Genomic DNA, 288,358 nt, shown 5'->3' with positions numbered 1-288,358 from the left:
TGGCGAATTGAATTGACATTATGGTTAACACCAGTCACTGGTGGAGTGACATTGGGGTGGGCATTTTCATTTACAATGAAATGAACAATGGTATGAGAACTGTCGTGTTATGTGATGCATTTAATAAAAGATGTGATAATACAATAACACTGTAATACAATATTCATATTTAAAAAATAACACAAAGTATACATGTACTCTTTCGCAAGTGACCTGTTAACATATGAAAATATAAAGAATTCATACCCATTGCTCCAGATGTATTTAATTTCTTTGTAGTATGCTCACTTCTAAAATCTGACCGACAAATGAGTGAAATGTTGTCATGGTCTAAAGCATTATATCGTGTGTGTTGTGGTTGATAACAATACAGTCATGTGTAACAATCACATAAAAAAAAGATTTTGCTAATTATGTTTTTAAAATGGGGATGATATAAATAATCGGGTTGTTTATGTATTTCAAGTTGATTATGTCCTAAAAAACTAAAAAAAAATAACTCAATTTAATATGCACATTGGGAATGAATTGTTGACTGATAATACAATACATACTATTTGATGTATCAGAAAGTGGTGTTCTCCTGATATTGAATTCTAATGTATTACATGGAGTAGAATCAACCTTTTGATTGCTGAAAAAAGCATCTCAGGTTTTTACAAACCATGGTAGTTAAAAATATACCTTGATGGTGGGAAGGAATTATGTTAATGTACATGCAACACAGATAACCAAATCAAACACACATGAGTTAGTTGAACTGATTTATGCATCTAGTTGCATGTGTGTGTTTTGCTTTGCATATACATATATTTTTGATCGATAACATGCTTTACTATATAGAAAGCGAAATTTCAAAGTTATTGTTATGACCCTTTAATCTAAGATTAAAAACTTACTAAAGAAAATGTATCCCTTTTGAGGAAAAAACTGTGTGAACGCTGGTTGTGATTCCCCAGTTACGATGTAGAGTTGTACTTATATACAGAAGACATGGGTTTTCATTAAAGTACAACATTATGATTGATTCTATACGAAGTCAACTTGTGTGCCTGAAAAAAAAAACGTCAAATTTAGTAATGGGAGATAAAAACTGACACAAAATCACTCAAATATTTTGACAATAATGAATTGATGTTAATTCCTATTAATGATGATCTGATATATGAATTAGTAATCAATTAGGATAGTAACAATATTTCTATTTGGTCAAAAAAGAATTATCCTTAGAATTAATGATATTATCAATTATTAATGTATTATTATAGTTATTATGTTTATGTAATACTTAAGTGCTGACAATATTTTAGTAGGACAGACTCATCAATATGTATAATTTCCCAACCATGTCAGTAAGTTGTGTTGGAATATATATAGCCATGTCCACCTATACAAAAGAAAATTCAAAACCATTGGAACAAAATATTTTTAAATTTAAAAACTATTACTAAACAAATAGTAAGATTTAAAAAACTTTGTACGTCTGAAACTATCCGTCCAACTTGTTTAAGTATATTGTCATATGAAATCTTAAAGAGCTCAGCGGACATAGGATCAGGCATCATAAACATAGATGTTTCGGTATTTTCAGCAACCCGAAGCTTAATATTATACCTATGAATATAATGCTAACTATGTCATTTCAAATTTTACACAAATTATTGTCACTATTTAAAATTAATAGTGTATTGCAGATTGAATATTTGTTTCTCATTCTTACCTCAGAATAACCGTTAAGACGTGCCTGCCACACTTTTGATAGAAATACATACCATTGTCAGGAACAACTTTTTTGACCGAAATACCACCAGCCACTATTTGTGTCAATCATTTCAACTGTTCCCAGCGTAACATACTTGGATCCCTACGTAGTTACATGTTACAGATTATGTAATTAAATTAATATTATATTTATCTAGTGTGTAGTTGTATAGTTAAAAAAAATATTATGAAAATTTTAATAATTGAGGTAAGAGATATACCACAGGTCAAAAAAATTACAGCAGAGCGGTTGCTAAGATCATTTACAGTGGATCTAGTAGTGGAGTACACCCACAGGTCCAAGACGTGCAAGTTTAAATTTCCATTTGTTGCATAAATTGCCTTATATGGGGAAAAAGTTGCGCCAGAAATAATTTATTAGGCATGATAATATTTTTTATTTTAGTGGTGAATTGATATTACACAAAGATAACAAACATATATTTTTAAACGATAAAGTATATACCCATCCCTCGAAGTTGCAACAACATTAATTTCTAGATTGAACAACTTGGTATAGGGTTCAACATTCTGAACAGTGGGTACACTTGAATTGGACAAATGTAAGACATCAATGAGAAACCAAGTTGGAATTATTTTAATAGAATGCAGTTTTATACCTTTCCACAAATTAATTTTGACAAAAAGCATCATAACACAGGCATTGTCAAATGATCTAGACAACACAAAATCACTCAGTTTGTCCATGCAACTTCCATGGAGAACACACTTAAAAGATTGTCTAACAAAAAAAAAACATAAAAAATCGTTCAATGTTTTATCATAATTAATCTTAAAGGTAGAATAAAAAATTACAAATCCATTGTTTTGCATTTTCCCATCAATTAAACAATCATCCTCAACCTGAACCTTGGAGAGTATTCCAATAACATCTACGGTATTCAAAATTAAATTGTTTGAGATAGATTACCATTTAAACAAATACTGATGATGTAAGTGTTCATAACTTACACTTGGACGATTATCTCCAATAAATTATATATTTTATAAAAATATGTGTAAGTTTCCATAAACTTACAAACCAAAACCTTGGATCTGTAATTACTTGAAAGGAATTCGTCAGGATACGTGAGAAAATACGAATAAATTGGTGCCAAACCCATCATCAACCGGTTTGATTTTGGTTTCGTCCATAAAATGAAGAAATAATTGTGTCCAACAGGCTTAACTTCAAGGTTGTTAACCATAACTCAAAAGTTGTACATAAGACACACTTTATCTTCTTTGAGGACATTTTTGAACTTGTCAATTAATTTCCAACATTAGCACAGATCCTATGCCCCTACAATGTAATTAAAAAAAATCAAATTGTGTACATAGAAGTACATCGTATTTTTAAAATTGTTCAAAAAAAGAAATTACATAAATAATTAAAAACTCACATAAGAATTCATCAGAACCATGTCAATGGGAAAAGTATTAGCAGGTTCTTCAGAATCTATTGAGGGCCACAATCCTATAACCCTTGCTATGAAACACCATTGATCCTTTTGATTGATGATGCCAATGATTGAATCAAATGAAGGGGCCATTTTTAGTTGAAAAGTAAAAACCCTTTAAAAAAATAGTATCCTTTTTAAGAAAAAATATTGTTAGTGACAACTGTGATTGCTCAGCTAAAATACAGAGATATTTATACAGAGAAGAAATGAATCACCATTAAGTATAACTTTATAATTTGATTGTATAATTGTTATATGAATCAATAATTGACTAATCAGAATTGAAGTCAATAATCATGATTACATTAGTACTGAATTGATTCTAGCTTATTCGCTGCATTGATTTATAATCGAATGCCAATGTAAAATTATTTTTTTTTTGTTTTTTTTCACGGACTAAAAGGACACTTATTTTGGAATAAAGTGAAGGCTCTTATTTTTGTATATTAATTATGTGAAGGTTCTTATTTTTGTGTTATGAACAAAAGGGAACAAATTAATTAACTATTATTGTAGTTTTGATTATATTAATTCTTCAATTTATCGTACGTCCTAGTTATTTGGCATCAATTTGAATTGCAAACAAAACCTGTTTAGTTTTTCTTATGATAATTGAGCTATTTTTTTATAATATACTTGTACTTAATTTCAGTGGTAATATTTTTCAGATGACATAATCAAGTGGACATGTCACATATAATAATATAATTAATCCTTCTATTTTTGAAGATTTTTAAACGATGGACATAACAGTATTCATTGGGGTAAGTAATATGCAGGAATGTAAAGATTCCAAGAGATTTGAAATTTGGTTACTGATATAAGCTTTAAGTATGTTCTTAACAACGTTTTATGAATAGTTTGGAATATATTAAGTCTTCAACTGTTCGTACAGCTAAATATATGGCTAATTTAGCTATTTCATTTATAACTGTTAATATTATTAGGTGACGTAATCATGTGGTTCGGTGACAGATAAATGATTTAATCCTTTTATTTTTGAAGATTTTTAAAGGTTGGAGATAAAAGTCTTCATTGGGGTAAGTAATATGCTTCAATGAAAGGATAGCAAGAGATTTGAAATTAGATAGTGTAATATCCCGCCTGTCAGTATCGGAATATTACCCGCCGAACGCGTCAGATGACATGTATTTAAGGGAAATAAGTATGATGGAAATGTTTATAATGAAATGTCAGTCAACACGAGCTAAGTATCAGTGACGTATAAACACGTGCAAGGCAAGGGCATTATAGTAATTGCTCGAGAAAGGGGTATTTAAGTAAATTGGACCCAAAAATATCTCATTTTCTATAATCTTTCTCTCTCTAGGTTTTTGGAATTGGGAATTGCTCTCCCTTCTCTCTTCTTTCACGCCATTCCCTCTTCTCTCCTTCATTAATCCTTTCAAAAATTTCTTCCTCTCCCATGACAAGTTTATGCCAAGTTCCATCATGATCTCTTAAGCAAGGAAGCATGGTTCAAGTATGGTTTTCACCCTTTTCTTCACAAGGGGGAAGATTGAAGACTTAGGGTTTGTTCATGACAAGAGAAGGTGATGCTTGGAGCTTAAAATTGTTTATGGAATGGTTATTTCATGGTAAAGAATCCAAGAGGAAATGATTTGAAGTTGGAATCAAGAGCTAGGGTTTGGAAATTTCTTGAGCTTGGAGCTTGGAACAATCACAAGACATTTGTTAGGTGAGTTCCTTAGTTAGCTTCCTACCCTTTGGGATTGTGTGATTATGCTTGCAAGAAAACATATATGTGTAGGGTTTATACTTAGAAATTATTACCCCTTTTTATGTCATGCTTCCAATACATGTGAATACTTGTTCCAAGACTACTTTGCAAGTTCTTTATGGTCCATAGAGTCAATATATGCCTTGGGAAGCTTTGTTTTGAGGATTTTGGGACAAAAACATGTTTTAGGCAGGGCTGAGCTGCATCAACTCGCCACGGCGAGTAAAGAGCTCGCCATTGCGATCAAGAAAGGCCGGAAGGGGTGGCTGCTCGCCACCAGCTCGCCACGGCGAGTTCAAGGTGAGCAAACAGTGGCTGCTGCCCTGTTTTCTCGTCTCGCCTTTTTGTCGTGCTCCGGTTCGGCTTCCATTCACGTAATCTTTTATAAATGTAAACCCCTCAAAACAAGACTCCAAGGCATAGATTTCTAAATGTTTTATTGAAAGCAAAGCAAGTATTTATTTATATTGGAAAGCATGACATATGAGAGAAATATTCGTTTCACGATCGGGTAGCAAGTTATATTTCAAGTAACGGAATGAACTAGAGCCTCGACTAGTTGTCGAGAATTAGATTGTTAATCATGAATGCATGTATAATTTAGATTGCGAAGAATATTTCTACGCCCATGAACAAGAATGATCAAGTATGAGTTTGCCTTTAATCGGATCGATCAAGGTTCCGAGGTAACTCGCATGTATGATTAGGTTTAATCTTTCACGATATTAAGACTAAGATTATAACCGCATGGCGGTGTTCGTGTCTCTTGATATCCACGTCAGGGGGATACAAGAGGTTCTCGACCTAAGGGGAACGGTTCAAGCCGCAAGGGACCCGCACGACACCGAGGGAGTCTGATGTACGTACATCGGTCATGATGGGATTGTACTCGGGGTTACTCCACCCGGGACTTTCCATAAAATGAACCAAGATAATAATGTTTGTTCAACGCTAACATAATAAATGAACTTATGTATGAAATGTATGATATGAGTAGGTTTCTATGCACGATTATGTTTATGCTCACGAACGAGCCCATGTATGATTATGTTTAAGAACAAGAAAAGAGCATGAGATGCTATTAGGCAAGAGCAAAATATGTGTAGAACAAGTAGAGAAAGCTATGTCCGTGACGACCTTAGGTTTCCCCTAATCGTCCGGTTTAGAGTCATGTCATGAATATGCTATGTTATTTTAAGTTTAGGCCTTGTTACGTAAAGCATATACTTGGCAATGCGGTCCTAGATTTCCCCTCGGCCGCCATGACATGTATAGATGAGAAGCCTATAACAAGTAAGATAAGACTATGACGGCCCTAGTATGCACGACCGTCTAGGTATGCAAGTCCCCACACACGTATAATCAACCGTCAGGTTGTAAAGTAGTCACGTGGTGACCGTAGTTTTTCCCGTGGTTGCCTATAGCCTAGGATTTAGGGGAACTCACTGAGACATTATGTCTCATCCCAATCCTTATTTGTTTCAGATAAACAGGTTGGTTTAGCAAGCTAGTAGCCGAATGGATGATGCGACAAGTGTTCGTTTGTACCGCTGCAGGATGTATGGATAATCAAGGTTGCTTATAGTATATTTATGAAAAGCTGAGTTGTATTTTTTTTTGTACAAACGCATTTGTTGTAGAAGATTATTCATTCAAAGTTTTAAGTTGTAAATTTTAATGTATCCAGTACTCAATTTAACGCACGTGCTAGACTTTCTAGATACGTCTAGTATGGGTGTTACAATTGGTATCAGAGCAGGTCGATTTAGATTGTGCCGTGGGTCATTAAGTTACAACAAAGGTAGTGGGACCATTGGGTTCCGGGTGAATGTTCTAGTTGTTGTTGTTAGTTGAGCCTGATCAACTCAATTTAACACTCGACGATTAGAACGGATGCCTGAGAGCTGAATATGACCCAGGAAGAACGAAGTATGTGATGAAGAAGTTTGATCGTGCCAAAAGGTGGCCGATGAACTAATCAAGAAGAAGTATGAATCCTCCGGGAATGTAAGACAATGTTAAGAAGGTACGTTCCGACATCGTTGGGTAAGTTGTTAAGGATATTTTGTATACCCGAAGGTGAAGGATTTGGAAGTATCTAAGTTTGACTTGGAGATTGGTATGAGTTGTTGTTGGAACGGGATTGTAATTTGGAACGCAATTGCGAGGCCACAAGATAAGGAGAAGTTAACACATGTTGAAGGAAACGGTGAGCTTTTAGGAGTTACTATGTGAATGAAGTTCAAAGATGTGAATGCCCAAGGGGGATAAGGTTATAATGTCTGCAAGGTTGTCTAAGGAGACAAAGTTATGAGATGAGTTATGTGTGGTGGAAGAAGTTACAGTTTTATGTTAAGTGTTACTACGATTAAGACGACAATTTCTGATGTACCGAGGATTGTGTAGATTGATGTTAATGCTTGTCATGCAAATATTATGGAAAGTTTTATAATGTTAAAGGTAGATAATGTGCATTGTTACTTGTGAAATAAGAATTTTATGTAAAAGTTAGTTTTCTCTTCAAACATGGAATCGAAGAAACTCATTAATATCCAACCTGGGGACGAAACTTCAGTTTTCCTGAAAACCGTCAGTTCGTCTCTAGGGACTGCATTAGATATTGGGGGCTGTCTTCGCAATATGTTATACAATAAAAACTCCTTGAAACACCAAGTATCGAGTGCACATTACATCCTAAAGTTTTAATGGAAAGGCATGGACAACCATTAACGAAATCGATTTCGGTTCAAGGTAACATTGGAAGTTATGTGTTAGAAGTTAAGAATGGGCTTGAATCAGAAGTTTGAGGTTTCGGATTATGGGATAGACGTTGTGGATGCGAAGTCATGAGACGGAGAGTAGTAAGGTGAAAAGTTGTGTGTAGCCACAAGATTTTCGAATTATATGGAGTTATGCGTTTTCCTCGAATCTATGTTTAGCTTAATTAACTTGTTAAGGCTCGGCACGATGATGACTCATGAAGTTTACGTGGTTTTAGAAAAGATATATGAATATGAGTGATTGGAGTTGGTGTTCCTGAAACTAAAATGGAATTCTGCAGGTACCAGTCAGTTATAACTCGAGTAAAGTAAATTAAACTCACTGGAGCAAGTTGATGTCACTGTTGTGTTATCAACTCGTTCAGTGAAAATTTTATGGTAACGACTAGTACCCAGATTCACAATGTTTTTTTTTTTATATATAAGATAAAGAAAACATCAACGCCAATGACTCATGTGCTAATTTATGAAGTTTTCGTTAAAATAGAAAATCAACGAGCAAGCATTAGTATGATTAAGCAAAGCATAGCATGCGAGAATATGAAGATGCAATGTTGGATTTTCAAGAAAGGTATGTATGAGTACGTTATGAGTCTACTATGGGAATTCGTAAGGATGATTCATGGAAATGGTAAATATGTGGCGATGAGAATGTGCACCATGAGTCAAGATTGCTCGGGATTGAGTTTAAGTATGGCATCGTTATGACAGAAGATAAGTTCAACCAATAAGTGTGTAAAATCTATCCGCAAGGAAAGTAATGTGAACATATGATAAACTTATCATGAGACTTAATCTCGCAAGGTGGTGAAAGTGAAAGGTCGTAGCGTTGGTTACCACATGGAAGATTTTGGTAAGATAGTAAACATGGGTAGAAAGAAATGTGAAATTTTACCTGTCACAACGGATTAAGGTATTGGTTAAAGACAACGGGTGAGAATCAGAGTAGCACAATGGAAAATGATCAGTAAGGTCTTTGACGGCATTCACGGAGCCATGAGTCTGATAATAAGAACCTTCGAGAAGAATGGTAAGAAATGTCGAGTGTAGTGGCATGGTTTTGGTAATAGTGCTATGAGACGAATAAGAAGTTTCCGAAAACATTAAGTAACGGTATTGTGGATGTGTCTCCACCAAGTAAGACGAGGAAGGCTAGATTTACTACAAATGAAGTAATTGGGTTGTCTAATCGGTGATGTTGAACCCGTGCAAGAACTGTCAGTCGGCTAGGAAGAGTAGGTGTTATGGCAATAGGAATACATGTAAGGTTTAGAAGGTTTCTTCTTGTGACTTAAAGTAATGATTAAAGTTATCAAGTGTGATAATCGGTTTATGAAGAAGAGGTGTTAATCGGGAAAAGATAACAATATGCAACTATTATCCGAATATGGTGTTCCTAAGATTCAAGTTTAAAGTTCTTGGAACAAGAGAATGAGATATTGTCAAGTAGATTGAGGATCCTACATGATTTATGTTAAACAGTAACGTATGTCTAGGATATGCATGTAAGTTGAGGAGGAATAGAAGGGAATACACTTTTGAGATTTAAGAATTTCATCAGGAAAGGAGACATGATTCTTGGGCTATGCACGATGAGATTCATACCCCATATGCCATACTTATTAAGTAATGACGATACTTGCTAAGATAATTTCGAACCATGATTTTAAAACTCCTAAAGTAAAGATGGATATTGAGGGACTTGGGAACGAAGTTATTTTTAAAAGACATCCATTTATTCGTTCCAAAGACCCATATGCCAATGTTTAGAAAAAAAAATTATGAAGCAATATCTTGGAACAAGTATCGTTATTATCTAACAAGAGGTGGCACTTGGAATGTATGTAAGACGCTATGGAAAGTAAGTTGGCAAAGCGAACAACACTGTTATTCGAAGGGATATATGAGACATACGAGTTTAAGCTAAGAGTATTCAAGAGCAAGGGGTCTAGTCGAAATAATTAAAATCATGTGATCTAAAGGATTAGTTAATGGTTATCGGGTGTAACGGCGTGATTGATTTCACATCTCTATGCCAAGTTATAAGAACAGTTATGAATATGGAAGCAATGAGAAACCAAAGATTTTCTAAGATTTCAAGATGAGATCAGAGAATTGTAAGAATTGTTAGATAACCAAAGTAAGTAGGAAGTATGAGTCACAAGGTACAGTAAGGAAAACTAAATATGGACTACGTGTACATCCAATGGGATGCTTATGATGTAATTGAACACGGCAGGGCAAACCTGGATTCCAGAAGGACCCCAGTCGAAAGACAAATCCTGAGTGTTCCAGTTGATGGTAAGTTACTTCTATGAATGGATAATGTTAAGCGGATAGGTTACGAATCGAAACAGTCAGTCCACATGAAGCAAGGGTAAATTTTAATCACGATGTTTTAAGAAGACTCAAGGATATTAAGATTAAGGAGGTTATGTTCAGATTTATGCGGATGGAGAGAACAGAATAAAATTACATGTGTTAATTAAGAAAGTTTACATTGAACTCTTTCAAGAATGTATGACTAAACCAAAGGTGGTACGTTTGTTATGGGAAGTATCCTACGAAACTCTTTGTGATGGGAATTGATCAGACATTATATAACGGAAACCGAAGAGGGCAAGTTTTAGTTGCGATGTTTGGTTGGTGATTTCTAAATTTCGAGGACGAAATTTCTTTAAGGGGGGTAGAATGTAATATCCCGCCTGTCAGTATCGGAATATTACCCGCCGAACGCGTCATATGACATGTATTTAAGGGAAATAAGTATGATGGAAATGTTTATGAAATGTCAGTCAACACGTGCTAAGTATCAGTGACGTATAAACACGTGCAAGGCAAGGGCATTATAGTAATTGCTCGAGAAAGGGGTATTTAAGTAAATTGGACCCAAAAATATCTCATTTTCTATAATCTTTCTCTCTCTGGGTTTTTGGAATTGGGAATTGCTCTCCCTTCTCTCTTCTTTCACGCCATTCCCTCTTCTCTCCTTCATTAATCCTTTCAAAAATTTCTTCCTCTCCCATGACAAGTTTATGCCAAGTTCCATCATGATCTCTTAAGCAAGGAAGCATGGTTCAAGTATGGTTTTCACCCTTTTCTTCACAAGGGGGAAGATTGAAGACTTAGGGTTTGTTCATGACAAGAGAAGGTGATGCTTGGAGCTTAAAATTGTTTATGGAATGGTTATTTCATGGAAAAGAATCCAAGAGGAAATGATTTGAAGTTGGAATCAAGAGCTAGGGTTTGGAAATTTCTTGAGCTTGGAGCTTGGAACAATCACAAGACATTTGTTAGGTGAGTTCCTTAGTTAGCTTCCTACCCTTTGGGATTGTGTGATTATGCTTGCAAGAAAACATATATGTGTAGGGTTTATACTTAGAAATTATTACCCCTTTTTATGTCATGCTTCCAATACATGTGAATACTTGTTCCAAGACTACTTTGCAAGTTCTTTATGGTCCATAGAGTCAATATATGCCTTGGGAAGCTTTGTTTTGAGGATTTTGGGACAAAAACATGTTTTATGCAGGGCTGAGCTGCATCAACTCGCCACAGCGAGTAAAGAGCTCGCCATTGCGAGCAAGAAAGGCCAGAAGGGGTGGCTGCTCGCCACCAGCTCGCCACGGCGAGTTCAAGGCGAGCAAACAGTGGCTGCTGCCCTGTTTTCTCGTCTCGCCTTTTTGTCGTGCTCCGGTTCGGCTTCCAATCACGTAATCTTTTATAAATGTAAACCCCTCAAAACAAGACTCCAAGGCATAGATTTCTAAATGTTTTATTGAAAGCAAAGCAAGTATTTATTTATATTGGAAAGCATGACATATGAGAGAAATATTCGTTTCACGATCGGGTAGCAAGTTATATTTCAAGTAAGGGAATGAACTAGAGCCTCGACTAGTTGTCGAGAATTAGATTGTTAATCATGAATGCATGTATAAGTTAGATTGCGAAGAATATTTCTACGCCCATGAACAAGAATGATCAAGTATGAGTTTACCTTTAATCGGATCGATCAAGGTTCCGAGGTAACTCGCATGTATGATTAGGTTTAATCTTTCACGATATTAAGACTAAGATTATAACCGCATGGCGGTGTTCGTGTCTCTTGATATCCACGTCAGGGGGATACAAGAGGTTCTCGACCTAAGGGGAACGGTTCAAGCCGCAAGGGACCCGCACGACACCGAGGGAGTCTGATGTACGTACATCGGTCATGATGGGATTGTACTCGGGGTTACTCCACCCGGGACTTTCCGTAAAATGAACCAAGATAATAATGTTTGTTCAACGCTAACATAATAAATGAACTTATGTACGACATGTATGATATGAGTAGGTTTCTATGCACGATTATGTTTATGCTCACGAACGAGCCCATGTATGATTATGTTTAAGAACAAGAAAAGAGCATGAGATGCTCTTAGGCAAGAGCAAAATATGTGTAGAACAAGTAGAGAAAGCTATGTCCGTGACGACCTTAGGTTTCCCCTAATCGTCCGGTTTAGAGTCATGTCATGAATATGCTATGTTATTTTAAGTTTTGGCCTTGTTACGTAAAGCATATACTTGGCAATGCGGTCCTAGATTTCCCCTCGGCCGCCATGACATGTATAGATGAGAAGCCTATAACAAGTAAGATAAGACTATGACGGCTCTAGTATGCACGACCGTCTAGGTATGCAAGTCCCCACACACGTATAATCAACCGTCAGATTGTAAAGTAGTCACGTGGTGACCGTAGTTTTTCCCGTGGTTGCCTATAGCCTAGGATTTAGGGGAACTCACTGAGACATTATGTCTCATCCCAATCCTTATTTGTTTTAGATAAACAGGTTGGTTTAGCAAGCTAGTAGCCGAATGGATGATGCGACAAGTGTTCGTTTGTACCGCTGCAGGATGTATGGATAATCAAGGTTGCTTATAGTATATTTATGAAAAGCTGAGTTGTATTTTTTTTTGTTGTACAAACGCATTTGTTGTATAAGATTATTCATTCGAAGTTTTAAGTTGTAAATTTTAATGTATCCAGTACTCAATTTAACGCACGTGCTAGACTTTCTAGATACGTCTAGTATGGGTGTTACAGATAGCTGATATATGATTTAATTAATTTTATAATAGTGATTTTTAAACCATTGTTTTTAAAAACAAAGCATTAATTTTAGCATAGTGAATTTTAATCCCTTGTTTTTAAAAATACATGGCATCAATATGATTTTCAATTAAATTTGTTTATTGTATATTATGTTAATTGAACTATTTTGTTTATAATTTATATGTAATTTAGTTGATTGTAAATATTTCAGGGGACAACATCATGTGGATCAGTTGCAGCAAATGGCTTGTGGTCCTTCTAGTTAGGAAGATTTTTAAAGGGTGGACATAAAAGTTTTCGTTGGGCTAAGAAATGCGATTCAATGTAAATTTCTGAAGTAAGATTGCTGATACATGCCTTGCTTATTTCCTTAATAACGATTTATGTATCAATTTCAATCATTTTTCTTAATCGTCATATTAGAATAACATGGAACATAAGGATTCATAAGCTGGTAACACTGTTTGTGTTAAATATCAAACAATAAAAAACTTTGACTAAATAATTAAGTAGATTAATGAAAATAGGATATGTAAAAAGCAAATCAGTAGAATGATAATTTATTCAAAAAGCAAACTGAAACGAAATAGTTCAAACCAATTGAGCAAAACAGTAGCCAAATGTCACACAATTATTCGAAATGAAAATACTTGAAACATTCAAGAAAACTGCTGAAAACGAAAGGGAAATGACAGGGGAAACAGTTCAACAGTTGATAACGTCAAAAAGAATATCAATCATTTTCAACTTTGATATTCTTCAAGATCTTTGGGGGAATCAGATTGCTTGAATTGCCGCTGTCAAACGGAAATGACCTCTTTAGCGATGTTTCCACAACTGAATCAACAGTTAAATCAATTGCACCACCATCATGAGATTTGGTATTAGATGATGCAGTGGCACTAAACTTAGTCAGTAGGTCCTGAAAATGATTAAATTAATGTGAAAGGTGTGATAATCATTTCAAACATGATCGAAAATTAATAGTTAAAGTAATTTTGAATACAACCAATATAAAAAATAGCACAACACAACAAATCATAACGGGTTTACCTGAGCGACAAAAACTTCTGCATTATCACCATTCTCCACATTAATGTTTCATACAGACGATCCATCGATAGGAGCATTAACCTATATCACAAACCAGCAAATATAATTAGTAACAATAGGCAAAGGACAATATCGAAAAATATCCAGTAATAGTGTCTTTTGTTACATACGCTGACATTGGATGTTGCTAACTTAAACTTTTCAATCAATGCTTCATTGTTTGTAAGCTTCCTCTCCCTGTAAGATGTTTCAAACCTTGTATCATTGTTGTTGCTTGACACGACCTTAAATAGAAAGGTCGAATCCACCATGCTTGATATTTCTTTTGGAACATCTTCAGACGATATATCCTATATTATTGTATACATAAAAAAAGTATCAATTTTTTAATCCATGTTTAACGAATTAATTAAAAGCTTAGATACAATCAGGCATTGTACCCCAGCTGACTCGATCATTTTAATAGCTGTTTTATTGAATAATTTTGCTGCATCATGGTCAAAAGGGACAAACGTCGTAGAGTCGGCCGAGTCAATTACACGGATCTTGATTCGGTACCTAATCAAAATATTAAAAAAACATAGAGAATAAACATTAGATATCTCTTATCTCTTACTGTTATATGAATAACATAAACTTGTGAATATGTGTGTTACAAGTTACCTAGGACAAACATTCGCCACATGTTTGTTACACTTAGAACAGTAGTACATTTTTTCGTCCAGAATAACCTTTTTGTTACACTGACAAGCAGTGTACCACCACTCATCCTTATCAAGCACACATTTGATTGTTGCCAAAACAACAAAAGTAGACTCCTATATCAAAATAATTAAATTTATTATACAAAAAAAAAATCTTGATTGTAATATAATCACACTGTATTTTTGCCAAAAGGTCTGCTACGTTGAAAAATATTACCACTCCACAACCATTCAACCCCTCCAATGTTATTCGATTTGTGAACTTTAGGAAATCATCTTCTTCACTCAACCTAGTAGGATCCTAGATCAAGCAAATTCCAGGAGAAGGCAAATCATTTTTCTCAAGCATCTTGTGTGAGAATGAAAAAATGTTAATATCGACACAGTTTGATCATTTTGTATCTAATTATAGTTATTGACTGTAGTTACATTTTTTTCAATTCCTTTGCAGATGTCAGATCTGGATTAAACAACAACTTAGTCGTGTATATAGAATTCTGAACATAAGCAGAATCTACATAAAAGGTAATTGTGCATTTAATTATTAAAATACAATTGTATAAATTATTGAAAAAATTGAACATTTTATATATAGAATAAACGCAGAACCAAACTACCCTGCCATATCTTGATTTTAGCCATCAAAACAACAACCAAATTGTTTTCAGTTTCGCCAGCCGCGACAAAAGCATTTAGTTCATCAACATATTGTCCAAAGAGGGTGACTTTGAATTTGAAACTGTCAACAAAAAATGAACACAATAAAAATATGATTCCTTAAAATATTAGTTAGAGTATTTTAGGCATACAAACCCATCAAAGTCCAACTGAATAACATTCATCTTGGTTTTCACACAATTGCGTTCATACTCCCTCTGAGTTCCAACCTCGGTTAGCATTCCCATGATGTATAGAACATATAATAATACAAATCACAGTTAGATAAAAACAAATTTAACTGTGTGATTAAAAACAATTCAAACAATATGACATTTCTTACTGCACAAATAATCAGTATTGTAATCAGCAGCAAAAACTTGTGCAAGACTCAATAGTATAGATGTTAAAAGGAATTTTTTTTAATCACATATTTTAACCTTTGTGTTGACTGGAAATTGAGTTTATACTCATGCTTGGTGGTTCGATATGAACCACCTTTAAAGAAACTCCAAAATTGGACATTGAGTACACGTTATCCTCCTTCAACTTTTTTTCAAACTTATAAATTAAAGTCCGACAAACAGAAGCGTGTTTCTTGTTTCCCTAGCAAACATGACAATAAGTTAACATATGACATGAAAAATCCAACATAAATTACAATAATATGTGAAATATGATGCTTACAGTGGAATCCATGAGGATCATGTCAAGGGAAAATGGATGGCTGTCACGTGAAACATCACCAACCACAAACGAGTCACACGAACAACAATATTCCAATTCTCGTTAACTGGGCTAATTTCAGAGATAAAGTCGATTTTGGGAGACATGGCAAATTGGTTTCAATAGGACAACAAAAATTGGCACAGACAAATTTGATGAATTGTATGTGAGGTGTTCAGGAAAAGGTGAACAATTGTACACAATATCATGCTTATTATATAGATTTTTGTACTTCAGGGGCTTAATTGTGTTTAAATTATGTTGTATTTGGTTTCGGAGGGAATTATGTTTTTGCATTAAGTTGACTTCACAAAATCAATTTAGAAAAACTGTTTAAATCTTAAAAAGGAATTAATTAGTAGTCTAAAAATTATTTTTTAATTGACAAAGGTGACTAAAAATTATTGTTAGTGGTAATGTATTTAAAAAAATTGGTTCATATATATTGATTGTTGCTAATTTTGATGATTGTGAGACGACAATTAAATGCGGATTATATCATGTGACCACATATAATTTGAATGCAATGAGTCGACTATATTAGAAGGAAATGTGTAATTTGAGCATGATCATCTCACGCGTACCAAAGATGTAATATGATTGGAAGATCTTGGAATGATGACACTGAGAATTGACAACTTTACATAACATTAATGATTGTGAGAAAAAAATTTCTTTGAAGCATGACACGTACTAAGTGAATAGAGAACCTTTGAATTGTTTATATTGTAGATTCAAAAAGTTGGACTAATTAATGATTGCATCAGTTTTGGATGTGGGAGTGTGCTCCTCCTCGAGGTCTCATGTTCGATTCTCCTCAGTGCCAGTTTGAGTGGGTTAATTTAACTCGATTCTCCTCGGTGCCAGTGTGGGTGGGTTAATTTAACTTCCTAAAAAAACACCGGAGTGAGTAGATTTGAATTTTGAAAAAAGCAAATAAATCAAAATGTAGTGAAAAAACTAACCTCCTCAGTAGGGGTGTTCAGAACCGAACTGATCCAAAAAAAAACCGCCAACCGATCCAAAAAAACCGAAAACCGCAAAAAAACCGATTTTTTTCGGATGTGTTTGGGCCATATAGATTAAAAACCGACTGGTTCGGTTTGGTTTTCGGTTTATAACTTAAAAACCGGACCGAACCGAACTGAACCGCACTTATTTTAATTTTACTAGACTCTTCTACTACTCTAGACCGGTCCATTACCATTTGTTAACTTAAACTCTTCAATAACTCACCAATCACCAATGAATTTTGCTGTTTAATTCATTCACACATGTTTAAGAATTAGATAGTCCATTTCTTAATCCGCCAACACTCCAAACGCTAATCAAAAGTTTCTTTATTAGTTGGCATTGGTTTTTATTGCTACAGGTTACAAAAGTTTTTTTTTTATAATTGCATTATATTTGCTTAATAAATTGCTATAGGCTATATAATTATATGAAAGAAAAAGTTGTTGCATATGTATAAGGAATGTTTGCAGCAACTTATATGTACACAGTGTGTAATCTATGAAAAAAGAAATTATAATAAATCTTACTTATACTTTATATGTGTACAACAAAGGAAAAAGCTTCTATCAAAATTATTTTTAATAAGAGCATTACTATCACTTGTTTACAATTTGGATAACCGAAAACCGATCCAAATTAAACCGCGTTAAATTGGATCGGATCGGTTCGGATTTATTTTTTAGCACAAACCGAACCGAGCCGAACCGCACATATTTTATATTTTGGATCGGTTCACTTTTTGCCTCATAACCGAGCCAAACCGCACCGCGAACACCCCTACTCCTCGGTGCCAGTGTGGGTGGGTTAATTTAACTTCCTAAAAAAACACCGGAGTGAGTAGATTTGAATTTTGAAAAAAGCAAATAAATCAAAATGTAGTGAAAAAACTAACAAAATTGTTATCTTAAAAATTAGGCAAAAGCACACAATTAGTCCCTTAACTTAATTTTATGTAACACTTTCGTCCTTTATCTTTTTTTTTGTCACGATTTAGTCTTTATGTTATAAAATAACAACATAGCTATCCTTTTTTACGAAAAAAAATCAAAAACTCCAAAAAAAAAAATTCATCAACCTCATAGACAAACGCAAATCTTCATCATACAAGCCTAGAAAATCAAATTTCATTGAAAAAATCTCATAAAAAATGATAAGATATTGTCATTTTATAACATAAAGGAGTAAATAGCGACAAAAAAAGATAAATGACGAAAGTGTTACCTAAAATTAAGTTAAGGGACTAATTGTGTAATTTTGCCTAAAAATTAAGTTAAACAACAACGAAAGCAAGTTTACATATTAAAGAATAAGAATGAAAAGATTTGCTTTATTTTCCTTAAGAAAAAAAAAAGGAGATTTGCTGTATTGTTTTTTTTATTTGAGAGGAAAATATTCTCGCCTAAAAATAAAGAAGAGATTGTCCTATAATGAAACCTTGAATAAGGAAACAAATGATTGAACCATTAAAGACAAATATCTTTTCAAAAAAAACTGCATTCTCAACTAATCTTCACGGATTAACAGCCTCATCAACCGCTGTTCTTCTCCTTGTTGGATAACCCTAAACACCATGGTTAGTTTTTTGTTCTTTGTTTTTGTTAATATCATATCATAGTTGTTGTTTTCTCTTTTTTCTTTTTCGATGTTATTTTTCTTTTCTTTTTCGTAGAGTAGAGTAGACTAGAGTTTGAGTTTATGTATGTGAAAGTGAATTTGTAGATTGTAGTTTCTTCCTTGTAAAAGGTCTGTACCAGTACCTATATGATACTTGTCTATATTTGTTGTTTCAAGTTATTCCACGGGGAGTGAAATTTTAGGTTTTGTCATATATTAACAAACCCTAAACCGATGTACCCGACCCGACTCTTACCCGGTAGGTATTACTACTCGTCACTGGTATCGTATCCATACTTGCACTTCCTACTGTACCCGTACCAATGCATCCTATAGTAGTCTAGATCTCTTCTTTTGTTAATTATTTTTTTGAACTGTATTTGTTTTCAGTGAATTTTTGTTTAAAATATGTTTTGAAATTGGAGTTTTGGGAAAAGGTTAAATATGAATTCTTTCTGATTAGGTTAAATAATGCATGAATGGTTAAGGGTTTTAGAAAGAGGTTTTAAGTGGTAAAGGTTTCTTCTTTGGTTTTGGGTTATTTTGTTTAGTTTTGGGTTTGGAAAAGGTTTCTTTGTTGTGAAAGTTTCTCGTTCGATTTTGATATATTTTTCTTTTTTAATTTGTTGTTATTCAAGACTAAGACCATTGATTTGGATGTATCTGTAATGAAGATTTTAGTTCTGTAATAAGCCTGTAAATTGCAAAGCTACAAAGGGGGTTTGAAGAAATGTCTAAGGGCGGGTTTTGGAGTGCATGCAGATGAATGTTGGTTGTTCAATTATTCAAAACATTTCTAATGTTATCGTTCTTATTCTTCACTCAATCGTGTGTAATGGAAGAAAATTATGGCAAGTTGGTCAGTATAGTTGAACTCATCCAAGGTTTTAGGTCAATGGAAATTGCTCTATTTAAAACATGTTAAATCTGTCTCTTTGCACTGAGAAAATTTGGCTTGTTAAAATGCTGTGAAATCTAATGATTTTTCTAAAGTTAAATGCGTGTCAAGGCCGTGTTACTATATTAAAAAATGACAATATCATAATATTTAAATGAAGTTGCTTGTAGTCTCTGATGCATGGTTTACTTGTAAAAATGTGAAGTACCCGTACCGGGTAAACGTACGGTACTTGTGATACTCCTTTTTTGCTCATTATTTTTAATGTTAGTGAAAAATGTAGGTTGGGCGGGCTCACATCCGTTCAAATGCCTTGGGTTGCCGGTTAGGGCTAATCCCCGATCTGAAAGAACTTCTGATAGACTGATTATGTACTTTCTTTGGGATCCTTGCTCTTCTTTTCTAGTATTTATATATTTTTCTTTTGCCATTCAAAAAAAAAGTATGATAATATAGTATTAAATGTGCATGAGTTTTTTTGTTCTTGTAACCAACTCCAATTTTCGAATTTTTTAACTTTAATGGTGATTTTTTTGTTGTATTATTTTGTTGTAAATTTGTTGTATTATTTTGTTGTAAATTGAAGAACTTGGCACTCATGTTATGTTTTATACCAAAACTCCTGATTTGGTTGACAAACCCGTACCTTAACTTTTTTTTAAATTTCTGTTTTCTGGTACCGGATACCGTACCTGTACCTGGGACATAGGTTGTAGTAAATGTCATTAGAAACGAACTTGTGATATCAGTATGATAATATTCCAATAACTTTGGATGAATCTGAATGTTGATTTTTTAAAGTTTAGTTCAAATTATTGAAATTGTTAAGTGTTTTAACGTTGTTGCAGGAATGCCGAGCTTGTTGTTTCTGAATGTTGCCTCAATATCTATATATGCACACAATGTCATGAATCATTTTTTTCAAAAGCTTAAGCTGTTGTAAGGTGAAATACATGATTGGTTTTATATCTTACACGTTGCTTCGTGTTTGAATTTGCAGAATAGAAAATTTCGAAAGAATTATAGAGGTGGTTGGAATGATATGCCATTCAATGATTTCGGTCAGGAACAATTCGAAAAGAATTACAAAATTTCTCATGAAAGAACTCAACACTATGCTGAGGATAAGAGGAACTCATCACATCAAACGTTGGCAGACTATGCTGATGAGATAAACTTTCCACTTCAAAGGTGGAAACACTGTCCCGATGAGAGGCACTTGCCTTGTCAAAGGGAGAAGCACTATGCCGATGAGAGGCACTTTCCTCATCAAAGGGAGGAGCATCATGCTGCTGAAATGCACTTGCCTCGTGAAAGGGAGGAGCATTACGCCATTGAGAGGCACTTGCCCCGTCAATGGAAGGAGCACTTTGCCGATGAGAGAAAATTGCCCCGTCGTAGGGAAAAACACTATGCAGATGAGAGGCACTTGCCACGCTATACTGGTGACATGCACTTGCCTCGGCAAAGGGAGGAGCATTATGCCGATGAGAGGTTCTTGCCCAGTCAAAGGGAGGAGCACTATTCCGATGAGAGGCACTTGCCACGCTATACTGGTGACAGGCACTTGCCTCAGCAAAGGGAGGAGCATTATGCCGAAGAGAGGTACTTGCCCCGTCAAAGGGAGGAGTACAATGCCGATGAGAGGCACTTTCCATGCTATGCAGATGACATGCACTTGCCTCGTCAATGGGAGGACCATTATGCTGACGAGAGGCACATACCTAATCAAACATTGGAAGACTATGCTGATAAAAAGAGCTTACCAAATCAAAGGCTGAAATCAACTATTTCTGTTGTAGCCCCAGTACAATGTCCACAATCAAATAATAGAAAGAGACATCGAATGTTACTGGAACTGCGCAAGCCATCAAAGAAAACTTCAAATGGACAAGAGAGTAGGAAGATTCCAAAAGCTCAAATAAATCCAGTACTACCAAAATCTAAGAAAAATTGGTGCTCTTTAGAAAATGTGACTTATGAAGCTCGTATGATAGTTCTTAATGAAAGGTATGAAAGAAAAGTCAAGGATTACAACGGTGCCATGGATCACGGCTTCAGGCGCGATATTAGAGGAGCCAGAGAACGTAAATACATGAAAAAGAAAGTTGGGAAAACGAGCCTCATGAAGTCATCAAAACATGAGGTCAGTGCTCTGTCAAACTCCGGCTCTAATAGGATAGAATCTATGAAGACTGATTTTGCAGTACCACAAGTCCCTGTAACTTCTCCGGAACTCTCACCACCACCAGCAGTGAGGTCGAGTATTGAACCCGAAAATCATATTGATTCACAGAGAGAAGTTCAGAAGCATGGTATGGAAAAAAATGATGCGCTACATGCAATCTCTATGGAATTTAATGCCCCACCAGGTTTTGAACGGCTACCATCCGCCTTTTTGGATAATGATGCCGTTTCAGAGGTCAGTGCTGAAACTGAAGCTACAGACGGATGTTCTCAAGGTAAAGTGGAGATGGATGTTCTCACAGCTGAGTCCGAAAAAACTAATTTGCCTCAGGTATTTCTCATTTTTTTATTTTCAAATGGAAGTTTCAAATAATACTTCTCTTTTTATGAATCCTTGCCGTAAAACTTTGCCTTGTTGCAGGTATGTGTTTGTCGTACGTGTGGCAATAAAGGCTTTGAAGATACGTTGGTGTATTGCAGCAAATGTAAAGGTTGTACACTGCATAGGTACTTGCCACTTACTCTATTTCCATCTATTCTCTAGCATTGCATGTTTTCTTTTTATCACTGTGCTTTATTGCACATGCAAGATAAGGGCAGTATGCATCTAAAACATGATTTTTTATCACTTTACTATCTTTTGGTATTCTTTTCTGGACAATTCATTTGTATTAATAATTCCATGAACATGAAGTTTGGTTCCGTTTCAGATTTGGTTCAGCTTCACCAATATGTATCGGTGAAGAATCGATAGTCTTTTTGAAAATTTACTATTCTTCTCTTCTATTTCTGCATCAGAGATTTCAGCATGCTATATTTTTCTCCCCATCATACAAATCTCAATGCATGTCAGATCATTTGATACCTTTCATGTGGTCACTGGTGAAAAATTAGAAACATTTGGCGAACTGTGATACTTCGCTAGAAAATTTTATACTGAAGGTACTTAATATTGATTGATTGAAAGCCAAGGTACTGAATATTGATAGATGGTATAGGAATTTAAGTCACAATATGCAGTTTAAATAGTCTCTTTCAATACTTAAGCTGGCAAATTTATTTAATTGCTAAGTTGCAATTTTTCAATACTTATGCTGACTTTAGTCACACGAATCAGTTGCTTTATTTAATATTGATATCTTTTCTGTATATTGCTGAAATATAAAAATATGATCGACTTTCTTCTTTGATACCTCTTCTTAATTTAAACATATGTTCTTTGTCTTTGCATTCAAAGTATTTAAACATATGGCTTTGTACACCAAAACATCCCCTTTCAGGTATTGTTTAGATGGGCCTGTCATTTTTACGGATGAGGTTATTTGGTTCTGTGAAGATTGTGAAGAGAAAATTGACATAGTTTATTGTCTTGATAGTGCGGATTCAGAAGAAGGTGGAAAAGATTCAAGCAAGGAGTGTGATGCTGTCGTTGTTTCAGAGCCTATTGCTGCATCAATCTGGAAGTGAGTACTTTTGTTTTTGTAACTTCTGTTACCGTCTTTTTGAACTAATGAATTCTGTAGCTGCTACGGCGAAAGCATTATCTGAACTTGATTATTTTTGGGAAATAGGGGAACTTTGAAGCTTTCCGACAAAAGTTTTGAATTAATGGGTCATTTGTCGACTTCAGCATGCCCTAAAGTTCATGAGAAAACAAGCCATCTCGCTGATGTACTTAATGCAGACTTGCTTGAAAGATCAACTGTCTTGCCAGAGAGTTTCAGGAGATGTGGAACAAATAATCACAGCATTGACCTCTATTTCTTTCCTCAAGATGACAGGTGATATTTTGCACAAACTTGAGAACATGCTTGATTTTTTTTTTGGTAGAAAGAGAACATGCTTGATTTGATATTGTTTTTAAATTCTTGCACTAATTATTATAGAAAGGGTTAATTATGTTTCTAGTCCCTATAAAATAGCGACCTTGTAAGTTTAGTCCATACTTAATTTTAATAGCATTTTTAGTCCCTATAAAAAAAATTTACTTATAATTTTAGTCCCTGCTAAAACAAAGTTTGATTAATTATCCTTAAACTCTTAAATTTTTGAACGATTTTTTTGAGACAAGATTAGAACACTATGAAAGGTTCGTTTACTAAAATTTAGAATTTTCTGACATGAAATGAATTAAATATGAATTTTTTAAAACGACAAAAGTTAAAGATAAAAAGTAATAAAATCTGGATGTAGAAATCAAATTTTGCGATAATTTTTTGCGGACGAACTTTTAGTAATGTTCTAAACATGTCTGCAAAAAATTGTTCAAAAATTTAAGAGTTTAAGCATAAATTAAACAAATTTGAATTGAGTAGGGACTAATACTCAGTGCAGAAAAACAAAATTAGGGACTAAAAATGCTATTAAAATTAAGTAGGGACTAAACTTACAAGGTCGTTATTTTATAGGGACTAGAAACATAATTAACCCTTATAGAAATGTTACATTTATTTTTGTTTGGTATTATATTTTAGGGTTAAATATGTTTTTTGGTCCCTATAAAATTGGGACCTTTTAAGTTTAGTGTTTACTTAATTTTAATAGTTCTTTTAGTCCCTACAAAAAATTTCTGCACTCAGTATTAATCCCTACTCAATTCAAATTAGTTTAATTTATGCTTAAAACTCTTAATTTTTGAACAATTTTTTGCAAATGTGTTAAGAACATTACTAAAAGTTTCTCCGCAAAATTTTTTCACAAAATTTAATTTCTAAGTCCAGATTTTGTTACTTTTACCTTTAACTTTTGTCGTTTTAAAAAATTCATATTTAATTCGATACATGTTAAAAAATTCTAAATTTTAGTAAATGAACCATTCATAATGTTCTAAACATTTCTAAAAAAAATCGTTCTAAAATTTAAGAGTTTAAGGATAATTAAAAAAACTTTGTTTTAGCGCGGACTAAACTTATAAATAAATTTTTTTTGTAGGGACTTAAAAAACTATTAAAATTATGTAAGGACTAAACTTATAAATTCCGAATTTACAGAGACAAAAAACATATTTAACCCTATATTTTAAAAGTATTTGTATCAAGACATCAGACATCGATAACAATATTTTTTATTGATTTGAAAGATATGTACCGTCAGTGTAAACTAGATTTTCACCGACAACCAATAAAAGTTCACTATTTTGCCACATGAATCAACTTTTCTAAATTATTTAACTAATTGCATTCTTTTAAACTTTAATGCCTTCTTACAGGGATGAGAGGTCATTTGACAAGCTTGTTGATCAAATTATTTCCAATAAACTGGCCATAAGACTTAAGGTTGAAAAAGATGATCTATTAATTTTTCCTTCTACAATGCTCCCAAGCCCATCTAAAAGTGAGTTGCATTTGATTTACATATATACTACTTAATTTAAAATTTATTGTTTGTTAATTGTGTCTAAATTTCTGAGTTACTCATTGCAGGATTTCAATCAAAGTATTACTTGTGGGGCACTTTTATAGATGATGCTGGTTCAGATTAACTAGTATGATGATTTGGGGTATTTTTGTTGCAATGTATAGTACTAATGTGCAACTAAATGCTTCTTAACAATAATTTTATATAATTTATCCATCTTAATGACATATCAAATAATTTTATATAATTTTTGGTGTACATTATTTGATATTGATATAAAATTTTATTGCGATGATTTATATAAGGGTTAATTATGTAAATTATCCATCTTGATAAGAATCACTTGAATTTTAATCCCTTGCAAAAACAAATCCTTTTAATTTGACCTTGTTATACTAAATCACTTTTAACGTGGTCTCTCAATTGTCATAAGTTGACTGGGGTCTTTTGGGATTCACTTATTTAAGCATATCTACTGGCATATTTTGTAACATAGTTTTGGAGAATTTTCATGAGTCTTTTTCAACTTATTTTTTTATAAATTCTCTGATATATATAGCTTAAAAAACAACTATAGTATTTAGAAAAATAGTTTAACTATATTTTATCTTTTGCTATAAAAATATCGTATGCAAGCTTATACATTAGCGCTTATCATAACTACCGTTTCGTTCCGGCTACCATAACTACCTCACCGGAGTAGCACCAATAGGTTTTTCTTCGTCTTCTCAATCTCTTTTATGGCATTTTTCTCCCAAGTTTTGGTTCCTACTGCTTGCACTTTGTTACTTTGTGTCAGTTGGGAGTTTTCATGGTGGTTTTTTCCTGTATCAGAACTTGTCGTCGACTGAGCCTCCTCTGTGTTTTCCTATTCTCCAAATTGTACCTCTGAACTTCCTTGCGAGATTGGGAAGTACCACCCTAGGTCTCGATGATTTGTTGTTCGAAGTTTCTCGCTCTACCGGAGGTGACGGCACCAGATTCTGCAAATTCTTCCGGTAAGACTTTTGCTCAAGCAGTTCCTCAGGCATATGACATGCAATTTAGCCAATTATTGAAAAAAGTTATTAAAGGTGATTCATTGAGTGTTAAAATTTATGATTCTGGTAATGAATCTGGCTTGCAAGCTTGTAAGTGCTGCTTCCTTGGAAGGTTAACTCCTAGCAAGGGAGATCCTCCAATTACGGCCCAAATGTTGAAATTTATGCTCAATTTTTGTCAGGGACGGATCCAGGAATTTTAGAAAGTGGGGGCACACAAAAAAAAAATGAAGAATTACATTTCATTTTTGAAAGCAAAGATATACATGCATCATAACTTTTCTCTACAATTACCCATATTCTAAAAATATTGAATGATTTTTTTGTTGTCAATAAGCGCGAAGCGACCAAATTATAATTCGTTTTGTACTCTTGTGAAGGCAGGGAAGGGAGGGAACATAACAAACGAGAGAGATGTGTTTTGATTCTTTTGTGTGTATTGAGGGGTGTGTTGTTGGTTGTGAGAATAGTAACTTCTCTCATGTTTTCAATTTTTTGGTTGATAATAATTTTTTTATTAATTTTATATTTGGAAATAAAGAAAAAATTGTGTTGCTGTATCACGTGTGTGGGCAAAGAGAAGATGTAGGTGTGGGCCAATAGAGAGAAGTGGTGTGAGAGGTGTGGGCAATTTCAACAAAATATCAAATATTCCTATATTATAACAATTAAAAAAAATTCCCAAATATTTAGTGCAGGCACATGTCCACATAAACCCCAGCATGCATCCGTCCCTGATTTTTGTGTGGAAGGATGTGCATAACGGGTATGTGGTCCCTTTGGGAGAAGGTATTTTACACTCCCTAGGGTTATGAAGGCATTTATGCCGATGCATACAAAAATTAAATAGATCTCAAATCATAATTGAATAAAAGACTTGCATTAATAAAATCCAATCAACAAATAGAGGTTCATCTTGAACTCTACTCAAAAGGTGTTTAGTTACTAATGGTTAAGAAAGAAAAATTACAAAAGAAATAAAACATACCCTATAAAACAAATGTTGAGAAGAGAAACTCATGTTGATGCTCATAATGTTTGCCTTCCTCTTGAACCACTATCTTTTGAATGAATAATATTTGTGAATGAAAGTTGGACTTCAACTTAACAACTATGCTTTTTCCACTAACCAACAGGGAAAATACAACAGAAGCTAGTTGTATTTTTCCAGAACCACGTGCGCCTCACAAGTGGGGATACGTGCCTCGCGCGTGACAGCAAAACAAAGAGTTGTTTGCTTGTATCACGCTCCTGGGGCATGTGCCTTGCGCATTGCCTCGACCTCCTGATCCAATTTTTTCTTTTTATTCGTCTTTTTGGGTGTTTTCTTCTTCCAAGTTGGTCTTGGTACTTGCGACATAATTTCCTCAACTTGTAATGTCTTCAAAGGCCTCTTGAATCTTCATTACATTTCTTTAATTTCATCATGAAGTGTATTGACTTGTTGAATTACATGATTTTTCAATACAATACTTCCAAAACACTTATGAATTGCTTGGTTTATGAAATAACTATAATTACATGACTTAATATGAAAAATTACAAAATATCCCTTATATCATGAGCAACATCTTTAAGGCTATGTTTGCATTGATGGAATGTGATGGAATGGGATGGGATGGAGTGGAATGAAGTCATATTCTATTGTTTGAATTAGTAAAGTTTTAATAGAATGGAATGGAACATGATGGAATCCATTCCATCCTATACCACCGTTTCTTCTTATTTCCCATTCCATCCAATTTGGGAGGTAAACAATGGAATGAACTTTCTTCATTAAATAATTACCATTTTACCCCTATTTTTATTTCATCACTTTCATTATATTCCTCTTCTCGTTTTTTTTTTCTCAGTCTTTTATCGTGTGTGTCCTCTTCGTGTTTCTTTGTTCATATTTCTTCTACACGGATGTTTGATGATACACATACAACACAACATGGAACAAAATTTCAACTTATATACATTATGACTAACCAAAATCATCCTGAGTTGTAATTTATTCATGTACGGCTTGCTACGTTTTTATTACAAGGGAACGAAATCGACATATAATTTATTCAAGTACGGCTTGCTGCTTTTTTTTTATTATAAAGTGTATTATTAATTAAGTAGTGTTTATAATTTTTTAAAATAATTCTAATAATTTAAATGCAAGTATTAAGTAATCTTATATTTTTCATTTATGTATACATAATTTTTATTAAATACATAAAAAGTCTTGAATTAATATTATTCCCTTAACACGGTAATATTATTTTGTTAAATAGATAATGAGTTATACTTTTTTAAAATAATTTTGTTTTTAGATAAGGGTAAAAATGGAAGAAGAAAGTTATAATCTATTCCATTCCATCGACTTACCAAACGAAGGAGTAGAAACTTTACTTTGTTTTATTGTAAAATATCCAAACAACGGAAGGGTAACTTTGTTCCTTTCTACTCCGCTCAATTCCATTCTATTATGTTCCATTCCACTTCACTCCATTATATTTCATCAATCTAAACAAAAGCCTAAACCTCCTCTTTATTAACTCAAATCACTACTAAAATGATTCAAAAAAATTATGAAAATAATGTATGATAACACATCATCAAATTTAAACAAACAGTTAAAAAAACAAGCAGCATTAGGTAATATCAAAACAAGTTAATAGTTCTATTACTAGAACAAAAAAACAACACTAGAACAAAAAATAAATATAAATCACATGGGCTGAAAGTATAATTGCAACTTTGCCCCTACATGGGTTTTTTTTTCATTTTTATTCTTTTTTTTAACTGTTTTGTATTCCTCGGTGCCTTTATCGTCTTCTACAACATACTGTTTTTAACATCACTTCTTTTAATCAATATCCAATCAATCGGTAAAGTCTTATTTAGTCAAGCTAGTCAACTACTAGTGGTAACATGTCTTATTTAGAAAGAGCTTTTAAAAGAAACAGATATAAAAATATAATAATTTTATGATATTTTTAATAATATTTGAATTAATTAATAATCTAGTATACACTTATATTTTTATAACTCTACAATTTCAACCATTAAATCTTCAATAAAATGAAATTTCATTAAGATGAAAAAGAGACCAACTCATCAGCTAATACAACAAGGAAAAAGGTGGGCCTTGTAGAAACAATATATAATGAAGTAGCCCATATATCCATTATACTTCTTGGTCTCATGAAGCCCATGAATGAAACTTAACCTAATTTTATCAACAACTTCTCATGTTGCTCTTTATAAATGCATCCTTAGGTTCACTATTACAATACGCGTAGGCGGCGCCGTTTGCATTCATCCTCTCTGCATCCCTCTCTTTGTCCAACTTATTTTTCATTTAGCTTTTTAATATCTTTTCATCACTCATCTATATATAAGACATGTTCACAAGTGTCTACGTGTACGATTGAAGTGGCTATGATATGTAAGGGGAGATACATGCTTTATGATTTCATTCTTGTCAAATCAATTATGTGTGTGTGTTTGTGTTCAATACAAGAACTTTTATCTTATTTTTTCATATATTTTTGTTGGTTTCTTTTCTTTTGTTTAATCTTGAGTTTTTTTTATCTATTAGATCTACGGTGAGACAACAAAACCAGATCCATGGACTACCCTTTCATGCTTGACACGACTCAAATCAACGATTTTGTATTGAACTTCTACATCTTATCTACTTTGATCTGCATCAATAACAAATCATCGACGAGTGTAATTTCTTTGATTAAATATGAGGAAAAGGTAAGACCGAAGGAAACATGATAGTCTTTTAATTTCAAATAATAATTAAATTAATTTTTTTCCTAAATCTAATGTATTTTATTATGAGTTATTAAATTTTAGTTCGATGAGTAAGATTTTATATAATTTATCTATTTGATATTATTTGTTATTTTATCATTTTTTAAACTAATTGGACGGGGAAAACCCGGATAAAGGACACAATGCCCTTCATAAGGGCTCAGAATTCCCTCATTTGTTATTGTCTTTATTTGTTATTGTCTTTATTTATGTGTGTTAATTGTTCAAATATATTCACTTATGATATTATACAATTAAAAAACGATATAGGCTTATGAGGTAGTAGACATCATTAGGAAAGGATCTCTCACATGAGGTTAGGTCACTAGACTTTTTAGATTTATATATCATGTATGAATAAGGCATCGAAAGTCAGGCTTGGGATATTGAATTCAATCCTTATTCTTTGTATAAAATAAATTGAGTTTTTTTGTGTATATGATATCATATTCTCGGCACTTTAAAAGGATCACGTAACAAGAGATTTACTCAATAATCTATCGTTATTGTCTTTCTGAATATGAAAACTCTCGATCCAAACCATAAATAAATTTTTATTGCTAAAATTACTTGACTGTTAATGTGGTGTGATGATGGTTATTATATTCCTGTGATATGGTTTACAGTTACATATAGTTTTTCTCTTTCACTATACTTATTCAATTACTTGCAAAATGTGGAGCAATATCTAACCTGCTGTATATTTCATACATTTATGTATTATACATCTGGTGCATTGAATTTTGACTTTGCTTTAGTGTTTTTTCAAATTAGTTGCTGAAATAAGGTTTTATGAAAAGTATCTTCCTAAACACGCTCAATGCTGAAATTGTGGTGATGGTTTTGTGTTTGCAGCTCTGGCGGAGCAGAAGTAGCGGATACCGGTCATGAAGAGGATGTTCAAGAGAGAAGTAACAAGGCTGCTTTTGCTCAAGAGTTGTTTATGTCAGCTTTATTCTCAGAATAATTGATAGGACAATTAGTCAATACATTGCGAGGAACTGCTTAGTTACATCTTCAGATAGCTTTCATGCTTGTAAATTGATACATAGCAGGACATTCACAAGACACATAATTCTTTCATCTATGGATCTGCTCGCCAACTGCGTAAAGATACAAGAACACGGTTCAACAAAAGGAATAGAAAGAGCGCTGCACAACCGAAACAACATCACTCAAAACTCAAGAGAAGATTAACGATTAGGTTTTATATTTTACAATCTTTACGTGGATAGCGATTGTATATCTGACGTATTCCAAAAGGAATAGTATTAATTTTATGAGTTGATTGCGTCATTTATTTGGAATTATTTTCGGTGCATATACATAATATGTGGACAATCAGCTGACTTGTTATTATTCTTCACTAATATGTTTTAGCAACAATCTTTTGCGATTATTCTGAGAGGCGAGTAAATAGAAGAAGGACAAAGAGTAGTTAGTTTCCATTGAATATGATTAAATGCAATTAAGACTCCTTTATTTATATTGGTTACTTTGAAGTTTGGAAAATATTGTTATGTGTTCAGGTAAATCATGTCCACAATGCAAATAAGCTCGTCAAAGGCGAGATTAAAAAAGAGCATCAAATAGCACGCCAGAATTAAAATGTGAAAAAACAAATGCATATGGAAGCAACTGTCCCGCCATTAACAATATGAAAATGAAACGTTGAGTTATCTTAACCTTTTTCGACATTTGAGATTAGTTTTGCGGGTTTTTAACGGGACACCCTATTTTCTACATATTGCCTTTCCATCTTGTTACGACTTTTATTATACTTATCTACATTACAATGAAGACATCGTAACGCCTTCCCATCGGGACGCCGCCTTACCTTAGCGGGGTAAGGAGAGCAAAATTGAAGATGTCGTAAACGCCTTCCCACAAGGAAGCCGCCTTACCTTAGCGGGATAAGGAGAGAAAAATTGAAGATGCCGTAAACGCCTTCCCACATGAAAGCTGCCTTACCTTAGCGGGGTAAGGAGAGCAAAGACAGCGAATTTCGACCATTGGATCAGTAAGTTGGGCATCATACAATCACGCCTACCCATGGCATAAGGAGCTCGCCTATAACAGGATGAAAAGGCCAGAATTCTTATAGATAAAGCCCTTCGCCTCATACCGAGCCTCGTGCTTTGGGGGCTTGTGGACCGGGGAAACCCTGCCAAAGAACTTAGTGCCCCCTACAAAGCACATCCAAAATGAAATATTCCCGCAACAAAGGGCACATGTAAAGCGATATCTCCTATCAAGACTAAAAACACTTCGTCTTGTCCTAAGACTCGTGCTTGGGAGGCTTGTAGACCGAGAAAACCCGGATAATGGACACAATACCCTTCATAAGGGCTCAAACAAACCTAACCCGGATGGGTTGGATTTATTTAACAGGTATGGTCAAAATTTTAACGGAGTTTAAAGGGATCACTAAATTGTTTTGGTCATCCATAAAAAATTAAATACAAATTCATCCAATACATCTATTTTTCCACCACTAGACTTGGTTTTTTTTGAGTATTTATGATTTAGAGAGATAGTCAACTACTAGTGGTAACATGTCTTAATAAGTTAGGAGACAATCGTACCAGATTAAGTGTTAACTTAGACACTGTGTAAACTTTGGTTTAACATTTTTTTTCTTGCGATTATATAATCGAATAATTTGGTCGGATCTTTAGCACGAGAAACATTGTTTCTCTCAATAAGATAAGGATGCACAATTTTTTTTTTTTATCATAACCACTATCCTAATTTGTTGTGTATTAGAAATTTTATCATTAAGTCAATGCATTAATTGTTTTCAATAAGCAAGGGAGCAAGAAATATATTTATTTTTTTTGGACAAAAAGCAAGGGAGCAAGAAAAATTAGAAAGAGGTTTTAAAAGAAATAGATATAAAAATATAATAATTTTATGATATTTTTTTTTTATAATATTTGAATTAATTAATAATTTCGTATACACTTATATTTTTATAACTCTACAATTTCAACCATTAAATCTTCAATAAAATGAAATTTCATTAAGATGAAAAAAGGAAATTTTACCCAACACCCGTACATTTATACCCTCATCCTGACATTTTATCCAAAACTCAGAAATTGGTTGAAACATAATCAATTTTTTATAGGAAATGTTAACCAGTGCCTTCGGGGCACTAGTTAAGACCTTTAAAAGGTAACTTATCATAAAAATATGTGTAATCAATGCATCGAAAATTGAAATATTTGACTTTTTTATAAAATAACTTCTTCTTTTGGAATTCTTAAAGAGTGTCCCGGAGACACTCGTTAACATGACCCATTTTTTATTTCAGATTTTTGGAAAACTTCAAAGTCATCCTTTCTTCTTCTCCTTTGTTGACACCAAGATTTATCAATTATTATTCAACAATACAAAATTTTGATTTATCGTTGAACAACATCCACCGCCACTTCCATATTCATTCAATGCTATCACATAATCTGGATTGATCATCCAATAAATCAATCGCTAAGTCCAACCACACCCGTATTGTGATTTCGTTGTCGTGTTTTGTCTGATGTGGGTAACCCACCACCACCTCCCTCGTTTCGTGCAACCTCCACCATGTCCGTCTTGGTGTTAACTGCACTGGCTCCCTACCCCCCTTTTTGATCGTATATGAATGGTTTTTAATAAATCTTACCATCTCTGTCGTGGAATGGAGCAAAATAATTTGTAATCGGGACTTAGATTGATTAGTAATTAGTTTTGTATAAGAAATTAAAATAACCATTCAAATTCATTCCTAAAGAATCTTGCTTTGGTACATTGAAAAACATCTTATTCCATTAACCAAAAAGCTAACTCATCGCAAAAGATTTTAAAGTTATTTGGTTTTAAAAATTAATCATCCTAAAAATGTTTTGGAAAGCTTTCTGAAATATTGTGTAAATGGTTGCATGTGGGGGTGAACTCCTTTGTAAGTGGAAAATTGCTGTTGACACATTAGAGAAGGCTGGGACACACATGTAAAATACGCTTTTGCCCCCTCGGCAGTTAACTGCCGAGGAATTAAAAATCCGGCTGCAGTTAACTGCCGAGGAATTCCTCGGTAGTTAACTGCCGAAGTTTTCTGCTACAAGTCTGGCAGAAGCTCTCTCATCTTCATTATTCATCACATCTTCAAATTTTTTTTCTCAAATCTCTCTCACAAATCTCTCTAAAAAACCCAACCAAATCCAACCAAATTTATTCAACAAAATCACAAGTAAGTAATTATAATGCTATTAACTTAAATTTTAGTTGTTATAAATGTTTTTATTTTTTAGTTTTTGAGTATATTTATTTTATTTTAGTTTTTGAGTAGATTTACATAGTATAATTCATTTTTAGAGTAAAATGTTTGTATGATGTTTATGTTATAGTTTAAAGTTTATTGGTTATATTTTAATTTGGTGTTTTAAATTAATTTTTTATTTTAGTTTTTAATTAGATTTACATGTTATAAATCATTTTTAGATTAGATGTTAGTTGATTAATTTTGTTAAAATGTTTGCATGATGATTATGTTATAATTTAAAAATTTTAGGGTTATTTTTTAATTTGGTGTTTTATATTTTTAATTTTATTTTAGTAAGACTATATGATTTATTTTAAGAGTAAATATAATTTGAATAATTTTGCTATATTTTACGTTAATTTTTTTTTTTTAGACAATTACATTTTAGGGTTATTTTTATGATTTTTAGAGTCTATGTATAATTTGCAATGTTTGAATGAGTTTTTCATTGATTCTTTTAAATTTCTATGTGTGTAGATTTGAAACAATGGCCGGATGGATCGACGTTCATGCAACATTCAACGGTGGAGAAACTCATAGGTTGAAGGTTCGGTGCCTTGATGTAGCGTTAAGAGGTCTCAAGGATCAACTGAATGAATTCTACCAAGGAGTCAACCCCAGAGACACAAGGAGGGTGCAAAATATTCTGTATAAACGTCCAAAGCTCGACGAGGGGAGCGTATCATTCACTTGGGTGGAGTTAAAGAACGACGAAAACGTGACGAGCATGTTTTGGGAGCACACCAAGTTCCAGTGGATCGATATGCGGGTGACGTTGCTGAGATCAACTGAAGATATCATCAACAGCTTGATTCCACCAGAAGATCGTCATTAGTTAGGGTAAGGTGCATTCAAACTACAACATTTGTCTCACCTCTGAAATGGGGTAATTCAAACTTGCCAAACAGCGAGGACTCAAGCATTTCGCTCGCTATTCATGTTTTTCCTTTGAAAAGATTAAATTCTTGTTAGGCTGGTTTAGATGAAGGTATTAGGTGTCAAGGAATGGACCTCATTTCGGTGGCACTTGAATACCTTCATTTAAATCAAGCCTGACAAAAATTTATTCTTTTCAAAGGAAAGCATGAATAGCGAGCGAAATGCTTGAGTCCTCGCCGTTTGGCACACTACAAGAAAATGGTCATTTAGCTTCAGAAATTTTAGCTTCAGCGCATTTCTGATGCTAATAGCATCAGCTTAGCATCCACAAATGCTGAAGCCAATACACTTTTTCCAATTCATATTTCTTATTCAATTTAGCTTCAGTCATATGGACGCTATAATTTATGTTGTTGACGCTAATTTTTTTAAAATATTATCATCTAATTAGCATCCACAATTTCTGATGCAAAGCTTTTGTAATTTTTAATTTTAAAAATAGCATCCACGATAAATGAAGCTAAAATTTTACTATTAGTGGCAATATGGTAATTATCATGGGTTAAAGTAGTGGCAAAAGGGGCAAAAAGGAGAGAAATTTCAGACCTTATCTTCAATTCTCTATCGCGATCTGTTGTTACTTTTCTCCTTTCTCTCTCACGGTTCTCTCCCAAAATCCCCACTCACCCAAAAAATTCTCCATTTTTTACATCTTTGAAGATTGCATGTGTCATCCTCGTCTTTAATCTCTCATTGGAAGCAAGGTAAGTGAGAATAATTTCTTTCCCCTCTTTTCTTCCTCTCAAATCCGAAACTAACCCTAATTTTTACCCAATTCCAATTTCTTCAATTACATGGAATGAAAACATTAAATGTGTGATTTTTCTTGTATTGAACATGAATAATGGGTGTTGTTAAACGTTGAAGACTTGGAGAAGAACATGGAGTTTGAGGAAAGTGGGAGTCTTGAGCACTTTTGAAGCTATTGGAAGGTAATTTGAGGTGGGTTTCTAGTAGGATTTCAATTGATAAACTGAGATTTTTTTTATTGATTTTAATTGATTTATGAATAAGTTTCTCGAAACTACTCTTGGTGTAGTTAGATTCTTAATTGTAGTAGATTTATTTTAGTTTCTCCATGTTTGTTGGATATGTATAGCTATATATACTTGTTAAAACACGAATATGTTTTAAGTACTTAATACATGAAGTTTGTTGTGCTCCTGGTACTTCATATATATGTAGGTAATTAGTAAGTAGAAGTACTAGATGCCCTTGAATGCATGAACAATTATAATTGGGATGTGGCTTATTCTTCATAAATGGGAGATAGACAATTTAGAGTAAACATATGATGTTGAGAATTTTGGTGATGGTATTAAAATAAATGTAAGAGTTAACTTTAATCCTCATACTCGCTAGTTTGAATTAGGAAATTAGTGAATATGGTGTTAATTGATTTATGTTGAATACACATTGAGCTGAAAATTAGATTAGGTTGCTTGTGTATATGTATTGAAAGTTAAACTAATTTAGGTGACATATATAGTGTTGAACATGATGATGGGTGGCGCATATCCACGGTTCCTCGTCATAGATTTTGTTGTGCAGTACAAGGAGAACAGTTAGATTTTAGCTATTTTTATATTTAGCATATGTTTTTCATAAACTTGTAATTTAGTTTTGTATAATTGACATTCTTATTGTGTAATTGATCCTTTGGACAATGTGATGCCTGCAGCCTGCAGATTTGGTACTAGCATGTAATTGATCCTTAGAGCATGAATATCGGCCCTTTTTTTAGAGTGTCTTAGCAGATTTTGCAGATAGTTATGACATTGTGTCATATATTTCACCAAGTCCAACAAGTTGGGTGGTATTGCATTGCCACCCTCTCTTTCCTACTTTTTGAATGTTAAAAATAATATAAAATTAGAATATGATTTTAAATTATAGATTTAAGGTGTATTGTGTGATTAGGTGGGACCCAATTTAGAGTTTTGGATGAGTGGTATGTATATTTAGAAAATGTAGTTTAATGGTTTAAATAATTGAGAAGTGTAAAATAATATAATGTATTCAGTGGGACCTATTTATACCACCCATATTGATGGTATGGATGTGGGCGCTCTTAGGAGAGAGCTTATACATAAGATAGATCATGGGAGTCTTTGCAGAAGGTTGAGTTTGGACTTCTTCGTCCCATAAATACAATTGATACTCACCACGCCAATATCATAGGCGCCTTCACGCACTTGCTTCAAATGCAGCTACTATGCGAATTCTGAAGGGTTTGATATGATACTTATACATTGTTGTCGACATGTCCAAGGTATTAGTTTTATTACTTTACAGTTTATGTGGTTGCTTCTAAGTTATGTGTTATCTGGCATGGAACATTGCTTTAATTACTTGAAAATTTGGGTTTGATTGGTGGATGAGTAAGGTGGAACCTTTCATGAATGACAATTAAATTTATTTAGTTTTCTTTGATGGCATTTCTTCAAAACATGTTTTTATTGCCTTATTTTGCTACAGGTTCCAACTTTTAGTTTTCTGTTCTATAATTAGCTATAGTGTGTGTTTGGTTTGGCGGTGGCTTGATTTTTAATATAATTGAGTTTGAGAGAATTGATTTTGGATAAAAGTGGGTTGGATGTGAATTGATTTAGGTTTGGATACACGTTCTTACTGAAATCTGTGTGTTATGTGTTGTAATTTTTGTGCACATCATCTCTTGTGCACATATTTCTTTAACTAGAACAGGGTCAAAATGAAGTACTGTGATGTGATGGGGCCTCTTTGAGTGGAAACAGCCAAAATGAGGACAGAAAATATGGCTAACTACAATAGAAGAATTAATGTCCAATGGAATGAAGAACGCCAATCAGGTTTTCCATATTGGATTATCGTAATTTATTATTCAATCATAGATGTCCATGGATGCTAATTTTATTTTTTTAAAATTAAAAATTAAAAATTAGGCTCTTTTATTTGGATGTTTTGCGGGTGGTCTGGCATCTATACAACATTGTGATGAGTTCCAAAGGTTGTTTCTAAAATCTACCAAAGTGAAATGTTTGAGTGATGCAAGATTTTTTCTTCATGCGTAAGCAGTATATTTTGTTTCATATGACCTCTAACTTTCAACACTATCTATAAACTTTCATATGACCTCTAATTCTTTAACCGTTCAATCATGTAGAACTGCTGTATTTCGGGGGCACACATTGAGGAATCGGTTCAGACTCCATTTTTGATGGTGACTGCAGCTTATGATGCATGGCAAGTAATGTTTATATATACTCATTTACTTGTAGTTTTTTGTTAATGATATGCATGATTATATGCTTACAAACTTGTGTTTGTGGCCTCAGTGCTATGCATGGATGCCATAGCTTCGATTTTAACCAACTTGTGTTTGTGGTATAGACTAATGTCTTGAAATTGTTTTATTTAGTTCCAAGAAAGTCTAGCACCGCATTTAGCAGAACCTCATGTAATGTATCCTGGAATGATTGTAAATCAAATCATGCAAATTGTAATTCATTCCATTCATCCCAAATTTAGATCCTCCAAAGTAATTTTAACAGTCTCTACTAATGTGTAAATTATGAATAGCAATTGATGTATATTTATAGATATCCCAAACTCTATTCATGTAAGAATTTAAAGTCTTATTTTGATTTCTATAAAATTATTAAGTCATGAATATTATTTTATAAGTTTGATTAGGGGTTGTTAATCAACAAAAAAAAAACCACATGCATTCAGGTTTATTTGAATCAGGGAATCGAATGATATTGCATACACTATTTTTCATGACATCATCGGTTTTTTTTATTTGTATCCTAATATTAGCGTCCACAATTTTGAACTCTAATCCTTACAATTTAGCTCAAATTTTAGCGTCCACTTTTATAGATGCTAAGTAGCGTCTACATTATATACACATTTTTTATGTTTCTAGCTTCAATTTTAGCGTCCACTTTTGCAGATGCAATTTTAGCGTCAGTTGGAAGCAAGTGTTTAGCATCCAAGCTTTTACTGTCGTCAATTTTTTGGACTCTATACTGACTCTAAAAGGCTGTTAGCATCCACAATTTGCCTTTTAGCATCCATTTTCCTGCTGAATCTAAAACACAATTTTCTTGTAGTGGCAAGTTTGAATTTACCCCATTTCAGAGGTAAGACAGTTGTTGTAGTTGGAATGCCCCATTTATGTAATGTAACGAAACCTGTATCGCAATATTTATTGTAATATTTATTCGAATTCACGCTATCGCAAAATTTATTCGAATTCACTCTATCGCAATATTTTAAATAACATAAAATAATTTTTAAAGAATTCGTAATAATTTTCTAACACAATTCTATTCTAAACAAAATAAAAAAAAAATAAAAAACTCGGCAGTCAAGTGCCGAGGAATACCTCAGCAGTCTAGTACCGAGGAAAACCTCGGCAGTTTACTGCCGCCGATTTCATCATTTCCTCGGCAGTTAACTGCCGAGTCGTCCTGAAGCCAGAATTTCCAGAACCTGTTGAAGGCAGAACCTGTTACATGTGTTTTTACACATTGTAAACACATTGTTTCGATGCCAAACCATAAAGCTAGTCAAATAAAATTACAAACATAATTGAAATTGAATATATAATACGGAAACGAGCAAGTGTCATAAAAAAATGTCATCGAAACAACGTAAGAACAAATGTACTGGAAGTACTAACAAAACGGCCAAATGTCATGAAAATACACCAAGTCCTAAAAATAAATCCTAAAAATAAATCCTAAAAATAAGTCCTGAAAATACATGTTGTCCTACTGCTGGTCCTGGTCATGCAGGTGCTGTTGGTGCCTCCTCCTCGGTCTCTGGGCTCTCCTCCTGGTAATGATCGGCGCGATCTGCTGCCTAATATCCTGCAAGGCCGCATACAGCTCCTGAGGGGTCATGCTCGTCACCACCTGACCCAAAAACTGATCAGCATGGGCAACAGCGCCGCTAACCATGTCATAGGTGTCAGGGGAGCTTCTCGCCTCGTACCGCTCCCACTGCTCTGCAACGATCTGCTCCTCGTTTGGAGGCCTCGGAACATCTCCCGGGAGAAGTGGCAAAATCTGAGGGTGAGACACTACCGTGTACCATCATACATAGCCCTCTGCCATACGCCATGGTTGCTCTCCTGCCTGCTCACCCCAATCAGCCGCCTTAAGCGTGCGAGGGCGGAAGTCGATGAAGGCCTGCACAATCTCAGCCGGTGTCAGCTCTGCAACATCCGTCGGAGGTCTAGGGACCGACTGGACGTATCCGTACTGCCTCAATACCCTCTCCGGGAGGTGACGGTACACCCTAATATCGCCGCACATGATCCAGCCAGAATACCAGAATACCTCCTCGAAAGGCTGGTACTCCCTGTGCCCTTCGTATGACCTCCAACATACGTCATCAAAAGTAATCCGATCAAGTGCCATCCGATACGTGGCCCCCTCTCCATGACCCTTCTGAAGAGTCCACCTCGCCGCAACGGGTAAATTTTCAATGTAGTCCGAGTTTGGATCAACAGTGTAAAACTTAGGGAAGTGCGACAAAAACCATGCCTGCACAAACCATACAAATCACAGTTATAAATAAATTAAAGTTAACTAAAAAAATAAAATTTCAATTTAACAAAATAATAATAGTAATAATAGTTAAGAAACAAAATAAATATAACAAAATATAACAAAATAAATATAACAAAATATAACAAAATAATAATAGTTAACAAACAAAATAAAATTTAAATTTAATTTTTCTTACAGTGAGCAGTGTCACGCTTCCCCCAAGCTGTCTGTCTCCGGGCAAGCAGGCATGAGCTAACTCATCATAAAGGTATCCAAGTGCCATCCCTCCCCACGAATAAGCACGCATCCCCGCGTAGCCGTCCGCCATAGTCGTCAAATAAATCAACTGGATGCGCTTGTTGCTTCTATCCCCAAACAACAGACATCCAACCAAGTATAGAAGGTAGCACTTCACACAATAAGTCCTAACCCTCTCCAACTCCTCCAGCTCCTCTGGATCCTGTGTATCCGCCAAAAGGTTGGCTCTACCAAGATGCGTCGTATAAAACTCCCTCAGCTTTGGATAACTAATGTATCCACCATACTCTGTATTGCAGATTTTCTCTGCCTCCTTCCTCGACGCGCCCAAGTCAGTCATCAGTAGTGCCTCTCCCTCATGTCTCAGCATCTTCTTTCGGTGGCCCAACATCCGCCCTTCAATCGGGACATGCATAAGACATGCGACATCATCCAAAGTCACGGTCATCTCCCCCATAGGCATGTGAAAAGTGCTGGTCTCGGGATGCCACCTCTCGCATAGAGTCATCAGCAAAGCGTGAGGCACAGTGGCGTAGCCCAAGTAGACCAAGTCATGTAAGCCACTCGCCCTAAGCGGATCCCAAAACCATCTCTGATTGGGGTTTGGACGTCCGAGACTCAAAATCTTGGGGCCATGATTAATTGGCTTTACAACACGCTTCTTGCGGCACTGAAAAAATAGAAAAATAAACATAGTTTAAACAATGTAAACATTTAAAACTTAATAAATGCTAAAATAAAAATAAAGAAAACATATAATGAAAATCACATATTAATAAAAGTTGATATAATAATTAAAAAAAACATAGTAAAAAAACATATAAAAAAAACATATTAATAAAACATATTAATAATAATTAAACAAACACACACATAATTAAACATATTAAACATATAAAATGGAGAAAACATATTAAGAAAACATATAAAGAAAACATATTAAGAAAACATATTAAATCAAGAAAGAAAAAATAAAGAAAATAATTAAACAAACACACACATAATTAAACATATTAAACATATAAAATGGAGAAAACATATAAAGAAAACATTTTAAGAAAACATATTAAATCAAGAAAGAAAAAATAAAGAAAATAACTAAACAAACACACACATAATTAAACATAAAGAAAGAACATTTAAAAAAACAATACTTACGTCATCCTTATTATACCAAAGCGGCAATGCCACATGATTGGCATAAGAGTGAAGCAAAGATATGTCTTGCGGTCCTCCAGGAAAGGGAGCGTCCGTAGGCAACACCTCCGGGGCAGCCGCCATAGCAATGTCATCCTCGTCTGGCTCCCCTGGCATATGCGGCTGCTCTGGCATATGCTGCTCGTCGTACCCACCATTAGTCACATCATGGTGATCCTGATAGTTCAGGTACTCCACCTCCTGGGTCGGGTCAACCACCTGCGACTGTTCAGGATGCGCCTGAGAAGCCTCAGATGCCTGAGAAGTCCCTGAACTATCCGCCCTCCGACCTCTTCCCCTCTTTGGGATGTGCCCCCTTTGCCTCTCCCTCCGGTGGCTTTGAGTCATCGCACGCCTACCACCAATCATCTTAGATGGATCAATGGGCTCCTGATCGGCCATATCTACACATCATAAAATCAGTCATACAATCATCATTATGTTCATCATTCATAACCTAAACTAAAATCATCATTACAATCATCATTATGTCCATCATCCATAACCTAAAATCATTCATACACTAAAAAATCAATATACACTTAATATCATTCATTTCCATAACCTAATATCATTCATATAAACCTAACTAAACCTAAAACCATTCAATATAACCATCATTTCAATATAATCATTATTATCATCATTTCAACATCATTCACATTTCCATAAACATAAACATAACTAAACCTAAAACCATCCAATATAATCATCATTTCAATATAATTTGTGTGCAACATTTCCATCATAACCTAAACATCATTCAATATAATTCTCATAACATTAAAAATATTCAAATTGTCATTGAGGCATTTTATCAAACACTAAAACATATTCAAATTGTGTTCATTTGCCACCATTCAAAGCCACATTGTCATTTAAACAGCATAGGCAACAACTACATTCGTTTATCAATTCAAAAACTACACATGCAATCATTAAATTGTCAATTTTAAAATCAACCCTAACCACATGCAAACTACTCTAATTTTTTTTAAAAATAAACCTAAACAAACTAACATTAACATTGCAATGTTTAAGGGTACTTACTTGTGATAATGTGGTGATGATTGACTTTCAATTCGTGAAAATGTGCTTTGGAGTGAATTTGGATGTGTTTGAAGCAAAAGAATGCAACTGGAACTGCTTCTGTTTCGATCTGTTTATGTTCAGAAAACTTCGGCAGTTAACTACCGAGGAATTCCTCGGCAGTTAACTGCAGCCGGATTTTTAATTCCTCGGCAGTTAACTGCCGAGGGGGCAAAAACGTATTTTACATGTGTGTCCCAGCCTTCTCTAATGTGTCAACAACAATTTTTTTGTAAGTGAGGGTGAAAAATAAAGGTATAAAAGTTAAATAACAAAAAAGGGTAATTTTGGAATTATCAGTGATTTGTTGGGGTGAAAGTATGGATGTTGGGGTATAAGGTAAAATTTCTAATGAAAAAGAGACCAACTCATCAGCTAATATAACAAGGAAAAAGGTGGGCCTTGTAGAAACAAGATATAATGAAGTTGCCCATATATCCATTATACTTCTTGGTCTCATGAAGCCCATAAATGAAACTTAACCTAATTATATCAACAATTTCTTATGTTGCTCTTTAAGAATCCATCCTTAGGTTCACTATTACAATAAGAGCAGGAGGCGCCGCTTGCATTCATCCTCTCTGTGTCCCTCTCTTTGTCCAACTTATTTTTCATTTAGCTTTTTAATATCTTTCCATCACTCGTCTATATATAAGACATATTCACAAGTGTCTACGTGTACGATTGAAGTTGTTATGATATGTAAGGGGAGATACATCCTTTGTGATTTCATTCTTGTCAAATCAATTATGCGTGTGTGTTTGTGTTCAATACAAAAACTTTTATCTTATTTTTTTTTCATATACTGTTGTTGGTTTCTTTTCTTTCTTTTAATCTTGAGTTTTTTCATCTACTAGATCCACGGTGAGACAACAAAACCAGATCCATGGACTACCCTTTCATGCTTGACACGACTCAAGTCAACGATTTTGTCTTGAACTTCTACATGTTATCTACTTTGATCTGCATCTATAACAAATCTTCGACGAGTGTGATTTCTTTGATTAAATATGAGGAAAAGGTAAGACTGAAGGAAACATGATAGTCTTATAATTTCAAATAATAATTAAATTAATTTATTTTCTCCTAAATCTAATGTATTTTATTTTGAGTTATTAAATTTTAGTTTGATGAGTAATATTTTATATAATTTATCTATTTGATATTATTTATTATTTTAATCATTTTTTAAAGTCATTTAGAAATTAGGGGAAATTTAAAAGGTGTAATTCTCGACTGATTTATGAGTACTATCTATATTTTTTAAGTTTATAATTTTGTTGACCTGATTTAGACTAGATAGTATGTATTTCGATTTTGTCTTTTAGATCCATTTGATAAACTAACTTTCAAGACTTTATGTTTGGGTTGTAATATGACTGCAATTTGTAGCTATCTCGATTGTATACAGAACTTGTGCCTTATTTTTCTTAAGTTTGAACAATTGGAAACCTCTATGGTTTATTCAATGTTATTGAAAATTAATGTTCTCCAATTATGAAATTACACTGCTGATGATAAAGATTATTCAACTAAGATTATACATGTGTTTATGTTTGACTCAAAAGTTACTAAATCATATAATATTATTATGGCAAATTTTCAACAGATACTTGACACCAATGCTATGGAGACAATTGGAAAGAACTAAACACTTGGAAGTTAAAGCATTCACAATTGCCTCTACTATCTCAAAGTTCAAACGTCTCAAATTGCCTCTACTTTGAAGGTGTTCTTGAAATCCTTTCATAATGTCCTAAGCTTGAAAATTTGGATTTGAAAGGTTGCTGGTGTGTTAAACTTGATAACATTTTCAAAACTTATGGTTTCGGGGCCTCATGTTATTGGCTATTATGAGATGTGGATGATCGCTCATATATGGATTCTTTTTACTTAGAATATGATGATAGCGATATGGACGAGTATGATTACTATGATGATGAAAGTGATGATGGCATGTTGTATCATGAATGAGGGATTGAAGAGCTTGAGTTTAATATATTGGCCTCTATCTCCATGAACTATGTTGTTGTTTCCTTGTGAATGGTATGGTTTTTTTATTTTTTGTTATTAGCGCTTCTATGCTTTGTACTTTCTTTATGCTCTTTTTTTTTTTTTGGTGGAAAAAGAGGGCTAAAAGCCCCAAGCGAAAAAAAAAACTACAAAGTTACATGAATATTCTTAGGCATACAAGCCCCAGAAATATCATCAAAAAGGAGACTCGAAACCTCACTAGGAAGAGTCTCCATGACATGAATGTCAAAAGAATTTAAAGAGAAGCTAAAATTAGCAAGCCAATCAGCACTTCTATTTCCTTCCCGCCAGGTATGGTTGAATTGCACCTGCCAGTTTAACTTTAAAAGCTCTTGAATACGGCACACCAAGGTGGGTGCTTTGACATTAATTTTGACGTTCCCTTTGATCATGTCAACCAAAGTTTTAGAATCACTTTCTACTTGAAGGCGATGAAATCCTTGTCTCCAAGCAAGCTGCATTCCCAAGAACATTCCCCACATTTCAGCAGTGAGAGCATCACAAGTGCCTATTTTGCGACAGTACCCTTTAAGCCATCTACCATCTGAATTCCTTAAGAGACAACCACAACCGGCTAGACCCAAAGTATCTTTGTAGGATCCGTCACAGTTAAGTTTAATCCACCCCTCTTCAGGCCTTGTCCAACCAGTGAAAATGGTGTCGTAATATCGAAGGTTCAAATGATGGTTGGTGTAGTTGTCTATATCTTCCACCATCTTGAGAATAGTGAAGGTAGGATTTGTCGGACGCTGAAAATCATCTTCAAAAATAGCTTTGTTCCTCCACATCCACATGTACCAACACGTGACCATAAAAATTGATGTCCACTTCTTACTTTGAGCGCCAAACAGCTTATGATTAATATTCTTGAAGATCCAGTCCCTGCAATTAAAAGAAAAAAAGTTAGTGATTTGATTTGAAGGTACTAACATATTCCATGTCTGGGTTGCAATGGGGCAATCCCGCAAAACATGAAGAATAGTTTCATTATCCCTCTGACACCCAGGGCATACAGGAGACACTCCTACACCCCATTTGCTTCTCCGAAAGTTAGTGAGCAAACGCTCATGGGCTGCCATCCACATAAAAGTTTGGATTCTGTGAGGGCCTTTCCATCTCCACAAGGCCTTCCAATCACCCTCTATTGGTTGAACTGTACTACTCTGAGCAATGTAGGCACTTTGAACTGTGAAGTCCCTAGTGTTTGTTCCTCCCCAACCAATGTTGTCTCTTCCGTCTGTGTCTTTTGGTGCAGGGATGGCAAGAACCTGAAAGACAGAGGTAGAAGGTAGATTAGAAATAAGGAAATTATAATCCCATTCTCCTGAGGGGGTTACCACATCCCTCACAGAGAGAGTCGTGTCTATATAAGATTGATTAGTGATAGAGATAAGAGAAGTTCCATTAGGAGCCCATTTATCCAACCAGAAATTGATATTATTCCCATCCCCCAACTGCCACACAACCTGCTGCTGAAATTGGTCCCAAATGCTTGTTAACGATTTCCACAAAGAAGAATCATAGGGTTGAGATTTTATAGATACCCTAAGATCATTGTTCCTGCCATACTTACTATAGAGCACCTTACACCAAAGGTCATTCGGATTAGTAATCAGATTCCAAAGTATTTTCATAAGAAAAGCTTCATTCATATGATGAGGTCTCTTGATGCCAAGGCCTCCATCAAATTTAGGAAGGCAACACACGTCCCATCCCACAAGATGAGGTTTGCGGGAATGGTCTGTATCCCCCCACAAAAATCTCCTTTGAATTTTTTCCATCTCATCGCAAATAGTCTTAGGGAGCTTAGCATATTGCATATGATAATAGGGTATGGAACTCAAAACTGATTTAGATAAAGTAAGTCTTCCAGCAAAGCTCAAACATTGTTGTTTCCAGCCACTCAACCTATTTTGAATCTTGTCGATGATATTACTAAATTTTCCCCGGGTAGCTCTGCCTGGGTCAATGTTCGCCCCAAGATACCTGCCCATATTATTGACCTGTTTATAACCTGTGTGGTGTAAAATGTCCTCCCTGAGTTGTTGGTCGACATTCTTCGAGAAATAGATCTCTGTTTTTTGACTATTGATCTTTTGCCCAGAAGCTTGGCAGAAAAGGTCAAGGCAATGCATAATACAATGAGCTTGTTCAATAGATGCCTCTGCAAACAAAAGGAGATCATCAGCAAAAAGAAGATGAGATATTTGAGGGCCAGACTTACCTGCGTGCATGGGTTTCCAATAATGCGCTTCCACTTGGTCAGCAATAATATGAGATAACCGATCTATACAAATGACAAAAAGATATGGAGACAACGGATCTCCTTGTCTAATACCTCTTGTAGGAGTAAAAGTATCTGTTTTATCGCCATTCCATAAAATTTTGAAAGAAGGAGAAGTAATACAATGGTGTATGATGTTAATAAGATTAGGAGGAAACTTACAATCATTCAGACAATTTTTCACAAAATTCCAATTAAGACGGTCATAAGCCTTCTCAAGATCTATCTTAATGGACATAAACATCTTTTTACCTTTCATCCTAGACATAGAATGCACCATTTCTTGAGCCACAATAATGTTATGATGAATAGTGCGCACCGGAATGAAGCTGGATTGATAAGGAGATATGATCCCATCCAACATAGGCTTAACTCTATTAACAATTACCTTAGTGATAATTTTATAAATGACATTACACAAAGCTATAGGGCGAAATTGAGACACAAATTCAGGCCTATCAACTTTAGGAATTAACACAAGCAGAGTATTATTAATCGAAGAGATGAGGGAAGGGTTAACCCAAACCTGTTTAACATACCGAAAAAGAGAGTCTGACACAGTGGCCCAACATTTTTGAAAAAACAAAGCAGGGTACCCATCCTCTCCAGGAGATTTTAGAGGCCCCATATCAAAAAGAGCTTTCTTGCATTCAGTAAATTGAATATTAGCGCCTAAAGTATTTTGATGAGTCTCCAAGTTTGATGGATAAGTATTCCAAGAGATAATAGGCTCACGAACATCTTCATCTTCTTTAAATAGGTTGATGTAGAAATTACGACACAAATCTCTAAGGCTCTCGGGATCATCAACCCATGCTCTATCATCATTGCGAAGAGAAATAACCTTATTATGCCTCCTTCTAACAATAGTTTTTGAGTGATAATACTTTGTATTCCGATCACCATCCATAATCCACTGACTCCTAGATTTTTGAAACCAGAGGCACTCTTCCTGATATAAGGTGACATCAAGCTGATCATGTAACTCTTTTTCCAATTTCTCAAGAAAAGTGCTATGACCGTAGTTAGAGCTATTCTGAATCCCATTAAGTCTTCCCATGATCTCCTCCTTTCTTTTAAAAATATCTCCAAAGGTCTCTTTATTCCATTTCTTAAGATGAGTAGTAAAGTTGTGGAGGCTTTGCACAATATCTCTGTCTTTTTCCCATTTGGAATGCAAAAAGTCATTGAACTCAACATGTGAGGTCCAAGCTGCTTCAAAGTGGAAGGGGCGATTTCTATTGGAAGTAGACTGTCCCTCAAGCAACACAATAATAGGATGATGATCAGATTGAACCCTAGGGAGTACCTTCGCAAAACCTTCATGATACTTAAGTCTCCAATCAACATTACAAAGAACACGATCAAGCTTCTTGAAAACTCTACTCATCCCGTTCCACTTTGGACCTCTCCAAGTAAACCGAGTTCCTGTAGTGGTAACTTCAAGGAGGTTGCAATCATTGATCCAACTATTAAAATTTTGGCACCTTCTAACATCCACTGGAGCTCCTCCTTTCTTCTCATCTGGATAAGCAATTTCATTGAAATCTCCCATCATAAGCCATGGACTGGTGATAGAAATAGCCAGGTGACGCAGACGCTGCCAAGTTTCCTGTCTCTCATTTTCTCGAGGGCTAGCATAAACCACAGTAAGGAGCCAGGGCTCCATGTTTTTCTCGCTTACCTGCACATGAAGAAAATGAAAATCATTTTGGATTAATTGAATCTTAATATCTGGCCTATTCCACATTATCCATATTCCTCCAGAAAAACCCCTAGCTTCGGCCATAACAAAATGCTTAAACCCTAGCTTTTTGATAGTTTTTCTAGCGATGCTCCCACTACATCGTGGCTCTTGTAAGGCCACAATGTCAACTTTGTTTCTCCTGCAAAAATTATTAAGTGCTCGCCGAAAGTTTATTCCTTGAGAACCTCTACAATTCCAGTTAATAATAATCATTAAAAAAAATATAAGAAATAACCACTAAATAAATCCCTAAAAAAGGATACATCAGTTTAATATCATATTGGTGTCATGGGTCAAACCCATGATATTCTCGCCAATATCTTGATGCACGTGCTTGCTTGTCTTTCCATTTAGTGCTGCAGGCAACTCAACGTTAATCTTATCCTTGGATTCCATGTCATTAGGCTTTGCCCCAGTTTGGTTGTGCTGCAAAGAAGCATTGTCGAGCTGCACTTGATCTTGAACTTCATGCGTGTCCAAATTATGAGGTCCAGGATCATGTTGACCTCCATCTTGCTTACTATTAGGCCGCTCCACATGTGACAAACATGATCCCATCTTGCCTTTAGTTGCCGTGTAACCTCCTTTATTCACCCCATGAGAATTTTGGCTAGGTCCCACTTGAAATTTTAAAGGCACCGTTTTACTAATAGGTCCAACTTGAATTTCTCCATTTCTAGGCCTTTTTTTCTTTAAGTGATTTTTACTCATGGCATGAAAGGAGCCTGTTACATTCCCGTTTTTCTTTTGAACAGGATATTGCCTATTTAATTTTTCTACCATATTTAAAATAGCATTATTGGAATGTTGATTATGAACGTTCCACTGAATCCGCGCGCATTAATTTTATTATTCCTTTTTCTTCTCTCCACTTTAATCCAGTCCCCATGCAAGAAATCATGAGGAATTTCCGTAACGGGCTGAACCGGATTTGTAGAGATCTCCTCATTACTCACACCATGATTCACGGTTTGATTCTTCACTGGTTTTTCGCCTGTAACAGTAGCACCGCCGCCGCTGCTACCTTCGCCGGAGTTTTCTGTTTTCTCTGCCATTACACTCTTGATTTTCAATCCACAATCCTTAAGAACATGTCCATAGCATCCACAATGAGTACATATGATATGAAGACCTTCATATTGCACCCGATACCAATCACCGTTAATTCCGACTCGACCGACCACCGGTTTCGTGAGATCAATTTCAACACACATTCTAGCAAATCTTCCCCTAGCCACTTTCAATGTATGCAAATCAACTTTGACTGGATTGCCAACCATAGAGGCCAATGCCCAAAGAAGGCTCTCATCATAATAAACTAGATTTAAACTTGGAATTCGGATCCATACCATTGTTTTGTCAATGGTTGCAGTTGTAGCATTGAACTTTGAAGACCATTGGCTCACGGCTAAAATATGATCATATATCATCCAAGGACCTCCGTTAATCACCTTGTTCTTGTCTTCTAACCCATCAAATTTGACCATATAATAAGAATTGCCAACATCCATTAATTCAAACCCTCCTGTAAGTTTCCACACATTCTCAAGTTTAGCCTTCATGACGTTGTAACCCAAGGATTTGCCCAACAATTTAACCACAAGAGCATCCTTCCATGGCACACTAAGTTCATCAATCACTGAATTTTCCACATGAAGCATAGGCAGAAGCCTATTCCCTTGAACAAGCTCAACCTTAGCTTTGTTTGTTGCTAAGAGATCAACTTTTTCTCTTTCCATTATGCTTTGGTTGCCCAAAACTTTGTCTCGAAAAGAAACAATTTCTTTAGCAGCTTTTCCGTTAGCATTGTTGTCACCGACTACTTTTCCATCCGGAGGTTCCGGTGGTATGATTGTTGCCGTTGGTGGTTGTACGACTGTTTTGAACATGAAAGCCATTTTTAGAAAACCCTAGCAGAGCTCAATTCTCTAAAATAACTCTTATTTTATTTGATAGTACTCTATTCTATTCTTCTTTATGCTCTTTAAAATATGTGAAACAAATATATTGGTTAAATACACCCAAATATTAAATTCTCAAGTATACATGATGTAATAGTTATTCTAAAAACTTGTAGATGGTAAATATACTCGATAGTTTCGGAAAGCTATAGATGGTAAATATTTGTAGGGTTAATTATGTTTTTGGTCCCTACAAAATTGCGACCTTGTAAGTTTACTCCTTACTTAATTTTAATAGCATTTTTAATCCCTACAAAAAATTTCTGCACTCAATATTCGTCCTTACTCAATCCAAATTTGTTTAATTTATGCTTAAACTCTTAAGTTTTTCAACAATTTTTTACAGGCGTGTTAAGAACGTTACTAAAAGGTCCTCCAAAAAAATATCGCAAAAATTTGATTTCTACGTCCATATTTTTGTTACTTATATCTTAAACTTTTGTCGTTTTAAAAAATTCATATTTAATTTATTTCATGTTAAAAAATTATAGATTTTAGTAAATGAACATGTCATAGTGTTCTAAACTTGTATAAAAAGAATCGTTAAAAAATTTAAGATTTTAAGGATAATTAAACAAAATTTATTTTAGCAGGGACTAAAATTATAAGTAAATTTTTTTTGTAGGGATTAAAAAAGCTATTAAAATTAAGTAAGGACTAAACTTAGAAGGTCGCAATTTTATAGGGACCAAAAACATATTTAACCCATATTTGTATGCAGTGGCGGAGCCAATCATGCTTGAAGGGATGCACATGAACCCCCTGCCTTTCTAAAGTTACTCATGTATATACTCCCTCCGTCCCATATTACTTGACCTGGTTGACTCTGTCACGTATGCCAATGCACAATTTTAAACTTAAATTTCTTAAATAATCTAGTAGAAAAAATTACGAAAATTTGATATTTTGAAAATATTAATCGAGACGAATCTAACATCTTATATGCTATATTTTGTTTTTATATATTAGTAGAAAAATAGAGTCAAAGCATGTTACATGAATAGTGCAAATATTCTAAATAGGTCAAATAATATGGGATGGAGGGAGTATGATCTTTTTACACTCTGAACCTCCTGACATTTTGACTTTGCACCTCCTCAACTGAATACTCTCTTGCACTGGGGAAATACTTCCATGACATAGTTTTGGTGCCATTGGGGAAATTCTGGCCATTGATGTGTGTGGATGTGTGTGGGGATGTGTGTGTGATGTGTGTGTGTGGTGGAGATGCAAGCTATGGCACCAATGACACCAAAGCTATGGCACCAAAGTGCTACTCATCTGCCTTGCTTCTTTCAGTCTTTGGAGTTCCAATACAAGAGATTAACCAGCCAGTAGCTCTCAAATCAAGTTTCGTACATAATGATTATTGTACGTTTTGACTTTTCTGCCTTCGCTTTTATATTGATTTTTGTCTTTTACCTTTTATATATGGTTTTGTTTACAAAAGACAAATCTAAGGGTAGAACCCTTATTATGGGTTTGAATTAGGGGTGTTCGCGGTTCGGTCTGAATCGGTTTTGAGGTAAAAAATCAAACGATCCAAAATAAAAATCACATGCGGTTCGGTTCGGTTTGGATGATTATGTTAAAAAAATCCGAACCGATCCGATCCAAATATATGCGGTTTAATTTGGATCGGTTTTTGGATATCAAAAGTGCAACATGTAATTTTTTTATTAATATTAATATTACTCATACATCGTAAAATAATAGGTTTGATACAAAATATGACATAAATTTATTAAAAAAAGTTAACATTACACAATGAAAATGATTGATTATATTTGAAATAGAAGAAGTAGTAATAATATAGATTAAATTAATGCAATATATAAGATTAAATACCAATAATAAATATATTAATGCATTATATAATACTAATAAAATAATAAATAAGTATAAAAATTTACTTTTGCAGTTCGTTTGGTTCGGTTCGGTTTTGAAAAAGCAATCTGAAATCCGATCCGATCATAGTGGTTTTTCCAAAACAACATCCAAACACATCCAAAAATATTCGGTTTTTTGCGGTTTTCGGTTTTTTTGGATCGATTTGCGGTTTTATTTTGGATCGGTTTGGATTTGTACACCCCTAGTTTGAATTAATTAAACAGGCCTAGCCATTATCCTAAACTGCAAATACTGAAGTGTAATCGCATAACTAAAATATAAACCATATAATAATTCTTAATTGTTTACTATAAGTAATCAAAATGGATAATCATAAGAATATATATGTTTAATATTTAAGTTTAGTGTGTGTATATATAATAATTGTTAGGCAAAATTACATTTTTAGTCACTTAACTTAATTTTAGATGACAATTTGGTTCTTTATTTTTTTTAATTTCCATTTTGTCATTTTGGTCCATTTTTATACGGATTTTCAAGCTTCAAATCTAATATTCTTATGCAAATATAGATGAAGACCATAAATTTTGAAGATTGAAATGCCATGAGAAAATAAAACCATGAATTTGAAGCTTAAAAATTCATATGCAAATGGATCAAAAGGACAAAATTGAAATTAAAAAAAGATAAAAGACCAAACTGTTACCTAAAATTAGTTAAGGGACTAAGATTGTAATTTTGCATAATTGTTTTTATTAAGTGAAGTTAGAAAGCTTTCACCTATTTCAAGAGTTTTTAGTCTATTTCAAGACATGCTTTGGATTGGGAAGTTCTCGGTTTTTAGTCTTGTCAATGTTTTTGAAAGAAGATGGAAGTAAATATTTCTGGAAATGTTTTCTGAGCTTGAAAATCTTCTCTACGTTATACTAGAGCATGGTCCTGCTATCCTAAATTTTCCTTATGAAAAAAATTTTCCGCACCCCCTACTCTAGGGTCCTGGCTACGCCACTGTTTGTAAGGAACATTTGGGATGGAGTAAACGGTGTAGTGTTGGTGTGCATTTGGTTTCTGTTCGGCTTACCATGGCCAAATATCCACTATCAGCCACACAACAACAACAAGGAACAAGGTGCTCCTTTGCGCAAGCCCTAGTTAATCAAAGTTATGTTTTGATGACACAAATTCCTAGGCCATATATTAAGGAGACTCCATTTGTCTGAAACTTACTCAGACAATTTATGATCGTAGAGTTGAGGTTTACAAAAATAACTTAAACTGAAGTTTGGTTATGAGTAAATGGGGAAAACCATTAATATCCAATGATCTCACTTCGAAGCTCCAAACATTTTGGAAGGATCTTGGTCATAGGCATCTCATTTCTTTTGGACAAGTGGATGCACATGACACCATGAAGGACATGGATGTGGAACAAGTTAATAAATACAATTTTGCTAAAAAAAAATAAGACAAAAATTGAGGTAGCGCCGCAAGCACAGACCCTCCCATATCTTGGTCAAGTTGATGCAGATTACAGTGTTCTTCATGAGGATAGCACCTCATTGAAAGTACAGACTCGTATGCAGTGTCTTAACCACCGGGCCCTATGTTACAGAAGGTACTCACTGATGATATTCAGAAAATAGAAAAAGCTTTGGCAGCAGGAAATGGTTCCACACGTCTCATGACAATGAGGAAGGTTTTACTCCTTATATCACAAAAAAGGGAAAGAAAACGCAAGTCAAACTAGGGGTCAGTGCTAGAGGTCCTCTTCCAGAATATTCTCGATCGAGTTTCATGCCCCTGCAGGTTCTGATGCAGCGGGGTCAAGTTTTGAACCCCATAGAAAAATAGAACCTCAAGAAAGGGAAGCTTTGGCATATTATGAACTGTTAGTGCTATCATCCGTCTCATTGGAGATTGATGCCGCATCGGAGGTCAGTGCTGAAACCAAAACTACATATGAAAGTTCTCAAGGTGAAGTGGAGATGGATGTTCTCACAACTGAGTCAAAGAAAACTTATTTGCCTCAGGTATTTCTCATTTTCTGATTTTCAAATGGAAGTTTCAAATAATACTGCTCTTCTTATGAATCCTTGCTGTAAAACTTTGCCTACTTGTTGCAGGCATGTGTTTGTCTTACGTGTGGCGATAAAGGCTTTGAAGAGACGTTGGTGTATTGCAGAAAATGTAAAGGTTTTGCACTGCATTGGTACTTTCCATCTATTCTCTAGCATTGCATGTACTTGATCGAAATTTTTTTTTATCATTGTACTTTACTGCACTTCTGTTGCTATTTAGAACTGTGATTTTAGCAAGTTCATAAATTTGTAGCCCTATGAACATGCTTCTAAATTTCTTTTGGTTTTATAAATACATAAATAAGGGTAGTATGTATCTAAAACATGATTTAGATGTACTTTACCATCTTTTGGTTTCAGTTCGCGAACAACTCATTTGTCTAATAATACAATGAAAATCCATCTCTCAAGCAAAGATAGGTGAATTTTGGTTCCCCTTCAGATTTGATACGCCGACATAGATTATTATCTTGATAGTGCGGGTTCAAAGAACAAGGTGAAGAAGATTCAAGTGATGAGTGTGATGCACAAGGTGGAGAAGATACCAGCAGGGAGTGTGATGCTGTCGTTGATTCACAGCCTACTGCTGCTTCAATCTGGACGTGATTATTTTTTTTTTTGGTAACTTCTTTTACCGTCTCTTAAAACTAATGAATTTTTTGGTAACTTCAGCATGCCCTAAAGTTCATGAGAAGACAAGCCATCTACCTGATGTACTTAATGCAGACTTGCTTGAAAGATCAACTGTCTTGCCAGAGAGTTTCAGGAGATGTGGAACAAATAATCACAGCATTGACCTCTATTTTGCACAAACTTGAGAACATGCTTGATTTGATAAACATTTGTTCTTATTTTCTTGTTTCCACCACTAATAATTATAGAAACATTACTTTTATTTTCGTTTCGCGTTCTATTTTCAAGTATTTGTATCGAGACATTAGACATCATTGAAAATATTTTTGATGGATTTAAAAGATATGTACCGTTAGTGTAAACCAGATTTTCACTGACAACCAATAAAAGTTCACTATTTTGCCACATGAATTAACTTTTGTAAATTATTTTAAAAATAATGGCATGACATAGAAAAATGGATTGCTTCCTTTAAATGGAATTGTAAGTGTAATTACACTGACAGTTATGATAGATATGTATTTTGAAAATAAGATACTTTTAAAATTAATATGGATTCTTTTAAACTAGTATTAATTCTTAATGTTCACTTACAGGGATGAGAGGTCATTTGACAAGCTTGTTGGTCAAATTATTTCCAATAAACTGGCCATAAGACTTAAGGTTGAAAAAGTTGATCTATTAATATTTCCTTCTACAATGCTCCCAAGCCAATCTAAGAGTGAGTTACACTACATTTACATATATACTACATCATTTAAACTTTATTGCTTGTTATTCGATCGGGTCTAAATTTTTGAATTACACATTTTGCAGGATTTCAATCAAAGTATTACTTGTGGGGGATTTTTACCGATGATTCTGGTTCGGATCAACTAGATAACTAATGTGCATCTAAATGCTTCCCAACAGTTTTACTTATCGCCTTTTGTTATTAAGTTTTTAGTTAGAGTGTATTTTAAGAATTTTATGATAAGATAATTAAATATGTTTGTGGTGATTTAAAAAATTGTGAGGTTTGGGTAGATAGAATAAGGTTTAGAAATCGTGGTTATTGTTAACGGTAAAGAATAAAATTTGGAAAAGGGTAAAAAAGGGTTTCTAAGAAGTATTTGAGGTTTGGGTCATGTTTTCAAAATTAGAGTAGAATTAATGATGTTGAAATTGGTGTTCTTGGATTAAAATGATGAGAATTTACAATCATGATGTTGGGAGGATTATTTGTGGATTAATTTGGCTGAAAAAGGGTTAGGAACTTGAAAACTAGGGTTGTGAGAAAAAGGGGCCAAAAACCCTTATAAAGAGGTTAGGGACACGCACGCCGCACGTAGATTTATGCGCGCCACATGTCCAACTGTGAAAAAATATGATTGTTGCGTAGCCCGTGGCTGGGCAACACACGTCTTATTGAGCCTCACGCGTGTGTCCACGCACCCTTTGCATTTTTATTTTTTTTGCTATATTTGATGGATTGACTCTCATCCACCTCTCTTTTAAAGTCCATATATAGCTTGACACTTACCACATACCTTTTTTATTTCTTGCTTTTTAGGTCAAGATATTTAGAGATCTTGCAAAAACGTGATTTCTTGTGTTATGGTTTTCCCTTTTCCGTACATCTGATAACTTATCTTCTTATCTCAAATTATCAACAATAGTTCACCTGATTCCACTTTGATAAGGGCCCTTGCAGTTGCCAAAAAGGGTATTCATAGGATAAAAGGACATTCTTGATGCAAGAAAGGATGCAAGAAAAACGAAGAAGAATCAAGATCAAACAAGAAAATCTGCGAAGAATCAATGAACAACGCAAGAACTTTCTGCAAAAATGATGAAGAATCAATGAAAAAGATGAAGAATGAAATCGTAACAAACTTTGTAACTTTCTCCATGGAAGTGAGAGAAAAGGCTTTGATACCATGTTATGGAAAGCAAGAAATGGAAAATGATCTCATTCTCATCACTAGAAAAGTGAATTACATCAAGTATTTATAGAGAATACAATAGCCTAATTACATCGTAATATAGTAACTTGCAGTTCAAGTAACTAAGTAACTAAGTAACTTCAGTGTCCTTTTCTTCTTCCTCTAATATGATGTTCATTATTGTCCAATACGACGAAGTCAACATGGAATATAAAGTTAATCAATTTTTACCATAACATCATCTGCTACGTCATATGGTGTTTTCAACGTCCCATCTGTCAATACGACTTCATTTTTGTTGGTTTCACTGTCAATTCATCTAGCTTATTTAACATTGATAATGGCATCGAATTTATGCTTGCACCCAGATCACATGATGTTGTGTCGATGAATATTTTGTTGATTGAACAAGGAAGGGTGAAGTTTCCACGATCCTTCTTTTGAGGTAATTTTTTCTTCAAGGTCGAATTACAACTCTCTGCGATCACCACCAACTCCATTTCTTTTACGCCTTTCTTTTTCGATAGATGTTTACTCAAAAAAAAAAAATTGTAGATAAGACTTTCTTCTAATTTTTTTCACATAAGGGTTGGTCATTTTTGTTCTTGCCATGAGTTTCAGGAACTCCTTTTGTTGTTGTCCCTTTTCTTTCTCTTAACTCTTGTTGGGTTGACATTACACTATAGATTTAATTTTTCTTGGTTCTACCTTTGTTCGTATTGGATTCTTTTTTAATTTTTATTCCGTTGTTTTCTTGAATGTTTCTACATGCTCCCTTCGTTCCTAGGTGGGTGCATTCTACACCATAATACTTCTTTTCCCATTTTTACCTCCTGATGTCTTCCTTTGCTCGTGATTCAGCAAATAAAAAAAATTAAAAATTACTTTGCATTTTCCTTGGTCTTTATGAATGTGAGTTTCTACTTTCATAATGTCGTAGTTACGTTGACCATGGTGGTTTATATATAGGATATAGATGCATTTGTTTGCTCAAGTAGGGCTTCTTGATGACGTACTATTCTTTCCTAATAGTGGTTTAACCATTTCTTCCGGTGTCCCAATCTCTTCGTTATCATCTTGTTCTTCCTAGGGGTAGTGTGCAAGCCAATTTCTATGGTAGGGATTAATTCAAGGACTGAATTGCACAATATATAAAGGTAGAAGATGGAGATTACCTTTCTTTTTAAGAACAATCTTTTTAAAATTAAAAACTAAATAAGAAAAAGATACAACTAAAAAGAATACATAATCCTCCCTCCGTCTCACAATAATTGTCTCTTTACCATTTTTTCTTTTTCTCAAAATAATTGTTACTTTTTTGACAATCCAAAATAATTGTCACTTAAGAATACCAATGCAGCACTTATATTTTTTTCATTAATATACCTTTATTTATTGAATTTCATCCAACTTAACTACTCCACTAACTACAATTAATAAGAGTGTTTTAGTAAATGATACTATAATTTTACCAGCAAAATCAATATAATTAATCATTTACTTAATAACCGTGCACAAATCTTAAACGACTATAATATAGAGACGGATGGAGTACCTAAAATGAAATCAATTTTTTTGTATATTTTTGGAATAAGACAAAAAGAAATAAAATTAAACTTAATCTAAAACTAAAAAAATAAAAATATAGTGAATAAACTATGGTATCGATTATGAGATATCTATAGAAATTATTGTGTTATTGTGCGTTGACAAGGGCCGCACGGAGCAAGTTCTCAAAGGATGGATCATAATATAACAATCATACTTAAAAAACCATAATCGATTAAGATAATTAAGCAACTTTAAATATTAGTTATTATTTGGGTTAAAGCCTAGCCTTATACCATAACCTAGGTACCATACAAGGTACTCCTGGTTATCTATAGAATTTCTTTTGGTAATTGTGCCTTGAGAAGGGTGGCACGAAGCAAGTTCTCCAAAGATTAATCATAATATAACAATCATTCTAATTAAAACCCATAATTCGATTAAGATAGTTAAGCAACTTTAAATATTTGTTATAATTTGGGTTAAAGCATGGAATGTCATCCTTATACCTTAACCTAGGTACCATACAAGATACTCCTAGGTTTTAATTCTGCCTAAAGTCTATATTAGATAGAATTAGGGTTTATTTTTTCCTAGTGGTCTAGAAGCATTATACCGTTCGAAACAATGTAAAATTAAATAAGACTTAAATCATAACTTAAAGCATTATACCGTTCGATGCAATGTCTTGATTTACCGATTTACATAATTTCTCACTAAAATGACTTAAAACACCTACAGAGTTGCCGATTTTAGGAGAGAAAAAAATTTACATTAAATAATATGAAAAAAATACAAAATATATCTTAAACCATAAAAAAAATCCGCTAAAACATATCTAAAACAAATGACTCAAAAACATAGCTAATACTGTATATCATCAAATATCTGATCATCTACGCTGAATCAAATGTTTGCAACTGTTCCACTTTCTTTCCATCACACACGTCTTTGTTGTTATTTTTAACCCGCTCGACCTCGTAATTTTCAATATCATACCAATGACCTTCCACGTCTTTGAAGGTACCTACACTCGGTGTTTGACTATGTATGAGCAAGAGAGAAGCTATAAATCTTCATTAAAGGCAATATGACGACCAACGTTGATGATAGTGACATCAATAGGATGAACAACAATTCTCTCACTAGAATCCCCTTTCTTGTTTGAAATCCATCTTGAAATGGTTCACGCAATGAGCCCTATATTATTTGGAATTCGAGTGGTTTATTCAGTATTAGAATGAACAAGAGTGAGGGGAGCCACTTCAAAAGGCAAACTTCAAGAGGAAGATCTAGAGTGTCCTAAAATAACTATGTGATATTCATTCATTTAAATTGATACAGTACATATGCCTACAAATATGAGTATATTGATGCCACCGAAATACTCATGTTTCCGAATATGCAACGTTGACGATGCAAAAGTCATTGATTGAATATGCACTTGATAAAAACGAATATTTCAACCTGAATCAAATAAACACTGCACTAAGACGGAAAATAAAAAAAAAACACCGCACAAAGATGGAAAATCAAAATAAACCAAGTCGTGTTAAACGACGAAATCAAAAACCAACGAAAGACGGTTGAAAATATGTGAAAATCACTTATTTAACTAAAATAGAAAGAAAGACAATGCGAAGGGGTGATTTTGGGTCAAAACTGACCATAAATCACCCCTCTTTAATATATCATGAAGAAGATAAGTTGTGACGGCTAGGGTTTGCGAAAGATAAAAGAAAGAGAAACTTTTTTTTGTTGATAGAAACAGGCTTAATGCATTTCATTAATAATCAAGAATTCAATACATGATGGGATGTTATAATGAATACGAAAACTAGCTTCTGACAGAGCCGCCTTAGCTAAGCTATGAGCAACTCTGTTTGTTTGTCTCCTAATGAACTTCACATCAGAGTTCATAAGATCAGTGCCTAACAGGTGTATACAATTACTAATTAACACACTAAATTCTTATACACCAGATTGCGTTATGTATATGTTATCTGCTACCGTCTTCGAATCCACCTCAAAATCCATGTTCACCAACTGTAAATCCCTCACCCATTCCATACCCTGTAATAGACCAAGAGCTTCCCCAGTATCAACATCAATAATGGGAGAGAAATAGTCAGTCCGAGCTAGCACAAAAGCCTCATTCACGTCTCTGATGCAGATGCCTATACCCACTTTGTCAATACTCTCTGAAAAAGCAGCGTCAACATTGCATTTATACCTACCTTCAGATGGTTTTAACCACGTTTCGATTTGAGAACGAGTGTTATTTGTGGCAGCCGCAGCCTTAACCTCTTGGGCATTCATCCAGCTAGCTAAAAAAGTAGTAGCTCTATCGCAAATGGTTTGACATGTATCAGAGACATCATTCCAAATCTTGTTGTTTATGTTTTTCCAAATACTCTACATAAGCGTACAAAAGAGTGCAAGATTTGTTTGTTGTACCCGGGCAAGAATCTCAAGTAGATTCAGAGCAATGTCACTAGGATTAGAAACCATAGCTGCTATATCATTCCATAAACCCAAACGCTGCCAACATTGAGTGCTTTTCGGACAATATAACAAAGCGTTAATGTTGTCCTCTTGATCCGAGCAAAACGGACATTGAGTTGTGCAATTCACGCCCCGAGCTTGCAGGCAGACTCACGATGGGAGGTAGCCATGAGCAACTCTCAAGAGGAAATTCTTAATGCGAGGAGGAGCCTTGCAACGCCAAATCTGATTCCAGTTTCCATCGATTTCGTGTTGTTCCACAATTTGGTTTCTATCAATGATATTTCTTTATGCACTGCGGACTGAGTAAGTGCCATGCTTTTCAAACTTCCACACCAGTCTATCATGATGAACTGAAGGAAATAAAGGAGTTCTGCAGATCTGTTGTGCTGAATTATCATCAAAAAGAATATAGATGTTCTCTGTATGCCATTCCTTCGAATTTGGATAAAAAAGGTCTGAGACTTACATGGATGCCATAACCGGGTTCATGTTAGTGGGACGAGCGATGGAATAATTGTTACAGATCCACGAGGGATCCCACGCCGAAATATTTGCACCATTCCCTATACTCCATTTGAAGTCATTCCGAATAACATCTTTAACATTCCAAAGGCTTCCCTAGACCAAACTCAGATTATGTCCAGGACTTGTTGCGAAATAATCACTATTTGGATAATATATAGCTTTCAAGAGTCTAGTGATTAGATTGTCAGGGTGAGTGAGAAGTTTCCACGCCTGCTTCCGTAACATTGCCATGTTAAAAGCTTTCAGCCTTTAAATCACATTCCTCCATAGCTTTTTGGGACCGTAAGCCGTTCCCAAGCCATCCAATGCATCCCTATTATATTTCCGTTACCATGTCCCCACCAAAAAAGTGTTGAGCATTTTTTCAATTTCCTTAATCAGAGAATTCAGTTACAAAAATGTTCTCATTAAATAAGATGGGATGGATTGCACAACCGATTTTATCAAAACTTCTCTGCCTGCTTACGATAGACACTGACTACTCCAGGAATTGATTTTGTTCCAAATACAATCCTTTATAAATTTAAAAGTGGAAGCTTTCCTACAACCAACAATCTAAAGGACCCCTAAATACTTTCCTGTACCAAGCACTTGACGAACACCCATGATAGTTGATATGTCATGGTTCGTCTCAACGGGTGTATTGCGACTAAAAAGATCTCCGACTTTTGGAGGTTAATAGCTTTCATTATGTTTTTTGCTAAATTTTGTTTTGTACCTTTAACTATTTTTGAGGTTTCACTTTTATTTATCATTATTTCTCAAAAAAAAAACTTGTATTTATCAATTAGTTTTTATTCCTATTTTCTGGATTACTTGGAGCTCTGTCTGTTTACGAAAGAAGTTTGGAGGGTTGGGGGTGAGGCATTTGAGGGAGTTTAATAGAGCCTTACTAGGCAAATGGTGTTGGCGGATGTTGGTGGATAGAGGGGGTGTTGGTGGCGCGGTATGGTGAAGAGGCAGGGAGGTTAGAGGTCGGGGGCCGGAGTGGTTCTTTTTGGTGGAAGGAGTTAGTGAAGATTAGAGATGGGATAGGTGATGCAGATGGGGGTTGGTTTGCAAAGAGAGTGTTGAAAAGAGTAGGGGATGGATCTAGTACATTCTTTTGGTATGATAGGTGGTTAGGTGATGTGCCTTTGCGTACACGGTTTACTCGTTTATTTGATTTAGCGACTAATAAGTTGTGTACGGTGGCTGATATGTGTGCCCTTGGATGGGAGGTTGGAGGTGAGGCGTGGAGTTGGAGGAGAAGACTGTGGGCGTGGGAGGAGGAGTTGGTAGTGGAGTGTAGTCATGTTAATAATGTTATTTTGCAGACTAATGTGATTGACAGGTGGTAGTGGAACCCGGACAGAGTGGGGGTTACACAGTGAGCGGTGCTTACCACATACTGACTGCTCAAACCGACCCTCCAGATGTAGGAATGCATAATCTTGTTTGGCATAAACAGGTTCCTTTGAAGGTGTCCATTTTTTCTTGGCGGTTGATGAGGGACTGGTTGCCAACTAAGCTTAATCTTGTTAGGCGTGGATTGCTTGATGCCGACGCGGCTGGGTGTACAACAGGGTGCGGTCATGACGAATCGGCATCTCACTTATTTCTTCATTGTGACATGTTCGGTTCCTTATGGCAAAATGTTAGGTCGTGGATTGGTGTCTCAGGTGTCGAGCCTTATGAAATTCGCAATCACTTCTGTATCACCCAAGGCTGACGAGGCAAGACAATGAGCGGCTCCCGACAGCTTCTAGAGGAACCGAATCACATCGGAATGAGAGGGATCCTAAGGCCGTGTAGGTATGGGGCTACATGGTTAAAGGAAGGCTTATAAGAATTGTTTGGTATTACCTATATCACCAAGATGCATCTTCTTTTTGGTAGCTCATTTCATAAGAACTCCACGGTTAAGTGTGCTTGACTTGGAGCAATTTTGGGATGGGTGACCTGCCGGGAAGGTTTCCGGTAAGCGTGCGAGTGAGGACAAAACACGCTGAAAAGACTCGTGTTGGTTCGTGGGGTCAGTCGGCAATTCTGAAACCAATATGGGATGTTACAAATGGTATCAGAGTAGACCTCTCCCAGTACGGTGTGTGAAAAGACTCGTATTAGTTCGTGGGGTCAGTCGGCAATTCTGAAACCAATATGGGATGTTGCAAATGGTATCAGAGCAGATCTCTCCCAGTATGGTGTGGTTCGGGGACGAACCAAGCGGAACTGGTGGGCATGTAACACCCAAGGCTGACGAGGGTGGGGAGTGGTCGTCGGTGCACAAGGCACGACAATGAGCAGCTCCCGACAACTTTTAGAGGAACCGAATCACATCGGAATGAGAGGGATCCTAAGGTCGTGTAGGTATGGGGCTACATGGTTGAAGGAAGGCTTATAAGATTTGTTTGGTACTACCTATATCAACAAGATGCATCTTCTTTTCAGTAGCTCATTTCATAAGAACTCCACGGTTAAGCGTGCTTGACTTGGAGCAATTTTGGGATGGGTGACCTACCGGGAAGTTTTTCGGTAAGCGTGCGAGTGAGAACAAAACACACTGAAAATACTCGTGTTGGTTTGTGGGGTCAGTCGGCAATTCTGAAAGCTTGGTTTGTGGGGTCAGTCGGCAATTCTGAAAGCAATATTGGATGTTACAACTTCTTTCAATTTATTCATTATTCAGGTTCTGCGAAGAAGCGTACATCTTTTCTTCAGCTCATTTGGTTACTTTGTGTCTGGATGGTTTGGATTGGACGTAACAACAGAATATTTAATAATATCCAAACCACCATACACCAACTTTTATAGATGGTGGTTTAAGGCTAATAATGCCACATTTGTGTAGGGATCTCAGAGATGGTGGTCGGACCCTTAGTTATGTCTGGGTATCGATTGACCTTTGGTTTGTAAATATTGCATGACTGTGATTTTTTAGGGGTGGCTCTTTGGTACACCTTGTGCTGAAGTGGCTCATTGCCGGTGTTAATATATTCCATTTTTATGTCTTAAAAAAAATATAGTTTTTATTCCTTTTGAGTCCCTTAATTATATCTCTCTTAGCTAGTGAAATTGATTCCCACCGTTGGTTATAAATGTAATACCTCAGATTCCTTCAACAAAAAAAAAATGTAACACCTCAGATTTTGGTCTAAGAGATTCCATTCATTTCCTTAATATTAGAAAAACGTTGCAGTTTTTTTTTCTTTTTTTCTTTTTTATAACCCTCTCTATTTTCTTTTTATTTTCTTTCAAAAAAGTTGGTAAACGGAAAATGCTATTATCTCTATTTGTTTTCGTTATACATCATCTTTATCAAATAATATATCTATAGAAAATAGATTATTTTGGGCTGATCTTTTCTACTTTCAATTAAACCTTTAAGCAAATTTGACTATAAGAATTGTTGGGGTCATTCAAAAAGATAAGAATTTATATTACATTTAGTTTGTTACAATATGAAAATGTAAAATATCTATTATATCTACCTATAATTTTAATCAAAATCAAATTAATATTGAATAAAATTTTATAAAAACTAATATTTGTAATTTATACCCCTAACTAATGTTTTAAAATACTTAAAAATCGGCAAAAAAAAATGGGGAAATTATATAATTTTTTTAAAACAAGTAAGACACGTTCTTTTATAGTTGTGAGCCAATATAATAGCCCTATAATTATAAATAGGAAATTTTTTTTTTTTAGTGGCCGGGGTTTGAACCCCGAATATTTTATGCATTGTCCCAACCAACTCAGCTAAGCTCATGAGAACAGGAAAATGCTTAATCAAGCGACAAATATTACAGCGACAACATCACAAAGGCATATTAATGTTATACAATTGAAATTCCACTACCCTACCTTCCCTTTTTTCCGGCCAGCAAGAGATATAATTGGTTCCACGGCAATTCGGGACTAGTTCGGGATAAAAAGCCTCGCGAGAAATAGTATCACTTTTATAAATATTATATGACAATTGCTCGATTTTATAAATAAGGCAATATTTATTTTGGGCATTAATAAGGCAATAATACATGGTTGTTTCTAGAAAGAATCGTCACACGTTTTTAAATAAATAGTTTTGTTAGCACATGGAAACTTTGTATTAATAATATGATAATCAACAAAAATACTTATTTGGAAAAATTCCAAATTAAAAATGTTAGGCTAAAAAACACAAAATAGAAAATTATTAAATAATATTAAATGATATGAAGAATATATTATTTCATTTTTATTTTTTTTCATTTATGTTTGAACAAATACTTATAATTTGATTTTGTGTCCATGTAAGACTTGCTCGAATAAAGAAATATAACAAATTTTTTTGTTGTGGTTAACGAATTATGGAATATTAAAAAATAGAATTATTATAAATAAATAAAAAATATACCTCATTTAAACAATCGCGTCGATTCGTAATTGAAACTAAAACAGTATTTTCTAATCTGGTTCGTTCTTATCACATTCTTACAACAATAACTGTCATCATCGTTCACTTGAGTGCAAGTGTAAGTACTTTCACTATATAAGCATAAACACTTATATGTGTACACCTCATATTTTAAACCACTCATTCAGCATTTTATTCTCTCTTTCGCTCCCTTTATCATATCATCAATATATTGCATCATCCTCTTTATTTCAATCTCCAATCTTATATTTAAATATCCTTGATTTTTCTACATCTATTCAACACCTTATTTTTCCACTATCCGTTCCCTTCTTATCACTTAACTAGTCACATCTCTCTTTTATTTTTTCTCTCTAGGGAAAAGATTGAGTGTTTGGTGTGTAAAAATTACTTTTCAAAGCAAAAAAAAAATACAAGAAAATACAGTAATAACAACATGTATTTTCAAAATTCAAACCCTTCCACATCGCGCGCCATCGTTCCAGTTCCCGACGAGTTACAAAATTACAACAACAACACTCTGGCGGGAAAAGCTTCAAAATCTATGCAGAAGCTTAGAGGGCAAAACAAGGAGCTTGTTCGCACTGCGATGGATGCAGATCACCGTCCGTATCGTGAGATGGTCCGGAGAACAAGAATATTGTTTGATTCTATTCGTGTGTCAGGTTTGCTAGAAGAAGAGAATAATCGTAAGAACAAAAGGTATTTGAAAGCTTATTCTTTGTTGAACCAGACAGAAGAAGTGAATAACAGTAGGGTCCGAAATGACTTGATAGCTGCTGCTTTGATGAATGATCATGGTATGTATTTGTATCTTGATAAGAAAATCATTGGTCCAGTTCCTGGTGTTTGTATTGGTGATATTTTTCTCTATAGAAGTGAAATGTGTGTGATTGGTTTACACGGTCAACCACAAGCTGGGATTGATTATTTACATGCTAGTATGAGTTCTAATGGCCTACCCATTGCTACTAGTGTGGTTGTGTCTGATGGATATAATGATGATGATCAAGGAGACAAAATTATCTACTCTGGCCATGGTGATGTGAAGCAGGACCAGAAGTTGGAACGAGGCAACCTTGCTATGGTGACAAGTATGCAATATGAGATTGATGTTAGGGTTATTCGAGGTTTTCGGTATGAAGGTGGTACTTCTACTACTAGTAAGGTTTTTGTTTATGATGGCTTGTATAAGATAATTGAATGTTGGTTTGAAAAAGGTATATCTGGGTTTGGTGTTTATAAGTTTATGTTATCTAGGGTTCAAGGTCAACCTAAGATGGGTAGTATGATCCTTAAGGAAGCAAGTATGCTTAAGAGAGGCCAATTATGTTCTAATCCTATGTATGTCATTTCTGATGATATTTCCAATGGGAAGGAGAATATCGGTGTGAGACTATATAATGACATTGACAGTGATCGCTATCCCATGCAATTTGAGTATCTTCCGAAGGCAGCTTTTCCAAAATTCTTGCTTCCTCAGAGCATGATGGAGAGGAAAAATAAGAGGGTATTGGAGTGTTGTGAATGCGTTGATGGATGTTTTCCTTCAATCATGAATGACAACACTTTACCTTATAGTAAAAGTGGGTTTCTTTTAAAAGGGAGGTCATTAATTTATGAATGTGGTCCTTTTTGTAGTTGTCCTTCGCATTGCAGAAACCGTGTGACACAAAAAGGTATTAAATATAGGTTGGAAGTGTTTAGATCTAATGAGACTAGTTGGGGAGTTAGGTCTTTGGACCCTATTTTAGCTGGAACTTTTATATGTGAGTTCACCGGGCTTGTTTTGACTAGGGAGCAAGCTGAAATTTTAACCATGGATGGTGAACATAACTCTTCGATGATATATCCAAATCGACTTTTGAATAGGTCCACTCAAGAATGGGGTGATTTGTCGATGATTGATGCTAATCATGTGCATCCCGCATATCCTCCTTTAGATTTTGCATTGGATGTATCAACGATGAGGAATGTTGCCAGCTATATTAGTCATAGCCCAACTCCAAATGTGTTTGTTCAATTAGTTCTCTATGATCATGGTAATTGGATGTTTCCCCATCTTATGTTATTTGCAATGGAGAACATCCCTCCAATGAGAGAGCTTAGTCTTGATCATGGGGTAGAATTGACTGGAAAGCTCTCGATACGTAATTGATGTTTTATTATTGTCTTCAATGTAATTTATAGACTTTATGTTATGATGAAGCTGAGTTTTCATTAGCGTATTTATTTTTACTATTGTCTTCAATGTAATTTCATCGCACTTTTTTTTCTTCAAAAAATTTAATCGCATTTTTTTTTCTTCATGTTTTGTCCAATCTAGATAACATGAGTTACAAACATATTATTATTTATTTCAAAATGTTTGGATATTATGATAATTGTTTCGTAATTTTTAGGCGAATTGGTTATTTGAATATTTTATTTTATTACTATTATGTAAACTTTTCACTTTTATTACCATTGAATGAATGGGTAACACTAAGAGCACCATTATCGCCAAAAAACCAAAATCTCCTCACATTTACCCCAGACAATTGTGTCAATGTGTATTGGATATTTGATCCATATGCCACCAATAACTATTTCTACAACGGTAACTTATTTTTGAGAATAAATGAAGTCATTTCATCATAATTTATCATTAACATCTAGTTTAAATCTAAATTATTAATTTGATCTCTTTTTAAATTTTTCTTTTGCACATTTCTTTTGACTATGAACCCCAATATACTTTCACATTAAATTAATAAAGTAAAGAATGAGAGAAGGCGACTTGAGAGAGAGACCTAGCGGTGGCAGACCTTTCGAACGGTGGCAACCGCGGCGGAGTTTATCTCCGCATGAGAGAAGATTTGGGGGGGATAGGGGTCCAGCCTGGGTGGCAGAAAATGGGGGGGATAGGGGTGGTTGGTCTGTGGTCAGGTCTCGGAAGAGGAAAGCGACGCAACCGGTGGATCGAGGACGGGACAGGTCAAGGGAATCAGCGCGGCATGGAGGCATGGTGCATGGGAAGGGTTTCAGACGACAAGATTTTGGCAGGAAGGCTTGGGATTCGTGTGCACAATCTAGGGTTTATGATCATCAGGTTTCACGTCAGTATGATTTTGGCAGAAAGGAGAACGCATATGTTCAGCGTGAGTCTGTTCCTTCTGAGGACGGTTACCGCAACCATGGGGACAAGGCTTCATTCTACTTCACCAACATTCCAAAACATATTACAGGCTATCAGTTACGTCATTATTTTGAGGTATGTGGAATTCTTTCAGATGTTTATGTAGCTAGACGTCTCAATGCCCGTGGTCAGGTCTATGGTTTTGTCAGATATCTGAATGTTAAAAATAGAGACAAACTAGGGCAAGCATTAAACAATGTCTGGATTGGTGATTGTCGAGTCTGGGCTAGGGAAGCTAGGTTTGACAGGTTTGAGGTTTTTGATGAGGATGTTAGGGATGACAGGAGGGTCGGTAGTCATGTGTTGAAGGATGTGGAGGTTAGGCCGGTAGTGATTACCCATGGAGAAGGGATTAGGAATGTGAGAATGAGGAAGGCGGAGGCTGAGGAGAAGGAGAGTGAGGGAGAAAAAATTGTGAAGGTTGGAATGGTGGATGTTAAAGTAGGGCAGCAGAAGAAAAAAAACAAGTCGAAAATTAAAAAAAAAGAAAAGAAGAGAGAGGTTGAGGGAGTAGTCGTGAAGGAGGTAGGTGAAGAGAAGGCTGAAATAAAACATAAGAAGGTGGAGGAAGGAAAGTTAGTGTGGGAGATGAAGGTGCAGAAGGTAGGGGAGAGTGCTATTGTAAACCATTTGTGCTACAATTCGAATCCGGAGGATCGTTTGTGGGCTAGTGGGGGTATGGTGGCAAGGGTGTTGTCCGGAGATTCATCATTGTCTTTACAACATAGGATAGAAGATGCTGGTTTTCATAATGTTGTTGTAACACCAATGGGAAGTGATAGGGTTTTTTTGAATTGTTTGGGAGGCGAGGATATTTGGAAGGTGTTCAACGATGCTATTCATTTTTTTGGTATGTTGTTTACGGACTTACATAAATGGTCGACAGTTGACATGAATTATGAAAGGGGGGCTTGGGTAAGGATTTATGGCACTCCAGTGCATGCTTGGAACGATGTGTTTTTCAAATTATGTGTGTCTCAGTGTGGAAGATTTATTCGATCGGATGGTTGTACGGTGGATAGGGGGCGGTTGGATTATGCTCGTGTTCTTATATCGACAACGCAATTAGAGGTTATTAATTCTTCTTCTGAGATTGTTATTGATGGCATTAATCATGTTCTAAAGTTGGTGGAGGAGTGGGGGTTTAATCTAGGGGAGGATGCTTTTTTGTCGGAAGAGGAAGTGGAGTCACCGCAAGAAGAGTTACCTAATAATATTCATGATGATGTTAATGTGGACAATTTTAATGACGACATTGAGGCTTTGGTGGATGATTTGAATGATGATTGGCAGAAAGGCAAGGACCAGCATGCTGGTAGTGGTCACGTTGAGGATTGTATGTCTTTAAAAGATAGTCAGGCTCTCTTGGGACAGCAGAAAGAGCAGCCAGTTGTGCAGATTTTTAATCATGATCCAGTAACATTACATTCGGCTTCAGCAGAGGATTTTGATAGTAAACAGAATTGTGCTTTTGTTTTTGGGGCAAGTTCTGTCCAGGAAGGCAAAGATGGGCCAAAGTCTTCTACTACTTCATCAAAGTCGAATATTAAAAAGAAGAAACAAGTGGGGGTCACACTTAAACATTCAGCTGGATTTATCAAAAGGATAGCGCGACTACCTTCACATGATAGAAAGGAAATATTGAAAATTATGAAGAAACGTGACGGCAAGAGAAGGTCTCGGTCCAAGGATTCTTTAGCAACGCACTCATCAAATTCAGCTCCTACCAACATGTCTAATGTTTCGGTTTCTAAAGATTGGGAGCATTATGTGGTTCTTCATGATAAAAAGGAGTCGGTGGCGGAGGATGTGAGGGAGTTGGGTAAGACGATGGGTGTTTGTTTTAATGGCGACAAAAATAATAGTTTCAATTTGTTGACAAAGGAGGGTAGGAGAGAGTTGAGGGCGGAGCAAGGGAGTTTGGTGGTGGTAGGAAAGGAGGTGGGTGGCGGGAGTGTTAGGGAAGGGCTGTAGGGGATCGGTAGAGTGGTTGAGGGTGGGGGTGGAGAGAGGTGGCAATGAAGATTACTTCTTATAATGTAAGGGGTTTGGGTGGTTTTGAGAAAAGAGCAGAAGTGCGGCGTTTTGTTCAAGATAATCATCCGTATGTGGTTTGTTTACAAGAAACTAAGTTGAATTTGGTGGATAGTTTTACTGTTAAATCTGTGTGGGGTAGCGATCTTTGTGGGTATTCTTATCAAGCTTCTGTCGGGGCCTCAGGAGGTTTGTTAACTTTGTGGGACTCATCCGTGGTGGAGGTTTGGTGTACCATGAGTTTCAGACATGTTTTAATTATTAAAGGGAAGGTTTTGCTCACAGGCCAAGATTTTATTATTGTAAATGTTTATGCACCTTGTGACACAGAAGCTAAACAAGATTTATGGGTACGGTTGTCTCATTTTATTATTAATTTTGGTGAAGCGAATATTTGTGTCTGTGGGGATTTTAACTCTGTTAGAATGGCGGAGGAAAGGAGAGGTAGAAACATGTTTTTCAGACAGCTGGATGCAGATTACTTTAATAATTTTATTGATGGTTGTTTCTTGATAGATTTACCGATTTGTGGTCGTTTATTCACTTGGTATCGTGGTGACGGTATTTCGATGAGCAGGATTGATAGATTTCTGGTGTCTGCGAAGTGGAGTGAATCTTGGCCAAACTGTATCCAGGTTGCACATCAGCGGGGCCTTTCCGATCATGTTCCTCTTGTTTTATTTGTTGATGAGTCAAACTGGGGTCCTCGACCTTTGCGTTTGATGAAGTGTTGGTCTGAATATGTTGGTTACGGTGAGTTTGTTCGCGAAAAATTGAATTCTTTTAATTTGGAAGGATGGGGCGGACATGTCCTGAAAATGAAGCTCAAAATGATTAAATTATGTCTTAAGGAGTGGCATCAAAAACATTCCAAGAATATTGATGGCAAGATTTTGGACGTAAAGAATAGAATTTCTCTCCTTGACACTAAAGGGGAGGAATGCGAGCTGTTGGAGGAAGAAGCGAAGGAGCTTCGAGATTTGTCTGTTGAGTTACACTCCTTGTCACGAGTGCATACTAGTATGAACTGGCAGAAGGCGAGATTGAATTGGGTAAGGGAGGGAGATGCAAATTCTAAATTCTTTCATAATGTGATGTCTAGACGACAACGTAGGAATTCTTTGCATGTGATTCATGTTGACGGTGTGCCGGTGGAAGGGGTTCAGAATGTTCGGACAGCTGTTTACAATCATTTTGCAAGCCTTTTCCGTAGTCAAGATGCGGTGAGACCAGGTGTTGAAGGTTTAAACTTTCGTAAATTATCTGGTGCACAAGCAGGTAATTTGGTGCGTCCTTTTACGTTGGATGAGGTGAAACAGGCGGTTTGGGATTGTGATAGTTTTAAGAGCCCCGGACCTGATGGTATTAATTTGGGGTTCATCAAAGATTTTTGGCATGAACTTAAAGATGATTTTTTGAGGTTTTTTGTGGAATTCCATCGAAATGGGAAATTAACAAAGGGTGTAAATTCGACGTTCATTGCTTTGATACCGAAGGTGGATAGTCCTCAAAGGCTAGCTGATTTTCGCCCAATTTCTCTTGTTGGCAGTATGTATAAAGTGTTGGCAAAGGTCCTTGCAAACCGCCTTCGTCTTGTCTTGGATTCTGTGGTGTCGGATGCTCAGTCAGCTTTCGTCCGAGGTAAACAAATTCTTGATGGTATTCTCATTGCGAATGAAGTTGTCGATGAAGCTAAACGCATGAATAAAGAGTTACTGTTATTTAAAGTTGATTTTCAGAAGGCCTATGACTCTGTCGATCTCAATTACTTAAATTCGGTGATGTTGAGTATGAATTTTCCAACTCTTTGGAGAAAATGGATTATGGAATGTATTGGAACAGCTACAGCTGCGGTCCTTGTTAACGGGTGTCCGACGGAGGAGTTTCCTATTCAGAGGGGACTTCGCCAAGGGGATCCTCTTTCGCCATTTTTATTCTTATTGGCGGCGGAGGGTTTTGACGTTCTGATGAAGGCTTCTGTGTCTAATAATATTTTTCAGCCGTATGGTGTAGGATCTCAAGGGGAGGTTAGGTTGTCTCATCTTCAGTTTGCGGATGATACTCTTATTATTGGTGGAAAAAGTTGGTTGAATGTCCGCACGATTAGGGCTGTTTTGCTTCTTCTTGAGGAGGTTTCGGGGTTGAAGGTAAATTTTAATAAAAGTATGCTGACGGGTGTAAACATTTCCACAACATGGTTATCAGAAGCGGCTGCAGTGTTGAATTGTAAAAATGGTTTATTGCCTTTTGTGTATCTGGGGTTACCTATTGGAGGTGATGATAGGAAACTTTGTTTTTGGAAACCTGTGCTGGATCGTATTACTGCTAGATTGTCGTCATGGAACAATAAATATCTATCTTCTGGTGGTCGTCTGGTTCTTTTGAAGTCTGTCCTGTCTTCTCTTCCGGTTTACTTTCTTTCCTTCTTCAAGGCACCTACAGGTATAATCTCCTCTATCGAATCTATTTTTAAAAAAAATTTTTGGGGTGGGTGTGAGGTCTCTAAAAAAATTGCTTGGATTAAATGGGATTCTGTATGTTTACCTATGATTAGAGGTGGTTTGGGGGTTCGGAGGTTAGGGGAATTTAATTTTTCTTTATTAGGTAAGTGGTGCTGGAGGATGTTGCTGGACAAGGATGGGTTGTGGTATCGTGTCTTAAAGGCACGGTATGGGGAAGTTGGAGGTCGGTTACAGGAGGGGGGACGACATTCATCTAGGTGGTGGAGAATGATTTGTAATGTAAGGGAAGGAAGTGGGTTAGAGGTTGGAAGGTGGTTTGATGACAACATTAGGCGGGTGATAGGTAACGGTAGGAATACTTTCTTTTGGACAGATAACTGGTTAGGTGGAGTTCCTTTAAAAATTCAGTTTAGCCGCCTTTACGAGTTAGCTGTTCATAAGGAGTGTACGGTGGAGGATATGGCGAGAGCAGGGTGGGAGGAGGGAGGATGTGGTTGGGTGTGGAGGCGTCGTTTATTGGCTTGGGAGGAGGATGGTGTGAGGGAGTGTGTTACTCTGTTAAATAATATTGTTTTGCAGGATAATATCCAGGATCAGTGGCGGTGGTTACTCGACCCAATCCATGGCTATACGGTTAAGGGGACTTATTGTTTCTTAACTAATTCGGCGGTTCAAGTATCTACCGGCGCCGGGCTTGATGTGTGGCACAAATGTGTTCCTACCAAGGTGTCTGTGTTTGCTTGGCGCCTTCTCCAAGATAGAGTTCCTACTAGAGCAAATTTGGTGCGTCGTCAAGTGTTACCGACTGCTGACATTCTATGTGTTGGGGGGTGTGGTGTACCTGAGACGGTGGATCATCTTTTCATTGGGTGTACTGTCTTTGGGAAAGTTTGGTACCTAGTGTGTCATTGGCTAGGTATCCCTTGTGTGTTTCATGGTTCGGTAAAACAACATTTCGTTCAGTTTATTAATTTGGCAGGTTTGCCGCGAGCATCTCATGTCTACTTGAAGGTTATTTGGTTGGCTTGTATTTGGGCAATCTGGAAGGAGAGAAATAACAGTGTATTCAAAAGTACGGTTAGCGATCCTCTCAGCATTGTTGAAAGAGTGAAGCTAAACTCCTTCTTATGGCTTTCTTCAAATGTTGTTACTATTTCTTTTGGTTTTCATGACTGGTGGAGATACCCACTATTTTGTATGGGTATCATGTAATTTTTAATTTTTTTTTCCTTTGGTGCGGGCATTGTTGTTAGGTGCCCGTAGTTTGTATCAGACTTTGGGTGTTTCATCACTTTAGCACACCTTGTGCGGGGTGAACCACCTCTCTTTTGAGCAATATATTCCATTTTGATTTGTTCAAAAAAAAAACAAAAGAATTCATACTTTGTAAATGCACCTATTATGTCAAATCTAGTATCTACACCATAACCCAAATTTTAAAATTCTCCTTTTATCCCAAATCCACAAAATAACATAAATTTTCAAATTCTCCTTTTATCTCAACTCCACAAAACAACTCATACTTTGAAAATTACGCATATCATATATCACCTTATCCATGTCAATATCAACAATTTTCATCTCAACCAACAAACCCCATTAAGTGCAGTAAAAAACCCAGACAAACAGACACAGGAGTTCCTATCTGGACGCAAGTACTCCATTAATGGTGATATTTTCAAAATATTCATACGTTTTCAAAATTTTATCATATTATGACATAACAACTTATTTACGAAAATATAAGCACAAATTTACAAAGGCGTGGTGAAATTATTTAACAGATTTTACCATGTAAAACAAATATTTTATAGAAATACGTTGTTTGTATTTTAAAATTACTAATGGATTTTCTTTATTTTATGATATCGATCTTATATATATATATATATATATATATATATATATATATATATATATATATATATATATATATATATATATATATATATATCACCTACAAATGACAGACGTGTGTGAATACATGAGTCTTTTACCAGTTAGTTATAATATTTGAAACAATTTATATTTTGTATACACTTTTTTTTTCGACCGAGTATTTTGTATACACTTATGTTTTTTTATCTCTTTAATTTCAACCATGAACTCTTGAATAAATGAAATGAGTCTCGTATTTTCAATAAAATCAAATTTCATAAAGAAAAAGCGACCGTGCTTAGCCCCTTATTCTAAATCCAACTTAATTCATCAATGAAAAACAAATTATTCTAAATCCAATTATTATTTGTATATCTAAGAGAGCTTATTTAGCCAACAACATGGAAGAATTGTTGCCTACTCTACCTAAATAAAAAAGACTATTACTTTTCTCACCCTACTCATTTCATATGCGCCCTATTTTTTACAAAAATGCCCATGTGATTTTAGGATTTTATAATTCGAATTGAGTCTTTCCTTTATTATGGGGTTAAAAAAATGAGTATTTCACCAACTCCGACTTTATAATCCGAATACCTCAAAAAAATAGGGCATGTTCCTTGCTTTTTTCGAATTATAGAATTCAAACATCGTCTAAGAGCATCTCCAATGGGGGGTCCTTACTTAACAAGGACCACTCCCCGTTAAGGACCCTCCATTGGAGGAAGAAAAATTGAGTCCCTGTTAAGGAACGAGCAACTATATAAGGACCCTATCTCTTCTGAGTAACTAACGGGTCCCACATTTAAAAAAGTAATAAAATGTGTACTATTTGGTCCCACTTGCATAAAGAAGTAATAAAATGTGTACTATTTGGTCCCACTTGCATAAAGAAGTAATAAAATGTGTACTACTTGATCTCACTTGTAAAAATGAGTAATAGATAAATTATTTTTGTTTAATATGTAAAGATAGTGGGACATATTTAAGTACTTTTCATTGGAGTCCTTATTAGTGTATTGCCATTGGAGTCATTGAGTCCTTAATAGGTACTTTTATTAAAAAATTATAAATAAGTGATGTCACGTGAGGTCCATTTAAGGAGTCCTTGTTAGGGAACTACCATTGTGGATGCTCTAACCACACCTTTTCAGGGTAAAAACAATTCGGATTATATAATCAGAATTGTATCAACACAAATTACAGGTCTGTTTGTAACATGGATAACTAGTTTAAGGATCATATTAATCTTCCTAACTTCCATCCTTCTGTTTTCGATCATTGTTAGATGTTCTCAGTCGAATATCCGATTTTTGGGCTACTTGATCAGATTGCTCTGAAACTTCCTCAGAAAATCATAAAAAAATCAAGGATCAAAACTCCCATAGAAGAGACTTCTTACAGGACTCTGCCCTCAAAATCCAAATTTCCATTGTTTAGACCCATTTTTCATTTTTTTTCACGTTATTCGTATTCTTAGAAAATTCCGAAAAAAATTGCATTAGTTTTATTTGATTTTTAAAATTTTTTGGTGGTATTTTTTATTTTTATGATTTTATTTAATAGATTTTATCATTTTTGACTTTGTTTTTTCGATTGTTTTTAAAACAAGCATTCAAAACTGCTGAAATGGGAGAAATCTAATTGTTAATTATATATAAGTATATTTCATATTATATAATCCGAAAACATCCAAACTGTGTTTAGATTTTATAATATGAAATCCCATGAGAATTTTTGTAAAAGTTATGGGGCGCGTTAGAAATTAATATCATAGAAAAAGTAATAGTCAAATAAGAAACGACAGGTCATTAAAAAGATGGGCCTCGTCCAAACAAGATGTAATGAAGTAGCCTATATATCCATTGTACTTCTTGGTTTCGTGAATCCCATAAATGAAACATAACCTAATTAAACTAATAACTCCTCATGTTAGTTCTTTATAAATGTGTTTTTAGGTTCACTTTTACAATACGACCAATCGGCACCTCTCTCTCTCCCTCCCTCCCTCCCTCTGTCTCTCCATATATTTGAAGTGGTTTTGATATGTAAGAGGTGATACAACCTTTGTGATCTCATTTTAATCAAATAAATTATATGTGTGTTCAATATAAGGACTTTTATCTTCTTTTTCTTCATATTAATTGATATATATGTGAGTGTATATATATTGTTGTTAGTTTCTTTTCTTTTCTTTAATCTTGTGTTTTTTTATATACCAGATAAACCGAAGGAAACAAACCAAGTCAATGGACTATCCTTTCCTGCTTGATGGAATTCAAATCAATGACTTTGTCTTAGACTTCAACGTCTTGTCAATTATGATTTGCTGCTACATTTTTAGTTTTTGCCATGTCCAAAATAAATCTCTGACGAGTGTGATTTCTTTGATTAAATATGGGGAAAAGGTAATGAATTTTATTTTGAATTATTGAATTTTATTTCTATAAGTAATATTTGATATAATTAATTTTTTGATGTTATTTATCATGTTTATAATCATCTTTTTTGAAAGTAATTTGAAAACAGGAGAAATTGAAAAGGTGTATATTTCGACTAATAAGTACTATATATATTTTTCTATCAAATTCATAATTTTGTTGACCTGATTTAGACCGGAGAGTGTGTATTCTGATATTGTGTTTTAGATTCATTTTTTTAAGCTGAATTTCTAGAATTTATGTTATGATCGAACATATATATGACTCTATGAATTTTTAGATATCTTGACTGCATATAGAACGTGTGCCTAATTTTTCTTAAAGTTGAACAATAATAAATATTTATGGTTTCTTCAATGTTATTGCAAATGAATGTTCTTCAATTACACATCTGCATTGTTGAAGATGAAGATTATTCAATCAAGATCATACTCCTTAATATGTTTGACTCAAAAGTGTCTAAATCATATAATATTATTATGGAAATTTTTCAACAAATATTTGCAACCCCTCCCATGAATTATGATCATGTGAAAGTTGTGGCAGTTACATCACTTGAAGCTACATGATATTTTTTATCATTTAAAGATCTAAGAATTAGACAATGAAAATGAGCAAACATATAATAATCGAACATGAGATTTTGTAATATATGGCTAAAAATTGACATATATGAATTGTGATAAATTAATATATGCTAAATTTGTTATAGAATTGTTTATGCTATATGAATGCCTTAAACAAAAAAATCAATTCAAATCATGGAGTGATTCGATTCGTACTCCATACTTTCTTTGATAAATAAATTGATTTACTATAATATATGCTAAATTTGTTATAGAATTGTTTATGCTATATGAATGCCTTAAACAAAAAAATCAATTCAAATCATGGAGTGATTCGATTCGTACTCCATACTTTCTTTGATAAATAAATTGATTTACTATCTTTTATGTGATGTCATTATCTTGTAAACTATTAAATATGATAGTTAATTTACATGCAGGAAACGTTGAAACATGAAGATCAACTATTGATAATGTCATCGAAAATTTGTCTTATGATATTTGTCCTATGACATTTAGTCGTGACCCCTTGTTTTGGGCTAAGCTCGAGCTATCCTAACTTAGCTCAAATAATTTTAATAAAGTACTAGAGACTTAAAGAGTTTTCACCTTCATTGCTGAAAATGCTCGCTCTCGGCGAAATTTGTGCTTGCCAAGATGCAATATGAACGATTGTGCAGCGGAAGAGATAACCTGAAAGCTTTCAATGATTTCCATCTTAGATTTGAGCTTTGTACTGCATGAAAATCCGTGGCAATGCTATAGATACAATCGGAAAGAACTGCAAATACTTGTGAATTATATGGTTATTTGTTTTCTGTAATTAGTACTTCTATGCTTTAGACTATCAAAGTAATTGAAGTATTTGCGCTTCTTTGTAAGAACTTAAGATGGATATACATCTTAGGATATTTGAGAGTTTCGTAGGCTTGAAATTTGATCGAATAAAGATAAGTTTGTATAAAAAAAATAAGAAAAACTTCGAAATGAAATTCATTGGCAAGTCTGAAATATGTGAAGCACATATATTGGTTGAATACACTTCAAATATAAAGTTCTCATGTGTTCATAATGTAATAATTAATCTAAAAAATTTAGTCAATATACTCAATAGCTTCAAAAAGTTATAGGTGATAAATATTCACAACAAGAATTTTCCATATTTCTGACAAATTCAGTCTCCATATTTCTGACATATTCAAAATTGCATTACTAAAGAATTTAAACCCTCAATAATTATTGATGGAATGAGCCTTCAGTAACAAAGAAAAAGCCCTCAATAACATTATTGTCAGAATAAACCCTCCATAATACTGACGTCACTGAGGGATAAATCCCCCAGTAAAGTCATTGACGAATCTCCCTAGCATTACTGTCGAATCTGATCCGTCAATAATGATGGTACGAGATAGTTGCACACGCCATTGTATTATTGACGGATAAAATATATCAGCAATGCTCTGACAAAATAAAGAATTCGCCAATACCCTTTCAAATCCGCCAGTAATACCTATGGATTTAGAATCCACCACTAATGTGTATTACTGAGGGATATTTTACATTACTGAGGGTTTATTTCCCCCAATAAAAACCAAAATACTTGTAGTGATTTGTAAGTTTCATCTGGGATGGAGTAAGAGGTGTAGTGTAGTGTGTAACATCCTGATTTTTAGGATATTATTATTTTAATTGTTTATTATTTATTTGTTTATTTGATGTGTGAATTGTTGGGTTAGTTGGTTTTTATACGAGATTGATGAGTTAAGGGTGTTTTGGTAATTTGAGAGAGAAGTGCATTTTAATAATTTGAAAATGGATGATAATTTAGTGAAGTTAGTAGTAACTTTGAGGAATTAAGAGAATAGAAATATGTAAGTAAAAAGGGGGTTTAAGTGAAGTAAATATGTAGTGATATTTTTATGAGCAAGATTATTGTTTAAGCCCAATAAGAGTAAATGAACCAAGCCCAATTGATATGGATATATAAGAGTGATAGTCTTCACAATTTAGGGTTAAGAAATCATTTGATAAGTTTTGCAATATAGGAAAAGAGAGATAATAGAGCAAGAGAGAAGAGAAAATGGTTCTAAAGGGGGAAAATGAGAAAGCTTGAAGAGTCAAAGAGAAGAGGTAGATTAAAACTTAGGAGGCTAGCTTATTGGAGTAAGACGTAAGAGGGAAAGTTCTTTTCACCATATGAAACTTATGAACAATTGTGTGGTTGTGGGTTATGTGTTTGATTATGCTTTCATGAATTGTTGTTGAATTAAGTTTAATTTCGTGCTCCAATTAATATGATTATATGAGTATGTGAAAAGTTGTGAAATATTGTTGTTGTTGCATGAGAAGCTATGTTTAATTATAATAAGTTGGTGTTTATGAGCTTTTAGCTTAATTGAATGAAATTCATGAAATTGGTGATGAATGATGTTGAATTTGAATTATATCTTATTGCTATGATATTGGATATGTGTAAGTTCTATTTCTTTGAGTTTTAATCGATAAGTTCATAGTTGAATAGTGATTATGTGGTCTTCTTGAGTTTTTGCAAAAATGGTTGAAGAATTATGATTTTGGAATGTGAAATTGATGTTTTGGTGTGTGTTAAGTGTTTTTTTTTTGAAATAGTGTGTTAAGTGTTTATAATGTTGTGGATGAATTAGGGAAATGTTTTTGAAAGATTGGAATGTGTTGTGGTTGATTTAAGGGCTTTAGAAGTGATTATTTGACAAAAGTCGTGTTGTAGAAAGCTGAAAAACTGTTTTTTTTTATTTTGCAAAATTGTGCTGATGTAATCGATTACACTAGATGTGTAATCCATTACATCATGTCCCTGTTGCCTAGAACCTTTTTTTTACTGCGTAAAGCGTAATCGATCACACCCTGTCTTAAACCGTAAAAATGCATTTTTCTTCACTCCAAATGATTTCAAACTTGATAGGATGTGTAGGACTTATTTCTATCAATCAAAAGAGGTTTTTCATGATAAAAACAAAGTAGTGAGACATGTTTAAAGGTAATATATGTTGGATGATAATCGAGTGGATGAAATGCTTTAAGAGAAGTAAACTGCGATTGTATAATGAAATGTATGTGAGTTATAAATAATGAGTATGTATGCGTAGTTAATGAGGAGATATGTGAACATGCAACTTAGCTTATGTGAATATCGAAAATAGATCGATGTACTTTGTGAATATGAAAAATAGACGAACTTAGTGAATTGATGAATTATAGCATAGTGACTTGTAATTAGTTATATGATAACGATTAGGTGATGGATAATGGTTGAACTGGTTAATGATATGTGAATGAAATATTGATTAACTAAGTGTAAGTGGTGAATTGTCTAAGATGGCAATTGGCTAAATGAAGTGATGTTGTTTTATTGATGTTATATTGACGATGAAAATGATGATGATATTATATTGATGATAAAAATGATGTTAGTGTGATGAACATGATGATGTGAATATTATGATGATGTTGAATTATTGATGGGAATAAATGTTGATGATGAAATGTATTGATAGTGTATGGATGTATTGATTTGAGGATGCTTTGAATATTTGTGTGTTGTTATGCTATATGATGAAGTGATCATGTAACATGAACTAATGGAGTCGTGAATTGTTGAGTCTATACTTGTATCCATGCATCATAGTCGGACCTATTTAATGACGGGTATTTGATGACGAGGAAGGCGAGATCAGATGGGAAGGTGTTTGCTTTGAGTTCCGAGGAGGGTGCGGAACTACACAACTTGATTAGAGATATTTGTTTCATTAACAACACTCCTTTGATTGGTATTATTGATACTGGTGCGACACATTCGTTTATTTCTCTTGGTTTTGCTAAAAAATTGAATCTAGTTATGTCTCCTATGTTGAGAGGGATGGTCATTGATACCCCGACCAATGGCTCGATGACCACTTCCTTGGTTTGTTTTAGTTGTCCTTTGAATTTTGGTAATGTAGATTTTAAGATGGATTTAGTTTGTTTTCCTTTGAAACACATGGATGTGATTTATGGTATGAACTAGTTGTTGTCTTTTGGTGTTAATATTAACTGTTTAACCAATATTGTTACTTTTCCTAAATTGGAGGAGCGTGTGGAAAGTAAGTTTTTGATGCCGCGTTTGAGAGAGTTTTATTCGTGCGCCTTCTTCTCTCCCTCTTTGGGTCACACATTTTATTTCATGTCGTGTTCAAGAGAGTTCTTCGCGCGGCTTCTTCTCGCACTCATCATGTTACACATTTTATTTCATGCCGCGTTTGGGAGAGTTCTTTGTGCTCATTCTTATATCCCTCTTCGTGTTCCCCATTTTATATCATGTTGCGTTCATGAGTGTTTACCCGATATCTTTATTCTTTTGTCCTTCGCGTTTTGCATTTTGTTTCATGCTGTCGTAGGGGCTTCTGAGTCTTTGGTCCCGCATGTTTGGATTTTTTTGATGCCCAAGGGAACATTACCAGCCAAGGTTTAGCTTCCCCCCCCCTACAGAGCATTTATGGGGCGAGACATTCTACCTAAAAGGTGGCTACCCCCAGGTTGGTATGCCATGGTTGTTTAGGCTTTCGTTCCACTTAAAGGCAGAAGCCGTACCAATCGTTCGCCTTTCTATGCCCCATCGCACTTCGAGAATTAGGTCATGTCAACCACATACACAACAAACATATTTTTTTGGGAGGCATGCCCATTTCATTAACGTGTGAAGATGTTTATACAGAGATTTTATTCAAATGTTTTTCCGATTGAAAATACATGATCTGAACTTTCAGGAGTTTATTAGTACTTAGCTATCATATTGTCTCCTGGTCTGTCTCTTTTTCTTGCTTGCTTCATTATCATCTGGAAAGCCCTTTTCATCGAGCGATGTCTCATGTTCTGTCATTCTTTCCGAGCGGAGTGGGTCCGAATTCCTAGAGAGCTCGTAGCACCTATTGGTGCCGATCAAATCTGATTGATGGTTACAACCTCCCCATTCTCGTCGTGGTACTTCATCATTAGGTGGATTGTGGATATTATGGCATCCAACACGACAAGTGTAGGGCGCCTGAATATGCAATTATATATTGGGGTAACGAAAACCACTAGGAATGGGACTTCAATGGTCCACTTTCCGGTCCCATCACCAAAAGTGACGCCCAAATTGATGTATCCATGTGGACGTTTGGTTGTTCCATTGGGGACAGATGCTTCCGTCCCGTAACAGTACCTTATATCCTTTTTCTTCAGCCCTAGCTTCTTGAAGGCGTCTTAATATAAGATATCTACGGGGTTACCTTAGTCTATTAAGCACCATTCTACCTTGTGGCCTTATACATTAGCGGCTATGGCGAGTGGAAAGGTCTCGTTAGGGTCTCCCTTTATTTTTTCGTCGTCACTAAACCCCAAGGCGGGCCCATCTTTGTTTTCTTGGTGGCTGGCATCGTGGTATCTGTCGTTACCAGTTCAGAAGCCTTCCTCTTGGACGTCTCTCTTCTTGCATCTAGAAAGACGCACATTATTTCCTTCTTATCTTTGACGTGTTTGCCATGGGCGTCGACTCCTTCTTTCCCGTCCCTTTCCTGCTTCCCAGGAGGAGAGCGAGTTCTAGGGTGTCTTAGATTTGAGGGTTGGTCGGTGCCCACAACATTACCTGATAAGGATTCTTTGTACTTATCATCCTTTATCCGCACGTTTTTGATAAACTTACTCAATCTTCCTTTCTTTATTATTTCCTAAATTGTGTCCCGGAGTTAGTAACCGTCGTCGGTGTTATGTTCGTGGGATCAGTGGTAGTTGCAGTATCCTGTCATGTCCGTCCTCGCAGATTTTCTCGGTGGCATGGGTGGCATGATGCCTGCCACCCTGAACTCTGTGTTGAGGCATTCGTGGATGATGATTTCCGGAGATGAATTTAAAGGAGTATATTTCTTGCCTCATTTCCTAGCGCACTCGTGGGGCAGTTTCTTTTCAAGCGTTTTCCCCGCCAGTTTATTCTTTTCATGGATACGACCCCTAGGTCATTCGTACCTATCGTTATTACGATTTCTAGCTCACCCCTATTCGTGCGGCTTATGCGGAGGTTGCTTTCGAAGGCGATGTGGTTCGTAGTGTTGTGAGTGCTTGGAGTCTCGGTGTTTTGGCAGGCAATCTTCCCAATGTTCTTCTTCATACTTTCTTCCTTTATCCGTGTGGCGACTTTTAATGCAATTTCTTTCCCTTTCCGCCGATGTTCCGCGGTTAATCTTCTGCTAATGTCGTCACGTAGTGTCACGGAGAATAGTTTGCAATCCACCACTGTCGAGGAGATGAAGTATCCCTTTGTCCTGCGGGCAGAAGAATTTTCTGAGCACTGTGGCTGCGAGAGTCCTGGGAACGATCTACTCTATATTTGACGGTTTGAAGGTTTATTATGGTGAGTACAGCGGTGGAAGTGACTACTATTTTCTTTTTCCAAGTCGTCGGTCTTCCACCGCCCGTATGACGATTTGTCAGATCGGAGGAGGTGTCGTCTACCGCCATCGGCGTTTCAACAAGTTTCTTTCTATGAGAAACCTCGTTCTTCGCATCAACTTTTGTTGGAATCTTTCTCTGATTCTCTTCCATGCATTCGAGTCTATGATTTTACTACTAGAGCAGGTTCACCAGATTCCTCAAGATTTCATTCGTTTCTTGCCGCAGAGGAACCAGAAGAAGGAGTGAAGGCAGAGGAACAGAAGAAGCAGAGAAGGTAGAGGAACATCCTCCATGTGCAGAGGAGGTGGAGGGACGAGCGTTGCATTCATCATTGTGGATGGACGAGCGTCAGATGTAGCTTTGACAGCAGCGTCGTCATCGTCGTTTCCTTCTTAATTCACCGGTTCGAGAATCAGAACCGTTCGATCTTAGAGAATTTTAATCGCAAGACGCAATTCTAGTGCGGTGGAAGAGCGACTCGTGGTGGTTCTCCCACGAGTTTCAGCCATTACTTCGAAAAGTGGTGCAGTAACTGCCAACCGTTGTGGTGGAGGAACGTGTAACCAAAAATGGTTGCGTCGGAGGAGCGCGTAACATAAACGATTGCGGTGGAGGATAGTTAGACCGTGGCAGTTAGCGAATGACGCCCCTCCTTCTAGTGCCAAATGATCTGTCCGGTGAGGATAGATGAGAGGCAACAGTGCAGAAAGTGCTCCAGTACGGTGGCGATGAATATTCATGGTAGAACGAATGGTGCCTGCAGGTACATTAGCATTCCAACGCTCAAGTCAGCAATGAAACTGAGAAAGAGTGTGTAAAAAGTGTTTTGAAAAGTGAATCATACCTTGAGGGTGAAGCAATGTCACCCTTATATAGGTGAGCGTTGGGAATAACCGCCTCTGGGTTTTGCGACGTGTGATTAAGGACGGTTAGAGGACACGTGTAGGGTGATCCTCGCGCACGGACGTGCTTTTATGCTACATGGTGCATTAAAGAAGGTGTGTTCCTTCAAGAGCAAGGCCTTAAGGCGGTGTAAGTTTAGGCCACGTGTTGATGAGTCATAGAATAGTCTAATTTAACGCATTATTTAGTTTAGTTTTATTTAAGATTTGATTTGATTTTATTGCATTTTATTTCCTTTTAGAATATTTTACTTTAAATTGCTTTTTATTTTATTTTAGGAACGAATATATGGTGGAAGGTGTCTTGGAGCAAAAGAAAGAGGACTGGAGCAAATATAGTGCGAAAATATGAAGATACGGAACAAAAATATGTTCCCACCAAGTCAGAAGCTTGGCACGGCCAGTGCCAACATGTGGCACGGCCGTGCCACCTCCAGAGGCCTCTTTTGCTGCTTTTTCTTCGGGCCCAAGTTACCCTGTTGCAGCTTTACTGTTTTACCCTTTTAGTTGCTTAGTTTCTAAGTCGATATTAAAGCTATAAATAGAGTAGCTCTCCACCATAAACATTCACCTTTCCTTTGAATATTTCAAGTATTATTTCAATAAAAGTTCTTTACTTTATTTACTTTCTTCTTTGCAATTTACTTTTATCGTTTTCTCTCTTCTTCCCCCATGTCTACGATGAACATGAGTGAGTAGACTTCTTTGTCTTGGGATTGTTGGATAAGTCTAATGACGTAATCCGGATCAAGCCAAGCCTTAAACCCTAATTATTTGTTACCTTAATTCCTAATCTAAATTCACCGTTTTAACATGAATTAATTATTATCAAACTGTGGAAGCGAACGCGGAGGGTTTGATAATGGTTAATTCATCATCACAGATATCAATTCATAAAGCGAACGCAGAGCTTTGATATCCGATCAAGTGAATTTAGACAAGGTTTGCGAAACATGAGAATAGTCTAGCAAACCTTGGGACACATAAAGTTTCGACCTTCAAGGGTCCCAAAGGCAATCACCCATGAGAATAGGTGTGGTTGTTGGAGGGATACACTCACTGACTTCGAGAGGAGCTATGATATGCTAAAGAGAAACTTGTCCTTAGTAATTAAGATTAACGCATAATTATAAGTTTAAGGCTTGCTTGTGAAAAGATTCGTTGTTATGATGAACCAATGATCCCAAGGCTTTTTATTAATATTGTTATTTACCTTCAGCAAACAAACCTCCCTTTTACTAAACTTTCTCCTCTTCTAATCATTCTTTAAAGGTTAATTAGATTGACCAACTCCCTAGCGGAACGATACTCTACTTACTACTATTACTTCGATAGGCCGTGCACTTGCGGTTTGGCCCTATCAAGTTTTTGGCGCCGTTGCCGGGGAGTTAACTAATTTGATTAATCTTTTTTAGTGATTAGAATTCTCTTCTTCTTTTTCTCTTTCTTTTTCTTTTTCTTTTTATTTTTCTGTTATCGTTAACTTCTTGGGTTCTCAATTTTTTATGCGAAAAACCAGAAATCGAGTTGTAATAATCAACGAGATCGAAAGGTATTTGCATAAATGAAAGAGAGTCGCACGAAATAACACCGCCATGGCCAATCGCACTCTCAAAGAGTATGCAACGCCGTCTACGGCCGAGCCACAAGCTGTTATTGTGTACCACAATTTTGAAATTAAGCCTGCCCTACTTAACTTGGTGCAGCAAAATCAATTCTCAGGATCCCCCACTGAGGATCCCAATCTTCACATCTCTGTTTTCCTAAGAATTAGTGGAACCATAAAAGAGAACCAAGAGGCCGTAAGACTTCATCTCTTTCCCTTTTCCTTAAGGGATAGAGCTAGCGCTTGGTTCCATTCCCTCGAAGTCGGTTCCATTACTTCATGGGATCAGATGAGGCAAGCATTCCTTGCTCGTTTCTTTCCACCATCTAAAACCGCTAAACTTAGAGACCAAATCACGCGGTTCAACGAAAAAGATGGGGAATCTCTTTACGATGCGTGGGAGCGTTTCAAAGAAATGCTAAGACTTTGTCCCCACCATGGCCTAGAGAAGTGGCTTATAGTCCACACTTTTTATAATGGCTTGTCTTATACCACTAAGATGTCTGTTGATGCAGCTGCAGGTGGAGCACTTATGAACATAAACTACACGGAGGCCTATGCCCTGATTGAAGACATGGCTCAAAATCATTACAAATGGACCGACGAGAGAGCCATCACTAGTTCTTCATCCTCCAAAAAGGAGGCAGGTATGTACGAAGTCTCTAACTATGACCACCTTGCTTCTAAAATTGATACACTAACTGAAAAACTTGAAAAACTCGATGTTAGTGCTATCAATTCTGCTTCTACTCTTTCTTGTGAAATTTGTGGTATAACTGGTCATGCTGGTGTTGATTGCCAACTAGGTAGTGCTATTAACGGTGTTGAGCAAATGAATTATGCTCAATACAACCAAGGGATGAGACAAAATCAAAATTTTTATAAAAGCCAAAATCCCTATGGACAAGTAGCACCACCCGGTTATGCAAACAACCAAAGATTCGCTCAGAAATCCAATTTGGAAATTTTGTTGGAAAACTCTATTGCCAACCAAACCAAACAACTTCAAGAACTTAAAAACCAAACCGGATTTCTGAATGATTCTCTTTCCAAGCTCAATACCAAGGTTGATTCTATTGCTACTCACTCTAAAATGCTTGAAACTCAAATCGCTTAAATAGCCCAACAAGTGGCTACCTCTTCCCAAACACCGGGAGTCTTTCCTGGTCAAACCGAAGCCAATCCCAAAGCCCAAGTTAATGTCATATCTTTTGGGGGTAGTAAGTTAGGCGAAACTTTTCCTAAGGTTAAAAACATAGGGAAAGAAAATGTCAAGCCTTTAGGTGATAAAATTGTGATAGAATAAGCAAAACCGCTTGAAGAAAACAAAACTCCATCCCCCTTAAATATTGATAAGCTTAAACTAGAAGGTAAGTTTGAAAAATTTGTTAACATACTTAGGAAGATTTGCATTAAACTTCCCTTTGCTGAAGCTTTGTCTAGGATGCCTCTATATGCCAAGTTTTTAAAGGAATTTTTTTCAAAGAAAAGGCCTATAGAGCATAGTGAGACAATAGCTTTGGCTAAGGACACTAGTGCAATCATTCAAGAAGCACCCCCTAAGCTTAGAGATCCAGGTAGCTTTGCCATACCATGTGAAATTGGGAATGAAACCATAAACAAAGCCTTGTGTGACTTAGGAGCTAGTGTTAGTTTGCTGCCTTTGTCTCTTCTCAAAAGGATAGGGATAGGAGAATTGAAACCTACCGTAATAGAATTGAAGCTAGCTGATCGTTCTACTATGAAACTTGTAGGATTTGTCGAGGACATACCCGTTAAGATAGAAGGGATATATATCCCAACTGATTTTGTAGTCGTTGACATTGCGGAGGACGAAGACGTCCCCATAATCCTAGGTAGACCCTTCCTAGCCACTGCAGGAGCTCTTATAGATGTCAAGAGAGGTAGGATAGTCTTTCAAGTGAGTGATAAGATGGTAGGATTTGAGTTGGAAAATGTTATGAAGGGTCTCGCTCTTTACTCTTGTTGCATGCTTAACGATCATGTTGTGAAAGAACGTTTTATAATGTCATCTACACAATATGATATCTTTGATCCATTCTCAGGACTCTTTCTAACCGTCAAGCTAATGACATTAAAAGAGCGCTTCGTGGGAGGCAACCCACGCATTTAATTGCTTTTGTTTTGTTTTTCTTTGTTTTAAGTTGTTTTGTAGGTAATTGTCCAAGTGTGATTCGAAAAAAAATCAAGAAATTGAAAAATTCTGAAGTCCCCAGGACCAGAAAGGTGGCACGGCCCGTGCTAGGTATGGCACGGCCGTGCCAAGTTTTTAAGGAAAAAATGATGGTTGAAGTCAGAAAGATGGCACGGCCCGTGCCAATAGGTGGCACGGCCGTGTCCGACCTCTACACCCCATATATACACAAATTTTTCTTTCTTCTTCCTCATTCACAAACAACAACCCTCTCTCTACCTTCAAACTTCTCTCTAAACTCCATAACCTCCAAACCTTCAAACCCTCATATCTCCCTCAAATCATAACCAAATAACTCAATTCTTTGACCAATCAATCACAAACTTCTTCCTAAACACAAACCACCAATCAAAAACAACTTTCATCCATCCAAACCTATAATTCACCAAAACCCTAATCTTTCCAAAACCTAACCCAAACACCACAAAACCTTAACCAATCTTCACATCTAAACCCACAAACCTTACTTAAACATCAACCCCAAACCTAACCCAATCTTTTCCACAAAAAATCTTCCAAAACCCTAAACCTTAAAACCAATTCCAACAAGGGTCAATGGCTTCAAGAAGAAGTGGTAAGGAACCAGCAAGATCTCAAGGAGGACCTCCCCCAAAGAAGCAAGCACAAGTGATGAATCATGGAATCCAGTTCAAAGACAGCAAGCAAAGGGACAGGTATAAAAATCTAATCTCTAAACACTTGCATCCTTCTCGTTATCCTGATCCCAATACTTTGGATGTGCTAGAGCTTTTTGATGATGTTTCTAGGCTGATAGGAAAGTTAGGTTGGACTGATTTGCTGAAACCTATGCGGGGTTATGAAAATTTCACTTATGAATTCTTGAGCTCAATAGTTTTTACCAAAGATAAGTTGAATTTTGATAACCCTAACCATAGAGTTGTTTTCCGGTTGATGAATATTAACTATAATATGTCTCTTCAGCACTTTTGTGAAGCCTTAGGTTTTATTAATGAGGGGTATATTCATGATCATTGGGACCCTAGCCTAAAACCGGATAACTATGACCCAGCTGCCTTTTGGACACGCATCACCGGCGTTTCCAACTATGTTCCTAGAGCCAACAAAGCTAGCAACATTCACAACCCCGTACTTAGGCACCTCCAAAGGGTAATGGCTTGCACTATTTGGGGTAGAACCGAGCTAGGAAATACTAGAACCAATGAATTGTTCATGTTATGGGCAATGCTCCACAACCACCCCGTTAACACTTGTTTCTATTTGATTGACTACCTAGACTTCTTAGGTAATAAACCACCCGGTAGGGGAGACATAGTGGTGGGAGGCATCATTACGTACATAGCTAGGTGTTTTGGAGTAAGTGAAGATGAGGGGATCAAACCAATTGAGGGAAACAATAGACTCAACATAGATACCCTTATTGCTATGAACTTCATTAAACAACGTCCACCCATCCATTACCAACTCAAGCTAAATGTGCCTATCTTGTTTTTACTTCCTAACCCATCTCGGACTACCACCGAGGTGGAAGAAAATTGGTTGTATGTTGATGATGTGCAGGTTCTTGGTGAGCAACATGTGGGAGAAGGTGCTAACTTGCACCATGAGGAAGAATACCATGGCCATGATGCCAATGTGCTTAATGAGGATCAAAGATGGACGTGGATTCACAATGAAATCGAGAGGATGAGCACCGAGCAACAAAGGCAAGGTGTTGAAATCTCCGGCCTTCGCAATGAAGTTCAATGGGGCAACCGTGTCAATGATAAAAATAATGAGATGCTCCGTCGGATGATGCAACACCTCCAACTTCAAGGTCCTCCTTATGGATGATGACAGTCAATTATTCGCTATTTTTAGTGTCATTTTCATCACATTTTGGAGTTCACAAGCAAGATTAAGCAGCAAGAAAAGCAAGAAAAGCAAGAAAAATAGAAGATTTCGAAGAAACAGTTGTGTTGATGTTTTTATTGTGTCTGTAGCAATTTTAGACAGTCTGGGGGTGTGAAAAGCAGAAATTCTGGAAGTGCTGGAAATTGCAGAATCGTGGCTCGATTTTAAGTGGCGTGGTGCGATTTTGCAGAATCGTGGCGCGATTTTATGAGGCGTGGCACGATTTTGGGACGCAGAAAATTACAACATCCCTGTTTGAGTGAAATCGCGGCGCGCCAATTAACAAGGTGCGGCGCGATTTTGCAACTTCAGGCCCAAAACTTCTATAAATACTGCACTCAAACTGAAGAACAAGGGAGGTTACGATTTTGGAGAGCAAAGTGCGATTTTGAGACATCGGAGACGGCTAGAAGGGCGATTTCTTCATCCTTTTACCAATTCATGTATGTTTTAATTATTTCATTGATTATGCTATTTGTAAACTCGATTATGAGTAGCTAAATCTCTTAGAGATTAGATCCGAGATGAATCTTTGTAACCCTAATTGACACATGTTGCTGTGAAACTCTATTTTGTTTATGAATTCAATTCTAGTTTATTCAATTCAATTGTTCTTTATGCTTTTTATATCTTGATCACATATAACCTGATTTCGTGAGAATGAATGACCACTGACCATGGCTTTCAACTTAGACCTAATTGAATTGTTCTAATAAACAGGGTTAGTCTAGGAATAGATAATCGTTTGTTAGTGATAATAGGTTAACGTTCGGTAAAACCTTCAAGAATTATTAGACCACCTAAGGAATTAGGGGCTGTAGTTTAAGAAGAGGGTCCTAACTCAAGGGATTGATTAGGGCTATTTTGTTAATCATCGTAAATTAGAAAAGGATTCATAACAAATAGGTGCAGTAGACCAATTAGGGGAACTTAGAGGATTCGACGGATCTGATCTCATCTTTCTCTCATATTTTCTTAATCAAATCTAATTTCTTTTATTTGATTTCATAAAATCAAACCAAATCTTCTGCCTAGTGGCAAACTAAAAATAAACTTTACACATCCTAATTATATAACGAAATTGAATTATTGAAGTTAAAAACAGTCCTCGTGGGATCGATATTTTTACTACTTCGATAGTATTTGGTGCACTTGCCAAACGTCTATCAAGTTTTTGGCGCCGTTGCCGGGGACTGTTGATTTATTTCAACAAGGCAATTACGTTATTATTTAGGATTTCTGTCTTTTATATTTTTGTATATATATATATATATATATATATATATATATATTAAAAAAATTATTATGCTCTTTGTTTTCTTCTCATTGTACTGTGCTACTGAAAAGTTTATCCAAGTTTTACAGCTATGACAGACAGGGTACTCCTCTATGACACAGAAGAGATTGCTAAGTTGCAGTATGAAAAATATATGCTATCTTTTAAGATCAAAATTTTGGACAACAAAATCTCGAGTTGTGGTCATTATGAGGCGAATCAACCAGGTAGTGATGGTGAAGGGAAGAAAGAGGTGATCAACATCGATTACAATACTCAACTTCAGAATATTTTAGATGATTTCTTGGTGTCAAATCAAGTTTTATTTGAAAAGTTTAATGTTCAGTGTGGTGATCTTGTTGAGAAAGCACATGAGTCTCAGAGGAAGCCGGTTCAGATGGAGATTGAGTGTCACAAGGTTGTGGTGGAAGAAAATCCAAATGTGAGGAGTGCTGACATTTTCCCGAAGTCTGAACAAACAGGGGTTAAGGAAATCACTCGTGTGCAGATGGTTGCTTGTCCTTCTCTAAGGTGGGAGAGCTTAAATTCCAAAGGTTTAACTGTGAGCACATGGGAGCATCTACTTCTTTGTCACAAATTCATGGAATTCCTACCAAACAAGAGGAAGAAGAAGGATGATGTGTTCTTTCTGACATATTTGCCACCCTAACAGTGGTTGAAGCGTCGAGCTCAATGACGTAAAAAAAAGCGCTTGGTGGGAGGCAACCCATCCTTTTTATTATGTCTTTATTTTTAGTATTTTATTTCTATTGTTGAGTCAAACAATTTGTCTTTAATTTTCATTTTGGATTAACTCGGTTATGCCCCCCGTTGATGTAATTGTTCTTGAACTTGTTTATTATTAATGAATTTGCTTGTTTGTTGATTTTTTCCAGTTTAGTAACAAATATTTGTTCAAGTGGTATTCCAAAAGTTCAAAAGGAGGAGTGACTTGTGTTTCAAAGGCGAAGTGTACGGCGTTAAAGATAGGTAGTCACAACTCCCAGATATCTAAACTGTAAGGATTCATGGCCAAATTTTATTTTTCCAATTTACTTATATAGAGTGTTCCATTCATTTACATTTCTAGAACTTGCGATTTTTCTCTATTGTTGATTGATCTTTGTCATTAGCACACTGAGGCAAAAGTGCTTGGTCCTGTGAGCCTTTTGAAGCCTACCCTGATTATAACTGTTATATTTTATCCTTTTCTTAACCAATTTGAGCCGGTAGGATTAGAACTTTTTGTTCGGTGACAAACTACATTACAAGCTTAGAGACTTTTAGGACTTGTCCCATATTGCTTTTCTGAGTTAGGCATTGTAGAATGTTGCTAAATAATTAAGTTTGGGGTTGCTATTGGAATTTGCAACCAACTAAGTTTGGGGCTGGGGTACTAGAGAACAAAGAACATTATCATGAAAAATACACACAAAAATGGTGTATCAAAAAAGAAAAAAAAAAGGGGGGGAAGAAAAGAATAGAATGAAAAAGGGACAAAACATTGAAAATCTGAGTAACTTTAAACTCGATTGTCCCAATAGTTACAAGTGTTCTCTAGTACCTTTGCAAGAATTGTTGTTCCATAAGGTGAATGAATGATGGATTGAATTTTGTGCTTAACTTCCGTAGGAATGCCTAACTCAAATTTTGTGTAACCTACTTATCCAAATATTATCCCACCTTCACCTAAGCCCCGTTATAACCCTTAAAGACCTCAAAGTGTGCATTGACATTGATTTTGATTGACGTTTAGAAACTTTTCAAGCGTATGGTAATATGTAGATTGCATGTCGACTATGTGTGAACCCTTTCATATTTTTGCGTGGAGTTGTGAATTGGTGGATGCGTACAAGTCAAACTAGCTCATCTTTAGCTAGTAAGGTGTTGAACTTTTGGGTACTATCGCTTGATCAGATAATTGTTATTTTACTGTCGATTGTCAATATTGCAAGTAGATTCCTTGAGGACAAGGAATGGTTCAAGTTTGGGGCTGTGATGACAGTCAATTATTCGCTATTTTTAGTGTCATTTTCATCACATTTTGGAGTTCACAAGCAAGAATAAGCAGCAAGAAAAGCAAGAAAAGCAAGAAAAATAGAAGATTTCGAAGAAACAGTTGTGTTGATGTTTTTATTGAGTCTGTAGCAATTTTAGACAGTCTGGGGGTGTGAAAAGCAGAAATTCTGGAAGTGCTGGAAATTGCAGAATCGTGGCGCGATTTTAAGTGGCGTGGTGCGATTTTGCAGAATCGTGGCGCGATTTTATGAGGCGTGGCACGATTTTGGGACGCAGAAAATTACAACATCCCTGTTTGAGTGAAATCGCGGCGCGCCAATTAACAAGGCGCGGCGCGATTTTGCAACTTCAGGCCCAAAACTTCTATAAATACTGCACTCAAACTGAAGAACAAGGGAGGTTACGATTTTGGAGAGCAAAGTGCGATTTTGAGACATCGGAGACGGCTAGAAGGGCGATTTCTTCATCCTTTTACCAATTCATGTATGTTTTAATTATTTCATTGATTATGCTATTTGTAAACTCGATTATGAGTAGCTAAATCTCTTAGAGATTAGATCCGAGATGAATCTTTGTAACCCTAATTGACACATGTTGCTGTGAAACTCTATTTTGTTTATGAATTCAATTCTAGTTTATTCAATTCAATTGTTCTTTATGCTTTTTATATCTTGATCACATATAACTTGATTTCGTGAGAATGAATGACCACTGACCATGGCTTTCAACTTAGACCTAATTGAATTGTTCTAATAAACAGGGTTAGTCTAGGAATAGATAATCGTTTGTTAGTGATAATAGGTTAACGTTCGGCAAAACCTTCAAGAATTATTAGACCACCTAAGGAATTAGGGGCTGTAGTTTAAGAAGAGGGTCCTAACTCAAGGGATTGATTAGGGCTATTTTGTTAAACATCGTAAATTAGAAAAGGATTCATAACAAATAGGTGCAGTAGACCAATTAGGGGAACTTAGAGGATTCGACGGATCTGATCTCATCTTTCTCTCATATTTTCTTAATCAAATCTAATTTCTTTTATTTGATTTCATAAAATCAAACCAAATCTTCTGCCTAGTGGCAAACTAAAAATAAACTTTACACATCCTAATTATATAACGAAATTGAATTATTGAAGTTAAAAACAGTCCTCGTGGGATCGATATTTTTACTACTTCGATAGTATTTGGTGCACTTGCCAAACGTCTATCAAGTTTTTGGCGCCGTTGCTGGGGACTGTTGATTTATTTCAACAAGGCAATTACGTTATTATTTAGGATTTCTGTCTTTTATATTTTTGTATATATATATATATATTAAAAAAAAATTATTATGCTCTTTGTTTTCTTCTCATTGTACTGTGCTACTGAAAAGTTTATCCAATTTTTACAGCTATGACAGACAGGGTACACCTCTATGACACAGAAGAGATTGCTAAGTTGCAGTATGAAAAATATATGCTATCTTTTAAGATCAAAATTTTGGACAACAAAATCTCGAGTTGTGGTCATTATGAGGCGAATCAACCAGGTAGTGATGGTGAAGGGAAGAAAGAGGTGATCAACATCGATTACTATACTCAACTTCAGAATATTTTAGATGATTTCTTGGTGTCAAATCAAGTTTTATTTGAAAAGTTTAATGTTCAGTGTGGTGATCTTGTTGAGAAAGCACATGAGTCTCAGAGGAAGCCGGTTCAGATGGAGATTGAGTGTCACAAGGTTGTGGTGGAAGAAAATCCAAATGTGAGGAGTGCTGACATTTTCCCGAAGTCTGAACAAACAGGGGTTAAGGAAATCACTCGTGTGCAGATGGTTGCTTGTCCTTCTCTAAGGTGGGAGAGCTTAAATTCCAAAGGTTTAACTGTGAGCACATGGGAGCATCTACTTCTTTGTCACAAATTCATGGAATTCCTACCAAACAAGAGGAAGAAGAAGGATGATGTGTTCTTTCTGACATATTTGCCACCCTAACAGTGGTTGAAGCGTCGAGCTCAATGACGTAAAAGAAAGCGCTTGGTGGGAGGCAACCCATCCTTTTTATTATGTCTTTATTTTTAGTATTTTATTTCTATTGTTGAGTCAAACAATTTGTCTTTAATTTTCATTTTGGATTAACTCGGTTATGCCCCCCGTTGATGTAATTGTTCTTGAACTTGTTTATTATTAATGAATTTGCTTGTTTGTTGATTTTTTCCAGTTTAGTAACAAATATTTGTTCAAGTGGTATTCCAAAAGTTCAAAAGGAGGAGTGACTTGTGTTTCAAAGGCGAAGTGTACGGCGTTAAAGATAGGTAGTCACAACTCCCAGATATCTAAACTGTAAGAATTCATGGCCAAATTTTATTTTTCCAATTTACTTATATAGAGTGTTCCATTCATTTACATTTCTAGAACTTGCGATTTTTCTCTATTGTTGATTGATCTTTGTCATTAGCACACTGAGGCAAAAGTGCTTGGTCCTGTGAGCCTTTTGAAGCCTACCCTGATTATAACTGTTATATTTTATCCTTTTCTTAACCAATTTGAGCCGGTAGGATTAGAACTTTTTGTTCGGTGACAAACTACATTACAAGCTTAGAGACTTTTAGGACTTGTCCCATATTGCTTTTCTGAGTTAGGCATTGTAGAATGTTGCTAAATAATTAAGTTTGGGGTTGCTATTGGAATTTGCAACCAACTAAGTTTGGGGCTGGGGGTACTAGAGAACAAAGAACATTATCATGAAAAATACACACAAAAATGGTGTATCAAATAAGAAAAAAAAAAGGGGGAAGAAAAGAATAGAATGAAAAAGGGACAAAACATTGAAAATCTGAGTAACTTTAAACTCGATTGTCCCAATAGTTACAAGTGTTCTCTAGTACCTTTGCAAGAATTGTTGTTCCATAAGGTGAATGAATGATGGATTGAATTTTGTGCTTAACTTCCGTAGGAATGCCTAACTCAAATTTTGTGTAACCTACTTATCCAAATATTATCCCACCTTCACCTAAGCCCCGTTATAACCCTTAAAGACCTCAAAGTGTGCATTGACATTGATTTTGATTGACGTTTAGAAACTTTTCAAGCGTATGGTAATATGTAGATTGCATGTCGACTATGTGTGAACCCTTTCATATTTTTGCGTGGAGTTGTGAATTGGTGGATGCGTACAAGTCAAACTAGCTCATCTTTAGCTAGTAAGGTGTTGAACTTTTGGGTACTATCGCTTGATCAGATAATTGTTATTTTACTGTCGATTGTCAATATTGCAAGTAGATTCCTTGAGGACAAGGAATGGTTCAAGTTTGGGGCTGTGATGACAGCCAATTATTCGCTATTTTTAGTGTCATTTTCATCACATTTTGGAGTTCACAAGCAAGAATAAGCAGCAAGAAAAGCAAGAAAAGCAAGAAAAATAGAAGATTTCGAAGAAACAGTTGTGTTGATGTTTTTATTGAGTCTGTAGCAATTTTAGACAGTCTGGGGGTGTGAAAAGCAGAAATTCTGGAAGTGCTGAAAATTGCAGAATCGTGGCGCGATTTTAAGTGGCGTGGTGCGATTTTGCAGAATCGTGGCGCGATTTTATGAGGCGTGGCACGATTTTGGGACGCAGAAAATTACAACATCCCTGTTTGAGTGAAATCGCGGCGCGCCAATTAACAAGGCGCGGCGCGATTTTGCAACTTCAGGCCCAAAACTTCTATAAATACTGCACTCAAACTGAAGAACAAGGGAGGTTACGATTTTGGAGAGCAAAGTGCGATTTTGAGACATCGGAGACGGCTAGAAGGGCGATTTCTTCATCCTTTTACCAATTCATGTATGTTTTAATTATTTCATTGATTATGCTATTTGTAAACTCGATTATGAGTAGCTAAATCTCTTAGAGATTAGATCCGAGATGAATCTTTGTAACCCTAATTGACACATGTTGCTGTGAAACTCTATTTTGTTTATGAATTCAATTCTAGTTTATTCAATTCAATTGTTCTTTATGCTTTTTATATCTTGATCACATATAACTTGATTTCGTGAGAATGAATGACCACTGACCATGGCTTTCAACTTAGACCTAATTGAATTGTTCTAATAAACAGGGTTAGTCTAGGAATAGATAATCGTTTGTTAGTGATAATAGGTTAACGTTCGGCAAAACCTTCAAGAATTATTAGACCACCTAAGGAATTAGGGGCTGTAGTTTAAGAAGAGGGTCCTAACTCAAGGGATTGATTAGGGCTATTTTGTTAAACATCGTAAATTAGAAAAGGATTCATAACAAATAGGTGCAGTAGACCAATTAGGGGAACTTAGAGGATTCGACGGATCTGATCTCATCTTTCTCTCATATTTTCTTAATCAAATCTAATTTCTTTTATTTGATTTCATAAAATCAAACCAAATCTTCTGCCTAGTGGCAAACTAAAAATAAACTTTACACATCCTAATTATATAACGAAATTGAATTATTGAAGTTAAAAACAGTCCTCGTGGGATCGATATTTTTACTACTTCGATAGTATTTGGTGCACTTGCCAAACGTCTATCAAGTTTTTGGCGCCGTTGCTGGGGACTGTTGATTTATTTCAACAAGGCAATTACGTTATTATTTAGGATTTCTGTCTTTTATATTTTTGTATATATATATATATATTAAAAAAAAATTATTATGCTCTTTGTTTTCTTCTCATTGTACTGTGCTACTGAAAAGTTTATCCAATTTTTACAGCTATGACAGACAGGGTACACCTCTATGACACAGAAGAGATTGCTAAGTTGCAGTATGAAAAATATATGCTATCTTTTAAGATCAAAATTTTGGACAACAAAATCTCGAGTTGTGGTCATTATGAGGCGAATCAACCAGGTAGTGATGGTGAAGGGAAGAAAGAGGTGATCAACATCGATTACTATACTCAACTTCAGAATATTTTAGATGATTTCTTGGTGTCAAATCAAGTTTTATTTGAAAAGTTTAATGTTCAGTGTGGTGATCTTGTTGAGAAAGCACATGAGTCTCAGAGGAAGCCGGTTCAGATGGAGATTGAGTGTCACAAGGTTGTGGTGGAAGAAAATCCAAATGTGAGGAGTGCTGACATTTTCCCGAAGTCTGAACAAACAGGGGTTAAGGAAATCACTCGTGTGCAGATGGTTGCTTGTCCTTCTCTAAGGTGGGAGAGCTTAAATTCCAAAGGTTTAACTGTGAGCACATGGGAGCATCTACTTCTTTGTCACAAATTCATGGAATTCCTACCAAACAAGAGGAAGAAGAAGGATGATGTGTTCTTTCTGACATATTTGCCACCCTAACAGTGGTTGAAGCGTCGAGCTCAATGACGTAAAAGAAAGCGCTTGGTGGGAGGCAACCCATCCTTTTTATTATGTCTTTATTTTTAGTATTTTATTTCTATTGTTGAGTCAAACAATTTGTCTTTAATTTTCATTTTGGATTAACTCGGTTATGCCCCCCGTTGATGTAATTGTTCTTGAACTTGTTTATTATTAATGAATTTGCTTGTTTGTTGATTTTTTCCAGTTTAGTAACAAATATTTGTTCAAGTGGTATTCCAAAAGTTCAAAAGGAGGAGTGACTTGTGTTTCAAAGGCGAAGTGTACGGCGTTAAAGATAGGTAGTCACAACTCCCAGATATCTAAACTGTAAGAATTCATGGCCAAATTTTATTTTTCCAATTTACTTATATAGAGTGTTCCATTCATTTACATTTCTAGAACTTGCGATTTTTCTCTATTGTTGATTGATCTTTGTCATTAGCACACTGAGGCAAAAGTGCTTGGTCCTGTGAGCCTTTTGAAGCCTACCCTGATTATAACTGTTATATTTTATCCTTTTCTTAACCAATTTGAGCCGGTAGGATTAGAACTTTTTGTTCGGTGACAAACTACATTACAAGCTTAGAGACTTTTAGGACTTGTCCCATATTGCTTTTCTGAGTTAGGCATTGTAGAATGTTGCTAAATAATTAAGTTTGGGGTTGCTATTGGAATTTGCAACCAACTAAGTTTGGGGCTGGGGTACTAGAGAACAAAGAACATTATCATGAAAAATACACACAAAAATGGTGTATCAAAAAAGAAAAAAAAAAGGGGGGGAAGAAAAGAATAGAATGAAAAAGGGACAAAACATTGAAAATCTGAGTAACTTTAAACTCGATTGTCCCAATAGTTACAAGTGTTCTCTAGTACCTTTGCAAGAATTGTTGTTCCATAAGGTGAATGAATGATGGATTGAATTTTGTGCTTAACTTCCGTAGGAATGCCTAACTCAAATTTTGTGTAACCTACTTATCCAAATATTATCCCACCTTCACCTAAGCCCCGTTATAACCCTTAAAGACCTCAAAGTGTGCATTGACATTGATTTTGATTGACGTTTAGAAACTTTTCAAGCGTATGGTAATATGTAGATTGCATGTCGACTATGTGTGAACCCTTTCATATTTTTGCGTGGAGTTGTGAATTGGTGGATGCGTACAAGTCAAACTAGCTCATCTTTAGCTAGTAAGGTGTTGAACTTTTGGGTACTATCGCTTGATCAGATAATTGTTATTTTACTGTCGATTGTCAATATTGCAAGTAGATTCCTTGAGGACAAGGAATGGTTCAAGTTTGGGGCTGTGATGACAGTCAATTATTCGCTATTTTTAGTGTCATTTTCATCACATTTTGGAGTTCACAAGCAAGAATAAGCAGCAAGAAAAGCAAGAAAAGCAAGAAAAATAGAAGATTTCGAAGAAACAGTTGTGTTGATGTTTTTATTGAGTCTGTAGCAATTTTAGACAGTCTGGGGGTGTGAAAAGCAGAAATTCTGGAAGTGCTGAAAATTGCAGAATCGTGGCGCGATTTTAAGTGGCGTGGTGCGATTTTGCAGAATCGTGGCGCGATTTTATGAGGCGTGGCACGATTTTGGGACGCAGAAAATTACAACATCCCTGTTTGAGTGAAATCGCGGCGCGCCAATTAACAAGGCGCGGCGCGATTTTGCAACTTCAGGCCCAAAACTTCTATAAATACTGCACTCAAACTGAAGAACAAGGGAGGTTACGATTTTGGAGAGCAAAGTGCGATTTTGAGACATCGGAGACGGCTAGAAGGGCGATTTCTTCATCCTTTTACCAATTCATGTATGTTTTAATTATTTCATTGATTATGCTATTTGTAAACTCGATTATGAGTAGCTAAATCTCTTAGAGATTAGATCCGAGATGAATCTTTGTAACCCTAATTGACACATGTTGCTGTGAAACTCTATTTTGTTTATGAATTCAATTCTAGTTTATTCAATTCAATTGTTCTTTATGCTTTTTATATCTTGATCACATATAACTTGATTTCGTGAGAATGAATGACCACTGACCATGGCTTTCAACTTAGACCTAATTGAATTGTTCTAATAAACAGGGTTAGTCTAGGAATAGATAATCGTTTGTTAGTGATAATAGGTTAACGTTCGGCAAAACCTTCAAGAATTATTAGACCACCTAAGGAATTAGGGGCTGTAGTTTAAGAAGAGGGTCCTAACTCAAGGGATTGATTAGGGCTATTTTGTTAAACATCGTAAATTAGAAAAGGATTCATAACAAATAGGTGCAGTAGACCAATTAGGGGAACTTAGAGGATTCGACGGATCTGATCTCATCTTTCTCTCATATTTTCTTAATCAAATCTAATTTCTTTTATTTGATTTCATAAAATCAAACCAAATCTTCTGCCTAGTGGCAAACTAAAAATAAACTTTACACATCCTAATTATATAACGAAATTGAATTATTGAAGTTAAAAACAGTCCTCGTGGGATCGATATTTTTACTACTTCGATAGTATTTGGTGCACTTGCCAAACGTCTATCAAGTTTTTGGCGCCGTTGCTGGGGACTGTTGATTTATTTCAACAAGGCAATTACGTTATTATTTAGGATTTCTGTCTTTTATATTTTTGTATATATATATATATATTAAAAAAAAATTATTATGCTCTTTGTTTTCTTCTCATTGTACTGTGCTACTGAAAAGTTTATCCAATTTTTACAGCTATGACAGACAGGGTACACCTCTATGACACAGAAGAGATTGCTAAGTTGCAGTATGAAAAATATATGCTATCTTTTAAGATCAAAATTTTGGACAACAAAATCTCGAGTTGTGGTCATTATGAGGCGAATCAACCAGGTAGTGATGGTGAAGGGAAGAAAGAGGTGATCAACATCGATTACTATACTCAACTTCAGAATATTTTAGATGATTTCTTGGTGTCAAATCAAGTTTTATTTGAAAAGTTTAATGTTCAGTGTGGTGATCTTGTTGAGAAAGCACATGAGTCTCAGAGGAAGCCGGTTCAGATGGAGATTGAGTGTCACAAGGTTGTGGTGGAAGAAAATCCAAATGTGAGGAGTGCTGACATTTTCCCGAAGTCTGAACAAACAGGGGTTAAGGAAATCACTCGTGTGCAGATGGTTGCTTGTCCTTCTCTAAGGTGGGAGAGCTTAAATTCCAAAGGTTTAACTGTGAGCACATGGGAGCATCTACTTCTTTGTCACAAATTCATGGAATTCCTACCAAACAAGAGGAAGAAGAAGGATGATGTGTTCTTTCTGACATATTTGCCACCCTAACAGTGGTTGAAGCGTCGAGCTCAATGACGTAAAAGAAAGCGCTTGGTGGGAGGCAACCCATCCTTTTTATTATGTCTTTATTTTTAGTATTTTATTTCTATTGTTGAGTCAAACAATTTGTCTTTAATTTTCATTTTGGATTAACTCGGTTATGCCCCCCGTTGATGTAATTGTTCTTGAACTTGTTTATTATTAATGAATTTGCTTGTTTGTTGATTTTTTCCAGTTTAGTAACAAATATTTGTTCAAGTGGTATTCCAAAAGTTCAAAAGGAGGAGTGACTTGTGTTTCAAAGGCGAAGTGTACGGCGTTAAAGATAGGTAGTCACAACTCCCAGATATCTAAACTGTAAGAATTCATGGCCAAATTTTATTTTTCCAATTTACTTATATAGAGTGTTCCATTCATTTACATTTCTAGAACTTGCGATTTTTCTCTATTGTTGATTGATCTTTGTCATTAGCACACTGAGGCAAAAGTGCTTGGTCCTGTGAGCCTTTTGAAGCCTACCCTGATTATAACTGTTATATTTTATCCTTTTCTTAACCAATTTGAGCCGGTAGGATTAGAACTTTTTGTTCGGTGACAAACTACATTACAAGCTTAGAGACTTTTAGGACTTGTCCCATATTGCTTTTCTGAGTTAGGCATTGTAGAATGTTGCTAAATAATTAAGTTTGGGGTTGCTATTGGAATTTGCAACCAACTAAGTTTGGGGCTGGGGGTACTAGAGAACAAAGAACATTATCATGAAAAATACACACAAAAATGGTGTATCAAAAAAGAAAAAAAAAAGGGGGAAGAAAAGAATAGAATGAAAAAGGGACAAAACATTGAAAATCTGAGTAACTTTAAACTCGATTGTCCCAATAGTTACAAGTGTTCTCTAGTACCTTTGCAAGAATTGTTGTTCCATAAGGTGAATGAATGATGGATTGAATTTTGTGCTTAACTTCCGTAGGAATGCCTAACTCAAATTTTGTGTAACCTACTTATCCAAATATTATCCCACCTTCACCTAAGCCCCGTTATAACCCTTAAAGACCTCAAAGTGTGCATTGACATTGATTTTGATTGACGTTTAGAAACTTTTCAAGCGTATGGTAATATGTAGATTGCATGTCGACTATGTGTGAACCCTTTCATATTTTTGCGTGGAGTTGTGAATTGGTGGATGCGTACAAGTCAAACTAGCTCATCTTTAGCTAGTAAGGTGTTGAACTTTTGGGTACTATCGCTTGATCAGATAATTGTTATTTTACTGTCGATTGTCAATATTGCAAGTAGATTCCTTGAGGACAAGGAATGGTTCAAGTTTGGGGCTGTGATGACAGCCAATTATTCGCTATTTTTAGTGTCATTTTCATCACATTTTGGAGTTCACAAGCAAGAATAAGCAGCAAGAAAAGCAAGAAAAGCAAGAAAAATAGAAGATTTCGAAGAAACAGTTGTGTTGATGTTTTTATTGAGTCTGTAGCAATTTTAGACAGTCTGGGGGTGTGAAAAGCAGAAATTCTGGAAGTGCTGGAAATTGCAGAATCGTGGCGCGATTTTAAGTGGCGTGGTGCGATTTTGCAGAATCGTGGCGCGATTTTATGAGGCGTGGCACAATTTTGGGACGCAGAAAATTACAACATCCCTGTTTGAGTGAAATCGCGGCGCGCCAATTAACAAGGCGCGGCGCGATTTTGCAACTTCAGGCCCAAAACTTCTATAAATACTGCACTCAAACTGAAGAACAAGGGAGGTTACGATTTTGGAGAGCAAAGTGCGATTTTGAGACATCGGAGACGGCTAGAAGGGCGATTTCTTCATCCTTTTACCAATTCATGTATGTTTTAATTATTTCATTGATTATGCTATTTGTAAACTCGATTATGAGTAGCTAAATCTCTTAGAGATTAGATCCGAGATGAATCTTTGTAACCCTAATTGACACATGTTGCTGTGAAACTCTATTTTGTTTATGAATTCAATTCTAGTTTATTCAATTCAATTGTTCTTTATGCTTTTTATATCTTGATCACATATATCTTGATTTCGTGAGAATGAATGACCACTGACCATGGCTTTCAACTTAGACCTAATTGAATTGTTCTAATAAACAGGGTTAGTCTAGGAATAGATAATCGTTTGTTAGTGATAATAGGTTAACGTTCGGCAAAACCTTCAAGAATTATTAGACCACCTAAGGAATTAGGGGTTGTAGTTTAAGAAGAGGGTCCTAACTCAAGGGATTGATTAGGGCTATTTTGTTAATCATCGTAAATTAGAAAAGGATTCATAACAAATAGGTGCAGTAGACCAATTAGGGGAACTTAGAGGATTCGACGGATCTGATCTCATCTTTCTCTCATATTTTCTTAATCAAATCTAATTTCTTTTATTTGATTTCATAAAATCAAACCAAATCTTCTGCCTAGTGGCAAACTAAAAATAAACTTTACACATCCTAATTATATAACGAAATTGAATCATTGAAGTTAAAAACAGTCCTCGTGGGATCGATATTTTTACTACTTCGATAGTATTTGGTGCACTTGCCAAACGTCTATCAAGTTTTTGGCGCCGTTGCTGGGGACTGTTGATTTATTTCAACAAGGCAATTACGTTATTATTTAGGATTTCTGTCTTTTATATTTTTGTATATATATATATATATATATATATATATATATTAAAAAAAATTATTATGCTCTTTGTTTTCTTCTCATTGTACTGTGCTACTGAAAAGTTTATCCAATTTTTACAGCTATGACAGACAGGGTACACCTCTATGACACAGAAGAGATTGCTAAGTTGCAGTATGAAAAATATATGCTATCTTTTAAGATCAAAATTTTGGACAACAAAATCTCGAGTTGTGGTCATTATGAGGCGAATCAACCAGGTAGTGATGGTGAAGGGAAGAAAGAGGTGATCAACATCGATTACAATACTCAACTTCAGAATATTTTAGATGATTTCTTGGTGTCAAATCAAGTTTTATTTGAAAAGTTTAATGTTCAGTGTGGTGATCTTGTTGAGAAAGCACATGAGTCTCAGAGGAAGCCGGTTCAGATGGAGATTGAGTGTCACAAGGTTGTGGTGGAAGAAAATCCAAATGTGAGGAGTGCTGACATTTTCCCGAAGTCTGAACAAACAGGGGTTAAGGAAATCACTCGTGTGCAGATGGTTGCTTGTCCTTCTCTAAGGTGGGAGAGCTTAAATTCCAAAGGTTTAACTGTGAGCACATGGGAGCATCTACTTCTTTGTCACAAATTCATGGAATTCCTACCAAACAAGAGGAAGAAGAAGGATGATGTGTTCTTTCTGACATATTTGCCACCCTAACAGTGGTTGAAGCGTCGAGCTCAATGACGTAAAAGAAAGCGCTTGGTGGGAGGCAACCCATCCTTTTTATTATGTCTTTATTTTTAGTATTTTATTTCTATTGTTGAGTCAAACAATTTGTCTTTAATTTTCATTTTGGATTAACTCGGTTATGCCCCCCGTTGATGTAATTGTTCTTGAACTTGTTTATTATTAATGAATTTGCTTGTTTGTTGATTTTTTCCAGTTTAGTAACAAATATTTGTTCAAGTGGTATTCCAAAAGTTCAAAAGGAGGAGTGACTTGTGTTTCAAAGGCGAAGTGTACGGCGTTAAAGATAGGTAGTCACAACTCCCAGATATCTAAACTGTAAGGATTCATGGCCAAATTTTATTTTTCCAATTTACTTATATAGAGTGTTCCATTCATTTACATTTCTAGAACTTGCGATTTTTCTCTATTGTTGATTGATCTTTGTCATTAGCACACTGAGGCAAAAGTGCTTGGTCCTGTGAGCCTTTTGAAGCCTACCCTGATTATAACTGTTATATTTTATCCTTTTCTTAACCAATTTGAGCCGGTAGGATTAGAACTTTTTGTTCGGTGACAAACTACATTACAAGCTTAGAGACTTTTAGGACTTGTCCCATATTGCTTTTCTGAGTTAGGCATTGTAGAATGTTGCTAAATAATTAAGTTTGTGGTTGCTATTGGAATTTGCAACCAACTAAGTTTGGGGCTGGGGGTACTAGAGAACAAAGAACATTATCATGAAAAATACACACAAAAATGGTGTATCAAAAAAGAAAAAAAAAAGGGGGAAGAAAAGAATAGATTGAAAACGGGACAAAACATTGAAAATCTGAGTAACTTTAAACTCGATTGTCCCAATAGTTACAAGTGTTCTCTAGTACCTTTGCCAGAATTGTTGTTCCATAAGGTGAATGAATGATGGATTGAATTTTGTGCTTAACTTCCGTAGGAATGCCTAACTCAAATTTTGTGTAACCTACTTATCCAAATATTATCCCACCTTCACCTAAGCCCCGTTATAACCCTTAAAGACCTCAAAGTGTGCATTGACATTGATTTTGATTGACGTTTAGAAACTTTTCAAGCGTATGGTAATATGTAGATTGCATGTCGACTATGTGTGAACCCTTTCATATTTTTGCGTGGAGTTGTGAATTGGTGGATGCGTACAAGTCAAACTAGCTCATCTTTAGCTAGTAAGGTGTTGAACTTTTGGGTACTATCGCTTGATCAGATAATTGTTATTTTACTGTCGATTGTCAATATTGCAAGTAGATTCCTTGAGGACAAGGAATGGTTCAAGTTTGGGGCTGTGATGACAGTCAATTATTCGCTATTTTTAGTGTCATTTTCATCACATTTTGGAGTTCACAAGCAAGAATAAGCAGCAAGAAAAGCAAGAAAAGCAAGAAAAATAGAAGATTTCGAAGAAACAGTTGTGTTGATGTTTTTATTGAGTCTGTAGCAATTTTAGACAGTCTGGGGGTGTGAAAAGCAGAAATTCTGGAAGTGCTGGAAATTGCAGAATCGTGGCGCGATTTTAAGTGGCGTGGTGCGATTTTGCAGAATCGTGGCGCGATTTTATGAGGCGTGGCACGATTTTGGGACGCAGAAAATTACAACATCCCTGTTTGAGTGAAATCGCGGCGCGCCAATTAACAAGGCGCGGCGCGATTTTGCAACTTCAGGCCCAAAACTTCTATAAATACTGCACTCAAACTGAAGAACAAGGGAGGTTACGATTTTGGAGAGCAAAGTGCGATTTTGAGACATCGGAGACGGCAAGAAGGGCGATTTCTTCATCCTTTTACCAATTCATGTATGTTTTAATTATTTCATTGATTATGCTATTTGTAAACTCGATTATGAGTAGCTAAATCTCTTAGAGATTAGATCCGAGATGAATCTTTGTAACCCTAATTGACACATGTTGCTGTGAAACTCTATTTTGTTTATGAATTCAATTCTAGTTTATTCAATTCAATCGTTCTTTATGCTTTTTATATCTTGATCACATATAACTTGATTTCGTGAGAATGAATGACCACTGACCATGGCTTTCAACTTAGACCTAATTGAATTGTTCTAATAAACAGGGTTAGTCTAGGAATAGATAATCGTTTGTTAGTGATAATAGGTTAACGTTCGGTAAAACCTTCAAGAATTATTAGACCACCTAAGGAATTAGGGGCTGTAGTTTAAGAAGAGGGTCCTAACTCAAGGGATTGATTAGGGCTATTTTGTTAATCATCGTAAATTAGAAAAGGATTCATAACAAATAGGTGCAGTAGACCAATTAGGGGAACTTAGAGGATTCGACGGATCTGATCTCATCTTTCTCTCATATTTTCTTAATCAAATCTAATTTCTTTTATTTGATTTCATAAAATCAAACCAAATCTTCTGCCTAGTGGCAAACTAAAAATAAACTTTACACATCCTAATTATATAACGAAATTGAATTATTGAAGTTAAAAACAGTCCTCGTGGGATCGATATTTTTACTACTTCGATAGTATTTGGTGCACTTGCCAAATGTAGAAAATGGCATGAAATTTTTTGTTTTGTCTCTTCTTTAGGTTGCTTCTTGTACATGAAAGTAGTTTCTTGTGTTTCTTATGTTCTTGCTATACCCACATCTTGTTTTATTGTGAAAATCTCCAATGAGAAAAGCACCCAGTTGCAATCCTTGAGCAAATGTATGAATAGGTATTTTAAGGAACACGTTCTATCTGTAGTGTTAACTTAGACCCTTTAAAGTCTTAAGAGTAAAAGTAGTATAAGTTTGTGTGGGAAATTAATCAATTGTGCCTTATTGTTATATTCTTAATTGTTAAAAGTTGATTGGGGCGGGAGAATGGCACCAACATGTGGGGGAAAGGACAATCCCTAACTTCCTAATTGTGGTGGTGACTCCCTAATTTGAACTTAAAGTGAAACAAATTCATCAATGCTAGGGGGAAAGGACAATTACATCCAAAAAGACTTCCTACGCGGAGACGAAACAAATAAAATTTTGCAGCACTGCTTAGGGTGATTTTGAATCTAGGGGGAAAGGACAATTACATCCGAGAAGACTTCCTATGAGGATAGATAGCCCCTAAGCATCTGCAGCCCCTTGTGCTTAATTGTTAATCTAATTTAATTTTAACTCAAATTCCCATCACTCTTATATGAAATGAAGAAAGGACTTTTCTCGGTTACTTTAGCATTAAGGATAGAACATATTCCTCATAATATCTGTCTTATACAGGAGCAATAAAAGGGTTGGACGGCACACACACACACTCACTTGAGACTTGATGTTGGGTAGAATAGGTTCATGAAGAATGTTTGAAATTGTAATTGTGTACTTGAAGCAAAACCTTTCTTTTGAGACATGTGTTCTTAATATTGCCATGAATAATCTTTTGTTTGCTGCTATGTCTATTGCCTTTTGCTTGAGGACAAGCAAAGATTCAAGTGTGGGGGAGTTTGATGAGTCATAGAATAGTCTAATTTAACGCATTATTTAGTTTAGTTTTATTTAAGATTTGATTTGATTTTATTGCATTTTATTTCCTTTTAGAATATTTTACTTTAAATTGCTTTTTATTTTATTTTAGGAACGAATATATGGTGGAAGGTGTCTTGGAGCAAAAGAAAGAGGACTGGAGCAAATACAGTGCGAAAATACGAAGATACGGAACAAAAATATGTTCCCACCAAGTCAGAAGCTTGGCACGGCCAGTGCCAACATGTGGCACGGCCGTGCCACCTCCAGAGGCCTCTTTTGCTGCTTTTTCTTCGGGCCCAAGTTACCCTGTTGCAGCTTTACTGTTTTACCCTTTTAGTTGCTTAGTTTCTAAGTCGATTGTAAAGCTATAAATAGAGTAGCTCTCCACCATAAACATTCACCTTTCCTTTGAATATTTCAAGTATTATTTCAATAAAAGTTCTTTACTTTATTTACTTTCTTCTTTGCAATTTACTTTTATCGTTTTCTCTCTTCTTCCCCCATGTCTACGATGAACATGAGTGAGTAGACTTCTTTGTCTTGGGATTGTTGGATAAGTCTAATGACGTAATCCGGATCAACCCAAGCCTTAAACCCTAATTATTTGTTACCTTAATTCCTAATCTAAATTCACCGTTTTAACATGAATTAATTATTATCAAACTGTAGAAGCGAACGCGGAGGGTTTGATAATGGTTAATTCATCATCACAGATATCAATTCATAAAGCAAACGCGGAGCTTTGATATCCGATCAAGTGAATTTAGACAAGGTTTGCGAAACATGAGAATAGTCTAGCAAACCTTGGGACACATAAAGTTTCGACCTTCAAGGCTCCCAAAGGCAATCACCCATGAGAATAGGTGTGGTTGTTGGAGAGATACACTCACTGACTTCGAGAGGAGCTGTGATATGCTAAAGAGAAACTTGTCCTTAGTAATTAAGATTAACGCATAATTATAAGTTTAAGGCTTGCTTGTGAAAAGATTCGTTGTTATGATGAACCAATGATCCCAAGGCTTTTTATTAATATTGTTATTTACCTTCAGCAAACAAACCTCCCTTTTACTAAACTTTCTCCTCTTCTAATCATTCTTTAAAGGTTAATTAGATTGACCAACTCCCTAGCGGAACGATACTCTACTTACTACTATTACTTGGATAGGCCGTGCACTTGCGGTTTGGCCCTATCACGTGTCATCGTGGGATTGGTCTTCGGACCGGTTCAAAACAGGTGTTACACATTCTCAATTAGATTTAGTGAATTTAAAATAAGTGTGTCGATCTTCATCTAGTGCGATCTCTCTACTGTAATACTGCGTGTTTTCCCTAATCGAAATGAATCCATATTTGTATCAAGAGTAAACCCTGTTAATTTTATCATGCAAAAATTTGGTGTTAAATTTCTTTTTATAAAAATTTGGTTTCCCCTAATGGAGTTTCAAATACTACCAAATCGTCATGTACTTGTATCAAAATAAACTGCTCTCAAGAACCAAATATTTTACCCACGTTGAAACAAACCATTACGAATATGAAGCCTTGGGGATCGGCTTCATATTCTAAGTACTTTGATAGTATTTCTGTCAGGTTTTTGATGCCAACATGCTCCCTCACGACACAAGTCAGTCAACATTTGAGCCCAATCCGCTTCTGTTGGCATGTTTATGTTAATCCTTCTTCTCTAGTCACCAGATGCAGTTGGTTCTCTTTGACCGAGCATTGTACACAAGAAATTGAAGTGTAAAATTCCTATAGGTATCTGAATGACACCAAATTAGAAAAGCAATTCTATACACAAGTTTGATCATAACAGGTTGATAGACCATGTAAAGCATTTTCATTGAGAGAAAATCAACAATTTGGATACTAACTAACATGATCAACCAAATAATCAACAAGTTTAAAAAATATCATGACAATAGCATAGTGAGCCATGTGTTTCTAATAATTATTTATATTTGTATAACAACACAATAATCTAAGGCATCATTTTAGATTCTTGATCAAATATATATTCTATAAACTATTAAAAGTATAAACTAATACAATATACCATCAATCAAGCATAAAAAATTCATAAAGTAGGAAATATGCATTATTGTGAATTTTAGGATTTGCTCGAAGAAGAGTTCCTGCACCAATACTATGGAAGTGCTTATACTTCTCCAGAAACTTTCAAGCAATTTCAAATAAAAAAAGTGAACCAGGGGTGTACCTAAAAAGGTAATTTTTTTAAAACAAAAATAAAGAATTAACAACTAAACTATCACCTTATGAAAAATATGATATCAAGAGACTTTAGAAATATTATAACACGGGCAACAACAACAAATTGTTGTAAATTTAATATATATTTCAAAAGTTTCAAATATTTTGTGTCCCATATTTTTAATTGAGAAATATAGAAAAGTATTTTAATTAAAAATTATTATCATATGAGTAATTATTGTGTTTGACTTGGTTTTCCAGACATGCTTTTAAATCCAAATTTTTGTAACTGCCTTTCCTTTATATCTCTTGAATGTGGGAATATTATTGTTCTTTTTCTTAACTATTTTATTTGAGCACTTATTTGCCAAGTCAAAGTATAACGTTTCTTTTAATAGCAATTTAGAAGGAATTATTCTTGCTTGACTTAACAATGATATGGTGCATATAAAATGAATTCACGTATTGCATGGACAATGGCTTTTTATCACTTGGCTTTGAGTTTTATCAAAAACAAGAAACTTGTCCCTCACTTCCTATTGTTCTATGGGTTACATCTTCCTGAAAATAATTCTCCTTGTTAGTTCTGTTTCCTCGATTATACATCGAGAAGGGTCTGTTAAATCCTGGGGGATTAGCGTATAATTACGCGGAAAATCCTTAAGGACAGTGCGATCAGCACGTCTCAGACTACGTCCATCGTTTGTTCATCTTGCAGTCCTCTTATCAAATTGATGTTTAAAGATGCTAATGAATTATGTAGATGGTCAATTCTACAACAATATCAAGACAGATAAGTTTAATTGATCTTTCTCTTTTGTTTATTCTCATCAATATAAATTGATTATTATATTTATATATTGTTTATTATTTATAGATATAATATTATGCCTAATTTTACAACACAAAAAACCATCTATGCAGCTGAATAGTGCAGCTTAAAGGTTACACCATTCTGCATGTTCTGAATTGATGGCGCCATCCTCAACCTCATTATTAAGATTTGTTCATCATTCTGTTGCCTTAAGAGTTTTGAGATACCTTAAGAGCTTTGAGATCGTGGTTTATTCTTTCCCAGAGATTCTAATCTCCAACTTTTAGGATTCTCTGTTGCTGACTGGGCAGGTTTTATAGATTCAAGAAGACCAGTTTCTGGACATGCTTTTTCTACCTCAGCCTTTCAATCTCTTTTCATCCAAGTTGGGAACGATCAACATTTATCAGCTTCCAACTTGTGGAGGGATATTGCATCACGTGCATAATATAGAAGGATAGAGTAGTTAACACAGTTACTTACATAGCAAGTAACAAGCTTAGTTAGCCATGTACATGTTCAACATCCGAGAAGTCATTGTCTCTTTGAACCAATACTAAAGGGAGAAAAGTGCAACCATTATTTTGAAGATAAAAAAAAAGTTGGATATCCTTAAGGTGAAGGGGAGTGAGGTTCTTCCTCAAGTCTAAATATTAGTACTTTCTAGGTAAGGGAGATTGGCTTTTGGTTAGTTCAAAAATACACACATCACCAACTTTCAACTTCTTGTGTGCTACAAATTTCTTCCATCTACCATTAATTTTTCCAGAACACTATTTGGCCTCCTAAGCTCTCCCATCCAAGAGCTAAGGAAGAATGTCACTTTGCTCTTTCTTCATATGATTGTTAGCAAATTGTGATGGGACATACTGCATTTTATTTGGTATCTCTAAGAAAATGAGCAACATAGATGTTTATGAACATTACATTTCAAAAAATTTAATGGATAAATTAAAATTTAGAGAGCAAATCAAATCATGAATTATACCACTGGTTTGAACATGATGTTTACGCGAGTTTTCGAATATGGAGATTGTTCCAACGCCTTCACTTGAGTCACTTCTCAATCTCTTTTGTGGTTGAGGGCATTAAATTGGTGGTTTTGGTCTAGTTTTCTTTAATGAAGGTGGCTTATCCAAAATTTCAATTGAGTCGTCACCATTAGTTTGGTAAAGTTGTTTTGTTCATGTTCATTGTCATGAAATACTTTTTTTTGGAGAGGATTGTCATGAAATACTAACAACTGATAAGTTTAGTTTAGAAAAATGTTGTTTTTTAAAAAAATTATGTGCTAAATACGCAAAACACATTTCGTAAGATAATATTTGCACTTTAGACTTTTTAACAAATGTCTTTAGGGTATTTGTTAGCATTTTTCTTTCTCTTATGTTGCTGGTGAATTTCTTTATATATATGCTAACATAAGCAATTCCATGTGTTGCAGATGATACCAAAAGGTTTCACTAGGAGCCATGTGAATGACATGTCAAACCCAATGTTGAAGGTGAGAAAAACACTAGAAGGGGGGTTGAATTGTGTTTTGGAAAATTCTTCAATTCTCCTAAAAACTGAACACACTGATCAGAAGCTAAGTGAAACAGCTTCTGAAGTGATAATCAGAATCTGAACGCAGCGGAATAAAACAGAGAGAGAGAGAGAGAGAGAGAGAGAGAGAGAGAGAGAAGAAAGACACAAAGCAACTATACTGGTTCCTTCCACAATCAGGAAGTAGTCCAGTCCCCCTTGCACTTCCAAGGAGATTTCACTAGAATGTAATATCTGATTACAATTGCTCAAGCACACAGCAAGAGACTTCCTTTGCTCAAGCACACTTTGCAAGAGTGTTCCTATGCTCAAGAACACAATCAAGAGACTTCCTTTGCTCAAGCACAACTGCAAGAGACTTCTAGCTAAACAAAATTACACAGAAAATAGTTTAAGGTTGAACACTTGATATACAATTAGAGGTGCTCACAATACAAATCAGATACAGACTCTAAGACTTAAGAATTTCTAAGATATGACTTTGAGACACAGAAATTCTAAGTGAATGCAGAACAATTTCAGCAGAGGTTTGACACTTGTAAAAATGTTGAGAGTCTTTCGTTCAGCATTACCAAATCTCTAAGTCTTCACTCCTTTATATAGAGGTGTGAAAGAGACGTTGTGAAATTTCCAGCACATCAAAGAGTCGTTGTTGAAGCTTGATCTTTCACCGATAATCTTTTGCCTGATTTGGTTGTTGTCCTATGAAGAACCAATTTGAAATCCATTCCCATTGTGAAGGAACATCTTTGCAGGCATAGCTGTTATTCTGGAGTTGTTTTCTTGTCTTGTAGTGTGGACACAAAACAGAGTAGTGGAGAAGGTGGTTGTACAGTTCGTACAAAGTACAATGTCAACGCTTTTTGAAGATAAGGTTCCAATGCCTTCAAATCTTCACCAAAATGACCGTTGCAACCATCCACTAGTCTTTTGTAGTGTTTTTGAATCCAATAGACAGCTTTTAAAGAGTTGATCTTTGAATCTTCAGCTTGTGGTGATAATCAGCTTCTGATGAAGTCGCTTCTGAACTATCCGCTTCTGATGACTTTCAGCTTCTGATGACCTTCAGCTTCTGATGACGCCATCATTCTACAGGCGCACTTTTGTCTTCAGATGCTCTTTCATATTCAGATGCACTTCTTTTCAGATGCTTTCAAGCTTCCTTTTCTTGATTCCTTAGCTCTCTTTTTGTTCTTCAGAACCTTTACATGATGTAAATTTTTAACTATGGTCCTACATTTGAACAAAAATTAGCTAGTCCAATTTACAATTTTTAATACCTTATTATCATCAAAACTCTTTAAGGTTCATTGTCAAACACATTTTGTTCAAACAAATGTTTCTCAAGACTTCATATGGCAAAAAATGGGAAATGTGTACGACTAAAAACAATGGGGATTTTTGGTTTCAAAAGCGTTGGAATTAATTTGATACACATTATTCACTAGACCATATGGGCACATCGTATTGTTTCAATATTAAGAAAACTCTCATTTTGTGGTGCATATATATTTGGCAAGAGTACCATGAAATTGAATATCCTTTTCATGACAAACAACATGAACAAAACAACTTTACCCAAACTAGTGGTGACAACTCGATTTAAATTTTCGATAAAACATCCTCATGCAAACAGAAGACTAGAACCAATTTCATGCCCTCAGCCACATATGAAATTGAGAAGTGACTCAAGTGAAGGTGTTGGAACAATCTCCATATTCGAAAACTTGTCTAAGCATCATGTTCAAACCAGTGGTATAATATATTCATGATGTGATTTGCTCTCTATATTTTAATTTATCCATTAAATTTTCTTAGGTGTGATATTCATAAACATCTATTTTGTTCATTTTCTTAGAGGATATAAGTGTTAGCATTTTTCATGATCAGGGTTTATTTCATTCATTTTCTTAAAGTTAGAGGGATAACTAATGGCTTTGAGGTTACATAATTAATAGCGTTTTTGTAATGAGGAGAGATTATTAACAACGCCTCGAAACATGCAAACAATTAAACCCCCACAGAAGTTACTGGCATGTAATAGTGGGCAGTTTTCAGTGTTAATTTTTTTTTTTTTTAATAAGTGTAAGTTTTTTTTTAACGGATTTTAATTGTAAGTTTGTAACCTAAATGTAAATTATGCAATAAATAACCATCATAAAATATATCATAAGTGTGTATTGCACAATGAAGATTGAAATTCTAGCACACAGTAAAGATGTTATACATGATGTCAAGACATCGTGACAACATAGATAACAAACAACAACTTGAATGATAAAGGCAAGAAGTAAAAGGCACAAGTAATTTGTTAACCCAGTTCAGTGCAACGTCGCCTACATCTGGAGACTATCAAGCCAAGAAAGAAATTCACTATAATAGTATTAGTTTGAAGCATACATAAAAACTATCTCCAGTTTACTAGCTTCGCACCTAAACACTACCCGTACAATTTCTATCTAAGACTCTCCTAGATATGAGATCTCCCTCCCACTTCCTCTCATCCACAGCCACAATGATTGACTCAATAATAACAACAGTAATGGAGTCACACTCCTAGACAAAGAATCAGCTCTTGCTTACAAGCTTTTGAGTGATTCAGAGTTTACAACTTAACTACAGTCCAACTTTATGCATCAACGTGATACAAGAGGGGCTCACAAATAACAAGGGCAGATTAAAACCCTAAAACGACACTTTTACAAATGACGGCTTCAGTGGTGAACTAGGTCTTGACTCTTGAGTCTTCCTTTATATAGCATGAATGCATAATGGGCTTGATGCATAACTCGGGCCAAACAATCAGTTGAACCACACGGTTTTCAGCACAATATTCTAAGGTAGATCAAATGTTTCCTAAACTGTTACAACATCACAATTAAGAAACACGGCACAGATAAACCGCCTAACATTGCTTTTAGAAGCCACGTGCTTCTTGGTCAACTATACACGTGAATCAAATCTTTGGAGAATCTTCAGGGATCTCACGTTTAAAAGGAATGTCCAAGAAAGCGGAACAAGACACGCTATGATGTCGTACGAACATGTCAAGACATCTTGTCCGACATCTTGCTAGAACTCTTGTTTTAACAAAATGCAACTAATGCAACTCTACAAACCTAACAATCTCCTCCTTTGGCAAATTTTGGCTAAAACAACCTTTGCAGCTAGCACATATCTTCAAAAGCCTAGGAACTAGCATAGATAAAACAAAAGAGCAGGATATCATACAATCATACCTTCTTTCACTTTAACACAAATACTCATCACGAAATAAGATAACATGAAAGCTTCAACATTACTTTTAAAGAAATAACTTTAAAAATAATGCAAAGAGGACATGTTAAGACATCATCCAGCACATCAGAGGCATACACAGCAGAAAAGAAAAAAACTCAACCTCACAGAAGGAACGAACAGGAGAAATAAACTCCACAAAGAGAAATAAATTCGCATACAAACACATCAACCCATGGAGAAATAAACTCCCACATAGAATGCTTCAGAGTAAAATAAATTCTCATATCATCAGGATGTCAGAACACACACACCCACATGCATTCAATCATCAAGTACATACTAGCATTATCTTAAACATGGCATCATCAGGCTAATAAACAGATAAAGCTCCCCCTCAGTGGTAGATCAGAGAAAAAATTACTCCCCCTCAGGCAATACTTCTTTAACAAACATGCAAAAATAAATTCTACCATAACATATGAGCTACTCCCAATGGCGGAGCCAGCTCTATGGGAGGGTGTGCACTTGCACACCCTGAGATCTTAAATCCTACACTTAATATACTATTGTAAATGAACTTGCACACCCTCAATTGTTTAGTTTGCACCGAATTGCACCGATCTGCTGATTATTTAGTGTGACTTTTTTAACTTACTTTGGTCTTTTGCTTTCCTATATTAATTGCTCGCAGAGGTTAGACCATTTTCTTCTCTTTAACACAAACCATTGCTTTTTGTTTCTTCACTATTTTTGTCTTTTACTTTCCTCCAATTTATTTTTTTGTTAGTAAGGCTAAGATGAAAACCCGCTGATAGAACACTTGATCCTCAATTTTTTTTTCTTGTTCTCTAATTTTTCTCATTCTCGTTTTCCCCCTACTACAGCTTTATAAAGTAATTGTTGATTTATCACATATAAATGTTTTAAAATAAATATTTATTTTGTTTTTTTTTAATGTGACATACTGACATAAGTGTACGGCTAATTAAATTAATATTGTCTATACTCTTAAATAGTTATATTTTAGATAAAATTATGTCCCTTAACTTAATTTCTGATAAACGATTTGATTTTTTTTGTCTTTTTTTCCACGTCATTTTGATATTTTTGGTCCGTCTACAAATGGCTTTTTAAACTTTCAATTTATGGTTTTATTTATATTATAATAATTATTTTTACTTATATATTATAATAATTACTAAAAAAAGTAAGGAAAAAAGTCTGCACCCCCTGACCCAGGGTCCTGGATCCGCCACTGGCTACTCCCCCTCAGTTTCAGAACATCATACAATACTACTCCCCTTTTTCAGCCATAAATTCTAACAAACTACCATGCATAAGAAGTAGAAATAAAATAACTGAAGTACCAGGACAAAGTAGCAGGTCATAGGAGTGCATATATTATAGAACAGTCACATGTAATGCATATGAATCTAGGGCATAGCCCAAAAAAAAAATACAAATAAAAATGGAGACAAAAAGAGTCAAGCCTCAGCTTCTGACTCATCCCAATCATCATCATTGCCATTTCCAACCACATCCTCATCTTCATTTCTTGCGGCATCCTTATTCCCGGAGCCAAGTCTACATCTTCCTTTTGATTTGACAAAGCCTTAGTAACCTTGTCCACACTTATCTTTCTTTCAGTACTGATCCTGATAGTCTCCTCTAATGTCTTGGATATATCCTTGAGTTCATCAAGAATACCTTCCTTAGAAGTCAAGTTGGCAGCTCCCTGTCCAGGCGTTACGACAATGTTTGGGACATGTGTCCCTGCAAATAGCTTATAATGCAAAGATAAAGGAGTTTCCCTCTTGCTTGCTACATCAGTAGTCAACAAGATTCCAGGGTGTTGATACAGGATTATTCCACAGATAAGAGAGGGAAATGCAATAGGCAATTTCACAACAAAAGATTGGGCATGTTTCATTGTTTGATCAAAAACAAAAGAACCAAAGTCAAACTTCTTCTTAGTTCCAACAAAATAAAGAATTTTCCCAAACCAGTAGCTATAGTGGAAGTATGATTGGTAGGCACCCAATTTGCAACTCCTATCCTATGAAGCACAACATACTTGACACCTAAGTTGCTAGAAGACAACTTACCTTTAGCAGGCCATTGACTCACTTGATTTGCAGTTATCTCTTTGCGAACATGATTATTTGTCACCTCCACCTCATCACAAGCTTCCTCATCCTTACCCAAATACCTGTTGATCACTTCAGGAGAGAACTCTGAAGGTGAGAAAAACACAAGAAGGGGGGTTGAATTGTGTTTTAGAAAAATTCTTCGTTTCTCCTAAAAACTGAACACACTGATCAGAAGCTAAGCGAGACAGCTTCTGAAGTGATAATCAGAATCTAAATGCAGCGGAATAAAACAGAGAGAGAGAAGAAGAACGACACAAAGCAATTATACTGGTTCCTTCCACAATCCGGAAGTAGTCCAGTCCCCCTTGCACTTCCAAGGAGATTTCACTATGAGTAATATCTGATTACAAATGCTCAAGCACACAAGCAAGAGACTTCCAATGCTCAAGCACACAAGCAAGAGACTTCCTTTGCTCAAGAACACAATCAAGAGACTTCCTGCTCAAGCACAACTGCAAGAGACTTCCTAACTAAACAAAATTACACAGAAAATTGTTTAAGGTTGAACACTTGATATACAATCAGAGGTGCTCACAATACAAATCAGATACAGACTCAATGGACTTAAGAATTTCTAAGATATGACTTTGAGACACAGAAATTCTAAGTGAATGCAGAACAATTTCAGCAGAGGTTTGGTACTTGTGAAAATCTTGTGAGTCTTTCGTTTAGCGTTCTTGCATTACCAAAACTCTAATTCTTCACTCCTTTATATAGAGGTGTGAAAGAGACGTTGTGAAATTGCCAGCACACCAAAGAGTCGTTGTTGAAGCTTGATCTTTCACCAATGATCTTTTGCCTGATTTGGTTGTTGTCCTATGAAGAACAAATTTGAAATCCATTCCTTATCCAAAGGAACATCTATGCAGGCGAAGCTGTATTCTGGAGCTGTTTTCTTGTCTTGTAGCGTGGACACAAAACAGAGTAGTGGAGAACGTGGTTGTACAATTCGTACAAAGTACAATGTCAACGCTTTCGTCCAAATTGCAAGCACAAGCCTTCAAACACCTTTGAAATGACCGTTGCAAAACTCCACTAATCCTTCGTTTGTGTTTTCGAATCCAATAGACAGCTTTTGCATTGATAATTCTTCAAATCTTGAATCTTTTGTAAATCCAGTTGAGATTCAGCTTCTGGTGAAATAGCTTCTGATGAGGCAGCTTCTGATGATATGATTTCTGCAGCTTCTGGTGACGCAGCTTCTGATGATGTGGCTTCTGGACCTCTTGTCTTCAGAAGCACTATTCTTCAGGAGCGCTATTTCTTCAGGAGCAGCTTGACTTCAGGAGCGCTTTGCCTTCAGAATCATCTAAGCTTCATTTCCTTTGCTCTTTATTTGCTCATTCAGAACCAATGATGATGTAACTTTATAATTATGGTCCTGTACACTTGAACAAATATTAGCTAGTCCAATTTACAATTTTTAATACCTTGTTATCATCAAAACTTTTTAAGGTTCATTGTTAAACACATTTTGTTCCAACAATCTCCCCCTTTTTGATGATGACAAACAAAAGTATTTAAAATTGATCAATTGTTGTTAATCTAATTAACAAGTTGACTTTGGGGTTCTGAGGTTTGTAAGCTCAGAATCTGAGGTTTGTAAGCTCAAACTCCCCCTGAGTCTGATAGTCTTTAAGGTGAGGTTTGTAAGCTCCCCCTAAGTTCTATCCAGGTTAATTAAATTCATTTTTCGCACAATAAAAAATATCAGAGCTTAAAAACAAAATTGAATCATTGAAAGAATTAACTTATAGATAAGAAGAATGGTTCAATTAATTTTACTTGAATTTTGATACTTCTTCGTTCGTTCATAGCTTATACCAATAAGGTAAAAAAAATGATAGAAGTTTTTCAAAAATTTCAAATGCCATTAATGGGGCTCAGAGCCTTTAAATACTTGTCACATATACTCCCCCTTTTGTCATTATCAAAAAAAAAGGTAAAAAATAAGCATAAAAGACAAAAAGATTTGAGAAAAACTCAAACAAAAGAGAGTATACAAGAATTTAATCAGATCAAAAAATATATGAACATGAATATCTAAAAAATCAGAAGCAGCTAAACAGTCAGAAGCAGTAAGCATTCAGAAGCATAGAAAAGTAAAACAAGATGGTTTCAGAAACAAGGACTAAGAATTTAAAACAAACAACAAACAAAAGATAACACTAAGGTGTGCAACTAAGGGTTGGTTTGTTGTTGTTTCTTCATCTCCTCCATTTCTTCAATTTTCTTCTGCAACATTTCTTCAAGCTGTTGTTGCCTCTGGAGAAGAGCTTGTTCCCTTTCTCTGGCTTCTTGCTGCTGCTGTGCCATCTGTTTCTTCAGAAGCTTACACAACCTGGCTTCTCTGGTCAAGTAGTCCGTTTCTGAGAAGAAAGGCTGGTTTGCCAGGAGCAGTGTAGAACTTCTTACTCTGAGACTCTGATTCAGATGCTCCATTAACTTCCTGACAGAAGCTTCCTTGCTTCTGATGCACTTAGCCCTTAAGCTTTCAATTAGCTCAGTTGCCCGGTTCTGAAGTGATGCCCAGGAGTCTTCATATGCACTTGTGAGATCAATTGTCCTTCGTTGATCCACAAGATTATGCAATTGACTAAGGATTGTCAGAAGCTCAGAAGTAATATATCCAGATTCCAGGATGTTTGTGGGTGGTTGTTCAAGGATTTCAAGATCAGAATCACTGATTTCCAGATCTTGAACAGGGTTAGGAAGTGGAATGGTAAAGTGTGTTTGTGTGTTTGAAGATGAAGGGTGGTCAGAGGCAATGTGAGTGGTAGAGGTTGAGGCTTGAACATTGACTAGAGAGATGTCAACATCCATGGGAGTTGGTTGTGGGGAGTGTTCAATTTCAGTTGGTGGTTGTTGTGATGAAGTTGATGTATGAGTGTTGAGTTGGGGGTCAATGGTAGCTGTTGGTGATTGTGGGGGTGTTGTGGGTTTATGTGGTTCTGGTGTTTGTTGATGGGGGTTTTCTGAAACAACATTTTCAGAAGCAGCTGCTTCTGGAGTTGCTTCAGAGGCCTTTTCTGAAGTAGATTTGTCTATGGGTAACTCACCTGAGTAATGGAGAGCAAGATTGTCTAAGACAGAAGTGTCTTCTATTGGTTCAGGTACAGATGGTGAAGAGGGTGAAATGGGGAGAGAGGTGACTGGAATCTGAATTACCTGATCTGCAGGGCCAGCTTCAGAAGTGATCTTTTGTGGATCAGCAGCTTGAGGAACTACTTCTGAAGTTCCCTCTTCTGGAGCATTTTCAAAAATGAGCATCATATCGTCTTCCTCATTGTCTTCAGTGGGCTTACCAGTAATGGCTCTTACTTCAGCCAATTTATCTTTGTAGAACCTATCACAATCTTCCAATCCCAAGGCCTTGAGCTTTTCATTTCTTTGATGAGTGTATTGTGCTTTTAGATCCTTTTTGTCTGCAATAAGTTCAGAAGCACGTTCATCTGCCATCCTTTTCCTTATTGGAGTCATCTCAACCATAGGACTCACAAGTTGAAGGGGAGCCTTCTTCTTCTTCAGCTTGGGATCAGCCTCTTCTTTCTCCATTTCTTCAAGAGCTTCCTCCAGCTGCTCTTGGGTGATTACCAAATCTGCCTTACCTTTTCTTCTTTTCTGAGGAATAGAGGCAGCACCAACCTTCTGCATCTTTCCTTTTTCCTTGATAGAAACAGGTTTAGCAGCTTCTGACTCAGTACTAGTTCTGGCCATCTTTCCTTTAGTAGGAGCAGCATCAGATTCAGAACTAGTTCTGGCCCTTTTCCCTTTAGGTGCATCAGAAACAGCAGCTTCTGACACAGCAACTGCTTTGGCCTTCTTGCCTTTCCCTTTAGCAAGAGCAGCTTCCTCCTGAGACCTCGCATCTTCCTCCAAGACGTACTCAGCTACTGATAGAACTAGGAAATCAGAGTCACTTTCCTTAAAGATGGGAGGAAAGTCCCTGATTATCTCAGTTTCAGCAGTTGTCATCTCTAACCACTTTTCATCTTTAGGGGCTTCTTTGATGAACTTCATAGAGCATAAGCTCCTGCTACTGATAGTCCTTTCAGCAGTAGAGACTTCGAAACATCTATCAGAAGCACTCCTTGTCCTTTTTAAGAACTCCAGCACCCTTCCTTGATAAAAGATTTCAGACAGCAATCTTCCATAGGGTACTTGTTTTCTTCCTCTGATAGTGCTTTCATTTATGGCCCAGCAGAGATGATCCATTACATATCTTGGGAAGTTTATCTTTTCCAGAATAGCCATGAAGTAAATTGCTAGCTTCTGTTGATTGTTGGGTTGGTCAGATCCTCCTGCTCTTTGAAAGAAGCAATCATTACTGAATTTCACCAACATCCTGTTGTGAATCTCCATTTCAGAAGGCTTTGCATCTTTCTTCCCACCCAAAAGAGTGTTGTAGTAACCTTGTAGCAGGACATCTTCCTTCCTGACTATTTCTTGGAATCTTCCCTCTGCATCCATCCTACAAGCTTTAGCTATAACGTCCTCAATGATGGTTATAGGAATGCCCATCACTTCAGACCTTATTTCTAAGCTATCAAATGATGTAGGATTCATATCCATGATCATTTTCCCTTTCTTTGACCCAGCTTGTTTGCTTACGACTTTTGCAGGCTTTTCATTGTACACTTCAGCTTTTAACCAAAAGTCCTTGACCAAGTTCACATATGTTGGCCCATTTAGCATCTTGAAATACTCAGACAGCATCTGAGTCTCTATCAATCCTTCCATGTTTACTTCATACTTCTTGAGTGAAGCAAAATCCACCGGTGACTCTACTTGAACTACTAAGGATTCCCATGGAATATCCATAGTCTTCTCTTTGTAGATGGACCCAGATTCTGATACGCTTTGCTTGTTTGATGTAGATTCTGAGACTTTTCGTTGCGAGCTTGATGATGCCATTTGATGATTGACGAAGATTTGAAGAAGATGAAGATTTTAGGGTTCTAAGATTGAGAAGAATGCGCTTACTTCGCAAGAGGTTTGAGAGCAAATGTGTTTGTTGTGAGTGAGTAGTGTGTGAATTGACAAAGTGTTAAAAGTAAAACGATTGCAATTCAAAAGAGACATACAAACATAACATTAATGACAAAATTGGGGGCGCGTGAAAAGTACTTTCAAAGCTATTAAATCATCATTGCCCTTTTAGTTATACACCAACACATACAGGCCACGTAAGAAGTTCACAGAGTAACTACCAAGTTAGTGGGCCAGAAGTTACTTTTTAAAAGGTAACTTCCAACGTTTCCACTAATTCAACTATTCAGAAGCAACAAATCCAGCTTCTGGACTTCTGATGCTGACGTCATCATCAGAAGCGAGTTTTCCTCAGAACCTCAATAAAGAGCTTCTGATGGACTACCGCTTCTGAACTAACTTCAGAACCTAAAATCCTATTCAGGAGCAAGCAAGCATTTAATCAGATACAAAGTGCATGTTCAAATTTTTCTTTATAAAATCAAATCTTTCAACAGTTAAAGGCTTAGTAAATATATCAGCCCATTGATTTTCAGTATCAATGAATTGTATATCTAAAATTCCTTTTTGAACATAATCTCTGATAAAATGGTGTTTGATTTCAATGTGCTTCGCTCTTGAATGCAAAATTGGATTTTTAGACAAACAAATAGCAGCAGTATTATCACAATAAATGGGAATACTGTTAGCAGTTATCTGATAATCTTCCAACTGATGTTTCATCCAAAGTAGTTGTGTACAACAACTTGCAGCTGAAATGTATTCTGCTTCTGCTGTAGACATAGCAATAGTTGTTTGTCTTTTGCTAGCCCAGGATATAAGATTATCACCCAGAAATTGACAATTGCCACTGGTTGACTTTCTTTCAATCCTATCACCAGCATAATCAGCATCACAGAATCCAATTAGCTTATAATCTAAGGATTTCCTATAAAGGAGTCCAAGATTAGTTGTTCCTTTCAAATACCTGAAGATTCTCTTGACAGCAGTCATATGAGATTCTCTAGGATCTGATTGGAATCTTGCACACAAGCATACACTGAATAAAATATCTGGCCTAGATGCAGTAAGGTATAACAAAGAACCAATCATACCTCTATACAGCTTCTGATCTACTTTAGCTCCTTCATCTTCTTTGCTTAAGTTGCACGTGGGGTGCATTGGAGTGTTCATCACTTTACAATCTTCAAGTTTGAACTTCTTCAGAAGCTCCTTTGTGTACTTTGATTGATGAACATAGACTCCATCTTTGCATTGATTGATTTGAATGCCAAGGAAGAACTTCAGCTCTCCCATCATGCTCATTTCAAATTCATCCTGCATCAACTCAGAAAATTCCTTGCAAAGAGATGCATTAGTAGAACCAAATATTATATCATCAACATATATTTGCACAACAAGAATATCTTTCTCAAGGGTCCTTCTGAAGAGTGTAGTATCAACCTGTCCTCTTTTAAAATCATTTTTGATTAAGAAATTACTTAGTCTATCATACCAAGCTCTGGGAGCTTGTTTCAAGCCATATAGTGATTTCTTCAGTTTAAAAACATGGTCAGGATATTTAATATCCTCAAATCCAGGAGGTTGCTTGACATACACTTCTTCTTCTATGACACCATTTAGAAATGCACTCTTGACATCCATTTGATATAATATTATGCCATGATTAACTGCATAGGAAAGAAGTAACCTGATTGCTTCCAATCTTGCAACTGGAGCAAACGTTTCAGTGTAATCAATGCCTTCTTGTTGACTATACCCTTGTGCAACAAGCCTGGCTTTGTTTCTTGTTACTTCACCTTGCTCATTCAGCTTGTTTCTGAATACCCATTTTGTTCCAATAATGTTCTTGTGCTGAGGTTTGGGTACCAGATCCCACACATCATTTCTTTGAAATTGATTCAACTCTTCTTGCATAGCTAGGATCCATCCATCATCTGAAAGTGCTTCATCAACTGTTGTAGGTTCAATCATTGAGATTAGTCCAATCATTGACTCCTCTTGTCTGAAATGTGATCTTGTTCTTCTTGGACTATCTTTGTTTCCAATGATTAGCTCCTCAGGATGTGAAGACTTGTGTTTGAATGTGTTTCTGGGTGGATCTGCTTGATGTGAGCCATCTTGTGCTTCATCAGAAGCAGCTTCATCTTGCGCTTCTGATGTGGGTTCAGCTTTTGGACTATCTTCAGATTCAGCTATCTGATCAGGTTCTGGAGTAGCTTCAGGAACCTGTATCTCTGCAAAACTTTCACCTTGCTTTGAAGTTTTATCTTCAAGCTCCTTGTCATCAAATTTAACGTGCATAGATTCTTCAACACAAAGTGTTTCTGAATTATACACTCTGTATGCCTTTGACCTTTCAGAGTAACCTAAAAAGATTCCTCTTTGGGCCTTGGCATCAAATTTCTTTAGGTAGAGCTTGTTGTTCAGAATGTAACATGTACATCCAAATTGATGAAAGTAAGAGATATTGGGTTTTCTTCCTTTAAAGAGTTCATATGCTGTTTTCTCCAAAATAGGTCTAATATAGATCCTGTTCTGAACATAGCATGCTGTATTCACTGCTTCTGCCCAAAAATGTTTTGGTAAATTGTTTTCATGACTCATGGTTCTGGCCATTTCTTGTAAAGTTCTATTCTTTCTCTCTACAACCCCATTTTGTTGTGGTGTTCTAGGAGAAGAGAATTCATGGAAAATTCCATGTTTTTCACAAAAAGCTTCAAATGGCTCATTTTCAAATTCTCCACCATGATCACTTCTGACTTTCAAAATTTTTGATTCTTTTTCAGATTGAATTTGAGTGCAGAAGCTACTGAATACATCACACGCAACATCTTTACTCTTTATGAATTTCACCCAAGTCCATCTGCTGTAATCATCAACAATGACTAATCCATATCTACTTCCATATAAGGATGCAGTACTCACTGGTCCAAATAAATCAATATGGAGTAATTCTAAAGGTCTTGAGGTTGAAACAATGTCTTTGGTTTTAAAAGATGATTTCACAATTTTCCCTCTCTGACATGCACCACAGAGTGCATCTGAATGATAGTCAATGTCTGGTAGCCCTTTCACAAGTTGTAACTTACTAAGCTTAGAGATTAACCTCCAGTTAGCATGTCCCAACCTTCTGTGCCACATCCATTTCTTATCATTCACTGATAGTAGGCAAACCACCTTCTGATCAGCCAGTTCAGAAAAATTGATTTTATAGACATTGTCAATTCTCTTTCCCTTGAACACAATGGATTTGTCTTCCTTGTTGATTACTGTACAGTTGGGTTTTTCAAAAAGCACATCATAACCATTATCACAAAATTGACTAATGCTCAAAAGGTTATGTTCAAGACCATCTACCAACCATACATTATTAATTGAGGTAGAGGAATTACCAATAGTTCCTGTACCTATGATCTTGCCTGACTGGTTGCCTCCAAATTTCACATTTCCTCCCTCTTTCATTGTTAGGCTGAGGAACATGGACTTGTCTCCTGTCATGTGTCTTGAGCAACCGCTGTCTAGGTACCATGATCTTTGCTTTGGCACTGCTCTTAGACATACCTGCATCATTGACATTTTTAGATTTAGGTACCCATTGTTCTATGGGTCCTGGAAGGTTAGTACTTAAGGCTTTACTCTTCACTTCTTGTACCTTGTGCTGTGAGTTGGGTTGCTTCTGATTAACCATCACCTTAGGTTTTGGTACTTCAGAAGCAGCAACTGTCTTCTTCTGAAACTTAGACTTCAGAACCCCAGATTTTGGTTTCACCAGACTCTGAGGAATAGGTTCTGATCTTTTCAGGATCCTGACCTTTGAGGTCTTGGAATCAGATTTGATCATAGCCTTTGACTTAGAGTTCTTTGGCTTTGAAGTAACCTTAGCCTTAGAACTAGAAGCTTCAGGTTCTGATTGAACAACAGTTTCCAACTCAGCCCCTTCTGGTACAAAGAATGTTTTCAGACCTTCCTTGATGCATTCACAACAAGATTTTAGATTGGTTTTCTCAAGTTTCACTTCTGGAAAACCAATTCCTCTGCCATTGTTCTTGTAAATGCTATAAATCATAGAAGCCACTCTGCTTCTGTCAATGCCAGATATAATAAAATCTTCAAGAGCAATTTCATGGTTACTTAAAGGTTTTTCATTACACTTTTCTTGTAGCTTCTGACATAAGAACCTGAGCTGATCTTCATATGTTTTACACATGAAGTCAAAGCCCCTAAGTCCTTGTTCAGAAGCTTTCAGATCCAATAGAGTTGATTTTTGCTGTTGTACCAAATCAGCATATTTTTCTTTTAAATCCTTCAACTCATTGGTTCTTACTTCAAAATGTGTAAGAAGTTCTTTAAGTGACTCAACAAGTTCATTTCTGGGAATTTTGGAATATACCTCGTTTTCATCTTCTGAGTCTGAATCTGATCCAGCTTCTGAAGTTGCTGTTGCTACCAACCCAACAGCTACCTTTGCATCTTCATCAGCTTCCTCTTTATCAGATCCAGATTCACTACCCAAATCATCCCAGGTTGCCATTAAACTCTGCTTGATCTGCTTCTTGAGTTTGCTTGGTTTGAATGTAGACCTCTTTGACTTGTCCTTTGACTTTTCTTTTTGAAGATCAGGGCATTCAGCAATGAAGTGTCCAGGCTTCTTACAGTTGAAGCATCCCTTCTGATCTTCTTTCTTTGAGCTTCTGGAGTTACCCCTTCTGGAGAGAAACTTTCTGTTCTTCTTGGCCAGATATTGAAGTCTGTTTGAGAGCATGGCCATTTCAGCAGCATCTGGTTCAGAATCTGAACTTGACTGTTCTTCCTCTTCAGATTCAACTACTTTGAGAGCTTTTGATGACTTGCCTTTGGATGGAAGAGCTATTGATTTACTCTTCTTAGTAAACTCATGTTCATTAAGACTTAACTCATGAACTTTGAGAGAACTAACAAGATCTTCGACACTTAAAGTGTTTAAATCTTTAGCTTCCTCAATGGCAGTCACCTTTGGTCTCCATCTGGCAGGTAAGCTTCTGAGTATCTTGCTTACATGATCAGAAGCAACATAGCTCTTCTTTAGAATCTGTAGCCCAGAAACTAAGGTTTGAAACCTTGAGTACATCTCCTCAATGGTTTCATCATCCTTCATCTTGAATAGCTCATACTGATGTACAAGCAGGAGAGCCTTTGCTTCTTTGACCTTCTTGCTCCCTTCATAATTTGAACAGAGAGAAGCAAACATAGCTTTAGCAGTGGATTTGTCACTCATCTTCATGTATTCTGCTTTGGGTATGGCAGTGACAAGAGCTCCTCTGATAATATGATGCTTCTTGTAGAGTTTCCTCAGTTCTGGAGTATGTTTCTTTCTATCCACAGCAGCTCCTTCTTCATCAAGGACTAAATCACCAACACCATCTTCCAGAATATCCCATAATTCTTCATCCAGGCTCATGATGTAACTGTAAAAGTTGGTCTTCCACCAAGAGAACTCTTCAGCATCTCCATTGAACTTTGGAACTTTTCCAACACTGGTTTTCTTACTATCACTATAATCATGTGAGACATGTTTATAGCTAGTATCACTAGAACCAGTAGGAGGAGGAGTAGACATGTTTTTCTCAGATCTTTGACTGTTGCACGGTTAAGTGTTACACAACAGACCAAGGCTCTAGATACCAATTGAAGGTGAGAAAAACACAAGAAGGGGGGTTGAATTGTGTTTTAGAAAAATTCTTCGTTTCTCCTAAAAACTGAACACACTGATCAGAAGCTAAGCGAGACAGCTTCTGAAGTGATAATCAGAATCTAAATGCAGCGGAATAAAACAGAGAGAGAGAAGAAGAACGACACAAAGCAATTATACTGGTTCCTTCCACAATCCGGAAGTAGTCCAGTCCCCCTTGCACTTCCAAGGAGATTTCACTATGAGTAATATCTGATTACAAATGCTCAAGCACACAAGCAAGAGACTTCCAATGCTCAAGCACACAAGCAAGAGACTTCCTTTGCTCAAGAACACAATCAAGAGACTTCCTGCTCAAGCACAACTGCAAGAGACTTCCTAACTAAACAAAATTACACAGAAAATTGTTTAAGGTTGAACACTTGATATACAATCAGAGGTGCTCACAATACAAATCAGATACAGACTCAATGGACTTAAGAATTTCTAAGATATGACTTTGAGACACAGAAATTCTAAGTGAATGCAGAACAATTTCAGCAGAGGTTTGGTACTTGTGAAAATCTTGTGAGTCTTTCGTTTAGCGTTCTTGCATTACCAAAACTCTAATTCTTCACTCCTTTATATAGAGGTGTGAAAGAGACGTTGTGAAATTGCCAGCACACCAAAGAGTCGTTGTTGAAGCTTGATCTTTCACCAATGATCTTTTGCCTGATTTGGTTGTTGTCCTATGAAGAACAAATTTGAAATCCATTCCTTATCCAAAGGAACATCTATGCAGGCGAAGCTGTATTCTGGAGCTGTTTTCTTGTCTTGTAGCGTGGACACAAAACAGAGTAGTGGAGAACGTGGTTGTACAATTCGTACAAAGTACAATGTCAACGCTTTCGTCCAAATTGCAAGCACAAGCCTTCAAACACCTTTGAAATGACCGTTGCAAAACTCCACTAATCCTTCGTTTGTGTTTTCGAATCCAATAGACAGCTTTTGCATTGATAATTCTTCAAATCTTGAATCTTTTGTAAATCCAGTTGAGATTCAGCTTCTGGTGAAATAGCTTCTGATGAGGCAGCTTCTGATGATATGATTTCTGCAGCTTCTGGTGACGCAGCTTCTGATGATGTGGCTTCTGGACCTCTTGTCTTCAGAAGCACTATTCTTCAGGAGCGCTATTTCTTCAGGAGCAGCTTGACTTCAGGAGCGCTTTGCCTTCAGAATCATCTAAGCTTCATTTCCTTTGCTCTTTATTTGCTCATTCAGAACCAATGATGATGTAACTTTATAATTATGGTCTTGTACACTTGAACAAATATTAGCTAGTCCAATTTACAATTTTTAATACCTTGTTATCATCAAAACTTTTTAAGGTTCATTGTTAAACACATTTTGTTCCAACACACCCGCCACATAAAAAGACTTTTCTATACTCTATACTCAGAGGAATGTCACAATCTCTAAGAATGTTAACAATGAATTCCTTTACTAACATTTCATAGCAGTTTCCAAATCCACTGACACTCTTTCTCAACCCAACTTCATCAATAAGATCCATCACTTGTTTGCACTCAAGAGCATCCTTTACCGATTCCCTTTCCAAAGCTAATCTCCTTTGACAGACGTACTTCCATTTCTGAGCATTAGCCACATGATGAAAAGAGACATTATCTATAGGGGTCTCAGGAACATTAATAGGAACCTTCTTTCCTCCAACATCTCTTTTCTTACCAGGAGGCACGATGTCCAGGACATCTGGCTCGACATCATAGTCAGAGTCACTCACAGGGACTTCCTTCATTTTAATGGACTTTTTCTTTGTTGCAGGAACAATAACTTTGCTCCATCCTTTTTCAGGTCCTACAACAGCACCCTTCTAGGTAGCCTTTTAGGTTTGAGTTTCAGTAACAATAGCCTTATCTTTCCTTTTCCTTAATCTTTTTGCAATACTAAGAGTTAATCTTCTCCCAATAGGTTCATCATCAGAGTCCAGATCCTCTATATTCAAAATATCAGCATCTTGATCCTTATCAACACCAGCAAACTCATTATCCTTGCTTTCTTCATTACCAGAATCACCCGCATTCTGTTCTTCCTCAGACATGCTTTCATAAGCTTTTTCCTTGTCAGACTCATCACTAAACACAACATTATCATCCTCACTTTCTGAACCACTGTTTTTATCATCACCATACACAATCTTTTCACCTTTATTATCATAAACCTCTTGCTCTTCACCATCATCAGTAACCATCTTATGTTCAGAATTTTTACTCTCAGAGGCTGACTCAGATTCAGACTCTAAATGAGAATTATCTCGTGTGGTTTCAACATAAGCATCAGTTTGAGCCAAGGATGTCGTCATATCTAGCGCAACATTAGAGAGGGTTATGGTTTTCTTTAGAGATTCAACAATGGAAATATCAACAGTTTTAGGCACAAGATTAGTCACTACATTCTCAGAGGGTGACTCATTAACATTAACAACTGAATTATCAACAACATTTTTCTGACCAATCGTCTTAGAAGATCAAGGGTTTACTGGACTCATAGACTCAGAAGTGGGTTTTTCATATGTTCCAAGATAACCAATAATATTAGACACCATAGGGTCAAAATCAGATGTAGTAACATTATGATTGTCATCATGAATTTTGATAGGATCAATATACAGACTAGTCATGGTGTGAGGTTTCTTAACAACATGCAAAACATCTGTGGGGTCATTAGACTTGGTTTTACAAGTTGGAATAATAGGAGACACAAAAGGAGTTACAGAGAGACTTACACAGGAAGGATTGACCTTTTTCCCAGCATGAGTCCTAGTTTTCCTCTTGATAGGGACATGACTGGGAACCACAAAGATATAAGTGGCACTCGTTACAACTTCACAAGGATCTACTTTAGCACTAGAGCGAGTAACCCTAATCTTGGGAGAAGTTTGGGTTATTTGTTCTTGGTTGTGAGTCGAATCAGATGCCTCAAACATCTTGCAAACTTGATCCTTGGCAAAAATCATCTATGCGTGATTAAGTGTCATTAAGTGTGATTACTTGTTTATGCGTCATTAACGTTGTGTAATTTGGATCGTTTATGTGTGATTATGTGATTAACTACGAATTTGTAAAAGTTGGATCGATTAATTATGTGTTATTATGTGATTATATTGTTAAAATGGTGTAATTTGGATTAATTATAAGTGTGTAAAGATTACAGGTCATTAATGACTTATTTAATGACATTCAATGTTGTCTGGTGCTATATCAATATCCACCGTGAGTTAACTCACGCTAACCTATAGAACCACATCTCATTCTTCTTCTAAGGAATCTCCATTTCTCTTAACCTATGGAATGGAAGCCATCATACTAGTGGAAATCAAATAACTTAATTGCAGAACACCATATCCATCCCGCCTCAGGAAAACTCTGCCGGTGCCTTAATAAGGGAATGAGAGTTGCTTTTTTGACATAGAATATTTCCTATTGACACATAGAAATGACCAAATTACCCCCACGGTAGTTAACGACCGCTGATTAAAGCGCCGGTAGTTAACTACCGCTGGAATTGATTTTATGTCCCACTGTTTCTGCAACTTTTCCACTCACCTCATACAACTCTCCTTCCTCTCCCCGTGTCTGTGTTTTTTCATTTCTTGTATATTCTGGAGAAAAAAAAATGGCTCTTCCTCAAAAGCTTCATGAATCTTTCAAAGACAAAAGAAGCCAAGAATTGTCTCTCTCCCTAACAAACCAAGAAGTTTCCAGTTTAAACATGTTGATGTTGATCCACAACCTCCTTTACTTACTAAGCAAAAATATTCATAGATCCATAGAAATCAAATAATAAAAATAACACAAGCTCAATGGAATTTTGGCCATGGATGTTTTTTTTATCTTGGACGAAGTAGCAGATCGGATACAAACTTCAAACCCCATTAACAAAGCTTGTATCTTTTCCTCAATTCTAGATGGATTTTTTTTTCTATGATGTTAGTTTTAAGGCTTAAACGCAATTTTCACCCCCTAACTTTGCATAAGTTGCAATTTTGGTCCCCTATTAAAAAAAATAGCATTTTTGGCCCCCTTCGTCCAAAAACTGCTGAGAAGAGGCCACGTGTCCCAAAAAAGGGGCCATAATTGCAACTTTTTCTAAAGATAAGGAAGGGGTCAAAAAGCATATTTCCCTTATGTTAGATGGTCAAAAGAGCATATTTCCCTAAACATAGGGGATCACTTTTGCCATTTTTTTAATAGGGGGCCAAAATTGCAACTTATGCAAAGTTAGGGGGTGAAAAGTGCGTTTAAGCCTAGTTTTAATTTATTCATGTTTAATTATTTGTCACTTGTAGAGAGAATCACATGTCCTTTGTCACTGGAGAAAAGAGGTTCTTTGTTTTAGTTGTGAAATTTGTCATTGAAATTTCAATGACAATGACAAGGCAATGGTTTACAAAAGCAAACAGGAATGGGTTTGTGGAAGAAAATGAAATAGGACAGTAAACAAAATCAATTCCAGCGGTAGTTAACTACCGCTGAGTGTCAGCGGCAGTTAACTACCGACGCTTATACCAGCGGTTGTTAACTACCGCTGGGGGTAAAATGGTCATTTCCATGTGTCAATTGGAAGTATTCTTTGTCAGAAAAGCAACTCTCTAAGGGAATAGTTAGGCTTGATTAAGGAAGAATGGGCTCAAGCCTCATTGAGAGAATAGGAGACTTACTTTGAAGATACAACGTCGAGCAAAAGAACGCCCACCAAGGAAAACTTGCAAAAAATTAGGAAGACCCTTACCAAATTCCTATGAAAATGGAGAGGAAAGCATACATCATCAAAACGCTTAATGGGGAACCAATCTTAAGGACATGTGAGCATCAACCATGGTCCGAATCTGTAAGTTCAAGCAGTTAATAAAAAAACTTATGGTATTCATATTTTGTGTCAAACACTAATATTTCAAGTAAATATCACCCTTCCCTAAAAAAAAAAGAAGTAAATATCACCTAAAAAAAGTTGGAACAAATTGTGCCAACACGCAAGGCACAACTTTGCCCACCTCAAGCCAAGTTTTCAATATGGGGCAGGGAAGCGAAATATAACTCATGGTAAATGACATTTTCTTTTTTTTTCTTCTCCATAGGTAACAATCTAGTATCCAGGGCCGTTCCGATAAAATCGGAGGTCATGTTCAAATTTTAAAAACGGCTTCCAATGAAAAAACAAGTTTTTTTTTAAGGCAATAGTAATCATCTATTTAAGCTGTAAATAACATAAAAAATGTAAATTTGTATGGGAAGAACTAACTTGTGTTGAACTTTACTAATCACTAATTGTTTTATTAAAATTTCGGATCATAATAAAAAGAAACGCCAAAAATTCAAAAAGAATCATCAGTTTGCTTAGTGTAAAATGTATCTTCAGTATATTCGTTGTTACTTAAAAAAGTGTCTTTGCTATTTAAATAGTAACAAACTAGTACTAATATTGGAGAAAAAAAATAGTAGCAAATTAGCACTAGCATGCATGATTAAACGTAAAACAATAGAAAAAATACTAATTATTTAACGGATTTAATTTGTGTTGTTAATGGAAACAAATGACAAATAATTCAAGTATATAGTGGTTTTCTACATTCATAGATAACTCTGAAATGCATATTAAATTGTAAATTTGATAAAACAGAAATTGTAATGTCCTAATAGTTGTATATGTAACAAATACTCGGGATTGAACCTCAAGACCAAAGACCCAAATACATTTTATTTTACCACCAAACCATTACAAGATGTTTATTGATTTTTTATGTATATACTTAACACTTTTGGATGCTATATTAAAAAAAAAAAAATTGAGGCTCCAATAATTGCGAGGCCCGGCGCCGTAGCTCGCCTTGCACTTGCTAAGGGTCGGGCCTGCTAGTATCGACCATTCTATCTCTTTTTTGTAAAAGAAAACCTCTAACAAATGTTATTTTCGTAATACTTTTTTATTTATTGAGGACAATAAGCGGAAATTCTATTTTATTTTGACAAATTCGAACGGAAAAAAACTTCTAAAATATAAAATGTCTTTTTTTTTTCCGTATAGTTTTCTTTTGGCGTTGGACCCATTGTTGGGGAAAATAATAACGCAAAAGTAACAAAAAGAAATCAGAAGCAGTGTCACATCTTTGTAGTGCACATCTAGGTCATCCCTGCGTAAAGCAAAAGTCAAATGGTATTTATAGATATATGGATTATTGTAGTTTATAAATCAAGGATTATTGCGATTACTTATAAATAATTCCTCTAATTGCATATATAAAACCTTGTTAAAAAGTTAAAAAATTCATCAAAAAACATAAAAAATATAGTTTGGGATGAGAAATAAAAAAATAAAAAATGAGACTATGACGCAAAACGGAAGCAAGGGTTAGCAAACGCTAAACATAAAAGATAAACAAGCAGATTGCAAACGACAAACCTATCAAAGGAAATAACAAACCCGTATAAATTTTGTTTAAACAGCAAAGGAAATAACAAACCCGTATGAGCCGAAAAATAACAAAACGAAATAAAATAGAAAATTCTAGAAATTGTTAAAATAATAAAAGGCAGTTTCAGGCCTTCGATTCATGCTACTTGTCTACATGAGACTAGCACATAACTCTAATTTAACAACAATTACTTGAACTTGGAACTTCAAATAAAAGCTTTTCCTCATCGACCATCTTCAAGTATCTAGCACAACTATATTCATAAAAATGAACTTTTACAAACCACCAACTTTTCTTCCTGCACCAACATAACTAATTCATGTTGAATATAATTACTATTACAAAATTCGTTCATGTAGAATTTTCTACAATTTTTTAATATGTCAAAGTCAGCACGTGAAACTACTCTTCCGTCACAAAATAAAAGTAAAAATTGTTCAATAAAAAAGAATTTATTTGGCACAAAATTTCTATTAAGTTAATCAATTTAGGTTGACTCATTTTTTCTTACCTATTAGAACAGAGAAAATATAATACTTATTTTTTCGATGCATTGAATACACAAGTTACCGTAAAAACTTACTATCTAAAGTCAAAGAGTGTCAATAGGATACCCATTAGAATTTATCTAAAGTAAAAGATGGCAATTGAAAAATAGCGGCAAGTAAATAAATTACCTTCAAAATAGGGAGTGCTCATCTCCTTTTCGAGAGAGAAAATAGTAACTTGGAATGAAACTTTTCCATTGCATTTGTTTAATATAAAGACACAGATATCACCAAATTTTAAATTATTGTGAGCTCGGAATTTACTCCAACCACCACTTAGTGTAAATTGATTATTTGAAGTGAGATTCAAATCAACATTCCATGTTATGTCTTTATCAACAAAAAGAGTAACCTTTCTTCCTTCCATCCTGTGCAGATGTTTCTTGGCAAATTCAATTGGTATGACCTGTAATACAACTCAGAATAAATACAAAAAGGCCAAATGGATGCAATTTTCTAACTTTCAATTCACACACACATATACATATGGAGTTAATATCATTGAATGAATTAATTTATATGCATTATTTGTGTAACTTTTTTTTTTAAGCATGCAACCAATCACAATACATCGTGTAGATATTTGTATAGATGTTCTAAGAAATAATATATTAAAATGGAGTTATGGTATAACTTTATTGAATTATATGTCAAAATATTGTCACCATTAGTACATGACAATTAATCTAATTAAGGAATTGATATTGAGAGTTTTTTTTTTTTTTTGTCAAGTAGTATAGTGGTTAAAAATTCACTTTTTATAACGTGAAGAGGTTCGATTAAATTCACATGCACATAAAATATTTTATTTTTGTATTACTAATGAAATTGACTAAATGGGTGGCAGGAGATAGGAGTTTCTTGGGGAAGCCAACTGAGTTAGAATTTCTTAAGTCTCTTCTTAATGTTTAAACTCACTTTTAATTTACCAAAAAAAAAAATGTCAAATAAAATATTTTATTACCAAGTGATCTCTTTCAATGTATGTCTTTTGGATCACACAAAGGAAGAAGTTCTTATTAGAGTGAAATTTGTTCTTCAGTTTATTGTACAAAACTTTGCTTCGCTCCTTAAGATTATCACAACTACCTCCTGCTGAAAATTTGAGGAAATCACCAAAAAAAAAAAAAATTAAGTAGTAACACCTAAAAAAATAAGACACAAATAGAAAAAATATATAAAATGAAACATAACAGGAAAATAGAATAAACCTAACCATTGTCCACATCTTTAAAATTATGAAATCTTGCATGTGCTTGGACATTTCTCTTCTCATGCTTAGATTCTTTTTGTTCTTGATTGTTTTTCATCTTCTTAGAAACTATAGAAGACGGTGAAGGAGATTTTGGCCTCTTACCTCGCGATGATGAAGGATCGTCAACAATTTTTAAAGAACTATCGCTCTTTTCAACCTCTTCATATTCTTCAGTAGTTTCTTTCAAAGGGTATTTTATTTCTAACCCGCATTTACCCAATACAATCACATTAAAGAGAGAATTTTCTTGATATTGAAATATCAAAAGCTGTGAATCGCCCAAAGATAAATAATCTGCAAATTCCTTCCAACCATTGCAAAACCAAACATCATAATCACTGGTTTTCTCCCAAGTAACTTTCTTTTCGGTCGTATTTGGAAGCCTTAGAGTAACTGGGTTTTTTATTCCTTGCCAATGTCTTCTCACAAAACCTAAGGGTACTTTCTGTCATACACACAATCATTATTGATACAACAATCTTATTTTTATATAAAAAAAAATGTTTAGTATGATTTAAAAAGCAACTTTTAGTATGAGAGTTAGAAATAAAAAGACTAAATTGCACTTTTCGCCCTTAAGTTTCAAAATGTTGCGATTTTGGTCCCTATTAAAAAAAATGGCAAAGGTGGCCCCCTTTTTTTGGGACACGTGACGTCTTCTTAGCAATTTTGGGACAAAAGGGGCCAAATTTTCATTTTTTAAATAGGGGGCCAAAATCGCAACATTTTAAAACTTATGGGACGAAAAGTGCAATTTGACCAAATAAAAACTATACTCATTCATCACATTCAAGGAGGTCCTAAACTATATTTTACCAATGATTTATAGCCCTAATTTTGCAATTCATATCTAGATTGTTAAAAAAAAATAAAAGGAACAAACATTGTTACCAGTTTTCCTTCTTGAAGGCTACTTTGAAGAATGATTTTGAAAAAGTGGAGACCAATACTCCGATGATCAAATTCTTGAGAAGACATAGTTTTAGCTTCTTCCACTAACCAAAACTATGTAGAGTTAGTTTTTTAGTGGAAAGAAGGGTGTAATATATCAATGCACGTTTACACAAGAAATTGATGGTCAATTATGGGTTCCATGCCTGTAACGTTTCTAAATAAACACAACCTCAAACCGTCAATATATATAGAGAGAGAGGAATATAGGAAGAATAATCTGGTTTTATTGTTCAATAGACGAATTAATGGTTGGATACAAAACTTATATGTGCTTTGATTGCTCAAAACTTATGTGTAAGGAGCAAAGCAGAATCTCCACTTTAAACTAAATTTGTAGTGCCTAATATTGTAACCGAAAGTGCAACAAAGTTACTTTGATTTAACAAAAATATAACATACCCATGAAGTCAACCTTATGTGCATTTTCAAAAAGCTTTAACATAAACACATACCCCCCCGAAAGTGCAACAAAGTTACTTTGATTTAACAAAAATATAACATACCCGTGAAGTCAACCTTATGTGCATTTTCAAAAAGCTTTAACATAAACACATACCCCCCACTTATAAACACATTGTCAGGACATCACATATCCGATGTGGGTCTCTTAACACACACCCCTCACGACCACCCCTCACGACCAACACATTTAACAAAAATATAACATACCCATGAAGTCAACCTTATGTGCATTTTCAAAAAGCTTTAACATAAACACATACCCCCCACTTATAAACACATTGTCAGGACATCACATATCCGATGTGGGTCTCTTATAAACACATTGTCAGGATATCACATATCCGATGTGGGTCTCTTAACACACCCCTCACGACCACCCCTCACGACCAGCACTATTGGGCTTGGTTCGTGGACATAAATGGTGGGTCTCTTAATCTAACGATGTGGGTCTCTTAACACACACCCCTCACGACCACCCCTCACGACCAGCACACACACACCCCTCACGACCACCCCTCACGACCAGCACTATTGGGCTTGGTTCGTGGACATAAATGGTGGGTCTCTTAACTTAACACACACCCCTCACGACCACCCCTCACGACCAGCACTATTGGGTTTGGTTCGTGGACATAAATGGTGGGTGGCCCGATAGCGGAAACCTGATAGCAGGTGGCTCAATGGATGGATCTTTGAGAGGCTTTGATATCATCTTAAAAATCGTGATTGAGCCTAACACAACCCCACAAAACCAGCTTGTGAGGTAAGGATTACCCTCACTTATAAACACATTGTCAAGTCATCACCTATCCGATGTGGGACTCTTAACAATATCCAAGTCCATATATGACATGATTATATTACACAAATTTAACAAAAGTTAATAATGATGATAAAAAAAAAAAAAAAAACTTGGTATCTTATGTTTAAACAAACTCATGAAGTTAGACTTGCGTGAATTTGCAAAAGGCATTAAGACAAACACAATAGAAGAACCATTTTCTTTCATGATTGCAGACACAAATTGGCAAATATGACGTAGATATGAATTTATAATTACTCTCTTAAGTTCATTTATCTGTGTTTTTAGAAAAGAAAGAAAACTGATACATGAAAAAAATAAAAAAAATAAAAACTGAATTGACAAGTACAATGTGATGGATTATAAATTTATGAATTTGATTCATAGGATAATACTTAAATAATTAAGTGAATAAAACTTAAATAGTTCCTCTAATTGCATAGTAATTAAAAACTTGTTCAAAACAACTATAATTCATGTTGTTTAGAATTAAAAATAAAACATAAAACATTGAGAATGACACATAAGTCTAATTTAGCAGCCTCTTCTTGAAATTGTAATATCAAATACAAGCATTTTCTAATCGACCATCTTCAATAGGCAAGTATCACCCTCTTTGAAGTAACAATCCTTCACAAATTCTAGCCAACCCTGAGAGAGTTCACACATAAATTATATTGATAAGAAAAGGAACTTTACAAAGAATTATATTCCAAAATCGCAAGGTCACAATTTTTCCATTTTCTAAAATGAATTTCCTAATGTAGTTTATTGGTAGACACTGCACTAACATAATTAATTCATGAATAGAGTTACTAATAAAAATATTCCTTTATGTGAAACTTTTAAAAATTCAATTTTTTGAATATATCAAAGTCACGATGTGCATACAAATTCTAGTCGATAAAAAGATGCTTGATAGGCTGAAGTACTCGATTAAAGCGGAACATATATGATTTTACTTACTCGAGTACTTTATGAGTCTTGTATATAAACGGAACATCAAAAAAAAAAAAATCATAAAATCAACAATGGAAACACCACCTAATTGAGTACAAAAGTTTTGATTAAAGTGAAACATATAAGAAAAATATTGCATGTTTTGTGTCGTACAAAGAGTCTAGAGAGGAACTATATGAAAACTTATGATCAAATGAAAGAAAAAAAAATACTATAAAATATACAAGACAACAATAAGAAAACAATGACAAGTGAATAAATTACCTTTAAAATTAGGGAATTTTCATGTCCTCTTCAAGAGAGAAAATAGCAACTTGAACTAAAATTGTTGTTTTGCATTTGTGTAGCAAAAAAGCACAAACATCACCAAATTTCAAATTATTGTGAGCACAGAATTCACTCCAACCACTTGTTAGTGCAAATTGTTTATTTAGAGTGAGATCCAAATCAGCATTCCATGTTCTATCTTGATCAACAAAAAGGATAGCATTTCCTTCTTTCATCATGTGCATATGTGTCTTCACAAATTCATTTGGTATCACCTGTTTTGAATTATTGATTTTAACATAAAATACTCAGTAACATAAAACAAAATCCATTAGTATGCTATACATAACTTTTTTTACATATGCAACCAATCAAAATCCATAATCTAGGTACTTTAATAAACGTTTTAAATAATATAACAAAGTCCCATTATGGTATAATTCGATTGAATTATACATAAAAAATTATTTACATTGTCCCATGAAAGAATAGATAATGAAAATTAATCTATGTTGCTTTGATAATATTCACGTCTATATTTTTAAGGGTTAAATAAGAAAATAGCCCCCTAAAAAATTCAACAGTGATCAATATATTAGATGTTTCGTCTATATTCTTTAGGTTTTTGGTCCCCCTAAAATTTTTGGTCCCTTTAGGGTTAATCTATTACTAGATGTGATCAAATAAAATAGTTTGTTACCAAAAGATCTCTCTCAATGTGTGTCTTCTGGATCGAACATGCAAAAAAGTCCTTGTCATGGCTGAATTTTTCGTTCACTTTCTCGTACAGAACTTTGCTTCTCTCCTTGATATCATCATGACTATTACCTGCTACACCACAAAAAAAGCTAAGCACGAACCCCTAAAAAATAAGACAAAAAAATAAAATATATGAAATAAAAAGAAATATAACATTATAAAATAAGACAAAAAAATAAAATATATGAAATAAAAAGAAATATAACATTATAAAACAAAACCAACCATTGTTCATATCCTTAAAATTATGAAATTTTGCTTGAGATTGGAATATTTTCTTCTCATGCTTAGATTCTTTTTGTTCCTTAGGGTTGATTTTCACCTTCTTACAAACCTTCACACAAGGTGATGGAGATTTTAGCCTTTTACCAGGTGATAATGAAGGATCCTTAGTAACTTTCAATGAACCATCACAAGTTTCTCTTAAAGGGTATTTTATTTCTAATCCGCATTTACCGAGTACAATCACATCAAAGAGAGAATTTTCTTGATATCGAAACACCAAAAGTTGTGAATCACGCAAAGACAAATAATTTGCAAATTCTTTCCAACCATTGCAAAACCAAACATCATAATCACTGGTTTTCTCCCAAGTAACTTTCATTTGTGTCATATTTGGAAGCCTTAGAGTGACTGGGTTTGTTATTCCTTGCCAATGCCTCCTCGCAAAACTTATTGGCACTTTCTGTCAAACACACAATCAATCAAATTTAATATTGATCAAAGAAAAAATAATCAATATCAATCATTAAATAAATACAACAATCTTATTTTAGATCAAAGTATTTTTTTTCATGTTTAAAAAAGCATTTTGCAGAAAATTGAGAACTGGAAAAAGTAAATAGATAACAACATTATATGTGCAATTTCTATGCATAATTAATATAAAAAAATAACTACTCATTCAAAACACACAAAAGACATATGGACGATTAATATGTGTAAACTATATTTTATTATACTCCTAATTCATAAATTCATATTTTACCGTTATTTTATTATACTCCTAATTCTTAAATTCATATTTAGATTGTGAAAAAAATAAAAAAGAAAAAGTATTACCAGTTTTCCTTCTTGAAGGATACTTGCATGAATAATTTTGAAAAAGTGGACACCATTGTTCTGATGTTCAAGTTCTTGAGAAGACATTTCGTTGAAATATTTTGAAGGAAAACTATGAAGTTTTGTTTCTTAGTGAAAAAAGAAGGGTGCGATGATATATCAATGCAAAATTACACTAGAAATAAATGGTCAATTTTCCAATCTTTCAAATTCCAATACAAGTCATTGTTCACAGTATTGTTGCATTCAACTACTAATAAATAGGATACGGAAAATATTGAGAAGTTAAAAAAGTTGGTCTAATTCGTTGCATATTTGCTTGAAAAAGAATCAAGTAGGACTAAGTTTAAAACAACTTACTTTCTTCTTCTTTTTTTTTTTGACATAAAACTTACTTTTGAATAAAATACCCTTTAAGAGAAAAATATTTTTTGATCAGTAAAAAAAAAAAAAAAAATTTTGAATACCATTTAATCAGTAAAAAAAAAAAATTTTGAATAAAATATCGAACTATCTATAATATTTCCTTCAAATATTATTCAATATTCTAATTTTATTGTAGAGTGAAGACTCCATCACAATTTTCTTAAGATCCAATTAAGTCTATGATAGAGATAAAACTCCAATTAGTCATTGACATTTTCATAACTTAAACAAATATAGTAGAAGTATTAATTTGTCCTCGTTATGCAAATGTCAATTACCGATTTGAGTTTTATTTTTATTAAGGACTGAATTGGATAGTCAGAAAATTGTGAGGGATCAAAATGAATTTTCTCTCTAAAATGGGACTAAAATATGTCTTTATTTGCATAACTGATGTATTTGAACTATATTATAAGTCATATACATCAATTACTCAATAAAGCTAAACAATAATATTTGTTTATAATAAAAACCGGAAGGAATAATGTATATTCTTGGCACTACTTCGATACTTTTTTTGGTAGTGTTACAAAGTAACGAGGCAAAAAGAAAAAGAAAAAAGAGAGAGACAAAATTAAGTTCCAAGCTTATCTCTCAGAATGAGAGAGTCCATGTTAGGCGGAGGACAGTTCCAACGAGCAGAGCACCTTGCATGTGATCCTTCGTTAGTCATAAAATATGCACACATATTTTGTTTCCTAAGAACGTGCACCAATGTTCTATTACCATTTTCATGTAAAGCATCTCTAATATGAAGGATGTCAATAGATATATATAAGATTGGTGTTTGTGTTCAGGGCCGGCCCTAGGCATAGGCCGGGGGTGCGACGGCCTAGGGCCCTTGCCGGTAGGGGGCCCATAAAAAAAATTAAGGAGGGGGGTGCGTATAGAAATATTTGATTTACGGGAGGTATATATGGTAAATTGCATTGAAAGGCCCAAACATTGACAGGATGAAGTGCTGGGCCGAAGCTTGTTAATTATTTTGGCCCCTTTGGTAAAATTTGCTATATATACCCCATATATCACAGATTTCTTACTACACCCTCCCTTAATTTTTTTTTGTTTTTTCTTAATAATGTGCCAAAAAAATTATTATCAACGAAATTGGTTATATTTTTTTGGGCCCTTTGTTCCTAATAATGTGTCTTGCTAATATTATAAATATTGGTTATATTTGTTGTTAAAGCTTTGCAATTTTATACGACAAATATGGACCAAAAATTAGAAGAAGTGTTCTAACAAAAATAAGACAAAAAAATTTATATTGTGTTTTTGTTTGTAAATATATAATCCAATAGGTTGGAGGTAGAAAGACCACCTCGAATCCATAATAAATTACTATATGAATTGTTTCATGCGTTAACTCGTAGGTCACTCGTTACTAGTAGGCCACTCATTATTAGGGAAAAACGAAAAGGAAAACAAAAAAACGAAAAAAAGAGCTTATAAAAACACAAGAATGAGCTAAAATAAATTATGATGTATCATATAAGGGGCCTTTTCTCATATTATGCCTAAGGCCCATAAAACTCTAGGAACGGCCCTGTTTGTGTTATGCATAATATTTAATAAAAATCCATATATCTTAGAAATAATAAAAGAAAAAGATAATTCATATTATAACCCGTAATTTATTAAGCGAACTATTTACATATGCATAAAATATCAAATGAATGAATCATAAGTTGTCTAACTTGAAATATAAATCAAGATTATACGTCACTTAACGTCCCAATATATATTACTCAATATATATTACTCCCCCTAGATTTTTTTGGTGGTGGTCGAGGTTTGAACCTCGTACCTTGCGTATATTATGCATTGTCCCTACCAACTGAGTTAAGCTCACGAGGACTCCCTCTTAGGTTATTCATACAAGAAAGTGACTCTCATTACTCAATCACACAAGCAAGAAAATTCATTTGCTCAATCACACAAGCAAGAACACTTATAAAATCCCTTAGAAGTGCAAGGGGACTGGACTAATCTCGATTTGTTGGAGGAACCAGTATAATTTGCTTGTGTCGTCTCTTTCTCTCTTCTCTCTCTTTGTGTCTAATTAATTTCGCTGCATAACTTTGCTTCAGACTCTGATAAGAACTCTGCTTCTGATCAGACCATGCACTGTTTTTATAAACACTTAGAAAAGTTTGTGAAAAAAGCAACATAATTCAACCCCCCCTCTTTTTGTGTTTTTTTCTCACCATTAGTTGGTATCAGTGTTTGGTCTGTTTCTAAATCACTTAACAATGTAACAGATAAAAGATCCTTAGAAAAACATGTATGCTTCAAGTGCTAGCTCTGGTTTTGGTACTAGTGCACTGGTGATATTAATATTGATGTAGCTTATGATTACAACAACACAAATTCAACCTCAGAGAAAAATTCATATTCGGCTATACCTTCATCTTTCAATAGAGATTTTGCAAAATTTTCTTGATGGAAAAGCAAAATTTACAGTCATATCATTGGTGTTGATCGATGATGAGTTGTGGGACATCATTGAAGATGATGTCTGCTTTCAAGTGGACTCTAAGGGTCTGGTTCTGTATAGAAAGAGCGTAATTGATGTTCAGAATTTGTTTTTACAGAAAACTTCATACAATTCATGGTATTCTGGTTGAAGATCTTCCTAACTCAAAGTACACTAAAATTGTTTATAGATCTTCCTGCCAAGTGGAGACCGAGGGTTACTGCTATTCAGGAAGCTAAGAACTTAAACAAGCTTAGCATGGAGAACCTTATAAGCTTTCTTAAGAGTCATGAGATGGATCTTATACGTGATGAACCAACTAAGAAGTCTAAGTCCATAACTCTGAAGTCTACGGGTAAAGCTGTAAAAGAACTTCAAGATGTGGGATCAGAAGAATAAGCTTCAAAAGGAGACTCTGAAGATGATTCTGATGTTGAAGAAATGGCATTTCTGAACAAGAGGAAAAGGTTTCCTGAGAGAAGTAGTGGATCCAAAGGGTCAAGCTAACAAAAGAAGGATAAACCAAAGATTTGCTTCAACTGCAAGAAACTTGGTCACTTTGATGCCGATAGTCCTGATCTTCATAATGATAAGTCAAAGAAGGAAATTATAAGCAGGAGAACTTTAATAGTAGAGTCAAGAAAAGTCTCAAGGAAACATGGAAAAATCTTGACAAGGACTTAGATGATGAGGAAGCAAGTATGGCTCTTAGTGCATCAACATCTTCTGATGTAGAATTTGAAGCTGACTCAGAAGACGAGAATAAGGTATTTTATGAACTCACTCGTTAAGATTTAATCACTTTTGTTAAAGATCTCATTAGTCATTGTTATAGTAAATCAAAACGTTTTAAAAAATTTAAAAGACAATATGATTTACTAACAAATGAAACTAATAGTCTAAACATAGAGATTGAGAATCTCATAATGAGAAATGAGATTCTAGAGAAGATTCAATCCTTTGAAGTTTAGAAGAGGTTTGATAAACACTTCGATAAGCATGAAACTGGTCTTCAAGAGTTTATCATAAATGGTATTGAAAAAAAAAACAAATTAGCTTTTATGGTTTAAAATGTTAGTAGAAAAAAAAACGGTGAAGGCATTGGCTATTTAGAAGATGCACCTCTTTAGAGGATGCAAGTTCTAGATAAACCAATGAAAGCTCCTTATGCTAATTGTGTGAAGAAAGGATAAGACTTGTATTCATGCTTTGTGCCATAAGCTTCAAAGGCTAAGGTTATAAACAAATCAAAACCAAAGGCACCAAAGCCTAAGGTTTTGAACATATCAAATCCTAAGACTCTGAAAAATTCAAGACCAAAACTTTCAAACCTAAAGTCTTGAATGATTCAAAGCATCATAGTTTAAAGCCTAAAGTTATGAAAAAGGAAAAGTCTTTCGGAACTAACCCCCAAAGGACCCATGAAAATATGGGTGCCTAAGTCTGAAATTTTCTATTTCTCATATGTGCTTTACAACAAGGTGAAAGCTCCAGTTGTAACAGCCCGTTTTTCGCTAGAGTTATTTTATTATTTATTTATGTGTGTTATATGTGCTCTTATGTGATTAATTGCCTCTGTGTATTTTTGGTCGGGAATTGTAGAATTCAGTATTAGAAGGGTATTTTAGTCATTTTGGACTTAGGGGTATTTTGGTCATTTTGAGAGTAGGGGTAATTTTGTAATTTTGCTGAGGATTATTTTTAATACTTAGTAAGAGTGGTTATTTTACTAAGTGCTAGGGAGTTGTAGTAATTTATTTTTGATTACCGGTAGTTGACCGTTAGTATTACATTTTGTCGTTAAGTGAGTAGTGACATTGTTGGGTTAGAATAGAAATGGGTTAGGCCCATTAAGGTGTTGTGAGTTAAGCCCAATTAGGTGAACCTATATAAGCTCTAGTTGGTAGAGGGAATAGGGTTTTGCCAACATTTTCATTTTCAATTGAGAAGAGATAGAGATAGAGATAGAGATAGCGAGAAGACAAGGGTTGGAGAGGAGATCTAGAGAAGGCTAGAGGGAGGTCAAGCTTCAAGGATTTGAGCTAGGATTGGAGCTAAAGTGAAGCCTTAGTTGGTGTTGAGAAGAATTAAGGTAAGGGGGTTAAGGCTTTAATCATAATCGTTTAGTTTAATTCTACTCCAATTCTTTGCATAATTGTGGTTAAGTGCTTAATTTGATTTTGGTTGTAGAATTTCGTGCTTAATTTTGTTGACATGATTATGTACATGATATGTTTTTGTATGAACATGATATGTTTTTGTATGAAATTGATGATGAATGAAGTTGTGGTTGTTGAATTGTTGATGAATTCATGTTCAAATGTTGTTTTTGTTGTTTTAACATGTGTTGTTGATGAATTGATGCAATGGGTATCATTGAAATGATGAATTATGATGAGATTTGTTGTTGTTGTTCAAATTGGTGAAGTTTGTGTTAAGTTGTTCATGTGAAGGACCCAAATGAAATTTTGATATATGAGGTAGTTGACTGAGTTTTTGATGTTTTTGGATGAATTGGAATTGGTAGAATTTCTGTTTTCATATTGTGATTGTGTTAGTCGAGTTGTTTGGGAGAAAACGGGTTTTTCGTGTGAAATATCGATGTTTAAGCGTTTTTGCAAAAAAGGTGATTATGTGAGGTTTGGGAGAAATGATTTTGGGATGGTTGAAACTTGAATTTTTCTGTAGATTATTATAGAACTAAGTGTCAGGAGCGTATAGGCGAAAACGGCATCGAAAACGGATTAACGATTTGATTTTTATGCGCGAAAACGTGAAGGTTGAAAATCTGCTACTGTTCAGAAGCGCTACTGTTCAGAAGTACTGTTCAGAAGCACTTCAGAAGCGCTACTGTTCAGAAGCGGTTCAGAAGCTGAACTAGTTCAGAAGCAGTTCAGAAGCTGAACCAGTTCAGGAGCTGATCCAGTTCAGGAGCTGCTGTTCAGACAGCACGTCTATTCTGTGTTCTCGCGTCTTTTTCTCACATTTCTGTTTTGATTTGGATTTTGACGTAAACATGAAAGTTGTAGATAATTTTGTTAGATTTCCAGAGGCTTTGGTTTGACTTGCAAATGATTTTTTGTTTGTGAGTTATGAGGAAAATACTCCAAGGTGGTCTTAGGGAAATTTTACAAAAATTCCGCATAACTATTTCTAAGTCAACCCAACCTCTGTGGAATGTCTCTTAACTTCAAACTTATGTTCTCTAAGTTCAATTAAGGTGTTTTAGAGTATTCAACTGGTGGTGTGATGGATCTAACTTGTTTTGAAATGAAAATGGAAATTTCTTGAAAAGTGATAAAGAGAGGCGAACTTTGTGATTTTCATGATTTTGTCGTTTTTGGCCGGTGAAACGTAATTGTATCCTCTACTGTACTTATAAGTAGCCTAGAGGTATACTTAGTTGAGGCATTGAATCTTGTTTACTTGGTTTTGGTTTAATTGCTTCAATTATTTTAAAATGGTGAAACTAGAGACGAACTTGTCGAAAATAATCTTGAAGTCCAATTACTTGACAAATCTTTTGTGGATAGTTTGATATGATTATATGAAGATGTGTGAATGGTTGTTAGGTGTTGAATATGATGGTTATCATAATGTGTTGTATTTTCTCCTTTATTTGATTGCGAGAAATTATATGGAGTTGTTGAGTTGTAATGATGTTGTTGATGTCGATTACTTGCATATATGTTAATTGATGGTGATATTATTGGTGAATGCATATATGCTAAATCATGATGATGAATTATGTTGTTGAATCATTATATGAAAATGACGTTGATTGTTGGTGGTGAGTTTATACATGCTAGTTTTGATGTGATTGGTGATGAATGCGTGTATATACATATAGCCGTTGATTATAGCCGTTGAATTGTTGTGAACATATGCATTGTGGATTGAGTCATATGTTCATGCATCATATGTCGTGTCAGATGTTATATCCATATTGTCGTTGACCGGATACTTGTATCCATATTGTCGTTGATTATAGCCGTTGATAATGATGTTTTTGTTGCATCATAAGGTGACGACCTTGGAGGAGTTTGGTACCACATGCATCTAGAAGAGTCTAGAACATTGCATGTATTTGAGTAGTTGATGAGTCGTGTCATATTTGAATATTTGACTTGGTGAATTTGTGCATTGGTGAAATTGTTGAATGTTGTGATTATGTGGATTGGTGTATATGTACATTGGTGGATTTGTTGACGGTTGTGAATAATTGAATTATGCTCTAACTGCATGTATTACTTGTTTGTGCTTATACACTTGGTGAATCAATTGAAGATAATTATTTTGATAATAATGATGATGTGAGATTTATATATGTATATACACTGTCATACCCCAATTTTTGACCTAAGGTCCCACTGACACGCGTCATGTGAACCTAATCGATTTGATGTTTCAGTTGAAAATCCGGCAGAGTGGTATTTTAAAATACCTCATATTTAATTCCGAGTCGGGCCCTCTTCTTCTTAATTTTATATTTTAATGTTAATTTCAATTTCCGTCTTTTTTAATTTTATTCTAAAAAAACCTTAATTAACTTCAAATTTCATTTTGTAAATATTTTTTATTTATTATTAATTTTTTTTTCTTTTAACCTTATCTTCTTTTTATAACTAGTTAGTCTTTATCTTGTTTTATTTTATACCTTTTATTATTATTATTATTATTATTATTATTATTATTATTATTATTATTATTATTATTATTATTATTATTATTATTATTATTATTATTATTATTATTATTATTATTATTATTTGTTTTATGTCCATAAAGAAGGAAAAATCAAAATTTGTCCCAATCCAAAAAGTATGTCACGCAAGCTTGTCCAGGTTCATCAATCTAATCCGAGTCCGAGTCCAGGTTCTTTTGCACGACATCTGTTCATCCCAATCCAATACACAAGCCTGATCTGCAACAAATTCAACAAGAGATACTTGTTCTACTCCCCAAGTCAAGGATTCAGTTATGTTTTTTAACCCTAGTCCAAGCCATATAAATAACGTTTGCAAACACAATCAAGAAGAGGCCAATTTTCAACGCACAATCACGGCCGGAATTCATCAGTAAAAAAACCAACTTTCACACCACAAACTCAACACAAAACCTGCAATATTCCAAACACAACGAATCAAACTGTAACCTACATCAAGAAACCAGTGAATCACGCTCATCATCGTCTCAAACCACCCAAACCTCATAAGCCCGATCGACGCATACAACATCACACAAACCATAGACTTTCGAACCATCCCACCAAAACCGAATCAATAACCTCAGCAGTTAACATCATCACGCGCGAGCACGAACTCAGCCGACTCAAACGTCGACAAAACTGAGATCAACAGACGAACCCAGGCTGTACCACCGTCGCTCCCTCAAAGACGAACAATCCAAAGAACAAAACCTTCACCGGTCTCACCACAAGTACCAGTATCCATCATCAATTCGGAACCCTCAAGTCATCACCCTCGACACACAACTCAACAGAATCAGTTCTAATAGCGCCAACAACATTGCGTCAACACCAATCGGCCATCTACACAGAACTAACGCAACGCAACCGACGGCACCGGTCACCAAATCACAACCCAGACGCGTCAGTACCACAATCGAACCCAAATTGAAAGGTAATATCTCTGTTTCTTTCTTTTTAATTTGTAGATCTAGGAATACAAGTTCATGTTTTGGGGTTTTTGGGTTTAGAATAGTGTAGAAGAAGTAGAGAAGATGAGAGCAAGCATCGTGAAAATTATATGAAAGAAGAAGAAAAATGGCGAGAGAGAGAGAACAGAGGAACGTGAGAAAGGAGAGATAAACGTAATGAAAAATGAAGGAAATGAGGGTGAAAAACGGGTTATATAATCTCCCTAATCCCATGCGTGCAAACACACGCTACTACTGTGCTCCCTCACTGCATTATCCTTGTGATCTAAATCCTGTGGCCACTGAAGCCTCTCTCCTGATCTAATCCAGGCCGTCTGATTAATCAGACGGCCCATTTCAAATTCATATACCCAATGACCCACCCAGCTCTTTAAACCAACCGATCCTATTGCTGACCCGACCCAGCCTGTCCCTTGAAGCCCAATTCCTTTCTTTTTATTTTTGCATGCCCCATAACACTATAACACTACTGCACCCCTGCATTCATTTTATCTTCGTTTCTTTTCCATTATTATCATGTTTGTCTTTCCTTTCTAGGCATTTTTATTCCAATTACATTTTATTTCACTGCATCTCATACTATTTTAGGTTGCGTTTACATTTTTATTTTACTGTTAAGCATTTTTTTTTAGATTGTATAGTAGGCTTCAATGTAATTCATTCATGCTGGATTTTAGAATGTATATTTAGGCTTGATGTAAATTTATCATGCATATTTATTTTTTCGCAGACCTTAGCATGTATAATAGGTTTTATGTAATAGTTTAGGTGCATGTGTGCGTGCGTGTGTGTATGCCTTTATCCTACTTGGTAGTTTAGGTAAAAGGTCCTCGTGGTGGTCCAACGCCACCATAAGGTCCCTACGCTTTTATTTTTTTATGCTCTGTTAGTTTAATTTTTTTCTAATTATTCAAAAACAACAAAAACATGCAAATAGTTTCAAAAATACAAAAAAAAATTCATAAATAAACCTTGATCTTAAATCAAGTGACGTCTTTTTTTCATTTTATTTTCTTAATCAAATATCAATCAACTTAACTTTATTTTGAGTCCATTTTCTCTAATAATAAAAAACACAAACAAATATTCTTTTGCCACTTTGGCTTTTCTTTCATTTTAAAACCTTTTTTTCAAAAACATTAAAAAACACTCAACCAATCAAACGTCAATTTTTACCCCGAACTACGAGGTTTTGATCCCTCACGGGTACGTAGGCAGAGGACACTCGTCTTTCCAAATCAATAAAATGTAGATAAACTAGGTCTTCTTTCTTTCATCATTTCAAACTCTTTTTTTTTTCAAAACAAGCAAGTTATAGCACGTTATTTAGATAAAACCAAGAGGTTCCCGTAGAGTACTACGGACATAAAGGGTGCTAATACCTTCCCTTTATGTAACTAACCCCCGAACCCTAAATCTTTTCAAATATGGGGTAGTTTGAACTTTTTCCCCCTTTTATTAAAAATTAAATGTTCAGTCGTGAAATAAATTTAGTGAGTCAAACGCTAATCAAATAGCCTTGATCTCCGAAAAATGACGTGACATACACATATGATGTGGTGATTTCTTTGATGATGATGATTACTTGCTTATAACTTTGAAATGATGAACTGTACTTGTTGAGTTAAGTATGCTAAGTGAAGAATGAGGTGAGTAATCCTTTCATTGATTGTTATTGATAAATGATGAGCTTGTGTCGATGTCTTGATTTGAGATTGAATATGTCTGTTATGCTATGATTGCTTGAGGTGCAAGTAATGTGGGATATTAATCATGTGATGGTAGTATTCTAGGAGGGATGGTTATGTATATGTGATATGTATGAATCCTTGAATGCTATGTTTTTATATGTTGATTATGATTAATGTAATGCTTACCTCCAGTGGTTTTGACCGCCTACCTGTCTGTATGGATGGGTAGACGTTGTGCAGGATTAGTCGCCTGGTGAGTTGATTGGTGGATGTTTGGATAGCGGGAGCTAGCCTCCGTTATCATTTTGGCGTAGTAGTCTAGGGCTCTGATTAGGTTGAGTCGGTGTCCTAGTTTTGTTGGATTATTTTATTTTGAGATGTACGCATTGTTGAGATCTGGAGAATTTTTATGTTGATGTTATTTAACCATGGCATGTGTATTGATGGAGATATATGTTTGTATCCGCTGCTACTGTTGAGATATTATTATATATGCATGCTGATTGTTGTTTAGATGAGACGTAACGTCTATTTCTTGAATATTTGTTATATTCACGTGTTTTATCGCTTTAATAGAAATAGGGCGTTACACCAGTCATGGTACATGAACTGTGGTTGCTCAGGACACATAACACGAGAAAGGAATATGTTCCATACCCTAACAGTAAAACATGGAGGAATTGTGCGATTTGGAGGAAACCAGAAAGGCAAGATAATTGGTATGGGTACTATTGGTAACTCTTCTATCTTTATTAGTAATGTTTGGTTAGTAGATGGCCTAAAACATAACCTACTTAGCATAAGTCAATTTTGTGATAATGGTTATGAAGTAATGTTTGATAAGAACAACTGCACAGTCATCAGAACCTCTGACAAAACCATAGTTTTCCCTAGAAACAGGAAAGGCAAAATTTAAAAGATTAAGTTTTCTAATTTGGGTACAGGATAAGCTCCGCAAGGGGGCCCCGCATGTCACTGAGTAGTAGGTGTCGTGAGAACGGGATAAGCTCTGAAAGGGGGGCCCGCACGTCACTGAGGGCATAATGTAAGATGTAGGTGTTGTGTCTCTTGCGATCCACGCAAGGTTGGGATCCCAAGAGGTTCTCTCGCCAAGGGAATGGGATAACTCCGCAAGGGGGGCGCGCACTTCACTGAGGGAGTCTGATGTGCCTTAGCTAGGTTTTCATCGGTATGTATGGGATTGCACTCGGGGTTACTCCACCCGGGGCTCTCCGTAAAATGAATCAAGATAATGAATGTTTGTTCAACGCTAACATAATGAATGAATATGACTATGTATGACTATGATTATGATTATGATATGATGTTAGACATGAACAAGTCGTGCAATAGAACAAGATATGAATGATATACCGATGACGGTCTTAGGTTTCCCTAACTGTCCGGTATAGGACCGTGTCATGATTATGTTAAGTGCAGACCTCGATGCGTTTATCGTATCTTTGCATAGTGGTTTTAGGTTCCCTCAAACCGCCATGACACGTATGATGTTAGTAAAGACCTATGACAAGTTAAGATGAACCTATGACAGATCTAGTATGCATGACCGTCTAGGAAAGCATGACCACACACGTATAATCAACCGCCAGGTTGTATTGTAGACACGTGGTGACCGTAGGTTTCCCCCGAGGTTATCTATAGCCTAGGATTAGGTGAACTCATTGAGACATTATGTCTCATCCCAGTCCTTTTTTGTTTCAGCTAAGCAGGATGATTATGCAAGTTCGTAGCCGGATGGATATTTCAGCAAGTGTTCGTTCGCACCGCTGTAGGATGTCATGGTTATAAAGGATGTATTCTTTATGTATGGACAAGATGTATTATTTTATTATTTGTACGAACGTGATTGTTGTATATAATATTCATTCGGAGTTTGATTGTTGTAAATTTTAATGAATCCAGTACTAAAGATAACACACATGCTAAATTTTCTAGATACGTTTAGTATGGGTGTTACAGTTGTTGGTTGAGAAGGAGAGTTTGTGTTTTAGAGTGTTGTCGGCCCGATACGGTGAGGAGGGCGGCCATGTTTTAGATGGAGGCCGTGATGCCTCTTCTTGGTGGCGTGTTGTTACTGGTATTCGGAGGGAGGGTTCGTTCAGTGAGAATGTTAGTCGTTTGTTGGGTGATGGGAAACTAACCATGTTTTGGTCTGATGTGTGGGTTGGTAATGAGGCGCTTAGGGACATGTATTCTAGATTGTTCGATTTGTCCTAACAAAAGGATGTGTCCGTGTTTGAGATAAGTCAGTTAGGTTGGGGGGAGGAGGGTGAGGCGTGGCAGTGGAGGCGGGGGTTGTTTGTGTGGGAGGAAGAGTTGCTGGGGGAACTTTATTTATTACTTCATAATGTGACTTTGCAGGTTGATAAAGAGGACAGGTGGATTTGGAAGTTGGAATCGAGTAATGAGTTCACCGTTCGGAGTGCTTATAGAGTCCTTGTTTGTCAGCAACATCCTGCTTCTCCGGTCTCTTCGAAAGTTCTATGGCATAAGGATATTCCTCCTAAGGTTGTCCTTTTTTCTTGGCAGCACTTCCGTGACAGGTTTCCAACTAAGGATAATTTGTTTAGTCGTGGTGTCTTAGCTTCCGATGATAGATTGTGCGTTGGTGGCTGTGATTCAATAGAATCTTCCCCACATTTATTTTTACATTGTGATTTCTTTGGGGAAGTTTGGCATTTTATTCACTGATGGTTGGGTGTTTGCTCGTTCCTAGTGTGCCTACATATTATCTCAATCAATTTGGTTTTGTTGGTGGTAGCTATTCTAAGACGCATCAATCCATTTTGTATCTGATCTGGTATGCTGCTGTTTGGGAAATTTGGAAAGAAAGAAACAACAGGGTCTTTAATGGCAATGAATGCTCGTTTCATTAGCTGGTGGACAAGATTAAGTCTCTTTCTTTTGTGTGTTTGAAGGCGAAAATCCCTAATCTCTCTTTCAACTATCACACTTGGTGGCTTAGTCCGTTCACTATGATGGGAATTGGCTAATGTTTCTTTTTTTCTTTCTCTGTTTTTTTGTTTCGATTTCGCTGTTTTGTTTCTTTGTACATATGTTGTGACTTTAATTCTTTCCTAGTACATCTTGTGCTAGGGAGAATCCTTTGATTGGGTAATATATATTCCATTTTAGCCTTTTCAAAAAAAAAAAAGAAACCACCTTTAGTACAAGGTGTATTAAAGGAAGCTAAAGTATCCAAAAATGATAATAGAAGAAACCACATGCTATCATAAAGTAGTCAAGAAAACAAAATTATGATACAACCTCAAAACATAATAAAAGATTTAACCTCCAAACCGAATACACGAAATAAAAAAACAACATAATAAGATTTGAGCCACCCATATGCTTGGAGTTTAAGCTTTTCCAATAAAAAAAGAAGTTGTTCCAACTTATTGTGAAAATGCCTCTAATTGCGATCATTCGAAATAGTAAAAAGAGTCGTATTATATTAAATGTCAAACGAGACTTGTTGAAAAAATTCACAAGACCTCCAAACTGAAGAAAATGCTCAAATAAGAAACCTTGATGAGTGGTTGAGGTTCTTAACCGACCCGATATGAAAAGCCAAAGTTGACCATAAAAAACACAAGAAAAGAACATATGATCTTGATCCTCTATCAATTTGCAAGTAGCCGTACACAAAGAATCATTATAATCCAACAGATTCATCTTTGCTGCTAATCAATTCAGGAACAAATGTCAAATAAAAATATTGACCTTCAGTGGAATTTGCTTAAGTCATAAAACATGATTTGTTTAAGGTCAATATTTGTCTTTATTAAAAGTTACAATTTAAGACTCTTAAAGAGTGTCCCGTGGGCACTCGTTAACATTTCTCTAATAATAATAATAATAATAATAATAATAATAATAATAATAATATGTATAAAGAAATTAAACATCGCATGTCAAGAATAAAACTTAAATCAAATTAAATTTGTATCGTATTGGATATAAGAACTCGAGTTCGCTTCTTAGTGGAACAACTCTGATTAGACTTTTCTTACCTTTAATATAAACTTTGGATTACTAAGGCTTTTTTTTTCATAGAAATTGGAGGGTTAACACTAAATATAAGAGCATCTAACTTTTTCAAAAGGAGAAGAAATAGAAAAAAAAAAAAAAAAAAAACAAACTTAGGACAAATAGAAATGTCACAAATTTTGCCCAATAGTGCTAGTATTTTATCAATATCCAACTTAAAAGAAAAAAAACAAGAGGTAAGATTTTTTTATTTTAAAAGGAAAAAGAGGCAAAGTTTTTCAACTTTTCAAACAAACATATTTTTCATGTCTCAAAGGAAAGGGAGGCGGACTATCTTATCTTATTCATACAATATTTATTTCTTTAGATTACAAATTGATGCAAACATTAAATTTTTAATATATCTGATTTTATCCTCAAGTTATACACTTTTTTTGAGAGAGATCAAGTTATACACTTTACTATGCATTCATAATCTGATTAATTAATTAATTAATTAATAATAAAGACAAATTTCTTCAAAAAATAACAATAAACACAAATTAATAATTCATTCAAAATAAAAACAAATTAATAAACCAACATGATACTGAGGGAGAATTGTCAATATAACTTTTTGAGGAATGCTAGCAACACTCTCTTTTGAGCACTCTCTCTAGCACTCACTCGTTTATTGGGTGAAATCAATGTATGTCCCACCACTTTATGTGGGTTCCATTTCCAAAGTGTAGGTCCTACATTGATTTCATCCAATAAAAGAGTGAGTGCTAGAGAGAGTATTCAAAAGAGAGTGTTGCTAGCACTCCTCTAACTTTTTTTTCCAAGGAAAAAAAGTCAAACTCGATTTCTAGAGTACCTTATATATTACGGAGTATACCACCAACCCTAATAAAGAAAAAAAATCAATTATCTACTTGTCAATTAAGTTATTTGTTGGAGTCAATTTCCCAGTCAAAGATCTTAATTACTATTGTTAAATAAAAAATAATAAAATTATACCACATGAATATTTAAGTTTTTTGTAAAGAATGATTAATTAAGTTACAATAATCTATATAAGCAATAACAATAAGATAATTTGCATATTTGTCAAAAAAAATTGTATAATGTTTTTCTTTTTTTGACTGATATTTGAATACCTTAATTCTGAAAAATCAGATATGAAATGAAAGTCAAAAAGTAATGGAAAAAAAAAAAAACAGATACGATAAAAAGTCAGATATGATCCATCACATTGACTGAATTAAGGAAACATCAAAATCAACATTGAATGCACAGTTCCATAATACTAACACAATCACACCGACCATCCAAATGGATAAGCATTGTTCATAATCCATTTATTTCCCAAACGACAATTTAATCCCATAGTCTTTGCAAGTTATAAATTCACTACAAATCTCATCCTCATCTTTCTTACAAGACACAATTTTTCTCTCTCTTTTAGTGTCATAGTTTCAACCTCTTTCCCTAATGGATAATGCTGCCACCAATAACAACAACAATGGCTTTACTAGAACTTTGTCCCTTAATGTTGAAGCTGCTTCATCCCGGAAGCCCACCCCTTTACGTAAGATGGCTGCGGTCGCATCCATCGCGGCCGGTATTCAATTTGGATGGGCCCTACAGCTTTCATTGCTAACACCATATGTTCAGTTGCTTGGCGTCCCACATCAGTGGGCTGCCAACATCTGGCTATGTGGTCCAATTTCAGGTATGATCATACAACCACTTGTAGGCTACTACAGTGACCGAAGTCATTCACGTTTCGGTCGTCGTCGCCCTTTCATCTTTTTTGGTGCCTTGGCAGTCGCGATTGCGGTCTTCCTGATTGGCTATGCTGCTGATCTTGGCCACTCCATGGGTGATGATCTGACGAAGAAAACACGGCCCCGTGCGGTGGTCATCTTTGTTTTCGGGTTTTGGATACTAGACGTCGCGAACAATATGCTTCAAGGACCTTGTCGCGCTTTCATTGGTGACCTCGCTGCTGGTGATCACCGTCGAATGAGAATTGGCAATGGGTTGTTCTCTTTTTTCATGGCCGTCGGTAATGTCCTTGGTTATGCTGCTGGCTCATATGACAAACTCTACACAAAATTCCCTTTCACAAAAACCGTGGCTTGCAATGAGTTTTGTGCAAACCTCAAGACATGTTTCTTCTTTTCAATATTCCTCCTTGCATTAGTTTCTACATGCGCTCTACTTTATGTAGAAGATATTCCAATTACATCGTCGGAATCACAATCAGAATCAGAATCACAGGTTTTTAATTTCATTTAAATATTCAATAGTAATATTTATTTTTTTTTAGAACGAGAGTTGAATCCATAACCTTTTTATCGCTCTAATATTTTTTTTTCTCTCCTAATCACTAAACCAACTTTATAACTCGTGAATCATAGGTTTCGTGCTTTGGGAATATGGTAGGAGCTTTCCATGGCATACAAAAACCAATGTGGATGCTGATGTTAGTTACGGCTATCAACTGGGTTGCATGGTTCCCGTTCTTTTTGTTCGACACTGATTGGATGGGTCAGGAAGTGTACGGTGGCAAACCAGGAGATAATGCATATAGCAAAGGAGTGCGTGCCGGAGCGTTGGGACTCATGCTGAATGCTTTTGTGCTTGCTTTTATGTCGTTGGCCGTGGAACCGTTGGGACGTTTAGTTGGGGGTGCGAAGAGACTTTGGGGGATTGTGAATATCATTCTTGCCGTTGGTCTCGCTATGACGGTACTCATCACCAAGATGGCGGAACATGAACGCCACATAAGCAATGTCGTCGGAAAACCATCTACCGGTGTTAAGGCTGCCGCATTATCTTTCTTTGGCGTCCTTGGAATCCCTCTAGCGGTATACAAATTTCCTTACTATGATTATTCTTTTTATTTAATAATTTCCGATTCTTCCATTTTGACTATTGCATCACACATAGATAAAAACGTTTCAGTTTGGTTTTTGTTTTTTTTTTTTTTTTTGATACAGTTTCAGTGTGGTTTAAAATCATCAGAATACTATTAACATAATTTAAGAACAAAATACTTTGTTTTGTATAAGAATTAAGAGAATACTTTTAAATTATGGTACTGTCCAGTCAAAAAATAATTATGGTATATGGTATATATTATAATACTATAAGATAGTATATATGTCATCAATATTATACCACACTTGTTTTGTGGAAAATATTACACCATCCTACCAGGGTACATTGTTTTGGCAAATATTATACCACACTTCTCTTCAAAAATATTATACCACTATTTTTTTGTAAGATAAACACAATACTTTCATAAAATTAAATGATATAGTAAATGAAATAACTTTTGTCTTTGTCTTTGACTGAAAATAAATAAATGACCCATTCTACTCCATTAATTCTTTGACTGAAAATATATATTCGTGTAAATAGTCTATGACTTTATAAATATTTTAAAATAGTCTTTTTCTTTATCAAAAGTTTTTCAATTAGATCATTGTCCCGTCATATGACGAGATACTTAATTGAGAAACTTTTGACAAAGACAAATACTACTTTGAAATATTATTAGAGTCAAGGGCTATTTTGAGAGTGACTTACAAAGATATGGACCAATTTGATGATTTATTCCTTTATTTTTTTATAAGATATAACTAATACACTTTTATGCTACTTGGCTTAATATGATTCAACATAATATTTACTTCTTAACTAATACACTTTTTATGAACACTTGTGTAGATTAATTTCAGTGTCCCGTTTGCTCTAGCATCAATTTACTCTAGCTCATCAGGGGCTGGGCAAGGTAAAACAACTCATATAGCCTAGTCTTTTTTTTTTTGTTAACTACTATTATTACATTTTTCTAATAATGCTTCAAAATTTTCAGGTTTATCTTTGGGAGTTCTCAATATTTCAATTGTCGTACCACAAGTGAGATTTCATTCACTTTTCATATATTTATCACTTCTTCACTTTATTTTATGCTTCGAGAATAGCAATAAAATTCACACACACTAAATGCTGAAAAATGAAACATTTCGGATCTGAACTCGTGCACCTACATAGCAAGGTCTTTATGATCTTTTATCGTATAAGTTGTACTTACGAGATTGTCACGTCATTACTTTATTTAGTATTTATGAATATACACGCACATTTTTCAGATGATTGTGTCAGCACTAAGTGGACAATGGGACTCCTTGTTTGGTGGTGGCAACTTGCCTGCGTTTGTGGTCGGCGCGGTGGCGGCAGTCATCAGTGCTACATTGGCAATTATCCTTCTGCCTACTCCTAAGCCAGATGAGATGGCCAAGGCTTCAATTGGAGGTGGTTTTCATTAATTAACATTAGTTTAATTAATATATATTTGTTTGTATGGATAATATTATTGAACATTTTGATTCAAATGTATTGTGTATTGGATTGGATATATTATGTCCCACCAAATCTCATTTTGGATGATGCACTAGCAAAAATTACATTTAAATTATAAGGATAAGGATTTGTGTGGTCGTACAAAGTCGTCCAATCTTAAATTAATAGTGACAATGGTTTAGAATTAACTTAGTCAATGTATAATTTTAATCGTTTGATCTCAAACGACGACAGAGATCACCTATTGCATATAACCGTGTAAACATATTAAGAGATCCACTCTGTTTAGGTGGTAGATTTGTATGGTCACAAGACTACATTTTTTTTTTTTGAAGGAACAAGACTACATTTAGTGTTTACATTTACAAACAAAGAAATATTTTTTGTAATTCTAAAAAAACAATTTGATTTAACATTTTGGGTGATAAACACTATACATTTGATCTTGTGACCATGTAAAACTACCACTTTTTTTGTAATTTAAATTTGTGTTCGTACGCGGGTTTGTTAGATTGTGTATATGGTGTGTGGATGTCTAGCTCTGAATTAGGACTTGTTTATTTCACTGGGTCAGGCTCTATGTGCATCCACTCTTTTGTAGTTTTTTTTTTTTTATTTAATCTCCTTAGGATGTAGCAGATCCATCTGCACCTCATTTGCTTAAAAAAAAATGCGGGTGATGGATAAAAGGTATGGTATTCCTTTCTTTTTTTGTTTTGTAATGCTTTGATCATTAATGAAATTACACAGCTTTTTATCTGTTAATAATAAAAAATAAAATAAAATCACCTTCGCAAATTCAAATGTGAGTTGTTCAACAAATTTTAGAATATTTGACCAATAATAATTTGATATTGGCAGTAACTTCATTCAAAAGACTAAAAAAAAAAAATCAATTTCTCTTTATAGGTTTTTTTCCTACATATTTAATCAGCTCTTGATTCTATCATGAACAAAAATGCATTTCCTCTACTCTACATTAAAGATAACATAACATTGAATATTGATGAAGGAAAATCTCTAAGTCTCTTTGGTGTATTGGAGCTTGGATAATTTACTGTCTTGAGATGGTTTACAATTTTGCAAAATATTGTAGTTTAGAGAATTTGCAATTTTTTCGGGCAAAATACTGTAGTTTAGAGAATTTGCAATTTTTTCGGGCCAAAATTGTAATTGAGAGGATTTATAATTTTGTTCTTGTAAAAATCGCAATTGTGTAAGAGCATGAGAGAGTTTGCAACTTTTTGTTGAGTTTTTTTTTTGGCTTAATAGCAGTTTTGGCCCCTTATGTTTCAAGAAGTTGCGATTTTGGCCCCCTAACTAAAATAATTCGATTTTGGCCCCATATGTTTTGCCTCCTAGGCCAATTTTGACCAAGTCAATGCTGACGTGGCGCCACGTGTGTAATTTTTTTATTTTTTATTTTTTTTATAATTATTAAAAAATAAATAATTTCTTTTTAAAATTTTTTAATTAAAAAAATAAAAACAATTCTTTTTTTATTTTTTAATTAAAAAATACTTTTTAAATATTTTTAATTAAAAAAAATACTTTTTTTAAATTTTTTAATTAAAAAAATTACACATGTGGCACCTCGTCAGCATTGAGTTGGTCAAAATTGGCATAGGGGGCCAAAAGTGCAAAGGGGGAAAAACATAGGGGCCAATATCGAATTATTTAAGTTAGGGGGCCAAAATCGCAACTTCTGTAAACTTAGGGGGCCAAAACTGATATTAAGCCTTTTTTTTTCAAAATATTTTTTTATTCATCTTTCGTGGAGATGATTTCATAACAGCAGACATCAAAGCATGTGATGATCAAGAGAGGAAAAAATCATGAATAGATGTAAGTTATTTCATAAAGAACAAAAGAAATAACTACTTAAACAACGGAAACTTAAATTAAAGGATCAAGGCGTACCTCCAGCCATTGATCCTGCTTGAAGAAGTTGAGGCTCTTCTAAACCTTCCACAATCTCACTTTGATGGTGCAAGTCTTCTGAATAGAGATGTTAGGCTTAGGGAATCAAAACAAATGAAGTGCACTCCTTTATATAACTTCTGTCATTAAGAAGTTACTGAACGTGCAAAATAAAACTGCTCCCCACTCACTCATAATGGGCAGTTACTAAATTTAAGCGAAAGAATAAAGACCATTTTCTGATTAATGGATAATTACCACTATGTGCACTTAGTGGGTAATTATCACTTATTTATTTAAATAAATAAATAACTTAATTAGGGAAAAATCCAACATTTTCGCACTTGGCCGACATATTCTTTCATTTACAATAATAAGAAATAAAAACACACGGATCATAGCGACATGTCCTCTTTAATTGAGTATTATCTTCTATGTATCACAATGTATTATTATGTCTCTGACCAAATCATATAACTTAATGAATAAACTCATATCATTTATGTTTATTCTGGTTCCAAACTTAATTGATATTTCTCAAAATCAAATGTATACACTTTTAGAGATCAAATATGAGAAAATATCATACATAGAGTTTCATAAAACTAAAATCGTTCTTACAACGAAAATCAGATATGGGAACCAAGTCCCATACTTTCTACATGATCCTTAAATTTTGACGGTGGCATGCCTTTAGTCAACGGATCAGCAATCATCAATTCAGTGCTAATATGCCCAATAACAATTGTTTGATCTTTAACGCGATCTCTTATGGCTAAGTACTTAATGTCGATATGTGTAACGTCCCGGATTTAGATCCAAGACATTACGCCTAATTAATTTTCATTTTTCGAAAAACACTACTATTTTTTTTTACTTCATCAATAATAAATTCTTAGCTAAACCTATACAAAATTCTTAAAATAAATATCCTTCAAAAATATCTTCTAAAGTTACAATTCAATCAAAAACCCAATTTTTATCCCCGCGTACGCTTTCTTCACACATCAAACTTCATATATCATCTTTCGTACCTACAACATTATATTAATGTAAGGGTCAATTTCCTTATCCAAATTGGTTCATACTCAAAGCACAAGAAACAATGTCATAAAATAGATAATATCAAAACTTATCAATCAAAAAGAATTTAGAAAAATACATTCAAGTCATATGCTTCAAAGTAAGGTTCACAGACATCTTATTTGCAATAAAATAGTTTAAGTCAATAATCAATCACATGTATACAACAGACTCAATGTAATACAATGATGTGTAAAATGCATGCTCTTAAATACTACATGATCTGGATATAACCCGCCACACAGGCACCACACAGAAATATAATTTCAATTCCCGCCACTAAGGCATCCACACAGAATATAATTGCAATTCCCGCCACTAAGGCACCACACAGATGCATGTGCCATGCATGATCATGAAAATGAAGACAAAATCCCGCCACTTAGGCACAACAATGCAATATGATATTTGCCAGCCACAAAGGCACCACACATAAATAATTATGTATCTCACATCACCACCATGAACATGATCAAAAATAATCTTTTCAATAAAAATCACATTTTCATCTTTATCTTTTCTTTAATTCATCAAAAAATCTAACATGTCTTTCTCAGTATCACACAACGTATAAAACATAATATAATAATTATACAATTCAACATCACACAATTATCATATAAAACATTATTAAAATAATCACATTTAGAAAAGATTAATTTTTACTGTAAAAATATATTTTAATTATTTTTCTTTTTAAAAGACAAGAATTGCTACCACTATTTAATAACACAGCCCTAGCACTTAGTATGGACGTATGGGGAAAAAGCCTTTACCTCAAACCCTTTATTTTCTAACGAGGCTCCTGGTTCCACACATCCTAGTGAGACTTCTACTTCTGCACAAAGAGCTTGCAAGAGAGGAACGACTCAAAACTTCAAAAAAGAATACCCTAGTATTAGAGAGAAAATGTAGACAAGAGGAACAAGAGACAAATGATGGACATATCTTACCATGGTTCTACACGAATTCTGATGGGCAATATGACTTAGAATTTATTTTCCATGAACAAAGGAATCATTGTGAGAATTTCTTGATGTACCCGTGTAGCAGAAATAAGGTTAGAGCTATAAGGGGAGTTTGTGATGAATTAATATAAGGCCGTTGAGAGAAAAGAAGGAACCGAATAGTTATATAGATTGAAGGAGAGAAAATCATGTGTCGCGAAGGAGTTCAGGACATGGCATGGAGAAACAAAGTGGAGTGTTCCGCTTCTTTAGAAAGTGACCAACCGTATATGAAGGGATTTTAGTATGCACAATACAACAATCAAGAGGCCACTAAGAGGTACCGTGAAAGATAATGGGCAAGAGAGAGATATCATGCACTCAATTTAGGTAACTGTTCTATTAGTTCAAGAGGCATCAAAGGTAAATACTTATGCAGCCAAGTTAAAATCAATTATGCATGTTTCTCTCAACCTCCAATTACACGTGGGTATTAGTGGAATGATTCAAGGTGTATATATATATATATATATATATATATATATATATATATATATATATATATATATATATATATATATATATGCACCGTTTGGATACAACTTTCATCATAGATTATTAATTGTACCATGATACATTGCATCTCTTCAAACATTTACATCTCTTCCATATTATTTTAAACCTTTGTCACTTTTGATATATCTATGCACCTTTTGGATACAACTTCCATCATAGATTATTAATTGTACAATGATACATTGCATCTCTTCAAACCATTGCATCTCTTCCATATTTTTTAAAACCTTTGTGACTTTTAATATATCTATGCACCTTTTGGATACAACTTTCATCACAGATTATTAATTGTACCATGATACATTGCATCTTTTCATATATTTACATCTCTTCCATATTATTTTAAACCTTTGTGACTTTTTGATATATCTATGCAACTTTTGGATACAATTTTCATCATAGATTATTAATTATACAATGATGAATTGCATCTCTTCAAACCATTGCATCTCTTCCATATTTTTTAAAACTTTTGTGACTTTTGATATATCTATGCACCTTTTGGATACAATTTCCATCATAGATTATTAATTGTACCATGATACATTGCATCTCTTCAAACCTTTGCATCTCTTCCATATTATTTAAACCTTTGTGACTTTTGATATATTTATGCACCTTTTGCATACAACTTCCATCATAGATTATTAATTGTACCATGATACATTCCATCTTTGAAAACCTTTGCATCTCTTCCATATTATTTAAACCTTTGTGACTTTTGATATATCTATGCACCTTTTGGATACAACTTCCATCATAGATTATTAATTGTACCACGATACATTGCATCTCTTCAAACCTTTGCATCTTTTCCATATTATTTAACCCTTTGTGACTTTTGATATATCTATGCACCTTTTGGATACAACTTCCATCATAGATTATTAATTGTACCATGATACATTGCATGTCTTCAAACCATTGCATCTCTTCCATATTATTTTAAACCTTTGTGACTTTTGATATATCTATGCACCTTTTGGATACTACTTCCATCATAGATTATTAATTGTACCATGATACATTGCATCTCTTCAAACTTTTGCATCTCTTCCATATTATTTAAACTTTTGTGACTTTTGATATATCTATGCACCTTTTGGATACAACTTCCATCATAGATTATTAATTGTACCATGATACATTCCATCTCTTCAAACCATTGCATCTCTGCCATATTATTTAAACCTTTGTGACTTTTGATATATCTATGCACCTGTCATACCCCAATTTTTGACCTAAGGATCCTACATTCATACACTGACACGTGTCGTTTGACCCTGACCAGTCCCTGACTTTTCAGTAAAAAAAAATCGGCAGAGAGGTATTTTAAAATACCTCATATTTGGTTCCGAGTCGGGCCCTCATCTCTCAATTTTTATTTATTATTACTTTTAGTTTATTTATTATTATTATTATTATTATTATTATTATTATTATTATTATTTATTTATTTATTTATTTATTTATTTTAAGTCCAAAATCTGTCCAAAAATATCCAAGTCCAACACCAAGCAGCTGTCATGTTCCCTAAAGCAATTTCTGTCACCCCCTTGTTCAGACATAATGTCTCAATCAAGTCTATAAATACAAGCACACCTGCAACCAACAAAAAAGAAGAAATTTCCAGCAAAAGGAGGAAATATTCGATCCAACACAAAGAATTTTCCAGCAAAAAGAGGACGAAAATTTCCAGCGAAAAATTCCCAACACAGACAGACACGCATACACCATTCACAAACCAACCATCACAAACCTAAACCTCCAAATTATCAAAACCAAAACCTGCAACATCAGAATCAAATGAACCAATAACAGTCACCAAATCTCAAACCCAGTAGACCCTAATATTAACAGAACCATAAACATCAAGCACCAATTCTAAACTGATCTAAATCATCATCAACAGTACAAAGGCATCAAAAATTCGCGAACAAACAAACGCATCATCATCACCGTAAACCAAATCGTCACAAACCATTTCAAATCTCACAAAGGTAGTTTTTTTCTTTCTTTAGATCTAGGCCGTTTGGCCTTTTGTTTGGAAATTTGGGTTTTAAAAACGAAAAGAGGAGGAAAAAAGGGTAAGAAAGACAAAAAAAAAAAAAAAATGGAGTGGTTTTAACTCCGTTGCGGCGGCGCCGCCGCGATGGCTCGCCGGCCACCGCACCGGAGACTCACCGGCCGCCCTCACTCCTGTCGGAGAAGAAGAAGAAAGAAGGAGAGAGGTGAGAGTCTTTCTCTCTAGAAATAAGAAAGAGAGAGAGAGAGAGAGAGAGAGAGAGAGAGAGAGAGAGAGAGAGGGAATGATAAAAATGAAAAAAACCGGTCCCCTAACATATATATAAAGCTAAACCGGACCGGTTCAGCCTTTGAACCGGCCTGAACTGGTCCAACCCAGGCCCACTAGCGCGCTCTCTCTCTCTCTCTCTCTGTGGCCCAATTCCCATCTTTTAATTCCTGCACCCCCTTTATAACTCCTTGCACCCCCCGCTTTTCATTTTAATATATTTCATGCATTTTTTTTAATTTGTTTAACCTCTTTTATTTTTCTTCTCATGCATTTTTATTCGTTTAACCTCTTTTATTTTCTTCTCATGCATATTTAATTCGTTTAACCTCTTTTATTTTCTTCTAATGCATTTTTAATTCGTTTAATCTCTTTTATTTTTCTTCGCATGCATTTTTTTTTTTTTTTGCATTACCTTCTATTGACTACTATCATCATATGCATATTTAAATCTTGTCATTAAATGCACACCTCAATCCAGAGTACTCTGGTCCTAATTTAACTGTTAATATTATATTATTCTCCAGAACAATCTGGTCCTTGTTTAATTAAATTAATCCAGAGTGCTCTGGTCCTAATTTAACTGTTAATATTATATTATTCTCCAGAACAATCTGGTCCTTGTTAAATTAAATTAATCCAGAGCGCTCTGGTCCTAAATCAACTGTTATTTTCTTCTCATGCATTTTTATTTATTTAACTTTTTTTGCTTATATAATCATTCTCCAGAGTATTCTGGTCCGTGTTAAAATAACCTTATATTTTCAGCTTAACATTATTTTTTTCTCATTCTGCTTATATAATTTTCATTCGTCATTCCAAAATAACAAAAAACATGCAAATAATCAAAAATCACAAAAATATTTTTTATAAGCAAACCTTGATTTTTTTTCAATCAAGTGATCGTCTTTTTCTAGTTTATTTCTTAATCAAATCATCAATCAATTCTAATTCTACTTTAAGTCATCTTTCTTTCAATATAAAAAATACAAACAAATTCCAATTTGCCATTTGGCTTTTCATTTTAAAACCCTTTTTTAAAAACTATTAAAAAACACAAAACAAATCAAACGTCAATTTCTACCCCGAACTACGAGGTTTTGATCCCTCACGGGTACGTAGGCAACGGACATGCGTCCTTCCAAATCAATAAAAAATGTAGATAAATTAGATCTCTATTTTTCCTTTATCATTGCAAATTCCATTTTTTTAAAAGCAAGCAAGTTTATAGCACAAAAGTTAAATAAAATCAAGAGGTTCTCGTAGAGTACTACGAATATTTAGGGTGCTTAACACCTTCCCTAAATATAACCAACCCCCGAACCCTTAATCCCTTAAAAATGTGGTATTTGAACCTTTTTCCACTTTCTTTTGAAAAGAATTAAAATTTCAGTCGTGCAACCAATTTAGTGAGTCAGAAGCTAATGAAATGGTTTGATCTCCTAAAAATGACGCGACAGAAATGGCGACTTCACTGGGGATTAAAAGTAAGAGGGTTGAGCCTAACTTGGCATTATTTAAAATTTGTGCTATAAACTTGCTAAAAAAAATTAATTAATAAAAGATGGAAATTACGTGTATGTTTGTTCTCATTTCTTCTTTCTCATTTCTTTTAACGTGAGTGGTGAGATAAGTCCTGACCCGGGCTTGAGAGAAATATAAGATAGGAGTGGTAAACTCATAGTGTCATACCGAGGGTATACTCGTGTCTTGACACATGTGAGATAACCACACTTAGCGGAGGAGCTTGAAGTAATATATGTCGGCGTGTGTTTTCACGTTTAGACTTTATTACTCTTAAGTTTCCGTTGAATGCTAAGGACCTTTAGTAACCCTTAACCCATCTTGGATTTTTAGGACGTAGTGCGGTGGCTAACCGGGTGTTTTCTCGGAATTAGTCGACACGCGATACTATACTCAAACGAGACTTTCCTACGAACGTTGTTGGACTGGGTGTTTTCTCGGTATCCGATAAAATTCGGAGGGGGTTGTGTAACGTCCTCCTTTTTATTTAATTATTTTTATTAAGTTAGAGTCTATTTATGTGATTTATTTAAATATGTGAGGTGTTAGTATTTTATTAAGTGGCATTATTCTATTATTTATAAGAATATGAGAATTATTAGAGTAAGTAGATTTGGAGGTAGTTTTGAGATTAGATGTCTTTTTATGATTTAGTCTATTTATTTTCATGAGTGGTATTTTGTTATGTTATATTTTGGTATTTACTAGCATAATATATTTGTTATTTGTTAGAGATATATTTGTTATTTGGTGTAGAAATATATTTGTTATTTGTTAGAGATATATTTGTTATTTGGTGTAGAAATATATTTGTTATTTGTTAGAGTAGTTTTGAGGTGTAAGAGAAATAAGAAGGTGTTATAAATAGAGAAGTTAGGTTTTTGGAAAGAGTTTACCTTAAACCGCCTTTTGGAAAAGAGGATAACAAGAAAGAAGAGAAGAGAAGAGAAAAGTCAAGAGAAGAGGAGAATACCTTAGGAAAGAAGAACGTTGCTGCTGATTCAGGAATTAATCTAAGGTGAGGGTGAGACTATCTTACATTAATATTAAGTTGTTAAATCATTAGGTTACATCTAACAAGTTGGGGAGAGTTTGTGAGAAATTGAGAATTAGGGTTTTGAGAGAGATTTGATGATTAGAAGATGAAAACTTGTTGAATTGATGTAGAAATTATGTACAGTCCTTAGATAATCCATAGGATGATTATTGGAAGTAGTTTTGAGGTTAGAACCATGAGATTAGGTGAAACTTGGAGAAAATCTGAATTCAGTCCGAATTTTGATATTAAAACTGGAATTGATCGGTGCCGAATTGGTCTTAGGTGTAAACACGGAAGTTGTAGGTATGGATGTTAGCTTTCTAATGCCATTGGTCTCACGTCAAAATGATATATAGAACTTGAGTTATGGTCAAATTACTGCACGTAGGTCACAGTGAATTTTTATGGACTTTCAGCACAACTTTTCCGAATTTAAAATAAAAACTGGTATTGATCGGTACAGAATTGGTCTTAGACGTAAACATGAAAGTTTTAGATAATTTTGTTAGCTTTCTAGTGGATTTGGTTTGGCATGAAAATGATGTTTGGTCTGTGAGTTATGATGAAAATACTACAGGGAGGTCTTAGCAAAATTGTACGGTGACATCATTCTCTGTTTCATGTTTTTGCGTTTTGTTCATATGTTTCTGTTTTGAATTGATCTTTGTTGTAAACATGAAAGTTGTTGATATTTGTGATATCTTTCCAGTAGCTTTGGTTTGACATAAAAATATGTTGTGGATAATTTATTATGTTTTTACAAAGATACTTAGTGAATTATTGTCGACGTTTAAATACGATGTTATATGAAGTTGTTTATGATTGATGAATATGATGTTTTAAGATGTTGTTTATTATCATTTGATATTGTTATATTATGATATGACATGAATTATTTATGTGATCCATATGTTGTCAAGATGCTAAGATGTTAAGATGTTAAGACGTTAAGATGATAAGAGTTGTTAAGTCGTCGAGTCGTTATGAAGTCATCAAGTTGTTAAGATGTTATGTTGTCAAGATGTCAAGATGTTAGTGTAACACCCATACCAGACGTATCTAGAAAGTCTGGCACGAACGTTATTATTAGTACTGGATACATTAAAACATACAACAATAAAAGTTTCAAATGAATATTATTTACGTCAAGCCCCGTTCGCATAAATAAAAATATAATACATCTCATCCATACATAAAAATACATCCTTGATGTCCATCACGTCCTGCAGCTGTACGAACGAACCCTTGAAGTAATATCCATCCGGCTACGAGCTTGCATAAACATCCTGCTTATCTGAAACAAATAAGGATTGGGATGAGACATAATGTCTCAGTGAGTTCCCCTAAATCCTAGGCTATAGGCAACCTCTAGGGGAAACCTACGGTCACCACGTGTCTACTTTACAACCTGACGGTTGATTATACTTGTGTGGGGACTTGCATACTTAGACGATAGTGCACACTAGAGCCGTCATAGTCTTATCTTAACTTGTTATAGGCTTCACTTCCTATTCGTGTCATGGCGATCGAGGGGAACCTAGGACCGCAATCTCAAGATACGATATACGCATCAAGACTTAACATACATAATCATGACACAGTCCTAAACCGGACGATTAGGGAAACCTAAGTTCGTCATCGGTATAATATTCATATCATACTCTAATGCACGACTCGTTCATAGCTAACATCATATCATAACATAATCATAAACATTCATACATTCACAATATCAATGTTGAACAATCATTCATTATCTTGATTCATTTTACGGAAAGCCCCGGGTGGAGGAACCCCGAGTACAATCCCATACATACCGAAAATACCTAGCTAAGGTAATCGGACTCCCTCAGTGACGTGCGGGCCCCTCTCGAAAGAAGCTTATCCCGTTCTCACGTTACCTACGTCTTACTTACTCAGTGACATGCGGGTCCCTTACGGCTTGAATCGTTCTCATTATGAGAACCCCTTGTATCCCCCTGATGTGGATAGCAAGAGACATGTCACCTACACATATTAATCATGGTCTTGTCATGCATATAAGTTAAACATATACATACTTGCTTGTTTACCTCGGAACCTTGATCGATCCGATTAATGGTAACTTATACTTGTTCATACTTAACATGGTGGAGGGATCTAACCTATCAATCCACAACTTACATATTTGCTAAGTCATCTAGCTCATATGCGAAGAGATTACACTTCGCGTCTTACTTACATATGTATTCATATTCCTATACTTGACATACTTAGAGATTCATGCTATCTTGCTAGTTCTCAACAACTATGTCGAGGCTCTACATTCATGCCCTTCTTAAATCATTGCTACCCGAGTAATATCGGCTTAAACTCTCTTGTCTCACTCTTGCCATTCTTATTAAGTTTACCATGATTTTCATTTCAAGAATTGTTTGATGTTATGTGCATTGCCTAGATGTTGTTATGAAGTTATAAAGTTAAAAAACGTTGAAAGAAAAGCTTCGGAATGTGCCACGGACCCTGAACTGGGCCAACAGGCCAAAGCAAGTTGGCCAAGTCCAGAGAGCTGCGCTAATAGCTCAGCTGGGGCGTGGCTCATCCTGAAATTTTCGCTATTAGCGTAGATTTTACTAATAGCGTGGTTCTTCGGGTCTGAGGTACAAAATTTCCAGTTTTGACCCAAAACTTATCCAAATCGATCCTGCAATGCACCATAATCATCCAGCAACATATATATACATTTATAAACATATTTCATGGCAAACTAAAAAGTAACCAACAAGAATTTATCAAAAGTCCTTTAGGGTTCTAAACCTCTCATAAACATAAATCTATACTTTAAACATGGAATTTACACAACCCAAGGAAGGTAAACTATCTATGGAACTCACCTAATCATGTTTCTTGCATATCTACAAGCTTCAAGCATTAAACCCTAGCTTCCCCATCATTCTTGATCCAAAGCTTTTCAACCAAACCTTGCTTTAATCTTTTCCTCCATGTGTATCTTGCTTACCAAGCTACCAAAATCCATGTTTTAGATGAAGTTTGAATGATTAAGAGAGGAGAAGGAGGGCGGTTCCTAGAGAGAAGGAGGAGAGAACTTTCTTCCCAAAACCTAGAGAGAGAAAGTGAAGGAAATTATGAAGATTTCCACCCCAAAAATACTTATATACTCCCTTGTGCGTAAATAGTTAAATGCCCTTCGTCTTAGTCGTGTTTACCTGACACTGATACATAAGTTCATACTCGACTGATATATAATAATAATATCGTCCGTCGTACTTAACATTCTTCACCATAAGCATTTTACATAAATCTTAGTCCTCTGTTACATTTAACAGATAAAGTTTCCATTAGCTGACGAGCGGGATGTTACACTCTACCCCCTTAAAAAAAATTTCGTCCTCGAAATTTAGAGATCAACTATCAATCATCATGATCAAAAACTTATCTTCTATGGTCTGAGCCAAACGTTTTCCATTCATACATATCCGAAGGGTCCATCGCATCATGTTCTCCTCTTGTATCTTAACCCGCATGTAACTGAACATAGCCTTCTTGACCTTAATATCACTCATACTTAGAGTCTTCTTAACATATCATGATTCAGAACTTACCTTGCTACACATAAACTAATTGTCTCAGACTCGGATCTTACCCGCTTGACATTTACTGAGTTCAAAGCATAATATCTTAAAGTAATTCTCGTATGGTGGAAATTTATCTCTTTCAAAAACTTGGCCTAATTCGAATCATCTTGATCGTAACTTGAACACTCAGGATTTGCCTTTTAACTGGGTCCTCATGGAATCCAGGTTCGCCCTGCAGTGCTTGCTTGCAACATAAAACATCTTATCGTGTAACCACATAATTCTTACATCATTTTACTTACTATACCTTGATATACATGTGCCTCTTTCTTACACTACTTATCTTGTTGATTCTATGAATCTCTTTTCAGAGTCTCAAGAAATCTTCCGATTTCATTACCATTCTTATTGCACCCAAATTCATGGGTAACTCATATAACTTGTCGGGAAGGAGTAAAATTAAACACGCCGATGCATATATCATTCATCAACCCATCTTGTAACTTACATGCTCTTAAAACTCCCGACTTAGACTTCTTGCATTTGAATACCCTTAACATATACTTGTGCGTCTCATAAAACTTTTCGGATATCTTTGTTGTTCACTTCAACACATTTTGCTTTCCATAGCATTCACACACCTTCAAGTGTCGTTTCTTGTTAAATAATGACGATACTCATCGTAACATATTACTTTAAGAAGTTTTCTAAACATGAGTATTCGGATCCTTGGAACGAATAGAGACATAACCTTTTAAAAGAATTTGTGAAAAAAATATCATGTTAAAACAATTTCGTTCCCAAGTCTCTCAATACCCATTTTAAATTCAAGGGTTTTTTTTTTAAACCATAGTTCGAAATCTTCATAACAAGTATCGTGAACATTTAACAAGTTTGACATAAGAGGGTATGCACTTCATCGTGCATAATTCATGATTTATACCTCCATCCATAATGAAATTTTGGAACTTCAAAAGTAACTCCTCGCTTGTTCCATAATGCTTCTTAAGAAGACTCTTACTATCCAGTTGACCTTAACCAATACTCTAATCCATTGAGACGACTGAACTTCACATTCTTTTTCCCATATGAGCATCATTTTCTTGAGCCTTTCTCAAACCTTTCATGTGACAACCATTGCCATAAACATGCACCTCACAATACCTTGCAAGATTGAATCTCACTGGTTGAGTTCACCTCATAACATATACTTTTCATACATAAACTTGTTTCTGAGAAATCTCGAATCCCCATAATAGATTCATCATAAATTCATACATGTCTTTCTTGATCATACATCAGTGCATCCTTGTATTCTCACGTACTATGTTTTGCGTAATCAACTAATGCTTGCTCGTTAATTTTCTTTCTCAAAGAAACTTCACAATTAGCACGCGGGTCATTGGCGTTGACGATCCCTCTTTATATAAAAATGTAATAAGTTTGGCCCCAGTTGTTGCTCTAAAATCACAAAATAAGTTGACAACGCAACTGTGTCATCCAACCTTAGTTCCGGCGAGTTTAGCCCACTCTACGTGAGTCGTAACAACCGGTACCTGCAAAAATTTCTTTTTAAATCCAAGAACGCCATCTCCAATCACCCATATGCATGTATTCATTTTTTCAAAATTTTAGTAAACTTTAGAATTCATCATCATAACGAGTCTTAGCAAGTCAATCAAGCAAAACCTAGGTCCGAGGGGTACTCATAATTTCATAAAATTCGTGAAACTCATGCCCTCATATAACTCTTTACCATTTACTTTCCATCTCATGACTTTGCATTCACTTTATCCCTTCATATGCCGGAACCTTAAAACTCTTAACTCAAGCTCTTCGTTAGCTCTTGCCACATTAACTTTTAATGTTACCTTAAACCGGATTGATTCCGTTAATACTTGTCCATGCATTCTCCTCCTTATAAATCATAGGGGGTGATGTGTATTTGTTACTTGATGTTATAAAGAGTGTTTGTTGCATAAAATATTGTGAAAACAACCCTGTTATACCCTAATTTTGGACCTAAAAATACTTGTTCAATTCTTCTTTTCTTGCATTATAAGTCATTTGATATGTCTCTGATCAATTGCATCTTTCTCTGCATTTTGTTTCAATGTTATTTGCAAAATTCACATAAAAGGGTATTTTAGTCATTTCCTGCATTCAACTCATTTTAATCTTTGAAAATTGTTTAAGTCTTTTAATTTGGTTTGTATAAGTCCTTGTTTCAATCTCATGTCAAAATTCATTTCAAAAAATATCAGTTGAGTCATTTTCTAGTTAGTTTAGCCCCTAGGGGCATTTTAGTCATTTCCCATGTTAAAATTTCTTTCAGTCTTTGAAAAATTGTTTGAGTCTTTTCATTTGGTTAGAATAAGTCTTTGTTTCATTTTATGTCAAAATCCATTTTTAAAATTGCATTTGAAGTCATTTTGAGTCAGTTTTGCCCCTAGGGGCATTTTAGTCTTTTCATGCGTTAAAACCCTGTTTAAATTCTAAAATTTGTCTCTGAGTCTTTTAATTTGTTTGAATAAGCTCTTGCTTTAATCCCTTGTTAAAAAATCATTTTAAAATTGCATTTGAGTCGTTTTTAGTCGTTTTAGTCCCTAGGGGCGTTTTGGTCATTTCACATAAAAACTCTTGTCTGTTTCGTTGTTTTTAATCGTCTCGCTTTACGTTAATTTTCAATTTACTTTTTTCAATTCAATTTTAGTTTTAGTTTCCATTTTGGTCCTTGTATTTTTGTTATTTGCATTTTAATCCTTTTTAGTTTGTTAGAGTCCAAGTGCCACGTGTCCAAATGCTATTGGTCCATAAGAGTTTGTTACTACTTAGTCCATGTGGCATTTCCTCATTGGTCCAAGCATCCCTTTCATCACCTATATAAGTCAAACTTGTGGTCAAAGTTATTGATTCAATGATTTTTTACAAAATTCCACAAAAAATCACAAGCTTTTTTCTCTCTTTTTCCCTCACGTAACCGTTTTCCATCACCACCCTAACAAACCACCCTCCTCCTCCCTAACTAACCTTCAACCACCACAAAAAACTCCCATAACCACCACCTTCTTTTCATCTTCATTTCATTTTCTAACAACAACAATATACAAATTCCCTTTGTTCATCATCTTCGACAAACTCATCACCATGGACATGGCGGCACAATCACCTTCGTCCTCTCCAATGAACAAATGTCCGTTCTCCGATTGAAATACAAGCTGTAGCAAGAACAGGAATGGATCAACGCCAATTCGATCCAAAGAAGCAGAACTAAACCAAAGAAGGAGAAGGAAATCGAAATAAGCCAAACGGTTTCAAGCTACAAGCAACATCCAACGGAACCAGTCGAGTCACACAGATTGGAACACATGTAATTCGTTTCCTTCCCTTTTCTTAGAATTTCGAATCAGAATGTATGGATTCATGTGTTTGTGATTCCGTTCTGAAAATTCAAAAAACTAGATTCATCTTTAGCGTGAAAAGATTTGTCGAAAATGAATGAAGATTCGGATTCGGAGGAAGTTTTAGAAAACTCTGTCGCGGCGGTGCCTGCGGCCACCACCGTGCCGGAGCTATGAAGCTTCGCCGGATTCCGGTTTTTCTTACGAAGAAGATGAATCAGTTGCTTGAAAGTAAGAAGCAGGAATTCTTGTTTGTGTGATTTTGCACGTGATCCACTTTGATAGATAAAGGCTAGGACTGTTGTTTCTTTTAATTGGTGGTAGATCTTTAGAATAAGGGAATATGCAGCTCATTTTGTTGTTTAGAAAAGAAAGAAGAATTGGGAAGGAAGGAGAAGTCACGCTGTGCCTTTCCTTCTGGAATTGGTTTTTATGCTGCATACTTTTCCTCCAACCCATTAACCCATGCCAACTACCTATTAGAACCGATCCACTACAAATCCAGGCCCATGTTCCTCTTTCTGTTTTGAAATCACTACAGATTTGCTATATTCACCTCCCTTTCCTGCGTGTGTGTGTTATATTTTGCTAATTGCACCCCTGCGTGTTCAAAAAGTCCTCTAAAAATTCCTAAAAAATTCCTATAATTTTCTTTGTACTTTTTGATCAATTTTGACATATTACATGTCAAGATTGATCAAGAAATGCCGGAGAATTATTTTTTGCTTTGGTTCAAAGTGTTTCTTTTAATTTTGGTCGAAAATCTTGCTAGAAACTTGTAAAAATTGAGTGAGTTCTTGTCGCATTTGTTTTGGTGGATTTAGAATTGTTGCATAGGAATTTTGTGTGCTGGAAATTGCTAGAGAAGATACATGAAGAAATTGTTTAAATTTTGTGTTGTTTTGTCCAATTTTATGAAGCTTCTTTGCACATTTTAAATTCCAATTGTTTGGTTCATAATAATTGTAAGTTTGTTGAATAATTTTGGGGTATCATTTGGTGATCGATTGGTGGTTTTGGTGCTGTTTTGAATGTGTGATAATTGTTTGTTTAGTTAGCAAGTTACTTGTTATTTTTAATATGTGAATTAGTGTAAAATTGCCTTAATTTCATACCATAATTCCTTGGCTTACAATTTTTCTTGTGGCTTTCACATTGGGGCTGAACCTAAAAATCTTTGAAAACATCAAAATGTGAGAGTTATGGGCTTCTTGCTTGCTTAGGAATTTTTGGTGTTTTGTTAAGTGCATTTTGCCACCTTTTGTTGTTTTTACCATGTTGATACGCTTTACTTTCTTGCCACCTTTTTCTACGATCCAATGCCTATTATTACTAACCCTTTGTTCATTGTTTCATAAGCATCTCATATCATATTTTCATCTTTTATTCCTTGCACCTCAATTTCTTGCATATCAATTTCCACCAAGGCTTAGAATGTAAATACTTAGGAAATTTTTGTACTTTATTTTAATGCAATTTAATTTCGTGCAAGACCATAGAATGTATCTAGGCCAATGATGTAATATGGACTATGGACTCTAATAATGTACACCGACACAAGCACCGACACACGCACACACTTCACTTTAGATATATAGCTAGAATATGCATGTTTAGATGTATGTTTAGGATTGTATGTTTAGATGAATGTTTAGGCTTTTACACTTAGAAAAATCAATTTCCAAAAAATATGAACAAACATCATTCAAACCATTTTCAAAATAAACCTTGGGATCAAAATCCCATTGTAATTTTCCTTTTTTATTTTCTTAATCAAAATTCAATGAAAATTAATCATGCTTGACCATTTTGCAAATGACTAATTCAGCCTCACAATTTCATAAATCACATGCCCTTGAGGCCTCTCAATCTCCATTCTTCAAAATCCATTTTCAAACTTAAAATCAACCAACAAAAACAAAAAAACATTTTTGGAAGAGAACTACGGTGGATTTGATCCCTTAAACGGGTACGTAGGCAAGGAATCAAAATTCCTTCAATTCAACTAAAATAAAAATTCAAAAAACATTCTTCTCCCTCCAATTCTTCATTTAGCAAAATATAGGTGTAAATATCATCTTTTAAATAGCATTTAAAAATAAAGCGCGCGCGTAGAAATTAAAGACGGTTCCTATAGGATACTATAGTCGTTATGGGTGCCTAACACCTTCCCGTAGAGAAAACAACTCCCGGACCTCGATTCTCAAGGGTTTTCCTTATTTTTTCCCTTCCCAAGAAAAAATGAGATATCACCGGTTTGAAAGGTTCAAACGTAATCAATGTTTGGCACCCGAAAACCAAGATAAAACAGCTGGCGACTTCACTGGGGAGATTCGAGAGTTACGCCTAGTCTTTATTTCCACGCTTGCGCTCTTTTTACTTGTTTCTTTTACTTGCTCTCCTATGTGAATAAATGTTTAATTTCTTGCAAACGTGTGGGGTGAGAATATCAAAAGTCCTGCACCCGGGCTGAGTGAACTTAGGATTTAGGAGGGATATAATCGACAATTCATTCCGGGGGTTGCCTCGTGTTTTGGATTATGCGATCAATCCCACATAGCTGAGGCATTTTGGAGGTGATGTTGTCGGCGCGTGTTGTCGCGTTTAGGCACTTTACTTCTAATTGTTCTATGACGCTATGGACCGTAGATAACCAAACCCATCCATGGCCATTTTCTAGGACGTAGTGCGGAGGCTAAACCGAGTGTTGTCTCGAGTTTTAGTCGTCACGCGATACTACACTCAAGTTAGACCTTCCACGGATAATCATGGAGCGAGTGTTGTCTCGTGACACCATGATATACGTCGGAGAGGTTGCAACTTGGGAACCTTTTTAGAACCCGGTTACTATATCCTAAAGCCCTAGTTTCACCGGACGCCGTGTCCACCCATGACTCCTCGACTTTGAACTTCAAACCCACCATGTTTTCTCCGAACTTGAACATAATCATGCATTCATGCATACATGCATACATGCATAAACTTTTTTCCATGCATTGTTATCGAAGGGCTTAGACAAGTTGAATTTGTAAACATTGTAGGAATGAAGAGGACTAATTCCTACAAGTTCAAGGAAGTGGATTTGGCTAGTTTGAGAGATTTGGCATTCAAGGTTGAGGATCCGACTGGTTTTCGACGTCGTTACGGGGCCTTACTTCCTATTCTCCATACTAATGTGGATGAGAAGCTTGTGCACACTCTAGTGCAATTCTATGATCCGAAGTATCGGTGCTTTACTTTTCCGGACTTTCAGCTGGTGCCTACTCTAGAGGCTTATTCTTCCTTGATGGATCTGTCTATTGCTAAGGGGGTACCTTTCTCAGGACTTGAGCCTCCTCTTACTCCATTGGTTATTGCTAAGGATCTCTATCTCAAGACCACCGATGTCTCCAAGAATCTTGTCACTAAGGCACGTATCCGAGGGTTCACTTCAGAGTACCTTCTTGGGAAAGCCAACCTCAATACCACTTGTCAGGACACTCTCGAGGCTATTCTTGCACTTCTCATTTATGGGCTTATTCTCTTTCCGAATCTTGATGGCTTCGTGGACATGAATGCTATTATGATCTTCCATTCCAAGAATCCGGTTCCTACTTTGCTAGCTGACACATACCATGCTATTCATGATCGATCCGGCAAGGGTCGTGGATATATTCTTTGTTGTGTGCCTCTCCTCTATAGGTGGTTTATTTCGCACCTTCCGGAGTCTTTCCATGACAATCCGGAGAATTGGTCTATTTCACAGAGGATTATGGCTCTCACTCCTAATGAAGTGGTTTGGCTCACTCCCGCTTCTAGGGTTAAGGAAATTATCTTTGGTGGTGGAAAGTTTCTTAATGTACCTCTTCTTGGTACCCGGGGTGGAATTAACTATAACCCGGAGTTTGCTTTGCGACAATTTGGTTTTCCGATGAAAGATAAGCCCATCAATCTTGCTACAGCTCCTTACTTCTTTCACTACTCCAATGCTCCCACAGGCATAAGAGAGGATTTCATAGGAGCTTGGTCCAAGCTTCGGAAGAAAGAGGTGAAACACATGGGTGTAAGGTCCGGTGTTGCTCATGAAGCCTATACACAGTGGGTGATAAACCAAGCTGAGGATATTGGCATGCCTTACCCCTCTATGAGATATGTGTCTGCATCTGTTCCTACCATGCCTTTACCTCTACTCCCACCTACCCAGGAGATGTATCAGGAACATCTAGCTATGGAGAGTCGGGAGAAGCATCAGTGGAGAGCTAGATACTATGAGGCTGAGAACTTGATCATGACTTTGGATGGAAAGGATGAGCAGAAGACTCATGAGGTCTTGATACTGAAGAAAGAGTTAGCTAAGGCTAAGAGGGAGATTGAAGAGAAAGATAGGTTGCTTATGAGAGACTCCAAGAGGGCTAGGGGTGCCCGTGACTTCTATGCACGATACTGCAGCTATGAGTCTGAGTCTGAGGATTATGCTTCCACTTCCTATGCTTGAGGATCTCCATTTCCTGTTGTTATTTCCATTTTGTGTTGATTTACATTTCCAAGTCTATCCCTTGGCTTAGCATTTCAAAGGGAATCGTCTTGTAAAAACTATATATTGGTTATTTGTTTCCCGTTCATGTTAATCGTTGTTTAGTAATGTTTACAAGTTTCTAACTTGTCTAAAAACCCTTCGACAACACGTAAAAAGAATCTTTTTGCATATGCATTTACACATTTCATGCATCATATGCATTCATTGGTCACAAAAAGCTTCTCTCGTGCTTACTGCCTCCTGGTTTTGTCCGCCGCAGTCTGAAAAGTGGCTCGTGCTCGCAAAGTGTATCAACCAGATAGAATTCACCAAACAAGATTTCACAAGAGAAGGATCATGGCTAACTTTGAAGAAGAAAATGCTCGGCTCCGTGCCGAATTGGCTGCTATGAAAGAAGACTTGGCTAAGGCTCATGACACTATGTCTGCTTTGCTGGCTGCACAAGAACAACCAGCCACATCTGTCCCAGTTTCTACTGAAGCAATTCCGTCTATCCCACTATCTACTGTGGCTACTGATGCTCGTTTTGTTATGCCCAATGGGCGTCCTTATGGTCTCTCAGCTTACTATTCTCCTAATACTACTGCTGGTGTCTCTGGTTTTGCTGGACAAGGACAGATTCCTGTGTCCACTGCTATGCCTCAGGTGACTACCGTTGTTACCGATCCTATTGTACACACTGTGCAACAGGTAATTGATGTCGATACTCCGCGTGGACAAGATCCCGCAATGGAAGCTATGAGACGACAGTTGATGGAGTTGGCTGGAGAACTCCGTGAGGTCAAGGCTAGACGAGGAAACAATGGTGCTCCTGCTAAAGCTCGTGATCTATGCTTGGTGTCCCGATTTGAGGTTCCTAAGAAATTCAAAGAGCCAGAATTTGACAAATACAATGGGACTTCTTGTCCACACAACCATGTTATCCGGTATGTCCGAAAGATGGCTAACTACGCCGACAATGATGCACTAATGATCCATTGCTTCCAGAGTAGCTTGACAGATGATGCAGCAGATTGGTACACTAGTTTGAGTAAGGACAACATCCATACTTTTGAGGATCTGGCTGCTGCTTTTGAGAGTCAATATGAATTCAATACCCGTCTGAGGCCAAATAGAGACTCTCTTAAAGCCTTGTCTTAGAAATCAGATGAAACCTTCCGAGAATATGCTCAGAGGTGGAGAGGGGCAGCTGCCCATGTTTCTCCTCGACTTGATGAGGAAGAGTTAACACAGACATTCCTGAAGACTCTGAAGAAGGAATATAAGGAGAGAATGATAGTCTCTACCCCAAACAACTTCTCTGATATGGTTACAATGGGAACGCGTCTAGAGGAGGCCGTCCGAGATGGTATTATTGTCCTAGAGAAAGGTGAATCTTCAAACAGTGCATCAAAGAAGTATGGTAATGGTCATCATAAGAAGAAAGAATCTGATGTGGGGATGGTGTCTGGTAACCCATCTGCAGCTGCCACACAATTACCTATGCCTTATCATTACATGCAGTACTCTCAGCATCCTTTCTTCCCGCCATTCTACCAGCAATATCCTCTGCCACCGGGCCAACCACCAGTGCCCGTCAAAGCCATCGCTCAGCAAGTGCAACAACAGCCTCCTGCTCAACAACAACAGCAGCAGCAACAGGGTCCCCGACCCAAACCCTCCTTTCCACCAATACCAATGCGGTATGGTGAGTTGCTCCCAACTTTACTGGCCAAGGGACACTGTGTCACTAGACCAGGCAGGCCTCCGCCTAATCCATTGCCTCCCAGGTTCCGACAGGATCTAACATGTGAATTTCATCAGGGTGCTCAAGGCCATGATGTTGAGGGTTGCCTTGCTCTGAAGTATATTGTGAAAGACCTAATAGAAAAGGGACGGTTGACTTTTGAGAATAGTGCTCCTCATGTTCTTGATAATCCACTCCCAAACCATGCTGCTGTTAATATGATTGAGGCCTTTGAAAGGGTCCCTGTTCCTCAAGAGGATCCCATGTTGGATGTCCGCAATGTCGTTACTCCCTTGGTGCCATTACATGTCAAGCTCTGCCAGGCCTCTTTGTTCAAACATGATCATGATTCTTGCTCAGGATGTCTTCGGAATCCTATGGGCTGTTGTGTTGTGCAAGGTGATATCCAGAGCCTGATGGATGACAAACACTTGACCGTCAGTGATGTATGTCTGATTGTGCCAGTGTTCCATGACTCTCCTGTTGAAAGTGTATCTCAGGCAAAGAATGTTGAGCCTTTGGTGATCAGGTTACCTGGTCCGGTATCTTATACCTCTACCAAAGCAATTCCCTACAAGTATAATACAACCATGATTGAGAACGGGGTGGAGGTGCCTCTGGTATCCCCAGCTACAGTTGATAATGTTGCTAGTGAAGTTACAGCTCTCAGAAGCGGGAAAGTCCGTCCACCCTTGTTTCAAAAGAAGGTGGTGACACCCATTGCCACAATAACACCACCAGTTGCTCCTCCTGTTGACAAGAATACCGGCCCAGCAGGCCAATCTATCGAAGAATCCAATCTGGACGAAATCCTGAGGCTTATCAAGAAAAGTGACTATAAGATTGTTGACCAGCTGCTGCAAACCCCATCAAAGATATCCATCTTGTCTCTGCTCATGAGCTCAGAAGCTCATAGGAGGGTGTTGATGAAGATACTGGAGCAAGCTTATGTTGACCACGAAGTCTCTGTGGACCAGTTTGATGGGATAGTGAGTAATATTACCGCCTGCAACAATTTGGGATTTGGCGATGATGAACTCCCCGAAGCAGGGAAACATCACAACTTGGCTCTACATATCTCGGTGCACTGTGGGTCTGATATGATATCCAACGTTTTGGTGGACACTGGATCGTCTCTGAATGTAATGCCTGAATCCACACTAAGGCAATTGAGCCGTCATGGAATTTCCCTGAGGAGTAGCAGCTATCTGGTTAAAGCTTTTGATGGATCCCGCAAGGATGTTCTTGGGGAAGTAGACTTGCCAATTACCATTGGTCCCGAGACATTTCAGATTACTTTCCAGGTCATGGATATCAATGCCTCTTACAGCTGTCTCCTCGGAAGACCATGGATCCATGACGCTGGAGCAGTCACGTCCACTTTGCATCAAAAGCTCAAGTTCATGAGGAATGGTAAGATTGTCACTGTGCATGGTGAGGAAGCATATCTAGTTAGCCAAGTATCATCGTTCTCTTGTGTTGAAGCAGGGTCCGCTGAAGGGACATCATTTCAAGGATTGACTGTTGAGGGTGCGGAACCCCGGAGGGCTGGTGCTAGCATGACTTCATTGAAAGACGCCCAGAAGGCTGTTCAAGCAGGACAAGCTGCTGGCTGGGGCAAGGTAATTCAGATTCTGGAAAACAAGCGTAAAGAGGGCCTTGGATTCTCCCCGACATCTGCTGTTTCAAAGGGAACCTTCTACAGTGCTGGGTTCATCAATGCTATTACTGAAGATGCTGCTGAAAGAAGCCATGTGCCTACATTTGTTACACCAGGAGGCACTGTGAGAAATTGGGAAGCCGTTGATGTTCCCTTAGTCATGCATGCTTCCATGTAATGTGTTTTGTTGCTCATGTTTTTTGTTTTCAAAATAACAATCCTTTCGCTCTGTCCAAGGCGAAAGTGATATCATTGTAAGGGCGTGTTTGTTTCGGCATTGCCGTTATCAATAAAAGTTGTCGTTTTTCTCACGACTCTTTGTTTTTTTACTTTTTAGTGCCTTTTTCTTGGAAATAATGGTAATGCCAGAAAAAAAAACCAAAACATCTGTATTTTTCTTATTAATTTCAAAAATCTGCATGAAAAACTTTTTCTAAAATCATCCCAATCATATTATTCAGATTGAACCATAATAAACCCGTTGAACACAGTGACCCTATGGTTCATCCAAATTTTGAATTCCCTGTATATGAAGCTGAAGATGAGGATGATGATGAAGAGATACCATACGAGATCACTCGACTGCTTGAGCAAGAAAGAAGAGCCATTCAGCCTCACCAGGAAGAAATTGAGCTTATCAACCTGGGTACTGAAGAGAACAAGCGAGAGATCAAGATTGGTGCTGCACTTGAGCCAGAAGTGAAAAGGAAGATTACTCAGCTTCTCCACGACTATCCAGATGTCTTTGCATGGTCTTATGAAGATATGCCGGGTCTAGATCCCCAGATTGTGGAACATCGGATACCGACAAGACCTGAATGTCCTCCTGTCAAACAGAAATTGAGAAGGTCTCGTCCAGACATGGCTCTTAAGATCAAGGCTGAAGTACAAAAGCAAATTGATGCAGGTTTCCTCATGACAGCTGAATACCCTGAGTGGATTGCCAACATCGTACCAGTACCAAAGAAAGATGGGAGAGTTCGAATGTGTGTTGATTACAGAGACCTGAATAAAGCCAGTCCAAAAGATAACTTCCCTTTGCCTCATATTGATGTGCTTGTTGACAGTACTGCTCAATCCAAAGTGTTCTCCTTCATGGATGGTTTCTCTGGTTATAATCAGATACGAATGTCTCCCGAAGATAGAGAAAAGACGTCCTTCATCACTCCGTGGGGAACGTTCTGTTATAAAGTGATGCCGTTTGGCTTGATAAATGCTGGTGCTACCTATCAAAGGGGTATGACCACTCTGTTTCATGATATGATTCATAAAGAGATCGAAGTATATGTTGATGATATGATTGTGAAGTCAAGTGATGAAGAGCAGCATGTTGTATATTTGAAAAAGATGTTTGAAAGATTGAGAAAGTACAAGCTGCGGTTGAATCCTAATAAGTGCACATTTGGTGTAAGATCTGGAAAGTTGCTAGGCTTCATTGTCAGCCAAAGAGGCATTGAAGTTGATCCTGACAAGGTCCGAGCCATCAGAGAGATGCCGGCCCCTCAAACTGAGAAGCAAGTCAGAGGTTTCCTCGGACGTCTGAATTACATTTCAAGATTCATATCTCACATGACTACTACTTGTGGTCCAATTTTCAAATTGCTTAGAAAGAATCAGCCTGTTGTATGGAATGATGAATGTCAGGAAGCTTTTGATAGCATTAAAGAATACCTGTTAGAACCACCTATCCTTGTCCCACCAGTGGAAGGAAGGCCTTTGATTATGTATCTGTCAGTGTTGGATGATTCAGTGGGCTGTGTTCTCGGGCAGCAAGATGAGACTGGTAAGAAAGAGCATGCTATCTACTATCTGAGCAAGAAGTTCACCGACTGCGAGACTCGGTATACAATGCTTGAAAAGACCTGTTGTGCTTTAGCCTGGGCTGCCAAACGCCTGCGTCATTATATGATGAATCATACAACTTGGTTGATATCCCGAATGGATCCAATCAAGTACATCTTTGAAAAGCCCGCTGTTACTGGAAAGATTGCGCGTTGGCAAATGTTGTTGTCTGAATATGACATTGTGTACAAAGCTCAGAAAGCAATCAAAGGAAGTGTCCTTGCTGAGCATCTTGCTTGTCAACCTCTTGATGATTACCAGCCAATTAAATTTGATTTCCCTGATGAAGAAGTTATGTATCTGAAGGCAAAAGACTGTGAAGAGCCACTGATCAATGAAGGGCCAGATCCCAATAGCAAATGGGGATTGGTGTTTGATGGAGCTGTTAATGTTTATGGTAAAGGAATTGGAGCCATCATTGTAACTCCGCAGGGGCACCACATTCCTTTCACCGCTCGAATAACTTTTGAATGCACGAACAACATAGCTGAATACGAAGCATGCATCTTGGGCATTGAAGAAGCCCTTGACCTGAGAATCAAACACCTTGACATCTATGGAGATTCTGCACTTGTTATTAATCAGATAAAGGGTGAATGGGAGACTCATCATGAGAAGCTAATCCCATACCGTGACTATGCAAGACGTTTGTTGACATACTTTACAAAGGTTGAGCTGCACCACATCCCTCGGGATGAGAATCAAATGGCTGACGCTCTTGCTACTCTGTCTTCCATGTTTCGTGTCAACCACTGGAATGATGTGCCCGTAATCAAAGTGCAGCGTCTCGATAGACCCGCTCATGTGTTTACCATTGAAAATATGCCAGATCAAGCTGATGAAGATGTGAATGATAAAAAGCCTTGGTATTACAACATCAAACAATTCTTGCAGAATAAAAAGACTTTGAGACTATGAGACGATGAATATCCACCTGGTGCTTCCAACAAGGATAAAAAGACTTTGAGACGATGGGCTAGTAGATTCTTTCTGGACGGAGAAATCCTATACAAGAGGAACTATGACATGGTCTTGCTGAGATGTGTTGACAAACAAGAAGCTGAGAAGTTGATGCATGATGGTACCTTTGGGACCCATGCTTCGGGCCATGCCATGTCAAGGAAACTGTTAAGAGCCGGCTATTACTGGATAACTATGGAGCGTGATTGCCACAAACATGCTAAAAGATGCCACAAGTGTCAAATCTATGCTGACAAGATTCATGTGCCTCCACATGCTCTCAATGTTATATCTTCCCCATGGCCTTTCTCCATGTGGGGCATTGATATGATCGGAAGGATTGAACCAAAGGCTTCCAATGGACATCGTTTCATTCTAGTGGCAATTGACTATTTCACCAAGTGGGTTGAAGCTGCTTCCTATGCAAATGTGACCAAGCAAGTGGTTGTCAAGTTTATCAAGAATAACATCATCTGTCGATATGGTGTTCCCAATAAAATCATTACTGACAACGGTTCCAATCTGAACAATAGTATGATGCAAGCTTTATGTGAAGAATTCAAGATTGAACATCACAACTCTTCTCCTTATAGACCTCAGATGAATGGTGCAGTTGAGGCCGCTAACAAGAACATCAAGAAGATTGTTCAGAAGATGGTCACTACTTACAAAGACTGGCATGAAATGCTACCGTTTGCCTTGCATGGTTACCGTACTACAGTGCGCAGTTCAACCGGGGCAACTCCCTTCTCTCTTGTGTATGGCATGGAAGCAGTTCTCCCTTTGGAAGTGGAGATTCCATCTCTTCGAGTGATCATGGAAGCAAAATTAACTGAGGCTGAATGGTGTCAAAGTCGGTATGATCAATTGAATCTGATTGAAGAGAAACGTATGGATGCTATGACTCATGGACAGTTGTATCAAGTACGAATGAAGAATGCTTTTGACAAGAAAGTCCGACCTCGAGAATTCAAGGAAGGCGAACTCGTATTGAAAAGAAGGATAAGTCAGCAACCCGACCCAAGGGGCAAGTGGACACCTAACTACGAAGGTCCTTATGTCGTCAAGAAGGCTTTCTCTGGTGGTGCTTTGATTCTTACACACATGGATGGAGTTGAGCTTCCAAATCCTGTTAATGCCGATATAGTCAAGAAATACTTTGTCTAGAAAGAAAAGAACAGCGTGGTAGGTCGAAAACCCGAAAGGGCGGCCTAGGCAAAAATACGCTTCCCGGTGGATCGAAAACCCGAAAGGGCGATCCAGGCAAAAGTTAGGGACAAAAAATGAATATGAAAGAGCTCGCTGAGATTGTACGCAACTCAGGCAAGAATGAGCGCCTCGATGAGCCGAAAACCCGAAAGGGCGGTTCATGCAAAAATGAGGTCAATAAAAGACAAGTAACTATATCTGGCAAATCACCATCACCCCTTGGGGCATCTGCAACTGTCAATGGTCGTCTTCATCAGAGGCTTCTGTACTTGTGAATTCAAAATTTCTATGAAATGTAGCGGTCATCGTGTTCAATGTATCACCAACCAATAAAATTACCATTTTCCAAGCTTTGTAAATCCGTGAAGTCATGCCTTTGGCTGACTTTCACTCTTCTACATCAATTTGAGCCTTTCTATTGTTTGAAACTCTATTTCCTTTCTACTTTCAATGCTATATACAAAACATTTTCTTTCCATTTGATAATGTCAATGTCTGAAACAAACATCTTTGAAAATTGAAAAAATCTTGTTCTGTCTATTTTGAAAGCAAACCTGAGCAACAGGGTACATTTCAATGAAACATGCATGAATAAATGAATATCAATGTCTATTTCAATACATGTTACAAGCAGGTTACTCCCCAGGATGATCTGTGGTCAATGGCAAGAATGAAAAAAAAAAAGAATGAAAATGAAAAAAATGAAGAATGAAAATGAAAAGCTCGCTAAGCTGAAAACCCGAAAGGGCGGCTTAGGCAAAAATGAGCACCCCGCTGATTGACAACCTATGAAGGCAATTCAGGCAAAAATGGGGCAATGAAAAGAATCTTTACTCCCCGGTGAATCGAAAACCCGAAAGGGCGGTTCAGGCAAAAATGGGGTTTGAAAATGAAAAAATGAAAGAATGAAATATTGAAAAAGCATTGACCACAGATACGAACATCCAATGTTTACCCAGCACTGACACGCCTAGCAACGGCGACCTGTATCCAAGAACCTTCCAAATGTTCTCCTTTACAAGTCTTATTGCCCTCAGCCATGGTTTTGATACGTCTCTCAAACGACGGTCTCTCCAAAGAGATTTTCCCCTGTGAATATGTCGCAGCACGAGCCACTACGTGCCCAATCTTCCAATGTCTTGTCTTCCTTTGTGAGATTTCTCTGCCAAATTGCCAACCAATCATGCATTTCAAGCATTCATACATGCATAATCATGCATTTTATGTGCTCATACATCCAATAATCTTGCTATATCATGCATACATGTTGCATATCCAACTGTCAAATGCCAATGTCAATGTCAATGTCAATGTTAATGTCAAATGCCAATGTCAATGTCAATGTCAATGTCAAATGTCAATGTTAATGTCAAATGCCAATGTCAATGTTAATGTCAAATGCCAATGTCAATGTCAATGTCAATGTTAATGTCAAATGCCAATGTCAATGTCAATGTCAATGTTAATGTCAAATGCCAATGTCAATGTCAATGTCAATGTCAATGTTAATGTCAAATGCCAATGTCAATGTCAATGTCAATGTTAATGTCAAATGCCAATGTCAATGTCAATGTCAATGTCAATGTTAATGTCAAATGCCAATGTCAATGTCAATGTCGAATGCCAATGTCAATGTCAATGTCAATGCCAATCCAATGCCAATGTCAATGTCAATGTCAATGCCAATGTCAATGTCAATGTCAATTTCAATTTCCAAGCCAATGTCAATGTCAATGTCAAATTCAACTTTCAATTCAATCCAAATCAATGTCAAAGTACTTTTGGGCCAACAAAAATGGTCATGTCTATTTTCAAATCAAGTCAATGACAATTTACCCTCAATTGGTATCTTGTTAAACCAGACTTTCAATTTGTATCTTGTTACTGGTCAAGTGCAAGGTTCAATCCAAAAAGAACCACTTGTACCTGCTTATATGTCTATGTTTCCGGTCAAACGGCAAGTTCGATCCAAAGAACAGTTTGTACCCTTTGCTTATGTTTTGTTCCGGTCAAACGGCAAGTTCGATCCAAAGAACAGTTTGCACCAACTTACATGTTGTGATATTGATCAAGCGGCAAGTTCGATCCAAAGAACAACTTGTATCTACCTTTTGTCTATATTTCCGGTCAAGTGGCAAGTTCGATCCAAAGAACAGCTTGTACCCGTTTCTTGTTTGTATTTCCGTGGTCAAGTGGCAAGTTCGATCCAAAGAACAGCTTGTACCTATCTTTTGTTTGTATTCTCTCGGTCAAGTGGCAAGTTCGATCCAAAGAACAGCTTGTACCCGTCTCTTGTTTGTATCTCTCGGTCAAGTGGCAAGTTCGATCCAAAGAACAGCTTGTACCCGTCTCTTGTTTGTATCTCTCGGTCAAGTGGCAAGTTCGATCCAAAGAACAGCTTGTACCTGTCTATTTGTTGCCCGTTCTTTCTACCTTGATGTCTATAAATCCCTTGGTGGTGTGACACAGCCCGTAGATTCCGGTTCGATTGTCTTGCATTCATAAATGAAATGTTGCATGACATTCATGTTCTTGAAAATCTGAAAGCGTATTTTTATGTCCAAAAGCAGTGCAAATGTTTATATTTAAGTATCTTCGTCCCGTCAACTCTAAGACTTCGTCTCTTGACTCCCCGGACAAAGAAACTTAAATAGGGGCAGCTGTTATACCCTAATTTTGGACCTAAAAATACTTGTTCAATTCTTCTTTTCTTGCATTATAAGTCATTTGATATGTCTCTGATCAATTGCATCTTTCTCTGCATTTTGTTTCAATGTTATTTGCAAAATTCACATAAAAGGGTATTTTAGTCATTTCCTGCATTCAACTCATTTTAATCTTTGAAAATTGTTTAAGTCTTTTAATTTGGTTTGTATAAGTCCTTGTTTCAATCTCATGTCAAAATTCATTTCAAAAAATATCAGTTGAGTCATTTTCTAGTTAGTTTAGCCCCTAGGGGCATTTTAGTCATTTCCCATGTTAAAATTTCTTTCAGTCTTTGAAAAATTGTTTGAGTCTTTTCATTTGGTTAGAATAAGTCTTTGTTTCATTTTATGTCAAAATCCATTTTTAAAATTGCATTTGAAGTCATTTTGAGTCAGTTTTGCCCCTAGGGGCATTTTAGTCTTTTCATGCGTTAAAACCCTGTTTAAATTCTAAAATTTGTCTCTGAGTCTTTTAATTTGTTTGAATAAGCTCTTGCTTTAATCCCTTGTTAAAAAATCATTTTAAAATTGCATTTGAGTCGTTTTTAGTCGTTTTAGTCCCTAGGGGCGTTTTGGTCATTTCACATAAAAACTCTTGTCTGTTTCGTTGTTTTTAATCGTCTCGCTTTACGTTAATTTTCAATTTACTTTTTTCAATTCAATTTTAGTTTTAGTTTCCATTTTGGTCCTTGTATTTTTGTTATTTGCATTTTAATCCTTTTTAGTTTGTTAGAGTCCAAGTGCCACGTGTCCAAATGCTATTGGTCCATAAGAGTTTGTTACTACTTAGTCCATGTGGCATTTCCTCATTGGTCCAAGCATCCCTTTCATCACCTATATAAGTCAAACTTGTGGTCAAAGTTATTGATTCAATGATTTTTTACAAAATTCCACAAAAAATCACAAGCTTTTTTCTCTCTTTTTCCCTCACGTAACCGTTTTCCATCACCACCCTAACAAACCACCCTCCTCCTCCCTAACTAACCTTCAACCACCACAAAAAACTCCCATAACCACCACCTTCTTTTCATCTTCATTTCATTTTCTAACAACAACAATATACAAATTCCCTTTGTTCATCATCTTCGACAAACTCATCACCATGGACATGGCGGCACAATCACCTTCGTCCTCTCCAATGAACAAATGTCCGTTCTCCGATTGAAATACAAGCTGTAGCAAGAACAGGAATGGATCAACGCCAATTCGATCCAAAGAAGCAGAACTAAACCAAAGAAGGAGAAGGAAATCGAAATAAGCCAAACGGTTTCAAGCTACAAGCAACATCCAACGGAACCAGTCGAGTCACACAGATTGGAACACAGGTAATTCGTTTCCTTCCCTTTTCTTAGAATTTCGAATCAGAATGTATGGATTCATGTGTTTGTGATTCCGTTCTGAAAATTCAAAAAACTAGATTCATCTTTAGCGTGAAAAGATTTGTCGAAAATGAATGAAGATTCGGATTCGGAGGAAGTTTTAGAAAACTCTGTCGCGGCGGTGCCTGCGGCCACCACCGTGCCGGAGCTATGAAGCTTCGCCGGATTCCGGTTTTTCTTACGAAGAAGATGAATCAGTTGCTTGAAAGTAAGAAGCAGGAATTCTTGTTTGTGTGATTTTGCACGTGATCCACTTTGATAGATAAAGGCTAGGACTGTTGTTTCTTTTAATTGGTGGTAGATCTTTAGAATAAGGGAATATGCAGCTCATTTTGTTGTTTAGAAAAGAAAGAAGAATTGGGAAGGAAGGAGAAGTCACGCTGTGCCTTTCCTTCTGGAATTGGTTTTTATGCTGCATACTTTTCCTCCAACCCATTAACCCATGCCAACTACCTATTAGAACCGATCCACTACAAATCCAGGCCCATGTTCCTCTTTCTGTTTTGAAATCACTACAGATTTGCTATATTCACCTCCCTTTCCTGCGTGTGTGTGTTATATTTTGCTAATTGCACCCCTGCGTGTTCAAAAAGTCCTCTAAAAATTCCTAAAAAATTCCTATAATTTTCTTTGTACTTTTTGATCAATTTTGACATATTACATGTCAAGATTGATCAAGAAATGCCGGAGAATTATTTTTTGCTTTGGTTCAAAGTGTTTCTTTTAATTTTGGTCGAAAATCTTGCTAGAAACTTGTAAAAATTGAGTGAGTTCTTGTCGCATTTGTTTTGGTGGATTTAGAATTGTTGCATAGGAATTTTGTGTGCTGGAAATTGCTAGAGAAGATACATGAAGAAATTGTTTAAATTTTGTGTTGTTTTGTCCAATTTTATGAAGCTTCTTTGCACATTTTAAATTCCAATTGTTTGGTTCATAATAATTGTAAGTTTGTTGAATAATTTTGGGGTATCATTTGGTGATCGATTGGTGGTTTTGGTGCTGTTTTGAATGTGTGATAATTGTTTGTTTAGTTAGCAAGTTACTTGTTATTTTTAATATGTGAATTAGTGTAAAATTGCCTTAATTTCATACCATAATTCCTTGGCTTACAATTTTTCTTGTGGCTTTCACATTGGGGCTGAACCTAAAAATCTTTGAAAACATCAAAATGTGAGAGTTATGGGCTTCTTGCTTGCTTAGGAATTTTTGGTGTTTTGTTAAGTGCATTTTGCCACCTTTTGTTGTTTTTACCATGTTGATACGCTTTACTTTCTTGCCACCTTTTTCTACGATCCAATGCCTATTATTACTAACCCTTTGTTCATTGTTTCATAAGCATCTCATATCATATTTTCATCTTTTATTCCTTGCACCTCAATTTCTTGCATATCAATTTCCACCAAGGCTTAGAATGTAAATACTTAGGAAATTTTTGTACTTTATTTTAATGCAATTTAATTTCGTGCAAGACCATAGAATGTATCTAGGCCAATGATGTAATATGGACTATGGACTCTAATAATGTACACCGACACAAGCACCGACACACGCACACACTTCACTTTAGATATGTAGCTAGAATATGCATGTTTAGATGTATGTTTAGGATTGTATGTTTAGATGAATGTTTAGGCTTTTACACTTAGAAAAATCAATTTCCAAAAAATATGAACAAACATCATTCAAACCATTTTCAAAATAAACCTTGGGATCAAAATCCCATTGTAATTTTCCTTTTTTATTTTCTTAATCAAAATTCAATGAAAATTAATCATGCTTGACCATTTTGCAAATGACTAATTCAACCTCACAATTTCATAAATCACATGCCCTTGAGGCCTCTCAATCTCCATTCTTCAAAATCCATTTTCAAACTTAAAATCAACCAACAAAAACAAAAAAACATTTTTGGAAGAGAACTACGGTGGATTTGATCCCTTAAACGGGTACGTAGGCAAGGAATCAAAATTCCTTCAATTCAACTAAAATAAAAATTCAAAAAACATTCTTCTCCCTCCAATTCTTCATTTAGCAAAATATAGGTGTAAATATCATCTTTTAAATAGCATTTAAAAATAAAGCGCGCGCGTAGAAATTAAAGACGGTTCCTATAGGATACTATAGTCGTTATGGGTGCCTAACACCTTCCCGTAGCGAAAACAACTCCCGGACCTCGATTCTCAAGGGTTTTGCTTATTTTTTCCCTTCCCAAGAAAAAATGAGATATCACCGGTTTGAAAGGTTCAAACGTAATCAATGTTTGGCACCCGAAAACCAAGATAAAACAAACCCCAATAACTACTACTGACCCTGGAGACGAGATTACAATTTCCGAAAAAAACTGAGAATTTTCGCTCCAGGTTCGCTATTAGCGAAATTCTCTGGAGTAATTTCGCTATTAGCGAAATTTACGCTATTGGCGTATTTTCTTCAACTCAGTTTTCTAAAAAATTGTATTTTACATAAAAATCTTACTTCCTCAAGTACTCTAGTGCACATCATTCCTTCCAATCATCTTAAAAATATTTCTATAACTTTTGCATGGCAAGCATTAACATCAATCGATTCAATTCACTGCACATTAGAAACTAATATCTTGTTCATCATAACTCTATTTTCCAGAAAACATTCTTCGCATGAAATTTATATTCTCAAGTATAAAATGCACATCATTATCTCCTATCATCGTGGAATATTCTATAACATATGCATGGCAACATCAACCTTTTTCAACACAATTCTTGGCACGTCGGAAATCAATGCCTTAATCCTGATAACATAAATCTTTCTCTTAAATCCTTATCTTATAATCTTGTTCTGACATTCCAGAATATTATAAACTCATTCCAACAACAACTCTTACCGAACTTTCGGTCTTTCTTATACATATATCCAATTTATTCACTTACAGATACACCAAGTATCGCTAACATCTTACCTGACATTGTCGGAACATCCTGTCTTAACATTGCCTTAAATTCCCGGAGGATTCACACTTATACTTACTTAGTTCACCGGCCACCTACTGGCACGATCAACCTCTTACTAATACTCATTCCGAGTTCTTACTCTTGAGTTCACACTTTCCAGTGCATCTTCATCACATACTTCGTTCCTCCTGGGTCCTATTCAGCTCTCAGGCATCCATTCTAATCGTTGAATGCTAAATTGAGTTGATCAGGCTCATCTAACAACAACAACTAGAACATTTACTCGGAACCCAATGGTCCCACTACCTTAGTTGTAACATTAATAACCCAAGGCACGGTCTGAATCGACCTGCTCTGATACCAAATGTAACACCCATACCAGACGTATCTAGAAAGTCTGGCACGAACGTTATTATTAGTATTGGATACATTAAAACATACAACAATAAAAGTTTCAAATGAATATTATTTACGTCAAGTCCCGTTCGCATAAATAAAAATATAATACATCTCATCCATACATAAAAATACATCCTTGATGTCCATCACGTCCTGCAGCGGTACGAACGAACCCTTGAAGTAATATCCATCCGGCTACGAGCTTGCATAAACATCCTGCTTATCTGAAACAAATAAGGATTGGGATGAGACATAATGTCTCAGTGAGTTCCCCTAAATCCTAGGCTATAGGCAACCTCCAGGGGAAACCTACGGTCACCACGTGTCTACTTTACAACCTGACGGTTGATTATACTTGTGTGGGGACTTGCATACTTAGACGGTAGTGCACACTAGAGCCGTCATAGTCTTATCTTAACTTGTTATAGACTTCACTTCCTATTCGTGTCATGGCGATCGAGGGGATCCTAGGACCGCAATCTCAAGATACGATATACGCATCAAGACTTAACATACATAATCATGACACAGTCCTAAACAGGACGATTAGGGAAACCTAAGTTCGTCATCGGTATAATATTCATATCATACTCTAATGCACGACTCGGTCATAACTAACATCATATCATAACATAATCATAAACATTCATACATTCACAATATCAATGTTGAACAATCATTCATTATCTTGATTCATTTTACGGAAAGCCCCGGGTGGAGGAACCCCGAGTACAATCCCATACATACCGAAAATACCTAGCTAAGGTAATCGGACTCCCTCAGTGACGTGCGGGTCCCTCCCGAAAGAAGCTTATCCCGTTCTCACGCTACCTACGTCTTACTTACTCAGTGACATGCGGGTCCCTTACGGCTGGAATCGTTCTCATTATGAGAACCCCTTGTATCCCCCTGATGTGGATAGCAAGAGACATGTCACCTACACATATTAATCATGGTCTTGTCGTGCATATAAGTTAAACATATACATACTTGCTTGTTTACCTCGGAACCTTGATCGATCCGATTAATGGTAACTTATACTTGTTCATACTTAACATGGTGGAGGGATCTAACCTATCAATCCACAACTTACATATTTGCTAAGTCATCTAGCTCATATGCGAAGAGATTACACTTCGCGTCTTACTTACATATGTATTCATATTCCTATACTTGACATACTTAGAGATTCATGCTATCTTGCTAGTTCTCAACAACTATGTCGAGGCTCTACATTCATGCCCTTCTTAAATCATTGCTACCTGAGTAATATCGGCTTAAACTCTCTTGACTCACTCTTGCCATTCTTATTAAGTTTGCCATGATTTTCATTTCAAGAATTGTTTGATGTTATGTGCATTGCCTAGATGTTGTTATGAAGTTATAAAGTTAAAAAACGTTGAAAGAAAAGCTTCGGAATGCGCCACGGACCTTGAACTGGGCCAACAGGCCAAAGCAAGTTGGCCAAGTCCAGAGAGCTGCGCTAATAGCTCATCTGGGGCGTGGCTTATCTTGAAAATTTCGCTATTAGCGTAGATTTCGCTAATAGCGTGGTTCTTCGGGTCTGAGGTACAAAATTTCCTGTTTTGACCCAAAACTTATCCAAATCGATCCTGCAATGCACCATAATCATCCAACAACATATATATACATTTATAAACATATTTCATGGCAAACTAACAAGTAATCAACAAGAATTTATCAAAAGTCCTTTAGGGTTCTAAACCTCTCATAAACATAAATCTATACTTTAAACATGGAATTTACACAACCCAAGGAAGGTAAACTATCTATGGAACTCACCTAATCATGTTTCTTGCATATCTACAAGCTTCAAGCATCAAACCCTAGCTTCCCCATCATTCTTGATCCAAAGCTTTTCAACCAAACCTTGCTTTAATCTTTTCCTCCATGTGTATCTTGCTTACCAAGCTACCAAAATCCATGTTTTAGATGAAGTTTGAATGATTAAGAGAGGAGAGGGAGGGCGGTTCCTAGAGAGAAGGAGGAGAGAACTTTCTTCCCAAAACCTAGAGAGAGAAAGTGAAGGAAATTATGAAGATTTCCACCCCAAAAATACTTATATACTCCCTTGTGCGTAAATACTTAAATGCCCTTCGTCTTAGTCGTGTTTACCTGACACTGATACATAAGTTCAAACTCGACTGATATTTAATAATAATATCGTCCGTCGTACTTAACATTCTTCACCATAAGCATTTTACATAAATCTTAGTCATCTGTTACATTTAACAGATAAAGTTTCCATTAGCTGACGAGCGGGATGTTACAGTTAGGATGTCATATATGTTCATGATGTTGTTTAAGTTGTCAAGTTGTAGGAAGATTGAGTCCATTGCATACTCATTAAAGATGGGGGCTTTAGGCCCGACAACTTTATGCTCAAACTATGTTGGGGGCTTTAGGCTCGGCAGCTTTATGCTCAAATACGTTGGGGGCTTTAAGCCCGACAGCTTTATGCTCACTTGTTGAAGACCCTAATTACGCTCATATTTGTTGTTGAATGGTACCACATGAATTTGCATATCAAGAGGTTTCACGATGATTTAAGTTGTTAAGAGTTGCATTGTCAAGTTGAGTCGTGTTGTCGAGTCAAGTGTTAAGTTGAACATGATATATGTTGGTGATTTAAAAGATGATGAGTTGAACATGATTTAATGATAATATTTGATGATGATATTGATTATGATTGATACGACGCTAAAATGATAAATGTTTAATATGTTACTGATGTTTTATGTTGTTAAATGCATTTTGATGATGATGATGTTTGACGATGATGTTGTTCATGTTTAACGATGATGTTGTTTAGGATTGATGATGATGTTGATTATGATTTGTTTATGATGGTTGAATATGAAGTTGTTATGATAAGATGCTATGTGATTTATGATATGCTGATATGTGAATATGATAAGATGTTATGTTTACTAATGATGATGTATGATGATTCCTCGTGATTATATTTAAGATGGATTGTTTGTGATTATGTTTATGGTTGATATATAATGTTATGAGATGATTATGATTAGTATTTGATGTTATATGATGATGTTTATGTCTAAGTTGATGTATGATGCTATGATTAAAAAGGATATATGATAATGCTTATGACTAATATCTGTAGACATGTGATGATATAATATGAAGTATATGACTAATGTAGGAAGAATAATGACACTAGCTAAGGAAGTTTAAGTTGTTAGATATGATTAATGAATTATTAAGATGTTTAAATTGTTGAATGTACTTTATATGATTTATATGCTTAATATTATTGTTTGAGAAATCTCACCCCTCTGCTTGGAAATGTTGCTATTCGTATGGGTAACTTACAGATAACCAGGATTAGTTGCGGTCGTGAGTGGACTCCTCACAAGTGTGTCTTAGGTGCTCTGATATGTAACGGGATGGGATTATGTCTTCTATTTCTATTCCTTACGTATTACTTATGGATTTTTATGAATAAATGTTGAACAAGACTTGAGATTTTTATGATGAGGCCTACGTGCCAAAGACTTTTTATGTTGAATGAAATAATTCCGCTGCGAAGTTTTGAATTACTTATGTTAAATGATTTTGAATAATAAATTGTTATTTATTCAGTTTATGAATTTTTAAGAAGTGTAGCATTCCGTTTAAAGTTGAATTACTCTAATTTTTAATTATGAAATTTTTACGTTGGGAAAACGGGGTGTTACAGGTTGGACTTTGGGAACTTGGTAGAACCCTTGTTACAAGTACAAATGAAACCATAGTCCTTACCAAATGGCGTGCTTACCCTTGACTCCAACATTATGGACTTATACTTCACCATGTTTTCACCGTTTGTGTAGCATAAATCATGCATACATGCATTCATCCATAAATATTTTTTTTCCCATCCATTAAAATATCGAAGGACTTATGTAAGTTTTTGTAAACATCATAGGATATGGAAGGTGTTGGAAGGAGAACTCATGGGTATAAATTCAAAAGTCCGGATGTAGAGAGTTTAAAGAGTTTGACAAAGATGTTGAAGGATCCGGATCGTTTTCAAGAACGGTATGGTAATTTACTCGATATTCTCAGGACAAAAGTGAATGTGGTACTTCTCAATACTTTAGTCCAGTTCTACGATCCGATCTATCATTGCTTCACATTCCCAGATTTTCAGCTTGTCCCTACTTTAGAGGAGTACTCTCATTGGGTTGGTTTACCCGTACTCAACGAAGTACCCTTTCATGCCTCTGGACTCACTCCTAGAATTCCTACCATCGCTAAGGCCCTTCACCTTGAGGTAGCCTATATAAAAGATGAATTCACACCCAAAAATGGTCTCCAGTGCCTACCACACAACTTCCTTCACCAAAAAGCCACCACTTGTTTTGAGAAATCCCAGACCGTTGCTTTTGAATCTATCCTCGCCTTGCTTATCTATGGTATGGTCCTCTTCCCAAATGTTGACAATTTTGTTGACATGAATGCCATTCGGATCTTCTTAACCCAAAACCCGGTTCCTGTTTTGCTTGCCGACACCTATGTTTCTATTCATGAACACACTCGTAAAGAAAAAGGGACCATCGTTTGCTGTACACCTTTACTCCACCGCTGGATTACTTCACACCTACCCCGTCCCAAGCTTAGACCAGAACATCTCCCTTGGTCTCAAAAGCTCATGACTTGGACCCCGAAGGACATAGATTGGTTTAACCCAGCTTGTGACCCAGAGTCTGTCATTAATAGTTGTGGGGACTTCAAAAACGTACCTCTTCTCGGTACGCGTGGAGGAATTAGTTATAGCCTGGTTCTTGGTAGACGACAGTTTGGGTATTATATGAAGATGAATCCCGTGTACCTCATCCTAGACAGGGATTTCTTCCTCTACAAAAAGGATGATGGGAATCAAGGAGCGCAGTTCGAGAAAGCTTGGTATTCCATTGTCAGGAAGGATAGAAATCAGCTAGGAAAGAGGTCGGTTATCGCTCATGAAATTTATGTCCAATGGGTCATCGATCGAGCTAATAAATTGAAGATGCCTTACCCTCGACAAAGACTTGTGACCTCAACCGTTCCAGCTATACCTTTACCTTTACCTCTTGAGTCCTTGGGAGGGTATCAGGAGCAGTTGGACATCGAAAGGCGTGAGAAGTCCATGTGGGAAGGAAAGTACCGCGAGAAGGAGCGAGAGTATGATACTGTGAAGAATTTATTAGATCAGCAGATTCAGATTAATCGCAAGGAAAAGGATGAAAACACTAAGCTGAAAGCCGTTGTCCAAGAGAACCAGGATTTACTTGACAAGGTTTGTCCTGGGAGAAAGAAGAGACGCATGGATCTCTTTGCAAGTGCACACCCAGACTTTGGGGAGTAGTCTACTACAGGAGCTCAAGAGTTCCCCAGTTTGTTTTCTCTTTTTTATAGCTTTCTGTTATGTACTTTGGAGTCTATCCCTTGGCTCAGTTTTGTTAAAACAGGGAATTATCTTGTTTCTATTTTGTAAGTCTATCCCTTATCTTTTATAATGTTTACAAAATTGCTTTTATAAGTCCTTCGATAAATAAAAAAAATGTGTCTATTTTTGCATAACATCATACATCATTTTGCATTTCATAGTCTCAAAATTCAAAGTCTCACATAAATTTTTCTTTTCCATAAGTGGCCCGACGTATTCTCCACTAGTCTACGCGTACTCATTACACTCGAGCAACCATAAAGAGAAAGATGGATCTTCTCGAGCAAGAGAATCTAGCACTCCGTGAAGAGGTAACAACCATGAACACCAAATTGGATGAGTTGGCCGACATGAAAACAAAGATGGAAGAATTAACCAATCTGGTAAAGCTGTTGGCAGTAGCACAGACTCCACCACCTCCTCCTCCTATCAGGACCCAAGCCGAAGCTACTACCTCTGCTATCCCGGATTGGACGGTATGTGTTGAAACTCCAACATACTCTGCTCCACAACGTTCCACACCATGGTTTCAACCTCTGACTGCTGGCGAAATCCTCCGCCCCATTGCCTGTGAAGCACAAATGCCCACTTTTCAACATGCAGCTCATATTCCTCAGCAAGTTACTATGGTTCCTCCCACTGCTGTAACTTATTCAGCACCCGCTGTTCATACTACACCACAAGAAGAAAAACCCATCTTCCATTCCGGGAGTGTGTGGGGGGGGGGCATGACAGGGTTGAAGACTTACAAGCAAAGTATGAAGAGATGCATCAGGAAATGAGAGCCCTAAAGGGAAAAGAAGCTTACGGGAGATCTGCTTACGACCTCTGTTTGGTACCGGATGTCCAGATACCCCATAAATTCAAGGTACCTGACTTTGAAAAGTATAAGGGAGACTCCTTCCCGAAGGACCACTTGACGATGTACGTAAGGAAAATGTCTGCGTATGCTAAAGATGATAAGGTCCTCATCTACTTTTTCCAAGAATGTTTGGCTAACCCCGCTTCGAAGTGGTACATGAACCTGGACAAAACAAGCATCCAAAGTTTCCAGGATTTATGTGACGCCTTTGTGCAACAATATGATTACAACGTAGACATGGCGCCAGATCGAGGTGACCTCCAGGCTGAAACTCAAAAGGATAGAGAAACATTTAAGGAGTACGCTCATCGATGGAGGAATATTGCCGCACAGGTTAGCCCAGGGTTGGAAGAAAAGGAGATGACCAAGTTATTCTTGAGAACTCTCAGTCCATTCTACTACAGAAAAATGGTAGGGAACGCATCCAGGAGCTTCGCAGAGATGGTCGGCGTGGGTGTAAGTGTAGAGGAAGGTGTCCGAGAAGGACGAATAGTGAAAGATGGTGCGTCTACTAGTGGTACGAAGAAATATGGTATCAATTTTCCAAGGAGGAATGAACAGGAAGTCGGTATGGTGACCAACGAGAGAACCCGGCAACACTATCCGGCATATCAACATATTGCTGCCATCACACCTACTGCCAATACTATTCAACCACCAAATAGCCAGCCTCAATTCCCACAATATCCCCAACAATCATACCAACAACGTCCATATCAACAACAACCATATCAACAAAATCTCCCACAACCCTACCAACAACAACAACCTCGACAAAGATTGCAAATTGACCCGATCCCCATCACCTATGCAGAGTTACTTCCAGGTTTACTCAGAAAGAATTTGGTCCAAACCAGAGCACCTTCCCCAGTACCAGAAAAACTACCAACGTGGTATAGACTTGACCAAACTTGTACTTTTCATCAGGGGGTCCGAGGACATAATATTGAAAACTGCTATGGCTTTAAGAACGCGGTCCAGAGGCTGATCAATGACAAAAGATTAACCTTTACAGACTCAGCGCCAAATGTTCATACCAATCCATTGCCAAACCATGGTGCTGCAGCAGTCAACATGGTCGAAGATTGCCAAAAGACTCACCTCATTCTGGACGTTCAACACATCCGAACACCTTTGGTCCCACTACATGCCAAGTTATGCGAAGCAAACCTCTTTGAACATGATCACGATGTCTGCAAAGTGTGCCTCCTAAATCCCTGGGGTTGTCAGAAGGTAAAATATGATATTCAAGGACTCTTGGACCAAGGAGAGCTTGTTGTTGAAAGAAAATATGAAGATGTATGCGTTATAACTCCAGAAGAGCCTTTGGAGATATTTTACGACAGTTGGAAGTGAGCCACTGCCCCTTTAGTGATCTATTTACCAAGACCATTACCTCATGTTTCCCAGAAAGCCATACCTTACAAATACAATGCCACAATAGTGGAGGACGGGCACGAGATTCCAATACCACCTTTGCCTTCTGTAGACAGCATTGTGAAGATAGCAGAGTATTGAGAAATGGACGCGTCATTCCTACATTATTCCCAAAGAAAGCTAGTGTTCTGGTGCCTGAACCCGTACCAGCAAAAGATCCTAGTATAAACAAAGAAACGGGCCAGTCTAGCGGGACCAATTCCGATCTGGATGAAGTTCTCAAGATGATCAAGAAAAGTGAGTACAAGGTAATCGATCAATTGCTACAAACACCCTCAAAGATATCTGTATTGTCCTTATTGCTAAATTCTGAAGCTCATTGAGGTGCTCTGATGAGAGTGTTAGAACAAGCTTTTGTAGATTATGATGTGTCTATTGATCAGTTCAGCGGGATATTGGGGAACATCACTGCATGTCACAATTTGAGTTTCAACGACGAAGAGCTCCCGGAACAAGGAAAGAACCATAACTTGGCACTGCATATATCCGTGAATTGTGGGGTTGATGCTTTGACAAATGTGCTGATAGACACTATCTCATCACTGAATGTGATGTCCAAAACAACGTTTGATCGACTCTCCTACCAGGGTACACCTCTGAGACTAAGCTCGGTGATGGTAAAAGCTTTCGATGGTTCGAAGAAGACGGTTCGAGGAGAATTAGACTTGCATATTACAAATGGGCCAGAAGTGTTCCAGATTACTTTCCAGGTGATGGATATTCAGGCTGCATACAGTTGCCTGCTGGGTCGGCCTTGAATTCATGCGGCTGGGGCAGTGACATCCATGCTGCATCAGAGGCTAAAATTTGTGAAGAACGGGAAGCTAGTGACTGTTAGAGGAGAGGAGGCTTTGCTAGTGAGCCATTTGTCGTCTTTCTCCTTTATTGGCGCTGATACTACAGATGGAACGTCATTCCAAGGGCTAACCATAGAAGATCAGAGTACAAAGAAGCCTGGGGCCTCCATCTCTTCCTTCAAGGATGCGCAGAGGGTTGTTCAAGAGGGTGACTCCGCAGGCTGGGGACAAGTTTTGAACCTGCCAGGGAACAAGCGTCGAGAAGGTCTCGGTTTCTCTCCATCAACAGAGGTTCCCAAGACAAGGGTCGTTATCCAGCCAGCCAAAGGTACTATCAAGGGTGCTTTCCACAGTGCCGGGTTCATTCATCCCCCGTCAGAGACCAATGCTATTATTGAAGACAATCCTGAAGAGGTGCCACTTATTTTCGTCACACAAGGAGGGACTAGCCGTAATTGGGTGGCCATCGATGTTCCTTTTATTGCTCATGTGTCCAAGTAATGCATCTGCTTGTTTTTTTTTATGATTTTTCAAAAACAAAAAAAAAATCCTTTCGCCCCGTCCCAAGCGAAAGTGAATCTATCTAGAGCTTTTTGTTTCAAGAAATTATCATCAATCAAATAAAAATGTCATTTTGTTCCCGACTTTTGCTTTACTTTTCTTTTGTGCATTTTTTGAAAAAATGGTAATACCAAAAAAACCCAAAAAAATATATAATCACCTTCGAAAAATCTGCATTTCACTCATTTTCTAAAATCATCAATCATATGTGCAGATTAAACATCAATGAACCTGTTGAACAATATAACCCTATGATCTCTCCCAACTTTGAATCCTTTGTGTACGAGGCGGAAGAAGAAGAGAATGAAGAGATTCCCGACGAGATCTCTCGGCTGCTTGAACGAGAAAAAAAGACCATTCAGCCTGATGGGGAAGCCACAGAGATAATCAACGTGGGTACCGAAGAGGACAAGAAAGAGATCAAGATTGGGGCATCACTTGAAACAAGCGTCAAGAAACGAGTGATAGGACTTCTCAAAGAATATGTTGATGTGTTACTGAGATATGCCGGGTCTAGATACTGATATTGTGGTGCACCATTTACCTTTGAAGCCAGAATGCCCGCCGGCCAAGCAAAAGTTAAGAAGATCCCGCCCTGATATGGCCCTCAAGATTAAAGAGGAAGTACAGAATCAGATTGATACAGGTTTCCTTGTTACATCAGAATACCCTCAGTGGCTTGCCAACATAGTGCCTGTTCCAAAGAAGGATGGTAAAGTCAGAATGTGTGTTGATTACCGTGACTTAAACAAAGCTAGTCCCAAAGATGATTTCCCATTGCCTCATATCGATGTACTGGTTGACAGTACTGCAAAGTCCAAGGTTTTCTCCTTCATGGATGGTTTCTCCGGTTACAATCAGATCAAGATGGCACCAGAAGACAGAGAGAAAACATCTTTCATTACACCTTGGGGCACTTTCTATTACAGAGTCATGCCGTTCGGCTTGATCAATGCAGGTGCTACCTATCAAAGAGGTATGACTACTCTGTTCCACGACATGATGCACAAAGAAATTGAGGTTTATGTGGATGATATGATCGTCAAGTCGATTACTGAAGAGGAACATGTCGAGTATTTGTTGAAGATGTTCCAACGACTGAGGAAGTATCAACTCCGTCTGAATCCTAACAAGTGCACCTTTGGTGTCAGATCCGGAAAGCTTTCGGGTTTCATTGTCAGTCAGAAAGGTATTGAAGTCGATCCCGACAAAGTCAGAGCTATCAGAGAGATGCCTGCTCCATAAACGGAAAAGCAAGTAAAAGGGTTTCTCGAACGACTAAACTACATTTCTAGGTTCATTTCTCACATGACTGCAACAGTGGACCAATATTCAAGCTACTCCGCAAAGAACAAAGTATCGTATGGACAGAAGATTGCCAGAAAGCCTTTGACAGCATCAAAGAATACTTGCTAGAACCCTCGATTCTCATCCCTCCAGTTGAAGGAAGACCACTGATTATGTACCTAACTGTGTTAGAAGATTCCATGGGTTGTGTGCTCGGACAACAAGATGAAACCAGAAGAAAGGAGCACGCCATCTATTATTTGAGCAAGAAGTTTACTGATTGCGAATCTCGATATTCCATGCTTGAGAAGACTTGTTGTGCTCTAGCCTGGGTTGCCAAACGCCTCCGTCACTATATGATTAGTCATACTACTTGGTTGATATCTAAAATGGATCCGATCAAGTACATCTTCGAGAAGCCCTCCTTGATAGGAAGGATTGCCCGGTGGCAGATGTTATTATCTGAATACGATATTGAGTACCACTCTCAAAAGGCAATTAAAGGTAGCATCCTTGCAGATCACTTGGCTCACCAACCGATTGAAGATTATCAGCCAATCAAGTTCGACTTTCCCGATGAAGAGATTATGTATTTGAAAATGAAGGATTGTGATGAACCACTTCTCGGAGAAGGTCCAGATCCTGAATCAAGATGGGGTTTGATATTCGACGGGGCTGTTAATGCTTATGGTAGCGGAATTGGGGCAATCATTATTACTCCTAAGGGTTGTTTTATCTTGGTTTTCGGGTGTCAAACATTGATTACGTTTGAACCTTTTTAACCGGTGATATCTTATTTTTTTCTTGGGAAGGGAAAAAGTAAGCAAAACCCTTGAGAATCGAGGTCCGGGAGTTATTTTCGCTACGGGAAGGTGTTAGGCACCCATAACGACTATAGTATCCTATAGGAACCGTCTTTAATTTCTACGCGCGCGCTTTATTTTTAAATGCTATTTTGAAAGAAAATATTAAGCCTAAGAGTTTTTCTAAGTGAAGAATTGGAGGGAGAAGAATGCGTTTGAATTTTTATTTTATTTGAATTGAAGGAATTTTGTTCCTTGCCTACGTACCCGATTAAGGGATCAAATCCACCGTAGTTCTCTTCCAAAAATGTTTTTGTTTTTGTTGGTTGATTTTAGGTTTGAAAATGAATTTTGAAGAATGAGAGAGAGGCCTCAAGGGCATAAGATTGTGAAATTGTGAGGTTGAATTAGTCATTTGCAAAATATGGTCTAAGTATGATTAAAACTCATTAAGTTTTTATTTAAGAAAGAAAAGGGAAATTCAATGGGATTTTGATCCCAAGGTTTATTAAGAAAAATATTTGAGTGATGTTGTTCATATTTTTTTGGAAAATTGATTTTTTCTAAGTGTAAAACCTAAGCATTCATCTAAGCATACAATCCTAAACATACATCTAAACATGCATATTCTGAGCCATATTCCTAAAGTGATGTGTGTGCATGTGTTGGTGCTTGTGTCGGTGTACATTATTAGAGTCCATTGTCCTTTACATCATTGGCCTAGATACATTCTATGGTCTTGCAAGAATTTTAAATTGCATGAAAGTAAAATATTACAAGAACTCCTAAGTCTTTACATTCTAATTTTTGCATGAACTTTAAAGTGTAGAAAAATAAAAGGATGAAGATGTGAGATGGGAGATGAAATGCTCATGATATATGAAATTCAATAGAGGAAATTGTTAGTAATATAAGGCATAGAGAATAGAGGTATAGGTAAGTAAAGCCATCATAACCAAAAAGGAAAAAATGGATATATAAAATAAGCAAAAGTAATGCATAATAGACCTAAAATTCCTCACTAAAGCAAGGCTTAACTATGACTTATAATTCTCATGGTTCAACATATTTTCAAGACATGAAATCCAGGTTTAAAAATGAGAATCTAAGAGTTATAGTAAGCCTTACATTTTAATGTGAATTTAGGCCTATTTACACTATTTATTCACCCACATTGCTTGCAAAGCAAGCAAGTAAACAACATATGCACATGACCAGTAAAAACACATTCAAACCGAGGTAAACTTCTCACAAAATCACATATCATGAATCACAAGTGTAAATCAAGAATTGAAAACAAAATTAAGCCAATTTTCACCAATTTTTAACATGAAATTCAAGGAATGAAACAAGAAGTAGCATCAATATTCCCTATCAATTTTTCCAGTATAAAACTATCAAAAAAACATCACAAAATCATGAAGAAAACACTATGAATTTTAATGGAACTTTTATGAAAAATTTCAAGTTCATCAGAGGTGTGATTGGCAAAAAAAATGTGAGAAATAGCAAAGAGAATCAACAAAACACAGTATACACAGATTATAGGCCCAAACCCACGTGTATGGATACACCTGGATCATCCAAGAGCCTCAGAGGCGTTGGATTGATCCAGATCTTCCAAAACCTAGATCCAACGGCCTCAAGAACGAAGGAGCATGATAAACGGTGTGTGCACGCGCGCGTGGGATTGATAGGCTGGTATATAAGTCAAAACCAAGGGAAAAACCACACAAACCTCACTCGTTTCTCTCTCTACAATGTTCCTAGAGAGAGAGAGTCTGCAAACTCTCTCTTCTCCGACCTAACACCGGTCATCTTCAACCTTTCTCCGACGCAGTGGCCGGCGGTGGCGCCGCCGCGTCGGAGCCTCAAACCACCCAGATCTAAGACCTAATCACACGTTTCTAAAGCTCTTTCTCTCCTCTGTTTGATTCCAGCATCAGTTTTCTAAAAAGACTCTTGAATCAACGTAGATCGGAGGATTTGTCTTACGGCTTTGATGTTTTTTTCGTTAACTCTTCTTCTTTTTCCCTTGTTCAAATGATTCTTTGAAGGAAAGCTCTTAAATCGTTCCGATCTACTTTGATTCGTAGCAACAAACGCATGTATGAAGCAAATACTCTAGATTTTCAAAGGAAAAAAACGAAAAGAAAAGGAAAGAGAGTCTGATACCTGTGTTTAGGTCGGAGATGTGACGAACGAAGGAGATGTGAATTCTTCGATTGTTCTTCTTCTGATGAACTTCGTATTCTTTCTCTTCTCTGATGCGACTTCGAATTTGATCTTTCTTTCCCTCTTCTCCTCAAATCCTTCGTGATCGCGTGAGTCTCATCGTCGTTTGATGATGATTCCGCGTTGGAATTGCGAAGGTGAAGCTTGATGATGATGATTTCTTGGAATCTCTGAAAGCTTCTTCCTCTTTTTTGTGAATTCGAACTGTTTTTGTGAAATTGAGGAGAAATTTGATGCTTCTGTGATGCTTCTAATTCGGTTAGGGTTTGAATTTGGTGAAGATTGAAGGATTTTGAACGGTTTTATGGTGGATTGTGTTTCTGGAAATTCAGTTAGGGTTTGAGGATGATGAAGTTGTTCATCGTGTTCTTGAATTCTTTTAGTTTTTGATCTGTGATTTTGGAGAGAGAAACTGAGAAAGTGTTTGTGTGAGTTGGCATGAAGTGAATGGATCTGTGTGATTTTGACTGATGAGGTGGCCTTTTATAGGCTGCCACTTGTGAATGCTGGACCAATAGAATAGTGACACATGGACTGGACTTGTAACTGACTGGACAAATGAAAAAATGACACGTGGACTGGACTAATGACTTGGACCAAAAGGACTAAACTGAAAAATAATAAAAGATAAGGACCAAAAATGAAAAAATGAAAAAAAGACACAAAAGGACTAAAAATGCAAAAATTAATAAAATTGAATTTTAAAAAAGTAATTTGAAATAAACGTAAAGTGAAACGATTAAAAATGACAAAACGGACTAAAAGGAACCAATGGCTTAAATGAGGTACTTTAAAGTAACCTCTCCCTGCCGAAATTTCGTGTGAAATGACCAAAATGCCCCTGGGGCTAAAACGACTAAAAATGACTCAAATGCAAATTTTAAAATGGATTTTTAACACAAAATTAAAGCAAGAACTTATACAATCGAATTAAAAGACCCAGAGACAATTTTTTTAGAATTTAACCAGGGTTTTAACACATGAAAAGACTAAAATGCCCCTAGGGGCAAAACTGACTCAAAATGACTTCAAATGCAATTTTTGAAATGGGTTTTGACATGGAATTGAAATAAGGACTTATATAAACCAATTGAAAGGACTCAAGCAAATTTTTAAAAGACTGAAAGAAATTTTATCATAGGGAATGACTAAAATACCCTTCTATGTGAATTTTGCAAATAACATTGAAATAAAATGCAAATAAAGATGTAATTGATCAGAGACATATCAAATGACTTGAAATACAAGAAAAGAAAAAATTGAGTTTGTATTTTTAGGTCCAAAATCAGGGTATAACAGCTGCCCCTATTTAAGTTTCTTTGTCCGGAGAGTCAAGAGACGAAGTCTTTGATTTGACGGGACGAAGATACTTAAATATTAACATTTGCACTGCTTTTGGACATAAAAATACGTTTTTAGATTTTCAAAAACATGAATGTCATGCAATATTTTGATTATGAATGCAAGACAAATAAACTGGAGTCTATGGAGCATGTCATGTCACTGGGGATCCAGGTGGACATTGACAGGGTAGACAAACCAGGGGATAGAAAATAAGGTACAAGCTTGTTCTTTGGATCGAACTAGCCACTTGACCAAGGAATTCAAAACAAGAGATAGGTATAAGCTGTTCTTGGGATCGAACTTGGCACTTGACCGGAAACACAGACATAGAGGCGGACACAAGCTGTTCTTTGGATCGAACTTGACACTTGATTGAAGATACAAACAGATAGACAGGCACAAACTGTTCTTTGAATCAAACTGGCCGTTTGGCTGGAGATATAGACAAAAGGGTAGATACAAACTGTTCTTTGGGTCGAACTTGCCGTTGGATCATCACCACATCATGTAAGTAGGTGCAAACTGTTCTTTGGATCGAACTTGTCGTTTGACTGATAACAAAGCTTAGGCTGGGTACAAACTGTTCTTGGGATCGAACTCGTCGTTTGTCCGGAAATATAGGTATATAAGCAGGTACAAGTTGTTCTTTAGATCGAACTAGTCACTTGATCGATAACAAGATATGAATTGGGAATCTGATTTAACAAGATACCAATTGAGGGTAAATTGTTATTGACTCGATTTGAAGATAGACATGACCATTTTTGTTGGCCCAAAATCAAATTGAGAGTGAATTGACATTGATTTGAATTGAATTGAAAGTTTGAGATTGAAAGAGAGATTGAGAATAGACATAGACATTGGATTGACATTGAGATTGGATTGGAAATTGAGATTGAATTGAATTTGACATTCGAAATTGGATTGAAGGCTGAAATTGGATTGAATTTGACAATTGAAATTGAGATTGTGATTGGATTGAAATTGGAGATTGAGATTGAATTTGACAATTGAAATTGGATGATTGAAATTGAAGTTTGAGAATTGAGATTGCATCGAATTTTGAGATTTGAAATGATTTGAAATTGAGATTGAGATTTGAAATTGCATCGAATTTGACAGTTGAAATTGAATTGAATTGAAATCGAGATTTGAATTGAAATTGGAAGTGAGTTGAATTGTAAATTGAATGTTGGTTCAAATTGAAAGTGGAAATTGAACCGAATTGAAAGTTGAAAACCCGAAAGGGCGGCTTAGGCAAAAATGAGCACCCCGCTGATTGACAACCTATGAAGGCAATTCAGGCAAAAATGGGGCAATGAAGAGAATCTTACTCCCCGGTGAATCGAAAACCCGAAAGGGCGGTTCAGGCAAAAATGGGATTGAAAATGAAAGAATGAAATAATAAAAGCATTGACCACAGATGCGAACATCCAATGTTTACCCAGCATTGACACGCCTAGCAACGGCGACCTGTATCCAAGAATCTTCCAAGGTTCCCCTCCTCTACGAGTTTATATTTCCCTCAGCCATGGTTTTGATACGTCTCAACGACGATCTCTCCAAAGAGGATTTTCCCCTGTGAATATGTTGCAGCACGAGCCATTACGTGCCCAATCTTCCAATGTTTTGTCTGCCTTTGTGAAACTCCTCTGTCAAATTACAAACCAATCATGCATTGCAAGCATTCATACATGCCTAATCATGCATTTTATGTGCTCGTACATTCAATAATCTTGTTATACCATACATACATGCTGCATTTCCATTCATTTTCATTCTGTTTTTTCATTCTTGCCATTGACCACAGATCGTCCTGGGGAGTAACCTGCTTGTAACATGTATTGAAATAGACATTGACACTCATTTATTCATGCATGTTTCATTGAAATGTACCCTATTGCTCAGGTTTGCTTTCAAAATAGACAGAAAAGGATTTTTCAATTTTCAAAAAATGTTCGTTTCAGATATTGACATTATCAAAATGGAAAGAAAATATTTTGTATATAGCATTGAGAGTAGAAAGAAAAACAGAGTTTCAAACAAATAGCACAGGCTCAAATTGATGTAGAAGAGTGAGAGTCAGCCAAAGGCATGACTTCACGGATTTACAAAGCTTGGAAAATGGTAATTTTATCGGTTGGTGATACATTGAACACGATGACCGCTACATTTCATAGAAATTTTGAATTCACATGTACAGAAGCTTCTGATGAAGATGATCATTGACAGTTGCAGATGCCCCAAGGGTGATGGTGATTTGCCAGATATAGTTACTTGTCTTTTATCAACCTCATTTTTGCATGAACCGCCCTTTCGGGTTTTCGGTTCATCGAGGCGCTCATTCTTGCCTGAGCTGCGTACAATCTCAACGAGCTTTTTCATATTCATTTTTTTTGTCCCTAACTTTTTCCTGGATCGCCCTTTCGGGTTTTCGATCCACCGGGAAGCGCATTTTTGCCTAGGCCGCCCTTTCGGGTTTTCGACCTACCACGCTGTTCTTTTCTTTTTAGACAAAGTATTTCTTGACTATATCGGCATTTACAGGATTCGGAAGTTTGACATCATCCATGTGTGTAAGAATCAAAGCACCACCAGAAAAAGCCTTCTTGACAACATAAGGACCTTCATAGTTAGGTGTCCACTTGCCCCTTGGGTCGGGTTGCTGACTTATCCTCCTTTTCAATACAAGTTTGCCTTCCTTGAATTCTCGAGGTCGGACTTTCTTGTCAAAAGCATTTTTCATTCGCACTTGATACAACTGTCCATGAGCCATAGCATCCATGCGTTTCTCTTCAATCAAATTCAACTGGTCATACCGACTTTGACACCATTCAGCCTCGGTTAATTTTGCTTCCATGATCACTCGAAGAGATGGAATCTCCAATTCCAGAGGGAGAACTGCTTCCATACCATATACCAAAGAGAAAGGGGTTGCCCCGGTTGAACTGCGCACTGTAGTACGGTAACCATGCAAGGCAAACGGTAGCATTTCATGCCAGTCTTTGTAAGTAGTGACCATCTTCTGAACAATCTTCTTGATGTTCTTGTTAGCGGCCTCAACTGCACCATTCATCTGAGGTCTATAAGGAGAAGAGTTGTGATGTTCAATTTTGAATTCTTCACATAAGGCTTGCATCATGCTATTGTTCAGATTGGAACCATTGTCAGTGATGATCTTGTTGGGAACACCATATCGACAGATGATGTTATTCTTGATAAACTTGACAACCACTTGCTTGGTCACATTTGCATAGGTAGCAGCTTCGACCCACTTGGTGAAATAGTCAATTGCCACTAGAATGAAACGATGTCCATTGGCAGCTTTTCGTTCAATTCTTCCGATCATGTCAATGCCCCACATAGAGAAAGGCCATGGGGAAGATATAACATTGAGAGTGTGTGGAGGCACATGAATCTTGTCAGCATAAATTTGACACTTGTGGCATCTTTTGGCATGTTTGTGGCAGTCACGCTCCATGGTTATCCAGTAATAGCCGGCTCTTAACAGTTTCCTTGACATGGTGTGGCCCGAAGCATGGGTCCCAAAAGTACCATCATGTACATCATGCATCAACTTCTCAGCTTCTTGTTTGTCAACACACCTCAACAAGACCATGTCATAGTTCATCTTGTATAGGATTTCTCCGTCCAGAAGGAATTTGCTAGCCCATCTTCTCAAAGTCTTTTTATCCCTGTTGGAAGCACCAGGATTCATGATTCTGCAAGAATTGTTTGATGTTGTAATACCAAGGCTTTTTATCATTCACATCTTCATCAACCTGATCTGACACATTTTCAACAGTAAACACATGAGCGGGTCTATCGAGACGCTGCATTTTGATTACGGGCACATCATTCCAGTGATTGACACGAAACATGGAAGACAAAGTGGCAAGAGCGTCAGCCATCTGATTTTCATCCCAATGGATGTGGTGCAGCTCGACCTTTGTAAAGTATGTCAACAGACGACTTGCATAGTCACGGTATGCGATTAGCTTCTCATGATGAGTCTCCCATTCACCCTTTATCTGATTAATAACAAGTGCAGAATCTCCATAGATGTCAAGGTGCTTAATTCTCAGATCCAGGGCTTCTTCAATGCCCAAGATGCATGCTTCATATTCAGCTATGTTGTTCGTGCATTCAAAAGTTATTCGAGCAGTGAAAGGAATGTGGTGCCCTGCGGAGTCACAATGATGGCCCCAATTCCTTTACCATAAGCATTAACAGCACCATCAAACACCAATCCCCACTTGCTGTTGGGATCAGGCCCTTCATTGATCAGTGGTTCTTAACAGTCTTTCGCTTTCAAATACATAATCTCTTCATCAGGGAAATCAAACTTAATTGGCTGGTAATCATCAAGAGGTTGACAGGCAAGATGTTCAGCAAGGATGCTTCCTTTGATTGCTTTCTGAGCTTTGTACATAATATCATATTCAGACAACAACATTTGCCAACGTGCAATCTTTCCAGTAACAGCAGGCTTTTCAAAGATGTACTTGATTGGATCCATTCGGGATATCAACCAAGTTGTATGATTCACCATATAATGACGCAGGCGTTTGGCAGCCCAAGCTAAAGCACAACAAGTCTTTTCAAGCATTGTATACCGAGTCTCACAGTCGGTGAACTTCTTGCTCAGATAGTAGATATCATGCTCTTTCTTTCCGGTCTCGTCCTGTTGACTGAGAACACAACCCACTGAATCATCCAACACTGACAGATACATAATCAAAGGCCTTCCTTCCACTGGCGGGACAAGGATAGGTGGTTCCAACAGGTATTCTTTGATGCTATCAAAAGCTTCCTGGCATTCATCATTCCATACAACAGGCTGATTCTTTCTGAGCAATTTGAAAATTGGTCCACAAGTAGTAGTCATGTGAGATATAAATCTTGAAATATAATTCAGACGGCCGAGGAAAGCTCTGACTTGTTTCTCAGTTTGAGGGGCCGGCATCTCTCTGATGGCTCGGACTTTGTCAGGATCAACTTCAATGCCTCTCTGGCTGACAATGAAGCCTAGCAATTTTCCAGATCTTACACCGAATGTACACTTGTTAGGATTCAAACGCAGTTTGTACTTTCTTAATCTTTCAAACATCTTTTTCAAATACACAACATGCTGCTCCTCATCACTTGATTTCACAATCATGTCATCAACATATACTTCAATCTCTTTGTGAATCATATCATGAAACAGAGTTGTCATCCCCCTTTGATAGGTAGCACCAGCATTTATCAAGCCAAACGGCATCACTTTATAACGGAACGTTCCCCACGGAGTGATGAAGGACGTCTTTTCTCTATCTTCAGGTGACATCCGTATTTGGTTGTAACCGGAGAAACCATCCATAAAGGAGAACACTTTAGACTGAGCAGTACTGTCAACAAGCACGTCAATATGAGGCAATGGGAAATTATCTTTTGGACTAGCTTTATTCAGATCTCTGTAATCAACACACATTCAAACTTTCCCATCTTTCTTTGGTACTGGTACAATGTTGGCAATCCACTCAGGATATTCAGCTGTCATAAGGAAACCTGCATCAATTTGCTTTTGTACTTCAGCCTTAATCTTAAGAGCCATGTCTGGACGAGACCTTCTCAATTTCTGTTTGACAGGAGGACATTCAGGTCTTGTCGGTATCCGATGTTCCACAATCTTGGGATCTAGACCCGGCATATCTTCATAGGACCATGCAAAGACATCTGGATAATCATGGAGAAGCTGAATAATCTTCTGTTTCACTTCTGGCTCAAGTGCAGCACCGATCTTGATCTCTCGCTTGTTCTCTTCAGTACCCAGGTTGACAAACTCAATCTCTTCCTGGTGAGGCTGAATGGCTCTTCTTTCTTGCTCAAGAAGTCGAGTGATCTCATACGGTATCTCTTCATTATCCTCCTCATCTTCAGCTTCATATACAGGGAATTCAAAATTTGGAGGAACCATAGGGTCACTGTGTTCAACGGGTTTATTGTGGTTCAATCTGCATAATATGATTGGGATGATTTTTAGAAAAAGTTTTTCATGCAGATTTTTGAAATTAATAAGAAAATACAGATGTTTTGGTTTTTTCTGGCATTACCATTATTTCCAAGAAAAAGGCACTAAAAAAGTAAAAAACAAAGAGTCGCGAGAAAGACGACAACTTTTATTGATAACGGCAATGCCGAAACAAACATGCCCTTACAATGATATCACTTTCGCCTTGGGCAGAGCGAAAGGATTGTTATTTTGAAAACAAAGAAAAACGTGAGCAACAAGACACATTACATGGAAGCATGCATGATTAAAGGAACATCAATGGCCTCCCAATTTCTCACAGTGCCTCCTGGTACAACAAATGTGGGCACATAACTACTCTCAGCAGCATCTTCAGCAATAGCTTTGATAAACCCAGCACTGTAGAAAGTTCCTGTTGAAATGCCTGAGGTCGGGGAGAACCCAAGGCCTTCTTTACGCTTGTTTTCCAGAATCTGAATTACTTTGCCCCAGCCAGCAGCTTGCCCTTCTTGAACAACCTTCTGAGCGTCTTTCAATGAAGCCATAGCAGTACCAGCTCTTCGGGGCTCCGCACCTTCAACAGTCAAGCCTTGAAATGACGTCCCTTCAGCGGACCCTGCTTCAACACAAGAGAAAGATGACACTTGGCTAACCAGATATGCTTCTTCACCATGTACAGTGACAATCTTACCGTTCCTCATGAACTTGAGCTTTTGATGCAAAGTAGAAGTTACTGCCCCAACGTCGTGGATCCATGGTCTTCCGAGGAGACAACTGTAAGAAGCATTGATGTCCATGACCTGGAAAGTGATCTGAAATGTCTCAGGACCAATGGTAATTGGCAAGTCTACTTCCCCAAGAACATCTTTGCGAGATCCGTCGAAAGCTTTCACCAGATAGCTGCTTCCCCTCAGAGAAATTCCATGATGCCTCAATTGTCTCAGTGTAGACTCAGGCATTACGTTTAAAGATGACCCAGTGTCCACCAACACATTGGATATCATGTCAGACTTACAGTGCACTGAAATATGCAGAGCCAAGTTGTGGTATTTCCCAGCTTCAGGGAGCTCATCGTCACCAAACCCCAAGTTATTGCAAGCAGTAATGTTACCCACTATTCCGTTGAACTGATCCATAGAGACTTCATGATCGACATAGGCCTGTTCCAGTATTTTCATTAGCACTTTCCTGTGAGCCTCTGAGCTCAAAAGCAAAGACAAGATGGATATCTTTGACGGAGTTTGCAGCAGCTGGTCCACGATCTTATAATCGCTCTTTTTGATAAGCCTCAGAATTTCGTCCAGATTAGACTCGTCAATAGATTGGCCTGTCGGGCCGGTATTCTTGTCAATAGGAGGAGCAACTGGTGGAGTTATCGTGGCAATAGGTGTAACCACTTTCTTTTGAAACAAGGGTGGACGGACTTTTCCGCTTCTTAGGGCTGTAATTTCTCCTGCAACATTATCAACTGTAGCTGGGGATACCAGAGGCACTTCCACTCCATTCTCAATCATAGTTGCATTGTACTTGTAAGGGATTTCTTTTGTAGAGGCATAAGATACAGGACCAGGTAGCCTGATCACTAAGGGCTCAACATTCCTTGTCTGGGATGCAACTTCAACCGGGGAATCATGAAATACTGGCACAATCACACATACATCACTGACAATCAAGTACTTGTCATCCATCAGACTCTGAATATCATCTTGTACCTTACAACAGCCCATAGGATTTTGAAGACATTCTGAACAGGAAGCGTGATCGTGATTGAACAAAGAGGCTTGGCAAAGTTTGACATGAATCGGTACCAAGGGAGTAACAACATTACGGACATCCAACATGGGATCCTCTTGAGGAACGGGGATCCTTTCAAAAGCTTTAATCATGTTAACAGCAGCATGGTTTGGAAGTGGATTGTCAAGAACATGAGGAACACTGTTTTCAAAAGTCAATCGTCCTTTTTCGATCAGGTCTTTTACAATATATTTCAGAGCATAGCAACCTTCGATATCATGGCCTTGAGCACCCTGATGGAATTCACATGTAAGATCCTGTCGGAACCTGGAAGGCAATGGATTAGGCGGAGGCTTGCCTGGTCTAGTGACACAGTGTCCCTTAGCAAGTAGAGTTGGGAGCAGCTCAGCATACCGCATTGGTATTGGTGGAAAAGAAGGTCTGGGTCGGGGACCCTGTTGTTGCTATTGTTGTTGCTGAACAGGAGGCTGTTGTTGTACTTGTTGAGCAATGGCATTGACGGGCACTGGTGGTTGACCCGGTGGCAAAGGATATTGCTGGTAGAATGGTGCGAAGAAGGGATGTTGAGAGTACTGCATGTATTGATAGGGCAGAGGTAATTGAGTAGCAGTTGTAGATGGGTTACCAGATACCATCCCTACTTCGGATTCTTTCCGCTTATGGTGGCCATTACCATACTTCTTTGGTGCACTGGCTGAAGATTCACCCTTCTCAAGAACGATGATACCTTCTCTGACGGCCTCTTCTAGACGAGTTCCCATGGTAACCATGTCGGAGAAGTTGTTTGGAGCAGAGACTATCATTCTTTCTTTATATTCTTTCTTCAGAGTCTTCAGGAATGTCTGTGTTAATTCTTCCTCATCAAGCCGAGGAGAAACACGGGCAGCTGCCCCTCTCCACCTCTGAGCATATTCACGGAAAGTTTCATCTCAATTCTGAGACAAAGACTTAAGAGAGTCCCTGTTTGGCTTCAGACGGGAATTGAACTCATAATGACTTTCAAAAGCAGCAGCAAGTTCCTCAAAAGTATGAATATTGTCTTTGCTCAAACCAGTGTACCAATCTGCCGCATCTTCTGCTAGGCTGTCTTGGAAGCAATGTATCATCAGTGCATCATTATCTGCGTAATTGGCCATCTTCCAGACGTACCGAATGACATGGTTATGTGGACAGGAAGATCCATTGTATTTGTCAAAGTCTGGCACTTTGAACTTCTTAGGAATCTCAAATCGGGATACCAGGTGTAGATCACGAGCCATAGCAAAGACGTTGCTTCCACAGCTAGCTTTGACCTCACGGAGTTCTCCAGCCAACTCTCTCAACTGTTGTTTCATAGCCTCCATTGCGGGGTTTTGTCCACGCGGAGTATCAACATCAATCACCTGTTGCACAGTGTGGACAATAGGATCGGTAACAACGGTAGTCACCTGAGGCATAGCAGTAGATACGGGAATCTGTCCTTGACCAGCAAAACCAGAGACACCAGCAGCAGTATTAGGAGAATAATAAGCTGAGAGACCATAAGGACGCCCATTGGGCATAACAAACCGAGCATCGGTAGCCACAGTAGATAGTGGGATAGATGGAATTGCTTCAGTAGAAGCTGGGACAGATGTGGCTGGTTGTTCTTGTGCAGCCATCAGAGCAGACATAGTGTCATGAGCCTTAGCCAAGTCTTCTTTCATAGCAGCCAATTCGGCACGGAGCTGAGCATTTTCTTCTTCAAAGTTAGCCATAGTCCTTCTCTTGTGAAATCTTGTTTGATGAACTCTATCTGGTTGGTAAACCTTGCGAACGCGAGCCACTTTTCAGACTGCGGCGGACAAAAACCAGGAGGCAATGAGCACGAGAGAAGTCTTTTGTGACCAATGAATGCATATGATGCATGAAATGTGTTAATGCATATGCAAAAAAAAGACTCTTTTTATGTTACCGAAGGGTTTTAGACAAATTAGAAGTTTGTAAGCATTACTAAACAACAATTAACATAAACGGGAGACAAACAAACAACATACAATTTTTACAAGACGATTCCCTTTGAAATGCTAAGCCAAGGGATAGACTTTGAAATGTAAAACAACATAAACAACTGGAAATAACAACAGGAAAAAGGAGATCCTCAAGCATAGGAAGTGGAAGCATCATCCTCAGACTCAGACTCATAGCTGCAGTATCGTGCATAGAAGTCACGGGCACCCCTAGCCCTCTTAGAGTCTCTCATAAGCAACCTATCTTTTTCTTCAATCTCTCTCTTAGCCTTAGCTAACTCTTTCTTCAGTGTCAAGACCTCATGAGTCTTCTGCTCATCCTTTCCATCCAAAGTCATGATCAAGTTCTCAGCCTCATAGTATCTAGCCTTCCACTGATGCTTCTCTCGACTCTCCATAGCTAGATGCTCCTGATACATCTCCTGGGTAGGTGGGAGCAGAGGCAAAGGCATGGTGAGAATAGATGCAGACACATATCTCATAGAGGGGTAACGTATACCAATCTCCACAGCTTGGTTTATCACCCACTGTGTATAGGCCTCATGAGCAACACCGGACCTTACACCCATATGCTTCACCTCTTTCTTCCGAAGCTTAGACCAAGCTCCTATGAAATCCTCTCTTATTCCCGTGGGAGCATTGGAGTAGTGAAAGAAGTAAGGAGCTGTAGCAAGATTGATGGGCTTTTCTTTCATCGGGAAACCAAATTGTCGCAAGGCGAGCTCCGGGTTATAGTTGATTCCACCCCGGGTACCAAGAAGAGGTACATTAAGAAACTTTCCACCACCAAAGATAATTTCCTTAACCCTAGAAGCGGGAGTGAGCCAAACCACTTCATTAGGAGTGAGAGCCATAATCCTCTGTGAAATAGACCAATTCTCTGGGTTGGCGTGAAAGGACTCCGGAAGGTGCGAAATAAACCACCTATAGAGGAGAGGCACACAACAAAGAATGTATCCACGACCTTTGCCGGAACGATCGTGAATAGCATGGTATGTGTCAGCTAGCAAAGTAGGAACCGGATTCTTGGAGTGGAAGATCGTAATAGCATTCATGTCCACGAAGTCATCAAGATTTGGAAAGAGAATAAGCCCATAGATGAGAAGTGCGAGAATGGCTTCAAGAGTGTCCTGACAAGTGGTTTTGAGGTTGGCTTTCCCAAGAAGATACTCTGAAGTGAACCCTCGGATACGTGCCTTAGTGACAAGATTCTTGGAGACATCGGTGGTCTTGAGATAGAGATCTTTAGCAATATCCAATGGAGTAGGAGGATTCTCAAGTCCCGCAAAGGGTACCCCCTTAGCAATAGATAGACCAGTCAAAGAAGAATAAGCCTCTAGAGTAGGCACCAACTAAAAGTCGGGAAAAGTGAAGCACCGATAGTCCCGATCATAGAATTGCACTAGAGTGTGCACAAGCTTCTCATCCACATTAGTCTGGAGAATAGTAAGTAAAGCCCTGTAACGACGTCGGAAACCAGTCGGATCCTTAACCTTGAGTGCCAAATCTCTCAAACTAGCCAAATCCACTTCCTTGAACTTGTAGGACTTAGTCTTCCCCATTCCTACAATGTTTACAAATTCAAATTGTCTAAGCCCTTCGATAACAATGCATGGAAAAAGTTTATGCATGTATGCATGTATGCATGAATGTATGGTTATGTTCAAGTTCGGAGAAAACATAGTGGGTTGAAATTCAAAGTCGAGAAGTCATGGGTGGACACGGCGTCCGGTGAAACTAGGGCTTTAGGATAATAGTAACCGGGTTCTAGAAAAGGTTCCCAAGTTGCAACCTCTCCGACGTATATCATGGTGTCACGAGACAACACTCGCTCCATGATTATCCGTGAAAGGTCTAACTTGAGTGTAGTATCGCGTGACGACTAAAACTCGAGACAACACTCGGTTTAGCCTCCGCACTACATTCTAGAAAAATGGCCATGGATGGGTTTGGTTATCTACGGTTCATAGCGTCATAGAACAAATAGAAGTAAAGTGCCTAAACGCGACAACACGCGCCGACAACATCACCCCTAAAATGCCTTAGCTATGTGGGATTGATCGCATAATCCAAAACACGAGGCAACCCCCGGAATGAATTGTCGATTATATCCCTCCTAAATCCTAAGTTCACTCAGCCCGGGTGTAGGACTTTTGATATTCTCACCCCACACGTTTGCAAGAATTTAAACATTTATTCACATAGGAAAGCAAGTAAAAGAAACAAGTAAAAAGAGCGCAAGCGTGGAAATAAAGACTAGGCGTAACTCTCGAATCTCCCCAGTGAAGTCGCCAGCTGTTTTATCTTGGTTTTCGGGTGTCAAACATTGATTACGTTTGAACCTTTTTAACCGGTGATATCTTATTTTTTTCTTGGGAAGGGACAAAGTAAGCAAAACCCTTGAGAATCGAGGTCCGGGAGTTATTTTCGCTACGGGAAGGTGTTAGGCACCCATAACGACTATAGTATCCTATAGGAACCGTCTTTAATTTCTACGCGCGCGCTTTATTTTTAAATGCTATTTTGAAAGAAAATATTAAGCCTAAGAGTTTTTCTAAGTGAAGAATTGGAGGGAGAAGAATGCGTTTGAATTTTTATTTTATTTGAATTGAAGGAATTTTGTTCCTTGCCTACGTACCCGATTAAGGGATCAAATCCACCGTAGTTCTCTTCCAAAAATGTTTTTGTTTTTGTTGGTTGATTTTAAGTTTGAAAATGAATTTTGAAGAATGAGAGAGAGGCCTCAAGGGCATAAGATTGTGAAATTGTGAGGTTGAATTAGTCATTTGCAAAATATGGTCTAAGTATGATTAAAATTCATTAAGTTTTTATTTAAGAAAGAAAAGGGAAATTCAATGGGATTTTGATCCCAAGGTTTATTAAGAAAAATATTTGAGTGATGTTGTTCATATTTTTTTGGAAAATTGATTTTTTCTAAGTGTAAAACCTAAGCATTCATCTAAGCATACAATCCTAAACATACATCTAAACATGCATATTCTGAGCCATATTCCTAAAGTGATGTGTGTGCATGTGTCAGTGCTTGTGTCGGTGTACATTATTAGAGTCCATTGTCCTTTACATCATTGGCCTAGATACATTCTATGGTCTTGCAAGAATTTTAAATTGCATGAAAGTAAAATATTACAAGAACTCCTAAGTCTTTACATTCTAATTTTTGCATGAACTTTAAAGTGTAGAAAAATAAAAGGATGAAGATGTGAGATGGGAGATGAAATGCTCATGATATATGAAATTCAATAGAGGAAATTGTTAGTAATATAAGGCATAGAGAATAGAGGTATAGGTAAGTAAAGCCATCATAACCAAAAAGGAAAAAATGGATATATAAAATAAGCAAGAGTAATGCATAATAGACCTAAAATTCCTCACTAAAGCAAGGCTTAACTATGACTTATAATTCTCATGGTTCAACATATTTTCAAGACATGAAATCCAGGTTTAAAAATGAGAATCTAAGAGTTATAGTAAGCCTTACATTTTAATGTGAATTTAGGCCTATTTACACTATTTATTCACCCACATTGCTTGCAAAGCAAGCAAGTAAACAACATATGCACATGACCAGTAAAAACACATTCAAACCGAGGTAAACTTCTCACAAAATCACATATCATGAATCACAAGTGTAAATCAAGAATTGAAAACAAAATTAAGCCAATTTTCACCAATTTTTAACATGAAATTCAAGGAATGAAACAAGAAGTAGCATCAATATTCCCTATCAATTTTTCCAGTATAAAACTATCAAAAAAAACATCACAAAATCATCAAGAAAACACTATGAATTTTAATGGAACTTTTATGAAAAATTTCAAGTTCATCAGAGGTGTGATTGGCAAAAAAAATGTGAGAAATAGCAAAGAGAATCAACAAAACACAGTATACACAGATTATAGGCCCAAACCCACGCGTATGGATACACCTGGATCATCCAAGAGCCTCAGAGGCGTTGGATTGATCCAGATCTTCCAAAACCTAGATCCAACGGCCTCAAGAACGAAGGAGCATGATAAACGGTGTGTGCACGCGCGCGTGGGATTGATAGGCTGGTATATAAGTCAAAACCAAGGGAAAAACCACACAAACCTCACTCGTTTCTCTCTCTACAATGTTCCTAGAGAGAGAGAGTCTGCAAACTCTCTCTTCTCCGACCTAACACCGGTCATCTTCAACCTTTCTCCGACGCGGTGGCCGGCGGTGGCGCCGCCGCGTCGGAGCCTCAAACCACCCAGATCTAAGACCTAATCACATGTTTCTAAAGCTCTTTCTCTCCTCTATTCGATTCCAGCATCAGTTTTCTAAAAAGACTCTTGAATCAACGTAGATCGGAGGATTTGTCTTACGGCTTTGATGTTTTTTTCGTTAACTCTTCTTCTTTTTCCCTTGTTCAAATGATTCTTTGAAGGAAAGCTCTTAAATCGTTCCGATCTACTTTGATTCGTAGCAACAAACGCATGTATGAAGCAAATACTCTAGATTTTCGAAGGAAAAAAACGAAAAGAAAAGGAAAGAGAGTCTGATACCTGTGTTTAGGTCGGAGATGTGACGAACGAAGGAGATGTGAATTCTTCGATTGTTCTTCTTCTGATGAACTTCGTATTCTTTCTCTTCTCTGATGCGACTTCGAATTTGATCTTTCTTTCCCTCTTCTTCTCAAATCCTTCGTGATCGCGTGAGTCTCATCGTCGTATGATGATGATTCCGCGTTGGAATTGCGAAGGTGAAGCTTGATGATGATGATTCCTTGGAATCTCTGAAAGCTTCTTCCTCTTTTTTGTGAATTCGAACTGTTTTTGTGAAATTGAGGAGAAATTTGATGCTTCTGTGATGCTTCTGATTCGGTTAGGGTTTGAATTTGGTGAAGATTGAAGGATTTTGAACGGTTTTATGGTGGATTGTGTTTCTGGAAATTCAATTAGGGTTTGAGGATGATGAAGTTGTTCATCGTGTTCTTGAATTCTTTTAGTTTTTGATCTGTGATTTTGGAGAGAGAAACTGAGAAAGTGTTTGTGTGAGTTGGCATGAAGTGAATGGATCTGTGTGATTTTGACTGATGAGGTCGCCTTTTATAGGCTGCCACTTGTGAATGCTGGACCAATAAAATAGTGACACATGGACTGGACTTGTAACTGACTGGACAAATGAAAAAATGACACGTGGACTGGACTAACGACTTGGACCAAAAGGACTAAACTGCAAAATAATAAAAGATAAGGACCAAAAATGAAAAAAAGCACAAAAGGACTAAAAATGCAAAAATTAATAAAATTGAATTTTAAAAAAGTAATTTGAAATAAACGTAAAGTGAAACGATTAAAAATGACAAAACGGACTAAAACGAACCAATGGCTTAAATGAGGTACTTTAAAGTAACCTCTCCCTGCCGAAATTTCGTGTGAAATGACCAAAATGCCCCTGGGGCTAAAACGACTAAAAATGACTCAGATGCAAATTTTAAAATGGATTTTTAACACGAAATTAAAGCAAGAACTTATACAATCGAATTAAAAGACCCAGAGACAATTTTTTTAGAATTTAACCAGGGTTTTAACACATGAAAAGACTAAAATGCCCCTAGGGGCAAAACTGACTCAAAATGACTTCAAATGCAATTTTTGAAATGGGTTTTGACATGGAATTGAAATAAGGACTTATATAAACCAATTGAAAGGACTCAAGCAAATTTTTAAAAGACTGAAAGAAATTTTATCATAGGGAATGACTAAAATACCCTTCTATGTGAATTTTGCAAATAACATTGAAATAAAATGCAAATAAAGATGTAATTGATCAGAGACATATCAAATGACTTGAAATACAAGAAAAGAAAAAATTGAGTTTGTATTTTTAGGTCCAAAATCAGGGTATAACAAGGGTGCACACATCCCCTTCACTGCTAGACTAACATTCGACTGTACAAACAACATGGCAGAGTACGAAGCATGTATTATGGGTATCGAAGAAGCCATCGATCTGAGAATCAAGAACCTCGACATTTACGGTGACTCAGCTCTCGTAATCAATCAAATCAAAGGAGAATGGGAAACTCGCCACCCCGGCTTGATCCCCAATAAAGACTATGCAAGACGATTGCTGACCTTCTTCAACAAAGTTAAGTTGTACCACATACCTCGTGATGAGAACCAAATGGCAGATGCTCTAGCTACTTTGTCTTCAATGTACCAAGTGAATCGTTGGAATGAAGTGCCATTGATCCATATCAGATATCTCGAGAGGCCTGCTCATGTATTCACTACTGAAGAAGTTGCTGATGACAAGCCATGGTTCCACGACATCAAGTGTTTTCTTCAAAGTCAAGAGTATCCACTCGGAGCATCCAATAAAGACAAGAAGACTCTAAGAAGATTGTCTGGCAATTTCTTCCTGAACGGAGACATTTTGTATAAAAGAAATTTTGACATGATGTTACTCAGATGTGTAGACAAGCACGAAGCGGATCTGTTGATGCATGAAATACACGAAGGATCCTTCGGAACTCATTCTAGTGGACATACAATGGCTAAAAAGATATTAAGAGCAGGCTATTACTGGATGACAATGGAAGCTGATTGTTACAAGCACCCCAGAAAATGTCACAAGTGTCAGATCTATGCCGATAAGATTCATGTACAGCCAACTGCACTCAATGTTCTTTCCTCTCCGTGGCCGTTCTCTATGTGGGGCATTGACATGATTGGAAGGATTGAACCCAAAGCTTCAAATGGGCACCGCTTCATTCTAGTGGCTATTGACTATTTCACCAAGTGGGTTGAAGCCGCATCTTATGCTAATGTAACCAAGCAAGTGGTGGTTAGGTTTATCAAGAATCATATTATCTGCCGCTACGGTGTCCCTAACCGAATCATTACGGACAACGGGACGAATCTGAACAACAAGATGATGAAAGAGCTATGTGATGATTTCAAGATCGAGCATCGTAATTCTTTGCCTTACAGACCTCAGATGAATGGTGCTGTCGAAGCCGCAAATAAGAACATAAAGAAGATCGTCCAGAAGATGGTGGTGACTTACAAAGATTGGCACGAGATGCTTCCATTCGCATTACACGGATATCGTACTTCGGTACGACATCAACGGGGGCAACCCCTTTCTCTTTGGTATATGGCATGGAGGCGGTACTTCCCGTAGAAGTTGAGATTCCTTCGATGAGAGTTTTAATGGAGGCTGAATTGTCAGAGGCTGAATGGGTTCAAAGTAGATATGACCAGTTGAATCTGATTGAAGAGAAGCGCATGACTGCCTTGTGTCATGGACAACTATATCAGAAGAGGATGAAACAGGCTTTTGACAAGAAAGTTCGTCCCCGTGAATTCAAAGAAGGTGATCTTGTGCTCAAAAAGATCTTGACTTTCCAACCCGACTCCAGGGGCAAGTGGACGCCTAACTATGAAGGCCCGTATGTTGTCAAGAGAGCCTTCTCAGGCGGTGCCATGACTCTTCAAACCATGGATGGTGAAGAACTTCCACGTCCTATAAACACAGATGCAGTCAAGAAATACTTTGTCTAAAAATTATAAGAACAGCTCGGTAAGTCGAAAACCCGAAAAGGGCGGCTTAGGCAAAAATGAGTGTCTCGGTGGGCTGAAAACCCGAAAGGGCGCTCCAGGCAAAAATTAGAGACATTTAAACAGAAATCATCATCCTGATACGCTGAAAACCCGAAAGGGCGGTCTATGCAAAAATGAAGGATTAAAAGAAAAAGACAAAGTAACTGCGTCCAGTCAGGCACATCCACTTGGGGTATACCTGCTATCAAAGAATCTCCAATCTGAAGCATCAAAAAGCAGTGGAATTCAAAGTTGTTAGGGAGGATAGGGTTATAAAGTTCAATATACCTCTCCATTTCAAATTACCATTTTTTCAAACTTTGTAAAATCTATGGAGTCGCACCATTGGCAGGCCACCATTCAAATAATAAAATTTGAGCCTTTGCCCCTTTACTTGAAATTCTCACTCGTTCTATTTTCCAAAATCTTTATATTTTTTTGATGATGATATTTTAAAAGCAAAATTCTTAACACTTTTTCATGTCTTTTTAAAAAGCATAAACAAACAAGCACATTTTGGGACTCGAAAGTAAAAGAAGCATGCCTCAACATTGTCCTCGATAATGGTTAAAGCTTGTCAAACAAGCATGGCTAAACACTGCAAAAGAAAAAAAAACAAAGGAAAGGCACGACGACTAAAGTGTGTCGATGAAAGAACATTCTGTATAGGCTTACAAATGGCGACTTCTTCCATATTTTTAATGGTTTCTCTCCCCAGAAGACGTTTGTTGTTACTTTGTCCCCAAGGAAACTTGCCTAGTGTGCAGTACTGCAACGTCGGTCCACTTCCCTCCCTACCAATCCTGTCTCATTTCATTGAGTCCATCTATCACATACAAGGAGTCACATTCATACATCCATACATCCATGCATCGACATTTTCGCATATTAGTACACATCATATACATCGCATCATTCATACATTGATTACATCAGTCATCCAAAGTCTGGTTTAACAATATTCTTTCAATTCGATCATCATTTCATCATTTCAAATGGCTAGTTCCGACAAAAGGACAACCTGAGTCAAATTAATCAATTTCAAGTGGCTTAGTTTCCGACAAAAGGACAGCTTGAGTCTGCCTTCAATCAATTTCAAGGGGCTAGTTCCGACAAAAGGATAACTTGAGTCAAATCAATCAATTTCAATTTCAAAAGTGTCATCCCCATTTTAGCTGTTCAAGTGTTGTCACTAATCAATTTCAAATAGTGTCATCCCCAGTCTGTCTGGTCAAGAGATGTCACTAATCAATCTTTTCAAGTGACAAGTTCTAACCAATGAACAACTTGAACCCTTTTCAAAAGTGTCATCCCCAGTGTGTCTGGTTGAGAGATGTCACTAATCGATCAATCTCAAGTGGCAAGTTCTAACTAACGAACAACTTGAACCCTTTTCAAAGGTGTCATCCCCAGTGTGTCTGGTCGAGAGTTGTCACTAATCGATCAATCTCAAGTGGCAAGTTCTAACCAACGAACAACTTGAACCCTTTCAAAGATATCATCCTCAGTATGTCTAGTCAAGAGATTGTCACCTGTCTTGTATCAAGCTGCTAGCCCACCAATGGACCGCTTAAATTACCTTTTTATCTCATTTCAAGCTACCAGTCCACCAACGGACCGCTTGAGTTTACCTTTTTATCTCATTTCAAGCTACTAGTCCACCAACGGACCGCTTGAGTTTACCTTTCTATCTCATTTCAGGCCACCAGTCCACCAACGGACCGCTTGAGTTTACCTTTCATCACATTTCAAACAGCCAGTTCCAACCAATGAACAGTTTGAGATCACATTTTAAATTCTCGAAAGAGTCATCCTCCAGTGTGTCTGGTCGAGAGGTGTCACTAAAAAGTTTTTGTCCCCTTTAAACTATCGCTTTGAACCAATACGATAACGGACAATCTCCTTCCCCACTGAAACTACACTCCCCTAGCAGAGTCGGATCCCTCTCTTCAATAAACTTGGGTATCCCATTGTGTTTTCTCGTTTCAGTCAAATCATCTTTGTCGTCCTGCATTCATATTTACGTCGCGAGCATTCATAACATCTTAGGTCAAAATTGGTGCACTTTTGATATTTAAGTCTCTTCGGCCCGTTAAATCAAAGATTCCATCTTCAAATCTTCGGACGAAGAAAACTTAAATAGGGGCATCTGTCATACCCCAATTTTTGACCTAAGGATCCTACATTCATACACTGACACGTGTCGTTTGAACCTGACCAGTCCCTGACTTTTCAGTAAAAAAAAATTCGGCAGAGAGGTATTTTAAAATACCTCATATTTGGTTCCGAGTCGGGCCCTCTACTCTCAATTTTTATTTATTATTACGTTTAGTTTATTTATTATTACTTTTAGTTTATTTTTTATTATTATTATTATTATTATTATTATTATTATTATTATTATTATTATTATTATTATTATTATTATTATTTATTTTAAGTCCAAAATCTGTCCAAAAATATCCAAGTCCAGCACCAAGCAGCTGTCATGTTCCCTAAAGCAATTTCTGTCGCCCCCTTGTTCAGACATAATGTCTCAATCAAGTCTATAAATACAAGCACACCTGCAACCAACAAAAAAAGAAGAAATTTCCAGCAAAAGGAGGAAATATTCGATCCAACACAAAGAATTTTCCAGCAAAAAGAGGACGAAAATTTCCAGCGAAAAATTCCCAACACAGACAGACACGCACACACCATTCACAAACCAACCATCACAAACCTAAACCTACAAATTATCAAAACCAAAACCTGCAACATCAGAATCAAATGAACCAATAACAGTCACCAAATCTCAAACCCAGTAGACCCTAATATTAACAGAACCATAAACATCAAGCACCAATTCTAAACCGATCTAAATCATCAGCAACAGTACAAAGGCATCAAAAATTCGTGAACAAACAAACCCATCATCATCACCGTAAACCAAATCGTCACAAACCATTTCAAATCTCACAAAGCTAGTTTTTATCTTTCTTTAGATCTAGGCCGTTTGGCCTTTTGTTTGGAAATTTGGGTTTTAAAAACGAAAAGAGGAGGAAAAAAGGGTAAGAAAGACAAAAAAAAAATAAAAAACAGGAGTGGTTTTAAATCCGGTGCGGCGGCGCCGCCGCGATGGCTCGCCGGCTACGCACCAGAGACTCACCGGCCGCCCTCACTCCTGTCGGAGAAGAAGAAGAAAGAAGGAGAGAGGTGAGAGCCTCTCTCTCTAGAAATAAGATAGAGAGAGAAGGGGAATGATAAAAATGAAAAAAACCGGTCCCCTAACATATATATAAAGCTAAACCGGACCGGTTCAGCCTTTGAACCGGCCTGAACCGGTCCAACCCAGGCCCACTAGCGCTCTCTCTCTCCCTCTCTCTCTGTGGCCCAATTCCCATCTTTTAATTCCTGCACCCCCTTTATAACTCCTTGCACCCCCCGCTTTTCATTTTAATATCTTTCATGCATTTTTTTTAATTCGTTTAACCTCTTTTATTTTCTTCTCATGCATTTTTATTCGTTTAACCTCTTTTATTTTCTTCTCATGCATTTTTAATTCATTTAACCTCTTTTATTTTCTTCTAATGCATTTTTAATTCGTTTAATCTCTTTTATTTTTCTTCGCATGCATTTTTTTTTTTTGCGTTACCTTCTATTTACTACTATCATCATATGCATATTTAAATCTTGTCATTAAATGCACACCTCAATCCAGAGTACTCTGGTCCTAATTTAACTGTTAATATTATATTATTCTCCAGAACAATCTGGTCCTTGTTTAATTAAATTAATCCAGAGTGCTCTGGTCCTAATTTAACTGTTAATATTATATTATTCTCCAGAACAATCTGGTCCTTGTTAAATTAAATTAATCCAGAGCGCTCTGGTCCTAAATCAACTGTTATTTTCTTCTCATGCATTTTTATTTATTTAACTTTTTTTGCTTATATAATCATTCTCCAGAGTATTCTGGTCTGTGTTAAAATAACCTTATATTTTCAGCTTAACATTATTTTTTTCTCATTCTGCTTATATAATTTTCATTCGTCATTCCAAAATAACAAAAAACATGCAAATAATCAAAAATCACAAAAATATTTTTTATATGCAAACCTTGATTTTTTTTCAATCAAGTGATCGTCTTTTTCTAGTTTATTTCTTAATCAAATCATCAATCAATTCTAATTCTACTTTAAGTCATCTTTCTTTCAATATAAAAAATACAAACAAATTCCAATTTGCCATTTGGCTTTTCATTTTAAAACCCTTTTTTAAAAACTATTAAAAAACACAAAACAAATCAAACATCAATTTCTACCCCGAACTACGAGGTTTTGATCCCTCACGGGTACGTAGGCAACGGACATGCGTCCTTCCAAATCAATAAAAAATGTAGATAAATTAGTTCTCTATTTTTCTTTTATCATTGAAAATTCCATTTTTTTAAAAGCAAGCAAGTTTATAGCACAAAAGTTAAATAAAATCAAGAGGTTCTCGTAGAGTACTACGAATATTTAGGGTGCTTAACACCTTCCCTAAATATAACCAACCCCCGAACCCTTAATCCCTAAAAAATATGGTATTTGAACCTTTTTCCACTCTCTTTTGAAAAGAATTAAAAGTTCAGTCGTGAAACCAATTTAGTGAGTCAGAAGCTAACGAAATGGTTTGATCTCCTAAAAATGACGCGACAGCACCTTTTGGAAACAACTTCCATCATAGATTATTAATTGTATCATGATACATTACATCTCTTGAAGCCTTTGCATCTCTTCCATATTCTTTTAAACCTTTGTGACTTTTGATATATCTATGCACCTTTTGGATACAACTTTCACCATAGATTATTAATTGTACCATGATACATTGCATCTCTTGAAAGCTTTGCATCTCTTCCATATTATTTAAACTTTTGTGACTTTTGATATATCCATGCACCTTTTGGATACAACATCCATCATATATTATTAATTGTACCATGATACATTGCATCTCTTCAAACATTTACATCTCTTCCATATTATTTTAAACCTTTGTGACTTTTGATATATATATGCACCTTTTGGATACAACTTTCATCATATATTATTAATTGTACAATGATACATTGCATCTCTTCAAACCTTCGCATCTCTTCCATATAATTTTAAACCTTTGTGACTTTTGATATATCTATGCACCTTTTGGATACTACTTCCATCATAGATTATTAATTATACCATGATACACTGCATCTCTTCAAACTTTTGCATCTCTTCCATATTATTTAAACCTTTGTGACTTTTGATATATCTATGCACCTTATGGATACAACTTCCATCATAGATTATTAATTGTACCATGATACATTCCATCTCTTCAGACCATTGCATCTCTGCCATATTATTTAAACCTTTGTGACTTTTGATATATCTATGCACCTTTTGGATACATCTTCCATCATAGATTATTAATTGTATCATGATACATTGCATCTCTTCAAACCTTCGCATCTCTTCCATATAATTTTAAACCTTTGTGACTTTTGATATATTTATGCACCTTTTGGATACAACTTCCATCATAGATTATTAACTGTACCATGATACATTGCATCTCTTCAAACCTTTGCATCTCTTCCATATTATTTAAACTTTTGTGACTTTTGATATATCTATGCACCTTTTGGATACAACTTCCATCATATATTATTAATTGTATCATGATACATTGCATCTCTTCAAACATTTACATCTCTTCCATATTATTTTAAACATTTGTGACTTTTGATATATCTATGCACCTTTTGGATACAACTTTCATCATATATTATTAATTGTACAATGATACATTGCATCTCTTCAAACCATTTACATCTCTTCCATATTATTTTAAACCTTTGTGACTTTTGATATATCTATGCACCTTTTGGAAACAACTTTCATCATAGAATATTAATTGTACCATGATACATTGCATCTCTTCAAACCATTGCATCTCTTCCATATTATTTAAACCTTTGTGACTTTTGATATATCTACGCACCTTTTGGATACAACTTCCATCATAGATTATTAATTGTACCACGATACAATGCACCTCTTCAAACATTTGCATCTCTTCCATATTATTTAACCCTTTGTGATTTTGATATATCTATGCACCTTTTGGATACAACTTCCATCATAGATTATTAATTGTACCATGATACATTGCATGTCTTCAAACCTTTGCATCTCTTCAATATTATTTTAAACCTTTGTGACTTTTGATATATCTATGCACCTTTTGGAAACAACTTCCATCATAGATTATTAATTGTATCATGATACATTGCATCTCTTGAAACTTTTGCATCTCTTCCATATTCTTTTAAACCTTTGTGACTTTTGATATATTTATGCACCTTTTGGATACAACTTTCACCATAGATTATTAATTGTACCAAGATACCTTGCATCTCTTCAAAGCTTTGCATCTCTTCCATATTATTTAAACCTTTGTGACTTTTGATATATCTATGCACCTTTTGGATACAACATCCATCATATATTATTAATTGTACCATGATACCCTGCATCTCTTCAGACATTTACATCTCTTTCATATTATTTTAAACCTTTGTGACTTTTGATAAATCTATGCACCTTTTGGATACAACTTTCATCATAGATTATTAATTGTACAATGATACATTGCATCTCTTCAAACCTTTGCATCTCTTCCATATAATTTTAGACCTTTGTGACTTTTGATATATCTATGCACCTTTTGGATACTACTTCCATCATAGATTATTAATTATATCATGATACATTGCATCTCTTCCATATTATATAAACCTTTGTGACTTTTGACATATCCATGCACATTTTGGATACAACTTCCATCAAAGATTATTAATTGTACCATGATACATTCCATCTCTTCAGACCATTGCATCTCTGCCATATTATTTAAACATTTGTGACTTTTGATATATCTGTGCACCTTTTGGATACATCTTCCATCATAGATTATTAATTGTAACATGATACATTGCAGCTCTTCAAACCTTTGCATCTCTTCCATATTCTTTTAAACCTTTGTGACTTTTGATATATCTATGCACCTTTTGAATACAACTTCCATCATAGATTATTAATTGTACCATGATACATTGCATCTCTTCAAACCATTGCATCTCTTTCATATTATTTAAACCTTTGTGACTTTTGATATATCTATGCACGTTTTGGATACAACTTCCATCAAATATTATTAATTGTACCATGATACATTGCATCTCTTCAAACATTTACATCTCTTCCATATTATTTTAAACCTTTGTGACTTTTGATATATTTATGCACCTTTTGGATACAACTTCCATTATAGATTATTAATTGTACCATGATGCATTCCATCTCTTCAAACCTTTGCATCTCTTTCATATTATTTAAACATTTGTGACTTTTGATATATCTATGCACCTTTTGGATACAACTTTCATCATAGATTATTAATTGTACCATGATACATTGCATCTCTTCAAACCTTTGCATCTCTTCCATATTATTTTAAACCTTTGTGACTTTTGATATATCTATGCACCTTTTGGATACAACTTCCATCATAGATTATTAATTGTACCATGATACATTGCATCTCTTCAAACCTTTGCATCTCTTCCATATTATTTAAACCTTTGTGACTTTTGATATATCTATGCACCTTTTGGATACAACTTCCATCATAGATTATTAATGGTACCATGATATATTGCATCTCTTCAAACATTGGCATCTCTTCCATATTATTTTAAAGCTTTGTGACTTTTAATGTATCTATGCACATTTTGGCTACAACTTCCATCATCTATGCACCTTTTGGATACAACTTCCATCTTAGATTATTAATTTTACCATGATACATTGCATCTCTTCAAACCTTTGCATCTCTTCCATATTATTTTAAACCTTTGTGACTTTTGATATATATATATATATATATGCACCTTTTGGATACAACTTCCATCATAGATTACTAATTGTACCATGATACATTGCATCTCTTCAAACTTTTGCATTACTTCCATATTATGTTAAACTTTTATGACTTTTGATATATCGATGCACCTTTTGGATACAACTTCCATCATAGATTATTAATTGTATCATGATACATTCCATCTCTTCAAACCTTTGCATCTATTCCATATTATTTAAACCTTTGTGACTTTTGATATGTCTATGCACCTTTTGGATACATCTTCCATCATAGATTATTAATTGTGTCATGATACATTGCATCTCTTCAAATCATTGCATCTCTTCCATATTATTTAAATCTTTGTGACTTTTGATATATCTATGCACCTTTTGGATAAAACTTCCATCATAGATTATTAATTTTACCATGATACATTGCATCTCTTCAAACCTTTGCATCTCTTCCATATTATTTAAACCTTTGTGACTTTTGATATATCCATGCACCTTTTGGATACAACTTCCATCATAGATTATTAATTGTACCATGATATATTGCATCTCTTCAAACATTGGCATCTCTTCCATATTATTTTAAACCTTTGTGACTTTTAATGTATCTATGCACATTTTGGCTACAACTTCCATCATCTATGCACCTTTTGGATACAACTTCCATCATAGATTACTAATTGTACCATGATACATTGCATCTCTTCAAACTTTTGCATTACTTCCATATTATTTTAAACTTTTATGACTTTTGATATATCGATGCACCTTTTGGATACAACTTCCATCATAGATTATTAATTGTATCATGATACATTCCATCTCTTCAAACCTTTGCATCTCTTCCATATTATTTAAACCTTTGTGACTTTTGATAAGTCTATGCACCTTTTGGATACATCTTCCATCATAGATTATTAATTGTGCCATGATACATTGCATCTCTTCAAATCATTGCATCTCTTCCATATTATTTAAATCTTTGTGACTTTTGATATATCTATGCACCTTTTGGATACAACTTCCATCATAGATTATTAATTTTACCATGATACATTGCATCTCTTCAAACCTTTGCATCTCTTCCATATTATTTAAACGTTTGTGACTTTTGATATATCCATGCACCTTTTGGATACAACTTCCATCATAGATTATTAATTGTACCATGATATATTGCATCTCTTCAAACATTGGCATCTCTTCCATATTATTTTAAATCTTTGTGACTTTTGATATATCTATGCACCTTTTGGATACAACTTCCATCATAGATTATTAATTTTACCCTGATACATCGCATCTCTTCAAACCTTTGCATCTCTTCCATATTATTTAAACCTTTGTGACTTTTGATATATCCATGCACCTTTTGGATACAACTTCCATCATAGATTATTAATTGTACCATGATATATTGCATCTCTTCAAACATTGGCATCTCTTCCATATTATTTTAAATCTTTGTGACTTTTGATATATCTATGCGCCTTTTGGCTACTACATCCATCATAGATTATTAATTGTATCATGATACATTGCATCTCTTCAAACATTTGCATCTCCTCCATATATTTTAAACCTTTGTGAATTTTGATATATCTATGCACCTTTTGTATACGACTTCCATCATAGATTATTAATTGCACCATGATTCACTGCATCTCTTCAAACATTTGCATCTCTTCCATATTATTTTAAACCTTTATGACTTTTGATATATCTATGCACCTTTTGGATACAACTTCCATCATAGATTATTAATTGTACAATGATACATTGCATATCTTCAAACCATTGCATCTCTTCCATATTTTTTAAAACCTTTGTGAGTTTTGAAATATCTATGCACCTTTTGGATACAACTTCCATCAGAGATAATTAATTGTACCATGATACATTCCATCTCTTCAAACCTTTGCATCTCTTCCATATTATTTAAACCTTTGTGACTTTTGATATGTCTATGCACCTTTTGGATACATCTTCCATCATAGATTATTAATTGTACCATCATACATTGCATCTCTTCAAATCTTTGCATCTCATCCATATTATTTAAACCTTTGTGACTTTTGATATATATATGCACCTTTTGGATACAACTTCCATCATAGATTATTAATTGTACCATGATACATTGCATCTTTCCAAACCATTGCATCTCTTCCATATTTTTTAAAACCTTTGTGACTTTTGATATATCTACGCACCTTTTGGATTCAACTTCCATCATAGATTATTAATTGTACCATGATACATTCCATCTCTTCAAACCTTTTCATCTCTTCCATATTATTTAAACCTTTGTGACTTTTGATATATCTATGCACCTTTGGGATACAACCTCCATCATAGATTATTAATTGTATCATGATACATTGCATCTCTTCAAACCTTTGCATCTCCTCCATATATTTTAAACCTTTGTGACTTTTGATATATCTATGCACCTTTTGGATACAACTTCCATCATAGATTATTAATTGTATCATGATTCATTGCATCTCTTCAAACATTTGCATCTCTTCCATATTATTTTAAATCTTTGTGACTTCTGATATATCTATGCTCCTTTTGGCTACAACATCCATCATCGATTATTAATTGTATCATGATACATTGCATCTCTTCAAACATTTGCATCTCCTCCATATATTTTAAACCTTTGTGACTTTTGATATATCTATGCACCTTTTGGATACAACTTCCATCATAGATTATTAATTGTACCATGATATATTGCATCTCTTCAAACATTGGCATCTCTTCCATATTATTTTAAATCTTTGTGATTTTTGATATATCTATGCGCCTTTTGGCTACTACATCCATCATAGATTATTAATTGTATTATGATACATTGCATCTCTTCAAAGATTTGCATCTCCTCCATATATTTTAAACCTTTTTGATTTTTGATATATCTATGCACCTTTTGTATACGACTTCCATCATAGATTATTAATTGTACCATGATTTACTGTATCTCTTCAAACATTTGCATCTCTTCCATATTATTTTAAACCTTTATGACTTTTGATATATCTATGCACCTTTTGGATACAACTTCCATCATAGATTATTAATTGTACAATGATACATTGCATATCTTCAAACCATTGCATCTCTTCCATATTTTTTAAAACCTTTGTGAGTTTTGAAATATCTATGCACCTTTTGGATACAACTTCCATCATAGATAATTAATTGTATCATGATACATTCTATCTCTTCAAACCTTTGCATCTCCTCCATATTATTTAAACCTTTGTGACTTTTGATGTGTCTATGCACCTTTTGGATACATCCTCCATCATAGATTGTTAATTGTACCATGATACATTGCATCTCTTCAAATCATTGCATGTCTTCCATATTATTTAAACCTTTGTGACTTTTGATATATCTATGCACCTTTTGGATACAGCTTCCATCAGAGATAATTAATTGTACCATGATACATTCCATCTCTTCAAACCTTTGCATCTCTTCCATATTATTTAAACCTTTGTGACTTTTGATATGTCTATGCACCTTTTGGATACATCTTCCATCATAGATTATTAATTGTACCATCATACATTGCATCTCTTCAAATCTTTGCATCTCATCCATATTATTTAAACCTTTGTGACTTTTGATATATCTATGCACCTTTTGGATACAACTTCCATCATAGATTATTAATTGTACCATGATACATTGCATCTCTCCAAACCATTGCATCTCTTCCATATTTTTTAAAACCTTTGTGACTTTTGATATATCTACGCACCTTTTGGATACAACTTCCATCATAGATTATTAATTGTACCATGATACATTCCATCTCTTCAAACCTTTTCATCTCTTCCATATTATTTAAACCTTTGTGACTTTTGATATATCTATGCACCTTTGGGATACAACCTCCATCATAGATTATTAATTGTATCATGATACATTGCATCTCTTCAAACCTTTGCATCTCCTCCATATATTTTAAACCTTTGTGACTTTTGATATATCTATGCACCTTTTGGAAACAACTTTCATCATAGAATATTAATTGTACCATGATACATTGCATCTCTTCAAACCATTGCATCTCTTCCATATTTTTTAAAACCTTTGTGACTTTTGATATATCTACGCACCTTTTGGATACAACTTCCATCATAGATTATTAATTGTACCATGATACATTCCATCTCTTCAAACCTTTTCATCTCTTCCATATTATTTAAACCTTTGTGACTTTTGATATATCTATGCACCTTTGGGATACAACCTCCATCATAGATTATTAATTGTATCATGATACATTGCATCTCTTCAAACCTTTGCATCTCCTCCATATATTTTAAACCTTTGTGACTTTTGATATATCTATGCACCTTTTGGATACAACTTCCATCATAGATTATTAACTGTATCATGATTCATTGCATCTTTTCAAACATTTGCATCTCTTCCATATTATTTTAAATCTTTGTGACTTCTGATATATCTATGCACCTTTTGGCTACAACATCCATCATAGATTATTAATTTTATCATGATACATTGCATCTCTTCAAACATTTGCATCTCCTCCATATATTTTAAACCTTTGTGACTTTTGATATATCTATGCACCTTTTGGATACAACTTCCATCATAGATTATTAATTGTACAATGATACATTGCATATCTTCAAACCATTGCATCTCTTCCATATTTTTTAAAACCTTTGTGAGTTTTGAAATATCTATGCACCTTTTGGATACAACTTCCATCATAGATAATTAATTGTATCATGATACATTCTATCTCTTCAAACCTTTGCATCTCCTCCATATTATTTAAACCTTTGTGACTTTTGATGTGTCTATGCACCTTTTGGATACATCCTCCATCATAGATTATTAATTGTACCATGATACATTGCATCTCTTCAAATCATTGCATGTCTTCCATATTATTTAAACCTTTGTGACTTTTGATTTATCTATGCACCTTTTGGATACAACTTCCATCATAGATTATTAATTGTACCATGATACATTGCATCTCTCTGAACCATTGCATCTCTTCCATATTTTTTAAAACATTTGTGACTTTTGATATATCTACGCACCTTTTGGATACAACTTCCATCATAGATTATTAATTGTACCATGTTACATTCCATCTCTTCAAACTTTTTCATCTCTTCCATATTATTTAAACCTTTGTGACTTTTGATATATCTATGTACCTTTTGGATACAACCTCCATCATAGATTATTAATTGTATCATGATACATTGCATCTCTTCAAACCTTTGCATCTCCTCCATATATTTTAAACCTTTGTGACTTTTGATATATCTATGCACCTTTTGGATACAACTTCCATCATAGATTATTAACTGTATCATGATTCATTGCATCTCTTCAAACATTTGCATCTCTTCCATATTATTTTAAATCTTTGTGACTTCTGATATATCTATGCACCTTTTGGCTACAACATCCATCATAGATTATTAATTTTATCATGATACATTGCATCTCTTCAAACATTTGCATCTCCTCCATATATTTTAAACCTTTGTGACTTTTGATATATCTATGCACCTTTTGGATACAACTTCCATCATAGATTATTAATTGTACCATGATTCATTGCATCTCTTCAAACATTTGCAACTCTTCCATATTATTTTAAACCTTTGTGACTTTTGATATATCTATGCACCTTTTGGATACAACTTCCATCATAGATTATTAATTGTACAATGATACATTGCATATCTTCAAACCATTGCATCTCTTCCATATTTTTTAAAACCTTTGTGAGTTTTGAAATATCTATGCACCTTTTGGATACAACTTCCATCATAGATTATTAATTGTACTATGATACTTTCCATCTCTTCAAACATTTGCATCTCTTCCATATTATTTAAACCTTTGTGACTTTTGATATGTCAATGCACCTTTTGGATACATCTTCCATCAAAGATTATTAATTGTACCATGATACATTGCATCTCTTCAAATCATTGCATCTCTTCCATATTATTTAAACCTTTGTGACTTTTGATCTATCTATGCACCTTTTGGATACAACTTCCATCATAGATTATTAATTGTACCATGATACATTGCATCTCTCCAAACCATTGCCTCTCTTCCATATTTTTTAAAATCTTTGTGACTTTTGATATATCTACGCACCTTTTGGATACAACTTCCATCATAGATTATTAATTGTACCATGATACATTGCATCTCTTCAAACATTTGCATCTCTTCCATATTATTTAAACCTTTGTGACTTTTGATATGTCTATGCACCTTTTGGATACATCTTCCATCATAGATTATTAATTGCACCATGATACATTCCATCTCTTCAAACCTTTGCATCTCTTCCATATTATTTAAACCTTTGTGACTTTTGATATGTCTATGCACCTTTTGGATACATATTCCATCATAGATTATTAATTGTACCATGATACATTGCATCTCTTCAAATCATTGCATCTCTTCCATATTATTTAAATCTTTGTGACTTTTGATATATCTATGCACCTTTTGGATACAACTTCCATCATAGATTATTAATTGTACCATGATACATTGCATCTCTCCAAACCATTGCATCTCTTCCATATTTTTTAAAACCTTTGTGACTTTTGATATATCTACGCACCTTTTGGATACAACTTCCATCATAGATTATTAATTGTACCATGATACATTGCATCCCTTCAAACCTTTGCATCTCTTCCATATTATTTAAACCTTTGTGACTTTTGATATGTCTATGCACCTTTTGGATACATCTTCCATCATAGATTATTAATTGTACCATGATACATTCCATCTCTTCAAACCTTTGCATCTCTTCCATATTATTTAAACCTTTGTGAGTTTTGAAATATCTATGCACCTTTTGGATACAACTTCCATCATAGATTATTAATTGTACCATGATACATTCCATCTCTTCAAACCTTTGCATCTCTTCCATATTATTTAAACCATCGTGACTTTTGAAATGTCTATGCATCTTTTGGATACATCTTCCATCATAGATTATTAATTGTACCATGATACATTCCATCTCTTCAAACCTTTGCATCTCTTCCATATTATTTAAACTTTTGTGACTTTTGATATATCTATGTACCTTTTGGATACAACTTCCATCATAGGTTATTAATTGTACCATGATACATTCCATCTCTTCAAACCTTTGCATCTCTTCCATATTATTTAAACCTTTGTGACTTTTGATATGTCAATGCACCTTTTGGATACATCTTCCATCAAAGATTATTAATTGTACCATGATACATTGCATCTCTTCAAATCATTGCATCTCTTCCATATTATTTAAACCTTTGTGACTTTTGATCTATCTATGCACCTTTTGGATACAACTTCCATCATAGATTATTAATTGTACCATGATACATTGCATCTCTCCAAACCATTGCCTCTCTTCCATATTTTTTAAAATCTTTGTGACTTTTGATATATCTACGCACCTTTTGGATACAACTTCCATCATAGATTATTAATTGTACCATGATACATTGCATCTCTTCAAACATTTGCATCTCTTCCATATTATTTAAACCTTTGTGACTTTTGATATGTCTATGCACCTTTTGGATACATCTTCCATCATAGATTATTAATTGCACCATGATACATTCCATCTCTTCAAACCTTTGCATCTCTTCCATATTATTTAAACCTTTGTGACTTTTGATATGTCTATGCACCTTTTGGATACATATTCCATCATAGATTATTAATTGTACCATGATACATTGCATCTCTTCAAATCATTGCATCTCTTCCATATTATTTAAATCTTTGTGACTTTTGATATATCTATGCACCTTTTGGATACAACTTCCATCATAGATTATTAATTGTACCATGATACATTGCATCTCTCCAAACCATTGCATCTCTTCCATATTTTTTAAAACCTTTGTGACTTTTGATATATCTACGCACCTTTTGGATACAACTTCCATCATAGATTATTAATTGTACCATGATACATTGCATCCCTTCAAACCTTTGCATCTCTTCCATATTATTTAAACCTTTGTGACTTTTGATATGTCTATGCACCTTTTGGATACATCTTCCATCATAGATTATTAATTGTACCATGATACATTCCATCTCTTCAAACCTTTGCATCTCTTCCATATTATTTAAACCTTTGTGAGTTTTGAAATATCTATGCACCTTTTGGATACAACTTCCATCATAGATTATTAATTGTACCATGATACATTCCATCTCTTCAAACCTTTGCATCTCTTCCATATTATTTAAACCATCGTGACTTTTGAAATGTCTATGCATCTTTTGGATACATCTTCCATCATAGATTATTAATTGTACCATGATACATTCCATCTCTTCAAACCTTTGCATCTCTTCCATATTATTTAAACTTTTGTGACTTTTGATATATCTATGTACCTTTTGGATACAACTTCCATCATAGGTTATTAATTGTACCATGATACATTCCATCTCTTCAAACCTTTGCATCTCTTCCATATTATTTAAACCTTTGTGACTTTTGATATATCTATGCACCTTTTGGATACAACCTCCATCATAGATTATTAATTGTATCATGATACATTGCATCTCTTCAAACCTTTGCATCTCTTCCATATTCTTTTAAACCTTTGTAACTTTTGATATATCTATGCACATTTTGGATACAACCTCCATCATAGATTATTAATTGTATCATGATACATTCCATCTCTTCAAACCTATGCATTTCTTCCATATTCTTTTAAACCTTTGTGACTTTTGATATATCTATGCAGCTTTTGGATACAAGTTCCATCATAGATTAGTAATTGTACCATGTTACGTTGCAGCTCTTCAAACCTTTGCATCTCTTCCATATTATTTAAACCTTTGTGCTTTTGATATATCTATGCACTTTTTGGATACAACTTCCATCATATATTATTAATTTTACCATGATACATTGCATCTCTTCAAACCTTTGCATCTCTTCCATATTATTTTAAACCTTAGTGACTTTTGATATATATATATATATGCACCTTTTGGATACAACTTCCATCATAGATTACTAATTGTACATATATATATATATGAACCTTTTGGATACAACTTCCATCATAGATTACTAGTTGTACCATGATACATTGCATCTCTTCCATATTATTTTAAACTTTTATGACTTTTGATATATCTATGTATCTTTTGGATACAACTTCCATCATAGATTATTAATTGTACCATGGTACATTGCATCTCTTCAAACCTTTGCATCTCTTCCATATTCTTTAAAACCTTTGTGACTTTTGATATATCTATGCGCCTTTTGGATACAACTTCCATCATACGTTTATATATAAGAGTGATTGAAGTTCTTCCTATCTCAAAATTCATTATTTCTTCTTCAATACAAAATGAATCATCACCCAAATCCTCATGAAATCTCCTCCCAAAATTCTACTATATCTAACTTCCAAGACGAGAATAGAATTACTCTGACAAATCTGTTCAACCATATTAGGGTTTAACTTAATCATGATTTTGAGGCTATTTCTACAAATAGATCAATTATCATCAACTTGAGTGAAGTTTTAAACGACGTTCGTATCTTTAAAAATTCCCTCAATCACGTGGAACTTGGTTTCTATCTAGCCATGCAATTTTTTGTTAAGTCTTTTCCATGTAACATGTGCATAATGAATAGGGATATTCTTTCCTTTCAAACCACTCATCATCAGTTTCAGTTATCAGAAAATAAATTCAATGTTCTTGATAATAAACATAGACAAATTAGTAATTCAATTTGTCAATAGAAAATTGATGAATATGCCCAAGATGCTCAAATCATTTGATGACACACAACCCCTGTAGAACATGAATACTGAAATCATCAAATGTTGATTGAGAGTCGGGTTGCCTTTAATCTGTTGAATCCAATTTTTATCTTATGTTGTAGATCGTATATTTGATGAAAATTGGATTCAACAGATTAAAGGCAGACACACAACCCGACTCTCAATCAACATTTGATGATTTCAGTATTCATGTTCTACAGGGGTTGTGTGTCATCAAATGATTTGAGCATCTTGGACAGATTCATCAATTTTCAATTGACAAATTGAATCACTAATTTGTCTACGTTTATTATCAAGAACATTGAATTTATTTTCTGATAACTGAAACTGATGATGAGTGGTTTGAAAGGCAAGAATATCCCTATTCATTATGCGCATGTTACATGGAAAAGACTTAACAAAAAATTGCATGGCTAGATAGAAACCAAGTTCCACATGATTGAGGGAATTTTTAAAGATACGAACTTCGTTTAAAACTTCACTCAAGTTGATGATAATTGATCTATTTGTACAAATAGCCTCAAAATCATGATTAAGTAAAACCCTAATATGGCTGAACACATTTGTCAAAGTAATTCTATTCTCGTCATGGAAGTTAGATATAGCAGAATTTTCGGAGGAGATTTCATGAGGATTTGGGTGATGATTCATTTTGTATTGAAGAAGAAAGAATGAATTTTGAGATAGGAAGAACTTCAACCACTCTTATATATATATATATATATATATACATATATATATATATATATATATATCTTTGTATGTATGTATGTATGTATACACGTATGATGGAAGTTGTATCCAAAAGGTGCATAGATATATCAAAAGTCACAAAGGTTTAAAAGAATATGGAAGAGATGCACAGGTTTGAAGAGATGCAATGTATCATGGTACAATTAATAATCTATGATGGAAGTTGTATCCAAAAGGTGCATAGATATATCAAAAGTCACAAAGGTTTAAAATAATATGGAAGAGATACAAAGGTTTGAAGAGATGCAATGTATCATGGTACAATTAATAATCTATGATGGAAGTTGTATCCAAAAGGTGCATAGATATATCAAAAGTCACAAAAGTTTAAATAATATGGAAGAGATGCAAAGGTTTGAAGAGATGCAATATATCATGGTACAATTAATAATCTATGATGGAAGTTGTATCCAAAAGGTGCATATATATATATATATATATATATATATATCTAAAGTCACAAAGGTTTAAATAATATGGAAGAGATGTAAAGGTTTGAAGAAATGCAATGTATCATGGTACACTTAATAATCATTCAAGTTACAATGGTTAATAATCATGGAACAAATAATTTTAAATTTATTTTGGAATGAATTTAAAACTTTGTATCCCATCCTTCAATATTTATTTGGTCCATGTTAATAATCGTACCAGATTAATAAACTATGTACCACAAAGCAATGTTTCCATATTGATAATGTATAATTGAACATGAAGCTTAAAGTTAATAGATTTTAGCATTAAAATAAATTGATATGAACATCAACATCAGGGAGAGAGGGACTTGTAAAAGTCTCATAACCATCCAATATTTGATTAAAATAAACAAAAATTTAAAAGTTAAATATTAAATTTATGTTTAGTCATTGTGGGCCGTTGAATTTTTTGTGATAAATAAGTTAAAAAGTCTGTCGGTGCATGTGCATTATATGGGGTGGGTTGTTGGGGTAGCATTGATATAAAAATGTGGATTATCATTACCATAAATGTTGTTATGTTGTTTTGTTTTTATTTAATTAGGTTGGACAAATATAGTTACATTACTTTATCCAACGATGATAAATTACATATATTTAACAAATCCTTTTTATAATGGTAACAAAAAAAGAATCCTTTTTATAATGAAAATTACCAAATCCTTGTTCGTACCTCATTTCCTTGTAATATTAAAAGAGATGGCAAAAGCACTTGAACTAAAGTTGAAACACAAATAAATATCTTTCTCTCTTGGGCTTAAACTCATTTCATTTACAACCATCCACCTACCATGGCAGATCTCGAAAAATTGCTCCAAATGGATCCAACTTATCATTTTTCTGCCATTCGATTATCCTTTCAAGTTAGAAATCTTTATTTCTACTTTAATGTATAAAATAATCTGATCATCTCATTTTTAAATAATGTATTTTATATGATATTTTCAGCAACATGCTGAGATTGGACCAATTTTTATTCAAAAATTTCATCAAGATCTAACAAGTGCTTGGAACATTTGCAATGACAAAGGAAAGATACACAAATTAAAGTTTAACATTAGCTTGTATAACCCAACTGTTACGGATGGATGGACTGAAATCAAAGAATGTTTTGATTTCCCTGACAATGTAGAAGTTGTATTTGCTTATTTTGGTCGGCTTGGATTTGTTCGTAATGAAAGTGGTAGAGGCATTGTTGTTAACTTGCGACGTTATAAATAAGGGATTTACATGTTGAGTGGTAGGGTGGTTGCACATGTATTTGGCTTCAAAGTTCCAACTGAAGTTAAGATTGAACTTCTTGCTGATGAGAAAGCTAAGAACATGTTTAGGATCACATTTTCGGGTGATCCTAACTTTGCATCTGATAAGCTAAAGGTTCAGCAACAAGCAATGTACATTACCTCTGATGATGATGAGCCCCAGGTTGATTCTGACAATGATGTGGCTATCCAAGACATGCAACAAGTTGAAGAAGTTCAGCAAGTGCAGGCAGTGAATGAAGTGCAGCAACCATTTATCCTCTTTCCATTAAAAGTTATACAAACAATCACTTTCACCCTTACATTTTTCATCCCTGCGATCTCAACATACAAACCCAGCACGTCACTTTCAACGCAGACAAAAATTTGTGTACAACTTCATCATGGAAGGTGATTCATCAAGGTAAAATACCCCACCCTTAATGCTTTTTGTCGCATTGTGTTAGATCTACTTTTCTTTTCATTACCTTCAATATGTAACCCTAAATCCGAGATAGACCTATAGGGTTTAACATTTTAATGTTTTGTTTTGTTATTTTTCCTAGTTAGATCTATAGGTATAACATTTACATTTTAATGTTTTATTTTGTTATTTTTGAGTTTAATGTGAAATTATTTACGGAAATGACCTATGTTAGTGTACTTACGTTTAAGATATTTGATTTTTTTTTATGCTGTATTGCAGTGATAGATGGTTCTCTATGGAAGCCAGAAGAGGTGAAATTCTGGAAACCATCATCTAGCCGAATCAGGTAGAAAAACACCTATGAATTACGTGCTTACAACATCATTGCAAATTCATAAATTTACACTGAACAATATTTGTTTTATTTCAATTTAGGGAAGGATCCGTATCCCAAAACAGTACTGCAAAAACAATCGCGATAAACTCAAGCAAAAAGCTCTTGATTTGTTAATTGATGGTGAAGGCATACAATTTGAAACATGTTTTTGTATATGGGTCCTGGAGTTAGGATTGCTAGGGCTTTTGGTATCAAAAATCCAACCAGGGTAAGGCTAGACTATGAAGGTGCACAAAATGTTTATAAGTAGACACGACTAGGAGATATCCACGTTCCAAATGTATTCCCGGCGCATGTAAAAGAGGAGCCTATTGAGATTTTCTCTGACGATGAAATGGAGGTGGAGGAGGTTAATGAGGTGGAGGAAGAAGATATTGAGGTGGAGGGTGTGACTGAAAACGTGCAAGAGGCTGCCGCCGTTGATTTCTATCACTTTGAGAAGATTGTCACAAAAGCGTTGGCTTCCGTTGAAAAGCCTCAATTGTTGGTATATGAACTTCATTTTTTTCCAATTAAATCATTGTTATTATCGCAATCTGTTAAAACATTGTTGCCATGGATTACTCCTTTTTAGGATTACTAAGTAGCTTTAGTTATACGAAGCCAAAATGTGCTAAAACCAATACTTTGTACAATTTAGCTTTACTTATATTGTGTTTTCTAGCATTGGCTTAGTGGGTCTGATACAATAGGTTTGTTCCCATGGATTACTCCTTTTAGGATTAGTAGGTAACTTTAGACATGTGAAGCCAAAATGTGTTTTCTACCATCGGTCTTAATGTGAATAGGTCTGATATATTGGAAAAGTTTCAATCATTTCAAATTGGAAAAGTTTATTTATTTATGTTTTCAAAAAAAATTAATTTAACATACATAAATTGTGATGATTTACACTGTTTGAATCATTTGAAATCAACCTTGATAAGTTAATTCTTTGTTTGCTTTTTTCATCCAGCATTTTCCTAATTCAATATCCAAATGGGTGTTGAGAAGCCGATATCTTAGAATGACGTTGGAAGATGTGGAAACACATAAGACCTATGATTGTAGGATATGGCCGGAAGAAGGAACGCTGAGAAGTGTTTGGCAGGTGGATGGTATGATTTTATCGTGGACCGTGGTTTACAGGTGAATGACAAATTGATATTTGATTTAAAGGATCCACCAACAAAAATGTTTAATCAACATGTCCGAGACCACTGAGAAACAGGAGGAAGGATGCAGGAGGAAGGAAGGAAGAGGTTATGTGAGGAAGGAAGGGGTTATGTAATCTTCAGTTTGTTTTGGAAATGTTATTGTGTAATGCTTGCATGCCTAATGACTTTAGTAATTGTGTTTTTTTTAATTTGATGTTGTAATGACAACCATTTTTGGTTGGAATATTTTGGTTGGGTTATTATATTCCAACCATAATTTGTTCAAAATTACTTAACCACTACGGTGAAAAACTTTTATCTTTGTATTATTATCATGAGTCTTTTTCAAAATTCTAGGTTTATGTTTCTACAAATAATATCCAAACACACTTAGACATTGCTATATTGTGTTATTGCTATATTGTGTTTAAAAAAATATCTTCATTTTTGGGTAACGTAGTTAATTTGTTTTCATTACACAATCAAAGCAAATTGGCAAAGTAGCGGTGTACATTCATACAAGACCAACAAAATACATACATAAAAATCTTAATTTATCTAATCACTGATGCAAATAATTTGTGTGGATGATTATCAATATGAAGAACAAGTAGTCTCCAGCTTTGAGTTCTTTTGCCCTAACAAAATCAAACCATCCGCTTCCAACGTATTTCTCCATCCAATTTCCTTTATCACGAACTTCACATTCATATTCTTCTCCATTTTCATCATCAACGATTCGAATTTTCGATTGATTCACATACATACTTTGGATTGCAATCTTCTCAGGAATATGCTAAACATTCAAAAAAAAATATTACTTTTCAATCAGAATGCCACAAATTACAAATAAAATTGCAAATACAACAAAAATAAAAAACCAACCAGAACATTCCTTCCAACAGCCGTAGCAGAACTAATACTATGCATCCAAAAAGTATGATCACCATTTTGAAAATTTTGAAACTGTGCAAATATTGGGCCATCAACTTCTTCTTCGTTTGGATTTTCTTCTACCGGAAATGGGTGAAAATTGGGCATCAATTCGTCCAACACCGGATCGATTACATTGCTGCAGTTACAACAACGGCTAATAAATAACCAAATGATTGAATAAAGGCTAAAATATGGTTTTAGTCCCTGCAAATATGCCTCGTTTTGGTTTTAGTCCCTGTAAAAAACTGAACCCATTTTGTAATTTTTGGTCCCTGCAAAATATTTTGTTTTTGAAAATAGTCCCTCCAAGGACTATTATAAAAAACAAAAAATTTTGCAGGGACCAAAAACAATTTTTTTTTACAGGGACTAAAACCAAAACGAGGCATATTTGCAGGGACTAAAACCATATTTTAGCCTTGAATAAATAACACAAAAATTGGTGTTACCTGCTAGAGGAAGACATTTTCAGATTCAAACCTAAGATTTTTCTTCTCAACCTTCGAGCAATACCAAGATTCAATACAACCCTTATAATAACCCAAGCATTTCTAAATGGGATGCGACCCGAAATTGTTTGCCCGGTCCATACGTAAAAAGCCCAATCTTTTTGCCTTGAAAACGGATCGGAAAACCCAAAATAATGACCCGATCTTTTTAACCTATCCTCTTTCACTAACTTCATCTTCATCCATCTTATACGGCGATGATGGCAGACCTGCATCCGCCGCCCACAATCACCATCTTCATCATTCTTCGCTCATCGTTCATCGTTCTCCTTCGTTATTCTACCATGATTACAAACTAAACTATACTTAATTGATAAATGAACATAATAAATGGAAATGATAATAATTTATTAATGTGATATATAAATAATGAAGGAGAATAAATAATTTCTTTGTTTTTAATTTGTAAATAAATTATTCTAAATTATATGTAATTCTTTATTTTACTGAAGATAAAATACATTTCTTAACTTATTTAAAAAAAATAATTACTTTTTATTAAGTTACAAATTGAATTACATTAATGTGAAAGGATATTTCTGCAATTTTGAAGAATAGCGGAAATACCTACTATTCAAGTACCACATGTGCGATCTTGGCCATTGAATTTTTTAATATTAAATCAATGGTGATATGCCTATTTTTGCACCATACCAAAGAAAATACACTTTGGCATGCTAAACGCCACCTTTTGAAAGATTCTTCTCTAGAGAAATTGTAGGATTTGTTGGATTTCATTTTTCCATTAATCACACTAACCAATCGACTTACGAGTGCATGAGACAATATCAAAGATGAAGAGCTAGCACTACTTTTGTTGGCTTCACGATCCAATTCTAACAAATCCCTAGTGCTGTCAATGTTCGGAGGAAATTAAGAGCACTACTGAAATATCTCATATTAGGTAAAAAGTAAGAATGAGAAAGATGATCCACCTTACATGTACACGGGGGAAGATGTGTGGCAAGCTGTTCGTTATTATCCAAAAGTGACAGATAATGGATGGCGAGCCAAACTTCCAGGGTATGGAGATACTCATCACTGGACCAAAAGAAGTATATTTTGGGATCTTCCATATTGGAAGGACAATTTGTTACGGCACAATCTTGATGTGATGCATATTGAAAAGAATGTCTTTGATAATGTGTTTAACACTATCATGAATGTTGCTAGAAAAACAAAGGACAATGAAAAGGCGAGATTAGATTTACCTTTGCACTGTTTACGCGGTGACTTGGAGATGACCCCTCTTCCTAACGGAAAGATGGCAAAGCCAAAGGCAAGATACACTTTGACATCTAAAGAGGCAAAGTTGGTGTGTGAGTGGATTAAGGAACTAAAAATGCCTGATGGCTATGCTTCAAATCTTGCAAGGTGTGCTGATGTCTCCAAGGGTAGCATGCATGGTATGAAAAGTCATGATACCCATGTATTCATGGAGTGTTTAATACCAATTGCTTTTCGTTCTTTGCCAATAGAGATATGGAAGCCATTAACAGAATTAAGTCTTTTCTTTAAAGACTTATGTTCCAATACATTGACGATGGAAGGCTTGGTTAAGTTGGAAAAAAACATTCCCATCATCATATGCAAGCTAGAAAAGATTTTTCCACCGGGTTTCTTTGACTCAATAGAGCATCTCCCGATTCACCTTCCTAGTGAAGCAATCCTTGGCGGTCCGGTACAATATCGGTGGATGTATCCATTTGAAAGGTAATTGAAATATTAGCATTTTTTATATCTTAGCATTTTATTTGATAGTAATTACATGGAACATCTTTTGTGTAGAGTGATGGGAGATTCAAAGCGATCAGTGAGAAATAAGGCTAGAGTAGAAGGTTCCATTGCAAATAGCTATTTATACCGCGAGGCAACCCATTTTTTCTTTCACCACTTCAAGACCTTCAACCTGTTATCGACCACAAGTTTTAGAAATGATCCCCGATCTGCACATGAGGGAGTTCTACCAACTTTGTCTATCTTGAGCAAATGTGGTCGTCCTAGTGGGAAGCCTAAAGATTATTGGCTGACAGATAAAGAATGGAAATCTGCTCATGTGCATGTCCTTATCAATTGTGATGAGGTTAAACGATATCTTGAGTAAGTTACATTCTTATCACATCAATTATGATCTCAAACCAATGCATATACTTATTAATTTGGTTGGTGATGTCAGCATGTTCTTGGAATGTCATTCTATCAACAATGAAGATGCTTCTAGTCATATACATGCAGAATTTCCTTTGTGGCTGAAGAAATATGTAGGTTAATGCACGCAATTTAATTAGTTAGCCAATAAATTACATAAATTTAACTTGTGCCTTATGTATAGGTACACAATGACAGAAACGGTGTGACAAACCCATACATTAGAGGATTATCTATGGGTCCTGCATCGAAGGCAATATCATGGAACATGCACTTTGTTAATGGGTATAAGTTTCACACTCAAGAATGGAGTAATGGAAAAAAGACCACAAATTGTGGGGTGCATGTAAAAGGTATTACAGAAGGAGGAGAAGATGATTATTATGTGTTATACCCTAATTTTGGATCTAAAAATACTAGCTCAATTCTTCTTTTCTTGTATTTCAAGTCATTTGATATGTCTCTGATCAATTGCACCTTCCTCTGCATCTTATTTCAATGTTACTTGCAAAAATTCTTGAAAAAGGGTATATTAGTCATTTCCTGTATCCAAACTCATTTTAGTACTTTAAAAATTGTTTGTGTCTTTTCATTTGGTTTGAATAGGTCTTTATTTCAATTCTATGTCAAAATCCATTTTAAGAATCACAGTTGAAGTCATTTTGAGTCAGTCTAGCTCCTAGGGGCATTTTAGTCATTTCCTATGTTAAAAACTCTGTTTAATTTCTAAAAATTGTCTCTGAGTCTTTTCAATTGGTTTGAATAAACTCTTGCTTTAATTTCATGATAAAATCCATTTTAAGATTGCATCTGAGTCATTTTGAGTCGTTTTGGTCCCCAGGGGCATTTTGGTCATTTCACACGAAATTTCGACAGAGAGAGGTTACTTTAAAGTACCTCATTTAAGTAGTTGGTTCGTTTTAGTCCATTTTGTGTTTTTTATTGGTTTCACTTTACGTTTATTTCAAATTACATTTTTTAATTCAATTTTATTAATTTTTGCACTTTAGTCCTTTCTTCTATTTTATTTTTTATTTTCTTTCTTTTAAAATCTTTTCCAATTTTCATCTTAGTCCTCCAAGTCAAACTTTTATTTTTAGTTTTTTTTTAGGTCAATTGCAGATTGGTCCCAAATTCTTAAAAATTGCAGATTAGTCCAAAAGTTTGTTACAAGTCCAAATCCACGTGGCAGCAAGGTATTGGTCCAACTATCACACATGGAAGCTTATAAATAGCCAACTCATCAATGCACAGTAGACAGATCCATTCTCTAACCGCCAACTCAACAAACACAAGTCCATTTTCTCTCTCATCTCCTCAGAGATCAAACACCAAAAATTTCCAGAAATTGGAATGAACACCATGAATGTTCATCCCCAATTCCAACCCTAACCGAATTCAATTCACACCAAATCCCCATCAATTCAGCACCAAAACACATCAATTCACAACAATCCATCACAGAACAACAAAAACTCAGAATCAAATCAAGAACACGAAGAACACAATGAAAACCCTAAGTTTCCAGAACGAAGAAGTGAATTGAATTGAAGCTAATTCGCTGCAATTCTCAAAGATTCGAGTTCGAATCTTCATCATCGAATTGAAAGAGCCGTAATACAAGCACGAATTCGAAAGAATTGTGCGATCACAGTTCAAAGAGGAGAGAAGAAGAAGGATCGAAAAGATTCGAATTAGAGAAAAAGAAGAGGAAGATCAAGAACCGATTTATTTTCGGTTTCGAAGCTTACCAGAATCATCAAAACATATCAGGACTCAAGTTTTCCGAAGATCATCATCTAAAACCTCCAATAAAATTGTCAGGTAACACTCAAATATCATCGTCCTTTTCCAAAAACAAGTTACAAGAACGAATCAACATAGATCTTCAGACTTTCGGAGAGTTTCACTCGAAAAGATTGAAAACCTAAAAAATAATTTCGAAACCGTAGCGAAGTCTTTAGATCTACGTTGATTCAGATGTCATCTGTGTAAATCAGTGTTAGATTCATGATTAGGGTTAGGAAATGAGTAGATCGAAGCAAAAAACCGTAAGCTTCTGAGAGAAGATGAGAGAAGATGAGAGAGTCTGAAGAGAAGAGAGAGAAATTAGGGTTTAGAATGAATTAAACCGGTCCCTGCTGCTTTTATATAGGTGTGAACCGGATTGGTTCATTCGAACCGGTCTGGTTCACTCCTGGACCATGTGTCTTGACCATCTGATCTAGGGTTTAGGATCCTGGATCAATCCAACGTCCCTGATGCGTTTGGATGATCCAGGATCCATGCAGGTTTGGGTTTGGGCCTAGGCTTCCCTTTTTTTTCGTTTTTTGTTGTTTTTTTGCTATATGCACTTGTTTGCTTGCTGTTTGAACCCCTGCATGCTTATTTTTGCACTATAAAATTCCTAAAAAAATTTCTATGTGTTCTTGATCATTTTCTTGACATTTTTGTGATGTTGTTATGTGTTAAAGCTTGATTAAAAAATATGTGTTATTTTCTTGTTAATTCTTTACTATTTTTGTTAAAATTTGTGAAGTTTTGCATGTTCTTGAGTCTAAAAATCTTTTTAAAAAAAAATTCTAAAATTTTCATATACATTTCTTGATAATTTTGTAGTATTTTTGTGATGATTTTTGCATATTAAAATTGATAAAAAATAATGTGTTGATTTTCTTGCTATTTTGTGATGTTTTTGGATTAAAAACTTGTGAAAATTGCTTGAGTCTAATTCCAATTCCTTGAAAAATGTTTGTGACCTATACCATATGATTTTGTGGAATTTTAGCTACTGTTTGTATGTGCTTTTGCTGCATGTGTGTGAATTTTGCTTAATTGCTTGGCTTGCAAGTTATGTTTGTGAATAAATAATGCAAATGTGTCTAAATTCACTTAAAAAATGTCAAGTTCATCATGTTGCCTTGATCCTCATCTTAAAACCAGAGTTTATGCCCTTTGAAAAATAGGTTGAATTGTGAGGATTATAGGTCATATGATTCTTGCATTTTTGTGGTTGAATTATAGCTATACCATGCATTATTTTGGCTATGTCTTGTGCCAATTCCTATGCTCTTGCTATAGTATTGTTCATGCTTTATCTTTACCATATCACACCTCATACTACTAACCATTTCATTTCATACTTCACACATTCCATAAGCATTTCATCCTCCATCTTGTATTCTTAGTCCTTATTATCATACACTTTAATTTTTACACAAAGGCTTAGAATGTAATGACCTAGGGATTTTTGTACTTTACTTTTATGCAATTTTAAAATTCTTGCAAGACCATAGCATGTATCTAGGCCAATGATGTAAAGGACAATGGACTCTAATGATGTACACCGACACAAGCACCGACACATGCACACACATCACATAGATACTCTAGATGTATGCTTAAGGTATGCATGCCTTAGATGTATGTGTAGGGAATGTATGCTTTAGATGTATGTTTAGGAACTTTAAAACTTAGCCTAAAAATCATTTTCCAAATAAATATGAACAATATCACTCAAATCATTTTCTAAGTAAACCTTGGGATCAAAACCCCATTGTATTTTCCCTTTTATTTTCTTAATCAAATTTCAATGAAAATTAATCATACTTGACTTCTTTCCAAAATCACTAATCAAACCTCACAATTTCACAATCTTATGCCCTTGAGGCCTCTCTCTCTCATTCTTCAAATTCCAATTTTCAAATTTAAAATCAACCAACAAAAACAAAAAAAAAACATTTTTGGAAGAGAACTACGGCGGATTTGATCCCTTAAACGGGTACGTAGGCAAGGAATCAAAATTCTTTCAATTCGAATAAAACAAAATTTTAATCACATTCTTCTCCCTCCAATTCTTCACTTAGTAAACTCTTAGGTGTAAATATCATTTTTTAAATAGCATTTAAAAATAAAGCGCGCGCGTAGAAAGTAAAGACGGTTCCTATAGGATACTATAGTCGTTATGGGTGCCTAACACCTTCCCGTAGCGAAAACAACTCCCGGACCTCGATTCTCAAAGTGTTTTGCTTATTTTTTCCCTTCCCAAGAAAAAATGAGATATCAAAGGTTAGAAAGGTTCAAACTTAATCAATGTTTGACACCCGAAAACCAAGATAAAACATTATGGCATCATTCAACATATCTTTCAATTGGAATACCAAGACTTGAGCAATAAGATAACACTGTTTTATTGTCAATGGTTTGACCCAACAAAGACTCGCGGGACACGGGTTCATCCGCAATACAATATTGTTGACATTAAAATGGATAGACATTATGCTCTGTATGACCCGTTCATCCTTGCGCAAAAAGTAAGACAAGTGTATTATGTCCCTTATCCAGATATGTGTAAAGATATGCATGGTTGGTCTGCGGCAATTAGTACAAAACCAAGAGGACATGTGGAGATTGAAATAGTAGAGGATGAAATTCCTTATCAATGCGATGATATGTCACCCACTGTACCCGTCACTGAGTTGGAAATACTGCATGGTTTAGCTGATGCAACACTAATTGAAGAGGTTGAGATGATTATTGATCCTAACAATGATCCGATGGACCACGATGGTCAATCGGAAGATGATGATGAAGAGGAAAGTGATGGGGAGGACAATGAGGATGAGGAAAATGAGGACGAGGATGAGGATGACGATGACTACGATGATATATAGATTACATTATTATTGTATTGAAGTAGTTGTTAGTTTAAGGGAAGGATCAAAATTGTATTTTGGAGTATTAATGTTTAAACTGTGTATTTATCTTAATTTGTAGTACACTATGTATTTATTTTTATTTCTCTTATTTCTGCTATCACTACATGCTTTCGGTTGTTTGTATTATTCTGCTAGTTCTAACTGTACGTATTTTCTCTTAAGCGTTCACATATTTCTGTTATTTTCTGGTAGTGAAATCAAGGGAGGAGCTATCCACACCACAGGTCGTAAGGCTCACCATGACGTGGCGCTAGACATGGTATGCATTCATTAAATTCTTTAAATATTCATTGCTAGATTTTTTTTTGTAATTTCCCTTAAATTTGACCTATGACAATTTGTTTCATGACTTCATTGGCAGTGTAAAAAACTAGAACGACCTATCTATCCCGATGAGCACTTCTTGTTCACGCGTAAGAGGAAGTCTGATGATTGGGTTGAAAGTCGTGCTGAAAAAACTTATGTAAGTTATTTATTGTAAAATTTTGAAGTTGGCATTGAGTTACTAGTTGCATTGGTGCAAATGTGAATTGTATTTTTTTTTTCTAAGACAAGATTAGGAACCTAAAATCAGAATCTGAAGCATAAGTTTGAACTAATGCTATCAGAATTAGAAACCTAGGATCAGCTGAGTGCTAGTCCCTACATAGCAAAACTACAAGTAATGTTTGTTTTTAAGGTAACAAAAACAAAATCACTATCACACAGTAGTTGAGACTAGCTAGTGATGTTAAATATTACATTGAATGGCCGCGTGTATATAGGAAGGCTTTGTTTTATTATGTTTTGTTTCTCTTATATTTATGCAGTAAGTATGTTACAACATAAAAGATGATTGTGCTATATCAGTAAAATCAATTCATTGGGTTGTAATATAATCTGGTTGTCTTGTGAACTATAAGAATTATTCTCTGTTGCTGAATTATTCTCTGGTGTGAATTGAAATTAGTTACATACATTTTGGATTGTGGCAGAAATTATGCATTGTTGTAGTAGAGACTACATGCATGTTACCTTTTGGAATAGACATGAAACATGCACTACAAATGTGTTCGCTAATTTGACAATATATTAATAAGTTGTGTTTTGGCTTTAGGATTGTGTTTTGGCTTTAGGATTGTGTTTAGTTTCTACTAAATTTATGGTTAAGACTTCATTATATTTGTGGTTTGTTTATCATTAGATGCCTCAATTTCAATTCATGTTAATATCTCTATAATATTATATTTTTAAGTCTTAAATATTATTTTGTAAGTATGATAAGGGGTCGTTGACCAACAAAAAATATCCACATGCATTCAAGTTAATTAATGTCAGTGAATTGAATGCAATTGCGTACGGTATTTTTCAATAAAATTGATAGCTTATTATTTAGCATCCACAATTTCGAAAGCTAAACTTAGCATTCACAGTTACTGATGCTAAATTTAGACCAACTATTAGCGTCCATTTTTATAGATGCTAAGTAGCGTCTACATTACATGCAATTTTAACACGTGTTTAGCTTCAATTTTAGCGTCCACTTTTGCAGATGTTATTTTAGCGTCAGCTGGATGCTAGTGTTTAGCATCCAAGCTTTTACTGTCGTCAATTTTTTGTACTCTATACTGACTCTAAATGGCTGTTAGCATCCACAATTTGCCTTTTAGCATCCATTTTTCAGCTGAATCTAAAACACCATTTTCTTGTAGTGAAATAAAAATAAAAACCTTAGGTAAAAAAATAAAAAAATAAAAAAAAACTTTGTTGTGGTTGATGGAAAACCATTTGTATGAATTTGATTGTCCTTGCAACTATTATTACTATTTTTGATGAAATAAACTATTATATGGTAAAGGGAGGAAAGAAATAAAATGTGATGTATTTTGTTTTGGTTAAAAAATTTGTCGTTAAATTGAGAATGAATTATATGAATATTTTTGTGTTAATATAATTTTGGTGTCTTAAAAAGATGTTGAAGTAATTCTAGGTAATTAAAAAAAGATAATAATTTTTTAAAAAAAAAAAAAGTATTATCCATGGATATCTGCAAATATTCATATACCCAATCATATATTAACCTAGTTTCTCTTATCCATCACAACTAACTTTTTACTCAATCATAGGTTAACCTAGTTTCTTTTATCCATCACAACTAACTTTTTACCAATCAATAATCATAGGTTATTCCAACGCTTTGAAAAAGCCAGTTCAATGGCCAACATAGCACCAGTAAGTTCAACCTGCGAAGCATTGCCTTGGCCACCATTATGAGCAAAACTTCGTAAGTTATAAGCTGCAAAATTTCTGAATAAGCCTCCATAAGCAGCATGAAGTTGCTTTTAGTTATAAGTTTGTGTTTTGATGATATTCATTAGCTAGGTTTATTTGATGATGTTTAAATATTGTTAGTTATAACCTAGAATCATGTTAAAACACCTAGCAATATTTGTCTCATTGTGTCCTATGGTTCTTAGATGTCTATGTGTTGACTGTGTATATAAATCTTCATCTTGAGTGGCCAAAACCTTGTGTCTAGATGTTTGATTCGATTCAAAATAGTTTGAATTGCATCAAGGAATGTTTCTGCCTTTGTTTATTGTTGATATGGAGCTTTGATTCGAATCATGATTCCTGGAATCATATCAATCATGAATCGAATCAAAATGTCTTGATTTGTATCATTCATTGTCTTTGGTCTTGTTTTTTGCCTCTTGGAATTAATTCAAATAGTCTTGATTCGTATCAATCTTCATAGCTTCATCTTTTTCTTGCATGAATGAATCGTATCAAATTTTCTTGATTCGCATCAATCTTAATCTGAAAACTTTTGAATCGTATCAAATATTTTTTATTCGTATCAAATTTTGACAGCATCATATTTTCTTTTTTCACATGTCTGAATCGAATCAGACTTTTACTGAATCGATTCACTACATTGTTTTTGCCTAAAATCTTGCACATATCACTCCTCCCTATATATAGCAATATCCATACTCCACCCAAAATACTGGATCATTTGCATTTATTCTCTCTCTCCAAACCTCATTTTCAACTTGTTCTTCGGGATTAAACACGTTTTCTAAGAATCATTGTGGTCTTTGAGTTATAGATTGCTAGAGTGTTATAAAGATTGTAAGTTGGTTGCTTTCAAGGATATTGATTGGGAATCAAGGATCTAAAGTGAATTGAGTAATTTTATTCCACCTCCAAGGGTGTTGGGGGTTCTTTCTAATCTTTTCAAGTTCAAGGGGATCCAACCGCCGGACATAGAAAAAAAAAAGTTCGAGGGAAGAGCTTCAAGGATTGTATGGGTGATTGAGGGTTTGAAGACTTGGAGAAACGCCAATTTCAAGGGGTACTTGAAGATTGAGGGTTGTGGTTGCACAGGAGCTGAAAATTTGGGTAATTGAAAGAGTTCTTGTAAATCACAACATTGTAATCAAATTTCAATTTTAGTGGAAGTCCTTGATAGAAACATTTTCTATCAAGAAGAGTAGATGTACCCCGAAGCGGGGAAGAAATGAGGAACTACTATAAATTTCGGTGTCGTTTCTCTTCCCTTTCCTCTTTTACTTTGTGTTAATTTGAGTATATGAATGTTTGATAATTGTAGCTCACTGATTTGAATGTGATCTAAGTTTTATTGTTAACCTAGTGTTAATTCATTGAATTAAATTTTCTCTTTAACTCAATATTGATCACATTTGAATTCAATCAAGTTTCAATTCATCAAATTCATATACCTTGTGTTCATTAGTTGTAGCTCGATATATTGCTCTTATGTTTGGTTTGAGAATTGTCTTGTTTTGTATTTATTTATTTATTTTTTTTAGAATTATTGATAGTTGATTGTATTAAGATTTAGCATTTAAATCTCTCAATTTAATAATAAATCTTATTGTTCTTTCAAAAAAATAATAATAAATCTTATTGTGTTTACATTGTCTTAATCTCTTTGTCATTGTTATCGTTTCAAGCACTAATCCAATAAACCAAAAACTATTTTCAAACTCAATTTCGCTAAAACTCGATAAATTTTCAAAAACGCTATTCACCTCTCTAGCGCGTTCTTTACCTTGTCATATAGACCAACACAGCAGAACCATTAGACCCACGAACCACGAACCTTACATATATTATGAATTGTCCTTACCAACTGAGTTAAGCTCGTGACTTTCAAACTTGTATCTAAATAGATGTAAAACATTTCAAGGGAGATAATGGATCACTAATCTTGTTTTAGGAAGAGAACATATGGGGGAAATATTGTGTTCACCATTGAAGATCATTTGAAGCTTGGATTCAAGCCCCATATGCTTTTTAGTTGAGGGGATTAAAATTGCAGTTTGGCCAAAATAGGAGACTAAAAATTGCTTATAAGTTTAATTTTCTGTCGCATGTTATTATTTATTTAATTTTGTACAGTAATTGTTATTTATTTTGCTAGTAATTTTTGTTTTTGAGGATTAATTTCAAAAGTAAGTTATCGCTTATCACACTCATTTTTTTAGTAGTCTCGTAACTAGACTCACGCGCTAAAACTTTGTTTGGTAAAAAATGTCGAATAGTTGATAAGTTAACTTATAACGGATAAACTTATAGTGGATAAATTAGGTGAATGAATTTGTAATGTTTGATAAAATTAGCGGTTGAACTATCTCATAAGTATTAAATGATGTAAAAGAAGATATATTTAATTATTTATTTTTTTCAATTGAGGCTACAAAGAGTAAAATCGAGATAAAATATGATAAGCTTTAAGCTTTAAGCTATAAGCTACTGGAATCAGCTTATCAAAAATTGCTATAAGCTGGTAAAAATATGTTTTAAACTCGAGAGAAAATGACAGTTATCAAACGAGTGTTTTTTTTTAGTCAAATGAGCTTTTGTAAAACATAAATTATAAGTTCAAATAGTGACTTGACAAACACACATGGGAAAAAGTGGAGAATCCAGAGTTCCAACTACATTTATCGGACACTGACGTTTAAAACCTATTCAAAAATATTGTAATAAAAAATGAAGAAATAAAAACTTAACCTAAAACCCGACTATGTTTGATAATAAATGGTGGATAGTTACTAAGCTAACTTATAACGGATAAACTTATAACAGATAGTTGAATGAATTTGTTGTGTTTGATAAAATTAACGGTTGAACTAACTTATAGAAATGAAATGACATAAAAAGATATATTTAATTCATATTTAATTTTTTTCAATTAAAGCTACGAGGATAAAATTGAGATAAAATATGATAAGCTATAAGTTTTAAGCTATAAGCTAGTTAAATTAATTTATCAGAAAACACTATAAGCTAGTAAAAATAAATTATAAGCTCACAAAAAAGTAACGATTATCAAACGAGTATTTTTTAATCAAATGAAGTTATAAAACATAAAGATATAAGCTCAAATATATGACTAGACAAATACAAGTTTGAAAAGTAGAGAATTCATAATTCAAACTCCAATCTCTACCTATCAAGCTCTGTAAGCTACCAATCAGGTGGCATTTAGGGTGCACAAATGTTAAATTTGTGCACCATACACAAGTTAAGGGAAATTATTTTTAACCATTGAATAAGAGAGGGACATTGATCCTTATTATAGTTTGTCCATTTACTTTGTTTTCAACCTCCCTCACCCACCCATTTCTTCCACCACCTCCTTCATGCCCCCATTCACTCGCCACTACACCAACATCAAACACACTTAAAGTTGAATTGTTTCATTCATAAGCACAAAAATAAAATAACACATAAATTCAAATCTTAATTACTATTCATAAATTGTTGGATCTCGAATTTTAGCAGCGAATCAACCCCATGGTCGCTTCGTCATGCCACCGTAATGGATTTCTTTCACCGCCGATGTCACTGCGATGTTCATCGATTCTGCGTTTTTCTCTGCGTAGATCCAACAAAATGGGTGTTGTTGTCTTTTATTTTGAGGGACTTAGGGTGGTGCTCGTTGAGGTATTGAAGACAATGTTCAAGGAAAACGAGCATTAGATCTTGTTCTTTTTCACAAGATCTATTTAAGGATCTACTTCTTTTTGCGTTCTGAACACCTTCGTCGGAGAGCCACCGTTCACCGTCGTTGCCAAGGACTCTAGTCATCATCTCCATCTCATTTTTTTGGACAACTTATCCTTTTTTTTTATCATCAGTAAAGTGTATGACATTTTTTTTTACATGGAAGTGTATGATAACAAAAAACATAAAAAAAAATTAAGGATAAGTTGCCCAAAAAATGAAATAGAGATGATGACCGGAGTCCTTGGCAATGGCGGTGGACGGTGACTCTTCGGCGAAGGTGTTCAGAATGCAAAAAGTTGTAGATCATTAGAGAGATCTTGTGAAAGAGAACAAGATATAATGTTCTTTTTCCTTGAACATTGTCTTCAACACCTCCACGAGCACCACCCTAAGTCCCTCAAAATAAAAGACAACAACACCCATTTTGTTGGATATACAACGACGAAAAAAGCAGAATCAATCAACATCACAGTGCCATCGGCGGTGAAGGAAATCCATTATGGCGGCGTGATGAAACGACCATGGGGTTGATTCGCTGCTGAAATTCGAGATCCAACAAATTATGAATAGTAATTAAGCTTCAAAATTTGGGTTATTTTATTTTTGTGCTTACCAATGAAACAAGTCAATTTTAAGTGTGTTTGCTGTTGGTGCAGTGGCGAGTGAATGGGGGAATGAATGTGTTGGAAAATACATGCATAATTTCCTTCCTCCGTGAAATCAAAATAGGCACTAGCGGAAATGTGAAATATAAGTGTAATGACACAAAGAGAATTTTAGCGTGGAAAACCTTCTCAATGTGAGAAAGGAAACCACGGGACCCTTGGGCTTCTTAAACTTCCACTATAATGATATTGGGAATACAACAACTTCACCCTTTGGTGGATCTCACTACAATATATCTTTCAGTTTGTAAGGAACACTCTCACAAATTGGCTCACTTTCCCTCACAAGAAAAACTCTCTATGAGGATCACTTTTCTCTTTTGAGCAAGACTCTCTTTCTCTCTTGCTTTTTGTTGTTCTTCTCTTGTGGTGTGTTGTGAATGCTTGCTCATGGTCCTATTTATAGGAGAAGCAAGCCAAAGTTGCCTTACATGCATGAAGACACTTGTCATTTGCCTTTCATGCAAAACACCAAGTGTCCCTTGCAATACATGCACTCATCATGTGTCTCTTGCAATGCATGCACCACAACATATGTCACTCGTACACTACACCATGTATTACTCATACAGTACACCATGTGTACACCATGCACCTTGCTACATGTCATCACATGCAACCTTCCATTTTGTCAAATGTATGTTGGCCATGTGGCAATGGTTGGACCCCACAGAATGGTTAGACTTTTGACCCGTGCGACGCACTGATCTTGTCGACTATAATAGAGACCAATGAATAATCTTTAACACGTAAGATTATGGGTCGATCAATAAACACAAATTAAATTATTAGAGATACAATATTACAATCAAATTTGTCTTACTGTGTCCTTCAATGACACTTGAATCTTATCAAATTTTACATTTTAGTTTTGAAAAACTAATCAATTAAAGACTGTTATTTTTTTTTTTAATCATAATATATTATTGGGGGATTATCTTCTCATTTTTTTTTAAAAAAAATTATGAAGAAAAAAGATAAAAAGAATACAATATTATATTGTTGCATGGGTCAATTTTATTTATTACTTTTATAGTTAAAAAAAAAATTATTTAAGTTATTTGATTCTCTTCATTGTCAATTTTATATAGCCGAGTTTGCATGGAAATTAGAGTATTATGTTTGTAAACGTATTAAATAAGTGTACAAAATATTGTCAAAAAAAAGGCAACATAGGAATGAAATTGGTACGATGCATTTTTTTAGATGAAATTTGTTAGGTTAAATTACTGTTAACCTAATACAACAAATTGGAGGGAAAATATCAGGTTAAGTTACTGCAAACATAATAAAATTAATAAATAAAGATAAAGATACAAGGGTCAGAGTTCAAAACATCATATTACAAAATATTGTCAAAAAAAAGGCAACATAGGAATGAAATTGGTACGATGCATTTTTTTAGATGAAATTTGTTAGGTTAAATTACTGTTAACCTAATACAACAAATTGGAGGGAAAATATCAGGTTAAGTTACTGCAAACATAATAAAATTAATAAATAAAGATAAAGATACAAGGGTCAGAGTTCAAAACATCATATTTCTCCACATTTAAACGTGTTAGTTCTAACCATCAGACTATTTAATAAAAAAAAAAAAAAAAAGTGAAGTCTCAAAACTGATTTGAGAATAACTTAAAATACCAGACCAATTTAATGGTTTAGTCGATACAAAATGAAAAACAAAAACTTAACCTAAAACCCAAACCCTCTAAACCTCTCCCCATTTCCCAGCAACCCATCCCACCGCAGCAATGCGCTTCACCATCTTCTCCCTCCGCCCCACCACCCCCACCTCCCACCACCTCCACCTCCGCACTCTCTTCTCCGGCACATTCACCCTCGTCCGCGACCGCGGCCTCGACCACGCCGTCGAACGCGAAAAGAATCTCAAACCTCTTCTAACCCTCCTCTCTCTCATCAACAACGAACCCACCAAATCCCTCCCAATCTCCATCATCAAACAATCCCAATCCCTTAACCTACCTTTCCGCCCCATCGAATTCATTCGAAAATACCCTTCCGTTTTCGAAGAATTTTACCACAATGGTTGCACTTTTGAGCCTCATGTTAAGCTCACAGCAAAAGCTATTGATCTTAATGCTGATGAAAAGTTCTTGGTTGCTAGTGATGTTTTCAAGAAAGATGTTGCTGTTAGGGTTTTGAAATTGTTGATGATTGCGAAAGGGAATAAGATTCCTTTGAGTGTTGTTGATGGTTTGAAATGGGATCTTGGTCTTCCTGATGATTATGTTAAGTCTGTTATTCCGGAGTTTCCGGATCATTTTCGCGTTGTTGGTGTCGATAATAATGCTGTTTTGGAACTGGTTTGTTGGAGTAAAGAACACGCTGTATCGTGTTTGGAGAAGAAATATGGGGATAAAGCGAAAGGGAAAGGGGTCGAATTGGGTTTTCCGGTGCAATTTTCGACTGGTTTTGAGATGGATAAGTAGTATGAGAAATGGGTGAAGGAGTGGAATGGTTTGAGGTATGTGAGTCCGTATGAGAATGGTGTGAATTTGAGTGGTTCGAGTGAGGAATCGGATAAGTGGGTTGTTGGGGTTTTGCATGAGATTTTGAATCTTTTGGTGAGTAAGAAGACGGAGAAAGATAATGTTTTGATGATTGGTGAGTGGTTGGGTTTAGCGTCGAAGTTTAAGAGGGTGATTTTGGAGCATCCGGGGATATTTTATGTGTCGAGTAAGAATAGGATGTATACGGTTGTTTTGAGAGATGGGTATAAGAGGGGTTTGCTTGTTGAGGATAATCCGGCAATGGAGTTTAGGAGGAGGTATATTCATTTGATGAATACTGTTAAGGAAGATAGCAAGAAAGATAAGGATGAGAAGGGAAAAACAAGTTCAAAAGAGGGTAATTTGAAAGAGGATGAAGGTAATGTAGGAGAGGAAGAGCGTGACGAGAATCGCGGGGAGGAGGAAGAGGAAGGGAGCTGTGAGGAGTTGTCTGATGATGAAGATGAAGATGTTAGTGAAACTGTCGATGATGATGATGATGATGAAGAGGAGGAGTCGGCGACGGGTACTCGTAAAAGCTCTGCCAATAGAAGGGGAAGAAACAACTTTGTTGAAATGAATTCTGCCAATAGAAGGGGAAGAAACGTGGCAGAAACAAATTCTTCCGATAGAAGGGGAAGAAACTTTGAGGGATCGAATTCTACCAATAGAAGGGGAAGAAACTTTGAGGAATCGAACTCTACCAATAGAAGGGGAAGAAACTTTGAGGAATCGAGTTCTAACAATAGAAGGGGAAGAAACTTAGAGGAATCGAATTCTACCAATAGAAGGGGAAGAAACTTTGAGGAATCGAATTCTAACAATAGAAGGGGAAGAAGCTTTGAGGAATCGAATTCTAACAATAGAAGGGGAAGAAACTTCGAGGAATCAAATTCTGCCAATAGAAGGGGAAGAAACTTTGAGGAATCAAATTCTAACAATAGAAGGGGAAGAAACTTTGAGGAATCGAATTCTAACAATAGAAGGGGAAGAAGCTTTGAGGGATCGAATTCTGCCAACAGAAGGGGAAGAAACTTCGAGGAATCGAATTCTGCCAACAGAAGGGGAAGAAACTCTGTGGAAATGAAGTTAGGTACTGAAAAACCTTCGAGTGATTCTCGTAGAGAGAGATCAGGTGGGAAGGTTACCCAGTCAACGTGGGAGATGAATGCATCAGAAGTGTCTAAAAGAATGCAAAAACCAGGTGAATATAAAGATGGTGAAAATTCGCCGCAACGATCAAGATCCTCTAAAAGCAGAGAGGGGTTATTAACTGTTAAGAAAACCGTTGTTTAGTGAAGATATATCTGTTACTCAATTGGTGTGCAGGTTGGTTGTTCTTCCTATTGATCCTATTATGTTATAACTTTCACATCTTTAAGGTTAGAAATTTGGTGTTTTGCTTATTGTTTTTGTTTTTCTATGCAATTTATTGTTATGCCTGTTTTTTATGAGAATGTTGGCTGCTAGAAATCAGATAAAATATGACACGACTTCAAGACCTGTAATTAATACAAAAACAGATTATAAATTAAAAGAGGGGAAAATATAGTAAAAGTTAGCTCGAGTCATTGTAATCATACTGAAATGCTATTGATTATCTTATTACTACTAGTTATTATTAGATGAACGGAGTAACTACACTATTCTCATATATACATGTATAAAAAACTTAAAATTTAAGAAAAAATTATGTAGTGTAACAAAGTGTTGAGTATTCATGCTTCATTCCTTGGTTGGTTGCGTCTTCATCTCTTAGGTCCTTGGATTAGTTGTTGATGATTAACTTATTTGTGGTTTTCATAGTAGCAGAGAGGCTGACTTTTTATTGCAAATTGCAAAAAGTGATCTTTGCCGCTCGTTCATGCTCTTGGTTGGAGCACAGTAATAGTGTGTTTTCAAGAAGGCTTCCTTTTCGTAGATAAGATTAGGCATTTGACTTGCATTTGGTTGAAAGCAAAGTATCAGTTTTAGGGGATTTATGAATATGAGAAATGCTAGCAAGTAGCAAAAGATACCATTATTAGGTGAATTTAATGTTAGTCTTACTAAATAGTTTTAGGCCACTCGTCATTTAGGGGAATCCATGTGAAATTAACTCAATTATACTTTTTTTGTTTATAGAAAAGAGCATGTGAAATGTGTTTTTGTTAGTATTTCTCTTCCTAAGATATACACATGTATGTGTCGATAGCGGCGCTATAGCATTCAATAGCAGGAACATGTAGCGGAACCGATGGCCACTGTGACACCTTCAGCCTGTGAGGCGCTTTCCACAGTTGCGGTTGTTGCAGCCATGAATGGCGGTGAAATTGTGGCCAGGTCGCAGCTCAAATCCGTTATCAGGTCTGCTATTAGAGCTTCAGGGCTAAATTTTGAAAATGTCTTATTTTGAAAACATTGTCTTTTTTGAAGGGTATAATTGTCCTTTACGGCACTTTAAGTGACTTAATACTTTACTGTCTCAATTCCCGTGTTTTCTTTCTTCTTGTTGCTGTTTCCTTCTTCGTGTGCTCTGCCACGTCTTTGCGTGTGCTCTGTTGCGTCTTTTATCTTCATTGTTTTGTTCTGCTTTCATGTTCTGTTCTGATTGTTTTGATTTATACTCTTCATTCTGTTCTTTCGTTGCTCTGTTCTGTTGTTTTAGGCCTTGTTCTTCATTCTGTTAAGTTCTGTTCTTTGATTAATTTAAGAACTTAGATGTCATTTTGATTACATATATAACTTGATTTTGATAGGAAATGAAAAAGTTGATTGTAATTATTAAGCATGATGGTTCAATTTTGTGTATTTTTCTATTTTTGAGTATTTATGTTTACTTTGACACTGATTTTAGTCTTTGCAATAACGGCTATCCCGCTATCCGCTACCCGCTACACTGATAGCATTTTAGTAGGTCGACACTGTGCAGTGGTATCTGGGATTAACAGTACACGAAATTTTTTCTTTCGATTTTTTTCTGTTTTATTTTCCTTTTTGATTTATATTGGAGTGTCGCTTATAATCCATGTTCCTTGTAATTTGTTCCATCTGTTTTAGTGAATTACGAATACTTGTGAAGATATGTATCAGCCCAATAGATCTTAACTTCAAATTGGGCTTTAATATTAACAATGAACTTTGATCAATAATTATCCATGTGTTTAAGTTTGTGTTTTTTTAGCTTTGAGCTTTAATGTGTATGGTATAAATATCATGCATTTGTTTCCTTGTACTTCGAGTTAGAGGCCATATTGCTCCCCGCTTCACTTAAGTATTTTGTGAGTTGGCCGCTGTAGCTCTGATCCACAATTGATTACACTGCTGTGCATATACTTTTATATGCCTTCCGATACGTTTTGAATAAACAATGCTCTGTTGGGTATGTGACTCTGCACGTGTGTGGAAAACTGTATTGGAAGCAATTTTCTTCCCCCTAAAGTTTATCGACACTGTCAAGTCTCCCTCATTGGGTCCACTTCTATATACACTTTTGTTGCAAATACTGTTTTATGTTGCAAAGTGTGTTGTTGCAGATTGTATTTGCAAACATCTGTTGGGTATATTACATCACTATTTGATAATGTTCTCACCATTATTTTCTTCAAGTGGTTTCTTCTTCACATTATTTTCATCGAGTGGTTTCTTCTCCATTAACATATTGACTATTCATCTTCCGGTGAGTCTCCTGTCTTTTCTAAGGCCAATCTTTATACTTAATTATATACGGATTGTTTTAATAGTTTTGTGGTATTATTGTTTTTGGTTGTTCAGATTACTCTAAAATTGGGATAGGGTGACAATTTTACGTACTTAAATTTGTACTCCTACACGTGATTATTTCACATTCATCTATTCGTTTATGTATTCTATTCAACAGAAGCCATACAAATCACTAAATATGGATGACTTGTAGCACCGAGTTTTCTATCTTGAGTATTTTTCTAACGACTATCTTGATTTACATTAACCTTCAAGACAATATGTTGCTACTCGACCATTCATGGTTTTTGGTTCTTCTGGTAAGTCTTATGGACCGGAAGAACCACAAACCATGAATGGTCGAGTAGCAACTTGTTGTCTTGAAAGATGAAGCAACTGATGTGGATGAGACTCTGGAATCAAGATACTTGTTAGAAAAATACTCGAAACAGAAAACTCAGTTCTATAAGTCATCCATATTTAGTGATTTGTATACATGTTGAATAGAATACATAAAGGAAGAGATGAACGTGAAATATCCATGCGTTAGAGTATAAATTTAAGTACGTAAATTTGTCACCCAATCCCAATGTTAAGAGTAATCAACAATCCAGAAACAATAATACTACTTGAAACAATACATGAGGCTCGCCGGATGAAGAACCAGAAAACAGTTAAGAATGATATGGGTTGTAGTTTGTATTTTGAACCAAGACGAGGGGTTTTAGCCATACGAGGATGATAAAGGGTCCTTCTTATTAGAAACATTGTCGTTTGTATATTGAACCAAGATTCAGCTCAAGGAAAATATAAAGGCCATTGCTTTAGCTTAGTACTAGTCTAGCATCTCAAATAAGCTTCTCGACAGCAGTTAACTACTTTCATTTGGCCTTCACTATGAAACACAAACACCTGTCATGAAACACAGACACATGTCACGTTGACACCAGTAATAATTTGAGCAAATGAATTGAATGTAATCTTAAATGGTGGTATTGATGCTTCAGTGGGGCTTCTTTTCCATATCATTATTTGCTTCTTGTACATTTGTCGATGTTTTTATGTTACCTTTGCTGTTGCTGTTTGTCTCTTCAAATTTTGAAATTTAGGTTTTTGTTTTTATTTTGTTCACAGAAACGCAATTGGCATCGGCATGATTTTTTTCTCCGATCAGCCCTGTTCTTTCAGAGGTAGGACAATCTATTTCATAGAAGGGTAGTTTTGGTATGCTCTATTTACTATGCATGATACTACAAATCTACAATAGCTTTAAAGGGGACTTCAGAGTTCAGATGTTATTTTCAACAGTGCTGCTACTAATCTTAATCAAGTGTAACACGAGAAAACCTACAAGTTTGTACCTTACAAGTCAATTAACGTTCGCAACTGTTTCATATCCTATGATTTCTGCTTAATTATCTTCAGTTGTTGTCCCTAGAAATATTTGGTCTTAGGTAAAAAAAATCTTTATTTTGTGCTGCAAAATTATGATATCTTTTTTTGAAATGTATTTAAAAAGTTGTATAGTTGATGGTTGCAATCAATAAATTTGATTTCTTTTTAATATTACTGTCCGGTCTAAAGCATTAACCAAGTTTGACAAGTAACTTGGAGCTTCAACTAAATTACAATATTATTGTTACTCTTGTTACTCTGATTTCATCAAATTCATTGTAATCTCGCATGTAAATGACATATGCTTAATGCCTCTAGGCCCCTAAATGATATCTTTTTTATCGACCAAGACAAAATTTTATATCTACTTAGCTAAAATGGTCAGGTTGAAGACTGTAAAAAAGTCTTTTAAACCTATTAGACTGATCTGCATAAGTAAATATAAATAATAATTTTTTTATTTTTATTTTTGAAAGAAAGAACTACTATTCTTATTGTTGTTATACTACCTCCGTCCCTAATTATAGGACCCTTTTGAAAAAATAACGGGAATTAAGATAGTGGATATTTGTATTAAATATGTTTGTAATTACTATTGTTTTTACAATTTTATCCTTTAAGAGAGATGGTTGGTTTATGTTTTCAACATGTTATTTATTTTGATTGAAGAAAAAGATGTATAATAAATAGGGGCATGTATGTAAAGAAATAATTAATGTAGTTGGAAATAGCAAAGGGGTCTTATAAAAAGGGACAAAAAAAATTCTCAAAAGGGTCTTATAATTAGGGACGGAGGTAGTATTAATGTGTACCTTGTTAATTCATGCATATTTTTTTCTTTAATTTAATTTAAACGTGATGATCTACATTCCATAAAAAAAATATTGATCCACATCAAAAAATTTATCAATAAAATTAGCTAAAAAGTTAAACAATGACTCTTTGTTAACTCGGTTAAACGGGGAACTGGTCTAAAATGTAACGATCAAGGGTGTAACGATCAAGGGTTATAGGAATTTAGACCAGATAGAGATATATTTGATATTTTGAGGTGCCTATGAACAATTGAAGATGCTTAAAGAGCAATTTTTATTAGTTACACTTCTGTGTTGTTTTGGCCACATGGCCCAGGCCCAACCTAGTTTACATTATCTGTAAAAATAAATGGGAGCTATTTTACCCACCCCTCAAAACCACTTCAAATGTACAATTTTGAGAAAAAAACTTACAAAACACTATTAATATTTTTTAAAAGATCGAGATGGTAGAATTATTATTAAAAACAGTGACACTAATAACCATTTTATAAGTGTTTCATGTGAAGTACCAATAAGTTTTGTTTTTTTTTAAGGAACTCTTACCAATTCGATGATATATGCCAAACAAATATCCTCTGTCCGTCCCTTTATGTAAGCATATTTTGTATTTTTTACATTTCTTAAGAAAAGTTGTCAGTGCAATTAATATGGATTAATATTACCAAATTGTCATTTGTTTGTATGTGTATTAAATTTGACTTTTTATATTTCAAGACAAGTTAGTAGCATTAATTATGAATATGTTTAGGAAAGAAAATAATAAATGCATCTAGTAATTTGAAAAGGGATTTATATTGGGTTAATTATGTTTCTAGTCCCTATAAAATAGCAACCTTGTAAGTTTAGTCCTTACTTAATTTTAATAGCATTTTTAGTCCCTAATTTTGTTTTTTTGCCCTGAGTATTAGTCCCTACTCAATTCAAATTTGTTTAATTTATGCTTAAACTCTTAAATTTTTGAACAATTTTTTGCAGACATGTTTAGAACATTACTAAAAGTTCCTCCGCAAAAAATTATCTCAAAATTTGATTTCTACATCCAGATTTTATTACTTTTTATCTTTAACTTTTGTCGTTTTAAAAAATTCATATTTAATTCATTTCATGTCTGAAAATTCTAAATTTTAGTAAACGAACCTTTCATAGTGTTCTAATCTTGTCTCAAAAAAATCGTTCAAAAATTTAAGAGTTTAAGGATAATTAATCAAACTTTGTTTTAGCAGGGACTAAAATTATAAGTAAATTTTTTTTTATAGGGACTAAAAATGCTATTAAAATTAAGTAAGGACTAAACTTACAAGGTCGCTATTTTATAGGGACTAAAAACATAATTAACCCATTTATATTTAAAGACAACATTTTAGTCTAAGAGTTATTAAATATAGGGACAGAGGGAGTACATTGTTCATATAAAATGATTTCGTAGACAAAGAATTCCAAGACTCTAGAACTCTACATGTTTGTTTTCCTTTAAAAAAAAAAAAAAACTCCACATTTTTTTAACAAGAAAACTCTACATGTTTTGTCTCATACACCCTCCGGTCACTAATATAAGCAAAAATTTGATTTTTAGATTCATTCATTAAATGATGTATATAGTCTATAATAAAGACTACATACATCATTTAATAAATGAATATAAAAATCAAATTTTTGCTTATATTAGTGATCGGAGGGTGTAGGTGGCACTTGTTATTAAAAACATGACGGTCTTTTTTTTTTGTCCAATGGATGTGAAAGTTTTATTAGACATCGATAAATAGTTTGTTTTTACAAGACATCAATAAATAGTTATTGCTTCCCAAAAAAAAAAAACTAAAGATATTGCGTGCGTAAATTTAAAAATTTGAAATTTCTAGTTTTGGTCAACATCCAAGAGCTATGTACAAAGTATTTTTGTCACATCTTTGCAAAGTATTATTTTTTTTTTTAAAGAAAGTACTCTCCGTTCCTTAATACATGTCGTTTTTAATGAAATTTTTGTTTCAAAATACATTTTGAACGTCTTGGTATATTACATTCAGTTTTTTTTTTGTGTGAATAAGCGTGTTGAAAGTAAATATGAAAATGGATGTGTAAGTCCAATTCAATTAATGAAGTGGATTTTATTAAGTCGAACATTTTTACCCGAGTTTAAATTTGCAACATCACAATTGTGTGTAAGTTTGAAGTGGTGATTTTTATTTTGTCTACATACAAAAAAAAAAAGATATTACGGAAAACATTGCATTATTTGATACTTCATCCGTCCCAAATTATATGACGTTTTAGACATTTTACGCATACTAAGAAATGTAATTAATTATATATGAGAAAAATATTATGAGTTGTTTTACAAAATTGTCCTTAATAAATGGTATGAAAAATATAAATTAAATAATTGAAAGTAGAGAAAGTAATAAATAGTTAATGGTAGTAATAAAAAAATTAACATTAATGTTTCATTGTAATTGTAAAGCGACTTATAATTTAAGACAATTTTTTTTCAAATTGATTTATAATTTAGGACGGAGTGAGTATTATTTTGTTTGGCACTGATCGAGAATATTATCAGAAGAAATCATTAATTGAGAAAAAATAGAATGTCAATTAAGTTTAATGGTAACACAAAATAACATTTAAACACTTTTTATAAACATTTAAACTCTTAATTTTGATTATTAATAAGTTGATAATAGAAGAAATAAAATAAAAAGATGAATGTTAACATTTGGGAGAATAGACGAGAAATTGAATAGTATTACAGGAGTTGCCCCATAGAATTAATATAATCAAAAACCTTACTTTGTTTTTTTCGTAAAAAACAAAAACCTTATACTTAATAACTTTTCGTTTACTAAAGCAAAGGTTTAAAAACCTACTTAATATATCATAGGCAAGCATCAACATAGAGTAGGCTAGCACGCCTCTAAAATAAGGACAAGCAAAGAAAAACAGAGAATAGACAGAATAGTCCTATCAATATATTAATTAAAATGATAAAGATAATCTAATATGGATCTTTAAAAAAGGTTTAAAGGTTGATTCTTATTATTTTTAATACATTTTAATAAAATATAACAATTTTTTCTCTCTTATGTTATGATTATAAAATTCAAAATTTTACCAAAATCGATAAAGATCCACCTTTAGACCTATTTTAGAAGGTTCGATTAGACAATTTCGTAAAATCCATTATAGTTCTTCCACGGTTTTGTTAGTCGTTATTGTTTAGAAAATAATGTATTGGTAATTTTGAGATATTTGTCGAAATTTTCTCATATATGATTAAATTGATGTGCTTGTGAGTTTAATTCAGTTGGTAGGAACAATGTGTTAACAGAGGCAATCTAACATAGCATTATGAGGGAAGAAGAGAACACAGTACTCATGGAGGAGAGGAAGAACCCGTAAGAGGCTAGGGTTTCATTAACCAAATGAAAGCATAATCTGTACAAAGTTTACAAGAGATATATATATATATATATATATATATATATATATATATATATATATATATATACTATAGAATAGAAAAGGTCTAAAGTACCCTTACTACTAACTAATAATAACAATAATATTTAACATCTCCCTTCAAACTCACGACGCGTCAACAGGGAGCATCGAGTGGGGTGGAGTGGGAGGGGGGAAGAAAATTAGTTGGGTGAAGTGGAAGTCGGTGTGTCAACAAAAAAAGAATGGTGGTATTGGGGTTAAAGATATCCCGGTCATGAATGTGAGCTTACTAGCAAAATGGAGATGGAGGTTGCTAGATGAGGAAGAGGCTTTATGGAAGGAAGTTCTAGAAGTTAAATATGGCCCGTGTAAGGGGCGGTTGTTATGTGGCGGAAGTCCATCTTGGCCGAGGTTCACTTCGGTTTGGTGGAAAGAGGTTGTGAAGTTGAATGATTTTGGGAGGATAGATTGGTTTAATGGGGAGGTTTTGCACAAGGTAGGAAATGGTTTCAAGACGAGTTTTTGGAAGGATAATTGGTGTGGAAGTGGGAGTTTTGCCCAAAAGTATCCTCGGCTTTTTTCGATTTCAAGTCAAAAGGAGGCTTTGGTAGGGGAGGTTGGGGGGTTCACGGAGGAGGGAGGGTTTTGGAATTTAGTTTGGAGGAGACGGCTCTTTGTGTGGGAGGAAGAATTGGTCACTAGCCTCTTGGAGGATTTGGAAGGGATGTCTTGGTGAGGATAAGTGGAGATGGAATTTAGAAGAGAATGGTAGGTTTTCGGTTAAATCAGCCTATTCGAAGTTAGAAGGTTTAGTATTGGGAGAAGTGGAATGGGAGGATTGGGAGAAAGGGGTGTTTGAAAATATGTGGAAGAGTCTGGCGCCGTCGAAAGTGCTTGCGTTTGGTTGGAGGGCCTTGCTAAATCGTATTCCCACTAGAAGTAACCTTGCTTTTAGAAATGTATTACCACCGGAAGGGACAACTTTGTGTGTGATGTGTGATTCCCATGTGGAAACGGCGGATCATCTTTTATTGCATTGTGATGTAGGTAGTTCGGTTTGGTTAAAATTGATGAAGTGGTGGGATAATTGGTTTATAATTCCACCCAATTTATTTGTTCTTTGGGAGTGTTGGAGTGTGTGTGGGAGGTCAAAAAAAGTGATTAAGGGCCTTTGGTTAATTTGGCATACAACCGTTTGGGTGATTTGGAAGAAGAGAAACGATAAAATTTTCAAGGGTCTAAATTTTGATGTAGAGGAATTGGTAGAAGAGATAAAGGTGTTGTCGTGGAGGTGGTTATTGGAAAGAACTCACACACCGGCTTGCCTTTTTTATGAGTGGTGTTGGAATCCAAGACTTTGTCTAGAGAGATAAGTGGTAGGAGTTGGGGTGGTTTTAGCAGCTGGTGTTTCTGCTGTCCAGCATTGTTGTGCATTTGTTTTCATTGTGTTGCTGTCTTGGATTTTTCTTCCTGCAGTGTGTGGTGCGGTCAGCATTTTCTCTGCATTGGTGTTGCTTTTTGTTGGGCTGGTACTGTCTTGTAGTGCAGCAGCTGTTTGTTTTGGTTGGTGGGTTCTTTGCGATGGGTTTTAGGCCTTGGCAGCTTGTTTTGAGTGTGTTTTAGAGGTCTAGTGCAGCAACTGTTTGGCTGCAGTAGTTGCGCATGTAGGTTGGGATTTTGGTGGGTCCTCTTCAGTGTTGACGCAGGGGTATGCATGTGTTCCGTCAAATGTATATTTTTGCGTCATTACTTTGCAGGGTGCTTCTTTTGTTTTTGGGTGGTTTTTTAAAGGGGTTTTTGTTCGAGCCTGGTGATTGTATGGCAACCGATTTCCCCTTATTTGTATTTTTTTTTCCTCCACCCGAGCTTATTAGTGCTCCTCGCACGGGCTCGTCGGTTAATAAATTTTGCCGTTTCAAAAAAAAAAGGGAGCATCGAGAGTTTGTCAACTAAAAAACGAAAACGTTTAATAGAATGCATCTTTGTAAACAGATCAGCAATCTGTAAAGAGGAGGAGATAAATGGTAGAGTGATAGTTCCATGCTGAAGGTGATGACGAGTAAGATGACAATCAATCTCAATGTGTTTGGTACGTTCAAGGAATACTGAATTATGAGCAATTTGAATAGCACTCTTGTTATCACAATGCATCGGAGTTGGTTCCGAAAGAGAGATACCCATATCTAACAAGAGCCAACGTAACCAAATAATTTCAGTAGTAGTGGATGCCATAGCACGATACTCAGCTTCTGTGGAGGAGCGAGAGACAATGTCTTGTTTCTTACTCTTCCAAGAAATAAGAGAGTCTCCAAGAAATATACAAAACCATGTAGTGGACTTACGATCTGTCGGATCACCATCCCAATCTGCATCTGAATAGGCACGCAACTCCAATGAAGACGATGAGGGAAAAAGAAGACTTTGAAATTGAGATCCCCGAAGATATCGAAGAATACGAAGAACAGCTGCCCAGTGAACTGTAGTGGGAGAGACAACAAACTGACTCATAACATGAACAACATAAGCAATATCAGGTCTAGTAATCGTAAGATACACTAGACTACCAACCAAAGTGCGGTACAAAGTGAGATCTGGTAGAGGAACACCATCACTGGGAGCGTATTTTACATTCAACTCAAGAGGAGTATCCGCTGATCTAGTATCAGAAAGGTGAGCTTGTTCAAGAATGTTGGCGATGTACTTGGATTGAGAGAGAAGGTAGCCTTTAGGAGAGTAGGTAACTTCAATCCCCAAGAAATAGCGAAGAGTTCCTAAGTCTTTCATCTCAAATTGCTTAGCTAACTGTAATTTTAACTCATCAATTCCACTAACATCGTCACCTGTAATAATCATGTCATCAACATACAAGGAAAGTATAATGCGACCATGATTAGTGGACTTGATAAAAAAGGCAGAATCATGTTCACTAGATTTAAAACCAAGAGATGTGATTACGGTGGAGAATTTCTCAAACCAAGCTCGAGGAGCCTGTTTAAGACCATACAAAGCTTTTTTTAACTTACAAACTTCCCCCTGATTATGAGAAACGCCTGGAGGAGGAATCATATAAACTTCTTCATGAAGCTCACCGTTCAAAAAAGCATTCTTGACATCCATTTGTGAAATATGCCACTGACGTATAGATGCAACTGCAATAAGAGTACGTATAGTGGTCATTTTTGCAACGGGAGCAAATGTTTCTTCATAATCCATACCATACTGTTGAGAGAATCCCTTAGCGACAAGACGAGCTTTGTAGCGCTCAACTGAACCATCAGACTTAGTTTTGATCTTGTATACCCAACGAGACCTAATAGCACGTTTTCCAAGAGGGAGAGGTACTAATTCCCAAGTATTTGTTTTGTGCAAAGCAGAAATCTCTTCAGTCATAGCCTGCTGCCAAAGAGGATCAAGAATAGCCTCTTTGTAGGAAGAGGGCTCAGACAAACTGTGAATAGTTGTTAAGAAAGAAGCAAATGAAGCAGAGTACATAGAATAAATAAATTTAGGTAACTGAGTGGACGTACGTTGACGAGTTGGATAACGAGGAGACGGAGAAGGAGGATCAACAGTCACAGGAGTTGATTGGACAACCGAGGGGACAAGAGGGACATCATCATCTTGGGGAATAGAGTTTATCCTGCAACTCTCAACATTACTATCACTAGAAACATTATCATTAGAACCAAATGGATCAATATGAGTTAGTGACGAACAATTTGTAGACTGAGAGTGAGAGGAAAATGAGTAAAATGGGATGTGCTCAAGAAAAACAACATGACGAGAAACATATAGTTTTCTTGTATGAGGTTCATAACAACGATAACCCTTTTGACCATCTCCATAACCCAAAAAGACACACATAGCAGAGCGAGAAGACAATTTACTACGTTCAGCTTGTGGACGAAGAACAAAACAAGTTGAACCAAAGACTTTCAGAGAGGAATAATCAGGTATAGAGGCATACAATTTTTCAAAAGGAGACAAACCTGATATAACTGATGAAGGGATTCTATTAATAGCATGAACAGCAGTAAGCACTGCTTCACCCCAAAACTCACTAGGAACTGAAGCAGACAACAAAAGGGAACGAGCAGTTTCAATAATATGACGATGTTTCCTTTCAGCAACCCTATTTTGTTGAGGAGTATCAGTACAAGATGTTTGATGAATTGTGCCATCATAAGCAAGTAATTCAGAAAATTTATTTGAGGTATATTCACCACCTAAGTCACAACGAAAGCACTTTATAACAGCATTATGTTGAGTTTTTACCATAGCACGAAACATATGATAAATTTCATAAAATTCAGAACGATTTTTCATAAGATAAACCCAACAATAACGAGTATAATCATCGATGAACGAGACATAATATCTAGATCCACCTTTAGTAAAAACTGGTGATGGACCCCAAACATTCGAATGAACTAAATCAAAAGGTGAGTACGAAACAGAGACACTTTTATTAAATGGTAAAGCTGAAATATCACTGGTTTGTAACTTTCCTAAAGCTCCAGTAGAAGCCAAATACTTTAATCTAGAAGCAGAAACATGTCCAAGACGAGAATGCCATAAATAAAAACTAGAAGAAGAAGAATTCAAACGAAAACTAGATAATAGTTCAGTAGTGGATGTTGCGGCTGCAGTGTCAGAAGCTCGCAAGTCATCCAAAACATAAAGTCCCCCTTGTCTATGGCCTGTCCCAATCAGCTTCCCGGAATGTGGATCCTGTACACAACAAGAATTGGAAGAAAATTTAACTGAATAACCGGAATCACATAATTGACTAACAGAAGCAAGGCTCAAAGTAAGTTTAGGAATATGATAAACATTAGAGAGAGACAAATTAGAGGTAGAGATTGAACCAATGCCTGCTAATGGCATGGGGGTGCCATCAGCAGTATTAACAGACATAGATGAGACATGATTCATAGAAACAAAAGATTTATCATCATAAGACATATGGTGTGATGCTCCAGAATCAAGAATCCATATCGAAGGAGAAATACCTGACACACTTGAAGAGTTCAAACCTTTTGTAGAAGAAACAGACATGGCATGTGACTGAGTGGAAAGAAGCCTCTGAATTTGCTCTGCAATATCAGATATTTGAGGAGCAGTATCGGATGAGTATGCATAACCAGAACTAGATCCAATAGCAGAAGGAGCAGCAGCAACATTTGACGATGGACCCCTGAAATTCTTCCTATTCGCTCTCCCTAATTTTGGACATTGTGCTTTCCAATGACCTTTTTCTTTGCAAAAAGCACATTCATCATTTCCAATCCCAACCCTCCCTTGAGGTTTTCCTCTTTGAACATGAGCAGCAGCAAAGACAGATGGAGGAGTGGAGAGAATACCCTTATCTGACATAGTGGAATGGGTCTTGAGTCGAATTTCTTCTGCCAACAATTCACTAACTACTGATTCAACATTAGGAAGAGGGGTACGATGCAGAATACCCCCACGAAGCCCCTCAAAATCATCACGAAGAGCCATAAGAAACCATACTAGACGTTGCTCTTCCCTTTGATCAATGTAAGCTTTGACTGCTTTCAACTGAAAAGATTCCATAAGAGCCAATTGATCCCACAAATTTGTCATGGCCGAATAGAATTCTTGAATGGTCATATTGTTCTGCTTAAGGGCCCTAATATCACTTTCGAGTTGATAACGTTTTGCAAAATTTGACTGAACATATAATCGTTTCAAATGATCCTAAATCTCTTTAGCAGTGTCATATTTTGCTAGTTGCACACCTATTAACTGATCAACAGAGTTATTAATCCAAGTAATAATTTTTGAATTACTTTTCATCCATGTTTTCAAAGCTTGTGCATATTTATCAACATCCTTTTTATCATTAGGCATAATAAGACTTCCATCAACATAACCCCACATATCTTTTCCTATCAGAAATTTTTTCATCACATAACTCCAATAAGAATAGTTTTGTCCTATAAGATGAACACTAACAGCTTGAAGCGAATCATCCTTATCACTAGCCATACCAAACAATAGAATCCAACAAGCACAATCACTAAAAACAACAACAGAAAATTAGGGATAACCTGTCAGTAACGAACAGAACAAATCCACCAACTAAATAGCACCTGAACCAGAGAGAAGATTGCGCCGGAAAGTTTCGCCGAAAACAGAGGTGTGCGTCGGAGATGGGAACGAAGGGAGGAAACCAAATCAGAGAAGAAATCAGAATCAAATCGCAAAATCAACCATAGCTCTGTGATACCATGTTAACAGAGGCAATCTAACATAGCATTATGAGGGAAGAAGAGAACACAGTACTCATGGAGGAGAGGAAGAACCCGTAAGAGGCTAGGGTTTCATTAACCAAATGAAAGCATAATCTGTACAAAGTTTACAAGATATATATATATATATATATATATATATATATATATATATATATATATATATATATATATATATATATATATATATATATAGACACACACACACACACACACACACTATAGAATAGAAAAGGTCTAAAGTACCCTTACTACTAACTAATAATAACAATAATATCTAACACAATGCATAATATATACAAGGTCCGGGGTTTAAACCCCAGCCACCACAAAAAAAATTGAGTTTTTTTTAAAGACAAAAATACATATTTTGTGTGTTAATGTCCGGTTTAGAGAAGGGATCCTAATTATTAGGACTTAGTTGATAGGTAAATAAAATCTGATAAAAAATTGTTCTAACAAAATTTAACTCGAGTTCTCTCAAATGATTCATTATATGTAGGAACTCATTTAACTCCTAAGACTCAATCATTTGGTACTAAAATTACATCTTCATGAATCATTCTAATCAATATTTGTCTTTTTGTTATAGAATGATACAATATTTGTCTATTCGCCGCTTTATATTTACATGCATGCATATATGCACATCAATTATAGTAAGAATATGATTCCTGTATGATCTTTAACAATCTCGACAAAGATGTATAAAGCATATGCACCTTTTGCTCTTTCAATGTACTTAATTCGAAATCCACTTTGTTTGCAATATTTTACAATAGAGCGCTTTTGGCTTTTCCTAGCATAAGTTCCATTCAGAACCTAATGGCTACTACTTTTTTGTAGACAAAATCAAAACCTAATGGCTACCATGTTATTAAAGTGAAAGCACAATATTAATGAAATTTGGTTACTAAACAGATTGATGCTTTGGTTACTATTATTTTGTAGAGAAAATCTTGTATTTCCTCTCCATGGTTAGGCACTGCCAATCATAGAAAGACAACACATAAATTTTGAACTAAATAAAAAGCAGGTAAATACAATTGAGCCAATTTTAAACTTCCCATTATCCATCCTAGCCCCTAAGTTGAAATGATAGTACTTTCATGTTTGTTTCTATTAGAAAATATAATATGGGGTTTAGGCAAGAGATAACACACTAGTAATTAACTTATTGCAGAATGACAAGGATAATAGAGTGAACATGGGCATCTTTAAGGGGTGCAAACAGTTCTATGGAGCCGAGCCTCTAATAATTTTCTATATATATGTATAAGACTAAAAAAGGTAGTTAAATAAATTAATTGT

General features: G+C 35.7%; 12 protein-coding genes, 3 long non-coding RNA genes, 1 other non-coding gene and 6 pseudogenes across 19 annotated transcripts; 13 read left to right on the top strand and 9 right to left on the bottom strand.

Moving 5' to 3' along the window:
* Positions 1-13,573: 13,573 nt before the first annotated feature.
* Positions 13,574-15,962, bottom strand: LOC146914871 (replication factor A protein 1-like; annotated as a pseudogene).
* An 11-nt stretch (positions 15,963-15,973) lies between these two features.
* LOC146914870 (uncharacterized) lies at positions 15,974-25,262 on the top strand. Its single transcript, XM_085721155.1, has 8 exons — positions 15,974-16,142; positions 19,790-19,911; positions 20,507-22,024; positions 22,115-22,200; positions 22,974-23,156; positions 23,265-23,474; positions 24,902-25,026; positions 25,116-25,262. Exons 1-8 carry the CDS (start codon positions 15,974-15,976, stop codon positions 25,172-25,174), a joined length of 2,472 nt encoding a protein of 823 aa, XP_085577281.1. The 3' UTR covers positions 25,175-25,262.
* A 4,039-nt stretch (positions 25,263-29,301) lies between these two features.
* On the top strand, positions 29,302-31,187 carry LOC146914869 (uncharacterized). The gene is made up of 3 exons (XR_015014424.1): positions 29,302-29,514; positions 29,668-29,831; positions 30,747-31,187. It is a non-coding gene; the product is annotated as an uncharacterized LOC146914869 (long non-coding RNA).
* Positions 31,188-35,675: 4,488 nt separating this feature from the next.
* On the top strand, positions 35,676-38,798 carry LOC146914868 (uncharacterized). 2 transcript variants are annotated; one of them, XR_015014422.1, is made up of 5 exons: positions 35,676-35,837; positions 36,001-36,075; positions 36,815-37,964; positions 38,058-38,182; positions 38,279-38,798. It is a non-coding gene; the product is annotated as an uncharacterized LOC146914868 (long non-coding RNA). The 2 variants fall into 2 exon arrangements; XR_015014423.1 differs by having other exon boundaries at positions 35,703-35,837; positions 36,001-36,065.
* Positions 38,799-50,070: 11,272 nt separating this feature from the next.
* On the bottom strand, positions 50,071-51,183 carry LOC146914867 (uncharacterized). Its single transcript, XM_085721154.1, has one exon. The coding sequence runs from the start codon at positions 51,181-51,183 to the stop codon at positions 50,071-50,073; it is 1,113 nt and encodes a 370-aa protein (XP_085577280.1).
* A 10,069-nt stretch (positions 51,184-61,252) lies between these two features.
* On the bottom strand, positions 61,253-61,792 carry LOC146914866 (uncharacterized). Its single transcript, XM_085721153.1, has 2 exons — positions 61,739-61,792; positions 61,253-61,696 (listed from the first exon to the last, which is right to left on the bottom strand). Exons 1-2 carry the CDS (start codon positions 61,790-61,792, stop codon positions 61,253-61,255), a joined length of 498 nt encoding a protein of 165 aa, XP_085577279.1.
* Positions 61,793-67,149: 5,357 nt separating this feature from the next.
* LOC146914865 (histone-lysine N-methyltransferase family member SUVH9 pseudogene) lies at positions 67,150-68,871 on the top strand (annotated as a pseudogene).
* Positions 68,872-71,909: 3,038 nt separating this feature from the next.
* Positions 71,910-192,083, top strand: LOC146914857 (uncharacterized; annotated as a pseudogene).
* LOC146914863 (uncharacterized) lies at positions 86,145-133,469 on the bottom strand (annotated as a pseudogene).
* LOC146914864 (small nucleolar RNA R71) lies at positions 88,562-88,668 on the bottom strand. Its single transcript, XR_015017101.1, has one exon. It is a non-coding gene; the product is annotated as a small nucleolar RNA R71 (small nucleolar RNA).
* Positions 138,141-141,201, bottom strand: LOC146914862 (B3 domain-containing transcription factor VRN1-like). 3 transcript variants are annotated; one of them, XM_085716197.1, is made up of 5 exons: positions 140,838-141,201; positions 139,908-140,391; positions 139,656-139,783; positions 138,821-139,097; positions 138,141-138,455 (listed from the first exon to the last, which is right to left on the bottom strand). In XM_085716197.1, the coding sequence occupies exons 1-5, from the start codon at positions 140,922-140,924 to the stop codon at positions 138,403-138,405; spliced, it is 1,029 nt and encodes a 342-aa protein (XP_085572323.1). In that variant the 5' UTR covers positions 140,925-141,201; the 3' UTR covers positions 138,141-138,402. The 3 variants fall into 3 exon arrangements, with proteins under 3 accessions (XP_085572323.1, XP_085572322.1, XP_085572324.1); XM_085716196.1 differs by having other exon boundaries at positions 139,656-139,786; positions 140,838-141,200; XM_085716198.1 differs by having other exon boundaries at positions 138,141-138,441; positions 139,656-139,786; positions 140,838-141,192.
* Positions 143,397-145,299, bottom strand: LOC146914861 (B3 domain-containing protein REM9-like). Its single transcript, XM_085716195.1, has 4 exons — positions 145,213-145,299; positions 144,376-144,835; positions 144,092-144,219; positions 143,397-143,666 (listed from the first exon to the last, which is right to left on the bottom strand). Exons 1-4 carry the CDS (start codon positions 145,297-145,299, stop codon positions 143,397-143,399), a joined length of 945 nt encoding a protein of 314 aa, XP_085572321.1.
* On the top strand, positions 160,741-164,079 carry LOC146914860 (sucrose transport protein SUC8-like). Its single transcript, XM_085717552.1, has 5 exons — positions 160,741-161,760; positions 161,901-162,350; positions 163,219-163,282; positions 163,367-163,410; positions 163,644-164,079. Exons 1-5 carry the CDS (start codon positions 160,969-160,971, stop codon positions 163,818-163,820), a joined length of 1,527 nt encoding a protein of 508 aa, XP_085573678.1. The 5' UTR covers positions 160,741-160,968; the 3' UTR covers positions 163,821-164,079.
* LOC146914859 (uncharacterized) lies at positions 166,346-168,279 on the bottom strand. The gene is made up of 3 exons (XR_015013183.1): positions 167,811-168,279; positions 167,634-167,732; positions 166,346-166,808 (listed from the first exon to the last, which is right to left on the bottom strand). It is a non-coding gene; the product is annotated as an uncharacterized LOC146914859 (long non-coding RNA).
* Positions 180,306-184,686, top strand: LOC146914858 (uncharacterized; annotated as a pseudogene).
* An 11,410-nt stretch (positions 192,084-203,493) lies between the features above and the next one.
* On the top strand, positions 203,494-204,912 carry LOC146914856 (uncharacterized). Its single transcript, XM_085721152.1, has one exon. The coding sequence runs from the start codon at positions 203,494-203,496 to the stop codon at positions 204,910-204,912; it is 1,419 nt and encodes a 472-aa protein (XP_085577278.1).
* Positions 204,913-205,771: 859 nt separating this feature from the next.
* Positions 205,772-231,628, top strand: LOC146914855 (uncharacterized; annotated as a pseudogene).
* An 18,683-nt stretch (positions 231,629-250,311) lies between these two features.
* On the top strand, positions 250,312-254,284 carry LOC146914854 (uncharacterized). Its single transcript, XM_085717551.1, has 4 exons — positions 250,312-252,397; positions 252,680-252,746; positions 252,836-253,284; positions 253,753-254,284. The coding sequence occupies exons 3-4, from the start codon at positions 253,132-253,134 to the stop codon at positions 253,927-253,929; spliced, it is 330 nt and encodes a 109-aa protein (XP_085573677.1). The 5' UTR covers positions 250,312-252,397; positions 252,680-252,746; positions 252,836-253,131; the 3' UTR covers positions 253,930-254,284.
* Positions 254,285-256,300: 2,016 nt separating this feature from the next.
* On the top strand, positions 256,301-262,332 carry LOC146914853 (uncharacterized). Its single transcript, XM_085717550.1, has 5 exons — positions 256,301-257,091; positions 257,167-257,478; positions 257,555-257,639; positions 257,711-257,906; positions 261,649-262,332. The coding sequence occupies exons 1-5, from the start codon at positions 256,319-256,321 to the stop codon at positions 262,197-262,199; spliced, it is 1,917 nt and encodes a 638-aa protein (XP_085573676.1). The 5' UTR covers positions 256,301-256,318; the 3' UTR covers positions 262,200-262,332.
* Positions 262,333-270,684: 8,352 nt separating this feature from the next.
* LOC146914852 (protein WHAT'S THIS FACTOR 9, mitochondrial-like) lies at positions 270,685-272,772 on the top strand. The gene has a single exon (XM_085717548.1). The coding sequence runs from the start codon at positions 270,685-270,687 to the stop codon at positions 271,381-271,383; it is 699 nt and encodes a 232-aa protein (XP_085573674.1). The 3' UTR covers positions 271,384-272,772.
* Positions 271,552-276,520, top strand: LOC146914851 (uncharacterized). Its single transcript, XM_085717547.1, has 2 exons — positions 271,552-272,772; positions 276,259-276,520. The coding sequence occupies exon 1, from the start codon at positions 271,552-271,554 to the stop codon at positions 272,737-272,739; it is 1,188 nt and encodes a 395-aa protein (XP_085573673.1). The 3' UTR covers positions 272,740-272,772; positions 276,259-276,520.
* An 8,642-nt stretch (positions 276,521-285,162) lies between these two features.
* Positions 285,163-286,406, bottom strand: LOC146914850 (uncharacterized). The gene is made up of 2 exons (XM_085721151.1): positions 285,277-286,406; positions 285,163-285,172 (listed from the first exon to the last, which is right to left on the bottom strand). The coding sequence occupies exons 1-2, from the start codon at positions 286,404-286,406 to the stop codon at positions 285,163-285,165; spliced, it is 1,140 nt and encodes a 379-aa protein (XP_085577277.1).
* Between the last annotated feature and the right edge of the window lie 1,952 nt (positions 286,407-288,358).

The sequence above is a fragment of the Medicago sativa genome, chromosome 6, assembly GCF_051527215.1.
Source record: "Medicago sativa cultivar Bolivia chromosome 6, Bolivia_mono, whole genome shotgun sequence".
Taxonomy (NCBI): domain Eukaryota; kingdom Viridiplantae; phylum Streptophyta; class Magnoliopsida; order Fabales; family Fabaceae; genus Medicago; species Medicago sativa.
The sequence above is the reverse complement of the archived record's forward strand: the minus strand, read 5'-3'. Positions and strand labels throughout refer to the sequence as shown.

What these genes read in the sequence shown, in the direction of transcription:
- LOC146914860 (XM_085717552.1), top strand. Translation starts at nt 160,969, where the DNA reads ATGGATAATGCTGCCACCAATAACAACAACAATGGCTTTACTAGAACT. An exon ending in AATCAGAATCAGAATCACAG is followed by an intron (nt 161,761 to 161,900) that starts GTTTTTAATTTC and finishes CGTGAATCATAG; the next exon opens with GTTTCGTGCTTTGGGAATAT. An exon ending in TTTCAATTGTCGTACCACAA is followed by an intron (nt 163,411 to 163,643) that starts GTGAGATTTCAT and finishes CACATTTTTCAG; the next exon opens with ATGATTGTGTCAGCACTAAG.
- LOC146914861 (XM_085716195.1), bottom strand. Translation starts at nt 145,299, where the DNA reads ATGTCTTCTCAAGAACTTGAACATCAGAACAATGGTGTCCACTTTTTC. An exon ending in TTTTAAGGATATGAACAATG is followed by an intron (nt 144,220 to 144,375) that starts GTTGGTTTTGTT and finishes GTGGTGTAGCAG; the next exon opens with GTAATAGTCATGATGATATC. An exon ending in ACATTGAGAGAGATCTTTTG is followed by an intron (nt 143,667 to 144,091) that starts GTAACAAACTAT and finishes AATTCAAAACAG; the next exon opens with GTGATACCAAATGAATTTGT.
- LOC146914850 (XM_085721151.1), bottom strand. Translation starts at nt 286,406, where the DNA reads ATGACCATTCAAGAATTCTATTCGGCCATGACAAATTTGTGGGATCAA.
- LOC146914854 (XM_085717551.1), top strand. Translation starts at nt 253,132, where the DNA reads ATGGAGGTGGAGGAGGTTAATGAGGTGGAGGAAGAAGATATTGAGGTG. An exon ending in TTGAAAAGCCTCAATTGTTG is followed by an intron (nt 253,285 to 253,752) that starts GTATATGAACTT and finishes TTTTTCATCCAG; the next exon opens with CATTTTCCTAATTCAATATC.
- LOC146914856 (XM_085721152.1), top strand. Translation starts at nt 203,494, where the DNA reads ATGGAAGGTGTTGGAAGGAGAACTCATGGGTATAAATTCAAAAGTCCG.
- LOC146914852 (XM_085717548.1), top strand. Translation starts at nt 270,685, where the DNA reads ATGCGCTTCACCATCTTCTCCCTCCGCCCCACCACCCCCACCTCCCAC.
- LOC146914851 (XM_085717547.1), top strand. Translation starts at nt 271,552, where the DNA reads ATGATTGGTGAGTGGTTGGGTTTAGCGTCGAAGTTTAAGAGGGTGATT.
- LOC146914853 (XM_085717550.1), top strand. Translation starts at nt 256,319, where the DNA reads ATGTACACGGGGGAAGATGTGTGGCAAGCTGTTCGTTATTATCCAAAA. An exon ending in CTTTGTGGCTGAAGAAATAT is followed by an intron (nt 257,640 to 257,710) that starts GTAGGTTAATGC and finishes CCTTATGTATAG; the next exon opens with GTACACAATGACAGAAACGG. An exon ending in AGAAGGAGGAGAAGATGATT is followed by an intron (nt 257,907 to 261,648) that starts ATTATGTGTTAT and finishes CCAAGATAAAAC; the next exon opens with ATTATGGCATCATTCAACAT.
- LOC146914870 (XM_085721155.1), top strand. Translation starts at nt 15,974, where the DNA reads ATGGATGGCTGTCACGTGAAACATCACCAACCACAAACGAGTCACACG. An exon ending in ATCCTTGCTCTTCTTTTCTA is followed by an intron (nt 19,912 to 20,506) that starts GTATTTATATAT and finishes TTGAATTTGCAG; the next exon opens with AATAGAAAATTTCGAAAGAA. An exon ending in AAAAAACTAATTTGCCTCAG is followed by an intron (nt 22,025 to 22,114) that starts GTATTTCTCATT and finishes GCCTTGTTGCAG; the next exon opens with GTATGTGTTTGTCGTACGTG.
- LOC146914862 (XM_085716196.1), bottom strand. Translation starts at nt 140,924, where the DNA reads ATGTCTTCTCAAGAATTTGATCATCGGAGTATTGGTCTCCACTTTTTC. An exon ending in GCCTTCAAGAAGGAAAACTG is followed by an intron (nt 140,392 to 140,837) that starts GTAACAATGTTT and finishes TGTGTATGACAG; the next exon opens with AAAGTACCCTTAGGTTTTGT. An exon ending in GAGCACTCCCTATTTTGAAG is followed by an intron (nt 138,456 to 138,820) that starts GTAATTTATTTA and finishes AACATGAATTAG; the next exon opens with TTATGTTGGTGCAGGAAGAA.
- LOC146914867 (XM_085721154.1), bottom strand. Translation starts at nt 51,183, where the DNA reads ATGGCTTTCATGTTCAAAACAGTCGTACAACCACCAACGGCAACAATC.
- LOC146914866 (XM_085721153.1), bottom strand. Translation starts at nt 61,792, where the DNA reads ATGGTTTCTAATCCTAGTGACATTGCTCTGAATCTACTTGAGATTCTT. An exon ending in TACTTGAGATTCTTGCCCGG is followed by an intron (nt 61,697 to 61,738) that starts GTACAACAAACA and finishes ACGCTTATGTAG; the next exon opens with AGTATTTGGAAAAACATAAA.